The sequence below is a fragment of the Homo sapiens genome, chromosome 9 (genome assembly GCF_000001405.40).
Source record: "Homo sapiens chromosome 9, GRCh38.p14 Primary Assembly".
NCBI classification, from domain to species: domain Eukaryota; kingdom Metazoa; phylum Chordata; class Mammalia; order Primates; family Hominidae; genus Homo; species Homo sapiens.
In genome coordinates, this window is record NC_000009.12 from 89,262,722 (window position 1) to 89,510,264 (window position 247,543).

At 47.3% G+C, this 247,543-nt stretch overlaps 3 protein-coding genes, 1 long non-coding RNA gene, 1 other non-coding gene and 2 pseudogenes across 100 annotated transcripts, besides 60 other annotated features; 5 read left to right on the plus strand and 2 right to left on the minus strand.

Annotated features, from left to right (window-relative positions):
• Nucleotides 1-17,725: 17,725 nt before the first annotated feature.
• Nucleotides 17,726-48,191, minus strand: LOC105376136 (uncharacterized). Of its 2 annotated transcripts, none has more exons than XR_930101.4 (3): nt 46,645-48,081; nt 46,137-46,225; nt 17,726-25,896 (listed from the first exon to the last, which is right to left on the minus strand). It is a non-coding gene; the product is annotated as an uncharacterized LOC105376136 (long non-coding RNA). The 2 variants fall into 2 exon arrangements; XR_930100.4 differs by lacking the exon at nt 46,645-48,081 and adding an exon at nt 48,136-48,191 and having other exon boundaries at nt 25,766-25,896.
• Nucleotides 19,330-19,848: an enhancer, noted in NCBI's record as "H3K27ac-H3K4me1 hESC enhancer chr9:91896966-91897484 (GRCh37/hg19 assembly coordinates)". NCBI's record gives its function as "activates a minimal SCP1, AML or CMV promoter by ChIP-STARR-seq in primed H9 embryonic stem cells {active_cell/tissue: H9 hESC(primed)}" and the evidence as "EXISTENCE:reporter gene assay evidence [ECO:0000049][PMID:30033119]".
• Nucleotides 42,100-42,359: a silencer, noted in NCBI's record as "silent region_20005". NCBI's record gives its function as "represses an Ori minimal core promoter by ATAC-STARR-seq in GM12878 lymphoblastoid cells {active_cell/tissue: GM12878}" and the evidence as "EXISTENCE:reporter gene assay evidence [ECO:0000049][PMID:35858748]".
• Nucleotides 47,780-48,009: a silencer, noted in NCBI's record as "silent region_20006". NCBI's record gives its function as "represses an Ori minimal core promoter by ATAC-STARR-seq in GM12878 lymphoblastoid cells {active_cell/tissue: GM12878}" and the evidence as "EXISTENCE:reporter gene assay evidence [ECO:0000049][PMID:35858748]".
• Nucleotides 48,020-48,309: an enhancer, noted in NCBI's record as "active region_28527". NCBI's record gives its function as "activates an Ori minimal core promoter by ATAC-STARR-seq in GM12878 lymphoblastoid cells {active_cell/tissue: GM12878}" and the evidence as "EXISTENCE:reporter gene assay evidence [ECO:0000049][PMID:35858748]".
• On the plus strand, nt 48,474-53,982 carry CKS2 (CDC28 protein kinase regulatory subunit 2). Its single transcript, NM_001827.3, has 3 exons — nt 48,474-48,630; nt 52,449-52,576; nt 53,652-53,982. Exons 1-3 carry the CDS (start codon nt 48,572-48,574, stop codon nt 53,702-53,704), a joined length of 240 nt encoding a protein of 79 aa, NP_001818.1. The 5' UTR covers nt 48,474-48,571; the 3' UTR covers nt 53,705-53,982.
• Nucleotides 48,980-49,029: an enhancer, noted in NCBI's record as "active region_28528". NCBI's record gives its function as "activates an Ori minimal core promoter by ATAC-STARR-seq in GM12878 lymphoblastoid cells {active_cell/tissue: GM12878}" and the evidence as "EXISTENCE:reporter gene assay evidence [ECO:0000049][PMID:35858748]".
• MIR3153 (microRNA 3153) lies at nt 49,504-49,585 on the plus strand. The gene has a single exon (NR_036108.1). It is a non-coding gene; the product is annotated as a microRNA 3153 (primary transcript).
• Nucleotides 55,429-55,648: an enhancer, noted in NCBI's record as "active region_28529". NCBI's record gives its function as "activates an Ori minimal core promoter by ATAC-STARR-seq in GM12878 lymphoblastoid cells {active_cell/tissue: GM12878}" and the evidence as "EXISTENCE:reporter gene assay evidence [ECO:0000049][PMID:35858748]".
• SECISBP2 (SECIS binding protein 2) lies at nt 55,779-104,396 on the plus strand. Of its 38 annotated transcripts, XR_007061347.1 has the most exons (20): nt 56,130-56,346; nt 56,931-57,076; nt 62,706-62,955; nt 63,176-63,317; nt 65,939-66,165; nt 70,187-70,265; nt 71,801-72,009; nt 75,737-75,859; nt 77,143-77,232; nt 78,626-78,758; nt 84,161-84,327; nt 85,358-85,493; nt 87,055-87,208; nt 87,911-88,131; nt 94,690-94,844; nt 95,278-95,470; nt 96,000-96,132; nt 97,524-97,583; nt 98,104-99,445; nt 101,023-104,396. XR_007061347.1 is itself a non-coding variant. In XM_047423856.1 (18 exons), exons 1-17 carry the CDS (start codon nt 55,856-55,858, stop codon nt 96,101-96,103), a joined length of 2,565 nt encoding a protein of 854 aa, XP_047279812.1. In that variant the 5' UTR covers nt 55,779-55,855; the 3' UTR covers nt 96,104-96,132; nt 98,101-104,396. The 38 variants fall into 38 exon arrangements, 25 of the variants coding, with proteins under 25 accessions (XP_047279812.1, XP_047279813.1, XP_047279815.1 ...); XR_007061351.1 differs by lacking the exons at nt 56,130-56,346; nt 97,524-97,583 and adding an exon at nt 55,779-55,891 and having other exon boundaries at nt 98,101-99,445; nt 104,065-104,396; XR_007061350.1 differs by lacking the exons at nt 56,130-56,346; nt 97,524-97,583 and adding an exon at nt 55,779-55,891.
• Nucleotides 55,819-56,138: a silencer, noted in NCBI's record as "silent region_20007". NCBI's record gives its function as "represses an Ori minimal core promoter by ATAC-STARR-seq in GM12878 lymphoblastoid cells {active_cell/tissue: GM12878}" and the evidence as "EXISTENCE:reporter gene assay evidence [ECO:0000049][PMID:35858748]".
• On the minus strand, nt 98,066-235,392 carry SEMA4D (semaphorin 4D). 58 transcript variants are annotated; one of them, XM_047422620.1, is made up of 24 exons: nt 235,198-235,392; nt 212,764-212,829; nt 211,818-211,902; nt 193,167-193,232; nt 155,642-155,716; nt 155,335-155,397; nt 142,630-142,978; nt 140,150-140,295; nt 136,555-136,617; nt 134,016-134,114; nt 130,841-130,934; nt 129,702-129,815; nt 128,543-128,694; nt 126,151-126,326; nt 125,915-126,071; nt 124,665-124,887; nt 123,646-123,761; nt 118,453-118,625; nt 118,334-118,377; nt 114,112-114,330; nt 110,073-110,240; nt 101,020-101,229; nt 100,709-100,806; nt 98,066-99,707 (listed from the first exon to the last, which is right to left on the minus strand). In XM_047422620.1, exons 7-24 carry the CDS (start codon nt 142,733-142,735, stop codon nt 99,681-99,683), a joined length of 2,385 nt encoding a protein of 794 aa, XP_047278576.1. In that variant the 5' UTR covers nt 142,736-142,978; nt 155,335-155,397; nt 155,642-155,716; nt 193,167-193,232; nt 211,818-211,902; nt 212,764-212,829; nt 235,198-235,392; the 3' UTR covers nt 98,066-99,680. The 58 variants fall into 58 exon arrangements, 52 of the variants coding, with proteins under 52 accessions (XP_047278576.1, XP_047278580.1, NP_001135759.1 ...); XM_047422624.1 differs by lacking the exons at nt 110,073-110,240; nt 155,335-155,397; nt 155,642-155,716; NM_001142287.2 differs by lacking the exons at nt 110,073-110,240; nt 211,818-211,902; nt 212,764-212,829; nt 235,198-235,392 and adding an exon at nt 216,851-217,169.
• Nucleotides 101,176-101,676: an enhancer, noted in NCBI's record as "H3K4me1 hESC enhancer chr9:91978812-91979312 (GRCh37/hg19 assembly coordinates)". NCBI's record gives its function as "activates a minimal SCP1, AML or CMV promoter by ChIP-STARR-seq in primed H9 embryonic stem cells {active_cell/tissue: H9 hESC(primed)}" and the evidence as "EXISTENCE:reporter gene assay evidence [ECO:0000049][PMID:30033119]".
• Nucleotides 101,677-102,177: an enhancer, noted in NCBI's record as "H3K4me1 hESC enhancer chr9:91979313-91979813 (GRCh37/hg19 assembly coordinates)". NCBI's record gives its function as "activates a minimal SCP1, AML or CMV promoter by ChIP-STARR-seq in primed H9 embryonic stem cells {active_cell/tissue: H9 hESC(primed)}" and the evidence as "EXISTENCE:reporter gene assay evidence [ECO:0000049][PMID:30033119]".
• Nucleotides 110,437-110,506: an enhancer, noted in NCBI's record as "active region_28530". NCBI's record gives its function as "activates an Ori minimal core promoter by ATAC-STARR-seq in GM12878 lymphoblastoid cells {active_cell/tissue: GM12878}" and the evidence as "EXISTENCE:reporter gene assay evidence [ECO:0000049][PMID:35858748]".
• Nucleotides 112,675-112,734: a silencer, noted in NCBI's record as "silent region_20008". NCBI's record gives its function as "represses an Ori minimal core promoter by ATAC-STARR-seq in GM12878 lymphoblastoid cells {active_cell/tissue: GM12878}" and the evidence as "EXISTENCE:reporter gene assay evidence [ECO:0000049][PMID:35858748]".
• Nucleotides 113,205-113,314: an enhancer, noted in NCBI's record as "active region_28531". NCBI's record gives its function as "activates an Ori minimal core promoter by ATAC-STARR-seq in GM12878 lymphoblastoid cells {active_cell/tissue: GM12878}" and the evidence as "EXISTENCE:reporter gene assay evidence [ECO:0000049][PMID:35858748]".
• Nucleotides 126,694-126,863: an enhancer, noted in NCBI's record as "experimental_108523 CRE fragment used in MPRA reporter constructs". NCBI's record gives its function as "activates a minimal promoter by MPRAs in K562 erythroleukemia cells, with activity observed for both the introgressed and non-introgressed 9:92004415 variant alleles {active_cell/tissue: K562}" and the evidence as "EXISTENCE:reporter gene assay evidence [ECO:0000049][PMID:34662402]".
• Nucleotides 128,815-128,984: an enhancer, noted in NCBI's record as "experimental_108535 CRE fragment used in MPRA reporter constructs". NCBI's record gives its function as "activates a minimal promoter by MPRAs in K562 erythroleukemia cells, with activity observed for the introgressed 9:92006536 variant allele {active_cell/tissue: K562}" and the evidence as "EXISTENCE:reporter gene assay evidence [ECO:0000049][PMID:34662402]".
• Nucleotides 142,681-143,502: an enhancer, noted in NCBI's record as "H3K27ac-H3K4me1 hESC enhancer chr9:92020317-92021138 (GRCh37/hg19 assembly coordinates)". NCBI's record gives its function as "activates a minimal SCP1, AML or CMV promoter by ChIP-STARR-seq in naive H9 embryonic stem cells {active_cell/tissue: H9 hESC(naive)}" and the evidence as "EXISTENCE:reporter gene assay evidence [ECO:0000049][PMID:30033119]".
• Nucleotides 143,102-143,271: an enhancer, noted in NCBI's record as "active region_28532". NCBI's record gives its function as "activates an Ori minimal core promoter by ATAC-STARR-seq in GM12878 lymphoblastoid cells {active_cell/tissue: GM12878}" and the evidence as "EXISTENCE:reporter gene assay evidence [ECO:0000049][PMID:35858748]".
• Nucleotides 143,503-144,323: an enhancer, noted in NCBI's record as "H3K27ac-H3K4me1 hESC enhancer chr9:92021139-92021959 (GRCh37/hg19 assembly coordinates)". NCBI's record gives its function as "activates a minimal SCP1, AML or CMV promoter by ChIP-STARR-seq in naive H9 embryonic stem cells {active_cell/tissue: H9 hESC(naive)}" and the evidence as "EXISTENCE:reporter gene assay evidence [ECO:0000049][PMID:30033119]".
• Nucleotides 143,812-143,861: an enhancer, noted in NCBI's record as "active region_28533". NCBI's record gives its function as "activates an Ori minimal core promoter by ATAC-STARR-seq in GM12878 lymphoblastoid cells {active_cell/tissue: GM12878}" and the evidence as "EXISTENCE:reporter gene assay evidence [ECO:0000049][PMID:35858748]".
• Nucleotides 143,872-143,971: an enhancer, noted in NCBI's record as "active region_28534". NCBI's record gives its function as "activates an Ori minimal core promoter by ATAC-STARR-seq in GM12878 lymphoblastoid cells {active_cell/tissue: GM12878}" and the evidence as "EXISTENCE:reporter gene assay evidence [ECO:0000049][PMID:35858748]".
• Nucleotides 148,076-148,235: an enhancer, noted in NCBI's record as "active region_28535". NCBI's record gives its function as "activates an Ori minimal core promoter by ATAC-STARR-seq in GM12878 lymphoblastoid cells {active_cell/tissue: GM12878}" and the evidence as "EXISTENCE:reporter gene assay evidence [ECO:0000049][PMID:35858748]".
• Nucleotides 148,730-149,232: an enhancer, noted in NCBI's record as "H3K4me1 hESC enhancer chr9:92026366-92026868 (GRCh37/hg19 assembly coordinates)". NCBI's record gives its function as "activates a minimal SCP1, AML or CMV promoter by ChIP-STARR-seq in naive H9 embryonic stem cells {active_cell/tissue: H9 hESC(naive)}" and the evidence as "EXISTENCE:reporter gene assay evidence [ECO:0000049][PMID:30033119]".
• Nucleotides 149,233-149,734: an enhancer, noted in NCBI's record as "H3K4me1 hESC enhancer chr9:92026869-92027370 (GRCh37/hg19 assembly coordinates)". NCBI's record gives its function as "activates a minimal SCP1, AML or CMV promoter by ChIP-STARR-seq in naive H9 embryonic stem cells {active_cell/tissue: H9 hESC(naive)}" and the evidence as "EXISTENCE:reporter gene assay evidence [ECO:0000049][PMID:30033119]".
• Nucleotides 149,986-150,486: an enhancer, noted in NCBI's record as "OCT4-NANOG-H3K27ac hESC enhancer chr9:92027622-92028122 (GRCh37/hg19 assembly coordinates)". NCBI's record gives its function as "activates a minimal SCP1, AML or CMV promoter by ChIP-STARR-seq in naive H9 embryonic stem cells {active_cell/tissue: H9 hESC(naive)}" and the evidence as "EXISTENCE:reporter gene assay evidence [ECO:0000049][PMID:30033119]".
• Nucleotides 150,487-150,987: an enhancer, noted in NCBI's record as "OCT4-NANOG-H3K27ac hESC enhancer chr9:92028123-92028623 (GRCh37/hg19 assembly coordinates)". NCBI's record gives its function as "activates a minimal SCP1, AML or CMV promoter by ChIP-STARR-seq in naive H9 embryonic stem cells {active_cell/tissue: H9 hESC(naive)}" and the evidence as "EXISTENCE:reporter gene assay evidence [ECO:0000049][PMID:30033119]".
• Nucleotides 157,869-158,018: an enhancer, noted in NCBI's record as "active region_28536". NCBI's record gives its function as "activates an Ori minimal core promoter by ATAC-STARR-seq in GM12878 lymphoblastoid cells {active_cell/tissue: GM12878}" and the evidence as "EXISTENCE:reporter gene assay evidence [ECO:0000049][PMID:35858748]".
• Nucleotides 162,453-162,512: an enhancer, noted in NCBI's record as "active region_28537". NCBI's record gives its function as "activates an Ori minimal core promoter by ATAC-STARR-seq in GM12878 lymphoblastoid cells {active_cell/tissue: GM12878}" and the evidence as "EXISTENCE:reporter gene assay evidence [ECO:0000049][PMID:35858748]".
• Nucleotides 162,677-163,536: an enhancer, noted in NCBI's record as "H3K27ac-H3K4me1 hESC enhancer chr9:92040313-92041172 (GRCh37/hg19 assembly coordinates)". NCBI's record gives its function as "activates a minimal SCP1, AML or CMV promoter by ChIP-STARR-seq in primed H9 embryonic stem cells {active_cell/tissue: H9 hESC(primed)}" and the evidence as "EXISTENCE:reporter gene assay evidence [ECO:0000049][PMID:30033119]".
• Nucleotides 163,543-163,612: an enhancer, noted in NCBI's record as "active region_28538". NCBI's record gives its function as "activates an Ori minimal core promoter by ATAC-STARR-seq in GM12878 lymphoblastoid cells {active_cell/tissue: GM12878}" and the evidence as "EXISTENCE:reporter gene assay evidence [ECO:0000049][PMID:35858748]".
• Nucleotides 163,723-163,792: an enhancer, noted in NCBI's record as "active region_28539". NCBI's record gives its function as "activates an Ori minimal core promoter by ATAC-STARR-seq in GM12878 lymphoblastoid cells {active_cell/tissue: GM12878}" and the evidence as "EXISTENCE:reporter gene assay evidence [ECO:0000049][PMID:35858748]".
• Nucleotides 163,853-163,952: an enhancer, noted in NCBI's record as "active region_28540". NCBI's record gives its function as "activates an Ori minimal core promoter by ATAC-STARR-seq in GM12878 lymphoblastoid cells {active_cell/tissue: GM12878}" and the evidence as "EXISTENCE:reporter gene assay evidence [ECO:0000049][PMID:35858748]".
• Nucleotides 163,993-164,122: an enhancer, noted in NCBI's record as "active region_28541". NCBI's record gives its function as "activates an Ori minimal core promoter by ATAC-STARR-seq in GM12878 lymphoblastoid cells {active_cell/tissue: GM12878}" and the evidence as "EXISTENCE:reporter gene assay evidence [ECO:0000049][PMID:35858748]".
• Nucleotides 164,233-164,312: an enhancer, noted in NCBI's record as "active region_28542". NCBI's record gives its function as "activates an Ori minimal core promoter by ATAC-STARR-seq in GM12878 lymphoblastoid cells {active_cell/tissue: GM12878}" and the evidence as "EXISTENCE:reporter gene assay evidence [ECO:0000049][PMID:35858748]".
• Nucleotides 164,983-165,052: an enhancer, noted in NCBI's record as "active region_28543". NCBI's record gives its function as "activates an Ori minimal core promoter by ATAC-STARR-seq in GM12878 lymphoblastoid cells {active_cell/tissue: GM12878}" and the evidence as "EXISTENCE:reporter gene assay evidence [ECO:0000049][PMID:35858748]".
• Nucleotides 169,201-169,982: an enhancer, noted in NCBI's record as "H3K27ac hESC enhancer chr9:92046837-92047618 (GRCh37/hg19 assembly coordinates)". NCBI's record gives its function as "activates a minimal SCP1, AML or CMV promoter by ChIP-STARR-seq in primed H9 embryonic stem cells {active_cell/tissue: H9 hESC(primed)}" and the evidence as "EXISTENCE:reporter gene assay evidence [ECO:0000049][PMID:30033119]".
• Nucleotides 171,547-172,328: an enhancer, noted in NCBI's record as "H3K27ac-H3K4me1 hESC enhancer chr9:92049183-92049964 (GRCh37/hg19 assembly coordinates)". NCBI's record gives its function as "activates a minimal SCP1, AML or CMV promoter by ChIP-STARR-seq in primed H9 embryonic stem cells {active_cell/tissue: H9 hESC(primed)}" and the evidence as "EXISTENCE:reporter gene assay evidence [ECO:0000049][PMID:30033119]".
• Nucleotides 172,329-173,110: an enhancer, noted in NCBI's record as "OCT4-NANOG-H3K27ac-H3K4me1 hESC enhancer chr9:92049965-92050746 (GRCh37/hg19 assembly coordinates)". NCBI's record gives its function as "activates a minimal SCP1, AML or CMV promoter by ChIP-STARR-seq in primed H9 embryonic stem cells {active_cell/tissue: H9 hESC(primed)}" and the evidence as "EXISTENCE:reporter gene assay evidence [ECO:0000049][PMID:30033119]".
• Nucleotides 173,111-173,892: an enhancer, noted in NCBI's record as "NANOG-H3K27ac-H3K4me1 hESC enhancer chr9:92050747-92051528 (GRCh37/hg19 assembly coordinates)". NCBI's record gives its function as "activates a minimal SCP1, AML or CMV promoter by ChIP-STARR-seq in naive H9 embryonic stem cells {active_cell/tissue: H9 hESC(naive)}" and the evidence as "EXISTENCE:reporter gene assay evidence [ECO:0000049][PMID:30033119]".
• Nucleotides 173,893-174,674: an enhancer, noted in NCBI's record as "NANOG-H3K27ac-H3K4me1 hESC enhancer chr9:92051529-92052310 (GRCh37/hg19 assembly coordinates)". NCBI's record gives its function as "activates a minimal SCP1, AML or CMV promoter by ChIP-STARR-seq in naive H9 embryonic stem cells {active_cell/tissue: H9 hESC(naive)}" and the evidence as "EXISTENCE:reporter gene assay evidence [ECO:0000049][PMID:30033119]".
• Nucleotides 177,093-177,670: an enhancer, noted in NCBI's record as "H3K27ac-H3K4me1 hESC enhancer chr9:92054729-92055306 (GRCh37/hg19 assembly coordinates)". NCBI's record gives its function as "activates a minimal SCP1, AML or CMV promoter by ChIP-STARR-seq in primed H9 embryonic stem cells {active_cell/tissue: H9 hESC(primed)}" and the evidence as "EXISTENCE:reporter gene assay evidence [ECO:0000049][PMID:30033119]".
• Nucleotides 179,981-180,556: an enhancer, noted in NCBI's record as "H3K4me1 hESC enhancer chr9:92057617-92058192 (GRCh37/hg19 assembly coordinates)". NCBI's record gives its function as "activates a minimal SCP1, AML or CMV promoter by ChIP-STARR-seq in primed H9 embryonic stem cells {active_cell/tissue: H9 hESC(primed)}" and the evidence as "EXISTENCE:reporter gene assay evidence [ECO:0000049][PMID:30033119]".
• Nucleotides 179,981-180,633: a biological region, named in NCBI's record as "H3K4me1 hESC enhancer GRCh37_chr9:92057617-92058192".
• Nucleotides 180,414-180,633: an enhancer, noted in NCBI's record as "active region_28544". NCBI's record gives its function as "activates an Ori minimal core promoter by ATAC-STARR-seq in GM12878 lymphoblastoid cells {active_cell/tissue: GM12878}" and the evidence as "EXISTENCE:reporter gene assay evidence [ECO:0000049][PMID:35858748]".
• Nucleotides 182,934-183,103: an enhancer, noted in NCBI's record as "experimental_108605 CRE fragment used in MPRA reporter constructs". NCBI's record gives its function as "activates a minimal promoter by MPRAs in K562 erythroleukemia cells, with activity observed for both the introgressed and non-introgressed 9:92060655 variant alleles {active_cell/tissue: K562}" and the evidence as "EXISTENCE:reporter gene assay evidence [ECO:0000049][PMID:34662402]".
• Nucleotides 184,092-184,702: an enhancer, noted in NCBI's record as "H3K27ac-H3K4me1 hESC enhancer chr9:92061728-92062338 (GRCh37/hg19 assembly coordinates)". NCBI's record gives its function as "activates a minimal SCP1, AML or CMV promoter by ChIP-STARR-seq in naive H9 embryonic stem cells {active_cell/tissue: H9 hESC(naive)}" and the evidence as "EXISTENCE:reporter gene assay evidence [ECO:0000049][PMID:30033119]".
• Nucleotides 186,409-187,257: an enhancer, noted in NCBI's record as "H3K27ac-H3K4me1 hESC enhancer chr9:92064045-92064893 (GRCh37/hg19 assembly coordinates)". NCBI's record gives its function as "activates a minimal SCP1, AML or CMV promoter by ChIP-STARR-seq in primed H9 embryonic stem cells {active_cell/tissue: H9 hESC(primed)}" and the evidence as "EXISTENCE:reporter gene assay evidence [ECO:0000049][PMID:30033119]".
• PA2G4P6 (proliferation-associated 2G4 pseudogene 6) lies at nt 186,716-189,043 on the plus strand (annotated as a pseudogene).
• Nucleotides 201,096-201,165: a silencer, noted in NCBI's record as "silent region_20009". NCBI's record gives its function as "represses an Ori minimal core promoter by ATAC-STARR-seq in GM12878 lymphoblastoid cells {active_cell/tissue: GM12878}" and the evidence as "EXISTENCE:reporter gene assay evidence [ECO:0000049][PMID:35858748]".
• Nucleotides 201,676-201,735: an enhancer, noted in NCBI's record as "active region_28545". NCBI's record gives its function as "activates an Ori minimal core promoter by ATAC-STARR-seq in GM12878 lymphoblastoid cells {active_cell/tissue: GM12878}" and the evidence as "EXISTENCE:reporter gene assay evidence [ECO:0000049][PMID:35858748]".
• Nucleotides 202,924-203,620: an enhancer, noted in NCBI's record as "H3K27ac-H3K4me1 hESC enhancer chr9:92080560-92081256 (GRCh37/hg19 assembly coordinates)". NCBI's record gives its function as "activates a minimal SCP1, AML or CMV promoter by ChIP-STARR-seq in primed H9 embryonic stem cells {active_cell/tissue: H9 hESC(primed)}" and the evidence as "EXISTENCE:reporter gene assay evidence [ECO:0000049][PMID:30033119]".
• Nucleotides 203,621-204,316: an enhancer, noted in NCBI's record as "H3K27ac-H3K4me1 hESC enhancer chr9:92081257-92081952 (GRCh37/hg19 assembly coordinates)". NCBI's record gives its function as "activates a minimal SCP1, AML or CMV promoter by ChIP-STARR-seq in naive H9 embryonic stem cells {active_cell/tissue: H9 hESC(naive)}" and the evidence as "EXISTENCE:reporter gene assay evidence [ECO:0000049][PMID:30033119]".
• Nucleotides 204,686-205,649: an enhancer, noted in NCBI's record as "H3K27ac-H3K4me1 hESC enhancer chr9:92082322-92083285 (GRCh37/hg19 assembly coordinates)". NCBI's record gives its function as "activates a minimal SCP1, AML or CMV promoter by ChIP-STARR-seq in naive H9 embryonic stem cells {active_cell/tissue: H9 hESC(naive)}" and the evidence as "EXISTENCE:reporter gene assay evidence [ECO:0000049][PMID:30033119]".
• Nucleotides 207,912-208,001: an enhancer, noted in NCBI's record as "active region_28546". NCBI's record gives its function as "activates an Ori minimal core promoter by ATAC-STARR-seq in GM12878 lymphoblastoid cells {active_cell/tissue: GM12878}" and the evidence as "EXISTENCE:reporter gene assay evidence [ECO:0000049][PMID:35858748]".
• Nucleotides 208,573-209,074: an enhancer, noted in NCBI's record as "H3K4me1 hESC enhancer chr9:92086209-92086710 (GRCh37/hg19 assembly coordinates)". NCBI's record gives its function as "activates a minimal SCP1, AML or CMV promoter by ChIP-STARR-seq in naive H9 embryonic stem cells {active_cell/tissue: H9 hESC(naive)}" and the evidence as "EXISTENCE:reporter gene assay evidence [ECO:0000049][PMID:30033119]".
• LOC124902324 (ubiquitin-conjugating enzyme E2 variant 1-like) lies at nt 209,516-212,460 on the plus strand (annotated as a pseudogene).
• Nucleotides 217,737-218,236: an enhancer, noted in NCBI's record as "H3K27ac-H3K4me1 hESC enhancer chr9:92095373-92095872 (GRCh37/hg19 assembly coordinates)". NCBI's record gives its function as "activates a minimal SCP1, AML or CMV promoter by ChIP-STARR-seq in naive H9 embryonic stem cells {active_cell/tissue: H9 hESC(naive)}" and the evidence as "EXISTENCE:reporter gene assay evidence [ECO:0000049][PMID:30033119]".
• Nucleotides 218,892-219,392: an enhancer, noted in NCBI's record as "H3K4me1 hESC enhancer chr9:92096528-92097028 (GRCh37/hg19 assembly coordinates)". NCBI's record gives its function as "activates a minimal SCP1, AML or CMV promoter by ChIP-STARR-seq in naive H9 embryonic stem cells {active_cell/tissue: H9 hESC(naive)}" and the evidence as "EXISTENCE:reporter gene assay evidence [ECO:0000049][PMID:30033119]".
• Nucleotides 222,463-222,542: a silencer, noted in NCBI's record as "silent region_20010". NCBI's record gives its function as "represses an Ori minimal core promoter by ATAC-STARR-seq in GM12878 lymphoblastoid cells {active_cell/tissue: GM12878}" and the evidence as "EXISTENCE:reporter gene assay evidence [ECO:0000049][PMID:35858748]".
• Nucleotides 222,553-222,642: a silencer, noted in NCBI's record as "silent region_20011". NCBI's record gives its function as "represses an Ori minimal core promoter by ATAC-STARR-seq in GM12878 lymphoblastoid cells {active_cell/tissue: GM12878}" and the evidence as "EXISTENCE:reporter gene assay evidence [ECO:0000049][PMID:35858748]".
• Nucleotides 223,812-223,881: an enhancer, noted in NCBI's record as "active region_28547". NCBI's record gives its function as "activates an Ori minimal core promoter by ATAC-STARR-seq in GM12878 lymphoblastoid cells {active_cell/tissue: GM12878}" and the evidence as "EXISTENCE:reporter gene assay evidence [ECO:0000049][PMID:35858748]".
• Nucleotides 234,712-234,861: a silencer, noted in NCBI's record as "silent region_20012". NCBI's record gives its function as "represses an Ori minimal core promoter by ATAC-STARR-seq in GM12878 lymphoblastoid cells {active_cell/tissue: GM12878}" and the evidence as "EXISTENCE:reporter gene assay evidence [ECO:0000049][PMID:35858748]".
• Nucleotides 235,292-235,481: a silencer, noted in NCBI's record as "silent region_20013". NCBI's record gives its function as "represses an Ori minimal core promoter by ATAC-STARR-seq in GM12878 lymphoblastoid cells {active_cell/tissue: GM12878}" and the evidence as "EXISTENCE:reporter gene assay evidence [ECO:0000049][PMID:35858748]".
• Nucleotides 245,109-245,168: a silencer, noted in NCBI's record as "silent region_20014". NCBI's record gives its function as "represses an Ori minimal core promoter by ATAC-STARR-seq in GM12878 lymphoblastoid cells {active_cell/tissue: GM12878}" and the evidence as "EXISTENCE:reporter gene assay evidence [ECO:0000049][PMID:35858748]".

Here is a 247,543-nt window from a genome sequence, read left to right on the forward strand (position 1 = left end):
GCTCATGAGAGCACCACCACTTCTGCAAAAAAAGCAGAGCTCTCTGGGATTACCTACTAAGCTATCCTGAAGCTCCTTCAAGGACATCTCAGAAGAATGTGTGCACACTACACACAAGCACCCCAAACACGACCTGTTTTCAAGTCTCCAGACCTCTTTCTGCTCAAGTATTCTCAGGCAGGCATGCACTCCTACTCTTTCCTGCCCTCTGCAGCCCCACTACTCATGCAAAGACGACTGAAACGCATTCAGCTTCATGACTTAAGTCGAGCTAAAATTAATTTTTCTCAAAGTTAACTGTTTTGTAATAACCAATTATTTTGCCTTACCTTTCTTAAAATTTCTTTTATCCTGCCTTATAAAAGTTGTTCTTCTCATTTGGAAATGGTGTTTATGTAACTTATAATTAAAAATAATCTGGATTAATTTATTTGTCAAATAAATGCTCTTTTTAAAAGAAATTCACAAGCCAGACACAGTGTGGTGCACGCCTGTAGTCCCAGTGACTTGGGAGGCTGAAGTGGGAGGATCAATTGAATCTAAGAATATGAGGCCAGCCTGGAAAACATAAGGAGATCCCCATCTCTATTTTTAAAAACAAAAAAAAAGAAATTCAAAATGATAATATGACAGTTTCTTGGCATATATAGAAGTGGCATATTTTATTAAACAATATACTATTAGTTTTATTATTTATATATTCATATTTATTATTAATATTTGCTATATTAGTCATTTACTTATTGTAGTGGACATCTCTTGGATTGCCTTTCCAACCCTCTTTCTGAAGCTACCCTTTCTTCTTCTTCTTCTGTATTCCCATAACTATTAGAATGAAAGCTCCCTGGGGACAAGGACATTGCTTTGTTTACTGCTGTATCTCTATACTTAAAACACTGCAAGGTACCTGGAAGTGCTTCATAATTATTTACTGAATCAATGATTTTAGCAAGAAGTCTTCCGCAGTCAAGTGGCCTCAACCCTCTGGATACTAAGTCAATAAGTGATGTATTAGGAAAGCAACATTTGGAACTGGAATAAGAAAGAATGGTAGTCTCTATCCAACAGACTAAATGGATAATATATACCTTTAGGAGCTCTCTTGTATATCATGTGAACCCGAGATTCAGAGGAAGCTTATCTTCATGAAAGGCAAGAATTACAGGAAAAGAATAGTCTTTTCAACAAATGGGGTTGGAAATACTGGATATCCACATGCAAAAGAATGAAGTTGGACCTTTCCCCTACCTTCTACTCACTCAAAATCTATTGGAAACCTACATGTAAGAGTTAAAACTAAGAAACTCTTAGAAGAAGACATGGGGGGAAGCTTTATGACATTGGATTTGGAAATGCTTTCTTGGATAGGACACCATAAGCACAGACAACAAAAGAAAAAAATGGAACTTCATAAAAATTAAAAACTTGTATGCATCAAAGGACACGATCAACAGAGTGAAAAGCCAACTACGACATGCAGAATGGGAAAAAGTATTCGAAAATCATATATCTGGTAATGGGTTAATATCCAGACTACATAAAGAACTCCTACAACTCAACAACAACAACAAAAAGAACAAACAACACAATTAAACCATGGGCAAAGCAGGAGTTTGAGACTAGCCTGGGCAACATAGGGAAACACTGTCTCTATAAAAAATAAAAAATTAGCCTGGCTTGTGATGCACACTTGTGGTCCCAGCTATTTGGGAGGCCAAGAGGGAGGATTACTTGAGCTTGGGAGGTCGAGGCTGCAGTGAGCCGTGATCGCCCCACTGCACTCTAGCTGGGCAACAGACTGAGACCCTGTCTCTAAAAAACAAAAAATTAAACTAAACCAATAAAATAGGGAAATTATGACACACACTACCACATCAATGAATCTTGAAGACATTATGCCAAGTGAAATGAGCCAGCAAAAAATGACAAACGATTCCACATATATGAGACACCTGGGGTGGTCAAATTCATACTGACAGAAAGTAAAATGGTGGTCACCATGAGCTGGGGGAAGGGAGGAATGAGGAGCTGTTGTTTAATGGATAAAGAGACTTAGTTTTGGAAGATGACAAAGTACTGGAGGTGGACAGTGACGACAGTTGCAGGACAAGGTGAATGCACCTAATGCCACTAAACTGTACACTGACAATGGTTAAAATGGTAAATTTCATGCTATGTAAATTGAAAAAAAAATCACAGGAAACAACTAAGAGAAGACAAAGTTCTGAAGCATTCAAGTCCTTAGTTCCAGCTGCATCCTTGTCCCAGGTTCCACAAAGCACTCGTTTCTCTAGTTGGTTTCTGTTGCTTGCAACCAAAGTACTTCAGAGATCCCCAATGAGATCAGGACTTGAAAAATGTAGTTCTATCTCACCTTTGAAATGAGATGATTATTGATGAAATATAAATAAATATATAGACAGGAAAAAAGGATTATAATTCTTGTAAATTCGTCTCTGGGTTAGTTACCATGGTCTACCCCACTGCATATATAATAGTCCCTTTGTGCAAGTGAGTTGGTTGAATTCAGGGTGTGAAATAAGAGATTACAAAGTCCCCAAATTAACCTAGGATAGAAAAAAATGCTTGCCCTAGAAACTAGCTACCATAATTTTGTAGCAACTGAGAGATTGAGCCAGGAAAACATATTAGCACATCTGCAAGTTTGCACTACCTGAACCCTTCTCAGTAACCATGGTAACTACCAATATGTGGGTAAAAGTGAAACAAAGGCATTAACTTTTAATGCCTGTATAGCTAGTTTAATCAGTGTTTGCCTGAACACTAGACATTTTTACCAAAAAGAAAAAGTAAAGACTAAACAATAGAATTTTAACAAGGACATTATGAATTGCAACAAAAATCAGAACCTGTGAATAATTAAAACTAAAATGTTTCAACCTTGAAACTAACCAATAATAGGGACTCTGAAGTTTACAGAAACAAACGATTTTTTAAGAAGGACATATATAGAACATTAATGAGGATGAGTACACTATAAATGAAAACAAAACTGGAAGTTACGCATTAAATTAAAGCCATGTTTCAACCTTGAGATGGTTTAAATCTAACTAATACTGTGGACTCTTAATAAAAAAAAAAAGAGAGAGATTTTATAAAAATAATCTCACTGCCCAATGCCCTCTACCTCAAAAAACAGTTGCTTCAAAATGCAACAGAATGTTCTAAGGTACTGGTAACATTTTAGCTCCTAAACTGAGTGTTAGGAGCGTAAGTGTTGACCTTATTCTCCTTTTGATTTTACATGTACGTTAAATACCATCTTTTGCATCTAAAATTTATTTCATAATAAAAAATTTATAAGACAGAATAGATAGAAGACGCTCCCTTTCAAAACATAAGGCCTAGGCCTTAGGCCAAAATAGAGTAGGGCAGAATAAAAGTTGCAGCTCATAGGAAAAGAAATTCCAGGAGACTGATTCTTAGAGTCACCAGGAGGGCTTGTTAAAGACACATGCTGCCAGGTCCCACCCCAGAGTTTCTGATCAGCAGATCTGGGTGGTCCTGAGAATCTGCATGCCTAACAATTTCCCAGGTGATGCTGCTGCTCTGGGGACCACACCTCCCACCTTGGAAATCTGTGCCCTGGATCATTCCGTGTTAAACCCACTCCACCATCTTCATTTGTTCTAGCCTTCTATTTTACTGGGTCAAACTAATTAGATGCCACAATGGACTGACTTTTACTATCAAAGACTATTTTTTTCCAGCTTTACTGAGGTACAATTGATTAAAAGTGTATATATTTCAGGTGTACAGTGTCATGCTTTTTGTTCGCTCATTTTGAGACACCGTTGCCCAGGCTAGAGTTCAGTGGTGCAATTACAGCTCACTGCAGCCTGGACCTCCCTAGCTCAAGCGACCCTCTAGCCTCAGCTCCCCAAATAGTTGTGACTACAGGTGCGCACCACCATGTCTGGCTAATTTTTTTATTTTTTGTAGAGACAGGGTTTTGCCATGTTGCCCAGGCTGGTCTCAAACTCCTGAGCTCAAGTGATCCGCCTGCCTCAGCCTCCCAAAATGCTGGGATTGCAGGCGTGAACCACGGTGCCCAGCTACAGTGTCCTGTTTTGATGTATGAATACCTTGTGAAGTGATTACCACAATCAAGCTAATTAACACATCCATCACCTCACAGGTTACCATTGTTTGAATGTGGTGAGAACACCTAAGATCTACTTTTTAAAAAAATTATTATTATTGTGCTTAATAGTTTTGGGAGTAGAGGTGGTTTTTGGTTACATGAATGAGTTCTTTAGTGGCGAATTCTGAGATTTCAGTGTGCCCATCACCAAGCAGGGTACACTGTACCCAATATGTAGCCTTTTTTCCCTCCCCACCCTCCCAAACTCCCTCCCCCATGTCCCCGAAGTCCATTATATCACTCTGTATGTCTTTGCATCCTCATAGCTTAGCTCCCACTTATAAGTGAGAACATCTGGTATTTGGTTTTCCATTCCTGAGTTACTTCCCATAGAATAATGGCCTCTAGCTTCATCCAAGTCACTGCAAAAGACACAATTTCATTCCTTTTTATGTCTGAGTCATATTATATGATGTATATATACCACATTTTCTTTATCCACTGGTTGGTTGATGGGCCCTAAGGTTGGTTCCATATCTTTGCAAATGCAAATTGTGCTGCTATAACCATGCATGTGCATGTCTCTTTTTCATGTAATGACTTCTTTTCCTTTGGGTAGATACCCAGCAATGAGACTGCTGGATCGAATGGTAGATCTAGTTTCAGTTCTTTAAGGAAGCTCCATACTGTTTTCCATAGTGGTTGTACTAATCTACATTACCACCAGCAGTGTAAGTGTTCCCTTTTCACCACATCCATGCCAACGTTTTTTTTTTTTTCACTTTAATTATGGTTTTGTGGGGGGTGGGGGGGGTTGGTTGTAGGTTTTTGTTGTTGTTGTTGTTTTGTTTTGTTTTGTTTTTGACAGTCTCGCTCTGTTACCCAGGCTGCAGTACAGTGGTGCGATCTCAGCTCACTGCAGCTTCCACCTGGGTTCAGGCAATTCTCTTGCCTCAGCTTCCCAAGTGACTCGGATTACAGCAGTGTGCCACCACGCCCAGCTAATTTTTGTATTTTTAGTAGAGACAGAGTTTTGCCATGTTGGCTAGGCTGGTCTGGAACTCCTGACCTCAAGTGATCCACCAGCCTTGGCTTCCCAAAGTGCTAGGATTACAGACATGAGCCACCACGCCCAGCCTGACTTTAATTATGGCATTCTCACAGGAGTAAGGTGGTATCTCACTGAGGTTTTAATATGTATTTCCCTGATGATTAGTGATGTTGAGCACCTTTTCATATGTTTGTTGGTTGTATGTATAGTAAGATCTGCTTTCTAAGCAAATTTCAAATACACAATAGAGTATTATTAACTATAGTCACAATGCTGTACATTAGATTTCTAGGGCTTATTCATCCTACATAACCAAACTTTGTATCTTTTTACCAGTATCTCCCCATGCCCACCTCCAGCTTCTGGCAACCATCATTCTACTCTCTGCTTTTGTGAATTCAGCTTTTTAGAATTCCACATGTAACAGATCATGTAGTCTTTGTCCTTCTGTGCCTGGCTTATTCCACTTAGCATCTTGTCCTCCAGGTTCATCTATGTTGTCACAAATGGTAAGATTTCCTTCTTTTTTTAAGGCTGAATTTACAATAGAATATTGTACAATAGAATACTATTGTACAATAGAATACTGCTGCAATGAACATACATAGGACAGATATCTCAGATATCACTTTGAGATACTGATCTCATTTCCTTTGACTATATACCCAGAAGTGGTAATGCTGGGTCATATGGTAGTTCCATTTTTAATTATTTGAGGAACTGCCATACTGTTTTCCATAATGGCTGTACTAATCTACATTCCCACCAATAGTGTACAAGGGTTTCCTTTTCTCTATATCCCCACCGACACTGGGTATCTTTTGTCTTTTTGATCATAACCATTTGACAAGTGTGAGACAACATCTCTGTGGTTTTGCTTTGCATTTCTTTGGTGATTGGTGATGTTGAGCACCTTTGCAAATACCTGTTGGCCATTTGTATGTCTTCTTTGGAAAAATGTCTATTCTGGTCCTTTGCCATTTTTAAATTTATTATTTTAAGGATAAGGTCTCAGTCTGTTGCCCAGGCTGGAGCGCAGTGGTGCACTCATAGCTCATTGCAGTTACAAACTCTTGAGCTCAAGCAATTCTCCTACCTTAGCCTGCAAAGTAACTAGGACTATCGGCACACACCACCACACCTGGTTATTTATTTATTTTTTTTTTGTAGAGACGAGGTCTCATCATGTTGTCCAGGCTGGTCTTGAACTCCTGGCCTCAAGCAATTCTCCTGCCTCAGCATCCAAAAGCCCTGGGATTATACGTGTGAGTCACCCTACCCACCCTATTTTGTTTTTTTTGCTATTGAATTGTTTGAATTCCTTATATATTTGGATACTACCCCTTATGAGATGTATGGTTTGCAAATATTTTCTCCCACTCCATAGGTGGTCTCTTCATTCTGTTGATTTTTTTTGTTTGTTTGTATGTTTGTTTGTTTTGCTGTGCAGAACCACTTAATGCAGCAATTCCTCTTGTCTATCATTCTATCTTTGCTTTTGTTGCCTATGTTTTTGGGGTCCTATCCCAGACCAATGTCAAGCTTTTCCCTAAGTTTCCTTTTAGTACTTTTACATTATTAGGTTTTACATTTAAGTCTTTAATCGCATCTTGAGTTGATTTTTTTATATGACGTAGATAAGGGTCCAGTTACATTCTTCTGCTCGTGGATATCTACTTTTCCCAACACCATTTATTGAAGAGACTACTTTTTTCCCATTGCATGAGCTTAGCATTCTTATTGAAAATCAGTTGATCATAAATGTGTAGATTTATTTTGTGGCTCTCTATTTTGTTCCACTGGTCTATATTCTATTTTTACTCTAGCATCATACTGTTTTGATTACTGTAGATTTATAATATATTTTGAAATAAGGAAATGTGATGTCCCCAGCTTTGTTCTTTTTGTTCAAGATTGCTATGGCTATTCAAGGTCTTTTGTGGTTTCATATGAATTTTAGAATTGTTTTTTCTTTTTCTGTGAAAATTGCTATTAAAATATTGATGGCGATTACATTGAATCTGTATATCACTTTGGATATATACATTTTAACTATATTAATTCTTCCAATCCATGAACACAGAATATTTTTCCTTTTATTTGTGTCTTTTTCAGTTTCTTTTATTAAAGCTTTATGGTTTTCAGAGTACAGATCTTCAATCTCTTTGGTTAGATTTATTCCTAAGTATATTATTCTTTCTGAAGCTCTGGTAAATGGAATTGTTTTTAAACTTCTTGTTTGGATAGTTCATTGTTACTGTATAAAAAGCAACTGATTTTTTATATGTTGATTTTGTATCCTGCAACTTTACTAAATTTATTCTTCAGTCCTAACGGTTTTTGGTGGCGTCTTTAAGATTTTCTATATATAAGGTGATGTCATCTGCAAACAGAAAATATTTTACTTTATTCTGATTTTGATGTCTTTTTTTTTTTTTTTTTTTTTTTTTGCCTAATTGCTCTGGCTAGGACTTCTAGTGCTATGTTGGATAAAAGTGGTGGAAAGTGGGCATCCTTATCTTGTTTCTGATCTTAGAGAAATAGCTGTTTTCAGTCTTTCACAATTGAATATGATGTTAGCCTACAGCTTGTCATATGAGGTCCTTATTTTGTTGAAGTACATTATTCTGTTCCTACTTTGTATCACAAAAATGTTGAATTTTGTCAAATGTACTTTCTACATCTATTGAGTTGATCATATAATTTTTATCCTTCATTTTGTTAATGTGGTATACCATATTTCTTGATTTGAGTATGTTGAACCATGATTGCATGCAGAGATAAATTTCACTTGATCACAGTATATGATCCTTTTAATGTACTCTTGAATTCAGTTTTCTAGTACTTTATTGTGGATTTTTCCATCTATGTTCATCAGGGATGTTGGCCTGTAATTTTCTTTTCTTGTAGTGCTCTTGTCTGGCTTTGGTAACCAGGATAATGCTGGCTTCATAAAAGGGGTTTGGAATGTTTCCTCCTCTTCAATTTTTTTGTAAGTTTGAGGAGGATTGGCATTAATTATTTAAATGTTTGGTATAATTCACCAGTGAAGCCATATATTCTTGGGCTGTTCTTTGTGGAGAGTTTTTTCACTAATTCAATCTCCATACTCATTTTTGGCCTGTTCAGATTTTCTGTTTTTTCACGGCTCTTGGTAGGTTGTAGGTTCCCAGGAATTTATCCACATCATCCAGACTATTCAAATTGTTGGCATATAATTGTTCATAGTAGTCTCTTATGATCTTTTATACTTCTGTGGCATTGGTTATAATGTCTCCTCTTTCATTTATAAATTTATTTACATGTGTCTGCTTTTTTTCTTGGATAGTCTAGCTACAGGTTTGTCCATTTTATTTACCTTTTCAAAAATTCAACTCAGTTTTGATTTTGTATTGTCTTTCTAGCTTTTATTTTTCTTATTTGTACACTAATCTTTATTATTTCCTTCCTCTGCTAACTTAAGGCTTAATTTATTCATATTTTTCTAGTTCCTTGAGGTGCAAAGTTAGATTGTTTATTTGAGATTTTCTTTTTTCTTAATGTAGACATTTGTCATTATTAACTTCTCTCTTAAAACTGCTTTTGGTGCATCTCATAAGTTTTGGTATATTGTGGCACTATTTTCATTTGTCTCAAGAGATTTTTTATTTGCCTTTTGATTTCCATTTTGATCTATTGGTTGTGCGGGAGTGTGTTGTTTAATTTCTTCATATTTGTGAATTTTCTGATTTTCTTTCTGTTATTTATTTCTAGTTTCATACCAGTGTGATTGAAAAAGATATACTTGATAAGATTTCAATGTTCTTAAATCTGTTAACAAAAAGAATCTGTTGTTTTGTGGCCCAACATATTATCTATCTTAGAGAATGATCTGTGTGCACTTGAGAAGAATGTATATTTTGCTGCTGTTGGATGGAATATTTTGTATGTATCTGTTAGGCCCATTTGGTCTACAGTGTTACTCAAGATTCAAGTCCACCGTTTCTTTATTGATTTATTTTTCTTTCCTTCCTTCCTTCTTTCTTCTTCTTTTTTTTTTTTTTTTTGATGGAGTTTCACTCTGTCACCCAGGCTGGAGTGCAGTGGCACAATATCGGCTCACTGCAACCTCCACCCATCCTGGGTAAAGCAATTCTCCTGCCTCAGCCTCCCGAGTAGCTGGTATTAGAGGCACCCACCACCACATCTGGCTAATTTTTGTATTTTTAGTAGAGACAGGGTTTCATCATGTTGGCCAGGCTGGTCTCAAACTCCTGTCTTCAGGTGCCTCAGCCTCCCAAAGTGCTGGGATTACAGGTGTGAGCCACCACGCCTGGCTTTTTTTTTTTTTTTTTTTTAATACAGAGTCTCACTCTCTTGCCCAGACTGGAGTGCTATGGTACAATCTCAGCTCACTGCAACTTCTGCCTCCTGGGTTCAAGTGATTCTTGTACCTCAGCCTCCTGAGTAGCTGGATTACAGGCATGCATCACCATGCCCAGCTAATTTTTTTTGTATTTTTAGTAGAGATGGGGCTTTGCTATGTTGGCCAGGTTGGTTTCGAATTCCTGGCCTCAAGTCATCTGCCCACCTCAGCCTCCCAAAGTGCTGGGATTGCAGGCATGAGCCACTGTGCCTGGCCTGGTTTTCTTTTTGGATGATCTATCCATTGTTGAAAGGGAGAAAATAAAGTCCCCTAATATGACCATATTGCTGTATATTTCTTCCTTCAGTTCTGTTAATATTTGCTTTATATATTTAGGTACTCTGATGTTGGTTGCATATATATTTACAATTGTTATACCTTCTGATGAATTGATCCCTTTATCATTGTATAATGACATTTTTTTGTGTCTTGCAGTAGTTTTTGACTTAAAGTTTTCTGCTATAACTATAGCCACCCCTGCTCTCTTTTGGTTGCTATTTGCATGAAATATCTTTTTCCATCCTTTCAGTTTGAGCTAATGTGTGTCCTTAAAGCCAGAGTGAGTTCCTTGGAGGCAGCATATAGCTGAATCTTGTTTTTATATCCACTCAATCACTCTATTTCAAGCACTCTATTTTTTTCATTACAAACTTTAATTCATTTACATTTAAAGTAAGTATTGATAGATAAGGACTTAATACACCATTTTGTTAACTATTTTGTGTTTGTTTTGCGGTATCTTTGTTCCTTCCTTTCTTGATGTCTCTTCTGTGATTTCATAATTTTTTTGTTGTGGTATGCTGTAATTCCTTCCTTTTTATCTTTTGTGTATCTACCAGAGATTTTTTCTATGTGGTTACCATGAGGCTTACATAAAACATCTTATAGTTATAAGCTGATAACAATTTAACTGCAATACAAAAAAAAATCTATATTTTACTTCCTTTCATCCTCACATTTTATGTTATTGACATCCCAATTTATACCTCTTCATATTGCATATCTATAATGTTATTGTAGCTTAATTTTTTTTACTACTTTTGTCTTTTAACTTTTATGCTATAGTCAAAAGTGATTTATGAACCACCATTATAGTATTAAAGTATTCTGAATTTGACTATATACTTACCTTTACCAGTGATTTTTATACTTTCATATGTTTTCATGTTACTAATTAGCATCCTTTCATTTCAACTTAAAAATTTTCCTTTAGTATTTCCTGTAAGGAAGATATAATGGTGATGAATTCCCACAACTTTTGTTTAGGAAAGTCTTTATCTCTCCTTCATTTATGAAAGACAACTTTCCTAGACATAATATTCGTAGTTGGCAGTTTTTTCTTTCAACACTTTGAATATACCATCCCATTCTTTCCTGGCCTGCAAAATTTTTGCTCAGAAGTCTGGTAATAGGCTCAAGAAGTTTCCCTTGTATGTGATGAGTCACTTTTCTCCTGCTGTTTTCAAAATTCTCTCTTTGTCTTTATCTTTTGATAATTGGATTATAATGTGACTCAGTATAATCTTCTTTGGGTTGATCTTATTTGAAGAGCTTTTAGCTTCATGAATCTGGATGTCCATTTCCCTCCCAAAATTTGGGAAGTTTTCAGCCATTATTTTTTTAAATACATTTTATTCTCCTTTCTCTTTCTCTTTTACTTGTGAGAATCCCATAATGTATATATTAATTCACTTGATGGTGTCCAGTAAATTCTGTAGGCTTTCTTCACTATTTTTTTTCTTTTTTCTTCTCTGACTAATTTCAAATAGCCTGTCTTCAAGTTCGCAGATTCTTTCTTCTGTTTGATCGAGTCTACTGTTGAAGCTCTCTATTGCATTCTTCATTTCATTCATTGCATTATTTAGCTCCAAATTTTCTGTTTGGTTATTTTTAAAGATTTATGTCTCTTTGTTGAACTTCTAGGCTGAGTATGGTGGCTCAGGCATGTAATTCCAGCACTTTTGGAGGCCAAGGCAAGCAGATTGCTTGAGCCAGGAGTTTGAGACCAGCCTGGGCAACATGGCGAAACCCCATCCCTACAAAAAACACAAAAATTAGCCAGACATGGTGGTGCATACATGTTGTCTCCGCTACTAGGGAGGCTGACGTGGGAGGATCACTTGAGCTTAGGATGTTGAGGCTGCAGTGAGCCATGATTGTGCCACTCACTCCAGCCTAGGCAACAGAGGAAGACCCTATCTCAAAAAAAAAGAACTTTCAGCTTTGTTAATGTATTGTTTTCTTCGTTTTGTAGTGTTCTCTATTTGTGTTCTCTTGTAGCCTGCTGAGCTTTTAAAAAACAATTACTTGAAATTTTGTCAGGCAATTTGTAGATCTCTATTTCTTTGGGAATGGTTACTGGAAAAGTATTGTGTTTCTTTTTTAGTGTTGTGTTTCCTTAACTTTTTGTGTTTCTTGAAGTCTTGTATTGTTACATTCATATTTGAAGAGGCAGGCATTTCCCCCAGTTTCCACTGAATGGCTTTGGGAAAGAAAAATCTTCACCAGTCAGCCCAGCTAGGGATTCAGGGAGTCTCTCAGACCTTTTCCATGGATCTGCCAACTCCAGTCCTCTTGCTTTCTCTTGGCGAAGGGAGGATAAGGGGAGTGTTAGGACTGTGTGTCTTCTCTCAATCTCACAAAGCCAGGCCATGTGCTGAGGGCTGTCTGTTTATTTTCCCAAGTACAGTGGTTTATTAGTCTGTTCTCATACTGCTATGAAGAAATCCCCAAGATTGAGTAATTTATAAATGAAAGAGGTTTAATTGACTCACAGTTCTGCATTGCTGGGGAGGCCTCAGGAAACCCACAACCATGGCAGAAGACACCTCTTAACAAGGCAGCGGGAGAGAGAATGAGTAACAGCAGGGGAAATGCCAGTCGCTTATAAAACCATCGCATCTCTTGGGCCTTACTCACTGTCATGAGAACAGCGTGGGGAAACTGCCCCCATGATCCAATTGCCTCTACCTAGTCCCTCCCATGACAAGTGGGGATATGGGAACTACAAATAAAGATGAGATTTGGGTGGGGACACAGCCAAACCATATCATTCTGCCCCTGACCCCTCCCAAATCTCATATCCTCACATTTCAAGACACAATCATGCCCTTCCAACTGTCCCCCAAAGTCTTAACTCATTCCAGTATTAACCAAAAAGTCCAAGTCCAAAGTCTCAACTGAGATGAAACAAGTCCCTTCTGCCTATGAGCCTGTAAAGTCAAAAGCAAGTTAGTTACTTCCTAGATACAATGCGGTACAGGCATTGGGTAAATACATTTATTCCAAATGAGAGAAATTGGCCAAAACGAAGGGGCTAAAGGCCCCATGCAAGTCCAAAATCCAATAGGGCAGTCATTAAATCTTTAAGTTACAAAATGATCACCTTTGACTCACATCCAGGTCATACTGAGGCAAGAGGTGAGCTCCCATGGCTTTGGGAAGCTCCACCCTTGTGGCTTTGCAGAGTACAGCCCCACCTCCTGGCTGCTTTCACAGGCTGGTGTTGAGTGCCTGCAGCTTTTCCAGGTACATGGTGCAAGCTGTCAGTGGATCTACCATTCTGGGGTCTGGAGGATGGTGGCCCTCTTCTCACAGCTCCACTAGGCAGTGGGGACTCTGTGTGGGGCTCCAACCCCCACATTTCCCTTCTGCACTACCCTAGCAGAAGTTCTCCATGAGGGTTCCACCCCTACAGCACACTTCTGCTTGGACATCCAGGCATTTCCATATATCCTCTGAAATCTAGGTGGAGGTACCCAAACCTCAATTCTTGACTTCTGTGCACCCACAGGCTCAACACCAAGCGGAAGCTGCCAAGGCTTGGTGCTTGCACCCTCTGAAGCAATGGCTCAAGCTGTACCTTGGCCTCTTTTAGCCATGGCTGGAGCTGAAGCAGCTGGGATGCAGAGCACCATGTCCTGAGGCTGCACAGAGCAGTGTGTACCTGGGCCTGGCCCAGGAAAGCATTTTTCCCTCCTACGCCTCAGAGCCTGTGATGGGAGGGGCTGCCATGAAGGTCTCAGACATGCCCTGGAGACATTTTCCCCATTGTCTTGGTGATTAACATTTGACTTGTTACTTATGCAAATTTCTGCAGCTGGCTTGAATTTCTCCCCAGAAAATGGGTTTTTCTTTCCTATCACATTGTCAGGCTACAAACTTTCCAAACTTTTATGCTCTGCTTCCTCTTGAATGCTTTGCTGCTTAGCAATTTCTTCTGCCAGATACCTTAAATCATCTCTCTCAAGTTCAAATTTCCACAGATCTCCAGGGCAAGGGAAAAACGCTGCCACTTTCTTTGCTAAAGCATAGCAAGAATCTCCCTTGCTCCAGTTCTGAAGAGGTTCTTCATCTCCATCTGAGACCACTTCACCTGAACTTCATTGTCCATATCACTACCAGCATTTTGGTCAAAACCATTCGACAAGTCTTTAGAAAGTTCTACACTTTCCCACATCTTCCTGTCTTCTTCTGAGTCCTCCAAACTGTTCCACTCTCTGCCTGTTACCCAGTTCCAAAGTTGCTTCCACGTTTTCGGGTATCTTTATAGCAGCAACCCACCCTTGGTACCAATTTACTGTATTAATCTGTTCTCACACTGCTATGAAGAAATACTTACCTGAGACTGGGTAATTTATAAAGGAAAGAGGTTTGATTGACTTACAGTTCTGCATTGCTGGGGAGGCCTTAGGAAACCCACAATCATGATGAAGGCACCTCTTCACAGGGTAGCAGGAGAGGAATGAGTGCCAGCAGGGGAAATGCCAGACACTTATAAAAACATCAGAGCTCATGAGACTCACTATCACAAGAAAAGCATGGCGGAAACTGCCTCCATGATCCAATTACCTCCACCTGGTCCCTCCCAAGATACATGGTGATATGGGAACTAACTTGAAGATGAGATTTCAGTGGGGAAACAGTCAAACCACATCAAGTGGCCTGTGGTGTTCAAGGTTAAGTGCCTTCTCCTAATTCTGCAGAGTTGAGCTGGCTATCTACAGGTGTTCTTGCATGATCTGAAGAGACTTGTACACTGGCTGTAGGAGTGCATGGGGAGCACTGGCTATGGAAGTTGTGCGGAGTTCTGGGGGCACATGTGAGCTAGTTGGGGGGATAGTCCACATTCTGTAAGGTTTGTGTGTGAGCCTCTTGATGAAATTCGCAAGGTGGTTGGTAGAAACTGTGGCCCTTTGCTAAGTCCCATGTTCCAGTTGCTATGAGCTTCCACCACTTTTCCCTGTTCCTAGCTACTCAAAGACTATTTAGCTGTACCAATCCCTTCAGTGTTTAGGGTGGAGTGAAAAGAAAGTGCACCTCCCACATGGCTGGGGAAGCCAGGTACTAGTACACTACACTTTCACTTTCATCTTTCCCTGCAGGAGAAATCACAGGCTAAGAGGGCCTCTCTTGTCACTGGGCTGTGCCTTTGGGGGAAGGTTGATGCAAGTAAAGTGAAACTGTTTTTCTTACCCATTTTTCTATTGCTAGTCTCAGATTTTTTGCTCCTATGGGGTGCTGGAGCCTTTTTGCTGGACTTCCAGGCTTCCAGAAAGGTATTGTTGGCAATGGGCAGTTGCCAAAATTGGTGTGTCTGTGGAAGGCTAAGGACTCAAAACTCCTATTCTCACTGATGTCACTTCTCAGTAAGTTGGTTTGTGAGTAATAAAATTAATATCTTCTTTTTATTTTTGCCCCAATATTTGTTTCTTAATTTTTAATTTTAATTTTAATTTTTCTTTTAAGTTTCACATATACCCGGTTTACAGGGTCAAATCATTAGAAAATCAAATAATTAGTAGATTTTCCTTCTTATCCAGCATACTGAAGACTTCATATTTATACCAAAAAACAAATTTTTTAATATACCAAAATAAACAGACATTCCATTCTCTGAAGTCCTTGTGTGGATTCAACTGCTTACTAAGCAACTAACATAAAATATGAAATAAGTCTAATCATAACAAGTTAAAACAATGTTCTACCTTTAGAAATTTATTTAGAAATTTATATTAAGTACACATGATTCAAAGATTTTAGTAGTATTAATACTTATTCCTAGAAAGGATATATAATATTCTTCTGAGTATCTTTAAAACTGGATTAAAGGAAGGTGTCTTCTTATTTTTCTATTTTTCCTGCTTCCTGTTAGCTATTTTTAAAAATATTTTATTTGTTAGTTTGAAAGTTACTAATGAGACAAGCCAACACTCAGGATAATGCTTTTCTAGTTATCTGTTCCTTCTCATGACTGTTCCCTGAGAAAATCCAATTATCTTCTTCTATCACCACCATTTCACTCCCCACACCCTACAACCAGTGGCATGATGGAGTTGGCCCAGGAAGACCTGTTTTCCCCCATGGTTAAATTATTATAAATCCTGTGAGCCTGTTACTAAACAGTTGGTAGCTTGAAATCTGACACTGGAAGAGTATTTACACCAAGGAAATTGGCCAATTCTACTAGGGCTTCCTCCACTCCTCCCAGAGCCCATTGTTAAATATTCACTTAGAACACCACTGCAGGCCGGGCGTGGTGGCTCAGCCTGTAATTCCAGCACTCTGGGAGGCCAAGGTGGGTGGACTGCTTGAATCCTGGGCAACATCATGAAACCCTGTCTCTACAAAAAAAAAAAAAAGAAAGAAAGAAAAAAATAGCCAGCAGTAGTGGCTGTGGTTCTAGCTACTCGGGAGGCTAAGGTGGGAGGATCGCTTGAGCCCGGGAGGCGGAGGTTGCAGTGAGCCCAGATTGCACCACTGCACTCCAGTGTGGGTGACAGTGAGATCCCATCTCAAAATAAAGTAAAATAAAATAAAATAAGAACACCACTGCCTACAAATGCTCAGCCAAAAAGCAAAGTCCATCTTGAGCTACTGTTTATAAACAATAGGAGTAGCAAGCCCTCTCGTGGCTATTATCAGAATTGCAGAGGATAAGGAGATAAGGTAAAAAGATCAAGATTTCATCCCAAATATGTTTTATATAAGGCTTTAGAATGATAGTGTTGATTGTTGTAGTTTAATATCTCCTGCCTCTGTGCAAACTTTTCTCAAACTACCCAAAAAACACCACTTAGGTTTCCCTTTCTCATGAGTTGTAAATATCTCCTTAGTAAGAGTAGGCTTTTCTTTGTGTCCCTATAGCAAAGACTGTATTATTCACTTTTAAGGACATGCATTTTCTGTGGGTTACTGTGGGCATGTCACAGGAAAGGTTGTGTGTTTTGAAACTGTCTGTGTATCTTAGCCATACAATTAAGCCATATGAGGAATGCAAACCAGTCACCACTGCATATTAAAACACAAACCACATCAGATTACCCTCCTGCTTAGCAGGCCTCAATGGTTTCCTGTTGTATCTAAAATAAAATCCAGATACTTCACCAAACCCCATGGATCCTCGGTGGCCTAGCTCCTGCCGTGTCTCCTGCTCTGCTTTTCCTTACTGTCCCCTTCCCGTTATACAAATGTTAGGGCAAAGGCCACTCCTCAGTGGGGCCTTTTCTGGACACCTGCTCTGAACCAATGCCCACCCACCCACCCATCTGTTAATTGGTCACATCATCAGGCTTGGTTTTCTTCCCACCACTTATCTCCACCCAAAATCATCCTATTTGCTTACGTGTTGAATCTGACCCACCCAGTGGAAGGGAAGCTGGAAGCTCAGTGTGGACAAGCCCTGGTCTGTCTTACACACAGTGTTTTCCCCATAACAGGCTCCTGGTGTGAGTCACGGGGAAAGCTACAGATGCCCACAGGCAAAAGAATTGGGAGCCCTACACCCATCTACCCTCCAACCCCAGCTCTTATTTGAGTGTAGAGTGAAAAACTGGCTCATTTTGCCCGGGACTGTCACTGTTTTACCATTAAAAGCCACCATCCTAGGAAATCCTTTACCCTCAGACAAATCTAGAATGGCTGGTCACCTTATATGTTATCTAGAATTGCTTTCTGGGATGATTTTGAAAAATAAATGACTTTTTTAAAATATAAAAGCTTCCTCTGAATAACAAAATTTAATTTGCAGATTATCCTTTAGCATTCTATAAAAAATATTATTTATTTTAGCAGAGTTGACTTTTCTTGGCATATACATTTGTATTTGTCTTAGCACTTAAAATATATATGAAGCATATTGTAAAAAAAAAGAAAAAGGATCATATTGTATTCACAGGTAATGCTTTTAATTTTAAATGTCATTGAAGAAATAATCTGGTACAAACATGGCACACATGACTCATTGCTGGTAGGGTTAGAGACTTCCCACTTGAAGTCACTTTGATTCCTAAAATAAGTTTATTGATGTGTTTCTTTTACATTACATCTTCCTGATTTTAAAAAAATGTGTTATGTTTTCTTTTCTTTTTCTTATTTTTTTATTTTAAGACAGAGTCTCACTCTGTTGCTCAGGCTGGAGTGCAGTGGCATGATCATAGCTCACTGCAGCCTCAACCTCCTGAGCTCAAGTGATTGTCCCGCCTCAGCCTCCCAAGTTGCTGAGACTACAGGTGCATGCTACCATGCCTGGCTAATTTTTTTTTTAATTAGAGACAAGATTTCACCATGTTGCTCAGGCTGGTTTTGACCTTCTGAGTTCAAACTATCCTCTCACCTCAACCTCCTGAAGTGCTGGGATTATAGTCATGAGCCACGGCGCCCCAGACCTTATTTTCAAAAGATATATTTTTCTTCATTTCTCCTTGAACTTGGAGGGAACACTGCCTCAAAAGAAGTACATTAACAACATTGGCTAAACCTTCTAAGTCGTCTAAATTAGGAAAGGATCGGTTGGCCTTCAGGTTACATTTATTAGAATGACTCACTGAAGGGAACAAATATTTCAAAAGATAAAATGTAATTTTCAATTTAGTGAATTAAAATGCAACCACGTGTAATCTGAACTCACCCACATGATCAGTGTACAGAAGAGCTTTTGATCTGTATCATGTTGTTGAAAATTCATTAGAGGCCACGCAAGCATTTCTACTTGTTGGTTGTATCATCCTGTTGGCAGGAAGACAGCTAGCACTGAGGCCAAGGGCTGTGGAGGACAACAAGTAGTGACCAGGAATGCATATCATCCTATCTGCTGTTTCCAGTCCTCATTCTCACTTTTGTCAGGATTTCCATCTGTCCTCAGAAATCAGGAAGAACCAGCATCAGGGCAAAGAGTTCAGGGGCAGTATGCAAAGCTTTACTAGTTGACATGGACATTAATGTTGGAGAGGGAACCTGTGGATCTCCTCATTTCCCTTCTCGATCGCTGTTGACTATATTCCAAGGCTAACAAAAGGTTTGCAAGACAAAATCTTGAGGACAAACCTTAAGTCTGTTAAAGTCACAGTCATGACATTTCTCAAAGTGTGATCCAGTGAACATCCACAACCCGAAATCACATGGGGTGCTTATTAAGAATGCGGGTTTTCAGGTTCTGTTAAATCAGAATCCCTCGGGGGCGGTCCCCAGGAACCTGCATTTGTAACAAATCCTTTGGGTGGTTCTGGCACATACTAGGGTTGAGGCTTCATGATCGTTTGCTATGGTGTGAATGTGTCCGCCAAAATTCAGGAGTTGGAAAATTAATCCCAGTGCAGCAGTGTTGACGGGTGAAGCCTAAATGGGAGGTGCTTAGGTCATGAGGGCTCTGCCCTCATGAACAGATTAATGTGGTTCTAAAAAGGACTTGCAGAAGTGCGTTCTCTCTATTCTGCTCTTCTGCAATGTGAGGAGAGTTTTTGCCCTTTTGCCCTTCTATCTTCTGCCACGTGAGAACGCAGCAAGGCTCTCATCAGATGCTGGTGCCTTGATCTTGGATGCCCCAGCCTCCAGAACTGCAATAAATTTCTGTTCTTTATAGATTTCCCAGTGTCAGGTATTTTGTTATAGCAGTATGAAACAGGTCAAGACTTTCTCAATCTTTACAGCATAACTGATCAGGCGCAGTGGCTCACGCCTGTAATCCCAGTGAGAGGTGACAGTGTGCTGGCAGTCCTCACAGCCCTCTCTCGCTCTGGGCGCCTCTTCTGCCTGGGCTCCCACTTTGGCGGCACTTGAGGAGCACTTCAGCCCACTGCTGCACTGTGGGAGTCCCTTTCTGGGCTGGCCAAGGCCGGAGCCCGCTCCCTCAGCTTGCAGGGAGGTGTGGAGGGAGAGGCGCGGGTGGGAACTGGGGCTGCGCGCCACAGGCCAGCTGGAGTTCCGGGTGGGCGTGGTCTTGGCGGGCCCTGCACTCGCAGCTGCCGGCCGCCCCTGCCGGCCCTGGGCAATGAGGGGCTTAGCACCCGGGCCAGCGGCTGCGGAGGGTGTACTGCGTCCCCAGCAGTGCCAGCCCACCGGCGCTGCGCTCGATTTCTCACCGGGCCTTAGCTGCCTTCCCGCGGGGCAGGGCTCCGGACCTGCAGCCCGCCATGCCTGAGCCTCCCACCCCCTCCATGGGCTCCTGTGGGGCCCGAGTCTCCCCGATAAGTGCCGCCCCCTGCTCCACGGCACCCAGTCCCATCGACCACCCAAGGGCTGAGGAGAGCGGGCGCAGGGCGCAGGACTGGCAGGCAGCTTCACCTGCAGCCCCAGTGCGCGATCCAGTGGGTGAAGCCAGCTGGGTTGAGTCTGGTGGGGACGTGGCGAACCTTTTGTCTAGCTCAGGGATTGTAAATACACCAATCGGCACTCTGTACCTAGCTCAAGGTTTGTAAACACACCAATCAGCACCCTGTGTCTAGCTCAGGGTTTGTGAACGCACCAATCGACACTCTGTATCTAGCTACTCTGGTGGGGCCTTGGAGACCCTTTGTGTCCACACTCTATATCTAGCTAATCCGGTGGGGAGGTGGAGAACCTTTGTGTCTAGCTCAGGGATTGTAAACGCACCAATCAGTGCCCTGTCAAAACAGACCACTGGGCTCTACCAATCAGCAGGATGTGGGTGGGGCCAGATAAGAGAATAAAAGCAGGCTGCGGGAGCCAGCAGTAGCAAACCACTTGGGTCCCCTTCCACACTGTGGAAGCTTTGTTCTTTCGCTCTTTGCAATAAATCTTGCTACTGCTCACTCTTTGGGTCCACACTGCTTTTATGAGCTGTAACACTCACCGCCAAGGTCTGCAGCTTCACTCCTGAAGCCAGCGAGACCACGAGCCCACCGGGAGGAACGAACAACTCCAGACGTGCCGCCTTAAGAGCTGTTAACACTCACCTGGAAGGTCTGCAGCTTCACTCCTGAGCCAGCGAGACCACGAACCCACCAGAAGGAACAAACTCCGAACACATCCGAACATCAGAAGGAACAAACTCCAGACGTGCCACCTTAAGAGCTGTAACACTCACCACGAGGGTCCACAGCTTCATTCTTGAAGTCAGTGAGACCAAGAACCCACCAATTCCGGACACACCAGCAGTTTGGGAGGCCAAGGCAGGTGGACCACTTGACATCAGGAGTTTGAGACCAGCCTGGCCAATATAGCAAAACCCTGTCTCTACTAAAAGTACAAAAATTAGCTGGGTGTTGTGGCAGGCACCTGTAATCTCAGCTACTTGGGAAGCTGAGGCGGGAGAATCACTTGAACCCAGGAGGCAGAGGTTGCAGTGAGCTGAGATTGCGCTGCTGCACTCCAGCCTGGACAAAGAGTGAGACTCCATCACATACATACACACACACACACACACACACACACACACACACACACACAGGGCGTAACTAACTCTCAGACTCCCTCTCCCCAGCTAAAGACATCTAGGCAAATTTTCATCCTGGTAGCACCCATGGGGAACTCCCTTCTCAACCTCCTTTTCCATGGAAAAATATCCATGAGCCCTGAGGATTTGAAATTCAGTTCATACAAAAGCGCCTTCCTCACCTCATCTCGTGGGAAAAAAAACCTGTCTCCCGAGTAAACATTTCATATAAAATAGTACTCAAGTCACTCCTCTCCAAAAACTTCACCTGGCCTCTTGCTTTCACATGGACATTAAGAGGCTAGGCCTCAAGTCTGCCTTTTCCTTGAGCCTGCTTTTCTCTGACGCAGAAGGGGCCACTTGGCAGGTCTGGCAATCCCACGTTCCGAGACTGGAGCTCTACAAGCGGGACTTGGAGCTGCCTGTGGCTCTGTTATTCCTTACTCCTTGGTGATACTCTTCACTTTGGTAATATTTTAGTAGGTATTGTTAGAAAGTAAACCTTCATTGAATTCTCAGAAAGAGTAAACCACTAAAGCATAATGAAGTAAACTGACAGTAACTAATTTATTATGTGTAACTACAGCACAGAATAATGCTACATAAGTTGGAATATAACAGTGGAGTTTAAAATGGATTTGGATTAAAAAGCACTAAGGACAAATAAAATTTAAAAGAGCAAATAAATTTACATATTTGAAATACGTAATTTAAGTATTGTTTTTATAAATAGTTTCTACTTTATCATTTCACTGGTTGCCAGAATCATGTTTTAGACCAGCTAATTTTCAAATATCTCTGAAGACTACAGCTGGGACCTGAAAAGCATGAACAAGTTTAAGTGGAAAACAGCCAACATTTCCTGGAATAGAAGAGATGACCCTAGGCTGAAATCGAAGGCTTCCCACCTGTGTCCACGACACTCAGAAAAGTGATTTCCCATTGCCACTACCTGGGAAAAGGGCATTGCCTTCAAGAGCCACTCCAAGGAGGTTGCCAGTTCTAGAGAAGCTTGAGATACAAGTTCTAGCAATACTCTGCTCTGCTGGAAAATTCTAGTGTTGCAAATCTCAACAAATCAGCATGCTGGCAGAAATTTAGAGTAAAAGGTATCTGGATAGTGAGAATAAATAACATAAAATTATTTTACTATAATCCTCATAAGAGTCCCTCAAAACCATCCTCAGAGCACACTCACTCTTCTCACTTGGTTTTCTGTGGCTATTTAAGATCCCAAGTAGCACCAGAAGGAAAAGTGTAGGTGGGGACAGAGATATCCACTTAAGTAATAGACAAATGAATTTGCCAAAGATCAGACAAAGAAAAATCGTATCCATTAATACAATTAGGAGCTATTCAGTACCTTCTACAAGCCAAGCATTGTGCAGGCCCTGGAGAGACAAAAAGGAACAGGACCTGATCTTGCCCTCAGGATATACACAACCTTATATGTTAAGACTAACATATAAATGATTAACTTCAATACAACAGAAAAAAGTATCAATTATGGTTATTTGGTGCAGGTATTAACCTTGGCCTAACTGGAGCACAAAAGAAACTCACTGGAGCAGTAGTAAGTAACTCATGAAATTGTTGGTCAATCTGAACAATCAAGCCAAGGGGAGAGAGCCACAGAAACCCAAAATTCTCAGGAACGAGAATTCTTATACTGTCACCTAAGGTTGCTGTGATTCTATCTGCCTTCCATCTCTGGGTGTCTCTACTCAAGATTCACTTTCCTGCAAAAAAAACCAAACAGCTGTTCTTATTCTAATTTGCATTATCACCTCCTGTGGTCCAGGAACAAAGACCCCTGGACTGGCAGCCCGAGAATCTCACAGGGTGAAGACTGAAGTTGGGAAAACCCTTGCCTTGCCAAAACACATCTAGAACCTTCTTTCCATACAAATATTCCCAAGAGGTTTCTAACCAAACATGGTTGTGCATTGCTTGTGAGCCTTCAGATTGAGCACCCCCCTGCTCCCCAGTGGAGCACAACCCAACACAACATCTCACAAGTGCATCCTGAGGTGAGATGTGATGCCAAGTTGGGGGCTACAGATTGAATTATCTTGTTGGCAAACTGGGGACTCGGTGATGGCCAGGTGTGATTTATAAATAAATGTCCATGTTTTTGAGTCCAAGAAAGCAGAAGAATCTTCTTATAATTTGGTCATTGCAATGGTTTGAATGTGTTCCCTGCAAGCCTATGTGTTGGAAACTTACTGCCATTGTAATAGTATTAAAAGGTGGCCCTTTTCTTGTTGTTGTTTTGTTTTTTGTTTTTTTTTTGAGACGGAGTCTCGCTCTGTCGCCCAGGCTGGAGTGCAGTGGCGCAATCTCGGCTCACTGCAAGCTCCGCCTCCCAGGTTTACGCCATTCTCCTGCCTCAGCCTCCCAGGTAGCTGGGACTACACGTGCCTGCCACCACGCCTGGCTTTTTTTTTTTTTTTTTTGCTATTTTTAGCAGAGACGGGGTTTCACTGTGTTAGCCAGGATGGTCTCAATCTCCTGACCTCGTGATCTGCCCACCTTGGCCTCCCAAATTGCTGGGATTACAGGCGTGAGCCACCTCGCCCAGCCAAGAGGTAGCCCCTTTATGTGGTGATTGGGCCAAGAGGACTCTGCCCTTGTGAATGAGTTAATACCATTATTGTGGGAGTGGGTTCATTATACAAAGGCCAGTTTGGTCCCCACCCCCAACAATTCTTTGGCCATGTGAAGAAAACTGTTCCTCCCTCTGTAGGATGCAGTGTTCAAGGTGCCATCTTGTAAGCGGAGACCAGGCCCCCATCAGACAGCCTCCAAAACTGTGAGAAATAAATGTCTATTCTTTATGGATTACCCCGTCTCGGGTATTGTATTCCAGCAGCACAAATGGACTAAACAGTCATCCAGTTTACCTGGAATATTTCTGTGATATACACAAACCTATTTGATTTTTGTACTCTATTCCTGGCACAGGGCTCCTAAAACCCTGGGAATTTCCTGAGTGAGGGGAGTTTCTGCTTTTACTCATAACATGCCATCTTCCACCATATCTAGTACTACACCTGAGTTTATGTTACTGCAGTGACTTAGGGTGGTTCTAACTAGCCTCTGGTCACTAGAAAGACTAAAGAGGGTGGGAACTCTTAGCCTCACCCACTGGCCTCCCACGGATGGAAGGGGCCTGGAAATGGGTTATAAAGCCTCCTGAATGGTATGCAATGAGTTTCGGGGTCAGTGAACACACGGAGGTGCCGCGAGGGTGGTATGCCTAGAGAGGGCCTGGAAGTTCTGTGCCACCAACTACTCGACATACCCTGCTCTATGCATTGCTTTCATTTGTCTGTCTCTGAGTTGTAGCCTTTATAATAAACTGGGAAATGTTAAGTAAAATGTCTACCTGAGTTTTGTGAGCAGTTTTAGCAAATTACCAAAACTGAGAAAAGAGTCATGGGAATCCCTAAATCTGCAGTCAGCTAGGCAGAAGTGTGGATGGTCTGAGCACCCCATTGTAGCTGGCAACTGAAGTGGGTGGGGGGGCAATCTTGTGAGACTGAATCCTTTACCTGTGGGGCCTGCTGATAGCTGCAGGAATTAGTGACAGAATATAACTGAATTGTTGAACATCGAGTTGGTGTCAGAGAATTGGAGAATTGGTGTTGGAAAATACATCAATATTTTGGTGTCGGGGCAAAAAAATAGCAACCTTACAATCTTCTACAGTAAGGGACTTCTGGTTAGCATTCAAGTTGGGCATAAATATTCTTGGGGTCTGGGCATATTCCAAATGATTTAGTCACATATCTCTGCCCCAGGTCTTCTTGACACAAACTTTGGTTCAATTTTGGCCCAATTACCAAGTTTGGCCTAATTTTGATCCTTCCAATTACCTGATCATTGACAGGACCAGGATAAAGATCTAAAACCAATAGTTTTCCCCTTGCCTTCTACCTTTTCCCCCTTTTCTTTCTATTTTGCTATTTACCTTCTCTATCCCATGACTAGACGAGCCAATAATAAAACGTGATTGTAGACCGAGCGCGGTGGCTCATGCCTGTAATCCTAGCACTTTGGGAGGCTGAGGCAGGCGGATCACGAGGCCAGGTGTTCGAGACCAGCCTGGCCAACATAGTGAAACCCTGTGTCTACTAAAAATACAAAAAATTAGCTGGGCGTGGTGGCAGGTGCCTGTAATCCCAGTTACTCGGGAGGCTGAGGCAGGAGAATTGATTGAACCTGGGAGGTGGAGGTTGCAGTGAGCTGAGATCCCACCATTGCACTCCAGCCCAGGCAACAGTGCGAGACTCCATCTCAAAAAAAAAAAAAAAAAAAAAGCAATTGTAATCTGAGTGATTCTTCACTAGGTATTTGATATCAAAATGGAATCGTGCCGGGCGCAGTGGCTCACGCCTATAATCCCAGCACTTTGGAAGGCCAAGGAGGGCAGCATCACCTGAGGTTGGGAGTTCAACATCAGCCTTACCAACATGGAAAAATCCCATCTCTACTAAAAATACAAAATTAGCTGGGCGTGGTGGCACATACCTGTAATCCCAGCTAGTCGGGAGGCTGAGGCAGGAGAATTGCTTGAACCTGAGAGGCAGAGGTTGCGGTGAGCCGAGATTGCACCATTGCACTCCAGCCTGGGCAAGAAGAGTGAAACTCCATCTCAAAAACTAAACAAAACAAAACAGAACAAAAGAACAGAACGGTAATCAGCATTTATCGTATGCCTGTTGTGTACTGTACTCTGTGAAGCGCTTGATACTCATCACTTCACTTAATTGCTACAACAACTCTGTAAAGTAAAGACAATTATCCCACATGACGACGCTGAAGGTCCGTAAACTTCCAGAATATGTCAAGGGCCACCAAGCCAGTAAGTGCTCATAAGTCAGCACTTGGGTCCAGATCTGTGGACTTCAAAACCCATGCTCTTAACTCTGCCACAGCTGTCCTTGATTGATGAATGGGATTGCTTTCTGGAAGTTCATTTCTAAATTGTTAGTTTGGAACTCAAACTGAATTTTTCCCAGGTATTTTGTTATGAATCAGTTTTTCTACAACTCAGTAAATAGGGACCCTACTATTAGGATGAAAATAATTTCTCAAAGATGCCTATAAATGCATGCCCACATCCCTACAATAGATCCAACTTGAAAAACACAGACTTAAAGTCTTAGTCTATAAAAATGTCTCATAAGTGCAAATATCACCTATTAAGACTAAGAGGCTAGCCAGGCATCATGGCTCACGCCTATAATCCCAGGATTTTGGGAGGCCAAGGCCCTTTTGTTTTGGTAGGGTAGATCACTTTTGTTTGGGTAGATCACTTGAGATCAGGAGTTCGAGACCAGCCTGGCCAACATGGTGAAAACCCGTTTCTACCAAAAATACAAAAAAATTAGTTGGGCATGGTGGCATGCACCTGTAATCCCAGCTATTCAGGAGGCTGAGGCATGAGAATCACTTGAGCCCAGGAGGTGGAGGCTGCAGTGAGCCGAGATCCTGCCATTGCACTCCAGCCTGGGTGACAGAGCGAGACTCTGTCTCAAAAAAAAAATAAATAAATAAAATAAGACTAAGAGACTTTAGGGTTTATAACAGACAAATCTATGTGTATATATGTATATATTATTTTTTCTTTCTTATTTCTATGTATATATTTTGGATTATCATCAACATGAGCATGCAACACTGAAAGAATGCTTTGAGAGCTCTCAAATTCTCAAGAACACATTCATGGACTCTGGGTGTCCAGGGATCCCAGTCTGAGAAACACTGCTAGACATGAGTCTTAATTTGCTAGGATTATCAGTTAGCATTACTCTCAGCTTCAAATAACAGACACAGAATTACAGAGGCTTGGCCAAATGTGTTGAGTTTCCTCATGTGACAGAACACCCAGAAGTGGTCAGCCAAGACCGATGCATCAGCTCCAGCATGCTGTCAAGGCTGCTGTGTTTGACATGCAACTCTCAGAATTGCAAAATTGTTGTTCCACATCTAAACACTGCATCATGATCCAGGCAGAAAAACAGGCAAAGAAAGGCAAAAATGTCTATGCTCAAAAGACTTTTTCATTCTATTCCAGAAGGAAATTCCTCCTATGGAACATCTCATCAGGCCTCTCTTATCCCTCACTGACCAGAGCTCAGACACAAGTCTGTTTTTAACTGCAAGAGAGGCTGGGGAGTTGAGTGGTTTCATTTCCAGCCTCCAAAGTAGATGAAAGCAAGGAAAACAGCAGCCTCACCCAGAGAACCCAGTGAGCCCAGGGGTTCTTGTCCACTTCTATGCCATGCATTCCTCCGGCAGTCTGTTGAAGCCTACGAACCCCTTCTCAGACCAGTATTTTAAATATGTAAAATAAAATGCATATTCAAAACAAAACCAATTGTATGAAAATGCACTTGTATGGCAGCTTGGGCTGCCATAACAAAATACTTTAGACTGGGTGGCTTAAACAACAGAAATTTATTTTCTCATGCTGCTGGAAGCTGGGAATCTAAGATCAAGGTGCTGACAGAGTTAGTTCCTGGTGAGGCCTCTGGCTTGCAGAAGGCCACCTTCATGCTGTGTGTTCACATGGCCTTTCTTTAGTGCTTCTAGTGCAGAGAAGGAAAAGGGGTGGGAAATGAGGAGATCCTTTTCTTAGAAAACCACTAATCCTATTGGATTAAGGTCTCTTATGACCTCATTTAACCTTAATTACCTTTAAAAGCCCTATCTCCAAACACAGTCACATTGGGGTTTAGAACACCAACATATGGATTTGGGAGGATATGATTCAGTCTATGGCAAAAATTATCAAAATATTTAAAAACCAAGGCTGGACACAGTGGCTCACGCCGGTAATCCTAGCACTTTGGGAGGCTGAGGTGGGTGGATTGCCTGAGCTCAGGAGTTCGAGACCAGCCTGGGCAACATGGCAAAACCCCATCTCTACTAAAAATACAAAAAAATTAGCTAGGCGTGGTGGTGTGCACCTGTAATCCCAGCTACTTGGGAGGATGAAGCAGGAAAATCGCTTGAACCCAGGAGGCAGAGGTTGCAGTGAGCCAAGATTGCACCACTGCTCTCCAGCCTGGGTGACAAATGAGACTCCATCTCAAAAGAAAAGAAAAAAAGATTTTTTAAACCATATGTGTGACATAGTATTATATATTCTTCTTGAACAGATTAAATAAGAAGAGCTATCAAAAAGTCTAGTAACTACTATAATTCTGAAGTAGTGAGGAGTGAGAATTATATCACAGGATTTTTGCAAAAGCTGTAATAATATAACTAATACTACTGCATTTTGTTCCCAACATTCACAATTGAAGAAAATGCTAAACTTCAGTTACAGGAAATGTTTTTCCATCCAAAGTTATGGATTCCTTGGATTCTATCCATGAACTCCTTAAGGGATCCTTGGATCACAGGTTAAGGACCCTTGATTTTAGTCCACAAGAATAATGAATTAGAAAACAGTACTCTCTAAGTTCTGCGGAGACAAGGCTATTGAATAAAGAGAAAGTGAAGACAGTTAAAGGCAATTTTTTTCTTAAACGAAGTTTGTTTTCAGCACTGTCCTTCTTCATTTTCTCAGCTGTCCAAAAGTTTAATACTTCTTCTGGGCATAACTTAGGGACCTCTTCCTGCCCACATCCTACTCTGCCTGTCCATTGCCTCCAAGTGTCCCACCATCAAAAATTACCACCTCCTCATTTCCACCGGCAAATCAGAACCTCTTCCCACAGGGCAATATATTTCAGCTGTGGACTATTAGGAAAATAATCTAATTAAATGAAGTCATCCCAAGGGGTCAGCTCCTCAACCTAGAATGTTTGCATTCATCTAAAACTTCACTTTGTCACCCAAATAAATCTGCGATTATTAGGACTTTAAATGAAATGTTTCCCTTTTGAAGTTGGTTGCGTGAGGTTCCATCACATGCTGTCAGCACCTCTGCATACAGCCCAGCAAGCTGTGTGCTGCCTACACTATCCACAGAGACTATAATTTGAATGCTGTCCCAGGTGCTATGTCACACACCAGAGTCAAAGAGGTGTACTGCACATTCTTGTGGAGATTTTCAAACTTGAGAAGTGTGTACTTTTAAATGAATATAAATCTCTCAGATCCCCAGGGTTAACTTCACATTTTTATGCTGGATATTTTTATTATGTTACTTACATACAGAAATAGAATTAATCAGGCATATGTCCCTTAATTAAAAACAATAAAAATTTAATTCAAAACAAACTAAACAAATTAAGTTGAATTACATAGGATGGATGATGTTTTACTGAAATCAATCATGACTGCATGAATATGATAAAGACCCTTAAAGAGAGAGGCTCATTTTGAGGTCAAGATCACTTAAAAACCATGGGCGCTTTGATATATTAAATCCTTTACTACTTGATTCTAACAATTCAAAGCCTTCATATGGTGTATTAGTTTAACCTTTGGTTTTCATTTGACCTTTTTTGTTTTGTTTTGTTTCTGTTTTTTGAGGCAGGGTCTTACTCTGTTGCCCAGGCTAGGGGGCAGTGGCATGATCTCGGCTCACTGCAGCCCCGACTTCCCGGGTTCAAGTGATCCTCCCACCTCAGCCTCCTGAGTAGCTGGGACTGTAGGCATGAGCCACCCCACTGGCTAATTTTTTTGTATTTTTAGTAGAGACAGGGTTTCACCATGTTGCTCAAGCTAGTCTCAGACTCCTGGGCTTGAGCCATCCGCCCACCTCAGCCTCTCACAGTACTGGGATTACAGGTTTGAGCCACCACACCAGGCTTATTTGACATGTTAAGTGTGACTCGTTCATTTCTTTGGCCCACAGCTAAAGGAGTACTAATGGGAACCAAAAAAAAAAAAAATCCTTGTCTCTACAATTAAGATGTCATACAGATGATGCAGAATTAATTTGTTAATGGGCCTTATCACAACTGTAAATACATAATGTTATTTTTCATATATTTTCTATGTGAAAAAAATTCTGTTTGCTTTTATTTATGTAAATGGTATTAAATTATAAATTTCAATCTATTTTTCACTTTTTTGCTTAAGACTTTCTAGGTCAAATCATTTTGCTATATAGAGAGACACATAATGATAGGGTTACATAGCTATAGATACATAAACCTTACAAATTTATGTGAATTACTTTCTGGAATATGGAACCACAAGTGGTGTTGCTATGTACTAGGGAATATGCATACTTAATTTCACTAAGCATAGCCAGATTGCTTCCAGAAAGCATGTATCAGCTTGTCCTCTGACATGACGGTTCCTGTACCCTGCTGTTCTCACCAACACTTGATAATATCTGACTTTCTAATTTTTGCCACTCTGATAGATGTAAAGAAGTTCATAGTTGTCTTAATTTGTCTTTCTCTGATTACAAATGAGTTTTTTTTTTTTTTTGATGGAGTCTCACTCTGTTGCCCAGGCTGGAGTGCAGTGGCATGGTCTTGGCTCACTGCAACTTCCACCTCCCCTGTTCAAGTGATTCTCCTGCCTCAGCCTCCAGAGTAGCTGGGATTACAGGCACATGCCACCATGTCTGGCTAATTTTTGCACTTTTAGTAGAGATGGGGTTTCACCATGTTGGCCAGGCTGGTCTCAAACTCCTGACCTCAGGTGATCCACCCACCTCGGCCTCCCAAAGTACTGGAATTACAAGTGTGAGCCACCGTGCCTGCCCATAAATGACTTTTATATACTGCTAGCCTTTCAGATGTTTCCCTTCTATGAATTGCCTATTAAAGTTTTTGCCAAAATGCTGTTGGATTAGCTTTTGCCAAAATTCTGCTGTATTTCTATTTTTTCTCATTTGTAAAAGTTCTTGGTCAAATTTTGATATTAATTCTGTATTGACTTGAGTTCCTTGTAAATATCTTTTATCAGGCACCTGACCTCAGGTGTCCCTATTAAACCAAAATGCTTACTTTTCTTGTAGTCAAATTTGATCAATTTTTTTGCCAAATGGTTACTGACATTCTGCCTTTTGTGACCCAAAGGTCACAAAGATATTCTCCAACACTTTCATCTATTAGCCCTATAATTTTGTTCACATTTTCTACATGCCTCAATTGTCTCAATTATATACTTTCTCCACTGGTATTTGGGACCATTCTTATCAAATATCCACTTCCCATATACACATGCATCTATTTCTACATTTCTTATTCTGTTGCATTGTTTTATATGTTTTTCCTAGATTTCAGAATCATTTCAAAATTGATTTAGCTATTTGTGGATTTGTGATTTAGCATTTTTTATTCCTCTATATAAATTTTAGAATATGTTTTTCAATGTTCTCAAACAACTCTCTGGAATTTTCATTGGGATTGCAATGAATTTGTAAATGTAGGGAGTACTGACATCTTAAAATATTACACTGGCAGTACCATAAATGAGTTATATTCCTACATTTATATAGAGCCTCTTTTGTTGTCTTCATAAAGATCTCGTGCATTCATTGCTAGGTTAAGTCTTAGATACTTTACACCAGTGATTGCAATTTTTTTCACATCATGGTATACAAAGAAAATGATCATATTTGTATGTGGTAACAATGGGCATCTTTGTAATATTTCCAGTCTTAAAGGGGATGTGCCTAAAGTTTCTCCATTAATGTTTGCTGTAGGGTTTTTTATGCAACTTCTATCAAATAAGAACATTTCCCTCTATTCTGATAATTTTTGTTATAATCAGGGTTCAGCTTCATCAGTTGCTTTTTCTGCATATATTAACATTATATTTCTTTTTTCTTCTATTAATGTGTGAATTACATTGATAGTTTGGCTCACTGCCATAAATTCATGCCATTGAGTTTTTGAGAAAAGCCCTACTTAATGATGATGCCATTTTTAATAAAATGTTGGGTTTAGTTAGTGAAATTCACATATGTGTTTTAAAATCATAATGACTCTGCTTTTCTTGTTCTATTTCCTCTCTCTGATTCTGGAGTAAAGGTTATGCTAGCCTCATTTTGTGAGTTGGACTTTTCCCCCTCTTCTTCTAGTATGTAGACCAGCTTGCTTAAAGATCTATCTTACCTAGGTTTTCAAATTAGTATATAGTTCATGTATTTCCTTCATGGTCTATTTTAATGCCCCTCCAATGCTTCAGAGGTTGGAAAACTCAAAGCACTTCATGGATTTCATGGTAACTGTGATTTTGGATGTAATTACATATTCCTCAATCAGATATACTTCTATGAGACTTGAATTACGAACAAAGGTAAAAGGGGAATGTATCAGTTGTCTATTGTGCATAATAAACTGTCCCCCAAAATTAGCGACTTAAAACAATGATTTATTCTTCCTCAGGATTCCAAGGGGTGTTTGGGCAGTTCCTATCCTCATTTTTTTTGGTCTCTTTAGGTGCTGAATTTAGTGCTATAGGTGATAGAGCAGGAGCACCGTCATCTGGGACAAACACCGCCACTTTAAGTTCCAGCTCCCTTTCTAGCCTCACGCATTTCAAGGAAATCACTTCTCTTCTAACTAAAGCAGACAGAAAGAGCAGACAGTAAAACACAGATAAGACAGCTCGGGCACAGAGGGAGGTGAGGGGAAAGTCTCTTGGGTAACTGCCAAACTTCACCATCATACAATGGGGACCAGTAAAACAATGGGCCTTAATAAGCAAGCACATTCCTTTCCCTTCAGGGGCACTAAGATAGAAAAGCTAAAAGCAGACTCGGGGGATATGCCTGCAGCTGCAGAAAGATGTAAGGGAACAGACACACAGCTCTCCCTCCCAGATAAGCACAACAAAGAGACACAGAAGCAGTCGAACCCTCTGATAAACTCTCCTACCCTGAATTCTTAAAAACTCTTAGTCTGTAAGAGAGTGCGGCTTCTGGCCGGGCGTGGTGGCTCACGCCTGTAATCCCAGCACTTTGGGAGGCCGAGGCTGGCGGATCACGAGGTCAGGAGATCGAGACCATCCTGGCTAACATGGTGAAACCCCGTCTCTACTAAAAATATAAAAAATTAGCCAGGCGTGGTGGTGGGCACCTGTAGTCCCAGCTACTCAGGAGGCTGAGGCAGGAGAATGGCGTGAACCCCGGGAGGCGGAGCTTGCAGTGAGCCGAGATCGCGCCACTGCACTCCAGCCTGGGCGACAGAGCGAGACTCCGTCTCAAAAAAAAAAAAAAAAAAAAGAGAGAGTGCGGCTTCTGACCTAACTTGGTCAGAAGTCTCTCCCAGGTTTGAAATAAACCTGTTGACTGTCAAGCCACCCTTCGTGTTTCTCTCCCCTTTCTTTAATTCTTACATTTGGTGCTGAAACCAAGGGCAGGTGTTGGGGGCAGAGGCTCTCTTGCAACCCAGGAAGCAGTGAGCAATGGCAGCTCATCCTGAGTTAACTCCTGGATCCTGAGGGTATCTGGCCACCTGCCCCTGTCTTTTCTCTCACTTCACTTTTCAAGCGATTTGTGTGAGGACTACTAACCTGAAGGGGACTGCTAGGCTAAGGCCAGGGCTCTCAAAACCCTTAGGTCTCAGAATCCACCTCCAACCACCGGCAACGGGTATTCACTCCCTAACCCTTGCTCCCCTCTTCCTCTCTCTCTCTCTTTCTCTCTCTCTCTCTTCCTCACATGGCTCCAGTCTGGGAGGCCCTTTGCCAATTCCAACTGGAATATCCAATATCGGACACGAACTCAGCCAGCTGGTAAGATCTGCCTTCTCCTGGCTTCCTCCTGGTACCAGAGAAAGTCCGGCCTGCCATCCAGGTCCTTGGAGGACCAATGGGACTAAGCTAGAGAAAATCTTGGGGATGCCCAGTTCCTTCTCAGCTTAACTGGCCTCTTTCAGAAAGAGGGTTCTGGGTCTCTGTCTTTTGTCTGGGGACACCTAGAAAAAAGACCACCCTTGGCTTCCTTTTACCAGTCCGTATGGGTGCCAAACAATCCCACATTCCTACATCCTCCCCACTGAACTGTCATCTTCGCAACCTCTCCAGACTTGGCTTACGTGGAAACCTAAAGCCAAAGTGTTTAATTTTCTGCTGCAACATGGCTTGGCCCCAACACAGACTAGATAATAACAGCCGATGGCCCAAATACGGCACCTTTAACTTTCAAATTATCAGGGACCTTAACAACTTTATCACCAGAAACGGCAAATGGCAAGAGGTTCTCCATATTCAGGCTTTCTTCTACTTTAAACCCCACCCCTCCTGGGACTCCCTTGGAAAACAGAAAAGGCTCCACAAATCCCATTTTGGGAAAAATCTCTGTTGTCCTTATGGAGCCACTGGAATTAAAGGTGAATAAGTACCTCTCAAAATCTGTCTTTGTCTTCCAGCTATGCTTGTTTATTAGGCCCTGAAAATTGTTTTCCTAGCCCTGTTCTTAAAGAGCCTCATCCGGAGGCCAATAATCCCATTAGGAAATTAGCAAATGTAAATCTTATAACTACTGGATCTTCTGCTGGTTGTCTGTGTGGCTATATATGTGTTTATGTGTGCAATGTCTATTAAAAAGAGCTCTAATTAATTAACTGGCCCAAGAAAAATAAGCACTTAAATCAAATATTTTTAAGGAAAATGTTAAGCAAAGTAATACTGTGTATATTGCCATTTTACTTTATTCTTCTATTGAAGCAAAATTGTGGGGTTTTATTATGTGTGTGTGCTTTTGCTAGATGTCCCAGTTAGCTGTGCTTAGATATACCAGTACTATTTATGGTTTAAGTTTTAATTCTTAGGTATGTTCTTCAGCTCTAACATTGTTTTCCAAAGACACACTAAACTGTATTGCAGTTCAAAAATTAATTACTTAAGGGATCAATCTGGGCATTGTTCTTGGCCTTAAATTTAATAGCAAACACAGGACATGTATATTATCACTATATTAATATTTATTTATGTGTTTATTTATTTAGAGACGGAGTCTCGCTCTGTCGCCAGGCTGGAGTGCAGTGGCACAATCTCGGCTCACTGCAACCTCTGCCTCCCAGGTTCAAGCAATTCTCCTGCTTCAGCCTCCCAGGTAGCTGAGACTACAGGCATGCGCCACCACACCCAGCTAATTTTTGTATTTTTAATAGAGACGGGGTTTCACCATGCTGGCCAGGATGGTCTCGATTTCTTGACCTCATGATCCGCCCACCTCGGCCTCCCAAAGTGCTGGGCTTACAGGCGTGAGCCATCACGCCTGGCCACTATATTAATTTTTAAAAGTTTTTCTTTGACATTTAAAATCATGACAACAGATATTCACATTTAATGTTTATGGAAATGTAATGTCTTTATTGATAATTTTATTATAAAATTTCATAAATCGTGTTTTTCAAAATAAGTTTATATCAAATCCAGCTTCCCAGAAACACTAATAGTTCAGCATGTCAATGTACTAACTAAATCATTCACTTGTACCCATGGGGAAGATTTTAGTGTTATTGCCCTCCACAGTGAAAAAAAAAAAAAAAAGAAAAAAGAAAATCTTTCATTTTTAAAATTAGATTAGGAAATGTTACATAACTTGGCACTTTAGTAGTGCATATACTAGCATTAGTTTATAGACTGCTTTTGCCACTGGGGAGTTCAAGTTGAAATGTCCCTCCGTCATGTAGCTCTGGAATACACCTTCCATTCATAATTTCTGCTCAGATAATTGAATAGTTTACCATCTAGGTTATTTTCATTTATACGGTAAAACAAAGCAAACTACTCCCGTTTAATTTTTTTATACTTAGAATATTGCACATTTTCTATATATGAGTCATTCGGATTAGTATCTATGTAGGTTCAGTCAGATCCAACCATGGATTCGAGTTATTATACTATATAACCCTATAAAATACATAGAAGTATTATTACTTTGCCTTTAAAACAAAACCCAAGAGTCTGTTTCGATTTATGAATTCAGCATTTAAGCAAAGAGATTTTAGTTCCCAAAGTCGGGGGAAAAAATGACAAAACAATGAGGGAAGAAGGAACCAGGCCTTAGTGCCACACATTTTTCTCTTTGGGTTGTAAGGTAGAGCCTCCTTCTTTACAGAATGCTTTATTATATTTTTTTAGACCTGATTTTCTGTGTCAAAGCATAATTCTCATGCTGAAGCTCTAGCCTAAAAAAGCAAAAGAAAGTCTTCATTGTACAAAACATATTCATCACTTTAACAAGATCATAAGGGAACAAAAGTTAGGATTTAAACTGAGCGATAATACTGTTTGAATGAGCATGTCCCTAAGATAAACCAGAACTGGCAGTTAATTTAGACATCTAGAAAATCTCATTTCCTACCAGTAAAAATATTTTGAGTGTCTAGTGCTCCTTAAGAAAATCTGGTGGCCAGGTGCGGTGACTCATGCCTATAATCCCAGCACTTTGGGAGGCAGAGGCGGGCGGATCACGGGTCAGGAGTCAGAGACCAGCCTGGCCAACCTGGTGAAACCCTGCCTCTACTAAAGATACAAAAAATTAGCCGGGTGTAGTGGCGGGCTCCTGTAATCCTGGCTACTTGGGAGGCTGAGGCAGCAGAATCGCTTGAACTCAGAAGGCGGAGGTTTCAGTGAGCTGCGATTGTGCCACTGCACTCCAGCCTGGGCGACAGGGCAAGACTCCGTCTCAAAAAAAAGAAAAGAAAAAAAAGAAAATATGGCATACTGAATAAATAATGTTCATGTGGGAGCCAGGAGCTGGGTAAGCCTTGCCTTTCAACTACTCTGTGACTACAAAAATAGTCAGCACTTTTGGAACTAATAAGACTTCACTTGTCAGTGTCATAAAGAGTACTGCCCAATGGCCGGGCGCAGTGGCTCACGCCTGTAATCCCAGCCTTTTGGGAGGCCGAGGCGAGTGGATCACGAGGTCAGGAGTTCAAGAGCGGCCTGGCCAAGATGGTGAAACCCCCGTCTCTACTAAAAATACAAAAATTAGCCAGGCATGGTGGTGGGCGCCTGTAATCCCAGCTACTCAGGAGGCTGAGGCAGGGAATTGCTTGAACCCAGGAGGTGGAGGTTGCAGTGAGCCAAGATCGCTCACTGCACTCCAGCCTGGGCGATAGAGCAGGACTCCGTCTCAAAAAAAAAGTATTGCCCAGCTGAACTTTGCTCCCACCAGTTCAGTAGTTACTTATTTCTACCTAAGCACTCCCCTTCCGATTTTACCCACGTATTTAGGATTGAAAAAAAAATGCATTATATTTGAGAGCTACTTCCCCCAAATTACAAAATGAGTCAGTGTTTTTAGTTTCAAGTGATTGACAAAAAAATGAAAATAAAAAAAAAACAGGTTTTACATTAAAGTTAAAAATTGCTAAAAGTTACCATTATAACATGTAATTGGCCGGGCGCGGTGGCTCACGCCTGTAATCCCAGCACTTTGGGAGGCCGAGACGGGCAGATCATGAGGTCAGGAGATTGAGACCATCCTGGCTAACAGGGTGAAACCCGGTCTCTACTAAAAATACAAAAAAATTAGCCAGGCGTGGTGGCGGGCACCTGTAGTCCCAGCTACTTGGGAGGCTGAGACAGGAGAATGGAGTAAATCTGGGAGGCGGAGCTTGCAGTGAGCCCAGATCATGCCACTGCACTCCAGCCTGGGCGACAGAGCAAGACTCCATCTCAAATAAAAAACAACAACAACAACAACAACAACAAAAAATGTAATTAAAACTGCTGAACAGGGATTTGCGTGCAAGGTGTATAAAAACAGTAAAAAGTATTTTTAGTTAAAAATTATAAGAAGGCATAAAAATGTACATTTTGCTTATGAATAAAAAGTCATAAAATTAAATAAAGTGAAAGGTTTAATTTTAAAAACATTGTAAAAATTAATCCTGCAAAGAAAACTCTGTGTGTAAACATATTAACTAAACTCAAAAGACAGGTATTATATGGTTTTTTTTCTGTAAATTGAACACTAAAATAAAGGCACCACAAGATTTTCTTAAAATGCTAATCTACTATTTAGCAAAACTTGTCAAGGGTTATAACGGGTATGTAAAAATCTCACTTCATAATCAAATTGGTTAAAATTAAATAAAATTATCTATAAGGTTTCATTACAATTAGGGTTAACATTAATAGCAAACTAATGCAAGGGTAAAATTTAACTTTCTCTTTTAAACAGAAATTTCATATAATACAAAAGGCTAAAAAATGGGTTTTGCTTTTCCAGATTGTTAACTCATCATTTTGGCAAAACAAAACAAAACAAAACAAACAAACAAACAAAAAACAACTTATGGTAATCTAAAATTCTATTTCATAATATCAAGGGTTTTAAATTTTAAACATATTTAACAGCCTTCCCAAAATCAAACTTTAGTCTCAAGGTTGTCTTTCCCAACCCCTAGCTTTTGGGTGCTGCGCAGGACCCCTGAACCATCTGAAAAAGAGGTAAACAGGATTATTTGGCAACATGAGATTGCCAAAATAATGTCTAATAGGTTATATTTTAGGGAATAATATTAACATAAGTTACAAAACTGTATGGGGTGTCTAAGGTTCTCCTGTCCAAATATGTACTATTAATCACAATTAAAATTGTTATGTTGGGTTACTGTAAACCACAAAAATTACCAAATTTTGTTGTCAATTGCATTTCTAACTGTATCCAAACTGAACATCTTGTTATTTATAGATAATTGTTATTTTGTTTTAATTCTCTTCAAAACATGGTTTATATTCAAGCTGTGGAACTTTAACAAGTGCTCTCAAATGCAGGTTATTCACAACAGCAACAACAGCAAAATGTAAAGGACTCATGAAAAGCAAAAATGTTTATAAATATCAAGCAAAACAAAGGTTAATAAAGTGGACTAAACTAATAGAAAACAAAAACAAATTTTTTATCTTTTGCTTTGAACACTGCTAATCTTTATCTTATTTTTCACAGTCAAAGAAAACTTGTCTTAAGCTACCTACAGCCTTTAACAACTAAGTATACTCCTGTAAATAGAATTTAAAGTGTGTTTGTTTCTCTCTGCCTAGTTCCTCTAGAATTTGAAAACTAGTCATACGTATTCTTAAATTATAACAACATAGTTGTTTGCATCAGCGCATTTTCTTTTGTAACAGAACACAATTGGAAAACCTGGTTATTTTACCAAGGCTTTGACTGGAATGGTGCACTTTCCTTAAAGGAATCAAACTTGACTTATGAAGCCAAGAAAGCCCTTGGAAACTGGCCTCATATTTTGTGTACACAGTCCCTGTACAGGGTTTCTGATCTGTGGTAAGTAAAGAATGTCACTTTCTGACAGGCCAGGAACGCCAAGTTATCTTAAAACCTCAAGAGGAGAGGAATTAAATGCCAACTCATAGGCATTTAATGGTACAAATCCATGACTGGGCTTGGCTTTAACAAGTCTTATCTCAAATTTCTTTTACAAAACAAAGTTCCAATGGCAATCATTAAAACGTCAGGAAACAACAGGTGCTGGAGAGGATATGGAGAAATAGGAACACTTTTACACTGTTGATGGAACTGTAAACTAGTTCAACCATTGTGGAAGTCAGTGTGGCGATTCCTCAGGGATCTAGAACTAGAAATACCATTTGACCCAGCCATCCCATTACTGGGTATATACCCAAAGGACTATAAATCATGCTGCTATAAAGACACATGCACATGTATGTTTATTGGGGCACTATTCACAATAGCAAAGACTTGGAACCAACCCAAATGTCCAACAATGATAGACTGGATTAAGAAAATGTGGCACATATACACCATGGAATACTATGCAGCCATAAAAAATGATGAGTTCATGTCCTTTGTAGGGACATGGATGAAATTGGAAATCATCATTCTCAGTAAACTATCACAAGAACAAAAAACCAAACACTGCATATTCTCACTCATAGGTGGGAACTGAACAATGAGAACACATGGACACAGGAAGGGGAACATCACACTCTGGGGACTGTTGTGGGGTTGGGGGACGGGGGAGGGATAGCTTTAGGAGATATACCTAATGCTAAATGACGAGTTAATGGGTGCAGCACACCAGCATGGCACATGTATACATATGTAACTAACCTGCACATTGTGCACATGTACCCTAAAACATAAAGTATAATAATAATAAAAAAAAACAAAAAAAAACAAAGTTCCATCGAAGCCGATTTAAAAGGCCTATGTAGCAATTAATTATTCTTGATGCACTATATACAAATAATAAAGCCAAGTATAATAAAGCAAACCAGTCCTACCACGATTTGTCTTTTAATAAAAATGGGAAACTGAAGAGTGAAAATTATGTTTAGAAAACTATAGCACACTTGTTCTTAAATTCTAGTCTTGCCTAATGTTTTTCAATTTTTATTATTCTCCACAGTTTAAATTATATCCATTATAGAAATCAACTCTTGGATACATCGCACTTAAGTCAAAGCCTAAAGAGCTGAGAAAGCAACCTCTAACAGCCCAGAAAAACATCCTATCAACGTAAAAAAAATGAAATCTTAAGCCGAAAATCATAAAAGATAAGTAACTAAGTGAAAACTACTCATCTTAGTCGGTCTCATCCTTACCTCACCAAATACTTCTTGTCGTTTCTACCTCTCCTTTTAAGCCAAATATTAAAATCTTTTTTAATGGAAATTATACTACTATGCCACCCTTGCGGGAATTGCTTTACTCACTCTACTATTTGCAGTAGGACTATATACTGTAGCACCCTCAGGGTGGAATATCCGACAAAGAATCTCAATTACTGTAGCATTTTGCTTAATTATTATCCTCATAGCAGGAATAACAGTTATTAGTGAAAAATAACGCATGGGTCTTTCCAAACATGCACCTCTGCCTGTCATTAGGAAAGAAATGTTGCTTCTGTCTCAACTAATTGGGCCTAATAAAAAACTCTGCTGAAAAGCCTAGGACTAATGTTTTTACCCTGCCTAATTAACCTTTTTCAAAATATTTTAACCGACAGAATCATGGCCATTTCACAGACAACTACCCAAAAACATCTACAGACCGTGTTGCTCCTGCAGTCAATCCAAGACCAAAAAGCTCTCTGCCCACACCATCAGCAGGAAGTGGCCAGAAAGAACACATCACCCCTTGTCCTTTTATAACTATAGGGTCTGGAATGATAGAGCAGGAGCACTGCCATCAGGGACAAACACTGCCACTTTAAGTTCCAGCTCCCTTTCTAGCCTCATTCATTTCAAGAAAATCACTTCTAACTACAAGCAGCCAGAAAGAGCAGGCAGTAAAACACAGATAAGACAGCTCAGGCACAGAAGGAGGTTGGGGGAAAGTCTCTTGGGTAACTGCCAAACTTCACCCTCATACGATGGGCACCAGTAAAACAGTGGGCCTTAATAAGCACATTCCTTTCCCTTCAGGTGCACTAAGATAGGGAAGCTAAAAGTAGACAGTGGGGGGATACACCTGCAGCTGCAGAAAGATGTATGGGAACAGAAATACAACTCTCCCTCCCAGATAAGCACAACAAAGAGACACAGAAGCAGTCCAAGCCTCTGATAAATTCTCCCACCCTGAATCCTTACAAACTGTTAGTCTGTAAGAGGGTGCGGCTTCTGACCTAACTTGTTCATAAGTCTCTCCCAGGTTTGAAATAAACTTGTTGACTGTCAAGCCACCCTTTGTGTTTCTCTCCTCTTTCTCTAATTCTTACAGTAGGCACATGTTTAGCGGCTGGTGCTATTGATGGCCTAGCAACTTAGTTCTATGTGTCTTGCTGATGATTACATTCACAGGCAGCCTTTCAAGACAGGGAACGTAGAAACTGACACGTCTTTTAAAGACTAACCTCAGAAGTGGTGTAACATCACTTCAGCCACATTCCACTGGCCAAAGCAAGTCATAAAACCAGACCAAGGGTGAAGAAATACACTTCGCTTATCTATGGAAAGAGTAGTCAAGTTGCTTTGCAAACGAGCATGCATACTAGGATAGGAAGTATTTGTGGCAATAATTTCAGTTGTACCCCAAGGAGGCATGCAGTACTTGAAGCATCTAATTTTGCTACTGCAGATGGTAACAGAAACAAAGTGACTGTAGCCAATAGTTCTGGTAATGGACTCCTAATCTCTTTCAACTTCCTAAATTTATCAGCAGCTGCAAAGGTAAGTGCCTTAGCATGCACTAACTTCCCTCTTAGCCTCTCTCTACTAGCCACGTTAGTTTCTGAACTGGTAACGATAAACATTATTTGCATCTATGCTTTTTTAGACAACAGTAAAACTTTGCTTTCTTCTTATATATTTTGCATTGTTGTAGTGAATTTATTTTTATTCTTTTATCCAATACATTCTAAACAGTAACCCATTTTCTTCTTGGATCCAGTAAGGCTTTTGAGGTTGCCATTGTCAATCTATTCTTGCTGCTTTGTAGGTGATCTGCGATTTCTCCGTGGAAGCTTTTAAAATTTTCCTTTCTCTTTGATCTTCCTAAATTGCACTATAATCTTTCTGTGGTTATATATTTTTTATCTCTACTGTTCAGCACTCTATAAGCACTTTCAATCTAAAGTATTTTATCTTTCTTTAAAACTAGGGAATTCACGGCCATTATTTGTACAAGTATTTCCTCCCTTCTGTTTATTTTTTCTCTCCCTTTGGGACTCTTCTTTAATGACAGTTGTCACCTCTACTTCTAGCCTCCATGTCTTTATACTTCATATTTACCATCTCTTTATTCCTTCCTAATGCTTTCTGGGGCTGGTATTCAACATAATCTTCTAGTTCAATAATTAGCTCTTCATTTGTATCCACTGTGCATTCAGTTTACTTACTAAATTTTTTATTTCAGCTATTTAGTTTTCAATAATATTTCCATGTGACTTTTCCTTAAGACTGAAGTTACTAAGATCTTTTCAGCTCTTTTATATTTACAACTTATATTCATAGTTGTAAAAAAGTTTGGAATTAACTATAAAACTGAAAGGCTTTAAAGCATTTGATGAAATACAGTGTCTATTTTTGATCAAAATTCAGCAAGCTAGGAATAAAAGAATTTTTAAAATGAGAAAGGGCATCTACAATTACAAAGCTGCAGCGAACATCACACTGTGATATTGTTTCTATTCTATTAGTCACATGTAGTTTATAGGTACAGAGGTCAGACGTCCAAAATAGGTCTGACTAGGCTAAAATTATGTCAGCAGGACTGAGTTCACTCTGGAGACTCTAGGGAAGAAATCTGTTTCTTTTTCCCAGCTTCAAAAAGCCACCTGCAGCACTTGCCTCGTGGTCACATTACTCTGACTTCTGTTTTTATCCCAGCTCCTTTACAGACCCTCCTGTCTCCCTCCTCTAAGGCCCCCTGTGATAACATTTGACCACTCTGATAATCCAAGATAATCTCCCTATCTTAAAATCCTTAATTTAATCACATTTGTAAAGTCTCTTTTGCTGTGTAAGGTAACATTCACAGATACCAAAGATTAGGATATGAGCATTGCTGTGGTTTGAATGTGTCCCCCAAATTTCACGTGTTGGAAACTTAATCCCCAAATTTATATGTTTATGGTATTTGGAGGTGGGGCCTTTGGGAGGTAATTAAGATTAAAGTCATCAGGGTGGGGCTCCCATGACGGGACTGTGGCTTTATAAGAAGAGGAAGAGACACCTGAGCCGGCTGGCCCTTGCCCTCCCTCCATGGGATGCCCTCCACCATGTTATGATGCAGTAGAAGGCCTTCACCAGATGTTGCCCCTCTACCTTTGACTTCCCAGCCTCCAAAATGGTAAGAAATAAATTTCTTTTCTTTATAAATTACCCAGGCTGTGGTAGTCCTTTATACCAACATAAAATTGACTAAGACAGACATCTTTGGGGGCCATTTTTCTACCACATTCATCCTCCTACATTCACTTCCCACAACTTTCCTTTCCATGACTTTTACAATCTAAGCCAAACCTATTCAGCATTTTCTGTGTGTACCACACTTCCTCACACCTTTACAACTACCAATCCTTCCTTTGGAAAGGTGCTTGGCCCTCCTGGCTTTCTACCTGTGGAACTCTAAGAGACAGAACAGAATAGTGGGTAAGAGGCCTAACTCTGGAGTCAGACAGTTTGGGCTCAAATATGAGTCTGCCACTTACTAGGAATTTTTGGTAAATGGTTTTGTTTTGTTTTAACCTAGATCTAAATGCCAGATTGTAACAAATACAAGAAATAGAAAAACCAGGGAAACTGCACCACAAGGAAACAATTACACAGATCCAGAATGTGTAACGTTCCACAGGCAAAAATGACCTGGTTTGATGAACAGATGTTAAAAAAGGTGGCAGGGGTGTGTGTGGGGAGGGTGTCTATGTAGGTAGAGGTTGGGGGGTTGTTTAAAGAAGACTAAAAGAGACAATAACAAAATGTGGTCGGGTGCGGGGGCTCACGCCTGTAATCCCAGCACTTCGGGAGGCTGAGGCAGCCGGATCATCTGAGGCCGTGAGTTCAAGACCAGCCTGACCAATATGGAGAAACCCCATCTCTACTAAAAATACAAAATTAGCTGGGCATGGTGGAGGGCACCTGTAATCCCAGCTACTTGGGAAGCTAAGGCAGGAGAATTGCTTGAACACAGGAGGCAGAGGCTGCAGTGGGCAGATATCGCGCCATTGCACTCCAGCCTGGGCAACAAGAGTGAAACTCCATCTCAAAAAAAAAAAAAAAAAGAGAGACAATAACAAAATGCAAGATGTAGGCCCAAGTTTGAAAGCAGGGTTAAACAAACTATAAAAAGCTTTGGTGAGGCAGTCAGGGAAATGTGAGTCTAAAACAGCTATCAAAGAGTATTAAGGACGTCTAAGCGTAAGTATGATGTGGTTATGCATTTTTTAAAAAATTTTCCTGAGATGCACACCATAAACACAGAGATACACTGAAAAGTTTTATTTAGGAGTGAACTGACATATCTGAGATCTCTTCAGTAATATTCTAGAAAAAAAAAGTTAGAGAGGAACAGATGAAACATGATTGGCAAACGGTAATTGCTGAAGCTAAATGACTGGAACAAGTTGAGTATCCCTTACCCAAAACACTTGGGACCAGAAGTGTTTCAGGGTTTTTTGGAATCTGGAATATGGGCATTTTGTTAACCAGTTCAGTATCTCTAATAGGAAAATCTGAAATCTGAAGTGCTCCAATGAGCATATCCTTTGAGCTCATGTCAGTGTTGTTCAACGTTTTGGACTTTTGGAGCATTTCAGATTTTCAGATTAAAGATGCACAACCTGTACATGGGAGTTGATTCTATTATTCCATGTGTTTGAACTTTTCACAGTGCAGATGGTCCTTGACTTACAATGGTTCAACTTAAAATTTTTTTGACTAGTCAGGATGTAATCCCATTGTAAATTAAGGAGCATCTATACATTTATTTAAAAATATATCTCCCAGGAAGTTTTTTTCCCCCAGGTTCTGCCAGAAAGTAATTTCCTTGTCCATTTTCCTTAACAGTTTATTCACATTTTTGCCATCATAGTAATTATACCTAATTATTTACTCTTATTATACTGTGCCTAAAATTTACTTCTTATTGTGTGCTTATGTGCAAGGAACTCTGCTATGTGCTAGGCACTCCGTGGTGAACAAGACAGACATGGCCTCTACACTAGCTTCACAGAGTTGTTTTTTTTTTTTTTGAGACGGAGTCTCGCTCTGTCGCCCAGGCTGGAGTGCAGTGGCACAGTCTTGGCTCACTAACAGAGAGTATTTTATAGCGCAGATAGGGAGACAACCACCACCTAAGCAAACATGCAATTGCGACAGTGGGAGGGAAGCCCACTGGAGTCGGTGGCAAGGGCATAATGGGGAAATTGAAGAACTTTCTGTAGAGAAGTTGATTAAGGAAGGCCTTTCAGAAGATGAAATGCTTAATCTGAGACCTGAAGGATTCTATCATGTATGAACGAATGTTTGTGTCTGCTCCCAGCCACCAAATCATGCGTGGAAATTCCAGGCCGGGTGTTGTGGCTCATACCTGTAATTCTGTTACAGGAAAGGGGTCCAGTCCAGATCCCAAGGGAGAATTCTTGGATCTCGTGCAAGAAAGAATTCAGGGTGAGTCCACTGTGCAAAATGAAAGTAAGTTTATTAAGAAAGTAAAGGAATAAAAGGATGGCTACTCCATAGACAGAACAGCCGAGGGCTGCTGGTTGCCCATTTTTATAGTTATTTTTTGCTTATATGCTAAACGAGGGGTGTATTATTCATGCCTCCCCTTTTTAGACCATGTAGGGTAACTTCCTGATGTTGCCATGGCATTTCTAAACTGTCATGGCACTGGTGGGAGTGTAACAGTGAGGACCAAAGTCACTCTCTTCGCCATTTTGGTTTTGGTGGGTTTTGGCTGGCTCCTTTGCTGCAACCTGTTTCATCAACAAGGTCTTTATGACCTGTATTTTGTGCTGACCTCCCATTTCATCCTGTGACTTAGAATGCCTTAACTGTCTGGGAATGCAGCCCAGTAGGTTTTAGGCTCATCTTACCCAGCTCCTGTTTAAGATGAAGGTGCTCTGGTTCACTTGCCTCTGACGATCCCAGCACTTTGCGAGGCCAAGGCGGGCAGTTCACTTGAGGTCAGGAGTTCGAGACCAGCCTGGCCAAAATGATGAAAACCCGTTTCTACTAAAAATACAAAAACTAGCTGGGCCTGTAATCCCAGCTGCTCTGGAGGCTGAGGCAGAATGGCTTGAACCTGGGAGGGGGAGGTCGCAGTGAGCCAAGATCACACCACTGCACTCCAGCCTGAGCAGCAGAGTGAGACTGTCTCCAAAAAAAAAAAAGGGCGGGGGGTGGAATTCCAAACACCCTCTTCCCCCAAGAAGTGATTGTATTAGGAAGTTAGGAGGTGGGGCCTTCGGGAGGTAATCAAGATTAGATGGTCATGAGGGTGGGGCCCTCACCCATGGAGATTATAAATGTCCTTAGCCGGCCTGTCTCACTTGTTCAGAAACCGGAAAAGTCCGTGGTCTGCAGTGTGGAAAAGGGCACCCGGACCTCTTACTTCCAGCCTCTAGTCTGGAAACTTTGTCTAAGGTACCCCATCTACATTACTTAGTCACAGCCACCCTGAACCCACTAGCCTGTACTGCGCTGGAGCATTTCGCATAAAATGAAATTAACATAAAAATGACACGTGCTCGTTGTGGAAAAAATACCAAAAAGATCACTTTTAATTCTGTCATCTAAAAATAACCACCAGTTACATTTATAAATTTCTTCCAGTAACTTTTTTATATGAACATGTTTTTAAACTTGGGTCAATATTAAAAGACCAGAAGTTGTTAAACATCATTTTAAATCCCCTTATCCAGGAATTAGCATTGTTATTCTTGGCCGCAGCAGAATATTATTTTATTCCCTCAAGCTTTCCATGGCTTGGGTCTGCCCTGGTTTTGAACATTAGGTTAGGCTACAGAAAGCATTCTGGGTCTCTGGCCCATTTGTTTCTTTCTTTGTGGAGACGGGGTCTGGCTCTGTTGCTCAGGCCTGTCTGGAACTCCTGGGCTCAAGCGACACTCCACCTCGGCCTCCCGAGTGGCTGGGACCACTGGCGCCCGCCGCCACCGCGCCGGCTCCGGGCCTCTCTCTACGCGTGGCTCCGCAGGCTCCATTCTCCACACAGTCGTCTAGGGGGGCGCCAGGAGCCCCGCGACGGGCCAGGCCGGAAGCTCAGCAAGTGCACCAGGCGGCGAAACGGCCGGCTGCGCAGGGCAGCCCCGGACACAGCCACGCCGCGGCCGCCCGGCGCTCCCCCGACCCAGCCGACCACGAAGCCGCCCTCCCCCTCACACCGCAGAACCTTTCTGCCTTTTACTACTTTTCAAAGTGGACCTAGGCTCCTGGCTCGAGCCTGAGGGGATACAAGGGATCACGAGGAGCGCCATCACCGTGCAAGGTCGACAGCTTCCGCTCAAAGCCCTGTGGCCCACGCTTCCGGCCTCGACCGACTACGTCATCACCAAACCCCGTGATACCTCACTCCACCTTCAGGTCCTCCGTCCCAACGGTTCCGTGTCCTGGAACTTTCCACGTTCCTGCGCACGCGCTCTGCGGCCCTTAACGTCCCGACTTCGCCCTCCTCTGGCCACGCCCCTGCCCGTTAAGGGCCCTGCCACCCCCGTGACGTACCTATCTTCCCTCGGGCAACCTCGCAACAGATCTCTGATTGGCTGACCCAGGAAGCGGACTTTGCGAGGCGGCGGCGACGATAGGCTGGCAGCCGGCCGACTTCCGCAGAAGGTGATTGGTCGGCGCTGCTGTCCAATCGGCGGCGGGCTGTCGGATTCAAATCCGGATCGTTGGGACTGCGGTCGTTAGTCTCCGGCGAGTTGTTGCCTGGGCTGGACGTGGTTTTGTCTGCTGCGCCCGCTCTTCGCGCTCTCGTTTCATTTTCTGCAGCGCGCCAGCAGGATGGCCCACAAGCAGATCTACTACTCGGACAAGTACTTCGACGAACACTACGAGTACCGGTGGGCGCCTTTCTTAGACCCCGAGCCGGCTCCCTCAGCCGGGGCCCCCGCGGGCGGGGCGACCCAGGCATAGTAGGGTCGGGGGTGGGGGCCGGGGCCTGGGGGGCGGAGCCCGGGGCCGGAGGGCGAGGGCCGGGGTTTGGGGTCGCGGCCACCTGGCGCCCCGCGCAGTCGGACATGGTTGGGTGCCTGGCCGCGCCGGGCCGGTTGGGCCTTTGTTCGGTGTGCGCGGAGGGTGAGGGAAGAGTGCCCACCGGGCCGCATTTAGTACCTGGGTAGGAACCGGCGCAACTTGGGGGTCATGGGGTCCTCGGCGACGCGGAGTGACCATCCCGTCACTTTTTTCTCGGCCGTGGCCGAAGTAATTAGGCCGTTCAGTAGCTGGTCTCAGTTCCAGTTCTTTGAACCAGTCCAGGAAAACCCACCTGGTGCCGTCCTTTTTCCTTTAGCAACCGTGACACACTTTCCCTGTCGCTGACGGGGTGATGCAGCTTTTACTAGTTTGTGGTTTAGAATGGTCAAATGGTCATTTTCATCTGTTAACACAGAGGAACACTTTTCTTTTTCTTGTTTTTGAAGTGAGTGGTATAAGAATAAGCTTTGGAGGCGACCCCCCGAAAAATGAGCTTGATGGGGATTCGAAAATGTTTACTGGGTATGGTGATTTGGGCCATTATAGGTTAGCCGCAGTCATACAATTGAGGGTATTATTAAAGGAGTTTCATTTTAAGGCCGATTAAGAACTTGAGTGGACTTTGGGCATCATTTTCTGCTAGTATACACTGGCCAAATTTTGGGCTTTGAGAAACTTTTGCGTTTGAGTCCTGAAGCACCGTACTAGAACATGGTGGCTGTAATCGATCAGTAAAATTAGACAAATTTTAAATGTCCCTGTCCCCTTCCCCCCAATTAAAGTAGATTGGGGGAAAGCGAGTAGGGACATTTAAAATTTGTTGTCCTTACTGTATGCGGGACACTTCATTTAGGGCGTGGCTTCAGAAAACAGTCAACCCCTTTTTCTTAACTAGGTAGCGACTAGAACGCTGCGTTCTGGGATACTACCAAGATTTAGGGGAGATAAAGCCCATGCCATCGTTGGCCAAATTGTGACCTTGTTTTCTGTCTGCTGCCTTTGTAGGTTAGATTTCTCCGAATGCTATTTAAGGAAGAAAGAACAAAACAGTGGGTGGTTTCTCTTTTTCTCCCCCTCCCTAGTAGCATGGAAGTCTGTTTTCACATGAGGACTACTGAATATTTCTATGGGTAGTAGTAATTGCACCCTTTTGTATTCCTAGCTAGAAAAATAGCATGTTTTTCTGGCTGTAGGTAAATTTCAAGTAGATTGTGTTAACCTTATAGTAATAATAAACTATACTCGTGTAATATGCTGGCAGTGTTCAATTATGCGATGTTAATCAAGAGCCCTATTGAGGATATCCAATAATGAACACAATGTAAACCGTAATAATCTTACTAAAACCTAGAAAATTATTCTGAAACACATCTGGTGCCAAGTGTTTAGGATAAGGATTTAAGGGTCGGTACAAGTTTCTTTTAGGGTATAATATTGAAAATAAATGAAGCTATTTCTCAGACTTCTTTCTGATGGCAGTAGGTCGATTTTTTAGTTTTAATATACTCAAATGATTTGTGTGTGGTAATGTATAGAAGAAAGTTTACATATCTGAAGTGATGTATTTTAATCCAATAAAAATTAGAGCTGGTATTAATTGGCCAAGCCAGTAACCTTTATGAAACAGGATAGTAATTTCCACACATAATTTTAAAGGGGAAACTAGTAATAATATAGCACTAAGGCATGAGTCTAGGGTGGTTTGTATTAATATGTAATGGTGCAGCATGCAATGTAAATTTCAAAGGCTAGTATTTATTTTTCCCAGTGTGCAGTTATCTCTATCTTTCTTTGATTTTTCTTAATTACAAACTTAATTTCCTAGTCCTTTTACGTGAGGGTCTTAATGTTTCTAAGGGCATAACAGTGGGTGCCCCCACCCCCACATCATGGAAGTCTGTTTTCACAAGAGAAAAACTGTTAATTTTTCTGGGCAGCCTTACAAATTAGTAATACTTGCACTATTTTGCATTTCAACTGAAATAAACGTTAGATTTTGGAAATAATTTTCCTTACATGTAGTTAGTTTGAAATCTCTGTGTGGCAAAATACAGGTAGAATCCTCATATGGGGTTGATGCTACTTAAACATTTTTCCTTTATAAAGAAACCCTGATGGAGGAGAGCCTGTTTCCGTGTTTATGGAGAAGGGTGGTAACTTCTATCTAAATAACTTGTTGGTAGATTTATGTACTCTGTAAGTTTGATAGAAAAGGTACAAAAGCACTACATTTCTCTTTGAGAATAATCAACAAGATAGAACGTAGAAATAAGATAACAGATTATTTGAAGTTAGATGTTAAAGCAGCATTTCAAGAATGTGGGTGATAACTGGTAAGAATTACAAAGAATCACTATATAGTTCACTGGAATTGATGAAAACTCTACAAATTATGGTAGTAAGCTATGACTTGGTGGCCTTAAGGCAATCTAACAACACAGTAGAATTTTTCTGAGGCTCACTTTGCCCTGCAAATAAATTGGTACTTAACCACAGACTAAAATTTAAGTTGATGACAGCTGGGTGCTTATAGCGGGTTAGGGATTCAGTTTACTGTGTCTCAGAAAGTGACCAGATTGCACCTCATTCATCCCCAGCCAGCTGACTCACAGACAGATATCTTATACTGGTTAAAAATTTGGGTTGGTGGTTATGGATGGTTCAGTATAAAACTGTTGCTACTACTGCAGGTGGTAAACATGGAGCTGAGAATTGTGACTTTCATAAAGTCCTTTTTATGGTAATTGAGTAAAAATTCTTACTCAATTTGGGGAAAGAGATTTGTTAGGCAAATCTTTGATAGAATGCTTTGGGATACTGTTAATGATACAGATTTGTTTTTGAGAATCTCGTAAGGCTACAATTATACATATTGATGGTTTAACTTTGAAGGTTATTCCATGCTTGCCTAAGAAACTGAACAATGTAAGTTTTGGATATAGGTCAGTAAATTAACTGGAAAACGGTGAGGTTGCACACAATGTGTATGTACAGTTAGTGGTTTTCTGTTTTTAATTTTGAACAAAGTACTTGAAGTATAAAGCAACTTCTGGAGCATACAAGGACTAGTAGCTACTACAAAGCTAGTGTTGAGTAAGAGGAAACCCAAATTAACTGTAACTTAGATTTTTTCGTTACATAAAAGTCTAATAATCTGGGGCAGGGATAACAGCTTTACAGTCAAGGACTAGGCTGGGTCCTTACCTCTTGTTGCTTTACCGTTCTCAATTTACAGTTGCTTCTATGGTCCTAGATTCCTGCTCTGGCTCCCTGATCATATTAATGTGCATTCAACAAGAAGGAGAAAAAGAGTTCAGCATGTTCTTTCCCTTTGAGAACACTTTTCATAATAAGTTACACATTTTCTTATATCTTGTTGGCTTATGATTTGGAGGCTGGTAACCATATGTTCAACTTATATTTTGGGGTTCTCTTCCTGAAGAAGATTAAGGCAACTGGTAAGCATTCTGTGATAAGAGAAAAAGATTAATCCTATGGAAAATGCTTTCTGCTTTTGGATTGTGCACTCTTAGCTCCCTAATTTGAACATAGGCCATCATATCAGAATTAAAGGTAGTAGATTGCAGTTCTCAATATTAAAGCAACAGAGTTCCTTAAGGTACATGTATAAAGCGACAGTTGTAGAAAAGGCACTGGACTAACACTTGGCTGTATCTTGTAACAGGCATGTTATGTTACCCAGAGAACTTTCCAAACAAGTACCTAAAACTCATCTGATGTCTGAAGAGGAGTGGAGGAGACTTGGTGTCCAACAGAGTCTAGGCTGGGTTCATTACATGATTCATGAGCCAGGTAAGCTATGCTATGTTATAGTAAAGCAGTAATTGTTGAAATATTGGTGGTTATGGTTGTCAAAATTTTAAAAATATCATTGACATCAAATGATATCTGAAAGTAACTGTTCTGATAAGTTTTTTTTTTTAATGACTAATTTCTTGACTCTGGAGAGAGTTCCAATTTTATGGTAAATAAAATACCACAGCAGTGAAAGTAACACATTATTCTACTTGGAAAATAATGTAAGAAGTAAAAAAAAAAAAAAAAAAATGTATTTTAAAATCTGTATCATTGTTAACAGTATCCCAAAGCATTTTATCATAAGTATATCCTAAGACAAGTGTTCTTATCTATGTGTGGAAATTGATTTAATTTAAAGTGATTCTTCAGCCCTCTGAAAGGATATATACCACATGAAGTTTAAATGAGGTAATAGCATATGAACTCAACTGTGCTTATGGGTACCTTATGCTATTATGTGGTATTAACCAAAAGTTTTTCAGGTGTTAAATAGTAAACTCTACTAAAACTTTGTGGGTTTTCTAGACTAAAACAGTGTGGGTTAAATTTTATATTTGGATTATCAGTAAATCTAACAGCATTTATAATGCTTTGAACAAAATTTGAAGACATACTATAGAAGCTGAAGTAGGTGGAATTAAAACTATCTTCTACTCTGCTGTTAAAGAAAAGCATTGCATCGAAAACTCTAAAAGGACTCATCACTTTCTTGGGATTGAGATACGTAATCCTATTAGAATTCAGTCCAGATAATACAAAAGCAACTGAAGAACTTAAGTGTAGATTTCTGTGCCCCACCTATTGAAACAGAATCTATGGGGATGAGCATTAGTATGAGATCCTGTAGGTGATTTGAAGGAGGTGTTTTTCCCTATAAAGAGGTAATCTTTTTACTTTTAATCTATTTACTGTAGACAGTAACTGTGAAAAAAAAATCATTTTGGATACCTCAAACCAATTAATAGTGGACTTAGTTTATTTTATTCTGGCTTAGTTGAGAATACTTTTGAATTTCTGTTGAGTATATGAAAATCATATTAAAATGATTCAAAACATTTTCTTTCCACAGAACCACATATTCTTCTCTTTAGACGACCTCTTCCAAAAGATCAACAAAAATGAAGTTTATCTGGGGATCGTCAAATCTTTTTCAAATTTAATGTATATGTGTATATAAGGTAGTATTCAGTGAATACTTGAGAAATGTACAAATCTTTCATCCATACCTGTGCATGAGCTGTATTCTTCACAGCAACAGAGCTCAGTTAAATGCAACTGCAAGTAGGTTACTGTAAGATGTTTAAGATAAAAGTTCTTCCAGTCAGTTTTTCTCTTAAGTGCCTGTTTGAGTTTACTGAAACAGTTTACTTTTGTTCAATAAAGTTTGTATGTTGCATTTATCACTGTTTCAAGTTTTTGAGGTATATTTTCTTAATTTGTGACTATTGAAATTTGTGACTATTGAAATTGATTTCAGTGTTATAGTTTTAGCTCTGAGGAAGTTAACTTACCTTAAAGATGATGTTAAATGAGTTTAAAATAGTGCGGTATGATCTGGATACCATTTAATTCACTTAATGAAGAAATTAATTACCAGGGATATGTTTAAACTAAAGCCAAAGTAGATTTTACCTCTTGAATTCCTGGAGAATTGTCTAGAACAGGAAAGCCCAAATTAATACTATCTGGGCTACTTCACTGGCCACTGGTGGTCTTGGGAGAAACCTCTTTTTTATCCTCTTCTACATTTCCAAAGTAGGGATAATGTTTCCTATAAAGTATCACCACATTTTTAAAAGTTCAAAAACACTGTAAAACACCTTTGCCTTTTTAGCTGCTAGGAAAGTGTTTTGGAGTTATTCTAATTAATTGCTATGCTATAGAAACATCTTAAATGAGCAGCCAGCATACATCAGGTCCATTGGTTAAGAAAGGGTGTCTTTACACATGAGGGCAATAAATTTTGAAGGTTGTGATTAGCAGCATCCTAAAATCTACTGCCACTACCATAGGTTGTGTCCAGGGTAACCAACAGAAACATGACAAAATCAAGTAAACTTCATTACACTTCCGGGTAGACCCAATAGTGCTGAAAGGAAGGCGACAGCTACCCCTAAACTTCCAGCATAAATTCCTGCCAGACCAGACCCTAAGGATCACTTCTGCTAGAGGCTGTGTAGTGAACTGAGACCCACCAGGACAGAAATCTGAAAAAACTGGAGCTGCACCTGCCTTACTTGCTTGAAATACTTCGTATTCAATGGTAGAGTTAACGTCTGTGCAAGGGACAGAGGAAACCTACAATTTGCCTCAACCTAATCCCCATTCCTCAAATAGCCTGTTTTGCTGACATTTTCTGTTCCTTAAATCCACTTGCACTTTCCTCCAAGCCTTTGAGTGAGAGGAAAGTTCCTCCTCCATCTATTGAAATCCACTCTGCATTCTTCCCTGTACTTTTGGTCAACCTCCTATCCCTGCCGCACTTTATACATTTCTCTCAATATTTAACGAATTTGCTCTGTGTAGAACTTTTTTTTTCTCGTGAAAATTATACTATTCCATCTCTTGACCATATCTTAGCACTTTTTTTAATTTTTGAAAGAAACCGAGCGATTTTTAAATTATTTTCTGTGGCTACTTCCAAACTTAAGGTTTCTGGAAATTTAGGATACCATCAAGAGTCTTGTAGGCTTTCCAGGTTTGTAGGACCTACAGGGTATGCAATTCCTGTAAGTCACCAATCTTGGGGAAATTTTAGGGAAATGCAGTGGCGGGGGTGAGAGTAATCTCGGCCTCCTCAGTTTCCTTATTAGTAAATCTTTCTCTTCAGGTGACTGCTCAAAGGTCACCTCAGCGAGAGGCCTTTCCAGACTACCCCATCCCGTCCTAACGCTAGACTCGTGAGGCCCAGGGGAGAAAAGTAAATCACGGCCTAACTCTTGTTTATAGTCGCTACTGCCTTGGTGGAGACTATCTCCGATATCCCAGCACTAAAAGGCAGATCCAAGACTCCCGCAAGCTACGGTGGGTCCCCAGCCCAGAGGACTCCTGGGGGTCCCCATTTTCCGCAAGCGCCCCACTGCCTCCACGTGCTGCCCGCGCAGGTCCAGTGCCGCCGCCGCGTACTTCCGGCCGGAAGAAAGGGCGGGCTCTGTCGCTTTGCTGTGACGCACTTCCTGGCGTCGCCTGCGGGGGCGGAAACGCTTTGTCTGTCCGGCAAGCCGACGGCCCGCTGCTGGCCTCCGTGACGCGGCCTCCTCCGCGCCTCGCGGCATGGCGTCGGAGGGGCCGCGGGAGCCCGAAAGCGAGGTAAGGGCCGACGGGGGCTCTCTCGGCAGCCTCAGTCCGTCCGCCTGCCTCGCACTGGGGGCTCGGCCGGGCGGTGACGGGGCTGGTCCAGCGGGCGTGGGTCGGATGCTGGTGACGGCACGGGAGCGCCCTACCGGGTGGCCGCGATCTTCGCGCCCCGCCTCGGGTCCGCCTTGGGGTGGCGGTCAGCGGCTACAGACCCCGCCCACAGTTAGCGCCGCGTCTGTGGTGCGATGTCACCCAGCGCAGTGACTGCGGCCCAGCCCGGCGCTCCCCGCAGTCGGGGCGGGGGGACTCTGGCGAGCTTCCCGCGCTCTTGGGAACGGATAGATTGTTTTAAAGGATCCTGCGTTTTTCTGAACGTCATTCTCCGCTCTACGTACTCAGCATTACCACTAGATGGAGCCCTGGCGATCGCTTGCATCATTTTTAGACCCATAAAATTCTCGGTGAAAGTAAATCTCTTACTACGTCACTAAAAACTAAAGAAAGAAATCTTAGTGAATTGAAATTTCAAAGGCTCGTGGTGATAATATTTTCTAGCAAAGCAAGGTTTGGTATTTCAATAAAGCAAGACTTAGTGGTTCATGAGTAAAATGCATATGCTTTTGTGCAACTTTTTCAAGAAAATGTAATGGAAATAAACGTCTGCAGTGTGTTTTGGGTGCTGTAGTTAAACAGTCCACGTGTATTTGACTGCAGTAGTTGTACTGTGTGCAGTTCTATTATTTCTAAGTGAATCTGTGGTAAAAACACCCTTATTCCAAGATCTAAACTATATAATCTGTGTTGTTTTATTTCCACTTGAATTCGTTGTCATTTTTCACTTTTAATGTTTGAACTACTGCCTTTTCTACAAAAAAAAAAGCATTGGGGAGAAATCGTTAGCAAGCAGGTTCTTGTCTTTACGAGGCAGAAGTTTTTAAACAACATCGGGAACATTTCTGGGGCTATTAGGAACACCTCTTGGGTCTTTTTGTTTGTTTATATTTGCTTGATCTCTGAATGTTTGTGGCCAAAACCTCATATTTTTCCTCAGGGCATCAAGTTATCAGCAGATGTCAAACCATTTGTCCCCAGATTTGCCGGGCTCAATGTGGCATGGTTAGAGTCCTCAGAAGCATGTGTCTTCCCCAGCTCTGCAGCCACATACTATCCGTTTGTTCAGGAACCACCAGTGACAGAGTATGTATCTTTCTAAAAGTCTTACCTAGGGGCTTACATTTTGGATTTAATGGTGATTAGACTTTCAAATACTCAGCAGTTACTGCACTAAAGTTCTGCAGATGATGAGAGAATGCTCTTCAACCAAGAAGAGTCTGAGCCAGTAGCACAACTTAACTGTATCCTGTGCCAAAAACAGAAGCTTTAACTCCCCTTTTTTTTCTTCATACTCATTGTTATTTTCGGCAAAGAAATAGTAGAGACTGCATTGCATTTGTTAATAAGAAATGCAGTTTCAGGCCAGGCGCTGTGGCTCACGCCTGTAATCCCAGCACTTTGGGAGGCCGAGGTGGGTGGATCACCTGAGGTCAGGAGTTCAAGACCAGTGTGACCAACATGGTGAAACTCCGTCTCCACAAAAATACAAAAATTAATCAGGTATGGTGGCGGACACCTGTAATCCCAGGTATTCGGGAGACTGGGGCAGCAGAATCCTTTGAACCTGGGAGGCAGAGGTTGCAGTGGGCCAAGATAGCACCACTACACTCAAGCCTGGCTGACAGAGTGAGACTCTGTCTCAAAAAAAAAAAAAAAAAAAAAAAAATCCCGTTTCAAGGTTCATTTGTTCATATGGTTTAAAAATATATCATATATCTAATGGGAGATGAAATGTGGAGGGAAGGGCAAAGAAAGGACCAAATAAACGTACTCCTCCTTTTTAAGGTTAACATTTTAAAATCTTGTTGAGCGAAGGGGAGGGGACTAGCAACCATAGCTGCCTCTGTGTGGATAATTTTTTGGAAATTGTTGACTTTTGCTTTCCACCTTTTTACTTTATATCTGTTAATATGGAGATGAATTTTACACATTTCAGGCTTAAGTTCTTCTAAATTTGAGTTGAAAGAAGGCTTACATTTTTCCTTACATTTTCTTTTTCCTTCTCAGGATTCATTCTCTAGGTTTACAAAATGGCTTCCTCTTGCAGCTGAATTTAGACAAAAAAAGTATTAATCTTTCACATAATTGTGTAGATTTATTTGTAGATCTGTTTTTAAGATTTGCATCAGGTGTAGTTCTAATCTAAGAATCCTAATGCTTTTTTCTTCTTTGATATGATTCTAACTTGTTTCCTTTTATTTGTGCCTGCATGATGTAATTGAAAATAGTTTGTACTGTATATAAATTCTAGAATTATATTTGCAAGAATGAGAATTGTAATGAATAAGAAAATGATTGAGTTGTCTTTTGTGTTTAGGAAATACTGAAAGTTGTATTTTTTTGACGAAAGTTGAAACACTACCTTTATATGCTGGAATTTGGTCTTTGGTAGGAATACCCTATTTTTCCACTGTATTTCATCCACTGTAAAGGGGAGTTTGGCATGGGTCTCACTTGAGTTGTTCCCTACCTTGAGTGTCTCACATAACAAAATACAAAAATATATCTCAGTGACAAGAGCTCAAAGCCATCTGCTAGGTGGTATTTAGTTACTCAAAATAGTGGTGGAAAACATTCACATGGCTAAAGGAACATTTTGGCAGTAACATGAGTGGAGACTAATCAGAGACTCAAGAATGGGCAGTGCTGAATTTAAAAATTAGTTTTCTTGGCCGGGTGTGGTGGCTCATGCCTGTAATCCCAGCACTTTGGGAGGCCAAGGCGGGTGGATCACGAGGTCAGGAGTTCAAGACGAGCCTGACCAACATGGTGAAACCCCATCTCTACTACAGAAATACAAAAATTAGCCGGGTGTGGTGGCAGGTGCCTGTAATCCCAGTTACTCGGGAGGCTGAGGTAGAGAATTGCTTGAACCCAGGAGATGGAGGTTGCAGTGAGCCAAGACTGCGCCACTGCACTTCAGCCTGGGCAACAGAACAAGACTCTCTCTCAAAAAAAAAAAAATAGTTTTCTTAACTCTTCTTTTTTAGCTTTGGTTTATGACCAAGGAAAAGTATTCACGCCTGGCAAGAAAACAAGGATAAGGAAGGCATTAAGTTGAAGAGGAAGAGTTAGAAAGGAAAAGATCCTTTAAAGTGGGGATGAAATAATGAGACTTCACATGGTTGAGAATTGATTATCTGAGCAGTTCTAATATAGATTAAAAATTGCATTGCCATAGTCAGATTACATGTAAATGGAGATCTCTTGCTGCTGTGACAAAAGGAATAGAAGTTTCTGAAACAACTATTTCCTCCTTCTTACTTGTTCAACTACATAGCATCCTAAGTCAACTTTGTATGTCCCCTTCCCTCATCTTTCCTTAAAGAAGGTATAGTAACCTTTTACAGAATTTGTCCTCCTCCAGTACCTTTCACAGTGCACTCAAAGATGCTCATTTATTCATTTGGAATTAATTATTGAAAGTCTTCCATAGTTTTGAAGTGATGGAGATGAAAATGAACATACCAGACTCTTCCATATTTATGTTATAGGACAAGACAAAGAAATTAGAAGTAGTCTGATAGATAACATTTGCCATGTTTGGAAAATACTGATTATTTACTGATGTAATGAACAAATTTGCCTATGCAAACAAAATAAGTTTCTTCCAAGTAATGTCCATTGTCATGTTACATCCTTTGTGAAAAATCCTGTGCAACCTGTGTATGAGGATGTGTGCCTTTTGTTTGGGTATTATTGTATACTTCCACTTCTTTCATAGTTACTACAATCCATGAGGTGGCAGGCAGATGTAATGTTATTTTGCACATGGGAAACTGAAGCTAGGAATGTTTGTTCATGCTAATTCAAATAGGTAGCACCAGAACCAGAATTAACGTGCTATTCTTCAAAATTGCTGCTGCTATTGACAAGAGGTAGTTGAGCATTTTCACCATCTGCCAATATACTGTGAAAATTTTAGTACCAATTGATGCTTTTGAGTTAAAGCAGATCAGCTATGAGAAGAACTAGTGGTATACAACATTGTACAGCTGAGCACGTGGCTCGGTGGGTGGAGGAGAAACTGCATCCCCTTTGGGTCGTTGCCTGACTGAAGGGACCATGTGCATGATATGTTTGGGAGATAGTAGAGGAATAAAGTGATAATTTTGGGGGGAAGCTGTCAGTAGATTGGAAGCCTGCATAGTACAGCTGAAAAGTTTTAGGTTTGCTGGGTAGGCAATAGGGAACTTTTGGTAGTGTCTTAAATGGGGTCATTGTAATCACTCCTAAATTTTGGAAAGATTTTTAAAGAAGAGGGTCTTGAAGGCTTTGACCAGGTTCTAGGCACTGGAAATAGTAAAGAAACTACATGAGAGAACTGTTGAAATAAAAAAGAGCCCCATGATTGTCCGTACAGGTTTTGGTGGGAAAGATGTTACAAAAATATTCGGTTGAATACATGGAAATAATTGTAGGATCATACATGAGAACAGAAGTTGTAAATGGGGCTGTTTTGGGGAATGGATGTTAAATTTGGGATTTATACGTGCTGAATTGGGAAAAAGTGAAATAGTAAGTGGAAATGACCTGAAAGTTGGAGATGGAGGCCTGGACTAGGGAAGGTGCTGGATTGTTTATATTTATGTCAAGTCCTAAGCAGAAAGATAAGAGGTTCTGACCCAGAATGTGTCAGATGGGTGAGATAAGGAGGGTGTAGAGGAGACTGCACTAGGGAAAGAGACAGAGATAGAGCCTTGGAGGGCAGGTGAGAGCCAGGCGAGCAAAGTCCAGGCCAGGGAGCTTTTCAAGTCATGTGATGGTCAAGCCAGACCCAACGGGTGCCTGGAGGGAGAGGCAAGAAGGAGGTCCTGGGAGACCTGGAAGCCGTTGGTGGGAAAGGGGCAAAGGGAAGTGGAGCCAGGAGACCAGCAGGTATTGCACAATTACTCAGACAGTTTGATTTTAGTATGGATGGGGTAGCTTAGGACAGTGAATGAGAAACAGGTGTGTTACTGTGGGTTTAGGGTCATCTGGGCCACTCCTGGCATCTGGAATTTCCCAGACATGCCATTTGAAGCCACGCCAGATGCTGTGAGTTACTGCTTTGATGTTTTGTATTTTGTGTTGTTTTCTGCATGTAATTGTGTTTGCACTGGATGGAAATGGAAAATACCAACTTTCCAGAGGAGGAAGGACCAGTGAGGGGACAGAAACCCAAATGACTTACCCAGAATAGAAAACTGGATTGTGATTGAGCTAGGACCCCAACCAAGGTCTCCTGACTCCTGGATGAAAATTTCCTGGATGACAGCAGCCGTCAAAACCAATGGAACCTGTCCCTGCTTTCCTTTTTAGCTACATTTCATTTGTCTGTTCATTTATCTATTTATTGGACTTGGGACAGTCTTTTTCACATTTTTTTTTCTGTCAACTCATCTTTTATGAAGAACAGATTATCCACCTTCAGTGACACTTGCCCCCCACTAGCTTTTCTCAACTACAAACAAAATACAGCACAGAATTCACAGGAACATGTAGGCAGTGGGATGAAGCTTTGAGCCTCTTTTCTACAAAGAGCTAGTCCTCAGTGCTGTATGTTTGGAGCAGTGCTAGGCCAGTTGTTTTGTTGGACAGACAAAGGTCAGTAAAAAGGGGTTTATTTGATTTTTAATTAGGAATATTTCATGTTAAAGTTACTTACCTGTAAGTAAAAGATCTTAGAAAATCTAAGTTAACATATCATGAAATAGTAAACAGTGAGATGAGAGAATATATGATTAAGTACTGGATAGAAGTGAAAGCAGTAAACGTTATTATATTATAGGTAGAGCCTGTAGTCTCCCTTTCTTATTCAGTGTAGTCTGTTACTTGCAGCGCATTAGAAATATGATTTCTAGTAAGCGGTGCTTATGCTCATATCTCCTGACAGCGTAGCAGTTTGAAGGTCTTAAAGGGTGTGTCATGACTAGGTTTGGATTTTTTGCCTTTCAGTGTACTAGTACATTTTGGAATAGCTCCGGAAATTAACAGAAACATTTGCTGGAAGGAGGAGGTTACTATTTGTATTTTAAATCAGTTGCTTAGCATTTTGTCATTGTATCAGCTTTCATGGGAAAAAGGTTGAAACCTGTAGCCTTGTATCAAATTGGCTAAAAAAGAAAAATTAGTGTTAAATTATATTTTGGTTTAGTCTAGCAGCTTGGGATAAATTGAGGCAATAGCAACCTTCAAAGCTGGTGTCCATCTGTTAGTAAAGTGTGTAGTTAACATCCACGGTGCCGTGCGGTGTCTGCTTTGCGCTCTGACCCTGTTAGTCAGCAAAGCGCAGGATGTCATGGTGGGCTTGGAGCAGGGAAGGGCTGGAGAAAACCATTTGCAGGAGCCTTGGTGGAGGCATTGCAGGCTGTTGGGTCTCCCCGCAGCAGAGAGAATGGTCTTTAGGGGCATTTTGGCCAGGGTTGCTGGGAGAGGCTTTCCCAAATACTTGGTAGCAATTGGGTGAAAAGCTGCTGGAGCATCTTCTGGCTCTGTTGATGTTTCTTACGGACTTCCAGCTCATTAGTGAAAAAATAGAGTCAACATCTTTCTTTGCAGGGTGAGAAAGAAACACCCAGAGATTTTATTTGGCTTTTAATTAGGGATTATTCCAGTGCTAGAGTGAATGGTCTCAGAAATATTAAATGTTCAGTTTGAATTAGTTTATTACAGAAAAGCTTCTTGGTTTGCAGTATGAAATCTGCAACTAAAGTTTACACTTTTTACTTAGGCAGAAAATATATACTGAAGACATGGCCTTTGGAGCTTCAACTTTTCCACCTCAGTATTTATCTTCTGAGATAACTCTTCATCCATATGCCTATTCTCCTTATACCCTTGACTCCACACAGAATGTTTACTCAGTGCCTGGCTCCCAGTATCTTTATAACCAACCCAGTTGTTACCGAGGTTTTCAAACAGTGAAGCATCGAAATGAGAACACATGCCCTCTCCCACAAGAAATGAAAGCTCTGTTTAAGGTGAGTAGTGATGTTGTTTTGTTGTGTCCTTTAGTTGGTTGCTTTAATGTTTAAAATGTAAAGAAATGGTAAATTTGTACATCATATTTAAGTATCATGTATTTTTTTGTATTTAACCTTTTAAAAAATGATTGAATTGTGAATACTTAATATTTTGCTGCTTTAAACCTTTTTTATAGTGGTGGTTTTATTTCATGTTGCTTTTTAATCTTTCCTGCAGAAGAAAACCTATGATGAGAAAAAAACGTATGATCAGCAAAAGTTTGACAGTGAAAGGGCTGATGGAACTATATCATCTGAGATAAAATCAGCTAGAGGTTCACATCATTTGTCCATTTACGCTGAGAATAGTTTGAAATCAGGTAAAAATAACCAACAATGTAGTATAATGCGAGCCTACTCCTTGTGCCCCAGAAACATTCCTGCTATGTATACAGCTGTTTCTATGGGCTTGTTCATTGTGACTACTCCAAGAAATGAGACCTGGGTCTGACACAGCTTAGGGCGTCAGACTTCCTGAGCAATTCTAGAGGTATTTCTTCCCAGGGATGGGATTATTATTTGGTACCTGTTGCATTGTGGGATCTTAAGTGCCTATAATTTGTATTATTTGGTATATACATTTTTCTCTTTTCATTGACTTCACTCATAAACCATCTGGTACAAGGGACGTTTATTAACTGTAGTAACTGTGGTCTTATAATTAAATGAGTGGCTTCATGTAGCTGCAGCCTACCTTATCCATTGCATTTCAGGAGAAAGATGGGGAAGAGGTTATGCGTTTTATGCTACCTGCTTCCCTCTAGTTTATTCCAGCAAACTGAAAGATGGAAAGTTTACTAGCACAGAAAATTCATTAGAGTCCCTTTAAATTTGCAATACAATAAAATGTCTAAAAAGAATAATTAAAATGCCCAGCTGCACAATCAGGTTAAGGTAACTATTTCATCAGCCTTAGAATTATAGTCATGCCTCACTTACTGATGGGGACACATTCTGAGAAATGTGCCCTTAGGTGATTTCGTCATTGTGGGAACATTTAGAGTGTACTTACACAGACCTAGATGGTATAGCCAACCACCTAGCTAGGCTATATGATATAGCCTGTTGTTCCTAGGTTATAAACCTTTAGACCATATTATTGTACTGAATATTGTAGGCAGTTGTAACATAGTGGTAAGTATTTGTGTATCAAAATATAGAAAAGGTACAGCGGTGGCTCACGCCTGTAATCCCAGCACTTTGGGAGTCCGAGACGGGCGGATCACGAGGTCAGGAGATCAAGATCATCCTGGCTAACACGGTGAAACCCCGTCTCAACTGAAAATACAAAATATTAGCCTGGCGTGGTGGCGGGCACCTGTAGTTCCAGCTACTCGGGAGGCTGAGGCAGGAGAATGGCATGAACCCGGGAGGCGGAGCTTGCAGTGAGCCGAGATCAAGCGTCCCTGCACTCCAGCCTGGGAGACAGAGCGAGACTCCGTCTCCAAAAAAAAAAAAAAGATATAAAATGTTTTACCCGTATAGGGCACTTACCATGAATGGAGCTGGCAGAACTGGAAGTTGCTCTGGGTGATTCGATGACTGAGTGGTGGGTGAATGTGAAGGCCTAGGGTGTTACTGTACACTGTTGGAGACGTTCTAAACATTGTACACTTAGGCTACATGAAATTTATAAAAGTATTTTTTTCAATAATTAACCTTAGCTTACTGTAACTTTTTTACTTTATACATTTTTAATTTTTCTAACTTTCTGACTCTTGTAATAACACTTACCTTTTGTAATAAAACACAAACATGCAGAAAAACCAAAAATACTTGGCTTGGACAAAAATATTTTCTTTCTTTACATCCTTACTCTATAAGCTTTTTTCTATTAATTTTTTTTTAACTTTCTACACTTTTTAATTAAAAACGAAGACACAACCACACACATTAGCCTAGGCCTGTACAGGGTCAGAATCATCTGTATCACTGTCTTCCACCTCCACATATTGTCCCACTGGAAGGTCTTCAGGGACAGTAACATGCGTGGAGCTGTCATCTCCTGTGATAACAATGCCTTATTCTGGAATCCCTCCTGAGGGACCTGCCTGAAGCTGCTTTATACTTAAGTTTTTCTTTTGTCGTTTTGTGTTTTTTTTTTTTTTTTGAGACAGAGTCTCACTGTGTTACACAGGCTGGAGTGCAGTGGCACTATTTTGGCTCACTGCAACCTCTGCCTCCCAAGTTCAAGCAATTCTTGTGCCTCAGCCTCCCAAGTAGCTAGGGGGCATGCGCCCCCACACCCAGCTAATTTTTGTATTTTCAATAGAGTTGGGGTTTTACCATGTTGGCCAGGCTGGTCTGGAACTCGTGGCTGCATCTGCCTGCCTCAGCCTCCCGAAGTGCTGGGATTAAGGCGTGAGCCACCTTGCCCTGGCCAAATTTTTCTTTTGTAAGTAGTGGGAGTATATACTCCAAAGATAAAAAGTATAATACATAAACAAGTGACATAGTTGTTTATTGTCATTACCGAGTATTATGTACAGTACATCATCGCATGTACTATACTTTTATATGCCTGTTAGCTCAGTAGGTTTGTTTACACTGGCATCACCACAAACGTGAGTAATCGCACCATGACATTACCAGTAGACAATAGGAATTTTTCAGCTTCATTACAATCTTATGGGGCTGTTGTATACGTAATCCATTGCTGATCAGACCATCATATGTGGCGCGTGACTATACATACTCCTAAATGTACAGTGCATTTTGGTTTTTCTGCATGATGGTCCAACCAGAGTGATTGATACTTATGGTCATTTAAACTTTATACTTTTACAAAGGAAGGTGAACAACACCGGTAAGAGTTACGGTGTTTTGACAACAACCTGTTGCATCAATAGCAATAGTCTTTGTACTCTGCAATTTTTGCTTGCATACTGGTCATCAAACAGTAACTAAATTTTTACTCTTACTTTTAATTTTGTAATTACAGATGGTTACCATAAGCGAACAGACAGGAAATCCAGAATCATTGCAAAAAATGTATCTACCTCCAAACCTGAGTTTGAATTTACCACACTGGACTTTCCTGAACTGCAAGGTGCAGAGAACAATATGTCAGAGATACAGAAGCAACCCAAGTGGGGACCTGTCCACTCTGTCTCTACCGACATTTCTCTTCTAAGAGAAGTAGTAAAACCAGCTGCAGTGTTATCAAAGGTGAGGTGAGGGTTTCTCTCTTTTTCTTTTTCCTTTGTACACTTTAAATTGTCTCATTTCAAACATTACACATTAAATCTTGCTGTGGGCTTTGATGTCCATGGAGCTGGGGAGGATGTATTGGGGGAAGCCTTTCATTGTGCACTTATATGACCTTCTTTGTTTGAACAGTTTATAATGAGGCTGTAACATCTAGTGCAGCTATTGTTTTATTTGTGCGTTTTGTTTTGTTTTGTTTTGTTTTTGAAACGGAGTCTCGCTCTGTCACCAGGCTGCAGTGCAGTGGCACGATCTCAGCTCACTGCAACCTCCGCCTCCCGGGTTCAAGCAATTCTCCTGCCTCAGCCTCTCGAGTAGCTGGGACTACGGGCGCACACTGCCACGCTGGCTAATTTTTTTTTTGTATTTTAGTAGAGACGGGATTTCACCATGTTGCCCAGGCTGGTCTTGAATTCCTGAGCTAAGGCAATCCGCCTGCCTGGGCCTCCCAAAGTGCTAGGATTACAGGCGTGAGCCACCCACGCCACTGTGCCCGGCTGTAGCTATTGTTTTAAAAGAATCACCTAGTATACCTTTTTTTTTGTGGGGAGGGAGTCTCACTGTGTTGCCCAGGCTGAAGTGCAGTGGCACGATCTTGGCTTCTTGGCTCACTACAATCCCCGCCTTCCGGGTTCAAGCAGTTCTCCTGCCTCAGCCTCCGGAGTAGCTGGGACTACAGGTACATGCCACCATATCTGGCTAATTTTTTTGTATTTTTAGTAGAGATGGGGTTTCACCATATTGGTCTGGCTGGTCTCCAACTCCTGACTTCAGGTGATCCACCTGCCTTGGCCTCCCAAAGTGCTGGGATTACAGGCTTGAGCCACCGTGCCCAATCTAGTATACTCCTTTTTATATGGTAGCTGAAAGGTATTGTGGTGCCTCAGAAGGAAAAGGTTGTAACAGAGTCAAGCCGCTTTGACAGCCCATTTTCAACACGCTACTTCTAACATGCTGATAGCACTTTTTCCAATATAGAAAAAAAAGACTTTTATAAAAATTGAAATACATTAAGTCCTCACATAATGTTGTCAATAGGTTCTTGGAAACTGCAACTTTAAATGAAAGGCTGTATAGTAGGTCCTCCAGTAACATTTTCTTCACCATCATTTCATTATGATGTTGATGAAAAAAGGAATTGGTTTTGTTTTATGTTGTTTTGTTTAAAGTCACAGTTTCCAAGAACCTGTCCATGGTACTGAGGACTTAACTGTAGTAATATTTAAAACTGCATAGTGTAACTTTTGAATTTTCCAGGCTTTTATTACATCTTTGTCTTGTTAATGATGCAGCAAATTCAGGAAAACTTATTACAGCAGGTTAATTCACTTTGTTCAACATTTGATCTCAGAGTTTTAGTCCACCAAGTTGAGGCATTTCTCTCAAATGGATTGATTTGAGACTTCCAGGAAGAAATAGTGTCTGGTTAGTAGTTCCTAAAATGGCTTCTGATGAATTTCCGCTGAAGGAGCAGTGGAGTACATGCCAGTACGAAGGCAAGTAGAAAGAAGAAAGATAAAGAAAACAGGCCTCACCCATTCGCTTTACCTCTTGAATTTAGAAAGGATTTGTTTCCTGCCCTTGGACTTCTGTTAGGTGCCTGGACACTAAGGCCTGAAGGCTCAGTGACAGTTGCTGGTAATGTGCAGAAGATAGGCCATTGTGTAGCAGTTTGCATGCAGGACCCTCATACAGTTGTACCCTCACACTGTTGTAGCATGGTGCTTTCCTGTCAAAGAGCTGGGAGAAGTCAGGCCAACTGATGGCTATCTAAAAATCATAGTTCCATCTGGCCTGCTCCAGGGGCTCCAGGCTGGGTTTGTGCGGTGGCTGAATAGCCACGGCGCTGCCGGTCTTCATCACGTACCGCTCTCATGAGTGCCCTGCAGAAGTAGTCCAGGATGCTGTGTAAGCCTCAGGGTCAGCTCGTGGAGTGAGCAGGAGTGTGACTGGGGCTTTATATCAAGGTCACTTGTTACATGTGACTGTTAATGTGTTTGAACATATGAAGTAAGATAGAAGATATACATACTGATTGCTCTATTAAGAGAGTCACATACACTCTTGAATTATGTGTGGGCTTTTTAAAAAGTTATTTTCCTTCTAAAAGAAACTTTTTCCTGATGATATTAGTAATGTCTGAAAATGACAAAAAATATATATATTTGTCTGAAATTGTACAACCAAAAGAAAAGCATGCTTAACACATAATCTTTTAAAAATAGTCTATTGTGGGAATTTCCTTCACCTTGAGATTATAAATACGTACAGTCTTACGTTTGAATTGTTTAAAACTTTGTTCGTATTTTTTCCATGTCATTAAGTATTTTTTGAAAGCAACTTGCATTGGATCTCTCATACTGATAGGTATAATTTATTTAACCATTCTTGAACAGGTAAGCTATTTCTAATTTTTTATTGGCCTTGGTGAGCATAAAAGTTATGTTTACTAAAAGAACAGGCTGTGTTTTAATATTATTTTTTATTCCTGGACTCATGTTATGAATTGACAAATGGATAAATTTGTGAAGCATATGAATTTTAAAAATTATTTTAAATCCATTATCTACTTAATGGATTCAACTTTGAATCTTTTAATTTACTTTTACCTCTGGTGTTAGTCACTTGGAGGAGCCTTTTAATATACTCGACCCCCCCATACACATAGCGTCATTATATGTCTTATGTTTAATATGTGAGACAGCCTTCTGTCTTCATAACACAGGGCATACATTGCAGGCTTACATTTGTTGTCTTTGTAGACATTTTGATGGACTGTTGAACTTTGGTGTGTGCCTAGTGAATGATGGCTTTTGCATTTACATGGGATCATTGCAGCTTTAAGAATTGTGTGGTGCATCTGTGCCAACTTGTAAAGCTTGTCAGTAGTATGTTAAAGTTTTTTTAAAAGTTGCCACAATACTATGTGTGGTGTGATTCCATTATGGGAATCCGTATAAAAATATGATACACAAATGTTTATATCATAGGCAAAGAAGTAGAAGGATACTAATGAAGCTATAGATGTGGGTGGTGTTTTCCTCTAGGGAGTGAGATTTGGTTGAAGGAAGTAATTTAACTTTTCACTTTATGTACTTATATATTTGGAAATTTTAATTAGCATATATTTTGCAGATTTTAAGAATGGCAAGGGAAGCTATATTTTAAAATTAAATGATTACTTTGAAATGGAAAGTAACTGCTTAGGCTTTTTTAAAAAAATAGATTTTATGTTCGAGAGCAGTTTTAGGTTCACAGCAAAGTTGAGAGGAAAGTACAGATTTCCCATATGCCCCTTGCCTGCACACACACACACACACACAGCCTCCTTCATTATCAACATCTTGTGCTAGAGTAATGCATTTGTTACAATTGATGACCTGCATTGACATGTCATCATCACCCAAAGCGCATCGTTTGCATTAGGGTTCACTGTTGGTGTTGTGTCTTCTAAGAGTTTGGGGAAATGCATAATGATGTGTGTCTACCATAGTAGTATGGTACAGAGTGGTTTCACTGCCCTAAAAATCTTCTGTGCTTCACCTGTTTATCCCTTCCTCCCCTCAGCCCCTGCTAACTACTATCTTTTTATTGTCTCCACAGTTTTGTCTTTTCTAGAATGTCATATAGTTGGAATCATATAGTATGTAGCCCACATCTTGGCTGCTTCCAAGTTGTGGCAGTTATGAGTAAAGCTGCTATAAACATCCATGTGCAGGTTTTTGTGTGGACATAAGTTTTCACCTCCTTTGGATAATTACCAAGGAGTGCAGTGGCTAAATCATATGGTAAGAGTATGGTTAGTTTTGTAAGGAATTGCTAAACTATTAAATATCTCCCAAAGTGGCTGTAACGTTTTTCATTCTTACCAGCAATGGATAAGGATTTCTGTTGTCAAAGTGTTCTGGATTTTGATATGTAGTGTTATCTCCTTGTTTTAATTTGCATTTCTCTGATGACATCTAATGTGTTTGCTTTTTAGGGTGAAATAGTGGTGAAAAATAACCCAAATGAATCTGTAACTGCTAATGCCGCTACCAATTCTCCTTCATGTACAAGAGGTAAAAGTGGCTGCAAAAATGTTAATTTTTAAAATGTCATAGATTTTTTAAGTTCATTTTTAACTCCAGTGCAGTTGAAATGATTTTTGTTGTAAAGACTTAAGACAGCTAATGAATTGTGGGTAACCTAACATCAGTGTTAGTTTAGAAAGTTAAGTAGATGAGATCCCACATCCACACACAAAGAGTATAAAATAAGAGACAAGAATTCTAAATGAAGTACACATCCAATTCAGTGAGAAATTTTATGAACTCAGCAGTAACTACTTCCTTTAGTATTGCCTATTCTCAAAAGTTTTTGAGACCTTTAAAGATTGAGAACCCCAAAGAGCTCTTGTTTATTTGGGTGATACCTGTCAACATTTGCCCTATTCAAAGTTCAAACAAATTTGCTTAAAAATAACAATAAATTAAGCGTATTGCATTTTAAGATAGCATATTTTTAGGAAAACCGTTTTTCAAAATTAAAAAGCTGTAGTGCAGAGAGCAGCCTTGCTTTCCACTTGTGCAGCTCTGCCATCTGGCTCTGTAGATCTGCCATGGCATTCACCTGCCTCACGGTCCTGCCTCATACAGCATTTGGAAGACTCCCAGGTGTTCTCGTGAGAGAGGGAGAGTAGGGAAGGCAACTGATGTGTTTGTACTCCAGAACGGTTTTAACTCCATAGACACCTGCAAGGGTCATGGGAGCCTCCTGCCACACTGTAAGGACTGCTCATCTGTCCTGTCCTGGCCAAGAAGTAATATTTTCAGAGAGAGTTCCATGTACCCTGCTTTGATATTTTTACAGTAGCTTGTCCTAACAGAGACATTTTTACAAAATGATTCCAAATTTATTCATAGGGTGTTTTCTTTTGTGTTCTCATGTTCGATATGTATGTGGTTGAGTAATGGTCTGTACTTCACAGGCTGCTCTGAGGATGTGTAGTTCTCTAGTGAGGGGAACAGTCTGTTTTACCCTTGGGGGTAGCCACAGGCTGCTGACAGGTGTTCACCTGCCTGTGTCCTGATAGATGTCTTTGTTTTGTCTGTATATAGAGTTTCATGGGCACCTAAAGGAGTAGTGTTGCTGTACTTATGCCTCTGTTCTAAAAGAAATAAATTACCAGTTATTGTGATAGCTGAAGTCTAGTGATCTTTGACTTCTGATGTTAAAGGTACACTTCAAGGTTAGTAGGGCCAAAATTTGATCTTTAGTTCGTTAATTCTGTGTGCTTGCCACGTGGACATTTATTGTGGATTGTTGTTTTTTAACTAAAACTACTGTTTGTCTACCCACCTCCAACCCCCAGGTTAAAAAACCAGTTTCCAGGAAAATTAACCTTACAAGTTAAAAGGGAAAAAAATGCAGCATGCATGCCCCAAGAAGAAAAACAAGTTTAGTGACTACTATAGTTTCCAAGAGGATGTTTTAAATGATAGCCTACATTTAATGATGCTCTGAGCAGTTACCTCATGTAATGCATGTTTGAGTAACTAAGGAATTTCTATTTTACTGTTGAGATTGTTCAACAATTTTGGTTATCTTTGAGCAGAGTTATCTTGGACACCAATGGGTTATGTTGTTCGACAGACATTATCTACAGAACTGTCAGCAGCCCCTAAAAATGTTACTTCTATGATAAACTTAAAGACCATTGCTTCATCAGCAGATCCTAAAAATGTTAGTATACCATCTTCTGAAGCTTTATCTTCGGATCCTTCCTACAACAAAGAAAAACACATTATTCATCCTACCCAAAAGGTACGTGTCACTAGAGACAGAAAGTAGGATGGTGGTTGCCAGGGGCTCAGTAGAGTGGGGAATGAGAAGTTATTTATTAATGGGTAGAGAGTTTCAGTTTTGCTAGGGGAAATGAGTTTCTGAAGATGGATGGTGATGATGGTTGCACAACAGTGAGTGTACTTAATGCCACTGAAATATTCATTTAAAAATAGTTAAGACGGGCCGGGTGCGGTGGCTTACGCCTGTAATCCCAGCACTTTGGGAGGCCAAGGCGGGCAGATCACGAGGTCAGGAGATGGAGACCATCCTGGCTAACACAGTGAAACCCCATCTCTACTAAGAAATACAAACAAATTACCTGGGCATGGTGGCGGGTGCCTGTAGTCCCAGCTACTCGGGAGGCTGAGACAGGAGAATGGCATGAACCCGGGAGGCGGAGCTTGTAGTGAGCCAAGATCGCACCAGTGCACTCCAGCCTGGGCAACACAGTGAGACGTCGTCTGAAAAAAAAAAAAAAGTTAAGATGGTATGTTTTATGTTATATATATGGTACTATCATAAAAAAAGATTAGGGAAAAAGAGATGTGCATCACGTTTTGATTACGTTGATTTTCTGTGCCACTGAATAGTCTTTGTTTTTTAGATGGGGTCTCACTGTTGCCCAGCCTGGAGTGCAGTGGCATGATCTTGGCTCACTGCAAGCTCCGCCTCTCAGGCTCAAGCAATTCTCCTGCCTCTGCCTCCCGAATAGCTGGGATTACAGGTGCCTGCCACCATGCCTGGCTAATTTTTGTATTTTTAGTAGAGATGGGGCTTCACCATATTGGCTAGGCTAATCTCACTCCTGACCTCAGGTGACCCATCCACCTCGGCCTCCCAAAGTGCTGGGATTACTGGCGTGAGCCACCGTGCCTGGCCAGGATAGTCTTTTTTTAATCCCTCCAAATCCTAACTGTAATTGGGTTTCATTCTATACTGTAGTCACTAGTCTGAGTTTATTGTACTTACACTTTGAATAAAAAATAGGTTTTGAGTCATGAAATACAAGTGATAGCTTTCCTTTATGAGTGAGAATGTACATTTTAGACATATCGACTTAAAATATCTGTGAGCCATTTTGAATTCTTTAAAGAAGAAACGTTGGCATAAGTTTATGCTCTGGTGTATAAAGTTTCTGCTTGTTTTTCCCCCAGTCTTTGTTGAATTTAAATGGCTTTTACCAGTACAAGAGTACTAGTAGCAAAATAATTGAATTCTACATTTTGTGATCATGTGGTACGTGTCACTAATTTTTGGTTAATGGAATTTATTTACTTGTTATAAGATAGCATTCAGAATAGATTTTTTTCCCTTAAGTAATTTTAAGTGCTTTTTTTTTTTTTTTTTTTTTTTTTTTCACTGCAGCTTTGATCTCCCTGGCTCAAGCAATCCTTCCACCTCAGCCTTTCTAGCAACTGGGACTACAGGCATGCACCACCACATCCAACTAGTATTTGTATTTTTTATAGAGACAGGGTTTTGCCGTGTTTCCCAGGCTGGTCTTGAACTCCTGGGCTCAAGCAGTCCTCCTGCCTCAGCCTCCCAAAGTGCTGAGATTACAGGCGTGAGCCACCACACCCAACTTTTAAGTTACATTTTTATTGATTCCTAGAACTGTTTCTTCAAGAGCCTTTTTTTTTTATTGGTCTAAATATGGTTGTTGATTTTCATTGTATACGGATATATTATGTTAGCTTGAAATGTGGCCTTGTTTAGCGTAATGGTTTCCTGTCTTTTTGAGTATGAGGATACTTTTTGATTTCCAAAAATGTAATTAGCCCATTCCACATAAATGGTAGCTATGTATTTATAGTGGTGACAATTACTGTGAAGGTAGACGTGTGCTTGTTCCTCATTGCTCTGTGCATGTATTTGAGAGAGAGCAGTATGTGTAAGGGAGAGACCCTTCCTTTTGTGCACACACTGAACTTGACTCTCGGTGAAGCCTCCTGCCTGTCTCTGGGGCTCCTCTGGGTGGCCAGGCGCAGGCTGGACAACAGCCCACTGTCTAATTCTTTTTTTTTTTTTTTTTTTTTTTGAGATGGAGTCTTGCTCTGTCGCCCAGGTTGGAGTGCAATGGCGTGATCTCGGCTCACTGCAACCTCCGCCTCCTGGGTTCAAGCAATTCTCCTGCCTTAGTCTCCCAAGTAGCTGGGATTACAGGTGCCCGCCACCATGCCTGGCTAATTTTTGTATTGTTTTAGTAGAGACGGGGTTTCACCATGTTGGTCAGGGTGGTCTCGAACTCCTGACCTCAGGTGATCCATCTGCCTCGGCCTCCCCAAATGCTGGGATTACAGGCCTATGCCGCTGCACCTGGCCCCCCACTGTCTAATTCTTTGTTGCAGCTGCCAAGTCACTCTCAGAGCCGGTTTTCCTAATATGCAGTTAGCATTCTAAGAGTTAACAGATTTTGTTTTATTTTCCCAAGATCTTTTTTAAAAATTTTCTTAATTATAGGTCTAAGAAAAGCTTATTTTAGAAAAATTCTAAAAGATGAGAAGAAAATCAGCATCTCCTGTTATCTTCTAACCCAAATAGCTTTGCATTTTACATAGCTGGAGTGATAGTGATCAGAATGGTTTTTTTAGAAACTTTCTGTATTGTGAAATTTTATTACAGAAATGATAAGTGTAACACTTCAGTGATCTACTTATGGAAAAGGTCATCTCTCCCATACTTTTGATGCCTACCTTCAGAGAAACCTTCATTAGCAATCTGGCATATGTCCTGCCTCAGACTCATGAAAATATGAACAAAGAGAGAGGGGTTTCTCTGTTTTTTTGTTTTGTTTTGTTTTTTGTTTTCTTAAAATGCGATCATTTTATACACATTACCCTTCAACCTGTCTTTTTCACTTAGAAAAACATCATGGACAGCTCCTGTGGGTCAGTAGATAAGCATATTCTTTTTAATAGCTGCTGAGACTTTTACTTCTGAAGTGTAAATTCGCACTGGGTATAAAGCAGGGCCTAAAACAAAAAGTTCCCTGCCCTTTTAGAGCCTCCCCATTCTGATGGAGGGAGGCCGACAACACGCAGACAGATGTAGGACATGTCAGAGAGTGATCAGTGCTCTGAAGAGAAAACCATGGGCAGTCCAAGGGTAGAAAGCAACGGGTAGATGGAGATGAGGAGCAGCCCCAGCTTAGCCAAATTCTAGTGAAGGGGCTTCAGTGCAAAGGCCCTGTGGCCAAAGCACATCTGACCTGGATGAGGAGAGGCCCAGGGGGTTAGGGGCCTGTAGGAATGATGAGGTCACATTTAGCAGTCCTGGGATGGTCCCAGGTGTTTGTCTGAAGGTTCCAGGGGTGATTCTGCTCTGCAGACAGGTGTGATGTGCAGATGAGGAACGACTGGGTCGTGCTGATGGAAATGGCCTGCCTGGAATTATATGGAGAGGTTAGGCTGGGATCAGGAAGGTCACGAACACCATGATCTCCTCAAGCTGAAAACTAGGTTCTGTCCAAATCCACCAGTTTTCAAAAGGAATTGGGCATTACAACTATTTGAACAAACTTTTTTTTCCTTCAGAACTATTCTAGTGAATGCTGGCTTTTTAAAAAACAGGGGATGAGGAACCTAATTCTGAATAAAATTGTCATGTGATTATAGGACTTGATATCTTAATTTTGTTGATACATAGTATTAAACATTCTATTGACCGCCCTAAAAACAGGATTTTTTGCTTTGATTTTCTGTTCTAGTCTAAAGCATCACAAGGTAGTGACCTTGAACAAAATGAAGCCTCAAGAAAGAATAAGAAAAAGAAAGAAAAATCTACATCAAAATATGAAGTCCTGACAGTTCAAGAGCCTCCAAGGATTGAAGTACATTTATATTTTTTATTCACATGGTGTGATATAATAAGTGGGTCTTTCTTAAAAGAAACTTGGGTTCATATTGGTTTCCTAAGTGAAAATCTCCAGGGCTTTTTAATGATCATTTTTGTAGTGCTAAAGAAAACAGTAGCCACTCTTCTCACCTCTTCATTTTGGCTTCCCAGTTGTCTCAGAGCAGCCACTCAGTGAACATCCAAATGAATGAATGGTCTGGAGACAAAACTACTTGTATCAGAGTTGAATAGTTTGTGTGCCATATTACTAATATTTCCCCTCAGTTATCTTCTTTACCTGTTTTTTTTTTTTTTCTTGCTTTAGGATGCTGGCTTTTGCAGGGCCTCCTTTTCTATCCAGAAGTCTTATTATAAAGTGCTTCATTATAGAGAGAAATGTAGAATAGTATAGAACCATTGAGGGCCCAAGTCAGGAAGATTTCAGGAATTTCCAAAAGCATGCTTTAATTGTTCCATGATACTCCAAGTATGTCATGTACTCTAAGGAGCCAGCCTGGGTTCTAACTTAATTTCTCGTGTGCCTGGTTGTTTTCTTTACATTGCTGTACCAGAGCAAGTGGCCTGGCTGCTTGTGCAGGCCGAAGGCTCTCTCAGAGGTGCTGCCCAGGTGCCCAGCTTAGGGTCAAGCCCAGGCATTCCCACAGACTTGGGGTGGGGGTTCCCAAGGCTCTTAGAACATCATTTGAGAATAGCTGGGTTACATGTTTGAAAACCTACCGTGGCAGAGCATTATGGTTTAGACAAGTGAATAATTTATATTTCTGCCCCATGTTTCCCATCTTTTTCCAAGGAACCTAAAATATTGACAAAATGACATAGGCATTTTTAAGTGATTAAAAAATGGTTTTTTAGCAGGCCTGTTGCCTTTGGCTCCATTTATTAGCCTGGGTTCACCAGAGATAACATGTAAATCTACTGAATCTGGATGGTTTCTCTAATGAAAAACATAATCCTTTGAAGAACAGGTACTTGAATACTCTCATGCCAAGGTGGTCCAAGGTCAGTTCTTTAGATCCCTCGGTGTACCAAGATTGTTGGTGACACTCTTTTTTTTGGGTACAGGGGTATTAGAACTGTGGCCTTTAAATTTGCTCTAAGTTAAATAAAGCAGAAGCTCTTATGTGAGAGTTTCGCGGCTTTTTTTTTTAAATCACTTTTAAGGGACCTTACTGAAGAATGAAAATATAAGCAAGGAAAAGGTTGCACTTGGCATGTTTGCATTAACAAAAGAGCTAAAGGGGTGTGTGGTTTACTTAGGATGCCGAGGAATTTCCCAACCTGGCAGTTGCATCTGAAAGAAGAGACAGAATAGAGACACCGAAATTTCAATCTAAGCAGCAGCCACAGGTAATTTTTAGATTGAAACCACAAATTGCTTTAGGCTTAACTCTTCTGGCTCAACTAAATGCTTGAGAAAAACTGCTTTCCAGACATTTCTGTATGGTGACAGGTGGTTTTGTTTTGATTCATTCCTTCATGAGAGAACTGCACCCAGCATGTTGAAACAGAATTGCTCTTAAATAATAAGATTTTATTATTTGATAATAAGACTTATTTTATAAGATTATTATTTTATAATAAGATTTGGTAACTGCAGTTGCTAAGTTGGAAAGGAGGGGGATCATACTGCCTTATGAAACTTTAAGGGGAAAAAGTTGACTCAGTTTATTTGGGAAACGGAAGAATTTTTTTGCAAGTCAGTAATGTCTGACAGAAGAAAAATAAGAGAGGCACCACAGTTTTACTCTGTGAAGTCAAAATAGAAGCTAAAGTGGAGGTGATTCCCCTTCTCTACTCCACCACCTACCCCGTAGATTCAGGAGGGAGCTTGTGAGTCATAATTTAGATGGGGAACTTGTGTACTTGTAGACATTTATTTGCTAGGATATTCATTGTCGTTTTGCCTTTTAAAGGGGGCTGTTGTTTTCGCATTCATGAAAAATAAAATTCTAAACCTTTGTGTGAGTTAACTTTCAATTCAATGTTATAATTTACTCATCTTCCTTCCATGTAGCAGGCCTCCTTGCCTGTCCTTTGTTGCACTTGGTACTTTCCCCTGATGGGAGCCCTCAGCCAGTAGGGTTTTTGGTGTCCTCTAAGAGAACACTTGGCAGGAGAATGGAGCGGAGGCACTAAAGCAAATGGGACACCATGCCTCAGGACATACCACTGGGCTTCCTTGTACAACTTTTTATATAGTCTCAAAACCCAAATCACAACAATTTCAAAAATAACACTTGTTTTGAGCATATCAGACTTTGAGCCTGCATTTAATATTATTTGCTGAGTATGATTTGGGCTTATGTAGACTTTTGGTTGTATCACTATAATTTCATGGCATTTGTTGGTTTACGGAGGCATTTGGAGAGAGAATGGGCTAATGAGGCGATAGTACTAACCAAGTAGCCTCACACACAGACTTTGTAGCCAAAGACTTTATACAAGTGCTAGTGTCTTGCCTGTAGATGTGTATTGTTGACTACTCACAATGGAGATATAGACAAAAGTGTAGGTGATTTAATATAAACCCAATGTTCTGAAAGAAGGAAGACATAAACAACCATGGTAATACTGGCAGATAATGTGGGATTGATTTTTTTTCCTTTCATTACTTGAATTTTTAAAAATTCTTTTTTATAGTCTCAATCTTTTTCATTTTATCTTTACATCAGTTTTTTGTAAAAAGAAAAGCACAGTTTGTATAGTTTTATAAGTAAACTTACGAATTTTGAACTTTCAGGATAATTTTAAAAATAATGTAAAGAAGAGCCAGCTTCCAGTGCAGTTGGACTTGGGGGGCATGCTGACAGCCCTGGAGAAGAAGCAGCACTCTCAGCATGCAAAGCAGTCCTCCAAACCAGTGGTAGTCTCAGGTAAGAGAGTCTTTCCATCTCAGGCAAGTGATTGGAAGTCTTTTTCAGCTAGATTATTATGTTACCATTTTCTCTTGTTATCAAAAGTTATTTATAGATAAAACAGTGTGATGCTAGAATAAGCATAGATAAGGACCTGTGGAATAGAATTAAGAGTCCAGAAATAAATTCATGGATCTGTGACCAATTGATTTTTCATAAGTATGCAAAGTCCATGAATAGAACAAAGAACAGTCTCTTTAAAATGGTATTAGAACATCTAGATTTCCACATGCTAAAGAATAGTCATACCTCCTACCTCACACCATAGATCCAAATGAACTCAAAATGAATCAATGAGCTAAATATAAGAGCTAAAACTATAAAACTCTTAAAAGAAAACGGGTAAATCTTCATGATCTTTTATTAGACATTGGATTTTCAGATATGGCACCAAAAAGATGGGCAACAAAAGAACAATAAACTTTGGACTTCATTAAAATTAAAAATTTTTGCATACCGAAGGACATTATCAAGAAAGCGGAAAGACATCTTACAGAATGGGAGAAAATATTTGCAAATCATGTATCTGATAGGGGATTAATATTCAAATATTTAGGAACTCCAGCTGAATAGCAAACAATCCAATTTAAAAATGGGCAAAGGACTGGAAAAGACATTTCTCCAGAAGTACACAAGTGGTCAATAAGTGCGTGAAAAGATACTCAATATCATTAGTCATCAGGGAAATAAATATTAATCAAAAGTACAGTGAAATACTATTTCCCACCTAGTGGGATGATTATAATCCAAAAACAGAAAATAACAGGTGTCAGTGAAGATGTGGAAAAATTGGAACCCCGTACGCTGCCGGTGGGAATGTAAAATGGTGCAGCCATTGTGGAAGACAACCTGGTGGCTACTTAACAATGCTCAATGCAGTTACTACATGACTCAGCGATTTCACTCCTCAGCATTTACCCAAAAGAAGACAGACTTAGACACTTTTACACTGGGGTTTGTTATGGCATTATTCACAATAACCAAACGGTAGAAACAGCGCAAATGTTCATTACCACATAATGGTGTAAACAAATGTGGTATACCTACACAATGTAATATGCAACCTTAAAAAAGGAATGAATTCTTATACATGATACAACATGAAAGAAACCTGAAAACATTATACCATATAAAATTAGCTAGACACAGAAACACAACTACTGTGTGATTCCACCTAAAAGAAATATCTGGAATAGGCAAATTCATAAAAGCATAGATTAGAGGATACCTGGGGCTGAGGGGAAAAGGAATAGTGAGTTATTATTAATGGGGACAGAGTATTCATTGGAGCATTAAAAAGTCTTGAAAATGGATAGTAGTGATGGTTACACAACATTGTGAATATAATTTATGCAGCTGAATTGTGCACTTAAAAACAGTTAAAATGGTACATTTTATGTCATATTACCACAATTAAAACATTTTTAAGTTATTAAAATAGGATGATTTTTAAAAATTGATCTTATTAAAAGATGAGCTTTCCACTTGATATGATGACATTGTGTAGCTGAAAATCTCCTTATCTGTAGAAGTGTCCTGAGTTTCTGAAGATCTTTACTGTCTGGGTGAGGAAGCTGCATTCCATGGAAATGGTTTACTGCCTGTGCATGGGGCACCACTGGGAACAGTGTTGAGTAGTGCTGATGTGGCTGCCTCTTTCCTCTGACACATCTTCTCTTAAGAGCCAAGACAGTTAAAACGCACAATATGTCATAAAAAGCAACATGAAAATTTTCCACCATAGGCTTTTAGATATGTTTCTTCCTTTTGAAGTAGTTTATTATTTCAAAAAACTCTACTTTTTTTTTAAATCTGTGGATCTTCTTTTTTTTAAACTTTTATTTTAGATTCAGGGGTACACATGCAGGTTTGTTATATAGGTAAACTTGTGTCATGGGGGTTTGTTGTACAGATTATTTTGTCACGCAGGTACTAAGCCTGGTAACCAATAGTTATTTTTTCTGATATTCTCCTTCCTCCCACCCTCAAGTAGGCCCCAGTGTCTGTTGTTCCCTCCATGTGTCCATGTGTTCTCATCATTTAGCTCCCAATTATAAGTGAGAACATGTGGTATTTGGTTTTCTGTTCCTGCGTTAGTTTGCTAAGGATGGCCTCCAACTCCATCCACGTTCCTACAAAGGACGTGGTCTCATTCTCTTTTATGACTGCATAGTATTCCATGGTGTATATGTACCACATTTTCTTTATCCAGTGTACTGTTGCTGGGCATTTAGGTTGATTTCATGTCTCTGCTATTGTGAATAGTACTGCGGTGAACATTCACATGCATGTGTCTTTATAGTAGAATGATTTATATTCCTTTGGGTATATACCCAGTAATGGGATTGCTGGGTCAAATGGTATTTCTGTTTTTAGGTCTGCTGAATCACCACACTGCTTTCCACAGCGGTTGAACTAATTTACACTCCCAGCAACAGTGTATAAGCGATTCTTTTTCTCCGCAACCTCGCCAGCTTCGTTGTAGCCATTCTGACTGATGTGAGATGGTATCTCATTGTGGTTTTGATTTGCATTTCTCTAATGATTAAGTGATGTTGAGGTTTTTCTCGTATGCTTGTTGGCCACGTGTATGTCTCTTGAAAAGTGTCTGTTCATGTCCTTTGCCCACTTTTTAATGGGGTTTTTTTTCTTGCAAATTTGTTTAAGATCCTTGTAGATGTTGGCTATTAGACCTTTGTCCGATGGATAGATTGCAGAAATTTCTCCCATTCTGTAGGCTGTCTGTTCACTCTGATGATGGTTTGTTTTGCAATGCAGAAGCTCTTTAGTTTAATTAGATCCCATTTGTCAATTTTTGCTTTTGTTGCAGCTTTTGATGTCTTTGTCATGAAATCTTTGTCAGTTCCTGTGTCCAAAATGGTATTGCCTGGGTTGTCTTTCAGTGTTTTTATAGTTCTGGGTTTTACGTTTAAGTCTTTAATCCATCTTGAGTTGATTTTTGTATGTGGTGTAAGGAAGGGGTCCAGTTTCAATTTTCTGCATATGGCTAGCCAGTTATCCCAGCACCATTTATTGAATAGGGAGTCCTTTCCCCATTGCTTGTGTTTGTCAACTTCGTCATTTGTTCCTCGCTTCCTCCTTTACTGCCTTTGGTGTTAAATGTTTTTAGAGTACACTTTTGATTTCTTTGTTGTTTTTTTTAACTTTAGTTTGAAAAACTACCTTCTTAGCAGTTGCTGTAGGGATTACAATATACATGTTAGTTTATATATTGAAGAAACTTTACTCCAGTAGGTCTCCATTTTCTTCCTCCCCCTTTATGCTATTGTCATATGGTACATCTAAATAGATTATAAACCAAACACTGCAGTGTTGGAACTGCTACTTTATACAGCCATATCTTTTAAAGAAGAGAAGGAACAAGGAAAAAATATGTATTTACCAGTTTCATATTTATGATTTTAGGTGTTCTTTATTCCTCTGGATTCAGTTGCCATCTTGTATCACTTCTGGTAGTATTTCTTCTGGAGGACTTCCTTTGGTATTAGTGACACAAGCAATACTAGCAACAAATTCTCATGGTCTTTGTCTGGAATGTCTTTATTTTGCATTCACTTTTTGGAGGTTAGTTTTGCTGAATGTAAAATTCTTGTTGACCGCCCCATAGCTCATCCCTATAGCGAGTCTTCCCCTGGACTCTGTGTAAGTCCCCACTGGCCTGGCCCTGTCTGTTGCTTGACTGTTCAAAACGGCAGCCTCAGACTGGCCATGCTGCCATGCCTTCCCCATTTGCTGAAATCACTACTTTAAATGACCACGCTTTGAATGACCACGCTTTGAATTCAGCAAGCCCCTTATGGCAGTGACAGGGAAGCTGCTGGTTTTCATAGCCTTGGCACCTGTTGAATGAGCCAAAGCAGAGCGGGGAGAGACTCTGGGAAAAGCCTCAGACAGGAGTGTCCACACCTATACTGTTCCCACCTGAAGGCTACTCATCTTAAGGAGTAAGCACTCTTCGGTTTGTTGGAACCCTTTGGTCACTTTCCAGAGGGCTGATATGACTGTGTTTGGCAGTTCTGTTGAACTTCGTGGTTGTTTTTGTGGGAGGGAATGGTTGATCTTCCTCTGTTGTAGGAAGGACCCTCCTCAGGCCCGGTGTCAGTGCTTTGTGAAGAGTTGCCTGGCAGTGGGGTGCAGGAGGTGTAGAGCTAGAGGGCTTGTGGCAGGTTTTGCAGGAGCCCAGGTGAGATGCTGAACTTGGTGGTGTCATTGGGGACCGGGTGAGTGAGCACCTATGAGCCATACAGGGTTTTCCACGAAGAGCTGAGAAAAACAATTGAGCCAGTCACATAGTCACATGTATGTTTCAAACCCCATGTGGAAACAAGGCTCCAAAGATGGAAGCAGCTGTGCTCACTAAGGCCAGAGCAGCCTGGGAGGCAGGTACAGTTGTCTTGGTTGACCTGTGCAGGTTACGTTCTGCGTTGAAGCAGTGAATCAGACAGTCAGACAGGCGAGATTTAGTGGGACTGCCTGATTGACAAAGCACCAATTATTTTAAAAACATGTTCCAAAATTAAAGGAGGGCAGGTAAAATACATTTGGAGAAATATTGATGATTGTTGAAGCTGGACGATGGACACAGGGGGTTTGTTTACCATTCTTTTTTCTTTGGCGTATGTTTGGAAATTTTCCAGATCAAAAAGTGAGGATAAAACTATATGAGAATTAACTGATTACTTGAAATAACTATTGAGATGGGAAATAGAACAGAAAAGGAGAATAAAATTGAAATGTTCAGTAGTAATCACAATAATTTACTGACTATGTAGAGGAATTACCAACTGCCCATGATGGGATTTTGGAAAACACGTCTGGAAAACTCAAGAGAATTAACTAGAAATATTACTAGAATCTTATAGTGGCCTTATAAGGTAGCTAGATACAAGATACACATGCGGAAACCAATAGGGCCAGCTTCCACAAAGGCAGTGTCAACTGGAAACGGTGGTGGAGAGGGACGTGTTCACAGTAGCAGCAGTGAGTGCAGACCACCTAGAACTGTCCTGAGTCAGAAAATGAGATCCATGCTGTATTAGACTGTACTGAGAAACATGGGAGATCTGATTACATGGATAGGAAGGTAGGTGTTCCTAAATTACTTGATACTTTTTGGGAATCTCATCCAAAAGATACTAAGTTTCATTTGGAATTACTGCCAATGAAAAGAATGTGTAAGAGATTGTTCTCAAAGATGAGAAGGGTTGTGGGGACAAGCTGGGGGTGACTTGGCAAACTCCTTCAGATACCCTGAGGCAGCCCCTGGGCGAGCTGCGATCCAAGAGCTGGGTGGGGCATCTGGGAGGTGACCGTGAGGGCTTTGTCCCACTGCGTTTCAGTTGGAGCAGTGCCAGTCCTTTCCAAAGAATGTGCATCAGGGGAGAGAGGCCGCCGCATGAGTCAAATGAAGACCCCGCACAATCCCTTGGACTCCAGCGCCCCACTGATGAAGAAAGGGAAGCAGAGGGAGATCCCCAAGGCCAAGAAGCCAACCTCACTGAAGAAGGTATGTGGGGTGTTTCAGCCGAAGTGAGGCACTAGAAAACTTAGTCTCACATTTCCATAGTTATTCTCCCAGCTCTTAGATTTTTAGATTTTACGACTTGTATTACTTGAATATGTTGTAGTAAAACGTGTTAATGATACTCCAACAAATGATCCCTCACCCTCCCAGTGTGACACGTCAGGGACATGTGATGTGGGGAATGCTTTAGCTACCTGAGAGGAAAGGAACATGTTTTATTTTTTCAACTTTGCAATGGATGGACAGAAAACCAGAAATGGGAGGAGTTGCATTTTTCTTCTTCTTATGATCCCCCTTCATCCTACCCTAGCTGATATTTCTGATGTTGAGAGTCAGTGAATAATGCACACTTCTTGCACACCTTCCAGAAGGACAGTCACAGGCTCCTCCGGTGAATTCTTTTTTTTTTTTTTTTTTTTTTTTGAGACGGAGTTTTGCTCTTGTCGCCCAGGCTGGAGTGCAATAGAGCGATCTCGGCTCACTGCAACCTCAACCTCCACCTCCCGGGTTCAAGCAATTCTCCTGCCTCAGCCTCCCGAGTAGCTGGGATTACAGGCGTGTGCCATCATGCCCAGCTAATTTTTGTATTTTTAGTAGAGACGAGGTCTCATCACCATGTTGGCCAGGCTAGTCTCAAACTCCTGACCTCAGGTGATGCACCTCCCAAAGTGCTGGGATTGCAGGCATGAGCCATCACGCCCAGCCTCCCTCCGGTGAATTCTTACAGCAGCCTGTGGTGTAGGTGCTCAGGCAAGTGCTGAGCTGCAGAATTGTCTTTAGAGCTCAGGGCTCTCCCCTGTGGCTGCTCTGCATACCTTGGGAGGAACGTGCCCCTCCAAAACCAGCGGGGAGGGTTGGGTGAGCTCCCTGGAGTCTGGGGAGCACTTGGCTGCTCTCAGGGCACTAAGAGGCACATTGCCAAAAAGTTGAACTTGGGCAGTTTAATTTGCAGAAGAGCTTATCTTTTAAGTACAAGTATTTAGGCATTTTAATTGTTTATTTAATTTTTAAGATTATTTTGAAAGAACGGCAAGAGAGAAAGCAGCGTCTCCAAGAAAATGCTGTGAGTCCAGCTTTTACCAGTGATGACACACAAGATGGAGAGAGTGGTGGTGATGACCAGTTTCCCGAGCAGGCAGAGCTGTCAGGTACCAACTTCTCTTTGTGCCTTAAGAATAATTTAAACGAGAGCAACTATGAAAAGGATGAGCTATGCTGAGCAAACTCTCCAGGACTTGGCTGACTCCTCTTCCTTTTGTGGTGAAAGTGGGTCAGCATTGAGCTCCCAGCTTTACAGGGAAGGGAGGTCCCCACAGATGGGGGGAGTGTTTCTAGTCCCTCTGGTTCTGGGGTCTGTGAGGGACAGAGGTGAGGATCCTCCCTTCCCACCAGGTTTGATCTGTGTGATGCTGGATGGTCCTCTAACTTGAAGTGGTCATGAGAATTAACACCGCTAGCTGCACAGCTGCTTACCAGCAAGTATTGGAGACGTGGGGGCGTGAACACAATTGTGTGTTTTTAAGGAAACTTCATATTCAGTTATACATTCAGAAAAGTGCACAAATATCAGTGTACAGCTTGAAGACTTTTCACAGTGACCGCCGCATTCAGATCAAGAAGCAAAACACAGCCCAGCAATTGCTTGTGCCCTCTTGTCAGAGGCCTCCCCCAGGAGACCCTGCCCCATGGCAACCCCACCAGGGGCTGTGGCTGTGGCTCTAGTGCAACTGTGTGTTACGTGCTGCTCTCTTTGTCCCCTTTCCTTCAGCCTTGCTGGCAACATGGAGATGCCGTTTATTTTCATTACTGTGTAAAATTCGGTTGGACGAATGTACAGGGTTGCGGATGGGCATTCAGGCATTTTCCAGTTTGGGTAATTAGAAACAGGGTTGCTGCGGACAGTGTTGTATGTGTCTTAAAGGACACAAGCACTCGTTCCTGTGGGGCATTACCTGGGAGCAGAATTGCTTTAGTAGCTCCTGCCCAATGGGTTTCTGACTGTTCTACCAGTTACAGCCCCAGGGAGGCTGAGAGTTGCAGGTGCTCCCCATCTCTACCAGCCCACGGGGCACTATGTTTTTCAACCTTGCCATTCTTGTGGGTGTGGTATATGTTTTTTCATTCCTTCATTTGGTGATCTGTTACTGCAATTGCATTTTGATAGTCGGTAGAAGTAACTAGTTGGGGACAGTAAGCTATCACTGCATCAGATCTGGTGTGTTTAAACTAAACACACCTCTTGAGTTTCTCATAGTTTAGATGTTGGAGTTCAGCTCTTTCTAAAGGATTATTTCAAAAAGAAATGGTCTCAAGCATTTGAGAAAAAACTTAGAACTAAAATCCTGTTTTTTAAAGCTCCCTGATAAGAGATTCTTCAAAATCAAAAAATAAATTTGGCCACTGAACTGCACACTTAAAAGTGGTTAAAATGGTAATATTGATGTATATTTTACCATAATAAAAATGAATGTATAAGTAAATTGAGGGGAGGCACACCTCCAGGCATGACTGCCTCCACCAGCTTTTCTGTTTTCCCCAGGCATCCTCGTCTGTTTTTTCTGCCTTCTGTAAACCTCTCTGCATGTTGTCTGTGAATGTGGTGGTTGTGTGCAGGGGTCTGGTTGCATCGGTGAGACTGCATTGGGCCAGCCCCTCAGTGTGTGCACTGGGCCTCACAGATATCTGATGATGCCTTTTTCCTCCATGAAGGGCCAGAGGGGATGGACGAACTGATCTCCACTCCTTCGGTTGAGGACAAGTCTGAAGAGCCACCAGGCACAGAGCTCCAGAGGGACACAGAGGCCTCCCACCTTGCTCCCAATCACACCACCTTCCCTAAGATCCACAGCCGCAGATTCAGGGAGTGAGTGAGCCCCTGCCTGCCAGGGACTAGGGGAAGATGGAAGTGCTTCGGTTCAGTATGGCATTGATATCTCCCATAAATCCTTGTTGCTGGGCCACACTGTGCTTTAAAAACCTCATGGTTGAAAGAAGCTGGGTACCTGGTTACACGCATTCAGGGAGAGCCTAATCGTTGTGTCTGATTCTGCTTCTACTGAGGTTCTTGTATTAATGATGGAAGAGGGGCCCTCAGTCCAGGTTTGCAGTCGGGAGTGGATAGTGAAGTGACCGTGCATCATCTTTGGGCCCCTTTTCATGGTTTAATCTCTGTGTAATGTCTTAGGCAGCAGGATTCCTTTAACCTTGTGTGCTCACTCTGCCTTCTCCCCTGCCCACTTTTCTTCCAGGATAGTCTCCCGGTATTTGTCTTTATGACAGGGAGATGCACGGGGTAGTGGCTGAGATGGGGACCTGTGGCAAACTATGGTTGGGCAGGGCCCAGAGAAATTTGTCCCTTGTAGTTGGGAATGGGGGAAGATGCCCCAGTATTTACCTTTCATAAAATTAAATCATCAGGAATTCCACAGTTCTGGTTAGTAGTACTTGTTGAAACGTGACTTTTTGTCTGATGCAGTCTACGTCTCTTCTCCCTGGGGTGGGATGGGAGCAGTGCTGCAGTGTCACAGCCAGTGGCACAATTCCTGATGTCTGATGTTTCTTTCAGTTACTGCAGCCAGATGCTTAGTAAAGAAGTGGATGCTTGTGTTACCGACCTACTCAAAGAACTGGTCCGTTTCCAAGACCGTATGTACCAGAAAGATCCAGTCAAGGCCAAGACTAAACGTCGACTTGTGTTGGGGTTGAGGGAGGTTCTCAAACACCTGAAGCTCAAAAAACTGAAATGTGTCATTATTTCTCCCAACTGTGAGAAGATACAGTCAAAAGGTAAAGGCACAGTGTGGTCCTGTGATATGTGGGCCCCTGCATGAGTGCCTAGTGTGCCCTCGTGTTTGCCACACACCTCAGCGGCCCATGCCACAGGTCTTGACAACTCGTTTTCTTTGTGGTTTTTGTTTTTATTGAGTAACTGTTTCCCAACTGCATTGACCATTACCAAGTGCCTTACCCTCTGTAGGGCAGGTGGGTCCTGTGATCCTGCACGCTGGGAGGCCAGCCAGCCCACACAGGCCTCTGGCATCAGGGAAAGACCTGCCTCTGTTGTGCAGGCCACTGCCCTGGGGCTGGGATTGTCACTGGTCACTTGCACCACAGAGATGCTGTGCCTGGCAGCCAGGCAGTACCTACCTAGGGCTTTCATCTACTTGACATTTTGTTGTTCAGTCTGTGGTTGACTCATCTGTTTGCTTGTTACAGATGTGGCTTTGTCTAAATACTTTGCCATTTTACTTAAACTGGAATGTGTGTTTTTGTTTTGTTGGATGTGATATGCTGGGTCAGGTAACAGTGAACCCTCACCTGTGACATCTCATGTTTACCCTGTGCTTGTGCTGTCTTGGCTCCTGGAGGACTTGCCTGTGTTGTGTCCTCGAATTGAGCAATAGGAGAACTGATAAGAGCAGAGTGGCATTGCTCATGGACACCTGTCCTTCATCTCCATCTAGGCTAGGGAACACTCACAAGCCCCTCCCTGGCCTCATTCCTTTCTCCTGCAGTGTCAAATTCAGCTTTACGGAGTCCCACTTTGAGATAATGCATCCACATCCTGGGGCTGAACCCTCAAAGATGATGTTTCCCAGTTACCATTTCATATCTAAAGCCTGGAAGTTTTGTGACATGTCCGAGGCCCCCAGCCAGCAGCTCGTCCCTGTCCTAACTTGGTACGGGTCCAGCATCACCGCTGACCAGAATATGACAGAAGGGATCTCAGTGACCCACTCATCTGATTGTGTGCCCAGAGGCCTTTCCAGGTCATTGGAGAGGACAGGCCACATGCTTCCCTGGCTGTTTTTGTCAGTGTTGTACATGTCCACAGCTAAAGGGTCAAGTAGTCCTATAGGGTTTGTTAAGGGAGGGGCAGGCTTGGGCTCCCTTCCTTTCCTAGCAACTCCACCTGTCAGCTGTTAGCCACACTGTGGGATATTTCCTCCATATCTCCATGTAAGAGGCTTGTGAGCAACTGCTTCACATGTTTTCAGTTTTAAGTATTTGTCATCTTCCCAATAGAGCAAAAGGGCTTTGCTGTTACTTCCCCTAATGTATAGTTTGGGTTATTGTTCTTGTTTTGTGGTGGTTGCTTAATTGTCTATATACTTAGCATTAATGAAACCTCATGCCCTCAGCCAGCTGCCTCAGTCTCCTCTAAGACGGTTACACCAGGCATTCTGCAGTTTCATCTGCTGAAGAAACCTTCATTCCCAGCTCACTGCACCTCATGCATTTGCCACCCAGGGATACCCTTGGCTCCCACCCTGCTCTCAATAAGGTGTTGTTTATGGACTTCTTCTTGGGCTGCACTCTTGTTTTGTTGGAGTGCATCCTCCAGTGGTTTAGGAGAAAAGGATTCATGGGAGGCATATTTTGAAGGTCTTGCTTGAAATCCAGAGACTCTGATTCTTGATCCTTTGTGATCATTTTGCACCTCGTGCTCTCTGGGGGTTCACTGGAAGTGCCTTGATCCTGGGGTTACAGGATGTGGGACAGTTTGCATCCAGTGTCTTTGGCTCTGGGACACGATGAATTTTTGCTTTGAATCCTCTTCTCCAGTCCCTGCCAGCTCTTGGAAGTATGTCAGGGTCGGGCCTCCTGGACTGGTGTCCTCACATTATTTGTTTCCTGCTTCTTTTTATCTCTTTCTTTTGGTTTCATTTTCTGTTAGAATTTCTCAACCATATCTTGTAAAATTTCTGTATAATTTTTTACTTCTGATATTATTTTTATTTTTTGGGAGCTGTTTTTGTCCTCTGAAGATTCCTTTTTTTTTTTTAATCACGTTGCTGCTGCCTCATGGTTGCCTCTTGGAGAATTTTAATGATGCCTAGTTCCTCTCCCTGCAGTGCCTCTGTTTCCTCCAGGTAGTTTGCTCTGTTTGTTTTGGCCTCTCATGGTGGAGGTTTTCCACAGATGTCCTCTGTGTCCTAGTTGTCTGCGCCTACTTAAGAGCCACTAAGTAGCCGACTGGAAATCCGGGTGTGTGGCTGCTGTTCAAGGCTGTGAGCAGCGTTGAGGGTGGTGATTCTCAAAACTGTAGCCAGCATCAGAATCACCCAGAGGGCTGGGGAAAACACAGATTCCAGAGTTTCTGCTTCAAGTAGGTCCAGTGGGCCCAAGAATTTGTACTTCCAGCAAGTTCCCAGGTGCTGTTGCTGCTTCTCCAAGGAGTGCACTGAGAACTTCTGCTGTAGGATGATGTGGTTGGGCTGCTTCCATGTTGGAAGTGCCCCTGGGTGTCTCTGTCTCCCCTAGGGCTGGTCACATCCCCAAGGAAGACTTCTCACTGCCTGCCTGGAGGGACAGGCGAACTTCACCCTGTGAGCTCATCCTCTCACCACCATTAGATGTGTGGTGCGTCATGTCCTGCAAACCTGTGCTGTGCCTCACCAGAGGGCTGCAGCTGAGGGGCTGGACACCGAGTTGCCTCTTTGCCCAGTGTTCAACCAGCCCTCTTCACCTGTGCCTCACCCTGTGCTGCCTATTCCCGACCTTTGGGGGATTCTGGGGTCCAGGGCTGGCTGTTCTAGGCTTTTCTCACTGTTGGCTTAGGTTGGCTAGCTCAGTTGTCCATTTGCATGTCAGCTTCTGAAACTTTTTGCTGTTGTCTCTCACATTCTTCCGTGGATTTGTGTCTTTAAAAAACAAAAAGGTGGAAATGTATGCCCTTAGCCTGCAGTCACCCCACTTTCTTGGAAGACATCATTCTCCTTCTCTGCCTCTGCCAGAGCATGGGGCTAGGTTTTTACTTGATCAGCATCATAAGGATTTGTTGTATACTTAAAATGCATTTGTGTAATCATTGGTTCCGACACGTTTTTGCTTTGAGGCATAAGGGACTTGATTGTATATTTTATAAATATTTGCCAGATAAGATAGCCAATGGCTTGCAGTCATCTTAAAGATAAAAATTGATGTTATAGCCTTGAATTAAGTTGAAGTACTGTATTTGCTCTGAGTGGCATTTAACCTAATAATTCTGAACTTAAACTTTGAAATGGAAATAATCTGAGCCTAGCATCTTGCTTGTTTGACATAAGCTTTCTTGTGGAACTTCAGTAGTTGGCCCTTGCCACACGTGCTTTCATCTCACTAATAACGGGTTGGAGGTTGTTTGAGCAAAACAGTCTGGATTTTGCTGCTTGTATTGGGTGTTCCCAAGGCCACCACCAGGCTCAGTGATGTGCCAGGAGGACTCACATGACTCAGCTTAGAGTGGTACTTTCAGCTGTGACTTACTACAGTGAAAAGGCACAAAGCAAAATTAGCAAAGCGAAGAGGCACATGGGGTTAAATGTGGGGGAAACCAGGCTCCAGCTTCCAAAAGTCACTTTTAGTGACATCACATAGGAGACTCTTAATATCCCAGAGACAAGTTAAGAGCCCGTGGGAAGTGTTGTCTACCAGGGGTGCTCATTAGAGACTCAGCGCCTAGGGTTCTGTTGGGGGCCGGTCACGCAGGCATCCTCTGCCTAGCACACACAAAGTTCCAGACTCCAGAAGGAAAGCAGGTGTTCAGCAGAAACCACAGTGTTTGCACACCATAGAGGCACAGTGAGTTACTCTTACCAGTTAAGGTGGTGGGAACCCTCCCAAAATCCAAGTTCACAGACCCCAACCAAGGGCCAACCTGACAGGCAGCCTCGAGAGGACAGCAGCCAAGCCTGCTCTGTTAGGTTGTTTCTGCACAGTGCTCAAATAACATTTCAGATTCACTCCCGGGAGCTGGGGTGGACACCAGGCAGAGACCCTCCAGTGAGAGAGATGCATCTGATGTTACGGGGGACTTCATATGTCTCCCCTGACAAACTGAATATAGATTTCACTGTAAGTATACCTCAGGAATACGGAACACTCCACCCCACCTCTGCCCTATCTCCCCTTTTCCCAGCCCATCTGGAACTGGTCTTTTTCTTCAAAGTTTCTATCCCAGGAGGCTGCCTCCTCATCACTTTGCAAATGCTTTGGGTAGATCAGGGGCAGGGTGTGGGCAGAATAAGGGCTGTGGGTTTAGAAATTAATCTCCTATCCAACTAGATGCAGAATGAGTTCCCAGTTTCCACAGTATGGTAGGACGTGCATTGGAGAAGTTCTTCTCTTGAAATGAGAGGATCGATATGTAAGTAGATTCCAGGTGATACTATGCTAATTGTAAACAGTTGTTGTTTTTTACAGTTGCTCCGTAAAGACTGGGTGAGTATCCTGTAGGCCAGATGCCTGGCCTACAATGCTGTGTGCCTTGGTAACTCGAAAGCATATGCTGTGCCTTCCTCCAGAGACCACTGTGTTCCCTCCCAGGGTGGTGTGAGCATCCTCTCCAGGAGTTTTTATTAGCAGTTTTCTTATGAGGGAGGGTCAGCATCAGGAGCTTGGCATTTTCTGTGAATTGTTCATATTTGTTGCCCATTTGCTTTTGGGATGTTGACCTCTTTTAGATTGATTTGTACCTTTTTTATAAGTTAGCCCTTTGGGTAAGAGTTCCAAGTATTTCTTCTGGTTTGTCAGTTTCTCCACCAAAAAAAAAAATTGGCCATGCAGAGACTTTAGGTGTTTTATATATTGGTATTTCATTTTTTAGTTGCATCTAGGTATTGTGTTATTTCTCAGCCTTCCCACTCCAGCGTTTAAAAGGTTTGCTTTTAAAATTCTGTATATCTCCTGGTTCCTTCATTTGTATATGTTTAGGTAGGATTTATTGTGGTCTAAGATGGACAGGATGGGCCCACCCAGTCCTCTAGGATCTTCTCCCTAACTAAACCAAAATGCTGTTCCTCACATGCTGTTTCCATCAAACTCCGGTTTTTTCTGGCGTCCATCCTGTTAATCTGCATCACCTTGTTTACACTATGGTATCTTTATAGTAAACTTTAATACCTGACCATGTTAGCCTGACATCTTTTTATATTTTTTCCATATTTTTTATTTCTTAGTGAAATCCCGTCTGTAGTAACTTACAGTATTTTAAAGCAGGCGTCCCCAACCCCTGGGCTGCAGACCAGTATTATCTGGGGCCTGTTAGGAACTGGGTGGCACAGCAGGAGGTGAGCATTACTGCCTGAGCTCTGCCTTCTGTCAGAACAGCAGCAGCGTTGGATTCGCATAGGAGCACAAACTCTGTTGTAAACTGCGCTTGTGAGGGATCTAGGTTGCCTGCTCCTTATGAGAATCTAACTAATGCCTGATGATCTGAGGTGGAACAGTTTCATCCCAAAACCATCTTCCCCTGTCCGTGGAAAAATTGTCTTCCACGAAACCAGTCCCTGGTGCCAAAAAGATTGGGGACCGCTGTTTTAAAGTGTTAGATTAATGTGGAGTTGACATTTCATCATTTTGGATCATTCTATGCAGGAGCATAGGTGCCTTTTCATTTGTTCAGATTTTCTGTTGCGGGGATGGTTTAAAAGACAGGGTCTCACTCTGTTGCCCAGGCTGGAGTGCAGTGGCATGATCATGGCTCATTGCAGCCTTGAACTCCTGGGCTCAAGTTACTGAGCTTGCCTCCGCTTCCTGAGTAGATTGACTACAGGCACATACCACCACACTGGGCAAATTTTTTTTCTTCTTTTTTTTTTTTGTAGAGACGGGATCTTACTATGTTGCGTAGGCTGGTATTGCGTTCTTTAACAGCATGCTGAAGTTGCCTGTAAATCTTTTCATGTTTCTTGAAAAATTCATTCCTACCAACTATAGTCTTGTGCTGCTGTTGTAAATGGAGTCATCTCTTTGATATATGCCAACTGGCTGCTGTGTGCTTGTGCCACACCCCCTCATGTATTTCTCATGCTGTTAGGAGTACTTCTCAGGTGCTGTTGGGTTTTCCAGGTGCATCACCTGCACATGGTACTCATTTCACCTCCATCCTCTCTCTGGTGCACCAGCCTTGGCTGGTCCCTGGCCCAGAAGCAGGGTCAGGGAGTAGAGGGTGGTGAGCCCTCGGGAGCCAGACCTGTGCCTCGACCAGGGGTACAATGTGGGATAAGAAACTTAACCTTTCTGTGCCTCTGGTTGTGCATCTGTCAGTGAGGACACAGCATCTGTCTGCCTTTTGGGATTTGGGGGAGGACACAGGAGCTAATAGGTGGTAAGTTTCAGTAATACTAATAGTTAACTTTTCCTGTTAAGACAATACCAGCTGTGTGTTTTCTTTCCATTTTTCCCCATATTTTTGGAGAGTTGATTCTGCAACTTGCTTTCTCCTTGTATTTTCAGGGGCGTCTGCCTTGGATATAAAATCATAGATGGGTGTGTTGCTAAGAAAAAGCTCTTTGCAACCAGTATTAACACCACACTCCATGTGACATGTCTTCCTGTCATTTTTCATTGTCCTTTGACCAGGTGGGCTGGATGACACTTTGCACACAATTATTGATTATGCCTGTGAGCAGAACATTCCCTTTGTGTTTGCTCTCAACCGCAAAGCTCTGGGGCGCAGTTTGAATAAGGCAGTTCCTGTCAGTGTGGTGGGGATCTTCAGCTATGATGGGGCCCAGGTGAGTGCACAGGGCACAGGCCTCTTCAGTCACTGCCCGTGGGAGGAAGTGGGGGCAGGTGGTCAGTGTGGGCTCACCCACAGAGCAGCCCCAGAACCTCCAGTAGGCTGTCATTGAGGAGGAGCCACCACTTAGGCAGAACCTTCTTATAAAAAAGTAGCCTTTGTCTCCTTGACATCATGGGTTGTCTGGTTCTGAACTGAGCTCTGTTCTGGGCTTGCTGCTGACATAGTGGCACCTCAGGCAGGCCCAAGAAGTCGGCCTAGCCCACTCTTTCCTCTGGGGCAGCATCCCTGGTACCCACCCATAAGCATGAGGTCCACATTACCCCATGTCACCCCTGCTTCTCTGTGGAGGTGGCCATTGCTGAGTTTGAGGGACCCGTGTCCTCTGTAGCTGGGATGTTACCTGTGTGCTCTCACTTGTGCCCAAGGATCAGTTCCACAAGATGGTTGAGCTGACAGTGGCGGCCCGACAGGCGTACAAGACCATGCTGGAGAATGTGCAGCAGGAGCTGGTGGGAGAGCCCAGGCCTCAGGCACCTCCCAGCCTACCCACACAGGGCCCCAGCTGCCCTGCAGAAGATGGCCCCCCAGCCCTGAAAGAAAAAGAAGAGCCACACTACAGTGAGTGCTTAAGGGAGAGTTGTGTCAGGTCGAGTGTCCTCTTATTTACTGACTTTAATTAGGAGTCCCTAGGTGAGCAGCTTGACAATGCTGCAAGACCAGCTGAGTAGCAGGGCCTGGTAAGTCCAGCCCATTGCCTAAGAGGTATTATCAGACTTTTGAAGTGGGAAGGGCTTGTCAGTGACTGTCTCAGACTTCAAGTCAGATGTCTTTTGACAATGGGTGGCCTTAAGGATAGCTGTACCCAAGACAGGCTTGGAAGGCCAAGTAAAGGTTCAGTCCTCTCCTAGCCTACCTACACAAGGCCCCAGCTGCCCTATAGAAGATGGCCCCCCAGCTTCTCCTCAATAAGGGGCAGCCCGGCCCAGCAGGCTGAGAACAGTGAGTGAATGTCTGCCAGGGCACCTCTGAGCACCGTGAGCTGCTGGGCAGTGGCCACAGGCTCCCTCTCTCATGCTGCTGGTTTTCTTACAGGAGTTTTCCTACTTGTTGATGCCTATTCCTCACTCGTGCTGTTTTCTCATTTTAGTTGAAATCTGGAAAAAACATCTGGAAGCATACAGTGGATGTACCCTGGAGCTAGAAGAATCCTTGGAGGCTTCAACCTCTCAAATGATGAATTTGAATTTATGAGAGTTCTTGCCTGTGTGTCTGTATTTTGGGTAAGGAGGGGAGGTCTGAAAAAGACTTTGGGGCTTTTTCTTCTGTTTTTCATGACAATGTAATTTGTGTAACTGTTGAATCTGGAAATTGATCAGCATTAAAGGGCACATGAAGCAGTGTCTGCAGGCGTTCAGTGCTGCGGAGCCTGTTAAAGGTCACTCAGATGTGCAGGTGTTAATCTTCTCTAAAAGCCTGGTGATACAGCTCTGGCTTTCTGAGCACACTACGGATCTGGAAAATACTGGAAAATGTGATACTTAGAATACTTTGGCTGCTAAGGAAACTTCCTCTCCATTGCAGAATAGCTGAGCCAAGTGAGTGAGTTTGCAGAAAGCAGGTGGTGAGCTCCTGCCTGCTGGAGGTTGCCATGGAGGGCCATTCCTGCCCGGCAACAGCACCGTCCTGCAGGGAGCCACTTGGCAGAAGGGTGCAGGGCTGCTGGTGTCAGAGCAAGAGGGCTACAGGGAAAGGGCCCTTTCTCAGGGGATGTAGCTTTTTTAAAAGATTTGGGAACACTTGGAGGATTTGCTAAAATGAGCCTCAGAAGGAAAATTGGTTTTCTAACCTGTGACTTTTTGAAATGAATTATTCCTTTCAGTCTTTATTTTTCAAAGAAACAATGTGTATTGAAGTACCTAGATTTGTTTGATAATCAACAAATCTTTCCTTTTTCAATGAACATATTCTGAATGTGGTTTCTGTCTTAGACCAGGAGGACAGAGTTTGCTTTCATATTTTCCCTGTAAGTAAGAGGGCTTATTTATTTTAAATAAAGAGTAATTATTAAATTTTGTTTCAGACTCTGGTGATTTTAGGCTTCTCAGTGGTCTCTGTCTTACTTGATGATTCCTATGTCTTAATTTACCTCCTTTGGACAGTCTGGGCCCTGAAATAAAAGGGGGCCGCGTAGTGGGGGTTCTGCTATCCCCAGCACTCCTAGGTCTGGAAGTAGTGATTGTCAAAGCCTCCAGCACTGCACAGACCTGCCGGAGCCAGATCCTGGCTCAATCCCAACCTGCACTTGCGTTTTCACCACAGCCAATGGCAGGAAAGAATTTTCACTGCTTTTTGTATTGTTTTGGCTTTGAAAGTGCTCTTAATTGAATTCAGTCTTGGCAATATTGTACCTCTTGAGAAGCGGCCTGTGATGAGCACATAAAATTGGAATAGTGAGTCAGAAATGACATGCTATGAGCAGGGCTGGAAATGTGACCAGAGGTTGGTGTATGAAGGCACCGTCTGCCCTGTCATCTGTGGAGCTCACAGTGACCAGTGTGAGCCTTGCTGTTCTTTACACGTTCTGAGCTGTTTAGACATGGGAAGTAGATGTGGTCAGCCAGGCCATCAGTAGTCCCAAGCAGCAAGTCATCTCCACCCATTTATCTTTCAGGGCAGTCAGCGGGGCCAGCAGGAAAGGAGAGGTCTTTCCTGCTTCCTCCTCCCCTCATCAGTAAGTAAATAGCAAGTTGTGGTAAGTTTGAAAATAGGAGATTATTTGAGAATGAAAGTTCCAAAATTAATTTGTGGGCAAAAAGACAAAATAGCCTATCAGCTGCACTCAGCAGCTAGAATTTTAAAATTTGATAAATCAAAAAATTAAAGATCTCCACTAGAGATGAATTCCTCTGCTCAAAGCCCCTTTTTAGAGCTCTCTAGTTCTGTGATATTTGTTTTGCTAATCCTAAGATAAAAGCAGCTTAAACAGAGTAGGTAGGCTTTTCAACATGTCATGCAGCTGCTGAGAGCTTTCCTTTTCCTGGGATTTAACCAAACTCTCATCACATGGTTGCCTGGTGATGCTATCATTTTCTTGGCAGTGAAGGACTCCAGCTGAGGCCACTGCTGCAGGTGACTTCAGCTCCCTCAACGTGCAGATGGTGCCGCATGAAGCACACAGCTCTGGGCCAGGGGCGCCAAGTACAGTCATTTAACTGAACAATGTACAACTCTATTTTTATTTTTTCCAGCAGAGCAAAGAAAGACTCAGAAATTCATCCTCATAACTCCATTTCCCAGTAGAACACTCCACATTACGAAAACTTCAAGTATGTAATTATTTTGTTAAGTGTGAAAGTGCTTGAAATCCAGACTTCAGGAGAAGAGACAGAAAACAGCACCAAGAATATAAGCCTAAAGCCCATAGCATTTCACTCATCAGTTTGTAGTGGTTGAAGCCACACCCAAAGCAAGAACCACAGTGAGCTGATGGATATTTTACAGGAAAACTTCAGGTTATGAGTATGTGATGGTTCCGTGAGCAAGACTGGCATCCTTGGCTGGATGGGCAAGCACACACCTCACAGGCAGCTGGGCCTCTCGACTTGGGGTGCGGAGGGGGAACGTGTGGAGACAACCAGGGTGTCTCCAGCATCTTCAGGACACCTGTTGTGATGGATCCTGAAGGAATTAGCAGGCGATGTATGCTGATCCCACACAAAGGCTGGTAGAGAATTTGTCCAGCTCCAGAAAGAGGGGATGCAAAACAGGTCATTGTCACACTGCTGGGAAGACACTCAGTATTTGCTAGGATCACCAGAGGGGTGCGGCTTGACTTTTAACAGAGGCTTTGGTTTTATGATAGACATGAAAACTGTCATTCAACAGACAAGAAGAGACGTGTGTGTAAGATTAAAGGCTGAGTAGCTTTAGGACAAGTTCACACACACAGTGACACAGTCTTCAGAGATACAGCTTTAATAATTAGAGACTTGAAAGCAGGTAGAACAAAACACTCATGAGACTCATTCCATCGTCAAGAAATTTAATATGGCACCAGGAGATTTGCATAATTGACCTATTTGGCTTTCTGCATCAAGTTTGGTGTCCTGTTGCAGAAGCTGAGCATTGACGGGACAGAGGCATAAACTGCAGCGCTTGATAAAATAGAGCCCAGTATTCTGAGGTTAGTGAAGAAAACACAAAGACTTGACAGATGCACTCCCAGATCGCATCTCACAGTCATTCAAGGTTTAGGGCAAGGCATTTCCATGTGGAGTCTCACCTTTTCTTGTCCCAGTCATGCATCTTGGAGTTCCTTGGCTAAGTCTGCAGGGAGGAGAAGCAGCAGGCTTGATTTGCATCAATAAAAGCAGCGATCTGTGCTGGCCATGCTAACCCTGTTGGCTATTAGGGGGTGGGGGCACTCTGTCAAGGGGAGTCACTGGGACGGTGTAGGATCAGCCTTCAGAGCCTGCTGCCTGACCGTAGAGGAGGAACCTGCACACACCCTGCTGTTTTAGTTCACGAGCAGCTATCAAAGCCTGTTAGCCATCCTGGTTACCTGCTTGTGCCAGACAGAACTTACTGTCCCAGGTAAGCACCTAATTTTTTAAGTCTTAGTTCCTGTCACAGGCCCACTTGGGTTCCAGGCTTCTCCACTGTCCCGCCTCTGCCCATCAGGTGGTGGCCCAATGGCTGTGTTCAGAGCAGGCTTGGGCAAGACAGTTCACAGTTGTGGGGGACCAGGCCTTCTCCGGGGGTGGCTGTGGTCAGTGGCAGCAGGGTCTTGTTGGGGTTGAGGTCGGTGTCAGGGACTCCTTCCTGGTGGCTACAGGGTGTCCTTGCTACAGCTTTCCTGAAAGAACAATGTGGTCTTTGAATCCTTGGTGGAACGGATGGGCCTTTCCTGCTCTGCAGCCCAGTCTGTCTCATAGCCCATCCCAGGCAGAGCACTCAAGGCCTCAGCCCCCTGTTGTGGTTCCCCTCCTTGGAGTCTAAAGATCCAAATGCCAGGAGTGGTTCTCCCATATGTGACAGGAAGGCAGAGCAGCAGCGCATTCACTCCACTCCCAGATTGTGCTGAGAGGCAGGAGGGCTGGAGAGAGGGAGCCTGTGTGTGCTGAAGTACAGAGGATCAGCTGTAAATGCCCAGCCTTTGGTGGCAACAGTTCGGGGGTGTACTGCTGGCAGCCACGTAACCCACACACTTTAATGCACTCATTTGAGTGCTGCAGACCCCACCGCAGGTGGTAGCACACAGTGATGAATCCCTGCCTTTGCCTTCTGTATCGGCTATTTAGGAGCCGGGGCTGGACAACTTTGTCTCCGTGGGGAGACAGGGAGCCTCTAGGGAGCCTCTGCCCCACTGCCTGCAGCTTCCATGCTGTAGCCCAGTTCCTGCCAGGGCTTAGCTCAGGAAGCCACTCCCCCTGACCCCTCCAACAGGTGCCTCAGGTGAGGCATCCAGCCAGGAGCTACCTGGAGGGTTCCCCATCTGTCCAGGTTTCCTGCCCTCCTCAAAGGAGTGGCTGGCTGAGTGCTCTGTACAGAGAATGGGGTGGTCGTGGGGGCCCATCTAACTAGACAGCCCCACCTGTGAGTCCCTCCCAGTCTCGCCTCCCTTCAGTCTCTTTTAAGGGCTGGGGCCAGATGCCCCTTGATCTCCTGCAGTCTCAGCAACAAGACGTGGGATTTCCCCCCCCAGTGTTGCAGATTTCATAAAGGAAACTGCTCCGGGGCTAAGAGGGAACAAGTGGGGTCCATGCTGAATGGGGCCCTTGAAAGATCCACTGGATGTGGCAGGTGCCCTGCCCCTGGCTCCAGCCCTCCTTTCTTTGCCCGGCTGCGGCCACTTACCCACGCCTTCCTCCAGCTCTGCATCATCCGGTCGTGCTCCCCAGCCACAGCCCTCCAGGCAGAGAGCTCTCTGGTCCACCTCTCCTGGTGGGTCACTTCTGGAAAACAAGCAGGGTCCCCAGGTCAAAGCTCTGTGGGCCTTTATGGCACCCTTGATGCCCACTGGCCACCTTTCTCAATGGAAAGCCAATAAAACCCAAACCCAGAATGCCACCGTGCAAGCATGCTTTCCAGCTGTTTTTTTCACTGCCATTGTAAATAGTGAAAAATTACCTCATAAAAGGGTAACAGTGGGCATGGGAATCACTTACCAGGTCTCATCACAGCAACCTGCACCTTCGAAGTCTTGTTCCCTGCTGAGGAGAGGACAGAGCAGCGATACTCAGCGCTTTCCCTGATGGCGTCCTGCAGCCAGCTGAGTGCATGGGCCCTGCCATCGGGCAGTGCATGGGTCTGCACAGGGACACAGGTCTCCAGAGCTCGCCCATTCTTCTCCCAGACAAAGCGAATGTCTGCAGGACCTGGGGACACAGACCGTTTCCACCTCTGAGTCCACATTTAGGACCCAAAGAAGCTGCCCCATGAGGGTGCAGGGGGGTTACCTCTGCTGTCCCAGTTGGACCTGAAGTGACTTGGGACAACTTCCAATTCAGTCCCTGGGACTGCCCTGGAGGTGGCTTCCCCATGGCCAGCGGGAGCCTTGGCCTTGGCCCGTCCTGTGGACTTCCTGCTCTTTGACCTTAATTGCCATTTTTCAAAGCACACCTGTGTGGCCTGTGTCCCCTAGGACCCCCTTTCTTGCAGCGCTGTGCTGGTTTCTTACAGAATGGTTCTGGGCCTTGGAACAGCATCCCACCCCACCATGGCCCTGCTGCCACACACATGTCCTGTGACCACATGGACAGAGACATCCCAAGGCTCTGCCATCACCAGGGCCACAGCATGGAGAGGCCCAGAGCTCGGCCAGCTGTGTGCAGAGGGGGCTGGGCCAGAGTGGGGACCATGAGGGCCTGTCTCTCCAATTGAGACACTGGGGTGGGCTTGGAGGGGAGTAGATGCCACAGGCTGGAGAGCTCAGACCCTGGCAGGGGCCAGGCCCTGCAGAATTACACTAGGACTGCCGAGTGCAGCACATCCAGGATGGGCTTCCAGCCTTGAGCATGGACTCTGGGCCCGACATTGGCCACTTCTGCCGCAAACCTCTGTTGTTTTTCTCTGGGCTTTTGATCTTAATTACTTATTGAAGAAAGTAGAGAGGCCAGTTACTTCACACACACTCAGACCATCTGTTGCAACCTGCCAGGGTGGAGCCTGGCTGGCCTCAGCTTGTCTGATGGAGAGATCAGGAGGGTGGGCGAGGCAGAGACGTTCCCCTGTGGCCCAGGCTGCCTCGCCTGGGGAGGCCAGCCTCATCCCAGGGCAAGAAGTCTGCGCGGCCAACCCTGAGGGCTACTCCTAGACACTATTTGTTCCAGGTGGCTGGGGTGGGGCTGTGAAAACCAGAATGTTGGGGGTTTTGGGCGGGGGGGAGGGGCACAAGTAAGTTCTGGTCAGCAGGTCACCTCCCGGCCTTCCTTGCTCGTGAAGTCTGTTGGCCCTCCAGGGGCTGCTGGCCATGTTGGGACAGGCTCAACTCCCTGTTCTTACTGAAGGAAAAACAAGCACATCCATTTTGATCTGCTTCGCACACTGGCTTCCACTCAAATGCAGAAAGGGCTGAGGGGGGCCACAGTCCCACTAAGCTCCAGCCCCAGAGCGTACAGACCCTGGAGTTGAGCTGGGAGGGCCAGGCCAGGCCCTGGAGGGCAGGTGAGGGGGTGCAGGTGCTCCTTCTGTCTCTGAAGCTCCTGCTTGTGGTGGGGCTGGGGAGGCCGGCCAGCCTACTCTGCTGCTTCTGTCTCCCTCAGGCACAGCCTGCATCAGGCCAGGCACCCCAGCAGCGTGGACTGGGGTGACACCCACCTGCTGCCTAGCGACCCGGCTCCCTGACCAGCACCTGCCCTTCCTCGAGGCCCACCAAGGCCCCCAAATGGGCCATGGGCCACCTAGACCAGTGCCGGCCATGGCCTCTGCTTGACCATGACACCTCGTAAGAATTGGTCTTTAGAAGTTAGATTTGCCCTAGATGTCCATCAACCTCACAATGACAAAATGAAGTGTGGCTTCATGGAGAATGCTTAGTAGTGAAAAGGAAGGAGTTCAGAACACTGAGCAGGTAAAACAAATTCCAGAGCCAAAAGAGTCCAAAGTACCTGCACACACAAAAACTGGCCTTGTTCTCAGGTGTAGGGGCAGAGGTGCATCCAGTTACAGGTATTAAATGGTGTGGGTGGACCCACGCTCCCCTCCCTGGGCAGGACAGTAGTGGCCAGAGAGCTTTCCATTTCTGTGGCACATGCTGGACTTTTGAAAAGAAGAGATCGCCAGTTTAATGAAGCTGACTTTAGTAATGCATTTTCCCTGCTTTACTGACTGTGGCATCTGCTCATCTTTGTCCGGTCTCTTGGTCAACAATTCCCCACTGTCCAGGATCACCAGAGAATGCTCCTCCCAAGGACTTGACCAAGCTCAGACCCTTTAGCTGGGCAGTCCTAGGAATGAGTCCCGAGGCAAGGATGGGCCCAGTGAAGCCCTGTTTCTATCAGTGAGGAGTTGGGAAATGTCCAAGAAGGGGGCCACAAGTCACTCATTCGAAGTGCCATCGAAGAATATTCAGCAACACAGAAAAATAAGTGAAACAATATCTAGGAATGTGTGCATATATGTACACACCCATGTATACATGTGTGAACGTAGATAGTCATGGCCCAAAAATGGCTGGGATGCTGGTGGTAACTACCTCTGGATGGTTAAATTTGGGATTGTTTAAATTTTTTCTTTATACTTCCCTGGAGTTTCCAAACTTATAACAAACAAGCATTGCTTTTATAATAATAATTTTTTATAAAAGTGTTACTTTGAAGGAAACATTCTGTAAACTCAAGGAAATTCAGAAGGTGCTCCAAAACTGTTTTGCCTGGCGGCCCATCTGGCCCTGGCCTGGTGGACAAGCCCTTGTGAACAGGTTTGGTTTTTGTGCAGAATTTAAAAAAAAACAAAACTTAACACTCTATAATTTGTTTTTTCCCACTCAAAATGTTTTGGACTCTGGCCACAGATAATTCCATGTATCTATCTACAAATATAAGTACATATTACATAGATGTACAAACATATGTCTCTATGTACATCTAGGTGCCCATCAACTGGGGAATAGATATTCCCTTTCCCAGCTGATGGGCATCCAGGTAAAATCTCATTTTAAGAAACAGATTTTTTTGAGCTGTTATGATCAAGTAACACTTTTCTTTGAACAGACAGTGAAGTGAGTTCTATAAAAGCCCGGTCTCCTCCCTCATGTGACCTGCACCAAGAACCACCCAGGGGACTGGAGTCACTGAGTCACAGGAGCCTCTGGAAGGTTCTCATGACCAAGCCCTTGAGACTAAGAATCTGGGTGGCCTAAGCTGGATTGGATTAATCACCCAACGCCCCATCATGGGACCACTGACTGCAAAACCCTCAAAGCTCTACACTCTTGGGGTGTGAGCAGAAACAGACACGTGCTTACCACTGCTAACAGGCATCAGTAAATACTATTTAAATACATGCTTGATCATCATAAGACATTAAAGATGTTAAAGAAGTACTTACGTTCCATGTATTCGTTTTTAAACTATCCATCTCTTTCTGAATGCATGAGAGAGAGGGAAAGTGAGAGTTACCATCAGTGTGCAGGGCCACCCCATCAGCACCGCACCCTCAGCGGGACAGGGCAGCAGGTGCAAACCCACGTATGTCCCACGGAGGACTGCTGGGGAGCTCCTGGAATCCTAGGCCCCCAGTGGGGAGCTGTCTTCCATCTCCCAGCAGGGCCTCCTGAAAACACCACTGTTTTCTTGCTTGGGCCAGTGCTCCAAGCTCCCTAACCATCCAACCCTGTTACCTCAAGAGAGCGGCCAGGCTGGGGTGCTACTCCCAGATCACCCCCTTGGCCTCTGTGGGGTGGGGACAAGAGGCTGGTCTGATGCTGTGGGGCTCAGCAGCCACCAACCTGGATGTGCCTTGGCTCTTCCCAGTGGCGAGCCAGGTGACACTGGTCGCGCCCTCAAAGAAGGGAAGTTGTTGTGGCTTACAAGGATCTAGGGTAGAGGTCCTGAGGACAGATATTTCCCCCTGGCCCTTCCTGTCACTGCAACTAGCTTAAGTTGAAGGCAAATTAACTGCTGTGGCAGATGCCGTAGGTAATGATCTTTCTCCTACAGCTAGGACTGTCGTGAGAAGACTGATCACCTTGGTATAAGCAAGGGCCAGGTTTATTCACCAGGGCTGGGTTTATTACATCAACTCAGGAGTCTGGGGAGGCTGTTGGCAGCCTGGGCTCCAGCACTCAGCCTGTCACTGGGGCACCTCCCACCTGCTCACTCCCACCCCAAGCCTCTAACGGAGCCAGCTGGTGCCAGGACCACCATGGCTTCAGAGCTTCGTGGATGTGATTACAAAATATGGAGCTGATTCTACTCTGCGACAAACCAGGTGCCCTCTGGGCAGTGGCCTCGCCCTGAGGAAGGCCTGGAGGGGTGGTGAGACATCCACCCAGTGACTGAGTTGCTCGGGCCCATCCTGGAAAGTGCCCCCACTGCCATCTCCTGCAGCACTCCTCTGTGTCCTCCCGGCATCCCCATGCATGTGGCCCACTCTGACCTCAGGGCTGGCTGCCTCGGGGCCAGCCCATCTCCCAAACTCACATCCAGGTGGCCTTCCTGCAACTAATGGGGCAGCGGGCACATCCCCAGAGGGGCCATTCTCTGCACACAGTGCTGGCCGCTGGCCATCATGTCTTCCATGATGGGACTCCTGGCTTGTCCCTGCCTGTACCCGCTGCCCGGGCCTCACCCGGACACCTGCTCCCAGCCTCTTTTCCCGAGGATCCCACTGCTTCCCTGGCCCATCTCTGTGCTCTCTCCTTGGGGCACGGTCTTTTCTAATCCTGGCCATGGCCCCTCCTCCCTCCCAGACTCTGGGGACCCTTCTGGGGACAAGGACAGTGCAGCTGGGGGTATGCCCTGAGGCCTTGTTGGTCATCCTTTCTGTCCTCTGTTGAAGTCACAGAGTAGCCAGGGGCCCCAAGAGGAGGGAGGAGAGAGTGAGACCCCTGCCACATAGGTAGCAATTCTGACAGCTCCCTTCTCTGAGTCCTCATCTCCCTGACAGTCACCAGGCCGACGCAGCCTAACGTTTCACTCTGGTATGCTCTAGACCACTCAGGGCACTGGACCAGCCCCAGCGCTTCTGGAATGCACCTGTTCATGCCTGCCACTTACTGGCCAAGCCGCCTTATCAATGTGGGCAGGAATCCTGAACCTCTTCTCTGCAAAGGGACCTGAGAAAGTACCACTGAGGCATCTGTAGGCATCGCCTGGCTCCATGGGGGGCCTGTGGGAAGGCACCACTGAGGCACCGAGGGCATTTCCAGACCCCAGGTAACCAGACAGCTGTGTTGTAAAGGCACGTGGAATTATCCCAGATAACAGAAGAGACATGGATAGTTTCTGGTGAAGCTGCCTCATCTAACATGCGAAGGACCTCAGAGCACAGGGAGTTGATAGCACCACCTTGTCCTGTCCAGCAAGGGTGGCCCAACACACAAGGTCAACTAATTCCCACGACGGCCGTGGCCTTTCAAGAGTCTGAAACAAAGGGAAATGTCACAGAGCAGCTGGAACACACACATGCGTGCCAACAGGCCACTGTGGCTGCTAGGAACGGGGGCCCTCTCCAGAGCCCTGGGCCCCTCAAAGAGGACCAAGGGCGCCTTCTGCTGCTGCCCTCTGATCCCAGTGGTTCCAAGGGCTCTGATTTCTAACACTGTAGTTAAAACATAAAAGGCCATCCCAAATCCAAATATCTAAATGCTGCCTAAAGTATGGGGGAACCATTATTAGCTTTGAAAATGACACGGGTCTAAACTTGACATGGAAGATAGTCCTGGCAGAGGTGAAGGCAGGGCCCTGACAGGGTAAAGACTGCACTTTGGTTAAAAAATTATATCGATCTGTTTCTGTGTGTGCACACTAATGTACAAGTGCATGATTTGTATCTGCATGTAGACACAACCCATCGCCATTCATCGCTATTGATCCTTACGTTTGTATGCCAGATGCGCTATGTGCTGGCACACGGGTGGTGGGGTTATTTTTTCACCCATCTGTATTCTGAGTGATCCATGAGGAACTTGGGTTCATCAGTTCAGACGAGCAGAGCTCGGCTGCATGCTAACTTTACTTCACCAGCTCCAGACGGCTTTCCTCCCCTTGTCAATACACATGCTGCTCCACTTGCCACGGGGCTGCATCCCAATAAACCCACTGTGAGTTGAAACGATCCTAAGTCAACAATGTGTGTGTGTGTGTGTATGGTTGTGTATGTGTGGATGTGATTGGTGTGGTGTGGGTAGCGTGCATGTGTCTATGTGGTGTGTATGTGCTTTGGTGTGTGCAGTATGTGTGGTGGTGTGTGTGTAACAGTGGTATGATTGGTGTGTGTGTGATGTGTGTTGTATGCTGTGCTGTGTGTGGTGCATGTGTGAGTGGTTGTGTTTGGTATGGTGTGTATGGGGGTGGTTTTAGGTGTGTGTACAGTGTGTGTGTGTGGTGTGTGTTGGTATGTGTGCACATGTGCAGTGAGTATGCATGGTCTGTGTGTATGGTGTTTGATGTGTGTGTGGTGTGTGTGATTTGGTGTATGTGATGTTTTGTGCTGTGCATTTATTGTGTGCATGCACATGGTGTGTGTGTTGTGTGGTGGACATGATTGTGTTTGTGATGTGTGTGCGTGTTATGTCGTGTGTGTGTGTTGTGGTACATGTGTCGTGTGGTGTATATTGTGGTGTATCTGTACGTATGTGGTGTATCTGATATATGCGTGGCGTGTGGTGTGTGTGGTGTGTTTGTGGTGTGTGGCTGGTGTGTGGTGTGTGGTATGTAGGTGTGTGTCTGGTTTGTGTGTGTGGTGTGTATGAAGGAGGTATGGTGTGTGTGTGATGCTGGCATGTGGTGTGTGTGGCATGTGGTGTGAGGGGGTGTGGTGCTGGTGTGTGGTATGTCTGCTGTGTGGTCTGTGTAGTGTGTGTGGTATGTGTGTCTGGGATGTGTGTGGGGGGGTACAGTGCATGGCATGTGTGCGGTATACGTCATGCTCATGTGTGGTGTGTGTGTCTGGTGTGTGGTATGTGGCTAGCATAGTCTATGTAGTTTGTGGGGTGTGGTGTGTGTGTGGGGTGTGGTTGTGAGGGGTGTGATGTGTGTGTGGGGTGGGGTGTATGTGTGGGGTGTGGCATGTGTGTGGGTGTGGTGTGTGTCTGGGGTGCGGTGTGTCGGGCGTGTGTGTGTGGGATGTGGCGTGTGGGGTGTGTGTCTGGGATGTGTGGCATGTGACTGGGATGGTGTGTGTTGGGGGGGTGTTGTGTGTCTGGGGTATGGTGTGTATCTGGGGTAGGGTGTGTATCTGGGGTGAGCTGTGTCAGGGGTATGTCGGGGTGTGGGGTGTGTGGTATCTGGGGTGGGGTGTGGTGTGTGTCAGGGGTATGTGTATGTCTGGGGTGTGGGGTGTGTGTTATGTCTGGGGTGTATAAGGTGTGTGTGGGGGGGTGTGGTGTGTATGTCTGGGGTGTGGGGTGTGTGTTATGTCTGGGGTGTATAAGGTGTGTGTGGGGGGGGTGTGGTGTGTATCTGGGGTGTGGTGTGTGGGGTGTGGTGTGTGTCTGGGGTAGGGTGCGTATGTGGGGTGGGCTGTGGCATGTGTGTGGGGTGTGGTGTGTGACGGTGTGTGTGTCTGGGGTGTGGTGTGTGTGGGGTTGGTGTGTGTCTGGAGTGTGGTGTGTGTTGGGGTGTGTGTGTCTGGGGTGTGGCATGTGTGTCTGGGGTGTGGTGTGTGTCTGGGGTGTGGTGTGTGTCTGGGGTGTGTGTGTGGGGTGTGGTGTGTGTCTGGGGTGTGTGTGTGGGGTGTGATGTGTGTGGGATGTGTCTGGGGTGTAGTGTGTGTGTGTCTGGGGTGTGGTGTGTGTGTGGGGGTGTGTTTGGGGTGTGGTGTGTGGGGGGGGGTGTGTGTCTGGGGTGTGGTGTGTGTCTGGGGTGTGGTGTGTGTCGGGTGTGTGTGTGGGGTGTGATGTGTGTGGGATGTGTCTGGGGTGTGGTGTGTGTCTGGGGTGTGTGTGTGGGGTGTGATGTGTGTGGGATGTGTCTGGGGTGTGGTGTGTGTCTGGGGTGTGGTGTGTGTCGGGTGTGGTGTGTGTGTGGGGGGTGTGGTGTGTGTCGGGGTGTGTTTGGGGTGTGTGTGTGGGGGGTGTGTGTGTCTGGGGTGTGGTGTGTGTTGGGGGTGTGGTGTCTGAGGTGTGTGTGGGGGGGTGTGATGTGTGTGGTGTCTGGGGTGTGGTATGTGTGTGGTGTGTGGGGTGTGGTGTGTGTGGGGTGTGGTGTGTGTGGGGTGTGGTGTGTGTGGGGTGTGGTGTGTGTCTGGGGTGTGGTGTGTGTCTGGGGTGTGGTGTGTGTCTGGGGTGTGGTGTGTGTTGGGGTGTGTGTGTCGGGTGTGGTGTGTTGGGGGCGTGGTGTGTGTCGGGTGTGTGTGTGGGGGGTGTGATGGGTGTGGTGTGTGGGGTGTGTGTGTTGGGGGGCGTGGTGTGTGTCGGGTGTGTGTGTGGGGGGTGTGATGGGTGTGGTGTGTGTGGGGGGTGTGGTGTGTGTCTGGGGGGTGTGGTGTGTGTCTGGGGTGTGGTGTGTCTGGGCTGTGGTGGGTGTGTGGGGTGTGGTGTGTGTCGGGGGTGTGTATGGGGTGTGGTGTGGGTCGGGGGTGTGGTGTCTGAGGTGTGTGTGGGGGGGTGTGGTGTGGTGTGTGTCTGGGATGTGGTGTCTGGGGTGTGGTGTGTCGGGGGTGTGTGTGTGTCTGGGGTGTGGTGTGTGTGTCCCTGCCCGTCCTTCACGGCTGGTACCAGGGTGACTGACTATAGTAAATGTGCATTGCTAGCCGCATGACAAAGCTTAGACAGCAGTCCATCCCAGGGCCAACGCGGTGCAGGATGGCTGTGCAACAGCTCTGAACACTCTCAAGGCCGCTGTCCCTCCTGTGCGGCCACAGTGCACACTGAGGCAGTCGGCCACTCCCAGCTGCTCCAGGCCCTGCCGATGCACTCAGTCCCCCAGGACTCAGGATCATAGGGCTAGCGGCTCCCAGGGCACGGGCCCCAAGGCAGTGCAGTCCTGACCTGCCCACCCCTCTTGTCACTGAGCCCAGGGTACCATGCTTGGGGTGACACCATGTGCTGTCTCACCTGGGCACTGCAAAGGCATAGTTCCCACTATGACACCCCTAGGGTGTCCCAGGGCCTTCTCAGGACCGTCCCATCCTGCCCCAGGGACAAGGCTGGCCTGTGCCAGGGCCATCAGTGGATCTTTCCGTATCATCTTCCACTGATAATTCCACTTCCTAGAGGCGAGAACTGTGGTGGAGAAGGGATGAAATGTGTCTAGGTGGAGAGTGGCACTGGTGGCCAATCTCCCACCCCAGCTCCTGACACAGGCCCACAGGTGTGGCCCTGTCCCTCCCTTGGATGGGCACTGAGGCCCCTGGGTGCAGGACAAGGGTGGGCCTCCACCCCACCACCAGGCCTCAAGCTCTCGCATCCCCAGGACACAGGCCTCTCCGCCCTACTCCGCCCACGTGGCCACATCACCTCCACCGCACCCCACGTTGGGCCCTTGTGCCCTGGCAGCCTCTGCACACACCACAGGCTATGTTTTCCCCTGTGCAGACCCACCCCGATCCCCTTTCAGGAAGCGCTTTGGCCTCAGAGGGCCCTCACCTCTCCTGGATGGCCAAGTCCCTGGGGCCACTTTCTGAGCACTGGCCAAGTGTTGGGGCAGGTGGGGACATCTCCTGGGTGACACATGGGCCTCCACCAGCTCTGGGGCAGACCCAGTCCCCAAGTGCAACCCTGACCAGCTGACCTTCCATCAGTCAGCCCTCTCTGGGGGGTGAGACGCTCCCCAAGACACAGGGTCACCCAGCAGAGCTACAGGCACCAGGACGCAGCATGGGGAACTGAAGATGCCACGAATGTCCTCTTAAGTTTCATATTCTAAAGACACTTTGCTAGCCCTTTAATCAGACAGCCCCCAAACCACTGTGACAGCTACCACGAAAACAGCCATTATAGCAAAGAAAAACCCAGCCAAGTTCCAAAGCAGCCCTGCCCTGGGTGGCTGGGGGAGGACACAGGCAGAAGCGGTAGGCCTGTGCCTTGAGTGCACTGTATTGCAATCTCCAGGCTCTGGGCCTCACCTGGAATGGCTCATTCCTGGCCCACAAGGCAGAAAATGGCACTCACTCTCCTCAGGAAAGTCTCTGGGACTTGCAAGTCACACTGTGGCCTCTGTCGCAGGAAGCATCTACAGACCCCAACAGAACCCTGGAGCCTACTCGGGAAATTCACAGCCACAGCCCCTCTGAGTTCACGGCATGCCCATGATGCCCTGGCCTCGGCCCACCCTTGAAAAGGCTGAAGCCACTCTCTCCTAAGCTGGTGCTCCCTGGGGAGGTCTCACAGCCTTCGCAGGCTGTGGCCTCAGTGGAACAAGTGAACGAGAATGTCCCAGATGGGGCCAAATGCCTCTGGAGAGAAAGTAAAGACCACGTGAAAAGGGGGTGGCGGAGGGCTGGGGGCCTCAGTTCTCAATCTGTTCAGTCCATCCTGAGCACTGGCAAAGGACTGCCCTCCTCCCTCAGCTCCCCTACCCTCTACACACTACTCCTGGCCACACTGCTGCAAGCCCACAGCTACATTCCCCATATCCATCTGTGACCGCCAGCTTTCTGTTAGGTCTGGCCATGGGAGTCATTGACAGGAGACAGGAAGTTGGAAGGAAGAAACATTTTTGTGGCTTCAAGTAGGACCTCCAGCAGTGAAGGCAGTGTGGCGGGCAGGGAGAGGCTGCAGATCACACGGCCACAGCCTCGGTGGCACAGCAAGTGAGACTGAGTGTTTGACACTTCACTCTTCCTGCCCATGGCTGATAATGGAAACCTCACCTTCCCACTGTTCCCAGCCCTTCTATCACCTTTGTAACCAATTCCCTGTGTTAAATGCCCTGTGGTTGAAATATCTGGGGTGGTTTCTGTTGCTGTAACAGTGATGTCCCTTCTCCCTGGGCACCCATCTTTCATTCCCTGCTGACCCCAGGGGCTTGTGTGTATGCCTGCCTAGCTACAGGGGGTACACCTGGAGCCTCACATTTAAAAATGTAACAGCAGCCGGGCATGGTGGCTCATGCCTGTAATCCCAGCACTTTGGGAGGCCAAGGCAGGTGGATCCCCTGAGGTCAGTAGTTTGAGACCAGCCTGGCCAAGATGGCGAAACCCTGTCTCTACTAAAAATACAAAAATTAGCTGGGCATGGTGAGGTGTGCCTGTAATCCCAGCTACTAGGGGGGCTGATGCAGGAGGATCGCTTGATCCTGGGAGGCGAAGCTTGCAGTGAGCCAAGATCGTGCCACTGCACTCCAGCCTGGGCAACAGAGCAAGACTCTGCCTCAAAAATAAATAAATAAATAACCAACCAACATTGCCTGACCATACAGCCTGCCTGCATCTGCCCGCAAAGGAGCCCTGGGTCCACGGCCAGTTCATAGAGACCCGCCCGCTTCCCAGCCTCCCCACCGAGGAGGAGCTTCCTGAGTCTGCCTGAAGGACCCCAGTGCTGCGACAGGACACAGTCTCCATGGAGACATGAAGTCCTCTGGGATGCCTGCACCAAGGCAAACTAGCTGGCCGAGGAGCACCATTCAGCTGTGAGAGCGGCCACAGGGGGCTCAGCACAGCCTTGGTCCGTAGCACCCAGTGGAGGGCAGGAACCACACAAGCCAGCCTAGCAAAGCTCCGTCTCCACAGTGCTCCATGCTCACCGGCAGCTTCTCCTGTCCAGTGCTGGCTGCCAAGGGACATTCTGGCCTCAGCAGACATGGGCCACCTGGGGCTCTCAGAGCTTGTTTAACAGGAGAGGGCAGCACCTTAAAACTCTCAGGAGCTACTGACAGTGTGTTTAACATGTTTAAAAAGAGAGCAATTGGGTTTGCTTTTCCTCTTCATTAACTTCATCCCTCCCCCGGGGCAGGCTCTAACAGGCCACTTCCTTTCTTTCTGTATCTACTGATCAGTCAGATGACAACACAGGGGCCACCAGGGCTACCACGCACTGCCTGAAGCACAGGATACATCTTTGAAGTGTGGTTCTGGACATCTACTATCTTTCAAGAGCAGATATCCCATCCGAGTATTTTCCAATCCAGGGCAAATGCCTCCAGGTCCCAGAGGAGTACACTAGACTCTCAATCTTTTCTGTTTTTATAATGATGATGATTTTTGAGACAGGGTCTTGTTCTGTGATCTAGGCTGGAGTGCAGTGGCACCATCATACCTTACTGTAACCTCAAACTCCTGGGCTCAAACAATCCTCAAGGCACGTGCCACCAAGCCTGGTTAGTTTTTTTCACATTTTTGGGTAGAGATCAGGTCTCGCTATGTTGCTCAAGCTGCTGTGAAACTCCTGGCTTCAAGCAATCCTCCTGCCTTGGCCTCCCAAAGCAGGGGGATTATGCCCGCCAATCTTTTCCGCTTTTAAATACCACGAAGCAAGTCATTAAAACAACTCCCATTCTGGAAGCTCTTAATTTTTTAAAATTTCCAAATACCACGTATATCAACCTCCAAATTGTTAGCAGAAATAGAAGCACTCTGGCTCTGGAGGCTGAGGCAGGAGGATGGCTTAAGCCCAGGAGGCAGGGGCTGCAGTGAGCTATGATTGTGTCACTGCACTCCAGCCTTGGTGACAGAGGGAGACCCTGTCTCTTGAAATTTTTTTTTTTTTTAAGGGAGAAGCAATCCTATATACCACAGGTTGGGAAACTGGGGCCTTTGGGGCAAATCTGGCCCACCGTGCATTTTTATAAATAAAGTTTTACTGGCACACAGCCCTGACCACTCGTTGTGTATTGACTATGGCTGGTTTTACAATACAACAGCAGAGCTTAGTGGCTGTGACACAGCCTGCAGCCCACAAGGCCTAAATATCTAGCCCTTTACAGAAAACACTGGTTGACCCCTGTACACTAGAAGTGGCTTCACACTGTCTACAGTTTCCCTCGGGATGGACCCACAATGAAAGCGTGAAACGGCTCAACCCGAGGGACGCAGCCAGGACAGATAAGGAAGGTAAAGGAACATGTGGAGGGATGTGGAGGATGCCCCCGCCCGCCCCCCACCTGTGGGAGGAGACAGATGGACAGGGCACAGGGGACAGAGAGGGCCCAACTCACCTGTGGCCTGGCAGAAGAGGTAGAAGTTCCCCAGGGCGTGCACGTGCTGTGCCTGGTCACTCAGGAAGGGCGGCAGCAAGGAGACCCTCGAGCTGCTGTCGGGCCCCGCACCCGAGGCTGGCCAGGGGGTCCAGGGAGAGGAAAGCCTCCTGTCCCCCACATGGCCCAGACAGGACAGGGAAGAGGAGCCAGGAGGAGGGAGGGGCTTAGGAGACGAGGCTGTGAGACAGAGAGGACAGAAAAGAGAGGGCACTGAGGAAGAAGTCGCCAGGAGCACGTCACAGGCCAGAGAGGGCAAAACACAGCAGGAAACGGACAGAAAAGAGCGAGCCCAGCTGTCCCGCCTGGGCCATGCAGGGGCGGGAGGCTGCACAGCCTCCGCTAAGGAATGTCTTCCCCAAATCAAGGATAGAAGCTTCTCATTTATTTGGGTACTTTCCAAATGTATACAATTCAAAGTAGAAAAATAAAAACAAGGTAAATCTTATAAAACACAAATGTTTACACCAAAATGGTCAAATCCTATCATGCTGGAAGATAAGACTGTCCACACACGCGCACAAACATCCAGAGTTTATTGCTCTTCACCATGGAAAAAAAGTCTCTTCCCGATGGGTATTTACAAAGCGGGGAGATGGAGTGTGAAATTAACCAGTGTTGAAATCGTACCACCCATTCACATCTTCAGGACAGTGGCAGGAACAGCGCCGTATGCTTGAGGGTGCTGTGGTCACAGCTCGCGGCCCCGGCCACCGAGGCCCAGTTCCCTTCCAGTAGTGGGCAGCTCAGTGAGGCTGGATAGAAAGTCTGGGCAGGCAGTGGGTAAGCAATTGAAGCAAGAAGAGAAAGGAGATGTTCAGAGAACCAAAGGCGCCCTTGTGAAGGTTCCATCTGTCTCACAGGAGGTTCTGACCGACAGCTGTGGGCTCCAGATTGTACCGCACTCCCATCTCAGCTCTGGGCCAGCCTGGCTCCACTCAGCTCATCCAGGCTACCTTCCCTTGCTCAAAACCCACCTCGTGGATGTGGGAAGGTCCTCTTCTTCGAGAGAGTAAAAGTTAAAAAAAAAGAAAAGTAAAACGAAGTACAGAAAGAAAATCTCTCCAAAAACAATGCTTCCCTCAAGGAATAAAGTTAAAAAAAAAAAAAGAAAAAGAAAAAAGGTGAGTGGGCTCCGGGGAGTGTTTATGTCTACATTTCTAAAAGCAGAAAGAATGCATTTAGCAAAAGGAAGTTTATCCCTGAGAATCTTAAGCAACGTAAGCCGTATTTTATGCCAAATATATAACAAAATCTGGAAGATATACATCTTCTTCTAAATATTAACACAACTGCTTCTGTAACTAAAAAAAAATGACCCATGACATAAACACAATCAAAGCAAAATCCTAAAAAAATAATTAAGTGGAAGAAAAGGTTCGTGCCAATCTGGACAACAGGCGATAAGTTACCAATCTGATAAACTAAAATGTCATTTCCAATCTGGAATTAAATAATCTTTTAGTGGCTGCTACGGGGAGGGGAAGCTGAAGGGATGCTCTTCTCAGCCAACAGAGGTCCAGCCACCTTTCCCCCACTACAGAAAGGGCTCAGGAACTCCGTGCCGCCCGTGGGCCTTCTTCAAGTACTCCGACTGACTTCGGAACACAAGACTGGGATGCAATGCTTGTCATTTTTCCAAAAGGACAAAGAGAAACCAAGTCACAGGCTCAACCCAAGAGAAAATAGACAAGAGGACTGAGGTTGTCTGCACGATGCGGGCTAACCTACGCAGCACTGCACGAGACTCGGATACTGAACAGGAGAAACACAAAACTCTCCACGCCTGGACACGTCGCAGCCGAGGCACCAGCGGGGATGCACAGCCGGCCTCAGTCTCCATCTGCGTCTGAGTCAGCGAACTTCAGCTCACACTTGACGTCAAAGGGCTTGTCCCTGGCAGAAAGGTCGTCGATCCTCTGTGAGTCCTCCCTATCCGTGGGGACTTTGCTGGTGATGGTGTCTTGCTCGGTCTCATAGCCGGTGTCCAGGGCTGGCTTGGGGTGCTCCCCATTCTGCTGGGAGAAGCTCCCTGGCTCTACTAACGTCTCCTTCAGGCTCTGCTCACGGTCACAGAAATCTGACTTGGGCTTCTTCTTCCCAATTAGTAGGGCCGAGCGGAATTTCAAGCACTGTCTGGGCAGGTATCCCTTATAGCAGTTGTAGAAAAAGAGGCAGAGGAAGAGAACAAAGAAGAAGAGGAAGAGGGACATGAGGAGGCGGTTGTCGCTGGACTTAAGATACATGGTTTTCTCCGAGTGGAGCTGGGGGACCGTGTTGATGACGATCTTTGGTTCGCAGGATGTGCCGGTGGGCGCAGGCTTGGGAGGAAGGGTGATGGCCCCGGAGGAGGTGGCCTGCACGGCTGGGGTTGGGGGAGAAGACCCTTGGGTGGATGCCACCAACACTTTGGTGGCAATCCTACTACCTTCTGTCTGAACAACTGACAAGGTGGGGGCCACTACGGGCTTTGGAACCACCTTCACTTCCAGGACGTGCTTGGCGACCACTTGGAAGACCGTTTTGTTCTTAACCCTCTCCTCTGACAGGCACTGGTACACCCCACTGTCTCCTTCTGACAAGTTGAAGATGAGCAAGTTTTTTCTGCCCATAAGACCGTACTTGGGGCTCTCGGCCTTCAACACGCCATTCTGGAACTTCCAAAAGACCCGGGCCAGGTTGGATTTTTGGGAGCATTTCAGTTCCGCTGTGCCACCGTGCTTGAAAAAATGCTGCCGGTAACTTCCTTTACTTTTATCTGGAACATCAAAATAAACGTGCACAGCGTCAACAATCCCCATTTGCTATTTAACAACTTCTTTAAAATACCCACAAGATGACGCAAGAGTTTCACCCACTGTAGCAACATGGAATCTTCCAGAACAACTAAGGAGATAAAGACATGCGTGACCAAAAAGCAAAGATGAGCCCTGGATGACAGCCCATGGGGACAAAGAAATTGGAGGCAGCTCTGAGCAGCAGAAATCCCATTTCTCACCCGTGTCCCAGAAGAAAACGCGTCAGGCTGGGGAAGCTGAGCAGAGGCCAGTTCTGTGCCTAGTGTCAGCTCTTTGAATCAGACACGAGACGCTTCTGCTAATGGCTGCAAGGAAGACTGGCCTTTCAGTGCATCTCAGCACTCTCCTCCTGCCTAAACTTTTCTTTTTTTTCTTTTTTTTGAAACAGGGTCTGGCTCTGTTGCCCAGGCTGGAGTGCAGTGGTGCAATCACAGCTCACTGCAGCTTCAACCCCCCCAGCTCAAGGGATCTTCCCACCTCAGTCTCCAGAGTAGCTGGGACTACAGGTGACCACCTCCAGGCCTGGCTAATTTTTGTATTTTTTGTAGAGACAGGGTCTCACCACGTTGCCCAGGGTAGTCTCGAACTCCTGAGCTCAAGTGATCCTCTTGCCTCAGACTCCCAAAATGCTGGGATTACAGGCATGAGCCACTGTGCCCGGCCAGCTTTTGTTTTCTTTTTAGAGTCTGGGTCTCACTTTGTCACCCCAGGCTGGAGTGCAGTGGCATGATAAGCTCACTGAGCCTTGAACCCCTGGGCACAAGCAATCCTCCTGCCTCAGCCTCCCTAGTAGCTGGGACTACAGGCGTGTACCACCATGCCCAGCTGCCTAAACCTTTCTTAGTCTGATGACAGCTGTCTTGTCAGGGTCAGGAAGACACAGAACTGAGGGTCAAGTCTGCCTTTAGCACCCTGGAAGGTGGCTGCTGGGGAAGGGGCATCTGGCCTGATGCCACCCCTCCCTCTGGGTGTGGTGCTATTTCAGACATCCACAGGCGGGTGAATCCCAGGTGGGAGCCCCAGGGGAAACACCACCCCAGCCCTTACACTGCCTGAGGATTAATCACTCATGGGCTCCTTTCTCCCCATTTATAACAGGCTTAGGTTTTGCTTAATGAGCCCCAAGCTAAGCAGAAAGAAAACAGGATGGTTTTGGAAGGAGACTGCTTCCCAGTAAGCAGATACACTCTAAGTGGCTTCAAGTACTCTTTCGGCAAGAAAAAAAGACAGAGAAGACCACGAGTCTGCTACAGAACACTTGACCTCTGTTCCGAGTGGAGAAAGAAAAACAAAACACACACAAATGCCACAGAACTGAAGCACCGTGAAATGGCTACAAGACCTCGCCACTCCCAAAGGAAATGGGACGTCGAGGAGTCACTCACCCGGGCACACAGAAGCATCGCCGCTCATCTCCTGAATCAAACCCCTGCAAAACAACCGGCACGTGTTATTCACCCACACACATGGGGGACATCCCCAGGCAGCGCATCCCGCCCCATACCTGCTGGGGCTCTCGGTCTGGTGCAGAGCCACGCAGGTCGCTGTGGGCGGGCTCCAGGCGCAGTAGGGGTCCCGCGCCAGCACACAGTCCTCGCAGGTGCCGTGCTTCCCACAGAAGGCCAGCGGGGCCTGGACCACGCCCGAGTTAGAGCCAGCATAGACAAACCTGTTGCCCTGCGTGTATGAGACAGAGAAGAACTAGCATCAGGCAAGCAGGCATCCAGGAGCATGGCCTCTGCTTCTGCACCAGTGTGTGGGAAGCAGCCAGAGTGTACCTTCAGGGGACATTGCAGTAAGGAGGAGAGGTACTCAGAACCAGAGGCAAACAAGGCAGGTCTGTGACCTTCCTGCAGAATCCACGTGCTATGTCAGGGCTCACTGGGCCTTAGGTCCAAATCCCTCTCTCCCCTGTCTGGGCACCCACAGGTGCCTGCCCTCCAGCAAAGCGCTTCTCTGCACGTGTTTCTCTTAGCCAGTGGGGAGGCTGTTCAGTCCCCACCTCCAGATCTCCTCCCTGCAGCAGAGGATGCATGAGCCTGGCACTCCCGGTCATCTTCCCGGCCTCACTATAGGTGAGAAGGGGCTGCAGCCAGAGGCTGAAGCACACCACCTCGAAGCCCAACCTCGTCCCCCGAGCCAGAATGTGAGCACCTGTGGGCGGGGAGCCTCTCGTGAGGGTCTGGATCCAGCAGAGGCCTAACATAACAGGGATGCCAAACGGACGACATGCAAAGGATGAGGAGATCGTGATACAAAACATAAAAAAGGAACAATGCCTTTTGCTTTTCACTTATCTATATGTAAAAGGGAAGAGCTCACAGACGGGAAGTCAACCTCCGAGCTCCAGAGCAGCCACACCCACAGCAGAGGGCAGGTGAGACTCTCCCACCTTCTGGGACACTTGGTTCCCAGTGACACCAGCTTCAGGTCCATCCCATCAGCCCACCTGGCACCAGCAGTGCCCAGCACACAGGCATCCAGGGCTGCTGACTGCTTTTGAACGGAACTCAGCTGGAAGGAGGGTGCCCCACATGCAGTGCACCCACCTGAAGCTCGGGGGCGTGCAACAGACCTGGAGGTGGCCCGTGGAGCGCGCTCTCTAGCCTCTGCCCAGGGCATCTGCCTCAACAGCCTGGGGACACCTTTTGGTTAACAATACAAGATTCCCAAATTTACACATGACTTAGTGGTTTACAGTCAGATGAAACACGACCTTCATCCTCAGAGGATACGCTCGGAGTCAACTTCAGAGTGTGGTTGGAAGATCACAGGCCCTGATGCCAATACAGGAAGCCCCAGGCCACACATCCAGCTGTGCGGACACAGACCCACGAGAGAAAGGGAAAGCCCCCAAGGATGGAAACTGTGATAATACACAGCAGAGGGAACCTGGCCCGCCGCTGGCCTCACAGCAGCAGCAGCAGCAGAGACCTGGGCAGATGAGGCCATGTGTGAGCCACGTTTGTGGGAAGGATTGAGGATGACATCCCAGATCACAGTTCGGGCATCGCGCGGCTTGTGGAGGTGGCGGAAACATTCTCTGGCAGCAAAGCCAAGCTGGGTAACTTCCAAGGGACAGCTGGTCCTGTTGGGTCCCGCGGGGGGCACCTGCGAGGTGGCGTGAACACCATGCAGTGCAGAGCAGGGTGCCCTGGGTGGCCAAGTGGGGCCCGCCTGACTCCTCACCCCAAAGAGAGGCTTGAGGGTAGCTGTGGAGGGTGGGGTGGGCTCTGGGGGGCAAGGCCTGTCCCAAGGGGATCCAGACCACCTCCTGCACCCTGCGGGAGACTCAGCCCCAGCTTCCGCTTCTCCCGGATGGGGCTGGGCTGCAGCCCAAATGAAACTAAGCTGTAAAAACTAAACGACGCCACACAGAGACCAAGGGATGACTGTGGAAGGGAAGAGGGGACAGGGAAGGAGGAACTGGTCGTCAGGACAGCCAGCTGTAACTGCTGCAGGCAGGACCCACTGGTCGATGTGGATGTCAGTGGGTGGGAGAACAGGGCATTTCTGTAGCCTCCAAGTCTGTCCCTGCAAATAAGCATGAATGACTGTGGGGGTTTCCCACATGACTCCCCTGGGAGGTGGGGCTCACTCTCCCCCACCCCCAGTGTGGACTACATGCCCCGACACACTCGACATGGAAAAAGACGGTGGTGACTTGGACAGAATGACCAAGGTCATCACGCTGGTGCGAGTCATACAGATGCCCCATCCCCAGAAAGCGCCCTCTTTGGTGCTCCCCCTAAAACCACGACCCCAAGATAATCACAAGAATACACCAGACACACCACAAAACACCAGACTACTCCTCTCCAGGAGTGCTGAGGTCAGGGAGGCAGGAACAGAGCAGAAGCCGAGGAGATGCAGTGTCCAGTGCAACCTGAGGTGCTGAGCCAGGAATGTGGTGGGCGGGAGGTAGGAGGGTCCAGGGTCTGGGGTTCAGGTAACGCACTGCACCATGACAGCACCTTGGCTCAGATAAATGCACACTGGCTATGTGAGACATCGGACATGTGGAGCTAGGTGGGGGCGCTCAAGATCCTTCTGTGCAATCATCAAAACTCTTCTGTAAATTTAAAATTATTTCAAGACAAAATTTTTAAAGGCAAAGAAAAAAAGCCTGACCAGGCACCTGGCAGCATGAGTGAGGCCCGCTGAGAGCAAGCCTGTCCTGTGCACTCCTGCCCCTCGACGCCCCCTGTCTCCGCCTTCCCTGGGCCTGAGGATTGTCCCCTTGCAGGCAGCTCTCATGCTCCCATCTCTGTCTCTGCTGCTGTGTGTGCGCGTCAGACCCCGAGGGCAGGTTGGAGTGACGGTGGACGTGATCAGAGGCAACTGAGCTGTCTAAGTGCCTTCCTTGCCCTCTGCCACGCTAGCTGTAGCTCAGCATCCCAAGGAGTCCTGGTGAAAATACAGACACAGCCTACTCGGTGGGCTCAGAGAGGGCCGAGCAAACCGCATCTGCTGTGTGCGCCCAAGGAATGGAAAGCAAGGACTTGAGGTATCTGCACACCCACGTTCACAGCAGCACTGTTCACAGAAGCCAGAAGGTGGGAGCAACCGTGTCCATCAAGGGATGAACGCACACACAAAATGCGGGACTCACAAAATGCGGTATTCACATACGACAGAGGAGTATGTAGCCTTGGAAAACCCTGACCCCTGCTACAGCAGGGAGGAACCTTGAGGACTTTATGTTAAGTGAAATAAGCCAGTTACAAATGGATAAATACTGTGTGATTCCACTCATATGAGGTACCCAGACAGAAACAGAAAGCAGAATGGCGGCTGCCCAGGGCTGGAGGAGGGGAAAATGAAGAGTTTGTATTTCACAGGTAAAAAGCTTCTGTTTGGGAAGATGAAAAGCACCCTGCAGACAGACAGTGGTAATGGCTGCAAAACAACGTGAATGTTCTTAATGCCACTGACGTGCACAATGAAAAATGGTTAAGACGGCAAATTTCATCTGATGTGTATTTACCAAAATAAAAAGCAAAACCCCATGCTTGTCATCAGGGGAGAGGAGGTGAGGGTGGAGGCACAGCGCACCTCCCCAGCTGTAGGACAGGGGGAGGGCGTGGTACTGGCCGTTTCTCCATTTGCTGATCACCGTGAGAGAGCCTGATGGGGTCAGGCGGCACAGTCTTTTTACCACTGAACAGCCACTTCCTGCTGCCATGGCCATGGAGCTGGGCCTTCCACCCCCACCTGGAGCCTACTGAGGCCCAAGGAGAAGGCACAGGACCCCACGGCAGGCAGGATGTATTTCCGCTTGTCCAGGCAACTAAGCCACGTCCCCACGAATGGAGGCTCCTACAGAGACAGGCGGGTCGGGTGGTCCAGTAGGACCAGCAAGCGCTTCCCCAAACCCACTGGCTCCTCCTCCTGGGCGCGAGGCTCCCTGTGTGGCCAGCTGCCCTGGTGTGGCCATGTGACCGAGTTCTGGGAGATGGCGGGTGGGCACTGACCCGTAACCCCCTCTGTGCGGCCCTCCTCTTCCTACCCCCTTCTGCCTTTGAGGATCAGTGCCCATGTGCCCTGGAAGCCTCCACCAGCCTGGGTCCCTAAGTGACCCTTGGAACAGAGTGTCATTCTCACGAATGTCCACACCAGGGGCCCAATCTTCATTCTAATGAGAAGTCCACATTTTAGAGATGTTGTAGGTGCCTGCCCAGTCTGGCTGAGGCCACTGAACAGCACGATGGCCCCAGAAGAGCTTCTGGGTCCCCTTCTTTCAACAACGAGGCTGGGGTGAGGCCCCACAGTGGCTAAAGCGTCGACCCTTCAAATCTCCAGGGCTCCCTTTGTGTCCTGGAGACCGAGAGGCTGGTGAACAGATGCCAGTACCCAGTGGCTTATAACTTGCTCAGGCTATTTCATTCTCTTTTCCTTTCAGATCTGAGGGAGAACTCTCCATTAGCAGAGGGGAGGTGACCACGTAAAAGGACCCAGGCTCCCAAGCTTTGTGGATACAGGGGAGGGAAGAGGACAGAAGACCTGGAGGGGTGTTTGCAAATACGCACCTGCCAAGGGTAGGTATCTTACCCGGCCAGACAGGGGCCCTCTTCCTCTGCCTGTTGCTCCCAGCTGAGGGAGGAGAGGACTGACTGGGCCTGGATCCCACAAGGTGGTTGGAGGTCCCGTTAGGAGCCAGGGCCAGGGAGGCAGCCCCCTAAAGGCCAGCGTGGATGCCCGCCCACCCACCCCTGCCAAGGGCTGCTTGGGAGTATTGCAGGCCAGACCAGAGTCTCAGCCACAGGTGGAGACAGCTTTACAGATGAGACGAACCACTTCTCTTGTGGATTTTCCACGGTGACGAGTCAGCTGTATCACTATCATATCCCACAGATGCAGTCTGCACACCCCCCAAGCTCAGGGCATAAAAAGGTGTCTTCATGGAGCAGTGCCCACCTCTCCACAGCCTGTAAAGCTGCACCAACAACTCAATGACATTCCAGCAACTTCGAAGAGAAAGTCCCGTCTCCCCAGGTCTGCCTTCCTGCCTTCCCCAATTCAGATCCCACAGCTCACGGAATGGCTCTGTGTCAAACTCTGAAGGTTGGCTCACCCAGGGCAGACAGACAGAGGGGCCTGCCCAGGAGCCCGACTCCAGCTTGCCAACTCTCCTGTCACCTAGAATCAAAGCCACCGAGCGGAGAAGCCCCCGGTCCAGCTGCCTGCGTCACTTTACCTTCTTTGAAGACAGCAGCAGGGTCTGGACTGGCTCAAAGTCCTGGAAGAGCTGGGTCTCCTCGATGATGTGAACAGCGTGCTCGAGGCTGATGGCTTTGTGCAGAGCTCCCCGGTCTGCAGGGCCAAAGCTACAGGTCAGTGACACTAACCCAGACACAGAAACCAAGGACAGTGACCACAGCGGCAAACTTCACACTCTTCACTCTCAAGTCATTCCCTCCACAGATACTTAGAAAACAATGATGATTTCGCATTAGAAACAAAAAAAGGAAAAGGCTTTGGCAAAACAGACAACTGGAAACCCAAGTGTTATGGGTTATTCCAGTTTTTTTCCAAGGAAAATAAACTGTTCCATGGTTGACCCCAAGAATCCTCACCAACAGTCGACATTACACTTGAGGCTAAGTGCCACATGAGGGGGCTCCCATGCTCCACCAGCCCTCGGGGTGTCACTGGTAAGTGCCCTAGGCAGGCGGTGAGGACAGGGGGCATGTGAGGTTGGCTGGGAGGCTCCAAGGGCAGGCCACAATGCGCTGCCAGCCACCGTGGCTCCTGGCCCCTGTCCCTGTTCCAGAAGTGCTTATTTCAGAGTCCACATGCCAGGGCACATCTAAAACCTGGCTCCTCGGCCAGGAAGCAGGGACGTGGTCCTCTGCCAGCAGTCAGGAAACGCCAGGCTGACGCCTCCTCCCAGGTGGCTCACACCTGCCCCCTGCGTGGGCACTGCCCCAACTCCTCGGCGGCCAGTACTCCTCTGCCCCAGCCCAGCCCAGCCACAGGCCAGGACTTGCATTTTTATTTTTAACAAGTACCTCCAGTAGCCTGGTGGTCCCAGATCTGAAAGCCACCTGGTGTGGTGACTTCTCAGAAATCTTCTTACGCTCCCACAAACCTCCCAGGTCACCTCGAGGGAGGCAATGGAACTACTCACGAAAGAATAATTGGATTTCCCAGTTTTCCTACCAGAGGACACAGATGTGCTGTCACTGTCAAGCCTGCCAAGCCCTCGGAACCCACCTGTGCTGACAAACATGACATCATAGACAGTCCCATCCAGGGCCTGGGTCCGGTCCACCACGATCTGGGTGTAGTTCACATCTTTCTTGATTAACCTGGGCCTGTTGTCTATTGGGGTTACCGAGTCATCCATCAAAGGGTGGTCTTTAACGAACTGCAGCGTCTTGTCTGGCAAATTCAAGGAGCTGGTGTAGTTGGCGGCCCGTGCCTCGCTGTCGATGCACTGCAGGGAGAAAATCCCCGCTGTTAACGTGCTCGTGTCCCACCACGCAACGGGTGCTTCCACACAAGCAGCCAACGCAGGGGGGGCTGCAAAACCTGGAAACCACACAATGCATGCCTTGAAATGAGGGTAGCAGTGAATAACTTTACTATGAGGAAAGGTGGCCTCTCCCCAGCCAGCAGAGGACACAGTTATAAAACACATCTGCAAGACAGAATTGCATTCACGATACATACTCAGGGAAGGAATTTTTATCTATTTGTAAGTGAAAAACACTTATTGAGCTTTTGAAATTAAAAAACAGAACACTGATTTGCAGCTTTCTCATGAAAAGAATGCTAAACATGGCTAAAACCAGGACAATTTAAAATAGCATAAGAGCCTGAGGGATTCTTTTTTCCTGTTCTAGCTCCCTGATGTGTGTAAACCAAAATCTGTGACCATGAGTGAACACATTTTACGAAGCTATGCATAGAAGGAGCCATGATGGTGTCAGGGACAGCTGCCCTTGGGAGGGAGCTGGTGCTGCAGTGAACTCTGAGGGCCAGGACACCCCATGTAGGTCACAGCCCCACAGAGGGCTGTGCACATGCCTGTCACACCCATTTCCCCATGTGAGGGAAGGAATCGGCCTGGAAATTCCCAATTTCTACATAAAGTTCACTATATTTAGGAGGAAAAAATGTGACTCCTGTTGACTAGTGGACAGTGCAGAGGCCTTTGCCAAGGAATCATGTGTTTCTCTGTAAGAAACTGAAAATGAAACAGACCTAATTGTTATGCAATGTTAATTGTGCAAAACAGCTGCCCCAGCCTTCTTGTTTGTGCAATAGTGTAGCAATGGCTGTTACGTAACATGCAAAAGGGAAGAAGGATGAGCTGTGCTCATCGGCCGTCCCTGTCCCAATGCAGAGAGCCTTGGCGTGGCCAGGTACCCAGCCCATGAGCAGGCCCCAGTGCCTGTACTGGATTCCATGCCCTGGGCCTTGAAGGGAAAGCACGGCCCGCCCCCAGTGCCCCAGCTCACCGCTCCAGGCCGCGGCTTGGGTACCGGGCCATTATAGCGCACCCACTTGGTGTGGGACTGCTCCACTGTGGTGCTCTGCATGTACTTCCCGTGGGAGAAGACCTCCTCGGCTGTGGACAGGTTGTAGGCGCACACTGCCGACAGCCCCACGTTGTTCCTGGGGAGGGGAAAGAGGTGACGGGACCACCTGGCGGCATCAAGGGAGCAAGGAGGGGGACTCCACCCAGGGCACTTACAGCTGTGGGGTGAAGAGTGCATAGAACACAGGCACCTTCAGGCCCGGGGACCTGAGCACGAAGACATCCCGCAGCACATTGAAGACCAAGCCGCTGTCTGGCCGGGAGCAGATGAGTCGGGCTTTCAGGAAGGAGGTCCATTTCTTCTGCAAGGTCCTCAGGCCGCCCTGGTCCCCCTAAAACCCCAACAAGAAGACGTGGTGGGCCGAGAGTGGATCCCCTGTGAGCAAGCACTAAGGTCAGAGGTGCACCCCTCCATGGCCCAGCACAGCGCGGCTGTGCCTGACTGAAACAAAGCTCGGGCAACAGGAGACAGATGCCGCAATTATGTGAGTGGCCCGCAGCACCACGTCCAGGTTCCAGCTTGGATCCCAGAACGCTCCTGGGTTAACACACAAAACAAAACGGACAAAAGCCCTCTCACTGAAAGCTCATTTGATCGTCCATGCCTGCCTGTGCCCAGCATTCAGTCCTGCAACCGCAGAGGTGCTGCCGTGCTCACACACTTCCAACTGCCAAGGCCCCTGGCATTGTGTGACTTTCCTGACATAGGGCCCATCAATGAACATGCTCTGGGTGGGGCAAGTGGCGGCAGCCTCCTTCCAGGGGACAGCCACCGGCCCTGCAGCCTGTCTTGGGCAAATGTGTGAACCTTCCTCCCTTTAAAGGAATAGATCCTTCACTTCCTTTCTACCCAAAGTATCTGCTAAAGTGCTTTGAACCTAAGTTCTTTATAAACGCTTTTCAGGGATCCGATGACCAAGACACAATTATAAACTACACATGACTGTGTGTGGTCTGGAGAGAAATACTGAAACCACAAAACCTGAGTGCAGAAGAATATGAAATAGAAGCAGCCTTACTTATTTTGGACACAGGGAAAATGTTCCCCCTTCATCTCTGCTGTGTGATTACAGGAGCCCAAATTCTCTTTTTGATAAAAGGACTTCATTTTCCTCCTTGATGTTTTAGCAAAGAATAATTTCTAGCACATTTTTCGTCAGGGGTCTCATGTGGCTTTCAGGTCACGGGCAGCAGGTGAAGGGTTCATGTGTGCCTGCGTGGTAGGCAGGAGCTGTGGGGCCTAAGCTCAAACCACCCTAGTCCAGGAGTTCAAACAAGTATGGGGAAAAAAAAGGGATCAGAGGGGATGACAGCAGTGTGCCTAAGACTTGTAGAAACTTGTCGGGGGTGGAGGTGGCTGCTCTGTGCATCGCTGAATCTGCTCACTGATCCTGCTGCAAACCCTCAGTGCTGGGTAATAAGTCAAGGTCAAGGCAAGTCTGATCCTTGGCTTCCCGATGGCAGGGGAGGGCTCGAGTCCCCTGGCCAGTGCTGCTCTGACAGCATTCTGAGCACTGTGCACGCCTGCCAGGAGCTCTGGCCCTGCAGCACCCTCCCCATCTCAAGGGGCACTGGCTTGCCCCCAACACTGATACTGTTGATAGGATGGTTTCCTGGTCTGCAAGACAGGAGCATGGCAGCCACGGCTGCGGGGCTGCGGGGCAGCTGGAGGATCTGGTCAGTGAGCCCTGGCTACGGAAGGCCTGGGCAGGGAGCAAAGCACCAGGTGGATACTCAGGTGTGCACATCACCCAACCTTCTTCCTTATGCAAGGGGCTGTTAAGGGAACGGTGTCAAAGGCACCCACTTTTGTGCGCCATAGGCATGAAAGGAACCCTGCTTCTCTGATGTCCTGATGGTCATGACTACATGAGAAAGGGCCACGCAAGAACTATCTACCAATTTCCATGAGAGACGAATGGCTACCTGCTCCGAGATGAGCTCCTGGCCAGGGACATGGCGGCTGTGTTTCATGTGGTTTCCCCCAGCTCCCCTGAGGCCTGACAATCCACCTCCTGGAAACTGCCACTGAGCAACCTTGAGATTTCCTGTAATCAAGCCCATAGGCCATTCTCTTGTGCTGAGCACTGTGCCTACAGTGTGTCATTTTAAAGGCACCCTCCCCTTTTAATGTACTTAAAGATTTGTGTTTTGACAAACTTCTGTATTGGTTCTCTCTTCTTAATCTTAAGCTGTCGGTTAATGTTTCACTCTTAGGTAGATTAAGAGCCAAATGGTGAAATTCCAACAGACTCTGGTGAATACATTCCACAAAGCCTTGCTTTTTATAAGCTAGAGGTTTGAAGAGGGTGCATTAAAAGAAAGAACCTCCTGAGAAGAGGAGGCTAATGGGTCACACATGGGGGCCAGCACTCCCTCAGTCCCCACAACCCCCAGAAATAAGATCCATTGAGAGCTGCATCTGAGGCCCAAGGGAATAAAGTGCTAGGGAAAGTGACATTTGAGACGAAGGTCAGGAGCCACCCATCATCCAGGCACACTATTGCCATGGCAGGGGCCAAGCGAAGCCAGAGTGCCTGGCACTCACCTTGCACACTCTTGCTATCCGTGGGATCAGCACCCTGAACACAAACTCATACTCCACAGACACCTCCGTGAAGAAGAAGTAGACCCTGTCATCCTCGCCGTCGGGGCTGTCTGGGCTTTTTCGGATCACGTCAGCAAACACGAAACTAGGCTCTGCAGAGAGAGGACAGTGATTATCCCAGAACACAGAGCTGGGGGACTGCCTGCACCCATGAGGTCACGAGGCCGGCCAACACTACCTTGGGGGCCTGAGGGCTTCCCTGCAAGGATGTCTGGAGTGTGCACATGCCACAATCCAAACAGAAACTCCAGGATCTGAGGATGATGACAGCCCTGAGCCCAGATGGTGCCCTACCCCCACCTCCTCGGCCTCAGAGAGGTGCCCCCGACAGTGGTTCTGCAGTGCATCCCACCCAGGTTCACCCCAAGAACTGAGGCTGGGCCTCCTGACTGGAAGGCAGGGAGCCAGATGGTACCAGCATCAGAGACCTACGTAAGGCATGCATTTGCTGGTTTAAACAACACATGCTTCACATAAACAAACTCTAACCACCAGATCCTGCCCCACCCTGAGGAATGGCCGACTGTCCCTGAATCTGGGGTCTTGGGATCTGCCCTAAGGTCAAGAGGTTCAAAACCCAAGGCTCTACTGGCTGGCACCCACAAGAAAAGCCCCCATGAACAGCCACCAGCTTCTTCCTGCACATTGAAGACGGACATCGGACATGTGCTGCTGGCAGCAACAAGGCACCCAGAGCCCATCTGACCGGGCACTAGAGGCTGGGCCCGGAGGCAGGTCCCACACCAGTGTTGGTGCCACACTTTAATATCATTCTGGAAATTATACCATGTCCCCATCTGATTAGTCTTAGTTTACCATCTACTATCAGATTCTCAATTTTATGAGAGTCTCCCAAATCCATTTTTGGGGGGTTAGTGGGGAGCTGTCTTAAAACAGTACTCTGTTACCAGTGAAAACACCCAACAAGGTGCCCTGGGACTCTGGCCATTGCTGGACAGTTTGGGAAGTATCCCCCACAAACAGGGGCTAACACAAGCTCGGGGGCCCCCAGGGCTCAGAGACAGAAAAGGAGAGATCAACAGGTGTGCACTCATGAGGAGACACGCACCTCCCACTAAGGTGCACTGCTCTTCCTTACCGTTCAGCCAAGGGATTGCATATTCTGTCCTCAGAGGACTGTGGGAAGAATTTCGGGAGATGATGGGTTCACTTCCCAAAAAATTATACGACGTCCCCGAATAAAGTTCTCCATCTGCAGGGGCCCAGAAGAAAAGAGGAAAAGGGAACCAACCTCTCAGGCTATGGCACCAACACTGGGACAAACATTCAACACGGTGTTTTCCTTTATAACCCAATTAAGTCCCTGCCTGGGGAAAGGGAAAGACAGTCTCCTCAACTTTTGGGGTGTCCTGTGTCTTCTAGTTCTTTCTTTTTCGAGATGAGGTTTTTTTGTTTTGTTTTGAGACAGAGTCTCACTCTGTCACCCAGGCTGGAGTGCAGTGGTGCGATCTTGGCTCACTGCCACCTCCACCTCCCAGTTCAAGCAATTCTCCTGCCTCAACCTCCCAAGCAGCTTGGACTACAGGTGCGCGCCACCATGTCTGGCTAATTTTTACATTTTTTGGTAGAGATGGGGTTTAACCCTGTTGACCAGCTGGTCTTGAACTCCTGACCTCAAGTGATCGAGGCATGAGCCACTGAGCCTGGCTTGAGATGAGTTCTTGCTGTTTCCCAGGCTGGTCTCAAACTCCTGTCCTCCCGCCTGAGCCTCCCGAGTAGCTAGGACCACAGGTGTGCTCTCACTTTGATGGGGATAATTTCATGCTCCATGTTCAGCTGCATTTTAAGAGTCATGGGGCAATAAGTAAACATGAGCAAGGAATTCCCACATCCAGGAAAATGCTGGCAGATGCAACAGTGGGTACACACCAGGCTATGACCACTTGCTCAGAGGTGAGAGACCACTGCAGACAGCATGTGGCTCAGTCAAAACCTTACTCTCAAACAGGAGCATCTGCTCAGCACGCGGGGATTATCCAAATGACATGAGCCAGCAATGGATACAAAGTGACGTTTACCATGGCGGCTATTATCCTTGCAAACAATGAATTCAAAAGTTAAAGGGTCTATGCAGTCACATGTGCCTTTTGTAAGGATAGCTCCTATTTAAACAAAGCCAAGGAAGACAGCACTTCAGAGAAGATCCAAATATCCTGTTTGGTAATTAACATGCCACTGTAATCTTCACGGTGAAGGAACTGGAGGGGCAGGACTCACCAACCATGACGGATGTGTAGCTGTGTGCTGGGTCAAAGGGACATCTTCCTTTGCCATCTTCATTTTTCCCCAGAAACTTAAAGGATGTTAAGTTCTACAATTGAATAAAAAGAGAGCACATCATCAGATGGCTGAATTTCTATAGTAACAATGTGTCTCTGTACCACTTCATTTTACAAATTTGCTCTTCTCGGAAGACCAACAGGGCCGAGCAGATAGGTGTGGAGCTACAGGAGTCCCGCCCACTAGGGCCAGGGCTTGTGTTGCTCAGCTCAGGTCTAGACATCAGCACCTTGGTGCCCTTGCTCCGTTGCCCTGGCCAAGCTTCTCAAGATCTCAGACCCTCAATTTACTCATCTGCAAAATGGAAATGGCAACGCTGATGGCTCTAGGGCTGGAAAGCCACCAGGATAAACCCAACACAGGACGTGCTCAGTATGTAATCGGAAGCCCATGAGCAGAATTTTAACATCAATAAAGACGGCATTCTAAGCAGCTAGGTGACCCAATAAATAGGAAGCAGAAAAACATAAACAGGCAGAATCTCTACGTCGCTCCACCCACCAAAACACACTCCAGATGGATCAACCATCTGAATACTAAAAACAGAACCGCACTGTACTAAAACAGAGCAGGGGCTGGCGTTTCCATCTGGGGGTCCTCTCTTTACCTGGCCAGAGTGCCCACAGCCACATGAGGAAAACAATGCACAGATCCAACCACAGAGAGAACTGGAAAGTTCCACATGGGGAAATAATACGGCAAGGTTAAATATGTGACAAACTGGGGGAAATGCCTACAGAATGGCAGATGAGGTGTCTCCATCCCTGAACATGTGAGAAGTGTGGACAAACGAGTGAGAAAGGGCATCCAGGAGAAAAACAGGCAAAATCCAGCAAGTGACAGAAGAAACCCATCTGGACAGCACAGACGAGAGAGGGGCTGAGCCTGCCGGGAACCAGAGAGCACACAGAACACGCGTGGGGATGCCACTTTGCAGCCAACAGCCTGGGCATGCTGAAGACAGGCAGGGCCCACGGCGGGGCAAGGGCACCCAGCACCTCTGCTGCAGGAGGCTGGCTGGAAACACGCTCTCGGAAGCAGAGCAGGAAGGCTCAGACCACGTGGAAGGCCGCAGCTGACACCCTTGAAAGGCCAGTTAAAGCAGCACACAGCTCTTCACCTGTTAGGTTAGGGAATGTGAACCCCACTGGATGTGACCATTTAGCATACCTTGAAAGGAGGTTTCGGGGCTGTTGGGGAAATCTGAACGGGGACTGGAGACTGGATGATGCTGGGGAATGATTGAACGTTTTCTTAGATATAATGATAAAACTGAAGTTACATAGGAAAATGTTACTATTCTTAGGAGATGCCTGTGAAGGCATTTGGGAGTCACGGGTCATAGTTCAGCAAGCACACATATGTACACAGACACACATGTGGACACATAGACATGCACAGGCACACAGACACGTGCACACACACACTCCCAATTGTGCAATCTAGGTTGCCAGGATATACAAGTGATACATCTTTTCTGCAGCTGTGAAAACTTTTATTAAAAATATTAGGAAAAATTGACGGGGCGTGGTGGCTCATGCCTGTAATACCAGCACTTTGGGAGGCCAAGGCGGGTGGATCACCTCAGGTCAGGAGTTCAAGACCAGCCTGACCAACATGGAGAAACCCCATCTCTACTAAAAATACAAAATTAGCCAGACGTGGTGGCACATGCCTGTAATCCAGCTACTCGGGAGGCTGAGGCAGGAGAATCGCTTGAACCCAGGAGATGGAGGTTGCAGTGAGCCGAGATCGCATCACTGTACTCCAGCCTGGGCAACAAGAGTGAAACTCCGTCTCAAAAAAAAAAAAAAATTAGGAAAAATTATAGGTCTAAATTTAAACCAAATACAGTATCCTCTAACCTCAACAGCTAACCTATCTACAGAATGTAAGTTTAAATGACAGAACTTTAAGCTTCTGATTGAGTTTAGCCAGAAAAATCCTTTGTTGTGCAAAATGTTTCTGGTCCAACCGTACTTTCTGCACAAAAGTAAATACAAACGACTGTCTTTGAGGACTGAGGGTCTTACTATCCCCAAAGCACCCCCACCCCCTATCAGGTTTCGTTGCCAGCATCTGTGGTACAGGCAGCTGGGTAGACCCCTACTATGAATCTCACCCCAGACGTCTGTGTGCAAATACCAGGCTTCCTCATCAAGTCTCTAATGAGGCCATACGTTGTCTTGTCATTTATCTCTGACTCAAGATTGGAAAATATTTTAATTCCAATTAATTTAGGGTTCTAGCAAATGATGCTTTTCACTGTGGCATATTTTACATTTATCAGGACTCATTAAAATCCAGGGATACACAGTAGAAAATGTGCTTCATTTTCCATGTTCACATGGACTTATTTAAAATGCTACTTCTCCCTCTCTGATGATCATCACATTGCTCATCAGATTATCTGGATAGAAAGGACCGTCACACAGGGGGAGGTGCCGGATACCAGGCTGGGCAGTCAAGGATGTGAGCCGGTGAGGGACAGAGGCCGGACTTGCTTCTCAAGGTGCTCAGCACACTTGACCTGCTGCCCCTGAGTGGGTGGACCCAGGAGTGGTTCAGTGAGCAAGCTGCACACCACAGCCGACCAGAAGGGTGGGTCCCACAGCCAGAGCACAGATGCACCAACCAAGAACACACAAGCCAGGAGCAAGTCCTGACTTTTCCACCTGACCCAGATGCCCAGAGCTGCCAGGCTGTCTGTCCTTTCCAGCACGTCCCCTCACCCCATAGCATGTTCAGGCTACCTGTCCTTCCCAGCACATCCCCAATGCCATGTTCAGGCTGTCTGTACTTTCCAGCACGCCCCTCCATGGCATGCTCTGCACTAGCACCAAGGGCTCCCAGCACCTTGAGCTGCACCCCAGGCCTCACCCTTGGCCATGGACACCGAAACTTAGAGGAGCCAAGTGGGCTGTGTGCCCCTGACAGCAGCTGTGCAAGACTTTCAGAGGGGCCACAAGCTGCCCCCGTTTTCTGCAGCTGGCTCTGAGAAAATCCTATTTTTTTTTAGGGTGGAGACAGCTTTACGTCTGCTTTGAGCCCCCTTCTACTTTAACTGCTGACCAGGCTGGCGTGAGCACAGGGAGGTGCCCATCAGCCTTACCAGGTGGTCACAGGCCGGCTGGAATGCGTTGGTCCCACACACGTAAAGGGAAGTGGCGCTGAGTGGCTGCAGCACCCGGATGTAGTTGAGGCACTCTGTCTGCAGGGAAGAGAAATGCACCATTAGCAACCGTCCAGCCCAGATGCCCTCCACTATTCAAACTGCTCACGCCGTTCATCTCAGGGGCACAGACCCACATTCACCAACACCAGCTCACAGGTGGCCCCAGGCCAACGAGGCATGTGTGCATTCTCAGCCTTGTCTTGTCATCTAGACCCTCTGCAACTCCTCTTCACACACTGGCCTGTTCTCGTACAGTGGAAGGTTCACTGAGACCCCAACCCCACCCCTAGGCAAACCTAAAGCTGAAACTGGCCTGAGTAATTGTGTCTCTGCAGTGTCCACATGCTGTTCAGGTGCCAAACAGGATTTTGTTTCAGTCCCTAATTGATACTCAGCAAAGATGTGGTGACTGAAAAAAAACTCAATGAATGCTTACCTCAAATCTTACTGGGACACCCACTGTTGAAAGCAATATATTTTACTCTTGCTAAGTACGTGGACCACTTGTTCTGTTGCCAGGCCTGGAGAAGTGTCCACCCTACAGAATTTCCTCTCTGTTTCTGGAGACCCCACCCTGCCTCCAACTTGCACAGAACTAGGAACAGCGACACTAGGTCTACCCAACCCAGGGTCCCAGTCCAGCCCCCATGGGAGTGGCTGCACTAGGAGAGCCTGGAGCCCGGCTTGGCATCAGAAAGGCCCAAGCAGGAAAACAAAGATACCATTTCAGAACCCACTATTTTAGGCTAAAAGTACTTGCGTTACATGTGCTATAGTCTGAAATTATCCCAGATTAGGAGAGTTCTCTTTTTTAGACTGGTTGGAAGTAATTCACTATTCACCCCAACCCACCTGCACACCCCCGGAAACCGGAGCTACACTGCACCGCCTGCTTTTCCTCTCATTTCCTAATCTAACTTTGGATTTAGAGACAAAGACTTCAGTGCAAGTGTTTAGCATTTTGCTAAGAAAGTTTAGCATAGACTTCTTTGGGTTTTCTTTCTTCTTTTGCCTTTAACTCAGCTTGTCTTGACCACCATTGAGGAAGAATGCCCAGTGCCAGGTAGGGACATGATGGCTCAGAGGGTGATGAGGGTAACCTAGAGCTGCAGACGGGAATGAGTATTCGGCCCAGGGCTCCCTGAATGAGTACCACACTGAGGGGCCTGAGGGACCAAAGGGACGGACGTGTGCCAAGAATCCAAAAGTCCCAGTGATAGAGAAAGGAGCCAGAGAAAGTCTAGGCAGACAGGGGCAGGTCCCTGGCAAAACCCCACATGTGAGCCAAAAAGCCTAAAACCCGCAGCCCAGAGTGAGAACTTCTATCCCTGTTTGCCCGCCGTCTCCCGATTGGTTCTTTCTGAACATCTTTTTACAATCAGATGTTGCCTTTTCCGAAACTACCCACAGCCCACCCTGCCCTCATCCTGTGCCTATAAGAGCCCAGACTCAGTTGATAGAGAAGAGAAGGTGCTGGACTAGAGAGAGGTGACTTGACTTCAGAGGGATGGCTGGATTTTGGAGAAATGGCTTAACTTTGGAGAAGAGCCGGCCAGAGCTGGCCAGACTTCAGGGAAGATTATTTGCTCGTCCTGTTCCCTCTCAAGCTCCCATCTCCGCTGAGAGCCACTTCCAACACTAAACAAAATTCTCTGACTCCACCATCCTTTAAGTGTCCATGCAACCTCATTCTTCTTGGATGCCGGACAAGAGCTCAGGACCCTGAGTGTGTGTACCCAAAAAAGGCTGTCATACTGGCCCTTTGCCCTCACTGGCAGAGGACAGCTGTCCCACACAATGAGAAAAGGGGCCCACTGAGCTTATAACACACCACTGTCCATGGAGAACAGAGATAAGAGAGCACTGTAACGCACCCTCTGGGGCTGCGGGGGTCACAGGCACCCCAACCTGGGTGCCACCCTCAGGGCTCACACAAAGCCTGCTCCTGCTGGCACCCAAAACAGCTGGCCAGATCCCACACTTGCTCACTCATGTGCTCCCTCCTGCAAGAGGTTGAGCACAGCAGGCCGAATAAATGGGGCATCTCTGTCGCAAGTCCAACGAAGGGGTTGAGAAAAACTGCATGACTAGCAACTCCTCCAAGCCTAAGGCCTCTGGGTGCAAGGAGGCAGAACAAACCCTGAATTTCTGCACTATTCACCAGTGGGCTTCACTATTCACCAGTGTTCTGTAGTCAAAGTTTCAGGCCATCTGAATACATTCAATTCATATAAACTTTAAAAAAGTATTTCTCAAAGGCCAAATATGTTTGGCACCTGCTTTGAGAAACCCAATCCTGATACTCAGGAATAGAGGGATGAGCTCCAAGACGCATCACAACAAAACCAAGCCCAGCAGAATGAACAGAGCCTGGAGAAAAGGCTGGCCTGCACTGCAGGCATGCTGGCATTCAGTAGATTAAAACAACCAAGAAATACTTGAATGGGATTCTTTGTAGCTTGCAAAAGAAATTTACCTGTTTTGATTTCCCCTTTTCTGCACATTTTGCTTTTTTGTCTTCTGAGACCTTCCAATACACCTGTTGGGATAGAGTCCATATCAGTGCATATTCTTTTAAAGAGATACTAGTATAAAAATGCACAATTTTAAAAGCACATGATAGAGTTTAGAGCCTAGAGGTTTCTCCTGAGATGATCAATTCTCAGACTGCAAGGGAGGTTCAGAGAGCAGGGGAGCAGCCTGGGGCCTTCATGAACATCCTCACTGTGATCCTTATCCTGAAACCAGTGGAGTCTGGAAGACCAGCTCCAAAAGTTCCATCACTCACCATAAAACAGCAGCAAAAATCAAACTCGTGAAAGTGGAGAAAATTAAATTATTTTTCAAAAACCTAAACCATAAGTATTTTCAAACATCAAAGTGGGCTTTTTTCCATCCATTCAAAGTGACTCTACAGGCCGGGCGCAGTGGCTCACACCTGTGATCCCAGCACTTTGGGAGGCTGAGGCAGGCGGATCACCTGAGGTCAGGAGTTCCAGACCAGCCTGGCCAACATGGTGAAACTCCATCTTTACTAAAAATACAAAAATTATCTGGGAGTGGTGGCGGGCGCCTGTAATCCCAGCTACTCGAGAGGCTGAGGCAGGAGAATCTCTTGAACCCGGGAGGCGAAGGTTGCAGTAAGCCGAGATCGCACCACTGCACTCCAGCCTCGTGTGCCTGGGCAACAGAGTAAGACTCCGTCTCAAAAAAAAAAAAAAAAAAAAAAAAAAGTGACTCTACAGTCCAGTTTAAAAAAAAAAGCCACAATATTCACTGTATCAGTAGAAAGGGAGATTTACGATTCCTTAAACTTGCATGTTGGCAGCAGGAGGAAGTGATGAACTAACACCACCAGCTCAGCTCAGGCACCATCTTAGTAAGATCCATGTTCCTACCACCTCTTCTTTCAAACCAGGGACAATTCGTGATCAGAAACTTCCAGGGGGTGGGGGCCTTAGCCCCTTGCCCTCCAAAGCCCCCACAGAATAGAAAGCAACATAAGACAAAAGGGAAGGTTTCTATATCTATCTCTGCCTCACCTTCCCCAAAATGCCCCCTCTCTCTGTGATGTTCCATAACTGATGCAAAAGAAACCAGTAACAATGTATTTTTCTCCACCAAAAGGCTTGTAGCAGGTGTCAGGACTCAGAGGTTAGGAAGCACACAGGGCTTCTAGGAGGGAGAGTATGAGGAGAGGAACCCCACTTTAGGTTTCTAACTAACTCTGTGAGTTCCTGAACAGCACCCAGGCTGCAGACACAGTACTAAGGGAGTGTCATTTCATAGAAATGGAAGTCCTGATAGGGGCACACAAAAGCGGAACAGAGTCTCATTTAAAATAGCCACTTCCTTCAGCATTTAAAGTACAGATGATTTCGTCAACTCGCATGAAATGCATAAGGACAAGGGAACGTACACTTCAACAGACTCTTGATCACGTTTGCAGGGATTTTCACTGATGCTTGGCGGGGGTCTCTTTATTTTTTTCTTTTAAGTATAAGAGGTCCCCAAGCCTCTCCCCAACCCCGAGGGACCACCATGGTGTCATTAACAGAGCAATGTCTGGCTCTCACTGAACACCTGTGGGGCCAGCACAAACACACTGTCCACAATTCCCCCAAGACCGAGTGTGAGCCTGTGTGGTCAGGAAGGCGCTCAGAGGAAGAGAATTTAACAGACACGCGAAGAGTAAGAGCTGAGTGAGGTGAGACCACCACATCTTTCTGCTCAGAGTGCCTCACAGTGCTGAATACTTTGTTTTTGTTTTTTTGAGACAGGGTCTCGCTCTGTTGCCCAGGCTGGACTGCAGTGGCATGATCTCAGCTCACTGCAGCCTCGACCTCCTGGGCTCAAGTGATCCTCCCACTTCAGACTTCCAAGCACCTCAGACTCCCAAGACCTGAGCCACCACACCTGGCTATTTTTTGCAGTTTTTGTAGAGAAAGGGTTTCGCCATGTTGCCCAGGCTGGTCTCAAACTCTTGAGCTCAAGTAATCCGCCTACCTCGACCTCCCACAGTGTTAGGATAACATGCGTGAGCCACAGCACCCAGCCAAATACTTGTTTTCAGAGCATAATGCTCAGAGCTCATTTATGTGTCAAACAGAAATTGAGAAATAAGCTAGACCCTGGAGATGAAAACAAAAAGAGATCTGGGCAGAAAATGTCCAGCGTGAACCTGGAACAGATTCCAGAGAGCAAGAAAACTAACCCCACACCGCGAGGTCTCAGGAGCCAACCCAAACAGGCTGCTGTTGACCATGGATGCGACGATTTGAGCATGAGGTAGGTGTTTCACTGTGATGGGTCAAAGAAGAGCAAATATCTTTAAATCTATGACTTCATTGTGACACTAAAAATCAATCAAAAAACTCACTCTTGCCCTTCAGAGGGGAAACTGACTCATTAACTCATTATTCTGAAAACTGGTAAATAAAGGCAAAGATTCCAAGCATCGATTCTGCATTTCCCAAAGGAAATGGGACCTCTACGGACCAAAATAGCTGGTGATGGGCACTTCCCCTTTTATACGATTTCCAGCTAACAAGTAGAGAAGGAGAGGTAGAATCAGAACATTGCGTTTTGCAATCTTTGATGAGAAGAGCATCTAGACTTCGCTGGTCAAAGGCCACCGAGACTGAGGAGGAGGAACACCTGCCTCCATGGAGAAGCCCGCCTCACAGCCCTGAGAGGGATGAGCCTGGATCTGACACCCAGCTGGGGATGTGAAGACAGAGGTGCATGCTAAAGACACCATGAGTGGGGCTGGGTGTGGTGGCACATACTTACAGTCCCAGCTACTCAGGAGGCTGAGGCAAGAGGATCACTTGAGCCCAGGAGTTTGAGGCTGCAGTGAGCTACAATCAAATTTTAAATTCGGTTTGATTTTTTAAAATGTTTAAAGACACCGAGGAATCAGGAGCAATGTGAAGAGTGGGACATGGGATGGGCTGTGCAGAGTAGCTTTCTCAGGAAGGAAACCGAGGCTGGCTCCTAGAAGCGGAGACTGAATGGACAGGGTGACCAGCTGCAATGGATTGGGACAGCGTGGTTGCAACCTGATTCAAACTAAACGTTTGAACCAACTAAACAAGCATCATCCACAAGAGTCGGTGAAATATGAACACTGGCTGAATGTATGATGATATAAATTTTGGAGAAGCTATTTTTGATTATTTGCACGACAAGGGGCCCTTTCCAGTAAGAGATACCCAGATGAAGAATGTGGTGTCGGGATCTGCCTCAATGCCCCAGGAGGTGGAGGGTACTGTAGGCAAGACTGAACACCCGGCCTTGCATAAGCTGCAGTGGGCACAGGGCTCATGGCATAGCTGTCTCTGCTCATAGGTATGTTTGAGATTTTTTCATAATAAAAAGTTCAAAAAAAAAAAAAGCAAAGAGGGTGGTCCCCGGGTGAACTGCTGGTGGACACCCAAAGATGGGGCTGCATGGTCACAGCTACAGAATGGAGGCTCCAGGTAAGTCAGCCCCCAGCCCCACAGTGGGGCCAGGAGAGGCTGCCCACTCAAGCTGGGCTATGTGGACATGCAGGGGAGCCCAGGACGTACCTCATGCTGCTTCTCGGAGATGTTGAGTGCGTTCACAGCGAAGACCGCCTCCCGGGCACCTATGTACAAGGTGTCCTTGTCCTCGCTCAGCAGCAAGGCTGAGTAGTTGTAGATGTCTGGCTCATGAAACTGCACCAGGTGCACCTCTGTGGGATGCAAGGGCAGGGTCAGAGTGGGAGGAAGAAAAGAGCGATGGAAGCATTTTTAAACCTGAGCACATCCTAGGTCCCTGTCTCAGTGACAATGAGCACGTCTGGGTGCAGTCATGTCTCGAGGGCCATGTGTTGCTGCAACAGGCACTGCTACAGTGGAGGTGGCCTCAGTCAACGCCAGACCCACAGTGTAGCCATCAGGTGTGCTCATGGGAACCACTCACAGCCCTAGAGCTCAAGCCCGGAGCCAGTGTGCTCACTTTGAAGCTGTGAGTCGGACATCCCTTCCTGCTCCCTCAGATCCCAGAATCCCAAACCCTGCTCTGCCAGATGCTTCCTGTGATGGCTCCCACCCTCTGCCCACCCAACTCTGGTCTACATGCCTTGTCATCCACAGATTAGGTGTACAGGAATACAATGACTTAGGATTTTCTTATTCAGGAAAAGAATGTTTTACTTCAAAATCTTCACAAAATTTCTTTTGGAGAATATATCCATCAACGAATGCAATTCTCAGTGATCACCACCACAAACTTATAGACAGAGAAACAAGTGACGTCTCTTTGCTTATTAGGTTACTGTATCAATAGCTACTTAGGAAAATGAAGATTTGAGCAATAGCTGCTTAAGAATAATATAAATGTATCAGCATTATTTTTTTTAGGACCTGTTTCTTCAACTGTCCTGACAACAATTTGAGCATTTTGACCTTGGCTTTTTACATATTACCAAGAGTCTGCTTTATTTAAGAGTCAGGTGGGCCAGGTGTGGTGGCGGGCGCCTGTAACCCCAGCACTTTGGGAGGCCAAGGTGGGACGACTGCTTGTGTCCAGGAGATTGAGGCTGCAGTAAGCTATGATTGTCCCACTGCACTCTAGCCTGGGCAACAGAGCCAGACCCTGACTTCGAGAAAAAACAAAGAGAGTCAGGTGTTCATACTTTCTGTTCTAATTTTCCCATGTGGAAGAGAGATGCACACAGGCAGCAGGTCCTCTCTCTCAGCACAACAATGGCCTATATTGCTGACAGCTCTCAGCCACCTGCAAGCAACACCTTGCTCAGGACCCAGGGTGTAAGCTCTCAATCCACTGAGTCAGAAACCCGGGTCCCCAGACACATCCTCCAAGAGAAGAAATAACTAAAAAAAAACTAAACAGCAGGAAAGGAAAGTAGCTGGCATGAGGCTCAGCTGCACGTAGGACGAGCATTCTTATGATGCCTCACTGTTCTTCTCAGGCGCCTGGAGCAGACGCTCAGTGGGGCGGGTGCTTTGGCAGCACGCCGCGAACATTACTAGGTACGAGGGAGGGAAGCTTCCTGTCAGGGGTCCCCAGATTCAGAAACCAAATCAGGAGGTCTGCACGAGCCTTGCTGAGTATCTACAGTTGTCACAGCCTCTCCCTTAGATCAGCTGAGTAGGCCTGTCTGCTCAGACAAAAGTTCTCAGAGCAGAGAATCCAACAGATCACATGCCAGCATCCTCAGCCACCTGCCTGAGCATCCCAGGAAGTGGAGTTCCTGTCCCGTCCCCAGCCACCCGCCTCAGCATCCCAGGAAGTGGAGTCCCCATCCCGTCCCCAGCCACCCGCCTCAGCATCCCAGGAAGTGGAGTCCCCATCCCGACCTCAGCCACTCACCTCAGCATCCCAGGAAGTGGGGTCCCCATCCCGTCCCCAGCCACCCACCGCAGCATCCCAGGAAGTGGGGTCCCTGTCCCATTCTCAGCCACCCACCTCAGCATCCCAGGAAGTGGGGTCCCTGTCCCGTTCTCAGCCACTCACCTCAGCATCCCAGGAAGTGGGGTCCCCATCCCATCCTCAGCCACCCGCCTCAGCATCCCAGGAAGTGGAGTCCCCATCCCATCCCCAGTCACCCGCCTCAGCATCCCAGGAATTGGGGTCCCCATCCCATCGCCAGCCACCCACCTCAGCATCCCAGGAAGTGGGGTCCCCGTCCCGTCCTCAGCCACTCACCTCAGCATCCCAGGAAGTGGGGTCCCCATCCCATCCTCAGCCACCCGCCTCAGCATCCCAGGAAGTGGAGTCCCCATCCTGTCCCCAGCCACCCGCCTCAGCATTCCAGGAAGTGGGGTCCCCATCCCATCCCCAGCCACCCGCCTCAGCATCCCAGGAAGTGGGGTCCCCATCCCGTCCTCAGCCACTCACCTCAGCATCTCAGGAAGTGGAGTCCCTGTCCCGTTCCCAGCCACCCGCCTCAGCATTCCAGGAAGTGGGGTCCCTGTCCCGTCCCCAGCCACCCACCTCAGCATCCCAGGCAGTGAGGTCCCCATCCCAGGCCATCAGCACCCCTGCAGGTTTCGTCACTCACCTCTGTGCTCCCAGGTGATCCGGGGTATGGGTGCAAATGCCATCGCTGTCCCAAACATCACTGCAAGGGCCATGAGCAGCCCCCTAATGGGGGTGCACATCCTCATCAGGTAGAGGCGACCCCAGGGGCTTCAGCAGCAAAGGCTCACGGCAGCAGGTGGCCGGGCAGGTGTGCTATTGCAGATGCGGCTCAGCGCCCCAGGACCAGGGCCAGCAGCACAGCCTGGAGCTCGTGAACAGCGCGGTCCCTGAGAATCCACATTTCCCAGTTCTCCAGGTGAGGAGGGGTCGCTCTCACCACCGCAATGTCAAAGCCCACTTGATACTTCTTCAGGGCCTCAGAAGAAATGCTGGAAGGACATGAGAAAGAAAAGGCAGGACCCATGGTGAGTGATGACCTGCTTCTCACTGCTCTGTAGCCCCTCTGCTTGCCCTGGATCCTCACCCGGGTCCATCTGCTGAGGAATACGGAAGGCAGCGGGGGACAAAGAGAGTCTTAGAAGTGGACAGCCCAACGGACACAGGAAAGCGAAGCCAGGGTCTTCAGGAGTCAGTGCTTCCCGCTCCTCCAGCTACCAGCCCAGAACACAGGACAGACACATGGAGAGGACCTGGTGTGGGGCACCCGGCAGACACACATGGCCGGCTGGCTGCCCAGCTTCCTTCCTGTGTGGCTGCTGTGTCCAGCTGGTAATGAGATGAAAATGAAGGAAGAGAACTCGGGTTTCAGTTTCCCTTAGAGACTCTGCCTTTGTAACGCTCAGCGAGGAAACGGCCAGAAAAACCAGAGGCTGCAGAGAGAGCTAAGATGTACATGTGAGTGCACACACATGCACACACACAACATATGCGCACACATATGTACACACACACATGCACGGATGTACACCTGTAGAAACACACGCACGTGAGGCCTCACCACGCAGGAGTGTCTGACCTCCTGCCCCAAATGGGACCCTGCTAGCTCTTCCAGTCTCACTTAAAGAAGTCTGTGCACCATAGAAATGGTGGTAACTCACTCTGATTTGCCCAGTAAGAAACAGCCCTTAGTAAAAGAACAGGCTTAATGCTGCTTAGTGAAATTGTGGGGCTGGTGGTGGGAGAGGCATGCACAGGCCTCCTGGCCCCATCTCTCATGTCCCCAACATTCTCTGATGACTGCATGGCTACTGTCCTGGTGTACCTTTGCTGGGCCCCACAGCGTAACCCGCCACAGGACTGGCCCAAGGGCGTCTAGCACCTTGATCTGGGGCCAGCTGCACCCCTGGGTTCACTCTATGAGAATGTCCTGAGCTGGGCACCCAGTGATTGGGCACTTTCACATTACACTTCTGTAAACAGTTCACTCAAAACAGCAACCTGGGATCCCTGAGTCCCTTGCTCCCCCTTCTATCCAGGAGTCCTGTGAGGGTCATGGAACAACCACACCCCTGAGCTCCAGACTCTAGAACCCCACTCCTCCCTACCACCTCCACATGCCGCCTTCCACACCCAGCCAGACACAGCCGAAACAGAACCTCACTCTGCTTCCAGCCAATTCCTACAGTCCATGTCCCCACCTAAAAAAAAGCACCAGCAGTCAGGGGCCGACCCCATCTACCTCTAACCCCACCCCCACCCCCAATCCATAGATGGTGCTGCTGCTCAGCCTCAAACACATCTGGGGCTTGTCTCCTCCTGTCCATCTCCACCACCATCACTCATCTGAGCAATGCTCACCTCTCATCCTGGCCTCTTGCTTCCATGGTAGAGATCACTGGCTTCCTGCCCCAGCATCCATGTTCCTGCACCCTCGCTAACAAAATTCCGAGGTTACTTGGGTTGGCAGTGTGCCCAGCTCACTATATCTCCCAGCTTCTCTGGTGAGAGTTCTGGCCAAAAAAACTGTATGTGGAATTTATTAGATGGCAATTCCAGGAAAGCTCTTTAAAGGAGGCTGATTCAGCTAGCAATTCCCTCAGTCCTTCTCTTCCTGCTGCTGCCTGGAACTAGAATGTGATGGCTGGAGCTCTGGCAGCCATGCTGTCAACATGAAGATAAAAGTCTCATTCTAAGAATGGCCAAGTGAAACCCACAAGAGCCTATGAGACCCTAGGCTATGAGTCTATGCAGACTTGCTAATAAAATTATTAAAATCTTTAAATTACTTGCTTGCAGATTTTTGTTACCAACAAATACCATTCCAAACTGACACAACCTCCCTCCAGTCCACTGCCACAAAGTAGCAGTGGCCAAAGTCATGCTCTTATCATAAATCCAGATCATATCCTTTCCCCATGTGAAATGTTTCAACACCTTCTCATCACTCAGAATAAGGCCCACATTTTCATCATGGCCAGCAAGGCCATGGACAACCCTACTCTACCTCCATCCAACTGCTCCTCATCCACACTCCCTCCACTGCACTGTCCTGGCTACACCTGAACACACAGGGCTCGGCCCCTCTGCATGGCTGTGTAACGGCTGTCTCTCCTGCCTGTCAACACCACTTAGAACATTTCCAGATGTGTCTGTTCTGAAGTTGCCGGTCTAAATCCCACTGCACAGTCTCATTCATCTGAGAGGCTTTTCCTCTGTATAACTGATTGGTAATTAGGAGTGGCTCCCAAAAGCTGCTCCACTTTGAGCTCCCAAACCAGTAATGGTTTCTACATAGGCTCCCAATGAAGAAGACTCAATAAATTATAGGTTCAGATCTTCTGAATTCCAGGCACATTTGCAGCTCCTTGCCATAATGGTGTCACTTTTTGTTTGCAAAACAGAAGTTGACCTACTTGGCCTACAAAGTTGTGAGAATTATCTGCTAAATCATATTACTATATAACTAATCAATTAGCATCTGATAATAATAATGTTTATTGCTCTGACAAATACGAATGGAGCTCCTGCTAAGCCTGGAACAAACAAGTCCTGGCCCCACAGAACCCACGCCCTGGAGTGGGGCTGCGTGGAAGCAACCAGCCCAGGGCCTGGCACCCACAAACATCCCATGCCCCTCCAGGGTCCTGCTGCCCTTGCTCTTCTCAGTCCTCATTGCATGCAATGACAGACATAAGAAAGGATGGTAACAGTGGTGACAAGCTATCCACAGTCCCTCAAGAGAAAAGCTCCCATTAAAAACCAGCTACCCCTCCTTTTGGAGCAATGATCCCCTGGCATTTTAAGGATGCGTCCTTTCTCCCGTTCCATGTGACAAACATCATACAGCCAGTGAGAGCCAGAAGTGACAACGTGGCCAGGCTGCCCCATCCCTTAAAGCAGAAGAGGACTGCACACTCGCATTGTGAGAGACTTCACACTGGCTCCCGCGCCACTAGAGGAGGAGGAGGAGGCAGGCCTGCGGCAGGCAGGGCCTTGGAAAGGGTTCTTGTCATGCATGCAGCAAGGACACCAGTGGCCTGGTCCATGTGCTGCAGTCCCAGCCCAGTGAAACCCAATGAACTGACATTGGCTCCTCCAAGCCACACCCAGACCCAGGTCCCAGCCAGTGCCAAGCTGTGCACAGCAAGGATAAAGCAGAAACAACCTCTCTCGTGGCATGTCCCCCAGCTGGGCAAAGGTCCATACACACAAAAGAAACAGCAATGAGCTGCCATGGGATGGGAGAAGGCGCTCTGAAGACGGATGCGGAGCCTGCAGAGGTAAGGCGTGCCAACCACACAGGAAGCCAGCCGTGGAGACAGCCCAGGGGCAGGCGAGTGGGTATACAAACCGCTACATCCAGACAGGGGAACGTTACTCAGCATTAAAAATAAATAAGCCATTAGGCCATGAAAAGACACAGAGGAACTTTAAAAGCTTATCATTAAAGAGAAAGAAGCCAATCTGTAGAAGTACATACTGCATGATCCCAACTATAGGACATTCTGGGAAAGGCAAAACCATGAAGACAGTAAAAAGATCAGTGGTTCCCAGGGGCTGGGGAGAGAGAGGGTTTTTAGGGCAGGGAAACTAGGCTGGCAGGGATACTACCACGGTGGACACATGTCAGTATGCATTTGTCCGAGCCTACAGAATGTACAACACCAACTGGCAATCCTAATGTCCAGATACAGATGTCGGGTGATAAGGTACCTATGTGGGTTCACCGACTGTAGCAAAGGCACCACTCTGTGGGGGGATTCTGAAAATGAGGGGGCTGTGCATGTGTGGGGAAGGAGCATATGGGAAATCTCTGTACCACCTTCTCAATTTTTCTATGAACCTAAAGTTGATCTAAAAAATAAAGTCTATTAAAATCAGTAACAACAAGGAACAGGCCTAGGAGTTCCTTGCCAGTCACAAAAGCAGCCTCTGTGAGGGTTCATGGCCTGGACACATTAAGGAAGTAAGTGCCCACACCGGAGGGCTAGGAGCAGAGACGCAAGACCCACAAGGCCCAGTTCATTTCGGGTCAAATACCAAAGATGCTGGATCACTGTTGGAGAGATATGGTTTACATGGGATCTAATTCCTATCTAGATCCCCCAACTGCAATCAGTCCTCTGCGTATCCCAATAAGCATGCTGGGGTCAGGCCAGGCTAAGAGTCCAGAGCCAGGAGATGGGAGAACACAGAGATTTATTTCAACTCTCTCTGGAAACCCAATGAAATGACTCTAAAAGGATATGAACTTTAAGGATAAAAATGGAGGAGGGAGGTGACTTTGGAATCTATTAATAGGTGAGCAGTAACCAACGGTGTGCTGGCAAGCTGTAACAACTGGCTCTCCACGGGGTGGGCAGTGGGGGTGGGCGGTGGGGTAAGGTGGGGGGTGCCCAGCTTGCAGCACACGCTGATTTCTGTGGTGTAAATGCTGCTTTCGAGCTCCCAGAATGATGCCGCTGAACTGGGGAGAGGTGCACAGCAGCACCCAGCACATGGCACTGCCATCTCAGATACAAGAGGCGAGTAACTGCAACCACACAGATAACAGTAGAATGCACACGATACTAGAAAGGAATGAGTTCTGAGTATTTTACCTTTTTAAATATAATTTGTTTCATTTTAAGTCCACATATTTAATTTTTAACAGTGGCTGTGTTTACCACCAACCCTGTCACACACCACCAGAGCTGACTGATTTGAATTTCAGACCAGAGTTGAGCCAGGGCCTGGAAGAAGTCACAAAGAAACACAACCTGGAAAATGGAAGCAAGCTTAAAAGTAAAATGTGGTGAAAGAAATGAAAGGCTGGAAAGTAAACTAAAGAGGTTTCCTAGAAGTTACACACGTAGCAGAGATGAAAAAAAGGGGAACAGACAACTGGACGATCCATTCAGGAGTCCCACATGAACTGGCAGGAGCTCCGGGAAAAAAAATGAGGAATTATTAAAGCAGTAATAAAAAGAAAATAACTAGAACAGAAGGACCTGAGCTTTCGGAATAACAGCGCCCAGGAGCACAGTGAATGAAAGGAACCCGCCCACACCAGACACATCATCCTGAAAGGAGGGTTACATGAGGCTTCCAGAAAGAAACAGGCCACAAAGAAATTACCTCTGAGTGCCCCACTGGAGGCAGCAAAGCAACGCCTTTGAATCCCAGGGAAGATGACTTCATACCTAGAATTCCCCATCTAGTCAAATTATCAATCAGTATGAGTGCAGTACAGAACACTGCTTCAAACCTACAAGTTCTCAAATGTTTTACCTCCCTCAGCTTCTTTCTCAGAAAGCTACTGCAGGATTTGCTCCACCAAAACAAGGGAGCTGCTTCCCAGGTCTTCTTTCTTAGGAAGCGAGTGGAGGAGAGGCAGAGAGAGCGGGGAGCTGGGGAGCAGGCAGAGGCTCCAATGGGGCGGGGCAGGAGAAGGCACAGTGGATTACTGATTGCATCTGTGGCTTTGTTCTCAGAAATGCATTTTAAGGCTCTGGCAAAGAGTCTGAAGATGAATTAGAACAGATACACAGATTAGAAAATGAAGTTATTAACCCCAGGGAAGCAAGAGTGACCCATGAATGGAAATGTAACCAGAGTGTACTTATCACTGCCCAGTTGCATAGCCCCCATTACAAAAATTACAACTAACTCCACTGGAGGTCTGGGGGAAGAAAGAGAGGGAAAGGGAGGGGACAAGAGTCAGAGAACACAATCCTGTCTTCCATCATAACACAACATCTAAGATGGGAAAGTCAGGAAATGTAGGCATATCTAATTTGAAGGAAAATACCAAAATAGTGAAAATAGTTGAAACTCAGTGTCTCAGGGCAGCAGGGAAGGGACAAAGGGACAAGACAAGCAAGTGCTGCTTCCTCTCTCAAGTTAAAGAAGAACTACTTCACTTTAAAATTACCTGCATTAATTACTCTCATAAAATGAATTAACCTTAAAAAGACATCCATGTTCTGGTTCCTCACAGCCTGGGGAAAGCAGCCCAGTGGATCCAGAAGCAGAAGACATGACCCCCTGAAGGGAGGCTCCCAAGGACGGGAAGAGTGAGCTGACTCTGTGCAGAGCCTGGGTCCCTAGGGCAGCCAGATCTGGGGGCTCAAACACGCTGTAAAAATAGGATTGTTCACCGCAAAGCCGAAGTGCTGGGCAGTGGCACAGGATTTAATGCAGAATGCCAGCACCTAATGTGGCCAGCCTCTTCCACTCCACTCCTGCCCCCTCCCTCCGATGCACCCCACCCGTCTCAGGCTGCCTTGCAGCCTTGGCACTTGCTGCTCCCTCTTCCAGACTGTTCTACCCCCAGGAGCTGCTGGTGGCTGGCTCCATCCCACAGTCACCCTTTGCCTCCCCTGACCCCCACACTCCATCCCCCTCTGTGGTATTGTTTTCATAGCACTTGGCCTAAGGACCTAAAAACGCCTCCCTGACTTAGTTGAGGTAGAACAGGAGAAACACAAACATCCCAGTGAGAAGACTAGGGCCAGACCCGGAGAGGACAAAGGTAAGGAGCCAAGAGTAGAAAGTTCCACAAAACAAAATCGCCAGTGAAGAGAGATTGAAAACAAATCTTGTAATAGTATCCACGACCAAACCCAGGGATGGCAAAGCCATCCCCAAACGAATGTGGCTGAGAGAAGGTATTTCCAGGAGTGTCAGCAGGTGCCCAGGTGGAAGCCAGCAGGTTCTCCTGTGTGGCTTTAAATGGTTACGAAGGACTGTCAGGACTGGTGCTGTTTATGCGGTTACTCAAACTGGTTATGTTGAAAAGAAACCTTTTTCTTAATTGCTTTTACCTTGGACCAATCCAGACACTGCCATGTAGAGCTCAGCAGGGCACGGGCACCCCCACCTGGCTTCCAGGCCCTGCCCTGAGAACAATGATTGACCACCAGGCTTCCTGGCACGGATTTATATCCAGGTCTGCAGTGTATTGATCTCATCAGCAGACACCAGATTCTCGATGGCATAAATCAGGCCCTGCTGCTCTTCTCAAATGGCCTTTAAAACAGTCCACATGAGTAGCCAAAGGTCAGGACAGACCCCATGCCACATACTGCTCCTCCCAGGGAGGGGGAGGGGGCTGCACATTTTCTTTGTGACACTGGAGGGTTTTTTTTTCCTTTTTCAACAAGAATGCATTGTTTCATATAATTTTAAAGTTGCTTTAAGCAAAGCACACACCACAACTCACACAGATCTGCCGGCCCTGCGAGTTCTTTCAGAACAGTGGCTCCATAATCATTGATGGGTGTTACATTAAGGACCTCACTCTAAATAGTTAAATTAAAACAAAAGGAGAAAAAGGCCATTTTGCTGGCTTTCTTCGCCATTTCTGAGAAGCAAAGGTATCCCGCTGGGAGCTGAGCTGTATGCATGTGCATTTTGCCCTGACAGTGTGAAATTGCTGCCCTTTGCATTCAGAAAGAATGACTTGACACAGGAGCCCATTAGAAAGACAGGGTTGTGAAATGTCACTCTCATTACTTACACGTAATTGGGGCTGTTCATGAGGGTGCACGAGCCCACTTTAAATGTCAGCAGAATGGAACTCCAAGGGGGCTCTGAGCCCCACACTCTTTTGCCTGTCAGTACTTGTCAGAAGGCAGCTCTCCCACCCCCAGGGGTCTTCAAATCAAGGCAGGAGATCACAGCAGAGAAAATGGGAGTACCCAGCAACCACTGTGCATACATGTCTGCGTGTATGTATATATATATGTGGACACATGTACATCTGTGTGTATGCATCTGTGTATGTGCACGCATGTGCATCTGTATTTCTGTATGTGTGCACATGAACCCGCATAGATATGTGCACCTATCCATGTTTGTACATTTGTACACATCTGTACAGGTGTGTTGTGTACATGTGTATGTCTGCATGTCTGCACATGCATGTGTATGTCTGTGTGCATACATATGTACACCTGTGTGAGTGCATGTGCATCTGCTTGGATCTCTGCATGTGTATACATATGTGTATGCATGGGCATCTGTGTATGTGTGTGTATAATGTATGTGTGCACCTGTGCATGTCTGCCTGTGTACATATATCCATACATATGTATCTGTGTATGCATATACATGTATGTGTGCACAGCTATATGTGCACATACGTGCATGCATCTGTGTGCGCATCTGTGTATGTGTACGCAGACATGTATGTGCGCATCTGTGTGTGCATGTGTGTATATGTGCATCTGTGCATGTGTCACTCTGTTGCAGAACATACATTCTGATCTAGTGTTGCATCTTAGATGTGAATAGTGACTGCTGGCAAGTGTCCTGTAAGGCAGGAACCATGAACCAAAATGCCATCTGGGGACTGTCCAGTCACCCGTGTCTCGGCTCCTTCCTGGGATCAGCTGTCTGGCAGCTAGGGTAGATTACAGAGGGGACACCAGTCACTACCACATGGAAGGTGTCAGTGCTTCTGCCAGCAACAGGATGCAACACTGGCATTAAAATGCCCTGGCTGGCATCCCAGGGAAACTGAAAGGGGATCTCTGGTGACAGCTGTGGACTGGCCAATCTAACATAGGCAGTCATTACCTGGACCCCTGACCTCACTGCATGCAAACTACTGCCTGGGGGAGCGTGTTCTGGCTTATTTCTTATCTCAGGGGTTTGCCCAGATGGGGCAGGTAAAGCTTAGAGTCTCTCCAGGCCCTACAACCAGGACAGTGGAGGACACGCACTCACCACATCTTCCCTCCCAGCTGGAAGCAGGCAGCCAGGTGCTGGGAAACAGAAGACACCACAGCCCTCACCAACCATGCCCTGCCAGTACCTGGCCACCTAGTATCCCCACCCTGGGATGTCCTCTGCCCCCAGAAACCCCTCTCCCACCTCCAGTTAGGATGCTGATGTCACTGCCTTGCAAACTGAGGATAAAATGGCCTTATCCCATCAGGAATCAGGAATGGGTTTCAGGAGCTGTCTAGGTCACAAGCATAATAAACAGTTTATTGTTCCAACTTCAGTTTTCCTAGAATTAAAATGGATCCCTGGAGACCAACACTCCAGCTCTGCAGGGACATGCCTAGCCCTGGACCTGTGTTGGGCCGGACTCACCCAGCAGGGCAGCTGCCAGGACCAGTCTACTTCACCCTCAAGCCACATCCCTGCAGGGGCAAGCGAGCCACAGCCAGGATATCTCAGACATGCTCTAACCCTCACCCACTTCCCAAACCCCTGGGTGCAGCATGTACAGAATGGGAAACCCAGGGAGAGAGACAGAGGGCGGTGGGAGTGAAGAACACAGGCATCCATCTATCAGCAATGTCGGCAGGACAAGCGCTATGAGGATGCACGCAGAGTGGCGGCACGAACAGGGCCCTTCAGAGGAAGGGTGGGGACCCCTCTAAGCAGCAGCCAGCATGGTAGAGATGCAGACTGTCATGCCATTTGTGTGACATCACTCTACTCTTCAGACTTGGATACAGACAATACTGTCTTTTCTGGAGGGTGTGTGGTGTGTGCATGCATCCTTGGGCCCAAGCAGGTTAGTGCTAGCAAAAATAATCATCTTCCACTGGCCTAATGTTGACCTGCTGCCATCTCTAAGGGGGCCAACGGTCTCCCTACTGGACACTGGCTCCCAGGCACAGTGTGGGGTTGTTCTGGGAAGTGGCTGGCCAGCCCCTCAGGGAGGACTGTGTTAACCCTGCGGCCCTAAAGGGATGCCTGGTGTCATGTCTTTCAAAGGTGATACTATGGTCTGAATGTCTGGATTACCCCCAAATTCAGATGTTGAAATCCTAACCACCAATGTGATGGTTTCTGGAGAGGGAGCCTTTGGGAGGTGACTGGGTCAGGAGGGCAGAGTCTTCATGGAAGTAGTGCCCCTATAAAAGGAGTCCCAGAGAGCTCCCTCACCCCTCAACCATGTGAGAAGACGCTGTCTATGAACCAGGAGGAGGGCCTTCACCAGACACCAAATCTGCCAGCGCCTTGATCTTCGACTTCCCAGCCTCCGGAATGGATAAATAAATGTCTGTTTTTATGTCACCCAGTCTATGACATTTTGTTTGAGCAGCCTGAGCTGACTGAGACAGTGGCAATTCAGGGGCTGCTGGCACCCAGCAGAGCTCAGCACCGGACAGAACCCAGCCAGCAGAGATGCTTCCAGAATGCCAAAGGTCGGTCACCATTTACACTGGTAGCGCCTTTGATATGACACTAAAACTGGTGCTTCGGTCCCCCAGAGCTTGGCTTGCAGGGAGGGCAAAATTACATAAAAGACATTATATAGAAAAGTTTTGCTTTAAGTGGACTTTATTTGTATTCTTAATTTTCCACCTCTTATAAAACTGTCCTACCTTCAAAAATAATTCCAAGGGTGCTTAACTCCACAAACCAAATGTAAATTAAAATAAAATACCCATTATTGTCCACAAAGCAAGCTGAAATTTAAAAGTCTGCTGCTAGTTAGTGCTGGGAAGGTGTGGGGTAAAGGACTTCTGGGTACAATTCTGAACTATCCAGATGTCTGCACACTCTGATCCCCTGGCAACTCTTGGGCAGCAAACTATGTGTGCACAGCTACAGGCGTGCAAAGCGACACGTGGGAAGACCACCCTGCCATGACGTGACAGTAAAATGTGCAACCAAAGGGGATGCTCCTCAATGAGGGGCTGGTTAACAGTCAGGCAAGGAAGACAACACCATTACAAAGACTAAAGCTGGTCTACACGAACTGCCTGTGAGCCCATCACACCGAAGACATGTGTAGAGCAACAACACGCGAGGCGCGACCCACCTGTGTCAACAGAGGATGCGTCAGTCTACACACAACACATACACACACAGCCACGGACACACAGGGACATGCACAAACACCAGGCACAGACTCACAAGAACATACACTCCTACACACAGGGACACACAGATACCAGACACAAATGCACACACATGAACGTGGACAGACAGCCAACTGTTAACAGTGGTCGCTTATAAGGAGGAGGAGGAGGAGAACAACCAGGAACTCAAGTTTTCTTTGTTTTTTAAAAAATGAATCATACTTTTATATTGCTTCTGTAAAAAAATTTAATTCATGAAGAGATTATGTTTCACCCATGCTACACCCAAGTCAGTAGACCAAAAATTGAAACCCACCACATTAGTGTATGGAGCTGTGCATAATGCGATTTTTCACATGCTAATCCATTTCTTGGTTTAGGTGACTATTTCTTGCCATACCTTTGACCTTTTTTTTATTTACATAAAAAAATGAGAAGTGGCTTCCTTTCCCCATATATACTTCGTGCTTTTTGTGACAGCAAAGTAAAAAATAACAGAAGGAGCCAGTCCTCCTGGGCTCTCACAATGGAATTCTCTTACTGCTTAATACAGCACAGAATGGATAAAATTGTCCCTGCTTTCAATTACCTTATAACTAAAGATTCCAAAATATTTTTTATGAAGAGACTGACAAAAAACAAAACTCAAAGACAAATGACTTAAGGGAGGAAAAAGAAACCAGCAAAAAATACTTGTAAGACAAGTGCCAATTCCTAATAAATAAAGTGATTTAACAAATGTAAGAAAACAGAGCTCCCACCCCAATGGACCAGATAATATATCTAGCCAATAAGCACAGAAAGTGCTGTCTCCCTGGCAGTGATGCTGTGCTAATTAAAGCCGCCCTATCTAATTGGCAAGATGTGCTCTCATCACGGTCCCATGCATAGGAACCATGAAGGTCTAAGCTGGCAGCAGGACTCTTTAAAAGCCAGCAGAATAAAAAACCTTGTGGGGGCTCATTCATGATACTTGAGTAATATGAAAATGATGAAGGAAAGATGGGGTTTGACTTTTGTTTTCACAAATTAAGCTGGTTATTTCCTTCTCCTCTGAAACTGAAAATGCATGGCTTGGAACGGACCAAAATTAAGATTAAACACAAAATGGCCCAAATCTGAGGAGGGTGACCTGGAGAGCCCTCTTATTACACCACACCTTACCAGCCACCTTCCTGCACCCTCCAAAAGAAGAGAGTAAGCTTTCTGGTGCAGGCACCAGGGGCCATCAGCCGCGGAGCTGCCACAATCCCAAGACCCAGTGGGAGGAGAGGCCGAGAGAGCAGGGAAGAATAGGGGGAGCTGGGACAAGCAGTGGCAGAGCAAGAACAGAGACAGACAATCACTGTGGGTGCCCAGCACCCACCTCCCCATGCCGGGCCCAAGGGATGGCAGCCAAGTCTGAAGCTTTGCCCCACAGGATATCAGGGACCAAGGGACCAAGCAACCAACCACCTGCCAGATCCAACTGAGGCCTCTACACATTATCAACTCTGCTCAACTGAAATTACAGATCATGAATAAAGTGGTTTTACCTGTATCTTATGCCTCTTGAAACTTTCCAGTCATTTCTAGAAAGACGTCTTCAGAAATCTTTGCTGTGAAAATAATGGGAAACAAGGCTATTTAAGCCCTTAAACTGTGCATCCACTTAAACTCAGCAACACTCCTAGAAAGGCACTGAAAACAAATTATTGTGAGTTTAAACCTTCTAGACTTCCTTAGACGCAGGATCAGCTTGGCTTGCATGTGCTGGGGAAGACAGCACTGGGGCAGACAGGAGGGAGGAGCTGTGCAACCACCCACCCACGAACAGAGGGGAAGGGCAGCCCAGCCCGTTACCTGGTGCTAGAGATGAGCCCCAGGACCCGACCAGGTGTACTTTCTTGCACAATAAGCCATTCCAGTTAGCAGAGTCTGTGAACCAAAAAAGTACTATCTAATTGTCTATTAGCTCCAGATATGTATCCTTTAAAATTCATCTTCATGAGGCAAAGAAGGAAAAAGCAGAAACACATATGGCATAATTACAAGCACTAAAGAGCTGTTCATCTTCCTTTATTTTTGGATGGCTGGTTTTCAGCCAAACAGAACGGTGTCCACCGTGGTGTGGCAAGGTTCCATAGCATGGCTGTCACTCCTTTGCAGTGTGGGAGATCAGTCTCAAGACAGGGATCGTGGGGTGCAGTAGCAGCACCAACAATTAGATCAAGAGAATCAGAATCGCAAAACCAGAGCCACGTGCAGGACTGCAGACGCTCAGGAGCCGACGCTGATCCCTCCATGATTCTATTAACACAGGAGCCACGTAATTGTTAAACCTTGGAATCAGACTCCAGCATATTCTGTGGTGAGGAGGGTTTCTTTTTTGTTTGCCTTTTGCTTTCAGAGCTTATATGATCACGGCTCTTTTTTTGAAGCCAGCTGGGAAGGAGGCGGCTCTCCCTCCTCTACAGGAGCCCCCGTCCCTCCCACCCAGGCCCCTCACTGGACGGCTCCCTCCTCTACAGACGCCCTGTACACCCCTCCCCAGGAAGCAGAACCTTAGACACGGCCATCCAGGCACACAACATCCGGTCCCCCCACCCCTCGGGGCCGACACATCCTCTGAACCCTGAGCAGGCACCTGAGGTTAGCAAATGAACCGCGAGGGCAGTGATCAGAAACGATCACGATTCATCAGGCCCCACCGTAGTGGAGCTTCCAGAGACTGATACTGGGGTCTTCCCTCCAGCAGTGGATGGCTCTTACGGCCAATTTTATAAGCAAAAGTAGGTTCACATGAGCAGCTATGAGAATCCTGGAAAAGGCCACATCCACCCAGGACCTGACACCGACATTTCCTGTTGAAACTCCTGGGGCAGGGCTGAGCATTTGGGCACAACTGCTGGACAAGCAAAGAGGGAAAGTCCACGCTACTGTGGGCACCTGCAAAGTGCCACATCACTTGTTTCCACGAGGCCTTCCTGTCACACGGGAGGGAGAGGGGACAGTGGCCGCCCAGAGACTGTGCCAAAAAACAGTTGAAGGCAACAAAGGCAGAGATTCATACATAAATAAGAGGCTTAGGTAAATAATGTGAATATCACGGATTTTAAAACTAAAAAACTGGCCAGGCACTGTGGCTCACGCCTGTAATCCCAACACTTTAGGAGGCCGAGGCGGGTGGATCACTTGAGGTCAGGAGTTCAAGACCAGCTTGACCAACAAGGCAAAACCCCGTCTCTATCAAAAAAAAATACAAAAATTAGCTGGGTGTGGTGGTGCGCACCTGTCATCCCAGCTACTTGGGAGGCTGAGGCAGGAGAATCGCTTGAACTCAGGAGGTGGAGGTTGGAGTGAGCCAAGATCGCGCCATTGCACTCTGACCTGGGTGACAGAAAAAGACTCCGTCTCAAAAAAAACAAAAAAACACCTGAAAAACTTCTATTTTTTAGAAATGAAATAAGCCTTTGTCACTTTAATAAAGACCCAGAACTGCTCATCCTGTGGTTTAAGACACGTATCATATTCACGGTAATTTTGTGGCATCCAACAACAAATGTCAGCAGGTCTGGGTTCTCATCTCAATTGCCTCCAACAACTCCACCTGAACACCAGCATCCTTGTGTCCTGCCTCCCAGCTGGGGGTTCATATCTAGCCTCCAAAAACAGCTGCCAGCCCCAAGGTTCCTGAGTGGGAACACACTTCCTTTCTTAGTGAATTGCCCAGGCCCCAACCCCGCGTTGCCTTCACCCTACACATACACGGTTTGTTTCTTCTTTCTCAGCGTGCAACCCCACAGTTATGAGTTACCTGGCTTAAAAATGCAAACCCACACTTCTCATGTAATTACTCATCATGCTGTTTTAACTCATATCTCCCAACTCCTGACAGCACAGGTAAAAAGAATCCAATGGCCTGTTCATCAAAAAGCAATGAAATTAATTAGGAGAGAGAAGCATTTCCCTCTCATGGCCTTCACATCCTCTCCTGGTGCACCCCCTCTAGTGCAGGAGAGTGTGGGGCTCCAACGCCCAGGCCTTGCGAACAGGTATTTAGTGGTCGCTGATGGCAGAAGGACAGAGCCACTGGCAGCGCCTTCATCTGGCCTCCATCCTGCAGACATGACCTCGCCTTCTGGGCGTACTCCCTAAGCAGGGACCTGGTGTTCTTCAGCACACAGAGAAGACAAGTGGGATGAAGCAAGAGCAAGGGGCTCTGCAATCAGAGGAACCTGGGTTCCAGTCCTGGCTTCTCCAAGTTGTGTGTTCCTGAGGGAAGTTACTGAGCCTCTCTGGGCCTCTGTTTCCTTATCCAAAAAGTGGGCATACTAATACTGCCTGTCTCATTTGGTTATGAGGATCCATGACTAATCAGTTAATGCTTCCTAGTGCTTTCCTAGGTGCCCGATGCTGTTTAAGCACTGGGAGGCATTAACTATCATTCTTACCACTTGTGAAATGAAGCCAGTTATATCTGCCTAGCTAAGAAGACTCAGAGAGATATAACAAGCAGGGTGCAGCTATTAGCACATCTAACAACCCCTACTGCCAGGGACTGTGGGCTCCACCAGCCTCCTCCTGCACACACGGGGGATCGGGGCTTCCCCAGGTCCACATAGACTCCTGGAAGCAGGGCTTAGGAACACTGTGACAGGCAGCACTGCTGTGGCTGTGGACGGGGAGAGGGCCGTGAGCCCCTTCTGCTCAATCTCCTCATCCTGGCCCAGAAGCAGGTAAGGAAGTTCCGGAGGCAGAGAGCAATGGGGGACCTTCTGCTGAAATTGGCACTGCAGCACACACCTCGATGGGGTAGGCATGCATATTACAACACAATACCATTACACTCTGCTGAGCAGGGCACCCATGAGAAAGGCTGGCTACAAAGTACACAGACAGGGCCCGGAGGACATGTTTCCGCACCCTGCTGGGCAACACCTGCCAAGAAGCTACATCCAGAATCTCTGATCCAACAGTCCTCTACCAAGAATTCAGTATGGATATACCCCATGTGTGCAATATGACTGGAACGAGGCTATTCAATAGGTAAACTCCAAAGACACCCAGAAGTCCACCAGTGTGTGTGCGTCTATGTGCATGGGTACACACAGATACAGCATAGAACGTTTTCTATACAAATTATTGCACATTCCAGAGGATGGAATACTATGCAACTGTTAAAAAGAATAAAGCTGCAATTGTATGAAAGGGCGCTGTTCAGTAAAAAGTAAGGTTCCCAAAAATGTGAGTAGTATGTTTCCGTCTGTGCAGGCACATGGTGTGTGACCGTGTGTGTGCGTGTGTGTGTGTGTGTGGGTGTGCACACAGGCTCATCAGAAGGATGATTCAAGAGATCACAATTTAATCAAGAACCTGCTGGCAGCAATGCCTATAGAGAGAATTTGATCTGCAAAAGGAGTGTGCTTCATTTTTCATGATTTTGATTCTTTAGAACTATTCGAATTCCTTCCTTAATCATGTGGTTTTCTAACTAAAATATTTTAAATCTGATATCAAAAGTAAAATACAGTAATTGTAGAAAATTTGAAAAATTCAAGAAAGGCAAGAGAACACATTGCTGACGATCTCTAAAAAGGTTACACAGGTTATAACGCTGGTTAAAGTAAGATCCCAGCTCGGGTGTCTCCTGTACTAACTTTACTAAGAGGAAGATTTCATCAAAATGGAAATTTTTAAGAACAGCAGACAGACATGACATACAGTTCTGGTCTTTCTGGCATTTTGGTGAATTCCTCATTCTAAGAAACTCTGACTCATTCACTCAACAGTCACTACTGGAGGGTGTGGGGTGAAGGTGAGAGTCAGATATAGACTGTAGACCCCCAGCCCCTGCTTTCTGGCTTGGGGAGGGCAGGCCACAGCAACCGCACAGGACGGTTGGGGGGCCCTGCTGGCTCTGTAACATGGGAAGTGGGACAGGCAGGCTGGGAGCCATGCAAGAGGAGACCTGAAGTCCAAGAGAGAGGCTGGAGCCTACAGGCTGGTAGAGGAAGAGGGCCCGCGTGGGTCACGTCCAGGTCCTGTGTGTCCCTGCCCCGAGCACCATGCGTGCGCATCCCCGTGCCGTTTATTACGTGGTGCCCTCAGCAGCCTGTCACGGCTGTGCAATATTCCATAATTAAATATCATAATGTGGGACATTCCGATCCTTTCCAACTCTCCACTTACAATTCATTTTTCTTTAACCACCAGCAGTACCCGGCCAAGAATCTTTTCTGTCTGGAATGTTCACAGTGATGTTACAGAGGTCTAGGCACCACACAGAGGGCACTGGGAGATGGGCACGGGGGAGATTCCATGGTTCCATCATGTCTGTCTGCTGTTCTTGAAAATCTCCATTTTGATGAAATCTCTTAATAAAGTTAGTACAGAAGACACAAGTGCTGGGATCTTTAGTAGTCGTTACAACCTGTATAACCATTTTAGAGACTGTCAGCAATGTGTCAGCAATGTGTTCTTCTCTTGCCTTTCTTAAACAGAGGCTCAGGGCTTCTACTGATCAGGCTGACAGGTTTGCTTCCTTTAACTGGGAAATAATCACACATAACTTCCATGATTTATTTTCATTTGACTCTCTTCTAAAACTTTCAGTTAGTTGAGCTGAAGTCATTTTTGCAAAGTAATACTATATTTGCTATAAAATACAAGTCACCTAGCTCAAACTTTTTTTTTTTTTTTTTAAATTGAGATGGAGTTTCACTCTTGTTGCCCAGGCTGGAGTGCAATGGCGTGATCTCGGCTCACTGCAATCTCCACCTTCCGGGTTCAAGTGATTCTCCTGCCTCAGCCTCCCAAGTAGTTGGGATTACAGGCATGTGCCACCATGCCTGGCTAATTTTGTATTTTTCGTACACACAGGGTTTCTCCATGTTGGTCAGGCTGGTCTCAAACTCCCAACCTCGGTGATCCGTCCACCTCGGCCTCTCAAAGTGCTGGGATTATAGGCATGAGCCACTGTGTCCGGCCAGCTCAAACATTTTTTATGCTTCTTTCAAGTCTATTAGAAACCTTAATTGCTTCTTAGTTTCTCCCCCAACTATGGAGGAAGCATATTGTGATAGCTGCAGTGCCGGCTGTGAGGCCAGCTTGCCTGGTTCAGATTCCCATGCTGCCACATCCCAGCTGTGTGACCCAGAACAGGCCTCTGCCCCTTCCTATCCCTCAGATACTTCCTTAGCACCTCCCCTCCCTCTGCTACTCCCTCAGTACTTCACCTCCCCCGGCTATTACCTCAGCACCTCCCCTCCCTCAGCTACTCCCTCAGTGCCTCCCCTCCCTCCACTAATCCCTCAGCACCTCCCCTCCCTCAGCTACTCCCTCAGCACCTCCACTCCCTCAGCACCTCCCCTCCCTCAGCTATTCCCTCAGCACCTCCTCTCCCTCCACTACTCCCTCAGTACCTCCCTTCCCTCAGCTACTCCCTCAGCACCTCCACTCCCTCAGCACCTCCACCCCCTCAGCTACTTCCTCAGCACCTCCCCTCCCTCCCTACTCCCTCAGTACCTCTCCTCCCTCAGCTACTCCCTCAGCACCTCCCCTTTCTCAGCTACTCCCTCAGTACTTCACCTTCCCCAGCTACTCCCTCAGCAACTCCCCTCCCTCCACTACTCCCTCAGCACCTCCTCCTCCCCACAGCTACTTCCCTGGGAGAGGGTAAGACACAGCCCTACCACCAGAGATGAGACTGCACAAATGAGGACTGTAAGGCATGGACGTTAAACACAATGTTACAAACAACCAACAAAATGGCACTATCCCCACAATGGCGGCCCACACCAAGGTGCGGAAAGGTCCAATCAGAATCCCACAGAAACGAGCAGTGCAGGGGCAAATAGGTTTTCCTAGATCAACGTCAATCTCCATTAAACCATGATGGTTTACTCTGTGATTTATTCCTAAATTGAAGTTTCTTTCTAAAGCCCACGACCACAACATTAGCTTTTACTACTTACCTCAGCTCAATGAGTCTGAAATGATTTAAATCCAAGATGCTTCCGTCCCGACTCCAAATTCCTTCGAGCTCTTTTTTTTCAGAACCTTGCACCCTTAATTCCTGAGTGTCTCCTTTCTCTGACCAGGACCCTTCTCGAACCCTACTAATTGCCTTCCTCACTGTGTCCTGCCTGGCTTTGGTCTCCTGGGCACCCTCTTCCTGCCCTCCCCCACCTCTGCCCAATGTCCCCCACTTCCCTCACACCCACGGTTCATACCACCATCCCTCCTGTGAGGCCTCCACCTGGCTCCCGCTACCTGTAAGGGAATGACACCACATTCTAAGAGCTCCACCTTCTTACGGCCCCTGTGCCCCCGGCCTTCAGTCCCCCTACACACAGAGGGGACTTACAAGGCATGCTTATTTCTTACAAGGCAGCTCGCATCACACTATTCTCTTGCTCCAAAGCCTCCTGTTTCTCTCCAGGGCTTGCAGAGGCAGGTCTCAGCCCCCAATCTAGTGTCCCCAAAGGAAGCCCTACAACTTGCTAGGTGTGCATTTTCCCCTCTTTCTGTGGAACACCAAGAATACACCACCTATCTAGACCCAGCCCCCCAGATATTCTGATTTAGCAGCTCCCTAGTGAGGCCAGGGTCTGTCTGGTTTTAGAGCAGCCCATGTAACTGGCAGCCAGGACCGAGAACTGGCCTGCATCCACCAGATTTCCTGCCTTGCCCAGTGTTACCCAGGCCTTGCCACCTCCCCTAGGTATGTCCTGAGTCCATCCTTGACACCCACCCACTGAAATCCTGGCTGTCCACTGTGGCTCAGCTCGAAGGCCAGGGCAACCTCAGACCTGCCCTCTGGGAACAGATGCCTCCCCTCAGCTGGTCTTCATTCACGGGGTCTCCTGGGGGAAAATGTAAGCAGGAAGAATAACTAACACCCGCCATAAGGCAAGGGTGAGGAAGTGACTGTTCTACTGGGTTCTGCGAGGGTCAGGCTGTGAGTCACCTGGAAGCAGCACGTGGCCCTGACATCTGGGAAGGGGCTGCTCACACCTCCCATGTTCATAGCTCCCTGGCAGGCTCCTCACTAACCCTCGTATCTGACATCTGACTGAATCCCAGTGTTCAAGAGGCCTGGGCAAGGACAGCCTACAAGCCCGCTGCTTTGACATCAGGGGCAGGAGTCCTGAAAGCCTGACCCTGTGGCCCCACTGGCTGTACATCCACCCCCTCCCCCAGTGTGCCCCACTGGAGACAGGTTTTACAGCACTGCTGGGAAGAGGAAAAACAGGCTCAGAAAAATGCAACAACCGTCTAGAGCCACTGGGAGAGGTGAGATGCCCTCCCGGGTCCTGCAGTGACCCCAGGACCATGACTGGCACAGTGCTCTCCAGCTGTGCTGAGGCTCCACCTGCCCTGAGCCAACAGCTTCCTCCTCCAGGGACACCAGGGCAGAGACAGGCCCTTCAGAAACAATGGCTCCTTCTCTTTGCCAACTGCCAGCAGTGAAGGCATCACAGAATCTGCCAGAACCATCCAGAACCCTGAACTGGTTCAGGACTACAGGCAGCCTGGGGAGATGCCCTGCACTCAGAGGCATCCCTAGTCCCCACCAAGTGTCCGCAGGGGGAGCGCATGCAGTTTCTCCAGGGGACTGGACCTCCTCCAGGCCGGGATCCTCCTCCCCTGCTGCCCTCAGACTCAGCCCAGCTGCAAAGGCGCCAGAGGCCTGCTCGTTCTGCCACGGTGCAGGCACGGCATGAGGGGATAGGCCCAGGAGCCTCAGGACAGGCCCCAGTCCAAGTGGGAATTTCTTTTTTAAGTCTCAAAACCACAAAATGCCACTTTCCTTGCTTTCATCTTTAGTGATTCTTTAAATATATACACTACAATTACAAAGTTAGACCACCATGACCACAGCTCGTAACCAGAATAGAGTCAACAGGGAACCTAGTCAACAGGAGGCTCTCCCTCACTATCCGGGCCTCCTCCCCAGGACATGGCTTTTGCCAGCCTTAGCAACAGCGTGGCAAACCCACCAGAGAACCACAAGCTCCAGCCAGAGCTCTGCGAAGGCCCCAGCTTTGCCTCACTCCAGGCGGGAAACAAAAGGATGTTCGCCATTTCATCATCTGGGGCTGTCAGTTCCCGTCTCAGTACTGACCTTAAATGCTGTCTTACCGTCGTGCGCAGACACCAGGTGCACGCAGCCTCGACCTGATCTACCAGCCCCCAAAGCCCCTCAGAGGCCACAAGAACCTCCCTCAACCTCAGTATCAGAGGAAGCAACTTCAACTAAGCTCATAATTATTTTAAGACTCTCCTACATCTTAACCATATTCAAACCAAACCAACTCACTTCCCATCAACAGTAGACCAAGTGGTCACTGTGGGCAGGTGACAAGCATCACAGAAGTGCTAAAAATAGACAATGTGACAACCACAACACCCGGCTACGATGGTAAGGAGCAAACACTGCAGGCCACACCTGTGCCCTAGGTCTGTCCCCAGCGAGTTCCCCCTTTGCCACTAAGACAATTACTGCCCATATGGATGGCCAGAATTTCAATCAATTTCTATTTCCAAATCACCAAATGACCCTCTAGCTGAATGTCACAAGCCCAGTATTGGGTCAGAGGTAGATACACTCTACTCTAATGAATTATAGTCAATCCCCACGTTCAACTCACTAAATCCATCCTCCCTTGCAGTGCAAGGGAAATGATATTTCTTCTCCTCTCTTCCAGATGCTTCCAGCCCAAGTAAGGCAGTCCCTCAATTCCCTTCCTGGGGAGTCAGAAGAGGGGGGCAGCCTAAAATGATACAGTCAGTCACTCAGGTCCATCCAACCCCAAATAGCCGTAGATGCCAGAAGAGGGTCAAGTGCATATGGACTAAGGAGGCGGTGTGACCCTGGTGAGATGCCTGTATCAGAAAACCACAGCCCCTGCCTCCCTGAGACAGCCGGGGCCTGGGGAGTAACCCCTGCCGTCCTCTCAGTGTGAAAGGAGCCCAGGTAGGAATTCCCCACTGAAGGAGTCAAGCAAACCCCCAATATTTCAGGATTCACTCTGCAGCACCCAAATGGGAACAGATCTCACTCACGTTTCCCTGCACTGCTAAAAGGAACCTGGTCCTATTAACCTGGAACCCCCTCTCCACCCCCCGGTCAGCAGCACCTGCAAGTGGCATTTAGTGGGGCTGACTTCAAAGTGCCCAAGCCTACGGGGCTACGGCCCTGCAAAGTCCCATCCCGGTGTCTGTCCTTCCAGCAAGCAGCCAGCTCTACAGCATGTGGGGGTTCTCATTTTCCGAGCAGTGTGTCACCTTCCAGATGATTCAGAATGTGTGCGACGTGGCGGGTCACACGTGGGGAGGAGCTGGTGAGTCACTGTCACTCATTGCCCCCCACACAGTCACCTTCCAGGTCTGAGAGCTCCAGGAGGGGGGCTACCTGGCCATTGTTCTGTCTCTCGTAGGGCCCAGGAAGGAGGTGTGTTTCCCCTAGGGATGCACTCACCACTAGGGTGACCACCTGTGGAGGGCCCGCCTGGCCCTGAGGGGTGGACTCTGCCCTGTAGGCGTGGGTGGCTTAGGGCTGACCTGAGACGCTGGCTCCAACACCCAGGCCCTTCTCACCTGCGTGTGTCACTGAGGGCCTGCTGCTGTCCGTCTGACCACCGCTGACCTGTCATGGAGGGATACGGCCCCCACACTGAACAATTCCCTGGGCAGGCTCTTCCCAACCATCTCAGTGGTCACAAGTTGAGGACCACCACTGGCCACCAGCTCCAGGCGGCCCCCGCCATGGCCCATGCAGCTTCCTTCTGGGCCTCACATTCGATGCTGCCCAGCACTGCCCAAACACAGTCCCTGGCCCTGCAGGGGAACCTGAACTGGAAGGACGAGGGCAAGACCCATATGACCTGCCAAGAGCCCAGTGCCATGCCCCAGCCACCAGAGAGGGTGCCAGGCGGCAGCAGAGGGGAGGCACACATCCTCCATTGCAGCCAGCGTGGATCTCAGGGCTACAAATAGCCAGTCACAGGAACTCAGAACCACGAGGAACCGGCCCCTTCATCACAGGCAGGAGGAGAATGAGGCACAGGCATGGAGCCTGCTCAAGGTCACGGAGCCTGCTCAAGGTCATGCAGCGCAGGCCAGCTCCCAGCCACTCTGCACACGGCCTGGCCCACTGTCTCCAAGACTGCTTTCTCCTGCACCAGGGCAATGGCCCCCGGCCCCACCTACAGGACCATGGTGCACACGGCCAACCCACCTCCAGGGGCAGGGTGACAGACATCCCCCAGAAGAGCAAAAAACCAGATCCCAGTATGGGCTGGCCATAGGGAAATACGCAAGAAAGCAGCCACTAGGTCCCCATCTCCACCTTGTCAGCAGCCAGCGCAAAGCTTCTCTAGGGCTCTGCCCCCTGGGTCCCTCAGGGCCCCTGGACCCTGCCAACCACACCACTGCAGGCTCCGCATGACTGCTCCAGAGGTCCAGAAGACAGACAGGATGGACCTAGGTCCCTGTGGGGGGGGTCTCCCCTTCCACGCTCACTCCTGGCCTTGGGTCACAGGCCCACTAAGCGGTTCGTCCAAGAGTGCGAAGAGTCAAGCACAGCCCCCAGCTCCTTCCCCAAATGCAGGTTACCCACGGGGCAGCCTGGGCATGGGCACTGGACAGAAGTGGCATGTAGCCTGGCTCTCCTAACCTCCCTGCCCAGTCAGCCCTCCCAGACCCACCACCAGGAGTTGTACCAGGCCGGCGGCCACCTCGGCTGACTCTGGATGCCAAGAAGCCTCTAATCCTAGCTTCACCCAAAGCAGACGACATCTAGGAGAGCATCGACATCCCCATCAGGGTGAGCGCCTTCTTGGGGCCAGGAGAGGGGGCTGTGAAGACAGTAATTCAGGTCACCCAGCAACACTGTCACCATCCCTCTTTTGCAGCTAAGAAAGCAAGGCTTGGAAACTTCCGGAAGTCATATCAGTGTTGGGGGGTAGGGGGCAGTGTCTGACACTACAGGCATGGAAAGCAAAGTTCCCCGCCCTGCATCAGAGACAAACTCAGGTGGGCCAAAGCAAGTTCCTGAGCACACCTGGGCTGAGCTGTGCTCATTCAAATCGGTTTCTTAACAGAATCTCAAGTTCATCTCAAGCTTGGAGCCTGGTGAGCACTTCATGAAGAGCAGGTTCCTGGGTCCCAGCCGGGTGACAGTGGCCGAGGGACGTACCCGACCTCCAGAAGCCCGGGAAGCATGCTGTTCCAGAGAAGTGCACGCTGCTAACAGCCCATTCCAGAGCGCATGGTGCAATAATTTTTTGCTAGCTTTAAAAAGCAGCACAAGAAAGAAATTACGCGGTTTGCAAACTGAAGTCTACATGGTGGATGGAGTGGCCAGTTACGTGCTCAGAAGAATGCAGCTGTGGGTTTCTGTTTGGGGTCAAGCTTTGCCAAATAGTAGCACTCTGAAAATGCACATAACAAGAAAACCTCATTAAAAACTCTGTAACCCTAAAACCTGTATCAAAGCCTCCAAAGCTGCTGCTTAACCCTGACGGGCAGCTCTGTGGGTGGGAGCGGTCACAAGCCTGGCTGAGGAGGACGGGCCTCAGGCTGGGATGGCAAGTCATGCCCAAAGCATCTGCAAATGACAGAAAGTTCTGGAAATATTTCACACAGGGAAGGGAATTACTGGACGGTCAGAACATACACCACAAAATTTCAGAACTAGGAGGAAGTTTTCAGCAATACTCTCCCACTTGGGGCCAGAAACTCCAAGCATCTGTCCCTGCTCCCCAGCAGCCAAAGAGCAAACCCTCCAGACAGCTCCCCAACCACATACACACTGTGTCAAGGGGCCTGGACCCCACTTACTGGGTGAGTTAGATGCCCTCCAAGCTTCAGAGGGAGACAACTGACTGTGACTGCCTCTCTAGGGGTGGCTATTGTCCAGACGCAAAACCCACCCAGGGCAGGAGCCTGCAGAGGGGCAGCAGCCAGGCTCGGAGGACAAACAGCCAACATCTTCCCAGGCAGGGAAGAGGACCAGCCACAGTTACTGGGGAGGGGGAAACTGGCCTCTGATGTCTACAGAGTCTAACAGGTGTATTTCCAAGGCCTCAGCAACCCCGCAAGCTCAGAGAGATGCCCTGCCCAGGGATGTTTATCTCCATGGTGCCTTATCAGTAAAAATCTGTCATCCAAATATGCACCATCAGATGGGCCGAGCGTGGTGGCCCAAGCCTGTAATCCCAGCACTTTGGGAGGCCAAGGCGGGCAGATCACCTGAGGTCAGGAGTTCAAGATCAGGATGGCCTACATGGCAAAACCCCATCTCTACTAAAAATACAAAAATTAGCTGGGTGTGGTGGCTCGCGCCTGTAATCCCAGCTACTCAAGAGGCTGAGGCAGGAGAATCGCTTGAACCCGGGAGGCGGAGGCTGCAGTGAGCCAAGATCATGCCACTGCATTCCAGCCTGGGCGACAGAGCGAGACTCCATCTTGAGGGAAAAATACCAAAAAACAAATAGGCACCCATCAGAAACAGGTTAAATTAACAATAATATTATAGCATGCTATGCCGGCAGTACAATCCACACAAGTCGATGTTTATTGACAAATACAGATAAACATTCTATTAAATGCAAAGAGGAGAAGATAAAACAGCACTTAAGTGCAAGCTTACTCATGTAAAAAACCCAGTCATAAAAGGTCACACCCAGGGAATGGCCTGACTGGCACGTTCCAAGCTCACTCCCAGGCTGACTCCTAACCCTGGCGGCTCCTGCTCCTGCTCCTGCGGGTGAGCCACCCGGGGCACACCCAGGGCTGGCTAGAACACCACCTGCAAATGCAGGTAGAGCAACCTCCAGGAGGAGGGACACCAAAATGCCAGAACTAATTCTGGGAGGTGGAATTTTAGGGGCACTTTCAATGTCTTCTTTGAATTTTCCTGTATCTTCCAAATTTTTTTACTGGAGGCATTTTTCAGTATTGTTCTCCCAAACAAGAGCAGTTTCCCTAGATTCTCTTTTGTTTTTTGGAGACAGGGTCTCACCCTGTCACTAAGGCTGCAATGCAACGGTGCAATCATAGCTCACTGCAGCCTTGAGCTCCTGGGCTCAAGTGATCCTCCCACCTCAGCCTCCTGAGTAGCTAGGACTACAGGCGTGAGCCATCATGCTCAGCTATCTTTTTATTTTTTTGTAGAGATGGGGTCTTGCTATGTTGCCCAGGCTGGCTTTGAATTCCTAGGCTCAAGTGATCCTCCCACCTTGGCCTCCCAAAGCCCTGTGATTACAGGTGTGAGCCACTGTACCCAGCAAGATTCTCTCTTTTGATGGTTTCACCTCAGCAAAAAAGAAGGTGGCCCTAAAGCCCCCAGAGCACATTCCCGCCTCCTCAAGGACACGTTCCCAGCCCCTCCCTTGGCCAGACTGGGATCCATACAGTCAAGGCCCCAATACGAGCTCTGGTTCATCTATGCTATCCTCATCTCTCTGTGTCCATACCTCAGTGTACCTTCCCTTCTGTGCTGCTCTGCCATGACAAGCCCTGACCAGTCCATCTGTTCCCCCAGGAGAGGCATATTTACATGGCACAGGAGCCTGGTGGCCCAGCTGCACCCTCTGGGCCCACCCTTACCAGCTATGCAGCCCTGGAATGGCCACTCAACCCTCTGCCCCTTGGCTTCCATCCATAAGACAGAGTTGGCCACAAAAGGTACTTGGATTATTTATAACACTGCTTGGCACAATAAATGTTAACCACTAATATAAGTAGTATTATATAAGTGTACTACCACAGAATGGATTGGGTCATTTTTACTAGATAGTGGAACTGTAACCCTGACTAAGCCTGGAGATCTGGGGACAGGACCCTGGGGAGTTGGGAGCTGAGATCTGAAAATTCAGGATGATCAGGGCGGCCACAGTAAGGTCCTAAAACTGCCTGAGGCTAGTGTGAGGGGCGCCCTCCAGCACTCTGTCGTAAGGGCAGCAATAAAACCACTGGCTGCATGGCTCTTCCTCCTCTGAGTGCCCTGTCTCTATCTCTGGTCACCAGTGCAGTGGGGCACACCCCGTGGGGATTTGCAGGCCCTCAATGATAAAAACAGATTTGGTGCTGCAGGCAAATGATACTTAATACCCATATGAAAATGAGGTTAAAAAGCAAAAACAACCTCCCAACCGCCTCACACCAATCAGGGTGGCCACTACCAAAAAAAAAGCAAAAAACAAACAAACAAAAATGGAATACAAGTGTTGGTGAGGATGTGGAGAAGCTGGAACTCTTGCACTTTGCTGTGGGAATGCAATACAGTGTAGCCACTGTGGGAATCATGACGGTCCCTTAAAACTTTAGAATAACCATGTGTTCCTGAGATTCCACTCTGGGTATGTACACAAAGAAGTCTCAAAGAGACGTGTACACTCATATTCACGACAGCACTATTCACAAGGGCCAGAAATCTCTTCTGCAGCCAGTCATGTCCTCAAAGTGACCCCACCTTTATAAGGACAACCTGAAGGGGACCTCTGTTACCATAGTGAGAACACAAGAGCGTCTTCGGGTGTGCACAATGGTTGGGAACGTGGCAGAACTGGCTCTAGGACTTGCCAAGTGCTGCTGGTGCATCCTGGGCACAGGGCAAAAGCCAGCTCTTCACAGGGACTTCTCACCTCACTGTCTATAGCAGGCTGGAGCACGGATGTATGCATGCCCCTGCTATAGAGGCATGGATGTAGCAGTGACCCCCTGAGGCTGCCACGAGTCCCCCATGAGTGCAACTGCAGAGACAGCAGCCGGCAGCAGACGGACTGAGGGTGGGGCCACCAGGGGACTTGCTCACTTCCAGGGGGGCCAGGCGGTCGGTGGGCCACTGCAGCATGGTCAGCACTGACGGAGTCCTTGATAGTGGGGAGGGGTCTCCAATCGGCAGGGAGGGCTCTCCAATCAGCAGAGAGGGGCTCCCATGACCTCTGTCCAACCAGCAGCCACTGCAGACTGTAAAGACAGCTGGTGCCACATGCTACGGCCTTCTGAGCCCACGGTATGTGTCCTAGAGAGGGACTGTGCACAGGCACAGTAGGTCAGATGCATCCAACTCTTGGCATTTCGCTTAACCCCCTCTGGGAGGGACCTCCCACCCCTGCATGTAGCCGAGCATGGGCTTCTGATAGAAGCAATCAGGTTCTGCCCAAGTACAGGGTGGATACCACCCAGGGCAGAAGTCCAGAGGGTCACAGGGTCCGGGGGCAACAGGGAGACACAAAGCCCTCTGCTGTCCCATTACACACAAGAGCATGGCCCTAGGTGCAGATTGTCCCGGGGCTCAGACAGTATCTCTCAAAGCCTCTGGATGCTGGTACCAGCATACCCCAGTAGCTCCGCACTAAGTGTGGGTCACACTGGGCAGCTCCAGCCAGAGCGCCACCACTCCCCTCTGGACTGGGTGACATGGATGCTATGATGAGCTGCAGAAGCCCCCATGCAGACGTGGGCAGGAATCTGTGCATGACTCACACATAGCACTTGGCATGCACGGACTGCCCCGCTCTGGGGAGAGATGCTGTGACACATGGAGCACACCAGGAATGCCAAGTGACGTGGACCACGCATACCACATTGTCTCCAGCTGTTCATGTTTTAAGACCAGCCAGACCTCAGCCCCGGAGCAGCAGTAATGTGCGACAAGGTCTACCCAGTCACCCGCTGCCAGCCAGGTGAGGCCCATCCACCTGTCTCCACGATGCATGCTGCCCCCATCCAGCACGCGTGTAGGTAGAGGAGGGAGGGGTCTCGGTCTAGGAGCCAGCCAGGACCCTAGAAACCTCTAGAAGGGAAGACAGAACAATGGCGTTGGGCGCCTTCTCAATCTCCACTGAGACCTTTGTCAAAACGGTATGCAGGCCCTCAAATCTATTGCTTCTTTGGGTTTTCACTTTCTTTCATGAAGCTTCATGTATGTAAAAATGTTAGTCTGTCTTTTCTCCTGTTACTGTCTTTCGTCAGTTTAATTCGCAGGCCCTAGAAACAGCATCTAAGAGAGTAGAGTGAAAGTTTTTCTTCCCTCCACCACCAGCGTAGCACCTTCTCTCCTCTCTGCCCTCCTGCCTCTCTCATAAGAAAACTCTGTGATTACATTTAGGGATCACCCTGGAAAATCCAGGAGAATTTTCCTATCTCAAGGTTCTTAAGTGAATCCTATCTGCAAAATCTCTTTACCATGTAAGGAAACATTCACAGGTTCCAGGGATGAGGGATGCCCCAAGGTACTAGGGCATCATTCATCCTCCTGCAGACCCCTGGCATGTGCAGCCATGGACCTTTGAGTGAAGTCTCCAGGGCCCTGTCAGGGAATGTAGAGGGGAGGCAGGGCAGCTGGGCCAGGCCCTGTCTAAAGGGGCCACTGCACCTCCCAGCCTTCTACAACATGGCCTAGTGTGGGCAATAGTTCTTGATTTTTTTCTCCTGAAAGAAAAAAACCTGAATTTTTAGGTGAAGCCTTTGAATGCTGCAACATAATTAATCCATATATTTTTAATACTGGGAAGTCCCAACCAAACACATCTGAGGGCTGAGTTGCTGGTCTAAGAGCTCAGAGTCTACCTGGGCATGGGGGAAGGGGCCGGCCAAGGCGGGGAGTGCACGGGGGCTGCACATCCCCCAGGGCATGTGGAGGACAGAAATCCCCACTAAGAGAGTCATGATAAAGGCAGTCATAAGGTAATATTAATTTTAAGAATGCTGGTTGAGTAAACATGCAAATGATCATTAACAGGACCTGGAAAATAACCAGAAAACCAGTACATTCCATGGGAATCTTGACTTGATGAGCCATTCAGATGCAAATTTTACCCCAATTCTGGAAGGATTACAAGCATCCCCATTCACAGCCCCCATTCCTATGTAAATTCTAGTCCGAGGACTGGCCCTCCAGTTCCCAGCCTTCTGGCTGCTTTGCCCTGTTTCTTTCCTTTAGGCTCCTAAGCAAGAGCTGTGGAGTTTCTGGTTTGTTTCTGGCCCCTCCTCCTTTCCCCAACTCACAGAGATGGCAGACTCCCAGGGCTCTCTGACTTTCACACACCTGGACCATACTAGACACAGTGCCGGGCATGTACTTTGATTTACAGAACCCAGGGACAAACAAGGCCACCCAGGTCTCTGTGTCAGCAAAGATCCTGAACATCAGCCACACCCACGGCTTTATGCAGAGCAAGTCCTACAGGCTCCACCTACGCCCCACCCGGCCCCGACCAGCCTGCTGCCTGCTCCTGGACAACCTGGTCTGGGTGCACCCCTCCCAGGGCCACGCCCACAGGTTGCATGTCCGGCCTTTCCTTACAAAGGCTGTGCAAAACAGAGAAACTTCGAGATAAATGAAACTTAAATAAAGGAAGGGCATGAACACTGCCCAGTGTCCATATCTGCTGTGCCGCATCCCAATGCATGCTGAATTGGCTGCCCAGTAAGAGAAAGCAGGGATAGCCTAGGCCAAGGAAGCGCCCCCGCTGCCCCCCACCCCCAAATCACAGCCTCAGCCTTGGCTGCTCTCTGGCCAGCTACAGAATGACGGACATCTCAGACAACATCCTGCACTTCTGTTGTCTTCAAAGCACAGAAGTGCAAAGCTCTGGAGTGAAGCCTGTAAGGTCCACTCAAGTGTGTTTTTCCTCTGGTTGTCCAGAAGGGCAGCTGGTCATTTGGTCCCCTCACATTAGAAGGAAGCCCACTTACTCAGCTCATTCTCACTCAACCCCAGTGAGGGGTGAGAAATGGGAACACAAGACCATTTACCAAATGACAAAGAAAACCCAAGCCCCTGACCCTGCCCAGCTGGCCTCACCTTTCCAGGGGCCATGCTCCTGACCCCACGCTGGTCAGCGTGTCCTCAGCCACCAGGGAGGATGGATACTCAGGACACCATCTGGCCCCGCCGCCCCATCCTCACGCAGGGCCTCTGCTCGCCTGGGACGTCTGTCCTGACTGCAGGGGTTTCAAGGGCTCTGTTATTAGTTGGGGCTCAGGCCAGGACTGCTCCAGCCACAACAAGGCACCCTTCAGCGCAGGGACAAGGTCCCGTGGTGAGCCTTCTCCGCAGGCTGTGGAACAACCCTGTCCCATTCTCTTCCTTTTAAACAGCGGGGCTGTTCAGCGATGTGGGCCTGATTGTTTTCCTGTGTGGGCTAATTCAGGGGCTCGTGGGGCAGGGCCCAGTCCCAAGGCTGAGGAAGGAGGAGAAAGGCTGCCTTAGAGGAGGGTGTGGGGGGTTGCGGCCCAGCACCCAAGCCATGCACACCATTGTCCACCCATGGAGCAGCAGGTCGCCTGGCGAGGGCAAGCTCCTGGGTGCCTGAGGACCCTGCAGGCCTGGCCACTACTTCAGTCATCTGGGGGCTCCATGGCAGGATGGGTGAGCTGCCTAAGGCCACGGGACAATGGGGCTAGAGGTGAAGTCCCGAGGAAGCAGATGTAGCCCTGGGCAAGTCACTCTGGCCCTCTGAGCTCTCATGTCCAGCCTTGGACTCAGGAATCACGAAGACAGCTCAGTCAAGAGGTAGCAATGAGGGCAAACTTGGGAGGTGAGCATGCACAGAGCTGCTGGACAGTGCTGCAGCGAGATGGCCTGCTCCCAGCTGGGCAGACGACCCTAAAACAGGAAGCACGTGGCCTCTTTTGTTAGGGGCTGCAGGGCCCTGGCTGCTCTGCGGGCCAGCATGCCCACCCCCATGAGTGGCCTGATCCTAGTGGGCATTGCACAGTGCAATGAAGTGTGGCTCGTGCAGCTCTGGCAGTTTTTATTTTTCTGCAGGCCAGGTTTTCCTCCCACAGCGGCAGGCACCTGCCCTCAGCCTGTAAGGAAGCGCGATGCAGTGAGTATTGCCCAATCTTGGTCGCCCACACTTGGTCTTGAATAAGCAAACAACCACAGGACAAGCAGCAGGGCAGGTGTGAAGCTCGCCCTGAGTCTCTGACACTGCAGGTGTGGCCTCCAGATCCCAGCCTCTGCACCCACCCCCACCCAGCACCAACCCTAGCAGGCGGCAGCGACAGGCACTCCCACTGCTGCGGTGCGCCCTGAGAGGGGAGGGCACAGGCCTGGCGCATGACTGGGCTCAGTGACACGGGCACCTGCCCATGTGTGCCAGCGGCAAGGGGCACAGGTTCCCGGTGCTGCCTCTGGTCAAGGGGTCCCAGGGAGGGAGGTCTGGCTGATGTGTCCAGGTGCTAAAGGAAGGTAGCAACGTGACTTGAGCAGGCACAGGTGACAGCCACACAAATGAGGTCTCTGAGCCTCGGAGATGAACAAGACAGGGACACTGTATAAAAGATGTGGTGCTCTGCCCTGGTCCGCAGCTCGGGACATAGCCAGGACAGGGACATGCTTGAACCCAGATACCAAGTCTAAAATTCCTTAAATTGAGCAACTCAGTCCCAAGGATGAGCCATCCAACCTGCTAACATGCACAGTGCCATCTGGCACCAGGCTCTGCGCCCTTCTCGCTGGAAGATTTCTAATAACCTACAGGGGTAGGGATAGAAGGGCAGGGCCATCTCAGCAAGATGCAGAGAGGAACCAGAGGACACTTTACCCAGTAGGGCACCCAGATGCTGTGGAGGGAGCAGCCTCCCTGGGGGCTGAGTGTGGAAGAGGGAAGAGGGAAGCAACAAAGGTGCACTGTAGAGAATACTCAAGCCAAGCGCCCTGCTTCTCTCCTGGGAGCCTTTTGTGGCCATGAAGGCAAGTTTTAAGTTTGGAGATGAGAAACTGGAGACCCAGGAAGGGTGAAGAGTGAAGGGCTGGGGGCCTCAGCTGGTGCTGGACTTGTGCTCATGTGGATGCCACACTCAGGCTGGCCTGGAGAGAGCTTTCAGGGTGGAGCACCTCCCATGGCAGCTCGTGATGGCTGCATCACAGAATGCAACAAGAAGGTGAGCAGGACGACATTCACCGCGGGAGCCTGGTGACTGCAACTCCTGCTCACGACAGAGCTGGGGTCATGCAATTAGATAAAATATTAATCCAGTACATCACGGGCTGAAAGCTATGCCAGTCAAACCCACATTATGAAGCACTTTATTCTGTCGTTCCTGAGACAAACAACATTTCTAGTGTTAGGGATATTTGAGGCAAAAAATCGAAGTATTCTTTATGTTCTTTGACTAGAATCAAATACAATGTATGTTTTTTCTTTTCTTTTTTTTTTAAGACGGAGTCTCGCTCTGTCGCCCAGGCTGGAATGCAGTGGCGCAATCTCGGCTCACTGCAAGCTCTGCCTCCCAGGTTCACGCCATTCTCCTGCCTCAGTCTCCTGAGTAGCTGGGACTACAGGCGCATACCATCACGCCCGGCTAATTTTTTGTATTTTTAGTAGAGACGGGGTTTCACCGTGTTAGCCAGGATGGTCTCAGTCTCCTGACCTCGTGATCCACCCGCCTCGGCCTCCCAAAGTGCTGGTATTATAGGTGTGAGCCACCGCACCGGGCCTTTTTTTTTTTTTTTTTTTTTTTTTTTTTTTTTTTAACATGGAGTCTCGCTCTATCGCCCAGGCTGGAATGCAATGGCTTGATCTCCGCTCACTGCAACCTCTGCCTCCCGGATTCCAGCGATCCTCCTGCCTCCGCCTCCTGAGTAGCTGGGATTACAGGCACCCACCACTACGCCCGGCTAATTTTTGTATTTTTATTAGAGACATGTTTCCACCATGTTGGCCAGGCTGGTCTCAAACTCCTAACCTCATGATCCGCCCACCTTGGCTTCCCAAAGTGCTGGGATTACAGGCATGAGCCACCGTACCCGGCACAATGTATGTATTTTAAGAACTTCTATAAACTCTACAGTATGTTTCACAATTTTCAGACATGTTTATAGATTCAGAATATATGAGTTACCTGGCTTAACGAATAGGGTTTCTTAGAATCCTCTAAGATCTAGTGGCTGAGTGGAGACCACTCTGGCCTGTAAACTGTCCAGGAAAGTAATGAGCCCTGAAGGTAATTGTCTTAAAGCAATGGTAATATTAAGAGAAACACTCAAACTGGAAAGAAGCATTTCTTCTATGATTAAAGATTTCACAAAAAATTAAGGTTTTTAATTATGCAAAGAAGCTAATGGTTTCAAACACCTGCATTCACCACCCACACGAACAATGTGGTGCAGCATTTATTCCATTTCCATCTAAAAGGTGTCAGCTCAGCCGGCGGCTGACTGGTCTAAAGATCATCGCAGCTGGCCGGACCCCAGAGTGCACTGACAGGTCAATCTGATTTACAAAAAAAGCAAGAGTAAGTGTCTATTTTTAAAAGCCTATTTACAGGTTATTTTCTCTTTACAAAAAAAGTCAGTGATGCCCCCACTTCACGAATTTTAGCTGAATGGAAACCGGCCGACCCACGATCAAGCTCACCGCATCTTAGTGTCAATTTAAGCATTCACTTACTTTAGCCCACAAACATGCCATATAGTCATTCTACATTGGCACACTGCCCCTCAATCACCCTCACCACAGCCCAAAAGTGGACACACGTGCTGGGTCAGGAGCCGTGTCCAGGACACATGGAGACCTGCCTGCTCTTAGTCCCACCAAGGGCAGTCCACAGAGAATGGAGCCACGATAAGAGGCCTGGTGTCCTCCCTGTGAGCCTGACCCTCACCCTGGGAGCCACGCAGGCTGTGGCATCTCCATCCACACCCACCCGGGACGAGCCCTGGAGTGGTGCTGGCTCCTCTGCCCCACAGACCCAGTTGAGGCTCCCTCCCCGCCCCTGCCAGGAAGCAGTGACCACAACGCCTTCCCTCCCATTCCTCTCCAGCCCCTGTGCCTTCTCCCACCCACGCTTTCACCCACCCCCATGGTATAGCTACATGAGTATCTCGAAACTCCAAATCTGGTCTTGACATGCCTCTGCCAAAAAGCCTTCAACAGCTCTTTGCTGCCTTTTGCTTAAAATCCCAACCCTTTACCCTCACAATGCTGTCTGATCCACCTCCCACCCGCACCCATCACCCTGGCCCCTGAGCCCTACCCTCCGCTTGCCCTCCACACTCAGCCCCCAAGGAGGCTGCACCCTCCACAGCAGCAGGGCCCTTCTGGGTAAAGCGTCCCCTGGTCTCCTGGAAAAAAAGGAGGCTGCTTCCTCCTCTGAGCTCCCCGGCACCTCGTGCAAGACTTATTCATGTTCCTCTGCAAACATTTCCTAACTACTTGCTACGTGCCACATGCCGTGCTAAGTGCCAGCAGAGCAAAGTGGGGCTGACTCCACCCTACGGAACCCTTCCAGTGGGCAAGACATCAATGTCCCACAGCATGTGCTTGCGTGTGTGTGATGACACACTGTGACAAGTCCTGAGTAGGAACACACAGGGTGCCAAGAGAACTACAGGAGACAAGCTGGCCTGGTGAGGAGGCTAAGTTGGACCTGAAGGGTGAGGTGTCAGAAATGCACAAGTACACTTTAACTGGACTACTGCAGCAAATTTCCACCCAAGAGGGCAAAACAGCATGCAACTTGACTGATCAGAGCTCCTGAAAGTTGTTTGACCTGCTCACCCAGGGAGTCCTTCTAAGAACAACAAGCCACTCTCCTGGGCAAGCTGCTCCCTCAGCAAACCACCATCAGGCTGGCTTCACGCCCTCTGCTGCGTCCACTGATCTTAAAGTCTTATTACACATTGTAAACATGTCCCAGTCCAAATCAGACCAGCCACCCACATTGAAAGATCTGCCTTAAACCAAACTCCCAGACCTTACGAATACCAACCCTTGGCCTCCGCTTCCACACACGCGCAGGACTCGGCCGGGCGGCACTGTTCCTCCCAGCAGCGGGCAATTTCCACAGCTTCGCGTGGTGGACGGGCCATCAGGGAGGACTCTTCAGGAATTTGGCACCAACAACATTAGCTTTCCAGGCAGACAGAACAGCAGGCAAGACAGAGCCCAATGTGTCTGGGATCAGAAGGAAAGGGGATGTGGCCGAGGTGATGATGGCAGAGGCAACCCTGAGCTCTGGCTGGAGATGTCGGTACCGGCCAGGCCCCCATTCCCACATCATGGGCCACCCCCACATCACTGTGTCAGGATCAGAATGCCCCAGACCATGGGAAGGAAGTGAGGGCAGCCTGGAAGCAGCAGGCAGGGAGGGGACCAATTCCCCACCACCCCATGGCTCCTCCTCAGGGCTCCTGGGACCTGCCTGGAGGCTGTGGCTGCTTTGTCCCTGGGTGTCCTCAGTACCCTCTTTGTCATTTCAGCCCCAATACCTGTCTAACCACTCTGCGTCCAGCTTTCCTGCCTGGGCCCTAACCCCCCTCCCACACTCCCATCCCAGCCCACACTGTTAAACTTCAGCTTCTGATCTAAGTGAAAGGGAAGTCCAGCAACTCCAGGCCCCACCGTGTGGACAGAGGGCTAGAGGCTGGCAAGAGGGGCTCATGGCCACGCCCATGTTTGACAGTCCCTCACCAGGCACCCATCCCCATGGCTGTGTTTACACATTTCTCTTCCCCATTGGACTGTAAGGCTCTGTTATTTAACGTGCCTGAAATCTTGCACAGTTCATGGATGTGTAGACCAGCAATGGCCAGGCTGGTGAGTTCAGCATGTTCCTGATCACCCCTCCCCATCATCAGCACCCAGTGAGCTGGGGCTGTTTCCTTCCCTTTTCCCCTGGCCCAGGACACATCTTCAGGCCAGAGACATGGTTTGCTGCGCCGTACGGCCCAGGTCAAGGTCACTGGCCAAAGCACTGGGAGGGGCTCAGTGGGTCGGCTCTGGGCACCACGGCTGCCACGAGGGTGGTAGGGGCTGCTGGAGCCCCCCACTCCAGCCCCACTGGCCCGCCTGTCAGAAGAGGAGGGAGCTACCTGCTCTTTCCAAGCTTGCCAGGCTCCAAGAGTCCTCTGTTAAACATGGCAGCTTTGCAGGAAGAATACGGACCTCATTAGTTAAAATGCAGTGGAATAGAAAAAATTGTAAGAAAACCATGCAGCAGCAGCAACATGTCAAAAGAGTGAGATGGTCAGCAGCAAGGAGGGGAGGAGGGGTGGGCGCCATCTGAAACCATGCATAAAAATAAACCATCTGCCTGGCCGGGGTCCTCTTCCTCTACTTGCTAGAAACACAGAGTTCAAGGTAAAAATGGAAAAGACAATGAGTTTCACTTCCACAGGCCCCAACAGCTAGCAAAGAATCAGACCCACTCACCCTGAGCTGTCAGGATACATGCAAGGGGAGGGGAGGGTTCCTGGGGTTCATAACTGCATCCGTCCCAGAGAGGGATCAGCACCAGACAGTGTCTGGCATGGCTGCAGCCCTCCCCATCCTTCTCACCATTTCCCAGCGAGGAAACACCAGACCCGGGCAGATGTGAGTCAATGCTGGGGACCCTGGTTCACGCATGTGCCGGTGTCGTCTGCAAACCTGGGCCCCGGGCCTGGGCTGGGACAAGCCTGTCATCACACAGCCTGTGAGACTTTTAAGGGCCTTCACTGGGGCTAGAGCAACCTCGGATGCCCACCAGGACCGTGCTCAGCAGCAGGAGGGCCCCCTGCACCCCTACAGCATGCCTGCACAGCCTCTGCCTGACCTGGGACTGAAGCCTCCCAGGAGGAAGGCGGCTCTTCTCCCCAGGAGGTGACTCACAGTCCAGAGCCCAGCCCCATCAGGTCCCCTAGGGACTTCTCCACAGCTTCAAGAGTGAGACTTCCCTGTCAGTGGCGGGATTATGACCACCCACACTACCCCCCTGGACAGAGGCCGGGTCGCGAGGTGCTCTGGAGAAGAACGGATGCCAGTGCTCAACTGGACACACACTCCAGCCACAAGCCATATGTGGGCTGAACAAGGAGCTTAAACAGGGCCACCAGGATGCCCATGGGCCCAGTCTCCAGCCACCTTCCCACGGGGCCTGGCTGCCCTGTCCACCTTCTCACTGACCTCGAAGCGGGTGTACCACGGTCCTGTTGTCCCTGCAGAGTGGAGCCTTCAGCTGTCTGACAGAAAATGAGCCCTCCCAGTAAAGCACAGCGTGGACTCCACCCGCCCATAATAGCCACCCGGGAAGCAGGTCCGGCCAGCAGCAGCCGCCAGAGGAGGATCTGCCTGGGGTAGGCGGGTGGCGGACGGCCCTGGCCCTGCAGCGCTCAGCTGCACCCCACCCCATGCCTGCCTCCGAGCTGGTGGCCAGGACCTGGCTGCCTCCTGTCCTGGCTGTGAGTCCTGTATGGGCTGGCACCTGAAACTCTCTACCCTCCCTCCACAGCATGGGTGGGGCTGGGGTCACCAGTGGGTAACTGCAGGCCCTGACCTCCTGGGCTCCCTGCATAGGTGTGGCCTGCCCTGCTAAAGCAGTGCCACAGAAGATGGGGCACAGAGAGCATTTGGAGACTGCGAGGTGCCAGCTGCCAGAGGTGCCTGGGCATGGGCATCCTCAGGGGCCCAGAGTCAGGCAGCCCTGGGCCAGGCACAGGCACCTAAGCTGCAGTGACACGGTCACCCCACTGCATGCCCATGCATCCTCCCACCACGGGCAGAGTCAGGGCACTCATGCCCAAAGGAAATCCAAGCAGTGGGTGGGTCCCTGACACGAAGGGTTCTCTTTTCACTGCTCCCCCCATAATAAACCTGCTTTACATTTATTGTCCTAGACACCTTGCCTTTTAGAAATTATACCTACCTACCATAGACATAATTCTGCGTCCACCTGGTGGTCTCTGTTTTCCTGCTTCACCTTGGCCTCCCTCCCCACCTCCATGGCCTCCTCCCTGGCTGCCCCTCTAGCACAGCTACAGTGTACCCACCCTTATCATGCTCTGCCCAGGAGTCATAAGGAGAAACACAGGCAAACACATACAGGCATACACAGGAGCACTCCTGCCATCACGGCTCACAAAGCACGTCATCACACACACAGCACATGAGGGGACTCCTCCCAGCTATCAGCACTTGCTCTGCAGCCGCTACTGACGGGATGTGGGCACGTGAAGAGACAAGCAGGCCAGCGAGTGGGATGGAGGATCCCCAGACGGAACCCAGTTTACATGAGACCCTAACAGACCACAGAGCTGTCATTCAATTCATTGGTCAAAGGACGGATTATTGACTAATTAGTGCTGGCACACTGGAAGGAAACAAAATTGCCCTCCCCCACCCCAAGCATATTATTTCATGTTAAAAGCATTCTAGACACGTTCAAGAGTTTAATTCAAACACACAAAACAAGAAAACTCCTGCCAGAAAATCCTCAGACAACCCATGTAATCTTCTTAACAAACGCTGGTACCCACGAGCCCTAAGAGAAAAGAGACATATTCGACCATAAAATGAGTTAATCTGGACAGCAAATGATACATTAATAAAAGAAACTGGCAAAGAAAAGAATTAGGAATAAACGTTTTCCAAGCAGAAGAAAGAAGATCAATATCTATAACAAATCCAGAGCTCCTACAGATTGGCAAAAGAGGGCTGAACATCCCGACAGAACAGGGTCACAACACACAACAGGCGATTCACAGAAGATCCAAACGGCCACAGAATATCCAACAAGGATGCGACACTCACCAGGATCTGGGGTGACACCATCAAGGCCACAAAGCTGTCACTCTGCCCTTGAAGACTGACAAGTCAGTTTATAGTGTTTCATGCCACCGCCGAAAGAAGGTGCTGGAACAGGGAGCTCCCTGTGCTCACAGGGAAAGGATGAACTGTTGGATCTTTTCAGAAACGGATCCTGCAAGATCTATTACAAGGAAGAGACACACGCTCTTTGGACCGTGAGTGCTGCTCCCTGAAACCCATGCACTGAATGACAGCTCCAGAGCATGGCCAGGGTATTCACGGAAGCACTGTTTACACTGCCTGTATGGTTTTCAGGCAGCAGCTCTCACCAGTGACCACAAACTGGGTGGCTTACAACAACAGAAGTGTATTCCCTCACAGTTCTGCAGGACAGAATTCTGAGATCAGTTTCACTGACCAAAATCAGGGTGTCAGCAGGACCATGCTCGCTCTGGAGGCCCCAGGGGAGACTCCCTTCCTGGCCTCTTCCAGTTTCTGGTGGCAGCAGCGTTCCTTGCTTTGTGGTTCTTTGGTTAGTCAGGGTTCTCCAGAGAAGCAGAACCAATAGGATGTGCACAGGGAGAGAGAGAGATTTATTATGTGCTCGGCTCACGTGATTATGGATCTGTCATCCACAAGCTGGAGACCCTGTGAAGCTTCCATTCACAGGCAGTCAGACAGCCGAAGTCCCCTCTGACTTGGGAAGCCGGGTCTTTTTGTTCTATTAAGGCCTTCGACAGATTGGGTGAGGCCAACTCACTCTGGGGAGGGCCACCTCCTACCCCACCTTCTACTTTGCACGCCATACCCAGGCCTCAGGCGGGTTCCCTACCCATGCTCCCAGCCTCTGCGTCCACCTCAGAGGTCTCTGCAGGCTCAGCTGGAGGTGCCATGCAGGACAAGCACTGCACCCCCAGCAGGAGATGAGACGAGACCCTCATGTCCCGGACCCCCTCCCTTCCAGGCCCTGCCATGTGTTCTATCCCTGCAGGTCTGTCCATCCTGCTTCCCAGGCAACAGCTTTCCTTAGTCTACCGATTCTCATGTCAACCTCACCCAGGAACACCCACACAGACACCCAGAATAGCACCTGACCACTTATCTGGGCACCCGAGGCCCAGCCCAATTGGCAGATAAAATCCACCCCACACCCACCACTACTCTAGCCTCTGTGCCCTCTGTGCCCGATCTCCCTCTGCTGCCTCTGAGAAGAACACTTGTGAGTGCATTTGGGGCCCACCAGATAGTCCAGAATCATCTCCCCACCTCAAGATCCTCAACTTAGTCCCAGCTGCAGACTCTAACTCTATATAAAGTCACCCTCTCAGGCTCCAAGGGTTAGAACCTGGTATTTTCGGGGGCCATCATTTGGCCTACCACAAGGGGCAAAACCAAAGAACAAAAAAAACCCTGAGACTGACTGAGTGGCTCTGAACAGGGCCTGCTCCAAGGCCATGACCCCACCCAGCCCAACATGGGCTAAAGAAAACAAGAAACACCATCCCGTCTCCATGATAAGCACCACGGGGCCTCTCTCGGGCCACCAAGGAGGGCAGAGAGGGGAGGCTGCCTCCCAGGACTTCTCCAGGGCTCCGAGGCTCCCTGCACAAAGGATCAGCCGCTTCCCACTTCCCCTCAGCAGGGGTGTGGGCCATCCTGGACCCTGGTGGCCACACCTTCTAAAACAAGGCAGCAGCAGGAGGAGACTGAGGCATGAAAGGGGGGTTATGTGCCAGGCACACTGGCGGGGGAGGACAGTGACTCCCCTCAGGACGTGCCTTCCACTCCCCACACCACGCTGCACCCAGGCCTCAGGCGGGCTCCCTGCCCACACTGTGTCCAGCTCGGAGGACTCGAAGTCTCAGCTGGGCGTGCCCCTGTGGGATAGGTGCTGCCCCCAAAGACTGCAGGAGATAAGAGGAGACCCTCAATTCTCCAGATGCCTTCCCTTCCAAATCCTGCCATGTGTCCTATCCTTGTGGATCTGTCCATCTCATCTCCCAGGCCCAGACCATCTCTCCCACCGCAGCCCAGCAGCCAGTCCGAACCCCGACCCTCCCTCGCCCGCTGCCTATCGGTCCTTCCAATCTCGATGGAGGCACCCAAAAGTTTGTCTCTCCTTGTGACCCTTGCAGGCCAGCATGGAACAGGAGCAGGTTCAGACATGTCTCTACCTGACAGCAAAGGAGCAAGGGCATTCTGAGGGGGCCTGCCCTGGGAGACCTCCATATCCCCGGCTCCAGTCAGGACTAACCCTTGGGCTAGTCCTCAGATGTTTCCTCAACTCCAGGCTTAGGTACCCCACAGCCTCCTCCCCACTAATAAGCACCTCAAGCTTCCTGTGTCCCCAAACCACGCTCCTCACCTCCCCAAAGCTGAGATGCCTCCGAGACAGCCCAGGTGGAAGCCCACTTGGAGCCTAAGTCTTTCCAATGGCTCAGGCCAAAATCCAGGGTGTTCTGTGCTCCCCGACCCCCACCATGACCCACCCCAGATCCAAGCTGGCAGCAAGTCCTCTGGGTCCACCTTCAAATAAGCGCTGAAGGGAGCCACTCCTCATCGACATTGCTGCACCGTGCCCACACCAGCACCGCTCTCCCAGACCACCTCACAGCCTAACCGGGTGCCCGACACCCCCACAATGGCCCATTTTCCCCAGAAGCCAGGGGTCTTCCCCAACCCCTCAAACTCCCCCACCCACCACCTCCTCTCCTACCCCTACCCTTCCTGACTCTGCCTCAGCCCACTGCCCCCCACCACCACTTCAGTGCTCCCTGGACACCCAAGACTTGCTCCTATCTGTCTCAGGGCCTTTGCTCCTTTGTTCCCCATGCATACGGTGCTCCTCCCCAGGCACAGGCATGGCGCCAGCCTTGGCTCCATCAATCAGCCCAGCTCCCCTTGTAGAACCCGTCTCATCTCCTTCTCTGCTTTATGTATTTATTTATTTGTATTTTATTTTTATGTATTTATTTGCATAGGGTCTTGCTCTGTCACCCACGCTGGGGTACAAGCTCACTGCAGCCTTGAATACCTGGCCTTAAGTCACACTCCCACCTCAGCCTCCTGAGCAGCTGGGACTACAGGTGCATTTCACCATGCCTGGCTGATTTTCTATATTTTTATAGAGATGAGGGTCTCACTATGTTGCCCAGGCTGGTCTCAAACTCCTGGCCTCAAGTGATCCTCCCATCTCGGCCTATCAAAGTGCTGGGATTTACAAGAGTAAGCCATTGCCCCTGGCATCTTTTTCCGCTTTATTTCTCCCCCTTGTAACTCCAGTCATACCTGACCTATTGATCTCCTTTGGGGTCTGTCTACCCCAACAGTAAATACTATTTCCTCTGCTGATGCCCCACTGCCCAGGCATAAGGGACCCAGGGCAGGAGCTCAGTGAACTGTGCATGACAGGCCATGGAGGACCCACCCTCCCCTGGGCGATGTGGGATAGAGACAGGGAGGCAAGGTATGCCTACCCAGACCAGCCGGGCTGCCCCAGCACCAGGAACAGGCTGCCGTGGGGGCCACAGCCCGCCTACACTCTGAGGAACAGCGATCCACACAACGGCAGCAGAGAAGGCGTAAAACCACGAGGCCTCTGCACATAGATGAGAATGTGTCAGACGCACCCAGAAAGCTATTCAATGAAAGGGCTTGTTTCACGGGCTTCACTGGCGGGCATGACAGCATTGCCCACATGTTCACTCTCTGCAAAGAAAAATGGGCCATTTTGAGGGATATAAATAGCCCGGCCAGATGTGGAAGTGCCTGAGGGGCTTTTCCCAGGACTCCAGCGTGTGTCCTGCAGCTGCATAGATAGCAGCCCCTCAGTGGGACCCCAGGGGTGGCCAAAGCAAGTGAAGGTCAGGGCCTGAAAGGGTTACGTGGGGACCCTCCTCCCACGGGAAGGCAGGATGGGGCTCATCACAAACCATCACTGACCTGCAGGCTGAGCACGCCCATTGATGCATTCAGGGTACAGCTGGGACATGGAAAATCAGTGGCAAATACACTGTGTAAGTCTTACCCACAGAAAACAAGGGAGACACAAGCCCGGATAGCACGGGGCCTTTTGGGGAGGGGTATGCTCACTGAAAGCACAGGCCCGGGAGCCCGGCAGATGTACAATCTCAGTGGTGAAACCTGGCTATTTGCTAAGGCCCAGCAGGCTATTTTGTAATTGTCTGCAAAAATGCAAAATAATAGCACTTAAAGCTGGCTAAAAACACTCTCAAAGCCTGATACGGTTGTTACAAGTCACTAGCTCCCAACTACAGAGGCGGGGCCTGAGCAGGAGAGGAAGTCAAATCCAAGGGCACCAAAGAGCAGTTTAGATCCTACACCTACCAGGCGAGCCACAGGTATAATTTCAGATGCTCTTAGAAGTCACGCTAAAAGACTAAGTTCGCGGCTTTCGCTGGCCCTCTCCTCGAGGATCGAGGGAGCTCTGACCACAGCCTGTGGCTGGGAAGGGAGGCAGAGGGGCGGCTCAGGGGAAACGAGGCTGCAGTGGTGGTGGCAGGAAGATGTCAGGCAAAGACGAGCAGCAGGAGCAAACTATCGCCGAGGACCTGGTCGTGACCAACTATAAGATGGGGGGGTGACATTGCCAATGGGGTACTTCGGTCCTTGGTGGACGCATCTAGCTCAGGTGTGTCAGTACTGAGCCTGTGTGAGAAAGGTGATGCCGTGATTATGCAAGAAACAGGGAAAATCTTCAAGAAAGAAAAAGAGATGAAGAAACGTATTGCTTTTCCCACCAGCATTTTGGTAAATAACTGTGTATGTCACTTCTCCCCTTTGAAGAGAGACCAGGATTATATTCTCAAGGAAGGTGACTTGGTAAAAATTGACCTTGGGGTCCATGTGAATGGCTTCATCACTAATGTAGCTCGTACTTTTCTGACTGATGTAGCTCAGGGGACCCAAGTAACAGGGAGGAAAGCAGATGTTATTAAGGCAGCTCACCGTTGTGCTGAAGCTGCCCCATGCCTGGTCACACCTGGAAATCAGAACACACAAGTGACAGAAGCCTGGAACAAAGTTGCCCACTTATTTAACTGCATGCCAATAGAAGGTATGCTGTCACACCAGCTGAAGCAGCATGTCATCGATGGAGAAAAAACCATTACCCAGATTCCCACAGACAAGCAGAAGAAGGACCATGAAAAAGCTGAATTTGAGGTACATGAAGTATATGCTGTGGATGTTCTCATCAGCTCAGGAAAGGGCAAGACCAAGGATGCAGGAGAGAGAACCACTATGTACAAATGAGACCCCTCCAAACAGTATGGACTGAAAATGAAAACTTGACATGCCTTCTTCAGTGACATGAAAAGGCGTTTTGATGCCATGCCATTTACTTCAAGAGCATGTGAAGATGAGAAGAAGGCTTGGATGGGTGTGGTGGAGTGCGCCAAACATGAAATGCTGCAACCATTTAATGTTCTCTATGAGAAGGAGGGTGAATTTGTTGCCCAGTTTAAATTTACAGTTCTGCTCCTGCCCAATGGCCCCATGCAGATAACCAGTGGTCCCTTCCAGCCTGACCTCTATAAGTCTGAGATGAAGGTCCAGGATGCAGAGCTAAAGACCCTCCTCCAGAGTTCTGCAAGTCGAAAAACCCAGGAAAAAAAAAAAAAAAAAAAAAAAAAAAGGCCTCCAAGACTGCAGAGAATGCCACCAGTGGGGAAACATTAGAAGAAAATGAAGCTGGGGACCAAGGTGGGTCCCATCTCCCCAGCTTGCTGCTCCTGCCTCATCCCCTTCCCACCACACCCTAGACTCTGTGAAGTGCAGTTCTTCTCCACCTAGGACTGCCAGCAGAGTGGGGGTGTCCCTGCCGCCACCCCAGTTTTGCAACCCACTCCCTTCCAACAACAACCAGCTCCATCTGACTCTGGTCTTGGGAGGCGAGGCTTCCCAACCACAGAAGACTTTAATTGAACAAAAGAAATTAAATAATAAAATCAGGAGTCAAAATTCATTGTCTTCAAGCCCCTCTTCCTAGCCTTTTCTTCTACTCTCTGCTTGGTCAAGGTTTGTAACCCTACGATAGAACAGGGCTAAATTAGCCACCACCACTGAAAACTCAGCCGAATTTTTTTATACCATTCTGATGTTAGCATTTTTCCATCTATTTGGGGGCTTTTTCTTCTTTTTCCATTCTCCCCAAGTATTTTATCTGGCTTCAAAATTAGGAGGATTATTTTTCAGATAGTTTTTATTCGGTGTGGCCGACTCCTCATCTGATTCAGGCTGTCAGTCAGGCCCCTCCCATTTTAGGAGCTGGAGCCTTCACTTATGAAGCAATTCCCATCTATGAAATGGATCCTCATTTGTCAATCTTTTTTCTTCCATTTTCACAAAGCTATAAAGAAATAATCCATCTCAACCTTACCCTTTTCTCTGGAGTCAATGGGGTCTTCCCTCACTCCATCTTACACAAACCTGAGCTGGAAGCTCAACTGGATTTGTTCCCTGTTTGAAATATTGTGATCTCCCTCCCTTGAAAGAAAAACGAAGAACCAGAGGAGTAGACTGACTGAAGATAAAACTCCTGGCTTTCTGAAGCTATGGATTTGGATTGGATTGCTGGGACTTTGTAGAGAAAGGTGACAAATTTCAGTACCTCCGGCATGCTGTCCCAGGAAACTAGGGCTCCCACTAACTTATGAGGTTTTTAAACACATTGAAAATGAAATGACATTAAAATAAATTTGGATTTGCTCATTTAAAAAAAAAAGACTAAGTTTGCTTTAGTAATATATTTTATCTAACCCAATACACATCCAAAATACAATCCTTCTGCATGTCATGCACGCAGGTCATGAACAAGGTAGTGCATCTTGCCTTCTGTGGGCAAACTCTTTGTAACTGCTCAAGGCATCTCGGCTCTGATCAGCACACTTCTGGTGCTCTGTATCAGGTGTGGTGTCCAGCTAGGATACTAAGCAGGGATCCTATGAGGCATAAGGAGGCAGTACCACCGACACAGCCACTGATAGGAGGAGGTGCTATGGATCTGAGTGTGTTGAGGGTGTGGAAGCTTCTGGTTACTATAAATGAACCCTTGGCCACCGGCCCCTCCTGTGTGCCAGAGGCAGCTGGATGGTGCTAGTACCCTCTATGTCCTGTCTTGGTTTTTTTTGTTTTTTTTTTTTTTGAGATGGAGTCTCGCTCTGTCACCCAGGCTGGAGTGCAGTGGCGCAATCTCGGCTCACTGCAAGCTCTGCCTCCCAGGTTCACGCCATTCTCCTGCCTCAGCCTCCCAAGCAGCTGGGACTATAGGCGCCCACCACAATGCCCGGCTAATTTTTTGTATTTTTAGTAGAGACGAGGTTTCACCGTGTTAGCCAGGATGGTCTCAATCTCCTGACCTCGTGATCCGCCAGCCCCGGCCTCCCAAAGTGCTGGGATTACAGGTGTGAGCCACCGCACCCAGCCTTTTCACTCTGTCGCCTAGGCTGGAGTGCAATGGTGCGATCTCAGCTCACTGCAACCTCCGCCTCCTGGCTTCAAGCGATTCTCCTATCTCAGCCTCCAGAGTGGCTGGGATTACAGGCATGAGCCACCACGCCCGGCTAATTTTTGTATTTTGAGTAGAGATGGGGGTTTCACCAATTTGGCCACATTGGTCTTGAACTCCCCACCTCAGATGATCTACCCACCTCGGCCTCCCAAAGTGCTGGGATTATATGCGTGAGCCACCACGCCAGGTGTCCCGTCCTGTTAAAGCAGCTTTGGGATGCACGGCTTGACCATGCTTCCTCTGAAGTGACCTGCTGCACTGTCTCTAGACTGCATGGCTTATCTCCAAAGCCAGGCTTCAGAGAGGAAAGCTCACATTGTTCATCATTAGTCAGAGTAATGCACAGGACCCTGAGTGCCCATCAGGGATGGGATCTTGGGTGTTTTCCAGGTAACAGCCTCACAGGGCTGCAGCAGAGGACCTGGGACACCCTCCTGGGCCTCCTGAAACATGCAGAAGTAATTACCTCCCCTTTCAGTGTCATTTAATTAAATCTACAGTCTTCCTGCTCTCAACTCTGTGAGACGTGGAACTGTATCTGCTAAAAATAAAGCCCAGCTCCTATGAACAGGGCTCCATCCCAGTGCAGGTGAAGCAGCCCTGCCTCCAAGCAGTGGGGCACACTCAGACCCTAGGGAGGCTGGGCAGCACCCACACAGTGCACTTTATAAAGACTACAGGGTTGTTGTAAATTAAGAAGGAAGAGCTTAAATGCAGGCGGTATCAAAACAACCACCAAACTCAAAGGAATTCACTTTCTGCACTCAACTCCCCATAAGCACATGCAAGTGTAAGAGTTTGGGTCTAAGAAATCACACGCAAGACACAGCATTGTATCCTGTGGCTCTCTGGCTCCCCCAGACAGATGTCCAAGCCAACCTGTGCTCCTTTCTCTGAGGACGCAGAGCCCTTTGCTGCCTGTCTTATCCTATGCTTCTAGGGGAAGCTGCTGGAAGGCGATGGCCCCCAGGCCGTGTTTCCAGCCACGTCCAACAGGCCTGCAGTAGAGACCCCAGTACCCCAGACCAATCTAAGCCAGGCCTCCCAGAACCATCTGGTCGCGGCCCTCGCTGGGTGGACACACAGCCCTGACGGTCAGGTTCCTGTGGTGGCCGTGCTGTCTCCAGGACTCAGCATCACAGGGCCTGGCCCACAGTGGCACCGGGAACCACAATGCCTGCTTTGTCCCCACACAAAGGCTGGCAAAGCACCTTATATGGGCCACTTCACGCTGGGAAAAGTCCCTTAAAAGTTATTTTTGCTTCTACTTCAACCCAAGTTGTAGAATATATGTCTTTTTTTTTTTTTTTTTTGAGATGGAGTCTTGCTCTGTCGCCCAGGCTGGAGTGCAGTGGCGCGATCTTGGCTCACTGCAAGCTCAGCCTCCCGGGTTCACGCCATTCTCCTGCCTCAGCCTCCTGAGTAGCTGGGACTACAGGCGCCCGCCACCACGCCTGGCTAATTTTTTGTATTTTTAGTAGAGACAGGGTTTCACCACGTTAGCCAGGATGGTCTCGATAGAATATATGACTTAATCTTCAGTATGTCCTTTGCAAATGGTCTTGTGTATGCAGACTATCTATGATGTGAAAGCTGCATCCAGGAAGATCCCAGCCTGGGCAAGACCAGGAGGGCCAAGGCACCCCTGAGGCAGTAGGAGTCACAACCCGGCTTTCTAAAGGGGATGCAAGGACTTACATATCCTGCCTCTTACAGCTAAAGTCACATCTTGAAACGCCTTCTAACACAGACACACCTGCATCAACCTTTAATCCATGTCTCCAGGAGTGGCCACAGAAGGTGGTGTGGACGTGGCTGAGGCTCCCCTAGCTTGGTGTGGCTGACATGGTCAGCCCCCCCCAGATTTTCACTCCCTCCTCTATTTCCACACCAGATCTAGCAGGAGTGGACCTTGGGGGCCTTGGACAGGTGGGCCCTCCACCAAATCAAACAGAGCAGCTTCTTCTGATGACCTCTTCTCTTCTGGTTCCATCCAAGCACGTAAACAAGCCGGAAACGAGAGACCTGCATAGGTGGCTGCTGGCCGAAGACGGTCCCTCCTGGGGCTACCGAGGGCACTTCCCACACCCAGTGAGAGTGTCAAACCGCAGTGGGTGTCCCACGGTGACGGCAGGGTGTGAGGGCAGCATTCTGCACAGGGTGAGTCCCCCAGAGCCTACAATCCTGCACAGCACAAGGACATGTCCCATGCCAGCCCAGGCCACCCTCGGGGTGGCGAAGAGACACAGCCATGCCACAGCACTCCCAGCCCCCAGCTGACCCAGTGGGGCCCTGGCACAGGACTCTGCCCAGGCGTGTGCCTAGCACGGGTGAGGAAGCCCCGCCCCTCGAGGAAGCTGCCCCGGGTGGCTCTGCCTCTTCACATTTACAGAGAAGGAAACTGAACCCATGAAGTGACGGGCCAGCCCATGGCCCAGCAGCCCTGCAGGGCAGGCAGCCCGATCCCAACAGTTGGGAGGGGGTGGGGACAGGGCCAGAGAAAACGGGTAGCCTGGGTCATAGCCTACAACAATATCACTTCATCACGCTGTGCCTCCATGGCCTCATCCATGACAGGGAGGGCCCAGTGCCCTTTGGGGCTGCCATGACATGCGGACTCGCACCCACATGCTGTCTGTGACAGGGCCCGTGTGGCCTGATGCTCTGAAATTTCAGACAACAAGCAGCCCCTTCGTCCACTCTGCACACTTGAAAGGCAGGGGTGGGAGCAAAGGTGTGGCAGCCCAGGGGGCTGTCCCCGGTCCACCTCACCCCAGCCCAAGCCACTGCCTTTGCCAGACCTCCCTGAACACGGGGCATGGGGGGTGTGAGTTAGTGGACAGAAGAGAAGCAACTGCCCACCAGATCCCGAAGACCCCTAGGGTCGGGTGAAAGACCACCTTCAACAACCCAATATGAACTCCTAGGCGCACCAGTCCTCAGGGGACAGTCCAGGCAGGGGCACCTCCTCAACTGGGGCCCTTCCCTTCCTGCCGGGGAAGCTGGTGCTGAGGCTGGGTACTGGGCTCACCACCAAACAAGCCACACTCAGCATTGCCTCGCTCATTGCCTCCCCTGCCCCACCCACTCTGACTTCCTCTATATCCACATCCCCTAAACCGACCCTTACCACTCCAGGCAGAACCACCTGAGCTTTCAGAGACAGGCCTTCCTCCCTCACTTTCCAGACACCTGCCTGGCAGGTCACACAGTGAATGGGCATCGCTGCTGACTGAGGAATGGAACACCGGGACAAGACCTTCTGAAAAGCCAGTTCCAAAAGGAACCATGGCTCTCAGGCAGACGCCGAGACGCCGACACTTACCAAACCATCAGTGTCGTCAAACATTTCAGCACATGGTTTCTTTCCACTATCTGGTGTTAGCAGAGTCTGAAACAGAGTTAGAAAAGGGCACATTTTAGCAGGATAAACTACCAGATTCCCTTACAATATACATACACACAATTCCATACCCCAACCCTGTGCGAAAAATGTCCCCCAGGGACTGCAAGAGCATCGTCCTAGAGAACTGTCAGTTACAGGATACAGCTTACCTGGCCACGTGAGACCAGAGGAGGCATCACAGCTAACAGACAAGGATTATCAAGAACTGGGAGGGAGGCATCATCTGCACCTTCCTTCACCCTACCCATCTCTCTCCTCCCCTCTGCTCCTGGCCAGGCACCAACTTAGCAGAGAGCCTCTCCTTGGCTCAGCACACAATCACTAGGCGTGAGCTCTAGTGCAGGAGGCAGCCAGGGTGGGCCAAGGCCTAACCCAGAAACCCTGTGACCCACAATGAAGGTGTAGTCAAGAAGGACACTGTAGTACAAAGCTCCAAAACAGTCCCTAATTTAAAATCACATATGAAGACAATGTCAGTGCTAGCATTCAATATTCCAACACTTTTTAAGTTTTAAAATTAATTACATACTCAAAAACCAAAATCAGGAGAAGAAGGGGAGGAGAAGGAGGGCAAGGAAGAGAGAGAGAAGAAAAGAAGAATCCAAACAGGAACCAGAATTTGGGAGAGTTTTTCTTTTTGAGACAGTCTGTCTCCAGGCTGGAGCGCAGCGGCACGATCTCAGCTCACTGTAACCTCCACCTCCCAGGTTCAAGCAATTCTGCTGCCGCTGCCTCAGCCTCCTGAGTAGCTGAGCTTAAAGGCACATGCCACCACACCCGGCTGATTTTTGTATCTTTTTTAGTAGAGACGGGGTTTCACCATGTTAACCAGGCTGGTCTTGAACTCCTGACCTAAAGTGATCTGCCCGCCTTGGCCCTAAGTGCTGGGATTACAGGCATGAGCCACCGCGTCCAGCTGGGAGGGATTTTTTTAAATAATGTCAGAAGTAGCGGAAGGCTTACTAATGCCCCTGCATTAAGGAGAAACATGAATCAACACTCTGAGAAAATGCAAAGGGCTCCTTCCTTCCTCACTGGCCTCCTGGAGCAGGGAGTGAGCATCGCAAAGTCCCCTCCCACAAGGCACAGAGCCGCAAATGGCAACTGAAGGGAAAAGCTGTTCGATGTCATTAACGATGAAAGAAACAAACTGAAGCAGGATGGTCGCTTTCATCTTTCTGATGAGCAGTAACCTACAAAGCTGAGCAACCAGAGCCTGTGATGGGGTGGAGCAACCAGAGCCTGTGATGGGGTGGGGAAACCAGCGCCTGACAGGTGGGGAGCAGACCCAGTGCACCTGACTGTGACGCTCGGGATGCTGCTGAATCACATTCCAATTGGACACAAAGCTACACCATGAGGGTGCTTCCTGCATCGTAGCAAAGCCATGGAAACCTTCCAAGTCCATCAGTGGCTGACCAGAATCAAATAAATGGTCTATCCAAACACTGAAGTGTATGCACCCATCACAAAGAACAAGGAGGTCAGCTGGGCACAGTGGTTCACGCCTGTAATCCCAGCACTTTGGGAGGCCGACATGGGAGGATCGCTTGGGCCCAGAAGTTCAAGACCAGCCTGGACAACACAGTGAGACCCCATCTCTACAAAACAAAGTTAGCCAGGCATGGTGACACATGCCTGTAGTCCCGGCTACTCGAGAAGCTGAGGTGGGAGGATTGCTTGAGCCCAGGTTGTCAAGCAGTGAGCTATGACTGTGCCACTGCACTCCAGCCTGTGCATCAGAGTGAGGCCCTGTCTCAAAAAAGCAAATAAACAAAAAACAGGCCAGGCACGGTGGCTCATGCCTGTAATCCCAGCCCTTTGGGAGGCCGAAGGTGGGTGGATCACTAGTTAGGAGATCGAGACCATCCTAGCTAACACGGTGAAACCCCATCTCTACTAAAAATACAAAAAATTAGCCAGGCATGGTGGTACACGCCTGTAGTCCCAGCTACTTGGGAGGCTGAGACAGGAGAATCACTAGAACCCAGGAGCCGGAGGTTGCAGTGAGCCAAGATCGTGCCACTGCACTCCAGCCTGGTCGATAGAGCGAGACTGGGTCTCAAACAAACAAACAACAAACAACAAAAAACAAACCCTGAGGAGGTGACCTTGTGTGGAAAGGGAACTGCCCAAGACAGAATAAAAAGGCAGGCTGTGGAGGGGAGCCAGGGCAAGCCCACCACTCCACGGTGGCCTTACGTATGCATGTGAGTGGCTGCGCAGGAAACACAGGCTTTTGGGAGGACAGTCCAGAGAGTAGTAACAGGTTTTTCGTGCTGTGGAGTGGCCTGGGGATCCGAAGGCAACTTGGTCCCTGCATTTCTGAGCTTCCGTATTAGGGCTGTTTTTACCCTGCACACTGCAACCGATACATACCACAGTTGCCCACATAGCACCGCCCCTTTTCTTTAGTGGAAACTACAAATTCCACATGGTGCATACATCCTACGGAAGGCCAACCCATGGCTGGTCACACAGTTCCCTTCCTGGGCCCACCTAAAAGACTGCCTGCCACACACATGCCACACACATGCCACAAACATGCATCACATGCATGCATACATGCACACACCCATCCAAGCAGACACACACCCACCCACACTTACATGCACACACGTATACACCTATGCACACAGGTACACCACACCCACATACCCATGTAAGCACACATGTATATTCACATACAAAATCACACACAAACCTACAGAGACACACATACATACACATGCACATATATACATCCAAACACGCACATCCATACACACTCATGCACACACACACATATACATATATGCACATACAAACATGCATGCCATATTCACATACACACTTATACACCTAAACACACACTCATACACACACGGATACATATGCCCACATGGATACACATACACACAAACACATGCACAAACATATGTACCTATACGCACACTCATATACAGATATACTGCACACACCCACATGTACTCATATACACATCTACCTACACACATGTGCCTACACACATATGCATACTCATACACACACTGTGCATGGTCCTTATCCTCTCCCCAAGGGAGCTGCAGCCCAGCATTCCCACCCACTCACACGCTGGGGAAAGAATCACCTCCTTCCTCCTCAGCAGCTCAGAGGCAGGTTCTGAGCCATCGCAGCCTCCTAGAGACCCCATGTGCCTGTGGTCAGTGGTTCTCATACTGCGGCCTGCAGCAGAACCCCTGGCAAGGATCTGAATGCCAGATCTCTGGGCCCCAGTTGGAGCCCCAGTCCGGTAGTGCTCTGGGGGGGTCCAAGAACATGCATTTCTAATGGGCCCTCAGGTGATGTTGCTGTAGTTCCAGTGAACAGCCTCTAGTCCCTGGGGCAGCTTAAGGGAGTCAGGGTTTGGATGTGGCTCATTCATTCCGTCAGTGAATGCTTTTTGCTTCTTTTGTGTGCCAAGCTGCATCAAAAGTCCCTGGCTCTCCTGAGGACGCAAAGAAACAACTGGAGAAAGTCATTTCAGGGAGTGAGATACTGATAAGGCAAGAGCATGTCAATGTGAGAAACAGCCTACAAGGGTGTTGGGGGGGAGTCTTATTAACATTCCTGAGGGTCTTATCCTCCTGGAGAGATGAGAATCCCCCTGCAGACCCAGAGCCTCTTCCCTGCAGCTGTCCCTGCTCAGCCCTGGGTCCCAAAGGGGGCTGACCCTCATCCTCCCTGCAAGCCTTGGGGGCTGCCCCTGTGTGTGGCAGGCACCTTCCTTCCTGTCTCCACCTGGCTCAAATGCCACCTACCTAGAAGCAGGGACCAAGGTCCTCAGCTGGTCAGAAAGGCCCACACGCCACAAGACCCAGGCTAAGATTTGAGGGCCCATGTGGCTAACACGAGGGAGCCCAGGCCAGCATTCAGTTACTAAATAACACACCCTATTCTGTGTAAAACTCTGGGTGACAACTGCAACAATGTCAAGTGCTCCTAGAAAACAGCAGGAGGTAAGAAATCCCCTGCCCTCTGCGTTCCAGAAACAACTGCTACAAAAAAAGCCCCTTCCCCACAGGACTGAGCTAAGGCTCACGATGCCCCCACCCACCCAGGATAAGGCCAGACACAGAAACCCACCAACGCCTGCTCTGTGCCTCTTGATGGCCAGTGGCACGATGCATCCCCCGCCTGCTCCCGATCACTCACAACAAAATGCTCATAACCAAACCTTGCTTCGCTTCTGTCCTTCTCCAGGCCCCTTGGGTCCCACAGAGCCAGTGCAGCCCCTCCTGAGAAACAGCTGGCCTTGGGTAAGGCATCCTTTGACCCTGCCACCTTCATCCCATATCCCACCTCTGGTTCTTCGAAGCCTCATCTACACCACCCTACAAAGAAAAGCCCTTTGGCCTAACCTTTCAGACACATGTGATCTCATGGTCAGCATGTGGCCAGGCCCTGGCCCCTACTGTGACAGTCCATTCCTTCCTTTGCATACTCCTAAGAAAGCCTCTTCTTACTAAGTCTGGATTTGTTTTATATTTGACAACTGCTTACTGATTACAAACAACTTGAAACTCCAAAATGTGTCACACACTCATGCAATGGATGCACAGGTGAGAGCTTTGATTTCTGCCTCCTGGAAGACCGGTACTCACATGTTTAACCGAGGTTCCACCGGTTCAGACCCACTGCTCATGAGACGGCTCAAGAATATGTCAGAGATACCCCAGCCTCACATGCACAGCTGGTCCTGGAGGCCGCAGAGCAAGGAAAAAGGGGAGAAGCAACACTGAAGGTGAACCACACCCCTCACAGACACGGGCATCCTACAGGCCCAGGAGAACCCATGCCCTCCAGCGTGGAACTCAGCACACTGGGCATTTTGTGTAAGCTGCCCTCCTCCTGCAGACAGGCAGGGCTTAGCAGGGCCAGCTGAAAATGACACCTAGCCTCATATGTGGCCACCACATATGCCGAAGGGGAGGACGGAGAAGGCGACCTGCTGTTCCCCACACCCCGCAGCAGAGAGAAAGGGCTCCCAGGGCAGACAACCCTATCACCTAATCCTACAGTCATGCTCGGGGGCTCTGCTGGGCCCCTCAGCACACTCATGAAGCCCCAAGGTCTCTTTTCTAAGATCACTGCAAACTGCAACTGAACACACGAAAGAAAATGTGCATCTCACTGGAGGTCAGAAAAATGCAGATTAAAGCAAGATGCCACTCTCCCCCTACAAAATGACCAGAAAAAATAATTACAAGGCTTAAGGTGGTGTGGAAGTGTGAGCCCCTCCCTGCTGTCAATGACTTTTCTAGCAAGCAGCATGCCAGGGATATCAGGAACCTTACAAGGGTACCTCTTAGCTATCAGCAACGAGCAGAAATTGGGACCGGTAATCCCAACAAAACGTTTCACCCCATATACTCTTGACTGTGAAACTGAAAAGCGCCCCCACAGAGAGAAGCACGTCAATAGATAAAGCAGCACTCGGGCTCCAAATTGTATGTTTGCGTCTTTCACATGGATGGCTATGAGCAAATGGCTGCAGTTCTGAGTCCTGACAACTGAGGAGGCAACGGTGACTCACTGCCCTCCCAGGACAAGTGTGGGCACCACAGGAAGGCTGCCAGAATAAACCTCCAAACATTTTTCTCCTATACTAGGAGAGTAGCATATGAACAGAAATCATGGTGTCCTGGACATCATAAACCCCCAGAGTCCTGGGAAGCCTGAATCCTAGGGCCAATGTGTATTTCTTTTTTCTCTTTTTTTTTTTTTTTTTTTGGAGACAGAGTCTCGCTCTCCCTCCCAGGCTGGAGTGCAGTGGTGCGATCTCGGCTCACTGGAACCTCCACCTCCCGGGTTCAAGTGATTCTCCTGCCTCAGCCTCCTGAGTAGCTGGGATTACAGGCGTGCGCCACTACGCCCGGCTAATTTTTGTATTTTTAGTAGAGACAGGGTTTCACCATGTTGGTCAGGCTGGTCTCGAACTCCTGACCTCATGATCTGCCCACCTCGGCCTCCCAAAGTGCTGGGATTACAGGCATGAGACACTGTGCCTGGCCTGATGTATATTTCTTGAACAACAAATGGGTAATTTTAAGGCTAGGATGAGTTTTACCAACCTGCTTTTCCTAGTGATGCATTAAACGTGGTTTGGGTTAAGAAGGGAAATTCTCAGGCTTTGCTGAATCCCTAACTGAAGCACGTGAAGCTAAAATCACTCCCTCTCTGCCCAGGGTGGTCTGCACACCCAGAAAGAAATGCCAGAAATCGCTTGGTGTGAGTGCACTGCAAATTCTTGAAACTTGATTTCTCACAGGTATAGATCATCTGGCTAACTCAGTCCAGAATTTAAATACGGTGCTATTATAATTCACAGTAACTAAGATTATTATCTGTACATTAACGTATGGCACAAAAGCCCATAAGGCTAGCTTCTACAGAGAAGCAGGCTCCAAGGGAAGTGGCCACCAATGCTCTTCCTTTATAACAACATTGATGTGAGCAACGGCAGGCAACCGGCTGATAAAATGTGGAAATGTTTTTCCCTGTGGCATACCCACTTAAGGAGAGCTGTGTTTTCTGTACAAAATAGGTGGGGTTGTTTTTGGCAAAATGATGGAATGTTTTCAATTTGAAGGAGTAAAAATTCCCCAATACCAGTCTACGGCAAACAACTCAAAACAACAACAAGCCAACAACACCTCCTATTTAAAGCTGTCCCAGCCAGATGCAGGGGCTCGTGCCTGTAATCCCAGTACTTTAGGAGGCCAAGGCGGAAGGATCACTTGAAGCCAGGAGTTCAAGACCAGCCAAGGCAACAAAGTGAGAGCCTGTCTCTACAAATAAAAAACAATTAGCTGGGTGTGGTGACATGCACCTGTAGTCCCAGCTACTTGGGAGGGTGAGGCAGGAGGATCACATGAGCCTGGGAGTTTGAGGCTGCAGAGAGCTGTGATCATGTCACTGCACTCCAGCTGGGAAAAAGAGCAAGACTGTGCTGGAAAGAAAGGAGGGGGGAGCGAGCGAGGGGAGGGGAGCGAGGGAGAAAGAGAGGCATGTAAGAGAACACAGAAAAGGGAAACAGAACAAAAGGGTCTGTACTCTGAACACTAGAATGTTCCTTTCTACTCCTTAAGCCAAACCTAGAAGGCTTCTGGCACTCTCTTCTCTGCATCCCAGTACCCACTTCCAGGTTTCCAATGTGTTGAGTTCAGACTGGGGAATACCAGATGGGGAAAAATGGTAGACTCATGCCCAGTTGAGGAATACTTGCAATTCTAATCTTCCTCTCCAAACCACCTGCTACTATATTCTTTTCAGAATCTTTGAATAGCTGCTCCCTGCATTTGCAGTGGGAAAGCCACAGTGGAACATGGTTAACCCAGCTTATTAACCAAGCCCATTCATTTCTGAGCTAAAAATCTACCTGAGGCTCACACCAGCCATCTTTTGCATGATCCATCTGGTCCTCTTCGTAGACAGGGGTCCATTCCCAGGTGCTAAATCTGTTCAGCAGGGCTACTTGGGGGCTTTTCATGATCAAGTCCCAGACTTGCTCTTTCTCATCCAGGTCATGACCAGCCCTTTTTCGCTGCTGCTTTTTCATTTTCGCAGCAGAGGTGGGGAGGTACAAAACTAATTAGCGTCAACCAGTCTCCAAAGTGTATTCACAACACAAGGTCTCTATGTTGTGTTTAAAGAACCAAATGGTGGGCCGGGCATGGTGGCTCACGCCTGTAATCCCAGCACTTTGGGAGGCTGAGGCGGGCATATCACGAGGTCAGGAGTTCAAGATCAGCCTGGCCAACATGGTGAAACCCCATCTCTACTAAAAATATAAAAATTAGCAGGGTGTGGCGGCGGGCACCTGTAATCCCAGCTACTTGGGAGGCTGAGGCAGGAGGCTTGCTTGAACCCAGGAGGTGGAGGTTGCGGTGAGCCGAGATTGCACCACTGCACTCCAGCCTGGGTGACAGAGCAAGACTCCGTCTCAGACAAAAAAAAAAAAAGAACCAAATCGTGCCAACTAGAGCCAAAGGCTTAACTTCAACCCTTGCAGTCATGGGGGCACTTTCTCCACTTTCCACCTTAGACACGTGCTTTTGGGGTTCTATGTGCTTTTCTTAAATTTCAGAATCAGAACACCAGTCAAAAATGGAGAGTGTGACTCACCTTCCCCCACCCCCAAGAAAACTGCCACAAAACCGCACTGTGAGCCTGTTTCTTCCTCTCTTCTCTCAGATGCACTACGCTCTCAGGGACCAAGGACACTTTGTTCTAATCATGTTGAAGATGTAAAACAAAAATACTTAATTGTAAATTGAATTATTTCACCAAGATGCTACCTGTGAGAAAAAAGGAATGGCTGGAAATCCTGCCTTCCGACCTGGGTTTCGGATGATTATAAACAGCTGGGGTGGGGCTGAGGACCTCAGGGGCAAGGCAGCCACAGTTGGGGGTGGGGGGCAACACATTACAAGTCCAGCAGCAGGGCGCAGCCAGGCTGCCTCTGGCCACCTCCCCAATGCCCAGGATCTGGACAGGAAAAGACAGGAGTTCATCAATAAGGAGAGACCCCTCAGATGTGGGGTGCAACACCCCAGCTAGGAAGGGCAGCAACAGGTCCTCTCCCTGCAAGATCATGGGAACAAAGAAGAGGACAGGGACACTGAGGACAGGGTTCAAAACCCACTGGTCTCCCCAGAGTGAAGCACCCCCAGGGGAAACTGACAGCAACTCAGGCAGTCACAGAGGTCAACCATCAGAGAGGTGAGTGCTAGACAAAAACCACATCCTCATTCTTTGGGTCCATTAGGAAATGGGCAGGGTTGCAGGGGTCCCCCGCCTCCTGGAGAGGGCTGGATAAGCCTGAGTTACCACGGGGTGTGGGGGGAGGGTGCGGAGAGCACCCCCAGGGCGAGGGTCCTGCTCTCTGCTCAGCCCACAGTGACATCTCTAATGCAAGCATATGCTGGCTCTAAATTATATTAGCTTGCTTGCTTTATTTGGATGCATCTCTGTTTTTGACACCATGTCCTCTCTATAGCTATAAACATCTCGCATGCTTTACAAAGCACTGAGCACACAATAATTAACCAATACTCACTGACCAACCTGTCAGGGGCAAAGAGGACCAGCCCAGGAAGGGGGCACATTTCCACATATCACCCAAGAGCCTCTCACGCTGGCTCAGACCCACAGACAAGACTGGGAAGATCCGCCCACAGAATGTTCCTCCTTGCCCTCCATGACCAGATTCTCACTTTAAAAAGAGCCCTTAGTCCGGTGCATCCCGCGGAGAACAGACAAGAGGGGCCTAAGTCCCCAGGAAACCAGCACCATCCATCCGGTGAGATTGCTGGCCACTCAGCCCAGGGGTGATGGCTGCTAACGGGTCACTTAAAAAAAATGACCATGCATTAAAAACATTATTAAATCATCACTCACAAGAGAACCAAGGAGGTGTCACAATCCCTTCAGAGGGGAAGTCAAAGAATCACAAAAAGACATGGAGTTGGCTGGGGGAATGGGGATGGATTGGGCCATGATGGATTGATAATTAGGGGGCTTCCTTTTGGGGTGCTGGAAATGTCTTGGAGCTAGAGGTTGCACAACATTGCAAATGTACTAACTGCCATGGAACTATTCACTTTAATATGATTAACTTTATGTTATGTGAATTTCACCTCAAGAAAAAAATAATACAGAGTAAAAGAATATTGACATGAATTTCCAACGGACACAATACCAGCCTTTTCCATGGGGAGTCAATTGTCTCTCCAGGAGGCTGAACCCATTTGCACGTCTAGGGACAAGGATTATTTGCATTGCCTTCGGATATCTATGACTTACAGAGCTGTACAAAGACAGGTGAGCCCTGGGTGGCCCCAGTGCTCCATTCAAAGGCTGCCTATGCCCAAGTCCAAGGTGGAATGAGGAGAAGATGGAGTCCACAGGTTTAGGAGGAAACCAGCTTTAGCCGATGGGAAGGTGATGCTGCAGAATAAGGTGTGTCTAGAGATGGTGTCAGGAGTGACTCCTGCATTTCTTGGAGGCAGGGGGGAAGGTGGGCTCACTGGAGCACTGGGGCTTGAGGAGATGGTCCACCATGTGACACAGTGAGAAGCCGAGGTGTCCAAGGCACCATGAAGGGGCAGGACCACACAGGGTGCACGCCAGGCAGTTTGCAGCCCTGGCCTGGCTAGGGGCTTCCGTAGCACAGTGCCGCAGCTCCTGGGGCACACACCAAGGGATCAGGCACACGAAATGCTCAATGACACACACAAACATAATTTCCCCTGACTTGTACAAAAAATAGGGTGATCACTCCGCTCTGAGTTCCCACGTAGTGATGCAGACTCATTTTCAGAAACGCCTTTTCTTTCTGCCAATCTGGAATTCTTTCTGGGCTCCTCGAACACCTCTAAGAATCCACAACCTTAGACAGAGGGCTGCCTGGGGCCTTTCCCTTCCGGCTTTCCCCAGGCATCCACACCTACAACACCTGGGACACGCTAACACTCACAGGCCAGGTGAACACATGCTTGACTGCTCTCCATATGTACCGAGGGCTGCCCATGACCTCTGTGAGTGACCTTTCTGTCTAGACCATACGCAGTGCATCATCGAGGGAGCACACAGCCCCCGTGTGCACAAGGTCATGCTCCAGAAGCATCACTCACCTGCATGTGCACACTCTCAAGGCACAGCCAACTCCACTTTTCCACTGCAATTAGTACACAGTAATTATTACCCAAACCCAGCACATGGAAACATGGTCTGCAGCCTACATGGACTGTGTTTCCAGTGAGTTGTCCTTGTGTGCAGCAGGGAGGCGGCTACCAGGTCACAAGCATTCACCTCGGAGTGCACATGACGATGACCAATACGAGCCTGATGTCATTATCGGAGCCTCCTTCAAGGATGCTGCTCCCTCCCCACAGTGGTCTTGTTACTCTATAACTAGAAGTTTCTGAGCCACCAGCTCCAGAATGCAAGGCCCAAAAAGGGCCCTGTTACTCTTTTACAAGCAACCAGAGCAGAAACGAAAATGTCACCAACCTCCCAGAAAGAAACTGAATTATTCATCTGCAGCATTCACAGCCCCATGTGTGAAGTTAACGGGGGTTGTCCCCCTTGTTGTTCAGGCTGAAAAGTTTCCATGACTAGATGTGGGCACTCCTGTCCCAGCTCGTGTATCATGCCTGCCTCCTTCCTGGTGGCCACACAAGGACATGGGTACACGGCCCTTGCACTTGTATGAGCACGTGCCCACCCTTTCTCCTCACGTCCTCACATCCCCAGCTTCCCGGCTCCTTACACCGTAGAACCTGGATGACCTTGTGAAAACACACACATCTGATGCTCCCTCCGAGGTCCCTATACCACAGCATCCTTTGAGTTCACAGCCATCCGGTTCCTACAATTCAGCCCCAAAGGAGACTAGGGCCATCAGTTACATAAGGACATACATGGTGGAGGAGTTGATTTCATTCTCCTCCTTTGAGTTACCTGAACTTCTTACAGGAAATGTGTTATTTGTTTAATCCGGGGGAGTGGGGGAGGGGGAACCACACCTGGGAGCGCATGATTTTTTTTTTTTTTTTTTGAGACAGAATCTCACTCTGTTGCCCAGGCTGGAGTGCAGTGGTACAATCTCAGCTTACTGCAACCTCTGCCTCTCAGGTTCAAGAGATTCTCCTGCCTCAGCCTCCCAAGTAGCTGGGATTGTAGGTGCGCACCATCACGCCCAGCTAATTTTTGTATTTTTAGTAGAGACAGGATTTCACCACGTTGGTCAGGCTGGTCTTGAACTTCTGACCTTGTGATCCACCTGCCTCAGCCTCCCAAAGTGCTGGGATTACAGACGTGAGCCACTGCACCCAGCCTCATGATTCTTATAAATTGCTGCAAGGATATGCCCACAGCAGAAGCAGGGAGAGCTGGCAGTGGCATGTCCCACAGCCTCAGGCTTGGAGAGCAGCCCTCCCAGCCCCAAGGGCTCTCCCAGGGCTGGAGGTGCTTAGCCAGCTGTTTATGCATACGTTACACAACCCTGCAGCAGAAAGAGAGTCAGCCTGTCCAAAGAGAATCATTTGCGAGAAGACACCGAAAGACTAGGGTAGTCGTGGTGTTAGGCCTGCTCATCCAAACGACTTTGATCACTGAGAAAACTCAGCGCCATAGGATGGCTCCAGGGATTGCACAGAACCCCACTCCACTCCACCTGCAACAGGTATTTCCAAACCCTCCACATTTGCAGAAATCTATTTTCTTTTTATTGCTCATAAATCACTCTATTTTAAACCCCAGCATGACACAGATTTTTTAATTAAGTGAAGCAAAACTAATCTCACTTGAAGAATCACTACAAAACTGTGACCTTTTCCCTCACATAGGAAGATGCTACAATATCAGGGTCAGGAACCAAATTCCCCAAAGTCCATCAATGAAAAAATGTCTACTTTATGACCTAAGATGAAAGCTGACAACAGAGCGTTCAGAAGGACACACCGTCAACTGTCTTCAGTCCCTGACTCACCAAATAAAAAGTGACGGCAAAGCAATCTCTGCTTAAACATCACTCTAAAAACATACCACTCCTTTTGGCCTTATTTTTCTTGGGTTTTTCAAACAGGCTAATTTGTGGCCTTTATTGGAAATAAACAAAACATAAATAAATCAGTACCTATCAACACGCCACTCAGAATAATCACCTCAAACACCCTGGAAAAGTGGTGAAAATCTCATCCCCCCTCTAAGTGGTGGCTGCGGGTTTCTTCTCACTCTGGTATAAGGCTGCCCAGATTCTCCCGGTGTGTAATGCTTGTGTAATGCTCGGGGGCAGCAATCTGAAACTTCTAGAGACACTGAAGTCCTGCAGGTCACTGGGGTAGCTCCTATTAACTTACCACTCAGGCACCAAAGGCTACCCCAGGGCTTAAAAGCCTTAATGTCCCTCCTAAGGCACCTCATTTGCTGCTCCCCAAGGGGTACCATGTAATCCAAGGGAATCCAGCCCCATAAGAATCTGGTAATACCTAGGACTACAGACTACAGTCCTGATTAGACTGGTTCCACACAGAGGCTGCATTTAAAACACTAGCCCTGAGGTCCTCATATGTTAATACATTCCCAATTCCCAATATCAGGAAAGAAGGAAATGTTATCACTACAGACCCCATAGACATTAAAAAGGAACATGGCAAACAACTCCGTGCACAAAGAGTCAACAACTTAGAGGAAATGATCAAATTTCTCAATAACAACCAACCACCAAAATTCACACAAGATGAAATAGATACCTGAGCAATACTATAAACAGGAAAGAAATAGAATATGTAGTTAAATACCTTCTGAAAAAGACATCTGAAAAGGCTCAGAGATAGGTTCCTTACATGTTTGGTAGAATTTTCCAGTAAAACTAACAATTACATACACTCTCTTCCAGAAAATAGAGGAGGAAAAAACATTTCCCAACTTAAATGAGGCTAGCACTACCCTGATAGCAAATCCAGAAAAAGACATTACAAGAAGACTATAGGACAATACCCCTCATGAACACAGATGCAAAAATCCTCAACCAAATATTAGCAAACTGAATCCAGTAATATGTAAAAATAATGCACCACAGCCCAAGGGAGTTGATTCCAAAACACAAGATTGACTCAGTGTTCAAAAATCAATAAATGCAAGCCACCTACTCACAGAAGAAAAAGCACACAGGCATATCAATTTATACAGAAAATGCATTTAAAAAATTCAACATCCATTCATGATAAAAGCTTTCAGCAAACTAAACCTAGAAGGGAACTCTCTCAGCCTGACAAAGGGCATCTATGGAAAACTCACAGCTAACATCATATTTCATGGTGGCAGACAGATGCTTTCACCGAAAGTCGGAAGCAAGGCAAGGATGTGCTCTCACTACTTCTCAACATTGCACCAGAAGTCTTGGCTAAAGAAACAGGGCAAGAAAAAGAAAGGAAAGGCACACAAACTGAAAAGAATGAAATAAAATGGACTATTCACAGACAGCATGACTGCCTATGTAGAAAATTCCAAGGATTTCTTTTTGTACAAAAAAGCTCTTAGAATAAGTGAGGTTAAGCAAAGTCAAGAGGGTCCAAGATCAACAACATAAAAGTGGTCATATTTCTATGGATTCTATCAACATTTGGGAAATTGATAAAGTGAACTGCATCAAAATTAAAATGTTTGGCTCTGTGAAAGATGCTGTTAAAAGAATTAAAAGGCAAGCTAAAGATTGAGAGAAAATATTTGCAAATCACATATCTGACAAAGAACTTGTATTTAGAATATATAAAGAAGTCTCAAAACTCAATATCAAGAAAATAAACAACTCAATTAAAATATGAGCAAGACTTCAACAGATACTTCACCAAAGAGGATACACAGATGGCAAATTAGCACATGAAAAGATGTTTTACATCATTAGCCACTAGGAAATGCAATTAAAACCACAATGAGCACATTATATATACATTAGAATGGCTTAAGAAAAAACTTAACAATACCAGGTGCTGGTAAGGGTACACAGTGATGTGGCTGGTGAGACTGTAATATGGTACCGCCACACTAGAAAAGACTTGGGCAGTTTCTTATAAGAATAAACACACACGGACCATATGACCCAGCAATCCCACTTCTGGACATTTATCAAAAGGAAATGAAACCGCATGTTCATAGAAAAGCTCATACACAAATGTTTACAGCAGTTCTGTTCAAACACACAATGGACTTACCGAGGGACAAAAAAAAAACCAAACTATTGATACCTGCAACAGCTGGAATGAGCCTCAACGGCACAGTGGTGAGTGAAAGAAGTCAATCTCAAAAGGCTATGTACTGCGTGGTTCCATTATATGACATTCTTGAAAAGGTAAACTATAGGAACAAAGAGTAGCTCAGCAGTTATAAGTGATTGGGAGGGAGCTGAATATAAAGGGATGGTATGGGAAGTTTTCTTGGAGGATAGAATTTCTCTGTATTCTAACTGTGGTCGTGGTTACACCATCTGCACATGTCTTAAAACTCACAGAAATGCACACTGAGATAATCATTCTTACTGTGTATTAATTTTAAAAGTAAAGGAAAAGGAAAAACAAAATAAAATGACTGCACCAATTTGATTGAAATGTCTTTTAAAATACCTTTATTTTTAGCCAGACACAAAAGGAGAAACACTGCGTGATTCCACTTATAGGAGGTCCCTAGAGTAGTCAGTCACAGCGACAGAAAGGGGAATCAGGGCTGGGGAGTTATTTAATGGGTACAGAGTTTCCATTTGGGATGATGAAAAACCTCAGGAGATGGAGGGTGGTGATGGCTGCCCAACAATATGGATGTACTTAATGCCACTAAACTATACCCTTAAACATGGTTAAAATGATCAATTTTATGTTTATTTTACCACAATTGTAAAAACTCATGTTCTTCCACAAGAATAGATTTAGAAAATTGTATTTGTATAAAAATAAAACAATAAAAGAAGTTCAAAAAGCAAAAAGCTAAAGTCTCTCCCCACCACACTCTCCAGATAACATCACTGTCAACAGCTTGCTGTGCTTCATGTCAGATGTTCACAATCTTTATCATACACACTGGCTCAGGTGCATGCCGGCTCAGATGCATGCCAGCTCAGGTGCACGCCAGCTCAGGTGCATACAGGCTGAGGTGCATGCCAGCTCAGGTGCACACCAACTCAGATGCATATAGGCTGAGGTGCATGCCAGATAGGGTGCACGCTGGCTCAGGTGCATACAGGCTGAGGTGCATGCCAGCTCAGGTGCATGCCAACTCAGGTGCATATAGGTTGAGGTGCAAGCCAGACAGGGTGCACACTGGCTCAGGTGCATACAGGCTGAGGTGCATGCCAGCTCAGGTGCATGCCAACTCAGGTGCATATAGGTTGAGGTGCAAGCCAGACAGGGTGCACACTGGCTCAGGTGCATACAGGCTGAGGTGCATGCCAGCTCAGGTGCACACCAACTCAGGTGCATATAGGCTGAGGTGCACGCCAGCTAGGGTGCATGCTGACTCAGATGCATACAGGCTGAGGTGCATGCCAGCTCGGGTGCATGCCCGCTTAGGTGCACACAGGAATAGGGGCTTCTAATTCTGTGATTAAATGTGAAACAGAGGTCCTGGGTCAATTTGCACAATCCTTCTGACTTTAAAAGAGTCATGCTCTTTGCTTCCCACAAGAGGCAACTGAAAAGTAAGTAAAACACATCCCAAGGGTGAAGTCACTGGTGGAGGGTAAAGAACACAAGATGGCAGCCACCAAGGGCTGGGGAGTAAAAGTCCTTCGCAATTTCTGACTGTCGTAAGAACTCGATGAAGGCCAGAAAGGAGGAGGAGATGGCAAAGTTAGCTGGGATTGAGAAGATGATGGAGACAAGACACTTACAAGATGGACAGGAATGATCACTGGGCATCCAAGAACAATTTATGAAAGCCAAATATACAGCCTTAAAATAGAATGTGGACCTAAACACTGAGAAGCACCCCCCTTTTGTAAGATTTGTGACAAAAATTAATTTGAGTGGAGTTAACAGTCCTAACGACATGGTGGACCCAAGAGCCAAATCACCGCTAGCAAAACGGCAGAATTCATATAGCATTCAAAGATGTCCTGCAAGAGCTTTGGGCCTAATGATGTCGGTGCTTAATGATGTCTATGGAATATATGAAACTTCCTCAGCTGCGCGAAGGCCAATGTTACAAGTTAATCAAAAGGAAAAACCCCAGGCCCTTCCCCTTTTCCCCCATTCAACTTAAGTAGTCTTCATTTCCCACAGTAGTAAATTTTCTAGATACATCTTGTAGACCTCAAAGTACTGGAGAGGGCCAGGCATGGTGGCTCACATCTGTAATCCCAGCATTTTGGGAGGCTGAGGTGAGAGGAGTGCTTGAGCCCAGGGGTTTGAGACCAGCCTGGGCAACATAGTGAGACCCCATCTCTATAAAAAATGTAAAAAAATTAGCCAGGCATGGTGGCACACGCCTGTGGTCCCAGCTACTCAGGAGGCTGAGGTGGGAGGATCACTTGAGCCCAGGAGGTTGAAGTTGCAGTAAGCCAACACTGCACTCCCGCCTAGGCAACAGAGCAAGACCCTGTCTCAACAAATAAAGTATTGGAAAGGAAGCGCTCATTCAACTTATCTTAAGATACTGTAAGATATCTGCCACTTTTCCTAAGATATTGTAAATGATACTACATTTTGAAATATGTAAGTTGTGCTATAACAACAACAACAACAAAACATCCTAGGCCTGAGCAAGCAGTGCTCCATTCGGAGCTGACCCAAACCTTAAAAAGGAGCAAAGGCTGGGCACAGGGTCTGACGCCTGTAATCCCAGCACTTTAGGAGGCCGAGGCAGGACGACTCCTTGAGTCTCAGAGTTTGAGACCATCCTAGGCAACACAGCAAGACCTCATCTAGAGGTCTAGATGAGGTTTTAGTAGACTAAAAATTTAAAAACTAGCCAGGCATGGTGGTGCACACCTGTGGTCCCAGCTACTCAGGAGGCTGACATGGGAGGACTGAAGTTCAAGGTTGCAGGGAATCAGCCTGGGTGACAGAATGAGACCCTGTCTCAAAAACAACGGCCGGGCATGGTGCCTCATGCCTGTAATCCCAGTACTTTGGGAGGCCGAGGCAGGTGGATCACCTGAGGTCAGGAGTTCGAAACCAGCCTGCCCAACATGGTGAAACCGTCTCTACTAAAAATACAAAAATTAGCCGGGCATGGTGGCACATGACTGTAATCCCAGCTACTTGGGAGGCTGAGGCAGGAGAATCGCTTGAACCTTGGAAGCAGAGGTTGCAGTGAGCTGAGACTGCACCACTGCACTCCAGCCTGGGCAATGCACTCCATCTCAAAAAACAAAACAAAACAAAACAAACAAAAAAACAAAAAGAAGAAAGAAGTGAAGGCAGACAGTCAGAGGGCTACAGAGACTCCAGGCTGGTCAATCAGTGACAGAAATTTGAGTTCCCTTTCTCAGGTCCTCCCCAGGCATCCCCCAGAGAAGTAGGACAGAGAGAAGACGGGTACCATGCCCACAGCAGCACTCTGGGTCCCCCAAGGGCTGCCTTCACGGTCCCCATCCCAGCCCAAAGGAGTTCCAGCCACTCTGCTGATGCATGGCACCAAGTTCTGGGCTCAAGTCCTCCCACCTCCCCCTTTGGTTGCCAAGAAACCTCCCTCCAAAGATGTCCAAATTCAAACTGCTGCTTCTAGACACCTGGCACCAATAAACCCCGAAGATAAACACAGCCTGACTCATTTACCCAGCCCTGTGCATCGCAAGCATTTTAGCCATAATTAACCTTCGCTTAAACCCTGTGTTTGTGCTTGAGTTTAGCAATCACCAGCATTCGAATCCAAATAAGAACATCACAAAGATTACAGTGGACAAATAAAATATAAACAGATCCAAATGCCTCCATGTTCTTAATTACTAGCTATGTTCCTTTGTATACACAGATGAAAGCAGCAACTAAATAGCCTGCGTAAACTGCGTTTACATGAGTTTTTCTCTGTATGACCAGAAGCACTAAAACTCACCTGCAGAACTCCACTGAGCTTCAGAACCCGTGGGTGATTTTTGTTTTTTCAGTGTGTACACTTCATTATCGTTTTCAAGCCCACCCTGGAAGAGGACAAGGGCTAAAACATGAAATATTAAGCCACTCTCCCCCAAGCTACAGACACATGTAGCTTGACAGACACATGTCAGCTTCTGCCTGACAGACATATGTCCCTCAAAGAAGAGAAAAAAGCCAGACGGATTCTTCCCACACCACCACGTTCCTCCTGGCCAAGCCTTTCCGTAGAGAAAGGCCAAGCTGGGTTCAAGACCGGAGACTCTGCTCTCAGGTCTGTGACTGTCAGCCCCTGCAATAGGGGTCCCTGCTGCAGAGGCCCCTGGTGTCCCACCCTGAAAAGTCCCAGAAAGCACTTCTGAGAGCAGCAGCTCTGGCTTTAGAACCTGAGGAGGGTGCCTGGGGCTACAGGGAGGGTTTCACAGCTGCCCTGCTGGCACCATGTGGTCACCAGACCCCTCTTTCTCCCCAGCTCCGGGCCCACCCCGGAGGAGGCTCTCCTGGGGAAAAGGGTCGAGGTGCAGGATGAGAAAGAACCTGCAGAACCTGCAGCTGGAGGACAGACCAGCCACAACCTGGAGGCCATCCTGGGCTGCCAGGAATGACCAGGCTTTGTGAGAACCAGTGTCACAGAGGCTGGGCAGGAAGCCCCAAGGGCCTGAAAGCAGGTGGGACTGAGACCCATGTCCCCACCCACCTGGGAGCCAGAAGGGGCCTGCTGGGCCCCCAGATCCTGAGCCTCAGCCAGTGAGAAGCAGGGAAGGGGACACATGCTGACCACCAGTCCCAGGAACAAACACCCACTCCTGCCAGCCCAACCACACCAGGACTGGTCCATGGGTCACAGCCTTGGCATGGGCTCAGCTCCCCACTCCCACCACACGGCCAGTGACCTGAGTCCCTCCTACCTCTGTGACCAGCTCCACTCTCTCACTTGTTCACCCATCAATCATTCATTCACTCCAACACTGCACCTGATGGAAAAGAAAGAGAAGAGCCACCTTTACCAGTCCTGGAGCTGGCACCCCTCTGCATTCCCCTACTGATCCATCAGGCAGCTCCCATCCAGTCCAGACCAAGCCTGCCGTGGACCACCAGGCTGTGTTTCTCCCGCCTCGCTGTGACTGTTTACGGTAGAATTCACAGGATGGCACACAGGTCTGATAAGAGCACGCCAGGCACACGGGAGGCCAATGTCAGCAGGCTCACAGAGAGCGGGAAACAATGATATGACCATGGCTTGCACAAATATTTTTTTTCCCAGAAAAAGAAAATATCATGGAGGCAGAGCTCCCAGGCTTTCTGCTAATAAATGCCTCTAGCATGTCCAAGCCATGTCACATTTTGAAGGAAAATGAAGCAGTTTTTGGAAGGAGGACAACAGGAATGGTCCCCAGAGGCACCTAAGGTATTACTGATGCTTAAATATGGGGCCAGTGGTGACCGGAATGAAGCAACCTTCCTAAGAAGCAGAAGGTCGGCTGAGGTGTGAGCGCAGCTTGCACAAGGCCCCGGACCTCGCTCCTGGTGCCATTAGAATGTAAGAAGTGCCAACCTTCGGCCACCTCATGCTGGCCCGATGATCTCTGGGCAAGAATAACAAGCCCTGCCTGCTCTGGGGCAGGCTTCTGGGAGCAGGGCAACACCTTCATACAATACACCTTGAGCAAGCTCACACACCTTACCTAGGGCCCACACTGGTTTATAAAACATAGCATGCCACGGGGCCCGTGCACTGGGGAGCACTGACCAGTGTGATGGCTGATGTCACATGTCAACTTGGCTGTGCCACAGTACCCAGATATCTGGCCAATCATTATTCTTGATACTTCTGTGGAGGTATTACTTTTTTAATGAGATCAACATTTAAAGCAGAGGCTTTGAGTAAAGCAAATGGCCCTCTGTAATGAGGGTGGTCCTCATCCAATCAGCTGAAGGCATGAATAGCACAGGCTGACCTCCCCCAAGGAGAAGAGCAGAAAGTTCTGCCTCCAGACAGCCTTCCATTGAGCTGCAATTCTTCTCTGGGTCTCCAGCCTGCTGTATATTTTAGACTCGTGGCATCTCCACAATCAGGTGAGCCAATTCCTTGTAATGTCTACACACGCATACACATGCACACACCCATTAGTTTCACTTCTGTGGGGGACCCTGACCGACACAATCAATCAGGGACATGGCAAAGGTATCACGCCAGGCTCCAGAGATGCCTCCAATCCCCACTTCGGAGCAGAACCTGACTGCGGAAGGAAGCCCCCATGACCACATGGCACCAACAAAAAGTCATGCCTGTGAAGGATCTAGGCACATACACAATATTTGGCTGGGATACTGGGCTGACCTGTCCAGGGATAGGAGAGCCGACATATCTGACCCCAGAGAAACACACCACATCACTGTACTACCATGTCAAATTCTCCCCAGGCCATTTCACTTTAGACAAGCTGGAGGCATGGAGGAGAGTGGGGCGAGTTTTATCTTTTGGCTAAAAATACAACTAAGACTTCCGTAAAATAAGTTCAGTAAGCCTCCTAATGAGAAGAGACTCCTAAATCCAAGAAACTCTCCCAGAATGCAGACTTCCAGCATGCTGTGCACTGCTATTCTGGAACCTATGAGCACACATGTGCAGGCAGGCACTCACACACACATGCATATATGCACAAGGTACATGCACGTACACACACACACACACAAATGCTCACACACATTCACATACACACATGCATGCACCCCCCCACACACACACAAACACACACGGCCTACTAAAACACTGCCAATTTCATTTTCTGGGCTCCACCATTCACAGGGGCCATCACATGTCCTGCTAATCAATGCCTTGACAAGAGTAATGTACACCAAGGAAAACAGTCAAGGGTGTGGCAGACTGGAGAGACCTCCACTGAAGGCCCCAGGGACACACAGCACACACAAGGGCACACATGGCTTCGTAGCACACTGCAGAACATACACATCTATGACACAGTGGTGAGCAAATAAAGCAAGGTGCATACCTCTGCGTGGCATGACCGCGACTTTGGGGAAACACCCCCTCTATGGATGTGTGTGTACTTATGCATGCACGCATGTGTGTGCATCTGAAAATCGCAGAGAAAAAAATTCAGAAAGGCAGGTTGTTTATGGCATTTACCCAGCACAATGAAAGCGTTCACTCTTTGCTTTCTGTCTTCATTTTCTGAGCAATAAAAATGCCATTAAAATAATGGAAAAGTTAGTCAGCACATCTTACTTCCTGTTCACACTAAATATCCAACAAGTATTCTTGTAGAAACACTCCTTAAAAGCAAAGGCCCCACCAACAGAGAGAAAAACTCGCATAAAAAAGATAGAAGGCACCTTTCCTGTTTCCCCTCTGAGTCAACATGAAGTTATTTTACGAAGCAGAGAGTTTCCACTGTACTCTTATTTCTACAGCTTCCCACAAAGGCAAAAAGCAGCTGTGGTTTCCATTTTCCTGCTGATAAAGCCCTGCTGAAATATATCCTGGAGAAGGTGAAAGCCTGCCAGCCCTGTCTCCGCCCACCAGGGCCACCAGCTCAGCCCGCGCAGTATTTCAATTGCCTTCTTGTGTGCTGTAACAGGTTGAAGAGATGCAATCTTGTTTGCAAAAAGGGTCTTTCTAGATGTAAGAATCTCAGGATGAGATCTCCCTGGGTTATCTGAGTGGGCCCTAAATCCAGGGACAAGTGCCCTTATAGATACACTCAGAGGGAAAGACAGACGCAGACGCCATGTGATGTTGGAGCAGAGACTGGAGCAATGTGTCACAAGCCAAGGGACACTGGGGCCACACAAGAGGGAAGAAGCAGGACGGAGGCCCCCCTAGAGCCTCAGGGGAGTGTGGCCCTGCTGACACCTTGATTTTTACTTCTGACCTCCAGAACTGGGAGAATAAGTTTCTGTTGTTGGAAACCACCCAGTGTGTGGTACTTTTTATGGCAGCTACCAGACATTCATCCCTATGTCCCCTGTGCGCCTATGAAAAGGGATTGTTTCCTTCATGGTTCATTTACAGAGAAAGCAAGAAAGCCCCCAATACACAGACTATGAAAATGTGCGGAATGAGATGAAATGAATCATCCTCACTGCACCCTTGTTAGGGGTCTGCCTCTTGTTCACACTCCACTCTCCCACCCAAAACCTGAGTCCTATGGCCCCCTCATCCTCCACCCCACCCCACCCCACCCCAAGGCCCTTCCTTCCCCCTCCTTGGGCAGCCACCGCTTTTGTTCCTGTCACTGCTGCTGTGTTGCATGTTACCCTGAACTCAGCAGCCTGCAACATGTTACTACACTCCCAATTCTGTGGGTGAGGAGCCTCAGCGGGCCCCAGCTTCAGTCAGCTCATCTCTGCTCCAATGTCCAAGGACACCAAAGCTGACACACCTAATTACCAAGGGCTACAGCTACAGTCCTTGGAAGGCCTGTCCCCTCACTTATCAGGGCCCTGAGTGGAGGGGACTGAATACCAGGGCTGCCCACTGGAGCTCCCATGGCTGCCTGTGGAGCTTGGGTTTCCTCACAGCATGGCTGCCAAAGGGCCAACTCCTTCCTTGGCATCACAGGGCTCCCAGAGCCAGCATCCTGGTGAACAATGGGGAAGCCACATTGGGGGTCACTCAGCCTCACACCCACCACATTCCACCAATCAAGGCAGTCAGGAAGTAACCCAGATCCACAGCAAGGGGACAGACACCCTGCATCTCAGTGGCAGCAATGGCGAGATTGGCCACCATGTTTTAAAAACTACAGCTTTTCGCCCAGCTCAGCCACCAGCTGTTTCCGATTTGCTCTGAGTTCTAACTCAGTGTTTGTTACTTCAACACCTCAGCCCCGTCCTCGTTGGGCAGCCTCACCCTCAAGATCCCCTCAAAGCCCCTGTATCCCCTATTGTGTCCGGAATTGGTGGGTTCTTGGTCTCACTGACTTCAAGAATGAAGCCGTGGACCCTCGCGGTGAGTGTTACAGCTCTTACGGTGGCGCGTCTGGAGTCTGTCCCTTCTGATGTTCAGATGTGTTCAGAGTTTCTTCCTTCTGGTGGGTTCGTGGTCTCGCTGGCTCGGGAGTGAAGCTGCAGACCTTCACGGTGAGTGTTACAGCTCTTAAGGCAGCGCGTCTGGAGTTGTTCGTTCCTCCCGGTGGGCTCGTGGTCTCGCTGGGCTCAGGAGTGAAGCTGCAGATCTTCGCGGTGAGTGTTACAGCTCATAAAAGCAGCGTGGACCCAAAGAGCTAGCAGTAGCAAGAGCGAAAGAACAAAGCTTCCACAGTGTGGAAGGGGACCCGAGCGGGTTGCCAATGCTGGCTCGGGCAGCCTGCTTTTATTCTCTTATCTGGCCCCACCCACATCCTGCTGATTGGTAGAGCCGAGTGGCCTGTTTTGTCAGGGCGCTGATTGGTGCGTTTACAATCCCTGAGCTAGATAGAAAGGTTCTCCACGTCCCCATCAGATTAGTTAGATACAGAGTTTCCACACACAGGTTCTCCAAGGCCCCACCAGAGCAGCTAGATACAGAGTGTCGATTGGTGCACTCACAAACCTTGAGCTAAACACAGGGTGCTGATTGGTGTATTTACAATCCCTGAGCTAGATATAAAGGTTCTCCACGTCCTCACCAGAGCAGCTAGATACAGAGTGTCGATTGGTGCACTCACAAACCTTGAGCTAAACACAGGGTGCTGATTGGTGTATTTACAATCCCTGAGCTAGATATAAAGACTCTCCACGTCCCCACCAGACTCAGGAGCCCAGCTGGTTTCACCTAGTGGATCCCGCACCGGGGCTGCAGGTGGAGCTGCCTGCCAGTCCTGTGCCGTGCGCTCGCATTCCTCAGCCCTTGGGTGGTCGATGGGACTGGGCGCCGTGGAGCAGGGGGTGGCTCTCGTCGGGGAGGCTCGGGCCGCACAGGAGCCCATGGAGTGGGTGGGAGGCTCAGGCATGGCGGGCTGCAGGTCCCGAGCCCTGCCCCGTGGGAAGGCAGTCAAGGCCCGGTGAGAAATCGAGCACAGCGCCGGTGGGCCAGCACTGCTGGGGGACTCAGTACACCCTCCGCAGCCACTGGCCCGGGTGCTAAGTCCCCCATTGCCCGGGGCCAGAAGGGCTGGCTGGCTGCTCCGAGTGCGGGGCCCACCAAGCCCACGCCCACCCGGAACTCCAGCTGGCCCGCAAGTGCCGCACACAGCCCCTGTTCCCGCTCCTGCCTCTCCCTCCACACCTCCCTACAAACTGGGGGAGTGGGCTCCGGCCTTGGCCAGCCCAGAAAGGGGCTCCCACAGTGCAGTGGGGGACTGAAGTGCTCCTCAAATGCCGCCAAAGTGGGAGCCCAGGCAGGGGAGGTGCCGAGAGCAAGCGAGGGCTCTGAGGACTGCTAGCACGCTGTCACCTCTCACTATCAGTACATACACACATCCTTCTCCCGCTAAAAGTAACACGTCTTGTCCATTCTCCTCCAACCCCCAACCTCTCACTGCCATCCCAGAACCTGGGACACACTAGGCAGGCACTGCATGCTCTCCGAGGGGTAGATGGCAGCAGATTGAGTGGACCCTGTGCAGCCAGAGACAGAAACTGTGAAGCTGAAAAACACCATGTTAGGAATGACAGGGACGTGCCCACCTGGCCTTGGTGAGCAGGTGGCGGTGGGGTGGGATGCACAGAGGGGACAGCTGGAGAGACCCCCGAGGGTCCAGCGAGGGAGGCGGGGCCCATCAGCAAGCAACAGGAGCTGGTTCAGGGGCCCCTTCTCAGAGGAGAGGGTTCACAGCAGGACTGGAAACAGGGTGCCACGTGGGAGGTCTGAGACAAAATTAAACCACAGGTGCCACCACGGAGACAAGACCTGCCCCAGGAAGTGGAGCCATAAGAACTGGAGGGCCCTTGGTGTCCTGAAAGGACAATAAAAGGCTAAAACACAGCCTGTGTGCAAGGATGTTCAAAATATCATTCCTAACAGCCTCAAACTGGAAGCCGAGAGGGCAGCAGACACCCGTGGCGGATATAAATGTGCCTAAATTGTGGCAGACACACACACCGGAATACGTGGTGGCAAGGCAAGAGAAGAAGACCCTGGGTGAGCTCAAGCCAAATGTCACAGACGGATGCTGAGTGACACGCACGAGGATGTGCTGCAGAACCCAAGGCACACAGACTCAAGCCAGCCAAGATTAACCTGCGCTGTGATCAGCTGGGGAGTGGTGAGCAGGGGGCCCCAGGGCCCTGTGCTCTGCTCCTCTTCCCAGGCATCGCAGGGCTGGCTCCATTTGTGAAGATTCAAGGGCCGCACACTGAGGCTAGGTGTGCTTCACAGTAAATTCTGCAAATATCTCACTGCAGAAGGAAGGAGGAGATGGAAAGATGAAAACAGCAAACCTGGTGAGAGGGTTTCGCTGCTGCTGCTTCCTGTCGATGACCTTCCCTTGACTCCAAGAGGGGAAAGGAGGCAGGGAGAGGGGTCACCGCCCAGACGGGTGAGGGGATCCACTGCAAAGTAGTGGGCCATGGAGCCGACCCAGCTGCTCTAAGAAGAAGGCAGCAAAGCCAGTTGAGGACCAACCAGCTCACAGCGGTCAGAGCACTTGCAATGTCCACCATCCACTGGCTGGCTGTATCCTACTGCCCTCCTGGGACACGTCCACAGAGAATGTGCACCAGCAAGGCCACCAAGCAGGCCACACCTGGATCACTCTGACGACCACGAGGCCAGAGTCTCAGACCATGGAATCTGCTCTTCATGTCAGCTCTGATCAGACAGGCACTTGGAAGAGTCACAACGCAAAGAACAGCACGGGCCACACTCGTTACGGTTTACACAGGCATCAGCAACAGCTCTGATCCTCAGGGAAGCCTCCCAGCCATTCTCAGCCCCAGCAGCAGAAGGCCCCGCAAAGCTCAGGATAACTGCACTGTAGCAAATGTCTCCTGTGCAGCAGGAGGCACACTCTGCCTCCTCCAGCAGCAAGGAGAGGGCCCCCAGCCCAGCAGTTTGGGGAGGGTGACACCAGCAGGAACGGACTCCCGGCCTGACACAATTCATGAATAAGGCTGTGCTTGGCAAAGTGTTTTTCCGTCTGTAGCAACTACAATGTAAGTGCTTGAAAAGGCTTCAGAGTAGTCCTGACACAAAATGTCTCAGTGGAAGTCTCCAGATGACACCATCACTTATTTAGAGAATGCCACTGTGGCCTGAGCATGGTCTCCTCGCTGAGAAAAGAGAAAGGGGAGAGAGCATGTCTGCATTCTCAGGGCTCCTTCATTTCCACCGCGAGACATCTGTGCTAAGCCATCTATCCCTTCTGCAGCCCTAAATGTGCTAATTATTAAATGACACTCTCTTCCAGTTGAAATAAAACCTGTGCCCACTGGCTGGAGTCACAGAGCGGTTACTTGTAAATAAATGGAGTCTGTATCTCCCCGAAGGCTTGATTCCAGGTCCTGCAGCGACTGGTGTCTATTTTAAAAATCGCCTTCTCACCACCTCTCTGGTTTCGCCAAGCTGGCAAAAACCAAGCCCTGCTCCAACCGTGCTCTTGTGGAAGGAACTGGAACATGAGGATGGCAGATCCCTGCACAGAGAGACCTCAGCCCCACAGAACATCCAGGACGCAGCCGCTGCTTACAGGCAAGACCAAGGGAGCCAGGCGGCTTCCCAGGATTCCACATTTGAAACCCAAGCCACTGCCCTCAGCATTCAAAGACAAGCTAGATATCCAATTCCACCTGCTCAAGAGCTCTGCTTTGACCCAGTTTTCCTGCCCTGTTGTTCTCAGGCTTGCGGTCCAACACCAGCCCCTGGGGTAGGCACTGTGCTGAAGGCTCTAAGGCATGTCCAGCCCCAGAAATGTGGGGATTAGCCTCACTGAGAGGAAAATCAAGCGGTAGAGGAGTACATGGTCAAAGTCAGCCAACGTGAGAAATAAGATAATAATACATAGTGTACACACATTGACGTCACGCTAAAATTTTTACATTTCCATGCAGTTACACATAGGGCCAGATGTCACATGGGGGTCAGTAGTTCTCAATCTGGGGGTTGCAAACACAGTTTTTCAACAAATATAATCAAATAAAAATATCAGGGGGTGTCACAGATAGTTAAGGGCGGCTGTTATGAGCAAAACTTACTGGCATGTGTGCATCTGTGTGCTGTGTGTGTGTGCGTGTGCTGCCTCACAATATAAAATGCATGTGGGTCACTGTCAGCGTCTGAAGCCAGCCAGGCATGAGACACCCACACAGCCAGGCTGCCTGATGGTCAAGAAGCTTTTGTATTGTAATAAAAAATGTTTTAGCAATATGGTCCATGCACTGAAACCTTCCTGAGGCTTGGTTTCAAACATAACACTGAATTCCACATGCATCTCAGTTCAAACGTGGGCAAGAAGGGATATTACAGGAGTCATCTCATTTAATAATCCTACAGTCCCCCAACAACCACTGAGGGACAACCCCACTAAGGAAGAGGGCGGGCCCCACTGAGGCTGCGCACAAGCTGGCAGGCACAGAAGGGCTTCCGGGCTCCCCCAGGAACTGGAGCCTTAAAGAGGACGCCGCGGCCACCCCGCCCTGCAGGCCCACCTGCAGCTGGGCTGCATCTGGGAGAGGCAAGCGAGGGGCCGGCCAGCTTCACTGCCTGCATGCCCTTTAGGAGCAGAACAAGCTGCAAAACACCCACCTGCTCTGGGAACAAGGCACGCATGACCAGTCTAGGAAAAGTGTGCAAAGCTCTCAAGACTCCGATGCATACGGGGTATGTGTGTGCTGTGTGTGCTGCGGCACGTGCAGCATATGACTGTGTGGTGTTATGTGTGGGGTTTGATGTGTGGTGTGTGTGGTGTGTATGTGTACAGTGTGTGTTGTGTGTGTTTTGTGTGTGTGTGTGGCATGGTATGTGTATGTACCACGTGGTGGGTTTGTGTAGTGTGTGTGGTGTGTATGGACTGGGTGTGTGGGGTGGGGAGGTACGTGTATGGTGTGTGTATACATGGTGGGGTATGTGTGTAGTATGGGGTGTTCCGTGGTGTGATGTGCGGTGTATGTATGCAGTATATATGTAGTGTGTGTGTGGTGTGGTGTGTGTATGTAGTGTGGTGGCTGTGTGTGTGGTATGTGATGTGGTGTATGGATGTGTTGTGTGTTATGTGTGTGTGGTGTGGCAGGTATGTGTGAAGTGTGTGGTATGGGGAATGTGTGGTGTGGTGTGTGGATGTATTGTGTGGTGGGTGTGTGGTGTGTGGATGTATTGTGTGGTGTGTGTGTAATGTGTGTATACTGGGTGTTTGTGGTGTGGGGGGTATGTGTGTAGTGTGTGGTATGGGGTGTGTGGTGTGATGTGTATGTGTGTGTTGTTTGGTGTGTGTGTACTGGGTGGGTGGTGGAGGCATATGTGTGTAGTATGTTGTGTGTGTGTGTGTGTGTGTGTTCCAGAGCTACATTTTTCAACCTTTTCCTTTGTATTTCTCCTTTGTGATTTCCATAACAAGTATTGTTGCAGAAAATCAGAGAAATGTAGACAAGCACCAAGGAGAAAACAGAAGGCACGTCATCAACTAAACATCTGACTCGCATTTTGGACATGGTCTAGTGCTTTCTAGGCAATTGTAAGTCCTTGCCATGCATGTTGGTTCACAAACTGTTCTTAACACATGATGTATTATGCTGACTTCTCATCTCATTAGGCATATTTTACACTAGATTTTCAAAGAGTGACCAATGTTACTATGGCACATCCTGCCTAACTATTTCACTGTCAGTAGCTGCCCAGGTTATATCTGGATTTTCTATTTATAAACACTGAGAAACACCCTTTTCAATAAATGCTTCTTAACATTCATGATTCTTTAAATAAATGTCTAGCTCATTCAGACTCCAATGGCCAAAGGGTACATGTGCCTTAAAATCTTTAAAACATTAACCGGGCTGGGCACGGTGGCTCACACCTGTAATCCTAGCACTTTGGGAGGCCAAGACGGGAGGATCACCTGAGGTCGGGAGTTCAAGACCAGCCTGACCAACATGGAGAAACCCCATCTCTACTAAAAATACAAAATTAGCCGGGCATGGTGGCGCATGCCTGTAATCCCAGCTACTTGGGAGGCTGAGGCAGGAGAATCACTTGAACTTGGGAGGCAGAGGTTGCAGTGAGCCAAGATTGCACCATTGCACTCCAGCCTGGGCAACAAGAGCAAAACTCCATCTCAAAAAAAAAAAAAAAAAAAAAAAAAAGAAAAAAAAAAAACCACTAACCAACTGCCACCTCCTAGTGCATGCATTAGATGCTGGACCTCAGTATAGAGCATCGAATCACAACTCCTGGCTTCACCACTTCTTGGCTGAGCGGCTTCAAGAATAACATTCTTATTCTCTCTGTTCTCACCTGTAAACAAGAGGGGAGAACTGACCCAGTCTTACAGGACTGTGGTCAGAACTCCATGAGACGGATAGAGTTTGGCATATCATTTATAACAAGGTCACCATGAACGTCATCTAGCATTCTTGTCCCATAACTTCTTTCCCTTGTTTCCAATCTGTCTTTCCAATTCATCACTCTGAAATGCCAGAGTTACTCCTGAGACATCGATCTGATTGCTTTATTTACTGCTCAAATACCTGCATAATTATGCTGAGTGAAAGAAGCCAGACTCAAAGGCTACAATCTGTATAATTCCTTCTATATGAAATTCTGGAAAAGCCTAGAGGGATGGAAAACAGGTCAGTGGTTGCTAGGTCTGGGGAAAGGAAACTGACTACAAAGGGGCACAAGACGGAATTTTTGGAGTTATGAAAATTTTCCATACCTTGATTTGGTGTGGAAATGATTTGGTATGGTTATATTTACCAAAACCACATGCATTAACCAAAACTCACAGAATGGTACATTTAACAGGAAAGATTTCACTGTATATAAAATTATAGCTCAATAAATCACACAAATAACCAGAACTGACTCAAACAGAAACAGAAAATCTTCATAGTCCTATGTTAAGGAATTGAATTCATAATTAAAAGCCTCTCCATAAAGAAAACCCCAGACAGGCTGGGCACAGTGGCTCACACCTGTAAGCTCAGCACTTCAGAAGGCCAAAGCGGGAAGATGGCTTGAGGTTAGGAATTCAAGGCCAGCCTGGGAATCATAGTGAAACTCTGTCTCTGCTAAAATTCAAAAAAATTAGCCAGGCATAGTGGTGTATGCTTGTAGTCCCAGCTACTCTGGAGGCTGAGGCAGGAAGATCACTTGAGCCCAGGAAGTCAAGGCTGCAGTGAGCTATGATTGAGCTATGATTGTACCACTGCACTCCAGCCTGGACAACACAGTGAGACCTTGTCTCCAAAAAGGGAAAGGAAGGGAAGGGGAGGGGAGGGCAAGAGAAGCCCAATCCTACAAAGACTATTCAAAAATAGTAAGAGGAACCACTTCTCAAATCATTGTGTGGGGCAAACTTTACTTTGATACCAATATAAAATACAGTACCAGAAAAGAAAACAATATCCCTCATGACATAGCCACAAATATCCTTAATAAAATTGCAGCAAATCAAATCCAGCAATATATAAATATATATATATAATATATAAAACAAATATATAAAAAAGATACATAATTACCAAGTGGGATTTGTGCCAGAAATGCAAGAATGATTTAACATTCAAAAGTTAACCAGTGTAATTCACCATATTTACAAACAAAAAATGAAAAACCCTATGATCATCTCAACAGATACAGAAAAAGTATATGAGGAAATTCAACACCTACTCATGATAAAAGCTCTCAACAAATTAAAAAACTTCCACCGCCTTGTAAAAGGCACTTCATATCTTTACCTAACATCATACTTAACAACAACAACAACAAAACTTGAAATTCTTCCTTCCTGATATTGGGAACAGGCAAGAATGTCCACTTTTATCACTTCTATTAATCATTGTACTGAAAGTCCTAGAAGTGAAAGAAAAGAAGAAAAAGGAGTAAAAGGCATTCTAACTGGAAAGAAACTGGTCTTTATTCATAATCATCAGAATTATCTATATGAAAGATCTTGAGGGACTACAAAAAAAGCTACTTAAATAGCGACTTAGCAAGGTTCACAGGATAAACAAAAAATAGAAAAAATCAATTGTATTTCTATATATCGCAATTAACAACTGGAAAATAAAATTTTTAAAATCCATGTATAATAATATGAAATACTTATGAGTAAATCTGATAAAACATGTGCAAGACCTGTACACTCAAAACTACAAAACACTGCTGAAAGAAATAAAGGAAGATGAAAATAGAGGGAGATTCCATGCTCATTGGTCAAGAGACCAAATATTGTTACAATGTTTTTTCCCAAATTGATCTAAGGAGTTAATACAATTCTGGCCAAAATCCAAGCAGGCTTGCTGTAGAAACTGACAAACTGATCTTAAGTATATAAGAAAATGCAAAGGATCTAGAACCGACACTACAATTTTGAAAATGAAGCAAAATTGTCATGCTACCTGACTTCAGGAGTTACTACAGAGACAGTGTGATACTGGGACCTATGAGGAATAAGCCATAATGGAACAGAACAGAATCCAGAAACAAAGGCACACAGATATGGTCAATTACTTTACAAACATGGTATCAACATAATTCACTGGAGAAAGAAGAGGCTTGCTGTTGTTGTTTACTTTAAAACAAATGGTGTGAGAACAATCGGAAGTCTACATGTAAAACAATGAACCTCAATCCTTAGCTCTTTCCATTAAAAATTAACTCGAAATGGATCACAGATCTTTTTTTTTTTTTTTTTTTTTTTTTTTTGAGAACAGAGTCTCACTCTGTCACACAGGCTGGAGTGGCTGGAGTGCAATGGTGCGATCTCAGCTCATTGCAACCTCCGCCTCCCAGGTTCAAGTGATTCTCCTGCCTCAGGCTCCCAAGAAGCTGGGATTACATACGTGCACCATCACATCCGGCTAATTTTTGTACTTTTAGTAGAGACAGGGTTTCACCATATTGGCCAGGCTGGTCTCAAACTCCTGACCTCAGGTGTTCCACTCACCTCAGCCTCCCGAACTGTTGGGATTACAGGCGTGAGCCACCACGCCCAACCAAAATGGATCTCAGATCTAAACATAAAAGCTAAAATTACCACATTTTCAGAAGAAAACACAGATAATCTTTATCACTATGGATTAGACAAAGATTTCTTAAATAGGGTACAAAAAGCACAAACCATTAAAACAACTTAAAACCAAAAAGTCTGCCCATTGAAAGATATAACGGATAAAAAGGCAAGCCATAGACTGAGAGAAAATATTTGCAATACAAGTATCTGACAAAAGGTTTGAGTCAAGAATATGTAAAGAACACCTACAACTCACATATAAGAAGACAACCCAATTAAAAAGTGATCAAAAGATCTGAACAGACACTTCACAAAAGAATATACACAAATAGCTAATAAGCACATGAAAAGACGCTCAACTAAAACTGCACAGATACAGCACTACCACATTTCCACTAGAATAGCTAAAATTAATAAGACTGACAACAGCAAGTGTTGGCACAGACGTAAACCAACTGCAACTCTCATGCGTTAGCAGTGGGAACGTAAAATGATACAACTGCTTTGCAAAGCAGTTTGCCAGATTTTTAATCAAGTTAAACATCTACTTACCATGAAACCCTGTAATTCCACTTGTAGGTAGTTACGCAGGAGAAATAAAAACATATGTCCACGCTAAGATTTGCCCACGAATGCTCACAGCATGTCTTATATCATCTTTTATTGTGGTAAAATACTCGTAAGATAAAATTTACCATTTTAAAGCGTATAATCCAGTGGCATTTAGTACATTCGCAATGTTATGTAACCATCACCCCTATCTAGTTCCAGGACCTCAAAAGGAACCCCAATGCATATTAAGTGTTCACTTCCCATTCCCCCACCTCCCCAGCTCCTGGCAACCACTAACGTGTTTTCTGTCTGGAAAGATCTGCCCATTCTGAACATTTCATATCAATGAAATAATACAATATGCAGCTATTAATCTGTGCCTGGCTACCTTCACTTAGAATAATGTTTTTGAGGTGAATTCACATTGTAGCATGTATCAGCGCTTCACTCCTTTTTATGGCTGAATCATAGGCCATGTATGAATATACCACATTTAGCTTACCCATTCATCCACTGCTGGACATCTGGGTTTCCGTCCTTTGGCTACTGGAATAGTGCCACTGTGAACAGCCGTGTATAAGTTTTTGTGTGAGTCCCTGCTTTCAATTCTTTTAGGTATATACGTAGGAGTGGGAGTGCTAGGTCATATGGTAATTCTGTATTTAACTTTTTGAGGAATCTCCAAACTTTTTTCCAAAACAGCTACACCATTTTACATTTCTATCCGGAGTGTATGAGGGTTCTAATTTCTCCATAACCTCACCTACGCTTGTTATTTCCCTCCACCCTCCTTTTTTTTTTTTTAATTAAAGCTAGTAGGGTGCGAGATGGTATCTCACTGTGGCTTTGATTCACATTTCCCTAACAACTAATGATGTTAAGCACCTTCTCGCATGTTTATTGGCCGTTTGTAAATCACCTTTATTGACACATTTACCCATGTTTTAACTGGCAGTTTTTGTGGTTGAGTTGTAGCTCCCAGCACTTTGATTCACAATAAACCCAGAAGAGGAAACAATTCAAACTTCCACCAACTATTCAGCAATAAAAAGACATCAAGTGCCGGTATGCACAGCAACATGTAAGAATCTAAAAAACATTATGCAGAGTGAAAGGAGCTAGACAAAAGAGTATGCAGATGGTCCCCCATTTACAATGGTTTCATTTATGATTTTTTGGCTTTACAATGGTGTGAAAGCCATTCGAATCCAGTAGAAACGGTACTGCGAGTATCCACACAACCATTCTGCTTTTCACTGTCAGTGTGGCATTCAATAAATTATATTCAACACTTTATTATAAAAAAGGCTTTGTGTTAGATGACTCTGCCCAACGGTAGGCTAATATAAGTGTTCTGTGCACGCTGAAGGTGGGCTAGCCTAAGGTATGCTTTTGGGCGGGTCAGGTGTATCAAACACATTTTTGACTTAGGATATCTTCAACTTAATGATGGGTTTATGATTAGGATGTAATCCCATCACAGGTCTAGGAGCAACTGTCAAATATATGCTCCCACTTTGAAAGTATTGAAGAAATAAATCCAATCTATAATAATCTAATCTATGCAGATCAGTAATTGCTGGGAAGAGGGGGTTGAGTGAAAAGGGGCAACAGGGAAATTTAGGGGGATTCTCAGGGCCATATGGTCTCTGTGGCAACTGCTCACCTCTGCTGCAATAGCATAAAAGCAGCCACAGATGATTCGAAATAAATTGGCCCAGCACACTTGACCTGCAGGCCCAAGCTTACCAAATCCTGGTCTATATCCTGATTATGGTGTCAGTCACATGGCTATCTACATGTGTCAAAACTCAGTTAGCTGTGTTTGAAGTGAATACATTTTGTCATAATTCATGTCAATAAAACTGAGTAGGACAGCATTGCCTCTAGTGGGACTCCACGTGGAAAGCACCCCAAGTCTAAGGTGCATCCAACCTGGGGACCGCTACTTTCTCCCCATGGGCCTGTCCCACCCACTCCCAAGTGTGGGCCTGTCTTAGGGCAGCAGTTCAAAAGCCTCTGGGGAGCCTGTTAAAACAGATGGCTGAGTCTGGGCACCGTGGCTCACACCTGTAATCCCAGCACTTTGGGAGGCCGAGGAGGGTGGATCACCTGAGCTCAGGAGATCGAGACCATCCTGGCCAACATGGTGAAACGCTGTCTCTACTAAAATACAAAAAATTAGCCGGGCATGGTGGCGTGTGCCTGTAGTCCCAGCTACTCAGGAGGCTGACGCAGGTGAATGGCTTGAACCCACGAGGCAGAGGTTGCAGTGAGCTGAGATCACACCACTGCATGCCAGCCTGGCGACAGAGCAAGACTCTGTCTCAAAAACAACAACAACAACAACAACAACAACAAACAGATGGCTGGTCCCACCCCACAGTTCCAGATGCCAGGGAGACTCTGCATTTCCCAGGGGTGCAATGCCGCTGGTGCGGGGACCACTCTCAGAGAAGCACACTCCCATTCCTCCAGCGTTCAGTCCATGTGGAACTGAGAGTCAGTGTTGCAGGCAAAATGCAGGCCATCCCTGCCCGGCCTGGAGACAATGCCAGCACTCACTAAGGTGATGAGGAAAATGCTCACAGTCCACCAGCGATGGGACAGCCCCATGCATCTGTGGGCCCCGGGGCCAAGAGGAGGCACAGCACACACCGAGAGTCAACAGCAGCTCATGGGGATCCTTCACCAAAGGGGCGGCCCCAGCCAGTCTCTGTCCCTCCCACCCACCTCACGGCTTCCTCCCACTCTGCTCCATCCTTCTCTTCAGGATGCAACCCTTCCAAGCGGGCCTCCCTCAGCCCTATCTGCCCATGACCCCCCTCCACTTCCCCACTGCCCTTCACGGCAGCAAAATTCTTGAAAAAGCAATAGGGTCCTGCTGTCCCAAATTCCCCTCCTTCCTTCTCTCAAGAAACTCACCCCATACTTCAGCCCACCATCCCAGACCACATGGATAAACCCCAGGTTGTCTTCGGTTCTCACCTTCGTGACCTCCGCTGTCACCCTCCCTCTCATGCAAGCTGCATGTGGCCTCCAGGATGCCCTCAGAACCCTCTGGTTATCCCCTACCTCGCTGGCCGCACCTTCTTGGTTTCTTGTTCCAGGCTCAGTCCTCGGACCTCTTCTCTTTTCCATCTACCTCAACTCCCTAGTGGTCTCATCCAAACTCCCTTTCAAAATGTCATCTCTATAGCTACAATATATTGCCAAGATTAGGGTCCCAGCTCAGAGCACTCCCCCAAACTCCAGATCCCTTCCTCCAACTTCCTCCTCCCCACCTCCACTGGGACACTTCAGTAGGACTCTCACCTGTACTATCTTGAGAGCCACACCATCCCTCTGAATCCTCACAACTCCTCCCCTGAAGACCTCAGTCTCAGAGTGATGGCAACTCTACCCTTCCAACACCCGATCCAAGACTCTTGGGTCATCCTGGACCCCTTGCTTGCTGCAACAGCCCTCATGGGATCCATCACAGTCCTGTTGGCTCCGTCTTCGCAGAACACCTGCAATCAGCCTGCCTCCCACCCGAGGAGACTGCCCGAGCTCCTGCAAGGCCCGCCCCGCACCGCCCTCCTACCATTGCTCATGTGTGCCTAAGTGTCCCCTCACCACTCCTCACCTCCCCTACATCTAGGGCTCAGCAAGGCACAGGGGCCACCTGATTTTAAATCACAACCACCCTCTCAACAAACCACTGGCCCCTTAAGCGGCTGGACCTAGAACTATCTATCTCCCCTCTCATTAGCCTCCCATCTCCCTCCACTTGACCATATTCCCCGGCACCCCAGCCATGACTGACATTCAATACGTGTTTTCTGGGGAAGCAGTGAAACTTCATCAAGTGGACAAGTGCAAGAGTTGGGAGGGCCCTGAAAGGTAAGCAGTTCCTTCAGGTCAGGAACCTAAGACAAAGGAGCATCACCCACCAGGGACCAAACGTGCCAGCACTGTGACCTGCCCAGATGGCTCAGCTCCTTGTGGGCCCTCAGAAGGAGGGGGCTATACAGGATAAGTGTGATCCAGATGGGGGAAAAGAATGTGCATCCACCCACTGGGTGGTTCTGTGCAGGCGCAAAGGCAGGCGGCTCCTGGCAGCACAACAATGAACATGTGCCAAGACCCTCAGCCCTCAAAGATGGCCCAGGGCTCAGAGCCCCGCCACAGCCCTGCTGCAGCACTGGGCTGTGCCCTCACAGCACATGGGACACACCGGTCAGGAACAACAACAAACAAAAGCTCCTAAACTCACAGTGAGAACCAAGTGGGTCAATTGCAGGCCTAACGGGAAACTTTCTGTCCTTCCAAACAAAGTCAAAACACACACACAAATCAGAAGGCCTAACAAACACCCACATTCTACATCAAGGCAAATTACGTTCTGGCTGCTCAAGCAACTCTAATTTCTTGCAACAGATCAGGAAAATACAAAAACTGTTACAATTCTAAGCAATTTCTACTTTTTACTTTGTAGACTTCTATGCAGCACGCATCACTTATGTTTTTGCTATAGCTTTAGGTTACTTAACATATCCTTTACTAAATGGAAGAAGAAAACAAAGACACCACAGGAAATGCTGGAACAAGCCCCAGGTCCAGGTCAGCCAACCAGCAATGGGGACCCCTCTGGCGCAGGCTCCAGACCAGACTTGGCCTTTGTTTCTGTACTGAGTGTAAGGATAACCCTTCTGTGGCTGGATTGTACTATTATTTAATTGTCAGGGTCTTTGTCTTGTCTCCCCTAATGCTGATAGTAGCATATTGATTTCTATCCTTCATAGCCCACAAAGCACATATTCAGAGGATCAATAACTATTGATTCATTGATTGCCTCATGGAAGCCAATTCATCTGTTATTAAGACGTGTAGAAACATGAACTTCCACAAATCAAATTCTATTTAAAACGCCAGAGGAAAGTATATGACCTAATGAAGACCACTTTTTGAAAATTCATTTTGATATTCCAAAAATAATTCCTTGTAACAGAAACAAACCATACATAAGTACAAAAAGAAGACAAAGTATAGGTTCCCTCTTCCTCTTCCCTCTCCTCCCCCAACACACACTCACTCACATTCACACACGCCCCACCCTTTGCTAACTGTGGAGTGCTGCTTTCACTCAGGGCTGAGTCCCTAGAGCCTGGGGCAGCGCCTGGCACCAGGTCCACATAGGCGGCTCCATAATGATCTGCTGAATACCAGGTGTGTGTCCTTCCAGATGGGCTTCCGTGCTGAGCGCCTGCACTTGTGCATGGAGAGGGCACATTCTCTATAGTCTACACTAAGGAGTGACATTTCTACTTAATAGATTGGCATATCTTTTAAAGTAAACCTTTGAATGATGCCATCATGAAGTAAAGAATCCAATGGCATGTTTTACAGGGAGGAATTGGAGATCTCCGATTATTATTAACTTTTCATGATGGAGAATTTTCAAAGTGCATGCAAGTAGGCAGAACAGAACAAAGAACCCAGGTACTCTCATCCAGACCCCAAACTGTCCACTCAGACCATCTCGCCCCTTCTCATCCCCTCTGCTTCCCCACCCCACACTAATCTGAGGCAGATCCCAAACATCATTTCATCTACCAACACTCAGTATCTATTGCTAAAGGGTGAAAGTTATTCTAACATAACCACGATGCTGTGATTAAGGAATTCCTTAAAATCATCATTCACTCCACAAATGTCCATGAGACACATCAATAGCCTAGTTTTCAAAGGAGTGATGCTTGGATCAAATGCTGATCCAAGTGACAGCCTGGATCAGGCTTTGATCGAAGCCAGAAATCTTGGGGTGCCACTTAGATGTGATCCAGGGCAGGGATGCAGTCATTGCTTTCATGGGCAGCATCTGAAACTTCTGGACCAAATAACAGGACCCTGCCTGCCCCCCACTGAGGTTTGCACAGGTGCTGTGGGAAGGCGGCTGCTGATGCCCCAGGGGAAGCAGCAAGGCAGTAGAAAGCTGGGGCCCCTGCTGTGACACCCCCAGCTAAAGGCAAATTCGCTCAGGGAGGGTCACAGAAGCTGAAAAGTGACCCACAAGCAGCAAAGCAATTTGCTTATCCCAAGGATCGCCTTAACTAGTGCACCTAAAACACCACCCAGCTTCCAGGGAAGGCCCTGGCACACCCTCTCCACCTGACTGAATCAGCAGCTATCTCCTCCAGCAGCCCTGGACCCTGGACGGCAATGGTGATGGGGATGGGGATGCAATGGGCAGGGCTGAGGAACTGCACCTGCCAAGCCCAGGGCGGACCCTGGCCCAGGGAAGAGAGGACCCACCCCAGCTGCCTCTGCCACCTCCCTTCTCACCTTCTAGTCTTCTTCCTGGAATTGTCCAAGTTCAAAGAAGAAATAACTGCCCTGGTTGGGAACAGCAGGCAGCAGCCTTTCTCTCAGCAACTAGGCTCGACAATCAGCCGACGGCACGTTTATTTCTATATTTTCACGTGGCAAGTTTCATCCCCATGGGTCCTAGCTCCAACCCTGGAGCTCTGGCTCCAGGGGTCAGGAGGAGAATCTGCAACCACCCTCCTGGACCCGCCCATCCCTCCCTCCCCAACAGAAATGGAACCAAGAGAGGCAGAAGCCTGAACAGCCTCAATGCAGAAGCACAGAAGATAGAGAAAACCATTGATCTTTGCAATGCATTATTGATTTTGCTGTTGTGCTGTCAGCAGCGGACGTTCCCTCCCTCCTCAGTCAAAGCTGGCCATTAGCGTGCACTCCCAAGCTTTGGCCTAGACACACCCGCTTGGTGTGGGGAAAGCGGCTCTAGGTAACATCTGCCTCCAGCGGTCCACATGGAGAGGACTGTCCACAAGTGGATGATGTCACCAAGGACATCTCCCTGGCCCCAGACCCACTGGATATCAAATGCAACATGGTCGCTGGTCTTGCACTCTAAACCTCAGCCCAGGACCCCAGGCACTCAGGGGGGTCTGTGCAAGGCTGCATTTTCAACAGACTCTGGGTGTGCTTCTCAGGAGGTGGGCCCCCTCCCATGGAGTCCCTCCCTTGTGCTGTGCTGCAAGACCTTGGGCTGGCATGGCAGCTGGGGCTCTGCATCCCCACGGTGGCCTTTTGCCTGTCTGCACTCTGAAATACAGCCACTGAGTTCCACCGTCTACCAACTCCTAAGCGGCCCACCCTCCTGGGACCCCAGGGCTGCTCCTGGCACCAGTGATGTGTTTCTATTTCTTTGTTTGACTCGCTGAGTGTACCACGTACACTCTTCTCAGTCTGAAGGTCTGGCCTTATGGGAGGGCAGTCTTTGCTCACAGAAACAGGCCAGTGCATCCCTCATCTTCCCACCCCAGCCTCCCTGGTGGGTATGCTGAGCCCGCCTGCTTTCTTCTTCTGGCTGACGACTACCAAGACATGATATACGCAGACACCAACTGTCAAAATGACAATCAGGGCATTATCATCTCTACCAGAATCCTGCCCCTGCACTGGCCAGAGCTGCCTGTTTCTGGGACACAGTAAACATTCCCAAATAACCTCGCCTGGGCAGCCAGCAGGCAGGCCCCAGGCCTAGGACACATATGAGGTGACAGGCCACTGGTGTCACGTCACCCCCAGGAAAGGAAACTTCCGTTCCGTGGCGCCTGGTGGATTTGAAAAGACTCAGAACAGCAGGGTGAGATGCTTGGCCCCAGGCCCCACGTCCAGCTTGGCCTTCGGGGGCCTGGCCACCCACGAGCCTGGGATGTGCTCAACACAGAGTGAGGTTTTCAAAACAAAAGCAAAGCAACTTCATGTGGAAAACCTTCCGGAAAGCAGGACCCAGCCCTCGACACCAGGCCTCATTTGACGCAAACTGCCCACTTACAGACTCCCATTCACCCACTCTCCCACCTACCCCCCAAAATACTAAGCCAGAAAATAGAGGACAACCACGAGTTCAACTCTCCTTTACACGTTTTTACTGGCATAACCCCAGTAGAGCCAGCCCCTTGCAGCTCACTAGGCGGCTGCAACAGGTGCAGCCCAAGCTAAGGCTTGTGGTTCTCCTGGGCTGTTCTAGAATAATGCAACCAAAACCCGAAAGGAAACCGAGGCCTGCAGCACTCACTGCCAAGGCGGCGACCTGACCACTGCGGCCCAACCTGCCCCACCTGTCTGAGTGCGCGGCGCCGGGTCCAGTGCACAGGGTCCGCGGCCTCCGCGACCAAAATAGAAGCCCGCGGGGGCCCGGCCAGAGCCCGGCTGGCCGGAGTGGGGCCTGACCTGGCGGGGCCGGACTGGGCGGGCCGGGGCGCGACGGGGCCTGGCCGAGCGCACCGCCCCCTCCCTGGCCCGGGTATGCAGCGCGCCCCCGCTCCCCCGCGCCCAGAGGAGCCACCTGCGCGCAGGGACTGGGGAGGCAACCGGGAAGGGGAGAAGGCCGGGGAGGGATAGCAGAGAGGTCCAGGGGGTCGGAGGGGTCCGGGTAGGTGTCTCTGGGAGGCGTCCCAGGAGGGGCCCCGGGGGGATCCAGGAAGGAGTCCAGGGGTCCGGGGATCCCAGAAGGAGGCTCCTGCAGGGGTTCGGGGAGGGCCCCGAGGGTCCGGTGAGGAGCCTAGGGGTGTGGAGTGGGGGCTCCGCGGAGGGTCCAGGCCGCCCCCAGCGCACCTGCCCGGCCCCGCGCGCCCTCCCTCCCGCGCCAGCCCGGCCGCTTACCTGCAGCGCGCGTCCTGCCCGCGGCGGCTCCCGGCCGGGCGAGTTCGGGCGCCAGGAATGGCGGCGGCGGCGGCGGCGGCAGCGGCGGGAGGCGGCCGGGCCGGGGAGGGGGTGGCGGGGAGGCCCGGCGGCGGCAGCGGCGGCTGGGATGCTGCGGCGCGCGAGAGCGCTGAGGCCGGCGCGGGGACGGAGTGCGCGGGGCGGGCGCGCAGGCCCCTCCTCCGCTCCCCCTCCCTTCCCGCCTCCTCCCCTTTCCCTTCCCCTTCCTCTCCCCCTTCTTCTCTTCCCTCCTATGGCCCCGCCCCTTTCTTCCTCCTTCCTCCTCCCTCCTCCTCGCCCCTGCTCACCTCCCTCCTTTCCCTCCCCCAACCTTTCTTTTCCTCCCTTCTCTTTTTCCTCCTCTTTCTTCACCTTCGCAACACTCTTCCACCTCTCTCCCCTTCTCCCCACTTTTGCTCCCCACTCCTTCCTCCTCACCTCCCATCTCTCTTGCCTCCCCGCCAGGCCCAGAGGGTTGTCCCTCAGCCCTGGGTTGGTCTCTGCTGAGTCAAGCACCCGTTCCCAGGACCAAGAGGTGCCCTGTCACCCTCTTCCTCACCAGCTCTCAATAGACAAGCTTGCCCCTTCTGGGGTCCTGGATGAACCCCACCCTTTCCAGGCCTCCCCCAAATCCCCCAGTTTTTTTTCACCCCCAGACCCTGGGCCAGCTCTTCTGAGAACCTGACCTGCAGTGTGCGTGAGGCACGTGGCACCCAGAACACTTGGCTGCTGACTTTGGGCAAGAATATTTCACACCAGGCTGCTCCCATTCCCCAGGGGAGGGGCTGGCACCACCTGGAGTCTTGGTTTCCCTGAACCCCCGTGCTAGCCTTTTGCCAAACGTTCATCATTTTCCACTCTGTATGGCAAATGGTCCTCCTGTGAGGCTGCTGGTGAGACTTGTTTGTGACTAGCCCATGGGTTTGGGGATCTGGGGGCCCTCAGAGATGGTGCTGCTCCATCCAGACCTCTTCCCTCTGCCCCCAGGAGAGGTGACAGGGCTCGCACAGTGACTGGCCAGGCTGGGAGGCCTATTGAGGAACACAGTCCTGAGAAGGGGACACAGTTTCTTACGGAACCAGCTAAGATTTCCCCTAAATGTGAGGAGTTGGGGAGCCCCTCTCCAGGCCAGGTGATACCTCCCTGGACTACAGACTGCTGTTGAGGGGCAGGGGCCCTGAGGCTGTTTTCCTGCTGAGCACTGGCTCTGAGAGCCAGAGTTTACAAATGAAGCCAGTCCCAGGCCCAACAGTCACAGAGTTAAAGGCCCAACAGTCTCAGAGTTCCGTTCTAGGGCCTCCTGTGGTTTCTGTGGTTCAGTGCCGGAGCTCTGAGAATAGGGCTTCGGCCCAGCAAAGGCTAAGATGGCAAAGCTGGTGTCAAGCAGGGTGGGGTGGAGCACGCACCCCCTCCTCCCTCTACGGCATGGCAGCCACCACCCTCTTGCTGAAGAATCCAGACCTGGAATCTGATAGACTCCCTTGACTCACAGCTCTGCAGTTTCCAAATAACCTCAGGCCTCAGCAAACCTCTGTACCCTGCAACATGAGGACAGTGTGGTCGTCCTGGAGGGTTTGGGGAGCACGGAGAGAGAATGGCAGGTAAAGCCCACTGCACCGTGTGCTCGGGTTCAGTGCTGGTGACTATTACAGGAAAAACTAGAGAAGTCTTTTCCAAGCTCTTTTCCAATTGTAGGGGTCCATGAATCCATGTTCCACATCCCATTTGGATTGAAACATAATGGGAACGGATTAGGACAGAACTGGTTTAACAGCATTCTATACCCAAGGAGGGATGCACGCTTAGGATCTACACATGCAAGCATTGCACTGATTGGGGTGGGGTGGGGGGACTCTCTTTTATTCCTCACTAGTCAGACACATCTAGAATACCATGCCCTTGCTTGGTGTCTAAGGCAGCCAGCAGTATCCCGTGGGAGGGGAGTTGACCCACCGGGAGTCTTCAGCCTAGAAAATCAATGTGTGGAGCACAAGACAGAAGAACCCCAATATGTGCAAAACTGTCCCGGGAAGAAGGATTACTCTGTGGTGTTATGAAGGGCAGAATGAGGACAGATGGGTGGAAATTAGATGAGAAAGTGGATTCCTGCCTATCGTGGGCGCTTTCTGACAGACCTCACTGTGGAAGAGCCGGCTGCCCCTACAGGAGCGTGCCCTTCACAGCCAGCGTCTAGACAGGCCTGGGGCCACCTTGGGAACACACTGCAGGGAGGGGACCAGCAGCAGAGGGGTATGCTTCTCAACAACTGCTGAATTCTCTCCTGGCTTTTAGACCCACATGCTCAGAATCTAATAGAGGGCAGCCCAGGGCAAAGAAGAGACTTTGCATGGCTGTCCTGGGGCCCACACTTCTGGCATCATGACCTTCCAGAATACTGTCCTCTCTAGCCTGTTTCCTAATGCATACAGAAGAACATGAGAGAATTCAGTAAAAACTCCAAAAAGCTTTCCGCAATGCCCAGGCTGCGAACACAAGGGCTTCTTTGCACCGTGCTTATATAAAATTGCCCCCAAACATGTTTATTGCATTCATGAAGGAGACAGGACTCTTAGTTGTAAGTGATAGAACTTCAGCCCATACTATTGGCTCACTTGCATCCAAAGATGCCCCAAGTACCATTAGAACCGGGACTTGGATGCCATTATTAGGTCTTCCTCTTCCCTCCTCTCTGACCTTCTTCCCTGTTCCCTTCTCTCAGCATGATTGCCTATGTCTCCCAAAGTGACCAAGCTTGCCTTTTTATTCTTGTTTCACACTCTGTCGTGGGACATTTCAAACATAGATATAAAAGTAGCAGGCTGGGTGCAGTGGCTCACGCCTGTAATCCCAACACTTTGGGAGGCTGAGGCAGGCGGATCACCTGAGGTCAGGAGTTCGAGACCAGCCTTGCCAACATGGTGAAACCCCGTCTCTACTAAAAATACAAAAATTAGGTGGGCATGGTGGCACAAACCTGTAATCCCAGCTACTCAGGAGGCTGAGGCAGGAGAATCACTTGAACCCGGGAGGCGGAGGTTGCAGTGAGCCAAGATCATATACCACTGCACTCCAGCTTGGGCGACAGAGCAAAACTCAGTCTCAAAAAATAAAAATAAAAGTAGCTAAATGAACTCCAATCTTGCCTTACCTCTCACCCCCTTACTTTCCCCTCCAATATTAAGTTCAAGCATATCAAAGATCATATTAACCAATCTATTTCCTAGTTTCCCCAGAAATGCCAAGTGTTTGGATACTGAGACCATGCTTTGCAAAGTTTCTCTGCATTTCCCAGCCAGAATGTTGACACCATCTATATGCATATGAGCATAGTAACTGGATTGATAATAGTTAAGTCCCATATGAGAAAAAAACTCAAGTATGGCAGCACAAATAATACTCAGCTTCCAACACGGCCCAGGTGGATATGAGGAGAGAGGATCCTCTGCTTCCACTTTGCAGTGCAGGAGGGAACAGGCACGTAGTGGGCTGGGAGCCGTTTCCAGATCGCCCAGTGTGGAGCCTTACGCAGTGGAGGAGGTGTCTTCAGAAAGAGTCGGCCTGCCGCCTCTCACCTGTAGTGGCATGCAGAGTGTCCAGGCTAAGCTTAGAGAGAGAGTCAGCACAGCAAGTGGAGAAACGGGGTCCTCTGAGGGACTGTGGGAAGGTTGGCTCTGGGACCTGCCAGCAGCTTCTAGAAAAGTCCGGGGAGATGTCCTTTGAATGTGACCACACTCTGCAGAGACGTGGGTGAGCCACACCTCCACTGTTACCATGCAGTGGCTGCCAAGACCATGCTGTGACTCCTACTCCTAGCTCTGTTCCTCCCCGCACCCCAGAAAAGGCTGGTAAGAGTGTGGCCTTCCTGGCCAGCCTCTCCAAAATAGAGAGTCCACACCGGTCTCTGTCAGGCACCCTGATTGTTAGAACATGTCAATGAAGGAAGCCGAAAGGGATTTTGAAGGCTCTGAGATCCCCAGGCACCTCTAGCACCCTCATATGTCCTTACTGCCACTGAGACCCCCACAGGACCCACAGAGCTCTTTTTGTTAAAGCCACACTTGGAAACGTGGGGTCACACCAGCAGAAGCATAGAAATGAAGGCCGTGCTGAGATGTTATCATTGCTCTGTGCTCCTGCACAGCGTTCAACTGTCAAACCACTAAGTGCTAGATAAATCTGGTGAAGGGGTGTAATCCATTTTTGGTGCACACACTCATGGCAGCACTTCCCACATCACTGAACATGCAGAATGGTTTACCAAGCCATCCTTCGTCATACTGGGGAGTGTACAGGATGCTGATGTGGCCCCATCTGACCATTGATCTAATCAGTGCTGGTGTCTGCTGGATTAGACTTGCCCCAGCAAGTGAACTTGCCCCAGCAATGCCTTTCTGACCTTTAAGGTGACTGCTGTCACCAACTGCCAGACCATGGACCTCTTCGCATCCCTGGCTGGCTGGCAGACACCCACTTATGTGTCAAGGCTCTGCCCTGGCATCATTTCCTCCAACACAAACCCATGCACCCTGGGCAGAGCTAATATCCCCCACCCTGCTCCTCAGCTCGAATGTCACCTTACACGTCACTTCCTTGGTGCCTGCACCAGCTTCCATTATAATTGTTTGTTGATAGTTTTCTTTCTTCTCTGGTCTACATTTTGAACTTCACAGAGTGGTGAGGTCTACAGAACTCTTTTCAGAGTAATGTGTTTAAATGCATAAAGTCAAATACAGGATTCAAAAGGAAATGAATTATACTGAAATCCAGCTACCAAAATACTTTAAAATGTGATCTACTTGCTTCTTTTTTAATAATATGCTCTGGCGGCAGATCTGATAGCTGTAGTTTCCAAGTCATGATAAGTCAGCCGATATTTTAAAGTCTGTAACGAGCATGATGTGATGTGAGAATCGCTGTGATTTCTGCTGAGAAGTCCTTACATACTGCTGATGTGGCTGTGTTTGTTGCCTGCATGTACACCCGAAGGAAATGCTTCCTTTCAGTTAGAGGTTAGTGGGGAAAAAAATGTAATTCTTTTCTTATCATCCTTCCATCTGGATGGACCCTTCAAAGTTGATCAGACTAAGAATTACTATTTTAAAGGAAAGGGACCTTGTATCTCCAGCATCTTGCATAGTGCTTTATAAAGTTGCCATCAAACATGTTTATAGCATTAATGAAGGAGACAGGACTCTTGGTGGTAAATGACAGAAATTCAGCTCATACTATTGGCTCACTTGCGTCTAAAGGTGCTCCAGGTACAGTTAGATCCAGGGACTTGGATGCCATTATTAAATATCCCTCTTCTCTCGGCTCTCTGACTCTTTCCCTCTTTCTCTCTGATTGGCCCTAGCTCTGTTTGGGTGTTGGTTTTATCCTCTCCTGTCACAAGGCTCCTGGCCACCAAACTCTAAAATGATGACAAAGACTCTTTCTCTTTATATTGCAAATCTCATGGAAGAACTTTGATTGGCTCTGTTGGCTCTCATGCCAATCCCATTTACCCAAAATTCCAGAGAAGGATGAGAAACCACAACCGGTCAGACCTGGGCCACATGCATATGCTTGCAGCAGGTACAGTTCACAATCTCACAGAACTGCAGGGCTGTGGGAGAGCAGTTCCCTAATGCACAGATGAGTGCTAAGCAAATAGAAACAACATGTGCCCAGGTGTGTTCAAGTCAGAGGGCAAATGAGCAATCACAGAGTGTTTATTTGGATGCACGATTCCCTGCTATGATAAAAATCCAGTGGTTTGACTGAGACAGAAGTTTATTCATTTCTTATATAACATTATCAGAGGTAGACATGTGGACCAGGACTGGTGGGGAGCTTTGCTGTCTCCCATTTGGATGTTACCGTCCATCTAGCTGGAAAGAGGAAGAGTATGATCAATAGATTTCATAGGCCAGGACGAGTGTGATCAATAGATTTCAGTGCAATACCAGGAAGTAGCACACATCACTTCTGTCACATACCATTGACCAGAACTTAGTCCTGGGCCCACATGTAGCTGCAAGGGGGAGTTGGAAATGTAGCTGCTAGTTGAGTGACTATGTAACCAGCTAAAAGTCTGTAATTAATATATTAAGGAAAGGAAAAACAGATATTCATGGACAACTAGGTGAGTGCCATGCTCACTGTAGTGTCATTAGTGCTACTATACATTTAAGTGGAAAATTGCTCACCTACTAGAATGTCTAAAATTGAAAATAGCAAGTGTTGGCAAGGATGTGGAGCAGCTAGAATTCTCATACATCTTCGCTGGGAGTGTAAAATAGTATGGCCACTTTGGAACATACAGAGCAATACTACTGAAGCTAAATACTCAAATGCTCTATAACCCAGCAATTCCTCTTCTGGATAGAATGCACAAAAATAAGTGCATATGTTTACCAAAACACATATATAAGAATGCTCATGATAACTTCATTTGTTGTGACTCCAAACTAGAAACAACCCGAGTGTCTATCAGTAGTAGAAAGACAAATAACTGGTGGTAAAGTCACCCTATGGAATACTACAAAGTAATGAAAAAGGGAAAGAACTCCACGTAGCAAAAAGGTGAGTCTCTTAGACATAATTCTGAAAGAAGTCAGACATACACAAAAGAGCCGCTACCGTATAATTCTGTCCATAAGAAGTTCTACAACAGCAAACATAACAAAGGGATCAATGTCAGAATAGCAGTTACTCTTAGGTAGGTTCTGAATTAGAGAAGGCACAGTGGGAGGCTGAAAGTGTTGAGTATCTGGACCTGGGTGGTGGTTACCTGAGTGTATACATATGTCAAAATTCACTGGCCGGGCGCGGTGGCTCACGCCTGTAATCCCAGCACTTTGGGAGGCCGAGGCGGGCGGATCACGAGGTCAGGAGATCGAGACCATCCTGGCTAAAACGGTGAAACCCCGTCTCTACTAAAAATACAAAAAATTAGCCGGGCGTAGTGGCGGGCGCCTGTAGTCCCAGCTACTTGGGAGGCTGAGGCAGGAGAATGGCGTGAACCTGGGAGGCGGAGCTTGCAGTGAGCCGAGATCCCGCCACTGCACTCTAGCCTGGGCGACAGAGCGAGACTCCGTCTCAAAAAAAAAAAAAAAAAAAAAAAAAAAATTCACTGAGCTCTGCACTTTAATGTTTAGAATTTATCCTCAATAGAAAATTTTAAAATGCAAAGAAGTAAAGAGAAGTGTCTGTAACTAAAAATGATGGTGTGTTCAACTTTCAGTAGGGCCCCTGCTCTGGCTTGGGAGAGCCATCCCCCACCCTGCTCTCTACACTGAATATCAAACATAGCAAAAGTCCTGGTGGAGCATTCCTGAGGGGCAGATGCTGCCTGCAGGCTGAGTTCTGTCCTTGACAACACCAGAGCTTGAGTTTCTCATAGAAATATGCAGGACAGGCCATGCTGTCCTCATGTTATGGAGGAGGAAACAGGGCAGGTCAGTGAAGTTTATTCTTCACTGGATGTGCTCTTTCTGGGCACAATTTTGACCTCGTGTTTGGACTTTCTAATAGAGTCTCTACACACATTTTAATGTGTGTTACAACTTCCAACAGGCAGTAAGAGGCCACCACCAGTGCTGTGCGCAGACCAGGCAGTGATGCTGAGCAGGTGCAGGAGTAGCCCCTGCCCAGGGAAGTGCAGGCCAGCCCCTCAAAAGGGAAAGGGCACCTCACGCCTGCCTCCCACCCAGTTATTTGTTGCTAGGAAAGGTGCCGTGAACCTGAGCATGGGAGAACTCAATTGTTCTGATTCCCTTTTGATTATTCGGGAATTTGGAGAGTACAAAGGATTGGATTTTTCAAAGAGAAACATTGAGAGCCTTATTGCTATTCTTATGACCCCATGGTTTTCTCCTTTCTCTGTCTATGACTGTCAGGTGGCTGACAGCCATCTCCTCATGGCACTGAGTTTTGCCTACTCTCTGTTCCACGAGTCTCTGCATCTGCCTTCTCCTTTACTCGGGACCCTTCATCACATTGGATTGGAGGCACTGACCAGACACAGACTGTTCTCATGCTGTGTATTTCCCTGGCACAGAGGAGGAAATTGTAGGCTTTGAATGAAGGCACCGCCTGCCCGCAAACAACAATAGCCCCACCTGGTTAGCATTCAGTTTGGAAAAGCCATTGTATGGAGTAGCCAAATGGAAAGATTCTGCTCTAAGTACTCTGGACTTGCCAGCAGAAATTAAAAGTATGTTCAAATCAGGCCATTGTCCAAGCATAATCAGACGCCCAGACCTGCTGCTTTCCTGACCACGCCTCCAGAGCCAGACAGCCCTCTTCAAGGCCAGCATTTCATGCCTGCCTGGGAAGCACTCGACTGTTACTTTATTCAACAGAACCAGAATCATTTGGGAAGAGAGTATGCGAAGATTGAGCTGTAACCAGAATAAAGGTAGAATTTCCTGTGATTGAGGCAAAATACAAGAGTAAAAATAAGATATTGGAAAAATATTAGATATCAGTGAAAACCTTAGTTTCAACAGAAAATTGATAAGTGTAGACATTTATCAATTTATGTTGCATATCAAAAGTAGCCACATAAAACAGAAGTAAACAAAAGAAAAGATGACAACTCTTCTTCCTCCCCCACTTCTGGGACAATCAGTCCTAGTGTTGGATATGCTTTATTCCAGGCCTTGTGCCCCTCAAATACATAAATATGTATGTACTCTCTTAAAAGGCCTGGTAGCAATCACTCAGTCTCTCTCTCTTTCTATCTCTGTTATTTATTTTAAAAGTGTGCAAGATTTAAATTTCGTTTTGCAATCTCAGGAACATCCTTCAGTATACATCCATACAGCTCTACTTCATTCATTTAAAGATAATTTAAAACTAGCATCAACGTAACAAATGCACAAAGTAAAGACAAACCCAACAGTCCATAAGTATATTAAACATTTATTTCCCACCCTATCTCCTATCCTAATCTCAAGAGAAAGCATTTTTTGATTCTGGTAATTACCTCTGTAACTCTAAAATAAGGTACTCTGTTTCCTGGTTTATCAGCATTAGATAGTAGCTAACAACTTCTTGGGATGAGAGATGAAGATTTGGCATCCACTTGGCCCCACATCTCCTGGTCCCTTTGTGAACCCAAAATATCTGAGACAGGTCTCAGTCAATTTAGAAAGTTTATTTTGCCAGGCGGGGTATAGTGGATCACGCCTGTAGTCCCAGCACTTTGGGAGGCCAGGATCACCTGAGGTCAGCAGTTTGAGACCAGCCTGGCCAACATGGTAAAACCCTGTCTCTAATAAAACTACAAAAATTATCTGGGCATGGTGGCGTGTGCCTGTAGTCCCAGCTACTCGGGAGGCTGAGGCAGGAGAATCGCTTGAACCCGGGAGGCAGAGGTTGCAGTGAGCCGAGATGGTGCCACTGCACTCTAGCCTAGTGACAGAGTGAGACTCTATCTCAAACAAAAAAAAAAGGAAGTTTATTTTGCCAAGGTTAAGGACATGCCCATGTGACACAGCCTTAGGAGGTCATGACAACAGGTGGTTAAGCTACAGCTTGCTTTTATACATTTTAGGAAGACATAATATGTCAATCAATACATATAAGCTGTACATTGGTTCCATCTGGAAGGGCGGGGCAACTTGAAGTGGGAGTGGGGGCTTCCAGGTCATGGGTAGATTTAAACATATTCCGATTGGCAATTGGATGACAAAGTTATTATCAGTAGAACGGACTGTGTGGGTTAAGGGGTTGTAGAGACCAGGGTTCTTATTATGCAGATGGAGCCTCCAGGTAGCAGGCTTCAGAAAAAATAGATAGTGAATGTTTCTTAACAGACTTACGGTCTGTGTTGATGTTGATGCTGGAGGGGTATAATGAGGCATGTCCAACCCCCGTTTCCTGTCCCAGCCTGAACCAGTCTTTCGGGTTAGATTTTAGAGTGCCCTGGCAGAGGAGGAAGTTCATTCAGGTGGTTGCAGGGGGAGGGGTCCTTCAAACTTTATTTTTGGTTTACACCTTCTAAATTATTGAAAATACTAATATAGTCATCCCTTGCTATACATGGGGGATTGGTTTCTGGACTCCTGGGTATGCCAAAATCCACGCATACTCAAGTCTGGAAGTCGACCCACAGAACCCACATGTAGGAAAAGTCCACCCCGTCTACATTAAGGTTTTGCATTCAGTGAATACTGTATTTTCCATCTGTGTTTGGTTGAAAAAATTCTGTGTATAGATGGGCCCATGCAGTTCAAACTCTTGTTGTTCAAGGGTCAATTGTAGTATTACTAGGTTTCCTATTTGTCTCCTATATATCATCAAACACTAAGCTTGACGGTTTATTTTTCCCACTTACTGTAGGCAATTTTAGGCAGCTTCATTTGACTCCCTGCTGTATTAGTGATCTCCAGAGAACAGAATCAATAGGTGATACGTCTCTATATCAATCTACCTACCTACCTTCCTATAGAGAGATTTATTATAAGGGATTGGCTTCAGTAATTATGGAGGCAGAGAAGTCCCACAGCCTGCTTTCTGCAAGCTGGAGACCCAGAAAAGCAAGTGGTGTAATGCATTCGAGTCTGAATGCTTGAGAACCAGGGGACACAATGGGGTAAGTCCCAGTCCAAGGGTAAGACAAAGCCAATGCCCCAACACAAGTAGGCAGGCAGGAAGGGGGCACATCCTCCCTTCTTCCTCGGTTTGGTCTATTCAGGCCCTTGATGGGTTTGAGGAAGCCCAGGCACACTGGGGAGGGGAACTGCATTACTGAGTCCACCAATTCATGATGCCAATCTCCTCCAGAAGCACCCTCACAGACACACCTGAGAGAATGTTCAACCTGGGCACCCCAAGGCCCAGTCAAGTGGACACATGGAGTTACCCTCACACCCCCTAAGTGAGAGGAGAAACCCATCCTTGTGCATCCTGTCCTTCCTGCTGCTAGTCCACCTCCCTTTTTCCTTCATCCCCCTGTCATGGCATTCTTTTTTTACACTTTGAATTTTCTATATTGTCCTCTATATAGGTTGATTTTAAATACAGAACAACCCCAAAGAATATTTACATGTCTATAATTTCACGACTAACATTCCCTGCAGAATGAAAGATGTGACTGAACCAGGTCCTAGGGAAGGACGTGGCATTCTGAGTCACCGACTCAGTGCCCTTTAAGGAGAACGCTCCCTGTGCCAAGGATAAGCAAACTCTGCTCTTATCTTTTATCAGTTCCCCAAAATCATGCCACCGCTTAATTTGCTTTGTCATTGGGCTACAGCTTTGCTATTTTCATGTTTGTTTTTCTGAGACTTCTGATGCATTTTCCTTAGCACACACCTCCATTATAACACTGAGGTTTTCTGTCCTGTTAGTTGGATGCCGTTCATGGCTTGGAACCCCATTTCTTCTTAAAGTTGTGCTTCTCAGTGCTGACTGCCTTCCTGCTCCATTCAGACACGGAGGCAGGACCCTGAGGCCTGTTATCCTCCTGTCCATGTCCCAACTTCCTCTTCTGCTTAGATGCCCCATTCTCTAGATCTATATCTTGCCCTTACTAGTTGACACCATCATTTTGATGGAGCACATCCCTCATTGGCCCCCAACAAGGTGCATGGTCCAAGTAGGACTCCAGGTTGGTTGTGTGCAAGGCATGGCTTCCCTGTCTGACAGTGTTACTGTTGAGAGGCTCATGACCATTCTGATTCTCAGAGCTTGGCTAGTGACCTGTTTTTCTCTCTGGAACTTTTGGAACCTTTTCTTCGTCTCTGGTGTTCTAAACTTTTGTGATATACCTTGATGTGGGTGTTTTTTCTTTTTCTTTCTTTTTTTTTTTTTGAGATGGAGTCTCGCTCTGTTACCCAGACTGGAGTGCAGTGGCGTGATCTCAGCTCACTGCAAGCTCCGCCTCCTGGGTTCACGCCATTCTCCCGCCTCAGCCTCCTGAGTAGTTGGGACTACAGGCGCCCGCCACCACTCCCAGCTAATTTATTTTTTCATCATTGTTTCCTTTCTCTAAGAAAACTTCATGGACTACTTTAATAATTTTCTTTTCTCTGATTTTTTTTTCTTTCTGTAGCTCCTGACATTCAGATGTTGGTCTTCGTGAACTGATGCTTTAATTTCCTTAACTTTTTTCTTAGCCGCTATCCATCTTTTGTTTTGTTTTAGGCAGGGTCCCACTCTGTTGCCCAGGCTGGAGTGTAGTGGTGCAATCACGGCTCACAGCACCCTCGAACTCTCAGGCTCAAGCAATCCTCCCGCCTCAACCTCCCAAGTAGCTGGGACTACAGACATGCGTCACCTTGCCCGGCTAGTTTTTAAATTTTTGTAGAGATGGGGT

Coding starts and splice junctions, on each gene's coding strand:
- CKS2 (NM_001827.3), top strand. CDS start 48,572: ATGGCCCACAAGCAGATCTACTACTCGGACAAGTACTTCGACGAACAC. Junction 48,631..52,448: donor GACGAACACTACGAGTACCG/GTGGGCGCCTTT, acceptor ATCTTGTAACAG/GCATGTTATGTTACCCAGAG. Junction 52,577..53,651: donor TTACATGATTCATGAGCCAG/GTAAGCTATGCT, acceptor TTCTTTCCACAG/AACCACATATTCTTCTCTTT.
- SEMA4D (NM_001371194.2), bottom strand. CDS start 142,735: ATGAGGATGTGCACCCCCATTAGGGGGCTGCTCATGGCCCTTGCAGTG. Junction 136,618..140,149: donor TCTCCGAGAAGCAGCATGAG/GTACGTCCTGGG, acceptor CTATCCCAACAG/GTGTATTGGAAGGTCTCAGA. Junction 129,816..130,840: donor CTACACATCCGTCATGGTTG/GTGAGTCCTGCC, acceptor GGGCCCCTGCAG/ATGGAGAACTTTATTCGGGG.
- SECISBP2 (XM_047423856.1), top strand. CDS start 55,856: ATGGCGTCGGAGGGGCCGCGGGAGCCCGAAAGCGAG. Junction 62,956..63,175: donor AAATGAAAGCTCTGTTTAAG/GTGAGTAGTGAT, acceptor TCTTTCCTGCAG/AAGAAAACCTATGATGAGAA. Junction 85,494..87,054: donor CGAGCAGGCAGAGCTGTCAG/GTACCAACTTCT, acceptor TCCTCCATGAAG/GGCCAGAGGGGATGGACGAA.